General features: G+C 41.9%; 2 protein-coding genes and 1 long non-coding RNA gene across 4 annotated transcripts; 1 reads left to right on the top strand and 2 right to left on the bottom strand.

Moving 5' to 3' along the window:
• The first annotated feature begins 81,873 nt into the window (after positions 1-81,873).
• DDX18 (DEAD-box helicase 18) lies at positions 81,874-102,412 on the top strand. The gene is made up of 14 exons (XM_073305255.2): positions 81,874-82,068; positions 83,145-83,336; positions 87,853-88,020; positions 88,547-88,682; positions 89,843-89,943; positions 90,049-90,248; positions 90,353-90,467; positions 92,729-92,868; positions 93,618-93,779; positions 96,672-96,824; positions 97,723-97,836; positions 98,958-99,014; positions 100,895-101,072; positions 101,776-102,412. Exons 1-14 carry the CDS (start codon positions 81,957-81,959, stop codon positions 101,919-101,921), a joined length of 1,974 nt encoding a protein of 657 aa, XP_073161356.1. The 5' UTR covers positions 81,874-81,956; the 3' UTR covers positions 101,922-102,412.
• Positions 102,413-131,915: 29,503 nt separating this feature from the next.
• Positions 131,916-137,605, bottom strand: LOC140895487 (uncharacterized). Its single transcript, XR_012154210.2, has 2 exons — positions 137,348-137,605; positions 131,916-132,198 (listed from the first exon to the last, which is right to left on the bottom strand). It is a non-coding gene; the product is annotated as an uncharacterized LOC140895487 (long non-coding RNA).
• A 16,509-nt stretch (positions 137,606-154,114) lies between these two features.
• On the bottom strand, positions 154,115-257,657 carry CCDC93 (CCC complex scaffolding subunit CCDC93). 2 transcript variants are annotated; one of them, XM_073305251.2, is made up of 24 exons: positions 257,523-257,657; positions 255,770-255,883; positions 253,435-253,529; positions 250,387-250,498; positions 243,069-243,167; positions 241,375-241,431; positions 223,914-224,014; positions 223,035-223,052; positions 218,584-218,623; positions 215,855-215,947; positions 215,192-215,242; positions 213,207-213,293; positions 190,068-190,184; positions 185,210-185,272; positions 180,862-180,935; positions 178,395-178,476; positions 176,780-176,851; positions 174,869-174,940; positions 174,450-174,558; positions 172,794-172,876; positions 167,185-167,222; positions 165,493-165,577; positions 158,183-158,296; positions 154,115-155,304 (listed from the first exon to the last, which is right to left on the bottom strand). In XM_073305251.2, exons 1-24 carry the CDS (start codon positions 257,562-257,564, stop codon positions 155,251-155,253), a joined length of 1,872 nt encoding a protein of 623 aa, XP_073161352.1. In that variant the 5' UTR covers positions 257,565-257,657; the 3' UTR covers positions 154,115-155,250. The 2 variants fall into 2 exon arrangements, with proteins under 2 accessions (XP_073161352.1, XP_073161353.1); XM_073305252.2 differs by lacking the exon at positions 223,035-223,052 and having other exon boundaries at positions 257,523-257,656.
• Between the last annotated feature and the right edge of the window lie 30,701 nt (positions 257,658-288,358).

The following is a 288,358-nucleotide window of genomic DNA, read 5'->3' as shown; positions in this document are numbered from 1 at the left end:
TTGCTGCTATCCACCAGGGGTTTGAATGAACCCAGGTTTCCCATGTCAAATATCATTGCAAACCCACAGGAAGTGTTCAGGCTCATATAGATTCACACAGGGACTCCAAAATTAACTGAAAACTAGAAGTAGGATAACATCAAGTACACTGCAGTGATAGCATTCTGAACTCAGGAAAAACATTCCCTTCTAGAACTGGGTATAATTATTATGTGAAAAAATATAAAGTATTAATGAGAAAGTAGTCTTACTAATTCAGAAAATTCCACAAAGTAATAATAGCTGAGCTATTAAGCTACTGCCTGTCAGAAATCACCATGCTCAATCAGAAAAATAAAAATCAATTTCCTGACTTCTATATAGAGCTGAGAGGTCAACTAATATGCACCCACTCTATCTCTGGGTGCAGGAGGGAGTTCAGTTGGCTTCCACTGAGCAAGAATAACCCTTCTGATCACATGGGAGAAGTTCAGTAAATCAGGGACATAAGGGAAGAACCACGTGATTTCCAACATGTGATGTATCCCGTGAAGACACCTACCGTTATGATACCATAGCGTACATTAGTGTAGTTCTATTTACACCAACTGAGGATCTGGCCCTATACATCTCAAAAGCACGTGGCAAGGTCCAAATCTGACAAATAAGATGGCAATTGGCTTCCTACACATAGATAAGGAAAAGTGCATGTGGACACAAGCACCATATGGGTGCACATACAAATACACTTAAGGACCATGAATTTCATTGGTGCGTGAAGTGGAAGACAGCAAGACTGCCCAAATGCTAGGACAAGAAACAAAAAATGACTGACTGCAACTGAAACTTGAAGGCAGACTACGCAGAGACTGTTGTCAAACTGGAATTTATGGACCTTGGACAGAACCTTTGAATTACAGGACAACATCTCCAGAAGGCACAGAAAGGAGGATGTGTCTCAGGGGCATTTCTTATACAAGTCTGGAGATACTGTATGTCATGAAAATTAAAACACACTAGACTACATTAGCCCCCGTGTACAAAAAATATCATGCTTCGAACACAATTAATTGAAAGTGCGTACACCTTTTGATAGACTATACTGTCAAGTCAGTGTCAATATCTGAAGCTACTTTCTTTATCAAGTGCTGCACCACATATTTCCAGCTAGTGCCCATCCTTAGATGGCTATAAAGTAGAACCTCAGAGTTACAAACACCAAAGTTACTAACTGACCTATCAACCACACCCCTCATTTGGAACCAGAAGTATGCAATCATGCCACAGCAGAAACACATAAAAAGTAAATACAACACAGTACTGTGTTAAATGCAAACTACTAAAAAATTATATATATATATATAAAGGGAAAGTTAACAGATTTGACAAGTCAAGGAAACTTTTTCTATGTTTGTTTTGTTTAAATTAAGATGGTTAAAAGCTGCATTTTTCTTTGGCACAGTAAAGTTTCAAAGCTGTATTAAATCTATGTTCAGTTGTAAACTTTTGAAAGAACTACCATAACATTGTTCAGAGTTACAAACATGTCAGAGTTACAAACCTTTATTTCTGAGGTGTTCATAACTCAGACACTATTGTCATTGTATCTTCTTGATGCAAATCCTTTTCGGAAGAACAGATCTAAGGGAAGGCTTTCCACATTGGGTGGAGTATGCAGAAGTTCGCTATCGGGTAGTTATGTCTCTGTATATTGTGCACACAGATTATGTTGAAAGCACATTATTAATTTTACAAAGTCAAGCACTGGAAAGTTACGAACTGCCAGAATTGCCATCGTGTGGACATCTGGCATGAAAAATGTCAAGCTCAAATGATTAAGTTTGACAAATTTATTAGCAACTGAAGAGTTTAAAAATGTGTCAGGCGATCTTAAAAATAGGTAGAGCAAACAGCCCTGAAATATATATAAAAGCAAACCTGAAGATTTATTAAAAACATGTTTGCTTTCAAATTCCTCAGGTGGCATTAAATTAGTGAACATTAAAAAAATATATATCCACATGTTCTACACTTCTTTTCTCACTCACTCCTGAGTAACCAGAGTCATGTCAGCTGGAGATTTGGTATTCTCCACTAGTGTTATGATGTGGGAGACTATTTTTCATCCAAATTTTCCATCTTCCAGCAGCCAGTGGACTGGCACTGTGAATTTCGTTCTATTAAGGAGGTATCTTTGTGCTTAAAGAATAGAAGATTGGCTAGAGATAGAAGTTTAACAAAGGAGGCTTCTGCTGATATACCTTGGTTGTTTCCTTTGGTTCACACACTCATCGGGCAAAATACAGTACGTTCCTACTTACTGAACTGGAGTTCAGTGAAACTCTGGCAGTTCAGTACTGTGTCCCCACATTCAAACAGCCTGCACTCCAAGTTCCCTAACCCATTTTTTTTCCCAAAGATTTTTGATGTTCCCCACCATCTTTGGAAAATCCAGATTTTCATTATTACCCAATCACGCACCTACTGCAGTAATAAATAGTAAATTAATCTCCCCAGAAATAATATTTTACAGTCAGAAAATGCAGATGTCTCAACTCTGCCTCGGATTTTTTGCAAGCTAGGCAGCTGCCTCTTGCCCTATATCCTACCTCTCCAGTTCCCAACCCCCAGACATCCTAAGGTAACAAACCGATAAGTTTAGTCTCCTGAAGGCTGTAATACTTCAGTCTAATTCTGGTTGGTGGGTTTGGTGCAGAGGTGGTAGCTGGGTGATAGTTAGAGGCCTGTGATATATGAGAAGACTAGAAAAATCTGGTGGTCCCTTCTGGCTTTACGCTCTATGAAAAGGCTACCTTCTAGATTTCGGGCACACCTACACTGGAGCTGGACAGCATAAATCCCAGGTTGAGAAGACATATCCAAGCTAGCTCTGATCAAGATATTGCACTCAAAATAGAAGTGTAGCAACTGCAGCACAAGCGGTGGGAGGGGCTAGCCACCCTGAAGATGTACCTATCTGAGATTTTAGGCACGTATGCAATGTGGCTAGGACCTCCCACCATTTGCACCACTGCCTCTACATTTCTATTTTATAGCACACAAGCTCCATCAGAGCTAGCCTAGGTATGTCTCCTGGAGCTGAAATTTACACTTCCCACTCTAATGTACACAATCTAATTTGACCTACTCCCACCTGACCCCCTAGAGGATAATCTTTCCCTTTTCCCAACAATAACATCCTTTCCCTGACACTTCTGTAACTAATGGGTCCGTGTGTGTGTCTTTCTTGCTCTCTCTCTAGTGGAGGGCCCCCCACCCATCCCCACCTTCATAGAATAATTCCATTCTCTATTCCTACTTCATGTCACCTCTCATTGCTTCCTCTACCCTCTGCATCACTGTGCCTTTCCTCAGCCAAGGTACCATGGACAAGACTCTCTACAGAGCGCAGCACTCCCAGTGCTGGAGAATGATTCCAATCACTCCCTGACCCCAAGGACGAGAACACTGCACATCAAAGTATCCCTCGCCCCTGATGGCCCGAGGCAACCACAAACCATGTGGCAGTGCAGGACGCTAGCCACTGGACCACCAATATGACCCATTTTCCATGTATAAAATCATTACACTATAGTCCTGTGCTCTTAGATATGTACGTTATGAATTGCCTCTGGATGTGCCTAGAACCAGCCAGAAATAAATATAAATAATGCTTATGACTTCAAGGACTGCCTTCTCATGATAAACTTCTTAATCATGTGCTAATGGCTCTTTCAGTCCGCGCTCACAGTGCCAGAGTCTGCTGGCTCATGTTGCCCTGTATGCCCTTTTGTTAATTACTTTGACTAACTACAGGAGAGACTTATTAAATTTACTGATTCCACTGTCCATAAACCAATATCTTGTAATCCTTTTACATCAATAACCGGCATGAAGCTCTTTATTGCCGATAAGAAGTATGAAGCTGTCAGAAAGTTTATTCACAATGGGTGAAATTTGCCCCTTAGCAGAGGAAGAGCACAGGGCCTAGCAAGCCCTAGTTTGAGGACTGAAGTGGTGTATAAGCCTTGGGTGGCCCCTGCAGGGATGAATTTCAGTCAACATCAAGATTATGCACATTTGTCACTGCGAAAAACGAGTAAACTAAGTAAATATCCACTAGCCATTAGGAGCCAGATTCTGTACCTCAGTATCCATACATTTCAAATTACATCTACCTCTCACACTAGGGAATACTTCCTGCAGCTTTCACAGATGTTATGATGCCAACCATTCTTCATTGCCAATAGTGCCACCTTCATCTGCTTCCAAGATGAAGACAACAGGGGGATAGTGACATTGAATGTGGGGTAGCTACCAATACTTCCTTCCAACTGTGGGTGTAGGGGGAAAAAAACTGTCCAGAAGTTAGACATGTCTAATATTTTTAAATGTCTGTGCATATCTTGGTTGGATCTCTCCATAGTAAAATGGGTCTGAGTGCTTTCAAACCTGCCACTGACATACTTTCTTTTCAATTCTCTGCTGCAGCAGAGTCATTTCTAAAGCTCATTTTTCTGATCTTCCAAAGAGTTCTCCATAATAATTGTTCTTTGCTTGCTTTTTGGTATGTTCATAACGCTCAGCCTGGCTTTCTCATCAGTCAGGCGTGTGCCCTCAACAAGCACAACTAACATTAGTGCCCATTAAGCACTATGAATTAATGATGGATGGGATCTCAAAGTGTTCAGAAAACCCCCCAAATCTTTAGATGCTTAACCAAAACTTTGGAAGTCTTCTCAACACAGATCACAATTGTTGCCTGGCTTCCTGGTGGCTGTCTGCAAAAAGCCTTGTCCCCATCCCACCTAATCCTGAGCACAAGTTTCCCTCCTCCCAAGTACAGACAGCTCTCTCACTGATCCCCCTAGCTTGGGCCTAGCGAGTTCCTCTCTGCTCCTCTTTAATATTGCTGTTGTTCCTGCCCTTCTTCCCTTCCCACAAATGGCACTCACAACAGAGAGGCTGCCCTTCTGAAAAGTCTCAGTGATTCAGGGCAGAGCCAGAAATAGAACAAAGAAGCCCTAACCTCTCCTATCTTCCAGTAGGTTGTGTTCGCTCCATGTCATCACCCGCATAATTACCACTCCAGTATTTGGATCTCTAACTATAACGTAATATTAAAACCCTCCCATACCTTATGCAAACCAAACTACTGATTCTAAAGATAAAAAGCTATTTTCACAACAATAAGTAACTCACAAGAATAGAGTTGGTTATTTACACAGTCTGCATATGTTTACTATATTCAGTGTGCCTCTGACATGAGAAAATATTTTTAGGGTCACATTTCCCAGCCCTGAGAGCCACCTGGGTCTAATACAACCTGCATTTGTTGACCATTACGTCACACTGCAAGGCTTATCTATTTTATGAGCTGAGATGTGTACAGTTCGAGAGCTTAGGGCAGTGCTGGGGAGGCAGCAATTGCATTTTGTTGACATCTGTTTTGTGCAGAGATAGGCCAGTCCTCTCCTATTGCTGCGCTTTTTGTTGTTACAGACTGTAGCCAAAATTTATAAAACTGGATGCCTAAAGTTAGACACTCAAATCTATACTAAGGCATCTAACTTAACATGGCCTGATTTTCAGAGTTGCTGAGTACGCACAGGTTTCACTGTGGTTTTTCACATGTGGTTTTTCCATTATTACCAGGGCAGGCAACTGGCATAGATTCCTTCAGTGAGATTCTGTGTTAAGGCACAGCACAGAATTCTCAGTCCAGGAGGGAAGAGCAAGGGGGTTAGGTGGCTTTAAACCACCCTTGCACCTTTTCACCCCTGGGCTGCTCCCAGGTTGGAGAAGCCATCATCATAACTTTGACAGGCCCAGAGGACTAACTAAAGTTATTGCAGCCTTAATGAGAGTACTGCCAAGAATTTGGCATCAGCACCCTGGACAAGCCCTCTCATTCCAGCCCCCATCTCTAGCATATCCCCTGCTCCAGGGCTTTTAAGGGGGTCCTCAAAAGAGAACCTTATTGCTGTCTTCCACAGTGTCTGAGCAGGGCTCTCACCCCTAATATCCATTTGCAAGAGGGGGAATAGTCCCGCTATTGTGAGGAACTTTCCTGGCTTCTGCACTACCCCGGTGAAGTGGGCTAGCGAAAGGATCTGAGTCCTCGCTCCCACTTCCTTTACCCAGTGGCCTCCCTGCCCTTGAGGGCTCCCCTTCCACTCTCCTGTCTGGCAGAGTCCTCATAACCCCAACAAGGCTGGGCCCAGGATTCCTGGGGGGCTCGACCCCCAACCCTGCCATGGTCACCTAGGACAGGGGCTAGGGTGTCCCCACTCTGGGGTACTCTCTCTGCACTGGGCACTTCTCTGACCCACTGACCATTACATACAAGTTAAAGCAAATGCAAGTTATTTAATCAAAAATTTCAAAAAGAATAAGGAAAAATGGGAAAGGTTAAAGGAAACATCAACCCGCTCTGTGGCAGGGAACATCAGTGTCTCTGGAATGTCAGGGCAGTTCACAGTCTGTTCCTTGCAAGTCCCAGGCCTTCTTCTCAGGCCCTGGCTGTGCTGCAGGGATGCTGTGGGTTGGACACTTGCTCTGGTGGTGGCCACACGCTCTCAGGCTCTAAGTGGTAGGACCCTTCTGCCCAGTGTTGCCCCCGCCCTGTTGGCCTGCAGAGCCTCTTGGCTGAGGCGTCTCCCTGTGCTGGGCCTGCTGCCCAGGATCCCCCCTCGGCCATCCCAGCTGCTCACAGCACCCAGCTCCAGACTGCTCCAGCCCCAGCTGCACCACTCTGTCTCTGCCCTGCTACTCTGCCTCCAGCTCCCTGGGCTGCTTCTCTGCTACTCTGGCTCTGGTTGCTGCAACTCTGCTCCCAGGACAGGTCTGCTCTGCAGGCTGCTTCTGTGACTCTGCTCCCAGCACTGAGCTGCTTTGTGGGCTGCTTTTCTGGCCCCTCTGGCTCTGGTTGCTGCAGCTCTCCTCCCAGGGAGAGTCTGCTCTCTCTGGGCTGTGCCTCTGGCTTGGGGCTGCAGCTCTGCTCCCAGGACAGGGTCTGCTTTCTCTGGGCTGCTTTTCTGGTCCCTCTGGATCTGGCACAGCTCTGCTCCCCAGGTCAGCTTGGGCCCCGGCTTTCTCCTTAGCTCGGCCCCACTCTGTCTGACCCAGGAAGGACCTCCCTGGCCTCCTGACTCCCTGATTAGCCTGCTAGCCCTGTCATTCAGGCTGACCTGGAGTATTGGCCTCTCCCCATTGTTCCTGGGGGCTGTCAGTCTCAGGGTCCTGTTCCCCATCGACCCTTCCCCCTGTTTAGTACTGGGAGCTGGCAACTAAAACACCCGTGTTGGGAACACTGGGGCATGGCCACTAGGTAACTCGAGGGGATGGAAGACCACAAGTGTCGATAAAGCCCCCTCGCACTAGACCCCGGTGTCCTTGGCCCCCCCTCCTGCCTGGAGGCACTTGCAGCAGCTCTGCATACTAGGCCCAAGTGTCCTTGGTCCCCCCGCCTGGAGGCACACACAGCAGTTATGCTGAGAATCTGCAACAGTATGTTGCAGAGTCAAACTGCCTGAAACTAAGCAAGGCCAAACAGGGAAAATATAAAAAAACAACGCTGAATAAAGCAGCTTTATGTATAGTTTAACAAATAATACAGAAAATCAGGGAACTAGCTGGGAACTGAATTAGCTGGCTATATGAATTACTTGGGGCAGCTTGCTATTGAATAAGTATGCTAAAAAAAAATGTATAAAAGCCTGTGTAACTTCCTGCTCGGTTGTGCAAAATTTAAAATTTTATTCTCCCTGTACCTTTTTGCAGCTGCAAATAAACTTTTCTGCTTCTCCACCCCGTTGTAATTATTGCGTGTAGCACACCGGGTAACAAACCAACTCAAGCTGTTGTTCAGCCTCTCGGCACTGGGTGCCGGCAACACCCGCACTGAATGTTAGTAAGGGGGCAACAGTCCCCTTACACATTACTTAAGTATAGTGGCTATATAAACTGAATATATCTATAATTTAGTCCAAATGCAGGAGAAACTGTGGAAGAATAAAGCTAAGGACCAATAACTCTGTTACATCACCACTGGGTTGTTCAATTTGTGCATGTATGAGACAGTGAGACACACGTACACATGCAGAGGATTGCTATTTTAACCAGGCACAGGGAATATGACCACAGACATCCCGATAACCACCTAGCAGCATTGTGCTGAAGACCGTTTTATAATTCCAAGAAGCTTGGCGCAATCTAGAACTAATCCATGCAATATAATGAGAGATTGCAACTTCAGCCACAAATAATTGCCCCCGAATGCTAAAAAATTTCCTCTTGACCATGCAAGGATAAAGCCAGAACATCTTTGAAACCAAAACCATTTTCTTAGAAACCATAACCATTTTCTAACGTAGCCACTAAACAAATATTTAGGTACCATCATGCAGTCTGCTCACCATTCGCGCACCTCCTCTTGGTAGCATTGGGGATTAACCAATTCAGGGTCTGACACCTCCTTTCCACCTCTCGCTGCATGCCTGGCCTTCTCTTCCTAGTTCTCAGCATGGTTGGATGCTCTGGTTTCATTGCTTAGCCCTCCAGCTACATCACATATGTCCTCCCCTTCTTACACATGGGCTTAGGCTGGCTTCCTATTCATTGCCCAGTCAGTGCTACTTCCTCAGTGACTGGTAGGGGAATCTGGGCCTGCCCTCTGCTCCAGGTTCCAGCTTCAGGGCCCTCTAATCAGCAGCTAAGGTCTGTCCCATTCTGGATCTTACTGCCTTTCCCTGATCACTTTCTCTGGGTTTGCCAGCCCCCAAACTCCCTCCTCCTAGGAAGTAACCATAGACAGCTATAGCTCTATAGCCCCCAAACACACCTCCCTTCTCCTAGGGAGTGATTGCAGACTGCTTCCCTGCAACTCCTCCTGTGCTACCAACATCCTGTCTTTATCAACTCAGTTCCTCCTCCTCAGCTGGGCTCCCTCATTAGTCGATCAGGGCATTATTTAAGCCAATTGATTCGCCTCACCTGTTCGGTTAACTGGCCCTTTCTTAGCCTACATTAACCCCTTCAGGGCAAGTCTCCGGTGAATGCCCCATCACAGGTACCTAAATCAAAGTGGCCTGGTTTTCAAAGGTGCTGAGCACCCACTGACTTCAGCTGGAGAATTACTGCTCAAATTATCTGATAATTCTTTGGCTAAAAAGTAATTAACTCCCCACACCACTGTCCATGGTCACTGCTTGCGTTTAGACCGTACAATCTTCAGGGAGCATTGTGTGCTTGTATTTCTGCAAAGCCCCATAGGCACCTGTAAACTGTATGAATAATTAACGTCAAAGCAGAATTAGGTGTGAGTGATCCCAATATTGTGTAAGCCCCACAAAGAAGTGCACGATGAGTGTGTAACCCACACGCCTTCTGGGTGTGGTGTTCTGTCCCAGCTAGTGGCACCAAGACCACTTAGAGAGAGTTAAATGAGTCTACTCTACAGCCTAAGCTAACAGGCAGTTGGCTTTTAGCTCATGCTGTAGAGGCTCAAGCACTAAATTCCAGAGGTCCCTGGTTCATTCCCACATGCTGACAACCGGGGGTCTGTTGGCATTACAAATGTTTATGTCTGTATCCCAGAGGAACAACAGAGAGGAACCAGTTTTAACATGGAACATTTCAAGTGATACAATAGGTGAACTGTTATAGTAATTAGTGTTTAATATTTCATTCATGTTCCGAAATTAAGCACTGAGGGCCTGATCCTGATTCCACTGAAGACAACAGAAAAACTCCCCTGAACTTGGGTGACCTTGGGCAAATCACTTCATGCTCTGTGCCTTCATTTCTCCAAACTGTAAAATACTTACCTCCCTTTGTAAAGCACTTAGACTCCAATGCACACAGACACTTAGGGACCTAAGTCTCAGGCTGAGACACCTAACATCCAGTCTTTCCACAAAACTCTCACCTAATCCTGTAGGTGCCTACATTTAGTTGGGAAGTAAGTTTTCAGGGTAAAAGCTCCCTAGGCACCTCTGTTTCTGGCTCTGAGCATGTGCCTGACTCCAATAGCAGGGAGCCTGTTCGTGGATTGCTAAGCAAAGATAAGGAGTTCTTGTGGCACCTTAGAGACTAACAAATTTATTTGAGCATAAACTTTTGTGAGCTACAGCTCACTTCATTGGATGAAATGAGCTGTAGCTCACGAAAGCTTATGCTCAGATAAATTTGTTAGTCTCTAAGGTGCCACAAGTCCTCCTTTTCTTTTTGCGAATACAGACTAACACAGCTTGCTACTCTGAAAACTAAGCAAAGATAGGCACCTCCCTGCAGCCTGGACTTTTAGACACATATCTCTGTGAGAGGAGCAGGGCTTAGCACACACTCCAGTCATCAGTATCGCCCATTGGCTATCTTAAGCAGGGAGGCCCCTGGCTTTTGTGGATCACATTCTGAGGCACTTCTCTCTCCACATTCATGGTACAGGGAGCCTAGCCACCCGAGACTCAGGTTTGTGGATCCCATTGTTGTTCCTGTGATTTTCTAGGCACCTAAAAGTTAGGCACTGTGACAGTTAGCATTACAGTCCTGCACAGATACAAATTTATATCCATGGATGTGGATATCCGAGGATATAAATCGGTATCCGTGGAACCGCAGCAGCAACAGGAGCAGAACGTGCGGCCACCACTCACAGGAGCCAGCGTCCCACGCGGCCAGCTCCTCTGGCGTGGCTGTACCGCCCCTATCCCCACCCCCAGCCCTGCCCCCAACCCTTCCACGCAGCTGTCTGCATCTCCTGTCTGGGGGCGTGTGCACCGCTTGAACACAAAAGCGTGACCAGGGACAGCTGCCAGTAAGCCTGGTGCCCACCCCAGTGGGCAGAGCTGGGGGCAGTATGGACACACCCTGGAGGAGCTGCCAGCGCAGGGCGCTAGCTCCTGGGACCGGCAGTTCCACATTCTGCTTCTTTCGCCGCTGCGGTTCCTGGGAGAGCCCTGCAGTTCCACAGATACCAATTTATATCCGCGAACATCCTCATCCGTGGATATAAATTTTATCTGCTCAGGGCTCTAGTTAGCGTTGAAACACCTCAGTCTTTCTGGAGATCTGGGCCCTTGAGATTTCTGATAAAAAGTGCTATATAAGAGCTAGCTAGTGTTCAGTGATGCAGGATTGAGCCGTATGTCACTAAATCCAACTCAAAAAGAAATGGAGCACCTTAATATTACCCATTTCAATCAGCTTATTCTTTTCATGTCTACCGCTTTTGTTACCTTGTTTGGAACGAAGCAGAAGTTTTCACTAGTTTCACTTGGCCTTCAGTGTGCATACAGACTTAGGGTGAGATATTAAAGAGTCCTTAGCATTAGTCTGTTTCCATTAAAAAGTCAGTGGTAAAATTCCCATTGATTTAAATAGGCACAGAGTTACGTCAATGCTGAGAGCTTTTGTAAATGCCACTCGTAGTCTTTGCTGCCACTTTATTAGCCTTATGTGTGGTATTTGCATTCCAGCTGCAGCACTTCAGTTCAATTCAAGAGTGAATCCGTTTGTCTACCTGTCTGCCTCTCTTTTTATTTTAAATTGACATTTATAACTCGGTCTTCAGCCTGCAGAGCAGAGTAAGACAACACAGTAGTTGTCTATGCTGCAGCTTCCAGCACTGCTACCACCAGTGGAACCACATGCATGGAGAATTAAGCAGCTCACTTTTCAGCGTACACAGCACAGAGGGTCAGATTCTGTTCTCACTTACACTGGTACAACTCCACCCAGACTCCAGGGCCAAGCAGTTTGACATGCTTTAGCCAAGACCATGGTTTAAGCAAATGGACTCTACTGCATCTGGGCGGGGTGCAAATTAAGGCACACTGGGTTTGGACAGTAGGCTGGGACAGGCTTGTTGGTAAGTACACTCAGGCTAGAATTTGCAGCCAGAACCAATTCTTACTGTAGCTCTAAAATGGCTACAGTATACTTCTTCAGTGTAAGTTTCTGTTGCTGTTTTGTCTATCCTTAGTGGAAGCACCAGTAGGACCACAGTGTACACTGTAAATAAGAATGCACTATTAAAGATTATGCTGAGCCTGTGGCTGCATCTCTTACAAATGAGGAATTAATCAGCTCCAGAAATCCAAACTTCTTGAGAGCTAAGAACCCAGGTATGAATAAGGCCCAATATCTTTTCTTGTAGTTCTGTTACATTTCTTTCTCAAGAACAGAAAATCTTTAAGTAATTTCAAGTACTGAAGTTCAACGAAAAGGATGGATGGCTTCTCCCAGGCTCCATGTTTAGTTATTGTTCGTTTGTACAGCAATAGCACAATCTTGCTGGAGTTTTCCTTTCTCTGTAAAGCTTTTCCCCTTGCAGCACAGTCATTTACTTTACTTTATCCAGCTAGACTTGAATCATCTAACCTTATTGACTCTATCAGATGGCACCAAGTATGAGATCTGCTAACTGTGCTGTCAGTGTTATTTGTTTTGCATTTGACTCCATGTTGTCTGAAACTGCTGCTAATGTCCCCTTTCCTCTGGCACATAACCCAAACCTTCTGATAATAAAGAACGGCATCTTGAATGTCTCTGATTACAGAAGATAAATACAATAATTACTTTCTTCTTTACCCCGGTCCTTTTTATATAGCCTATTTCCCTTTCCTGTATTTACTAAATTAATGTAAATAAACCATTGATAAAAGAAATGACGTGTGTAACTGAAATCCCTTACTTTGATATGGGAAAGACTAGGTGGATGAGGTTATACTTTTATTGGACCAACTTCTGTTGATAAGAGAGATAAGCTTTTGAGCTACGCAGATCTCTTCTTCGGGTCTTGGAAAAGTCACAGCTAAACACAAGATCAAACATAGTTTAGCATGAATAGCTAGTGCATATTCTAATAGCCCAATCAAGGAGAAGTGGGACAAAAGCAGGGATCGGCAACCTTTGGCACGCAGCCCATCAGGGAAAGCTGCTGGCAGGCCGGTTTGTTTACCTGCAGCGTCCGCAGGTAAAGCGGTGCGAGCAGAGGACGAGCAGAGGAACGTGCTGGCCGCCACTTCCTCCAGCCCCCGTTGGCCTGGAATGGCGAACCGCGGCCAGTGGGAGCTGCGATTGGCCGAACCTGCGGATGCTGCAGGTAAACAAACTGCCCCGGCCTGCCAGGGGCTTTCCCTGGCGGGCCACGTGCCAAAGGTTGCCGATCCCTGGGCTAGAGGGTTACAGATTCTGCAATAAGCCATGAATCCAGTCTTTACTAAAGGCGTGTCTTCGTATACATTGCTATAGTGGCGCAGCGGCACCAGCGAAGAGGCCACTAGGCTGATGGAAGAGCTCTCCTGTCGGCACACTTAATCCACCTGCCCTAGAGAAGCTCTCTCATCAGCATAGCGCCGCCCCACGGGCGTGTAGGTCAGTATAACTATGTCACTGAGGGATTCTTCACATCCCTGGGTGACATAGCTGTCATCCATATGGGGGGGCAGTCAGGGAGTGGGAAGTGGGAGGGGGTGGAGCTGGACTGTGATATAGGTCTGCAGCGTGGACCTGGCCTCAGACCAGAGGTGGGCAAACTAAGGCCTGCGGGACCGTCCTGCCCGGCCGTTGAGCTCCCGGCCGGGGAGGCTCGCGCCGTGCCCCTCCCCCGCTGTCCCCCCTTCCCAGCAGCCTCAGCGCGCCCCGCCCCCAGCGCTCTGGGCAGCGTGGCTGGCTCCGCCGGGCGGCGCAGCTCAGGGCCGCTCAACCAGTGAACACAGGGTGCCCTGGCACGTGACCACCCCCCCCCGACAAGAGAGGGCCCCAAAGCAGGGCACTCGGGCCGCTCAGCACGGGCGCACCCCCTGTGGGGGCGGGGGGGGCGCTGCACTGCGGGGCGCGGGAGCGAGGCTCAGCTGCAGCCTCCCGGGAGCGGGCGGGCGGCGGACTCGGGAGCAGGATAGAGGGGGGTCCCGGGGGGGGGCGGTCAGGAAGGGGACAAGGAGCAGAGGGGGTTGGATAGATGTGGGAGTCCCGGATGTGGATAGGGGGCGGGGCAGTCAGGGGACATGGAGCAGGGGGAGTTGGATGGGAGTGGGGGCGGTTAGGGGACAAGGAGCCGGGGGGCGGGTTGGATGGGGGGGTCCCAGGGGGGCGGTCAAGGGCAGTGGGGCCCCGGAGGGGGTGGTCAGGGGACAAGGAGCAGGGGGGTTGGATAGGTGGGGGAGGTTTGAGGGGGGCAGTCAGGGAGTGGGAGGGGGTGGAGGTGGATAGGGGGCAGGGGCCAGGCTGTTTGGGGAGGCACAGCCTTCCCTACCCGGCCCTCCATACAGTTTTGGAACCCTGATGTGGCCCTCAGGCCGAAAGGTTTGCCCACCCCTGCTTTAGACCATGATTTTTAGTATCTAGCAAAGTTAGGAATTTAAACTTCCAGGCTAGTCTTTTGAAAGGTATTTTGATATGTTATTTACACAGTAGTATAATATTATTCAAATATACCACCCTTATGTATAGAGAGTGTAATGCTGTCCTCCAGAAGCTTTTCTTCATTATATATGGATAACAATTTTGCAACATTTCAGGTATTATTTTCAAGCTAAAACAGATTTGGATATAAACAGTATGGAGCAAAGTGGGATATGCACTTATCCTCCAAAAGAGGAATTTATTATATTTTTGTGAAAGAAATTCTTCTCTTAGAAGGGTCTGTTGATACTAGCCAAAGGGCTGATGGAGTATCAGAAGCATGTAAATCAATATGTATAGAGGTAAAAGGTTATTATGATGCATGTTCCAGAGATAATTTGCAATGGAAAATCTATTAACATGGTGAATGAATCTGACAAATGCAGAAACACTGGGCTCCAGGTTTTCCAGAGTCAGGATGGGAAATGCATTCTACAAAAAGTGACATTTGGATGGGTTTTTAATACCTTGTTTTAAAAAAATCTTCATTCTACTATCAATCTGTCTTATCTGGATTGCACTTGAGCTAGCTACTCTCGCTTAATCAGACATCTGTGAGATGGCAGTGATCACCTTTGTTGAGAATCAGGGGGTAGCCGTGTTAGTCTGTATCCACAAAAACAACAAAGAGTCTGGTGGCACCATAAAGACTAACATTTATTTGAGCATAAGCTCTCATGGGTAAAAACCCCACTTCTTCGAAGAAGTTCTTCTTTTGTTTTTTTGTTGAGAATGGGATACTAAACGGGATGTCTTTAGCATATCGTTGGCATTGATTTTGAAGCGTCTAGCATCTCATAAACTTACTTAGTAGTCGAACTTATATACTGAACAAGGTGTAGAAGAATGTGTCTATGTGCTCCTGTCTAACACCAGACTATCTCCCTTCTCCCGTCCCAATTCACCTTGTAGATATTTACATCACTCTAAAGCCAGTATAACAACACTATCAGGGTGAGCTTTGCTGAATGCCAGGCAATAAGGATTCAGAATCTCTGTCTCCCCAAGCATTCCTTCCTCATAGCACCTGTGTAAGGGAAACTGAGCTGAGGTTAAGCCCTTGTTCACCAGAGTCCGGATAGTATCTTTACACTCTCTTACAGTCTTAGATATACCTTTTTCAGTTCTATATATTTTGTTTAGAGAGAGAATGAAAATCACAGTTGTGACATTTTTGTATAAACCACCAAAATCTGATTTGTCTTAAAGATGACAAAGTTTTCAGTATTTGCTTTCCCCCGCCCACATTCACGCTACATTGTCTAAAATGGCACAGGGACTCCATTGGGTGTGATTTATTGCAGTGATTTATTGAACTGAACAATGATAGAGCTGCCACCTGACAAGTTTTTGCTTCCTCATGGCAAGTAATTAGACTTCACATTGCCAAAGGGTTCTTCAGCGGCCCCATCAATACTAAGCCAACCTAATGAAAACACCACCATCTTATCATAGGGCAACATTTACATTATTCACATCCTGCTTTCCAGTGGTCTCTGGAACTCCAGCTTGCATTTGCTTTGGCGCCGTGTGTTGCTGTAATAGAGAACAGAAAAGCACAACGCTCCAGACAGTCTGGGTGCTGCTCAGATGTAACCTTTACGTACTGCTAGATTAGAACAATGCTAAGTGACATTTCTGAGCCAATGATTTTAAAGATAATGTAAAATGACAGATCATATCACAAAGAAATTTGAATATTTTCACCTATGCAGCTATTTCCTGGCCTTCACGGGGTTAGATCTTGGCTTTAAGCACAGATCTGAGCAAAGGGTGGTGAATAACCTTAGTAGTGGCCCTGGGAAGTGTTGTATCTCTGAGGGCTTGTCTACACCTATAGCACTGCAGTCGCTCAGCTGCACCACTGTAGTACTTAATGAAGATGCTGTCTATGCCAACAGGAGAGCGTCTCCTGGCAGTGTCAGCACTCCACCTCCCCAAGAGGCAGTAGCTATGTCGATGGGAGAAGCCGCTTACAGTTGGGGGCGTGGGGTGGCAGCAGAGCCCCAGGCGTAGGGCCGGCAGCTGGACCCCTGGAGCACTGTAGCACCCCCTGCACTCCTAGTTTCCACACCTACGTGTCACCGCTACTCTGGCCAGCAAGCGAAGGATATAGCCATTGCTCTGCCCATTCCCCAGTGGCTCCATTTGGAGAGGGAGGAAGTGATTAGAAATTAAAGACGGACAGTCCTAGTTGGTTCATTCCTTCAGGCAGGGCTGATTTGATCCCTATAAGAGGTTTTCTTGTGCTTTGCCACTGTGATTTAAGCATCTCAAGGGAGGTATCTGAGCTGCAGTACATCTGCTCATGACACAAGCGCCAACATTCCAAAGTGCAGGGAGGGTACTCGACCCCTTGCTCTGCCCCCACTCCACCCTTTCCCCCAAGGCCCCACCCCTGCCCCTCCTCTTCCTGTCCAGTTCTTCCCCCATCCCTGAGCGCACCGCATCCTCGCTCCTCCCCCCAGCCTCCTGCATGGTGCAAAACAGCTGATTGCGGCAGGCTGGAGGCATGGGAAGGGAATGAGCGGTGCGGATCTGCGGGGCCCACCTGTGGGTGGGAGGTGCTGGGCAGGTCAGCGGGTGCTCAGCACCCACTCTTTTTTTCCCTCATGGGTGCTCCAGCCCCAGAGCCCCTATGGAGTCGGTGCCTATACAGGGGTGAAAGTAACATTTAACACTTACTGGTACGGGGGCAGGACCTCAGGCAGAAGGGGCAGAGTTGGGGGGTCAGCATCACCCATGCACGCTGCCTGGCCTGCACTGCTTGGGGCTCCAGTAGCTATTTAAAGGGCCTAGGGCTCTGGCCACCCCCCGAAAAGAGGCAGCAACGTTAAAGCACTGCAGAGTCCTTAAAGCGCTGCCACGGCCGTGCTTTAACATCGGCTGAGTACGGGCCAGTACCAACAGCCACTTTTTACCGGTACACCATACCAGCCCATACTGGCTTACTTTCACCCCTGCGCCTATGGCTTATAATAGCCAAATTTTTGTCTGGGAGGTAAAATATATGGTCAAAAGGCACAGACCTAGTGACTCATTTCCATAAAGTGTTAATTCATGTTGAGCTTCTTTGTAAATATCCAAGAATTATGCTGATTCTTCTGGGATTTAACTTACCCCCCTCTAATCTAGATAGTGGATATTATTAAATTACAGTACATCAAAGCATGGTCAACATTTGCCTTGGTTTCTTCCTCTCTCGTTGCCCCAGCTCCACCTGTTGTGATAGGTGAGTATGAGTTCTTTTCACACTACTCAGGGTGCTTTTCAGATGAGAAGCTTAGTACCTTTTTCAGATGAATTCATTTTTCCATTCACGCTGAGCTGGTGCTGCTTAAAAGCTGTGTTAGGCACAGTGTTATAAGTACCTTCACAGGAGGAAGTGGAGCCCCACTACACAACTGTTCCCCAAGAAAGTCTTACTACTTAGCATATTCAGAAGTTGAACAAAGTATGAATTTTATACAGTGGGATGGCTGAGCTGCTGGCGAACAGCCTGGAGATTTCCATGTACCACTGATAAACAGAGAAAAGGGGAAGTTAATCTAGCTGAGAAAACAGTATGGGCAGAAATCAGTTTAGAAAAAGGTAATTGTTTTCTCTGATAAAATCCTGTTTACTACCCAGCAAAATGGGGGCATTTAGCATGTTTTGAAGTTCAACAAGAACAGGTCACTAACCAGACTTGTACCTGTCATAGCCCTTTTGTCTTTTGGGCAGATCATATCCTGGCCCTGTGCCTAGGCACTTAGACCTCACCTCGCAGGTGGCTTCCCAGATTGTTCCAATTCATGTATGTGAAGGGGAAAGTAGGGCTCAGTGCCCAGTGTTTAATCCTCACAAAGGTGGTGGAAATTGGGCAGAGTGCAGTGAGTAGGTGGAACCTGGGCTCCCTCCCTTTCCTCTTCCCACTCCACCCCACTTCCAATGGGCTTGTTAGCACAGCTGAGCTGGTGCAGATGGGTAGTAATTGGCTACTGGCCAGATTACTCTAACCCCCTACCCCAGGATCAATGGGATAGCAGAAAAAGAATCATTGTTCTCTGAGTATAGTTACTTGCCAGAGATCCTCATGGGACAACCCCAAACGCTGGGCTATAGAAGGGTTTTCTAGTGCTGCCCATCACCATAATATCCAACAGAAATATTCTCTGCCCCTCCAGTCTTCAGCCCAAATTTATCCCTGGCACAAATCCATTGGTGAAAAGGATTTAGGCCAGAGAGGAATCTGACCCTTTGTTTTGGGATGTTTTTTAGATTAACTTTTAGCCTGTCTTCCTCTCTCTTTGCAAGGTTGGAACATTGCTTAGTGCACCAGGGGTGAATAAACCACAATTCCCCTCCAGTTATGAGTCCTAACTAAAGATGTGAGGATTAAATTAATAAAATATAGTTTAATAGTTATTGAAACTGTAAGCAACTAGATATTTCATCCTGTGGTTAGTTTTCAAGGCAACAAGTTACAAAGCTAATACCCAGGAGATTCTTTTGTCATAGCCCCTTTCTTATTTCAAAAGTGTCCCCATGTCATTACTACTATGCATATAGGAACTTGAGAGTTGTGGCATAAAACAGGTATCACTTTTAATGCTCAGCTCAAAGGCTGAAGATAAATAAGGCTATGGGGATCTGGGAGAACATGCTGCATTTCCTCCAATCGCTTTTCTCCCTAGTCCTCTTTTTCCATCTGAATATTTAATGGCAAGGACCTTCTGATATTTCCAGGCAAAGGAGAGCCAGAATCGAGAGAGGTAGATACTTTCTGTTGAGTGGTTCAAGCTGGCTTAAGCCTTAAAGGAAGTTCAGCATCAAAGTCTTGGCAAGGAGCATTAGGCAGGTCCTGACACCTACAGTTTACTCTGTCTGAAATAGCAGTGTCCTCTCTTACTTGCCCCAAAATATTGATTGTGCCTTAAGTGCTAAATATAAAAGTGAGATAAGGGAAGGCTGAGAGGTTAGGGAGCATTTTAGTGACAAAGGAAAGTCCTATGGACTCCCTCTCTTTCCCCCTGCCCCCCATGTCCTATTTATTTTCATCTCATTCTTGAATTGGATCTGTCAGTTTGGCCCTTCCTGGACACTTCCCAAAGCCCAGATAGCCATCGGGAAGCACTGGGTATTCCTCTATTTAGCTAGGTACAGCAATTGACATTTCAATAAATCCTATCTGTACAGCCATTGGGTGCTCACCACCCATAACCAAAATTCATTATTTATCACGTCATTCAGACTTATATTGCATAGCAATCAAGCCCACACCCCTTCCCACCAAAAATAAATGAGCCAGTTTTCCCCCACAAGCACATTTGTAGAGGTTCTATTCCCCCTCTTCCATTGGGCCATGCAAGTCCATAATGTGAGAACACAAAGCATCCCTGGCTTCTGCTGCATGGGTGCAACCAGTTCCCGCAGTGGTAGCTGCACTATCCGGCTGAGGGTGCCAATCCAGCTTCCCCTTGCTGTCTTTGACCCAGTGAGTGGGAAATGGTTCACTGCTGGCTTCACAAAGGGTGTGACGAGCCCAGCAAGCCACAGTAATGAGGACAATGTTGACGACACTGGACTCCAAACAGATTTGTACACACCTCCAATGGGACTTTAAGCTGCCAAAAGCATATTCAACAACCACTCTACACCTGCTGGGAGTGTAATTAAATCTTTTCTTGACAGGGTTTTTGAAATCAGGGTATGGTTTCATAAACCAAGGCAAAAAGAGGGCATGTGGGGTCTCCCAGAACAACAGTGGGGCCAGTCACACCATTAATGTAAATGTCATTTGGTGGGAATAGTGTCCCAGCCTGTCCATGAATGTAGCCTCCCCGAGCAGCAAAAAACTCTGGCATCATGAACTTTTCCTACACATTGACAGTACACACTGACATTCATAAATCTGCCTCTGTGGCCAATTAGTGTCGCATAACAATGGAGTAATGCCCTCTGTGTTTATGTACTCATGTGCTTCTTCAGGAGGGCAAACGATGGGCATATGAGTCCCATCAATAGTCCCAGAAACCCCATTCTCTCAAAGCCAGCAATTACCTCGAGCATATCTTTAATGCCCACCACCTTCGGGTAACCACACACCTGACTGCATCAGAAATCTCTGCTGACATTTTACCCACAGCTGACTTACCAACCCCAAACTGCTTGTAGAAGTCTGGGATAGCCAGCTCCCAGATGGTTATGGCAACCCTGCTTCTGGACTGGCAAGGGTGACCTCAGATGTCTCTCTTCAGGCTGGACAGTGGGGGGGTGGGGGGGTGGTCAAGCTGCTCAGAAAGCTCCGGAAATATAGCTGTCTTCATGCTAAAGTTCTGGACCCACTCCTGGTCATCCCAGATCTGCATGATGAGGTGGTCCCACCAGACAGCACTTGTGGCCCTGCAACAGAAGTGGCAATCTACGTGGCCACTTATACTAGCAACATCTCCCAGTGACAGTCTGTGATGCAGGAGTACTCCTTGTCTACCACTTCCTCCTCTTGCAGATCAGGAAATCTGTCAGGTACCTTTGGTGGGCCAGCAAATGCTGCCAAAATGTCCACTAGTGCCTCACAGATGCTCTACCAGTTTCCTGTCACAGGAGTGAAAGCCAAAGCAAAAGAATTTCAACAAAAGGTGTCTCTTCTATGTTTCTGGCTCACGTAGCTGGGACTGGACAGACCAAAATGACTGGGAGCAGGACATGTTCTTATTGGGATCCAGGAAGTGGGTGCGCAAAGCCCACCCACTGCTAAAGGATCCCCCCCCAGCCTAAGGGGGGCAGTCCACAAGATCTGGAAAACCAAATAATTACGGGGGACAACTAATGAACAACAGGGACAGGAGTGCAGTCAAGGGGTCAAACAAAGGGAACCTGACGGGGACACCGAGCAGAGGACCCCGGACAGCGCCCACTGCTCTTCAAAGGCATCAAAGGAGTCAGTGGACGCCACCCAGAGGAACTCTGCCCGGAGGCGTGAACGGACAGAGGATCAGAAATAGGCCTCACAGTCACAGGAGGCTCCATCGGCCAACCTCCTCACCCTGGTTTTATAGATGGCCACTTTAGACCTCCTGGTCAACCTCCTCCTGGCCCTGGCTAAACAGGCCATGTTGGCAGGCAGTTCAAACTCCCTGTAACATGCAGGGACAGGCAGTAAAGTTTTCCCACAGTGCCTAGAGCAGCCACATTTCAGGGAGGCACTAGAGATTCTGGGATATGGTTACTATGACTCAGGTCTGCACACTGCAGTGTGGACACCACAGTCCTAAGTTAGAAAAGTCTTAACTTAGGGTTAAAATATAATGTACATGCTCAAGCCTGGGTTCCCTGACTTGAGTCAGCTGACTCAAGTCCCACTAACACCAGGCTAACATTGCAGCATAGGCATACCATCTGGGTCCAATTTGCAAAGAGGAGCTCCTAAGCGTTACCCAAAGAAACTAGATTTTCATATACAAATGCCAGGTTGAAGGCACAGACAGGGCAGGGAGGTGCACTTTAGCCTCCAGGCTTTTGAAAATTCGGATCCCAATTCTGCAAGGCATGGAGCATCTCCTGCAAGTTGGTGAATGAGGTACAATATAGTGGGAACCAAGGGTACCTAATACTAGCAGGCTCAAGGCATAGTCCTTCAGTGACTATTCCAGAACTAGGCAGGGCCTGATTTGGAGAAATAAACGAGAACTGTGGGTACTCAGCACCACTGAAATATCTGGCCATGTATCCAGTAATGGCCTTTGTGGCTGTGATAAATGAGAGAAGAGGTAGCTCCCTTTTGTGGGCACCCAGCCAGCCAGCTAGCTATAGAATCCCTCTTGGTAGCTGTTCTCAGCTTGCTTTACTTGTAAAGGGTTAAAAAGTCAAACTGCATGCATAGGTAAAGGGAAGTGAGTGGGCACCTGACCAAAAGAGCCAATGAGAGGGCTAGAACGTTTTAAAATTGGGAAAAAACTTTCCCTTTGTCTGTTGTTGTTCTCCAGAGAGATGCTATAAAAAGCTTTAAGCCAGGTATGGAAAAAAACAGATCATACCTAGAACTATTTATTTGAACTCCAGATATGTAAGTAAATCAGGGAAGGTCTAGGAAGATGCGATTAGGGTTATTTTTTATGGGCTTGTGGACTTCTTTGTGCTAACCCCCAAATGCTTTTGTTTTGCTTGTTAAGCTGGACCTCAAGAAAACCACTCTTGATGCTTAATTATTATATTTGCTCTTTTTAATTCTAGAAATAGCCTAAGTTCCAGATGTATTTCTTTCTTTGTTTTTAATAAAACCCAATTTTGTTCTTTAAAAAGGTAAGGTTTGTGCGTCCTAAGAGGTTTGTACGTCTGTTTAATTAGCTGGTGGCAACAGTTGATTTCCTTTGTTTCTCCCCCTGCCCCAGCTCTTCCCTGGAGGGGGGGTGAAAGGTTTTAAGGGTACCCCACAGGAAGGAATTATCAAGTGCTCCTTCCTGGGTTCTCAAAAGAAGGGGATTTTGCACTTGGGTGGTGGCCATCCAGGATCAGAGAAAAGCTGTCACCTTGGGAGTTTAATACCAGCCTGGAGTGACCAGTATTAATTTTTAGAATCCTTGCGGGCCCCCATATTCTGCACTCAAAGTGCCAGAGTGGGGAATCAGCCTTGACAGTGGCACTTCAACAGCATACACTGTAACAATTAAAAATTACACCCCCCTCAAACACACATTCAAGCAAAATATGAAGAGCTAAAAATAATGCCACCGCTGGGTGCTCCATGCATAATAATCTTTCTTGTAATATATGTGGGTCTAAACAACAGGGATTTTGCTTGAAGCAGTGCAGTGAATACCAGATGTGTCTTAATCCACGTAAGGATCTAATTGAGCCAGCTGCTATTACTGTATTGCCAAATGACCAGATATTCTGATTTTCCTAGTTTATTTGCTCCAGTAGGTTCTCTCCCCCTTATATCAATGGATTGGATTGTGCAAGCAAACTGGTAATTCATCAGATAGGGAATACTTTAATCTGTTAAATTTTAATGTTTTCCTATTTCCTTCCTATTTTCCCATTTTAAAGTCTGCCAAAAGTATTACTTAATGCAAACATCAAAAAACAAATTACAAGCATGATCTGCATAATCAGTGGATTAGATATCTTTGAGAAGCATGCTCCTCTATTGTATGCAGTCTGGTGAAGAAGTCTCAAAAATGCAACAGGAAGAGTCTTTGCATTAATAAGAAGGTATGTACAGTTACAGTCTCACAAGCAGACATGTGACCCATTCCTGGAAGGATTTAAAAGCAATCTAAGCATAATACATAAAAAGAGTAGGGGGTGGTACATAAATCTAAGCTGGCTGCTGTTTTTTCTGATACAGCCCTTCTCAGCCAGTCACATTCTAGTTTGGTGGCATAAGGGGCTCAGTGTAACAGGTCCAAATGCTACAGACAGTTAATAAATACTCTTACTAGTTAAATCACATGCAGGAAGCCAGAACTAGGACCCTGGGCTTCCAGTTCCAGAAACACAGGCCCTGCAACTGGATGAGCTGACATTGGACTCAATTAGATGACAATGACAGAAGCAGCTCTTATCCTCTCTATGGGCATTCTCTCTCCCCCATACATGCACCGTCACTGCATTACATGAACTAAGGAGGACCCGTTTGCTGGTATCAGATCCAATCCCACCTTTAGTATTCAGGCCATCACAACAAGTCTTTTACACAAGGTGATGGATAGGGCTGATTTTTTAAATTAATCTGCTCCTCCTTCTCCCCGCATTCGTACTAACATTGGGAGAGGAACCACTACTGGAAACCTCCCCATTTCTTCCCTTGAGGGAAAAAGAGGAGGGGGGGCTGGAGGCTCCATGGAGTGGAGGAAGCACCAATTCCTCTTTATCTCCACAGATGTCCCAACAATAGCTCTGCACACTCTCTCTCTGGGGGACAAAAGCAGGGAAGAGGAGAAAGGTGCCTTGGGATCACATCTATTCACTCCTGCCTGAGAGAATCACTGGTGGTACCAGCATGATTATGAGACTCATGAGAATTGTGGCTCTGCTTCCCTGCCACTCATTTGTTGAATGCTTGCAGCACCCCCAGAGAGGTGGAACACTCCTGATGGGGAGCGTCATCCTGAGCAGTGTTTGCGTCAAATACCAGGGGAAACAAAGTGGAGAAAACTTCCAGGCAAGCTTTTAAAAATATGCAACAATGCTGTAATCAGCTGGAAAGTGTGTTACAGGTGCCCTCTATGCTGAAACATGGACATTTGTGGCCCAATTAGGGTGACAAGACAGCAAATGTGAAAAATTGGGACAAGAGGTGCAGGGGGGGAGGGTAATAGGAGCCTATATAAGAAAAAAGCCCAAAAATCAGGACTGGCCCTATAAAAAAAAAAAAAATCAGGACAGCTGGTCACTCTAGGCCCAATACATATTGACAGTGTCCCTTTAAATGAAGGCAAAGCTACAGGCAAATAGTTTTGTCACAAGATGGCTGATGTGCAATCCTGATAGAAGATGACACACCAGCAGCTTATGTACATGACTGAGCACTTCAGTGCAGGGTGAAAGATAAAGGGAAAGAGATTACAGGGTCAGACCCTCAAGTGGTGTAAATCAACATAGCCGCATTGATATAGTTGGTTTACACCAACTGAAGATCTGGCCTATATCCAAACAGGAACTGTGTCATCACAGAGCCAAGGTCAAAACTACCCCCCCCCTTTTTTTTTTTTAATAAAAAAGTCACTTGACAGATCTTCACTTTTTAAAGACTGGTCATGCAATTACAAAAATATCATTGAATCTCTATCACGTCTCCTTACGGCACTGTAGTTCCCAGTGCATTTCAAGGACATTGCTACCTCAGTACAGATCATAACTTAGGGAGGGTATTAAAGTTCAGGTTCATTTGTTGAATCACGTATCTAAGTAGCTGTTCCAATGAAGTGCTGAAACAAAAACAAGGCATTTTTATTAGACGTTCCCAATCACAATATTCTAACCAGTATGCATTTAATAATATGGGGGGGGGGGAAATAGAATCCTGGGAAGTAGACTTGAGACAGGAATACCTATTGAGAAAGTAAAAATCAATACCTGCCTACTTGTGATTATCCTTTGTTGCCTCTAACTGAAAGGTGAGAAAGCAAACAGAGAAGTGTATGAATGACCACTACACTTCTGCCAGTGCTAAAAGCCCCAGGCACCTCCCAGGCGAGCTTTCTACTGACAACTTCTGCACTGCAGTTGTGTTGCCAGTATCAAAATCTGACACTTGGGAAGCTGACAACTTGGGAAGTGTACGCTATACAGAATTTAATATAAAAACAAACAGTGGAGTTTACTGAGAGAGGACGGATTGGCCAGTAGTTAGGCCACTAACCTGGGACTTAGAAGACCCCACCTTTAATTCCCTACTGTGACACAGACTCTGTGCCAGTGAGCAAGTCACTTAAGGTATGTCTACACTGAGTCAGAGGTGGGACTGGAGCACAGGTAGGCATAGGCAGGGGTAGATTAACGGCAGCATAGACAACAGCTAAAAAGAGCACTGATGATATGGTGACATGGGGACCCTGGGTACATATTCGTGTTGCTAACCTGCTCCAAAGTGCTTATCACTACATCTTCACTGCTATTTTTAGCCACACTGGTGAAGACTAGCATTGCTATGCCAACCTGTGCTGTAATCACACCTGTGAGCGCAGGGTAGCCATCCCCTTCGTCTCTCTGTGCAATGGGGGTAATAGCACTTCCCTACCTCACAGGGGTGTGGTGAGAACACACACACTGAAGCTGGTAAGGCACATTCAATGGTTATGGGGGCCATGTATGTACTCAAAATAGGTACTCTACAAGTTGTGTTATCCGTGTTTCATTCATTAAGCCTCTACTGTAGAGGAGTAAATGAAGCTGCTGATGCACCACCCCTAGTACTATAGTCTATCTGAAGAGCTATTTTTTCCCACCGAGCAAAACATACCCCCACTTAGACAAATACCATTAGAGACAAAACTGTTGAGTATGCATATGCTAAACAGGACTCATGGCAAGTCATAAAAATATGTTGAGGACATTAAAACAGTAACTATTCATGTCATCACAAACCATGAGCCGGACAGACCACCAGAACTAATGTATGCACATGTGAAATTTCCCAAGGAGTGGGGTAAAGGCAATGGGACTACTTACGGAATAAGGGACAGTAAGTTCAATCACAAACCCAGCAGTTAAGTCATGCAGGGGGAATAATGGGGTGTGAGGAGCCCACTTACTTCCTTTCACAGGGTACCTGCGTCTCTAGACCCTGCATAGAGGAAGCTGCTATTGCTGAGGGGCTACTCCCTGTCCTATACAGGTGGTCAGGCAGGGGAGGGAAGTGGGCCAAAGCTTGGCTTTAACCCCCTAAAGCACCTGTCCCCATAGCTGAGCCAGCACAGAGCAGAAAGTTGTGCTTGGGGAAGGAATTGCACAGCCTAATTACCCTTTGGAGCGGGTGGGGGGGAGGGGAGGGCACAGAGACCAGATAGCAATTGTCAGATTCACAATTCAGGTCTGGCTGTGTTCCTGGGGGCAGTGCAGCTACACACAGGCTGGAGTCTAAGGCGACAATGTGAGTAAGAGTGGGCAAATAGGTGAAAAGTTGTGACATTGGGGAGCAAGACAGAAAGAAAAGGGACAGTTAACTTGTCCTGCCAGTAACCCACAATGAGATGCATTCTGAAAAGTTTAACTATAGCACTAAACCTTTAAAAAAAATTAAAATGTAAATGACGACAATTTCACCTTTGCATAAAAGCTTTCCAAAGGGAAAAGGAAGTACAAATGTAAAAGGATATTTTCTTTTAAAAAATTGCTTTACATATTTCAATTCGTGTATTTCTCTAGGGTCTGCATATTTCGGTCACATAGTTATCCAATTAAAATGAAAACTCCGTGCATTATCCTTTAGGCAAGGATAGCTGCCAGCTGCTAAGTTTTATAAAGTCTTTAATCTTGTCCATAAATATTTAACAAGAACTGGTTGGTACACAAGCTGAAGTAAAGTAGGAAAATCAAAGGCAGGAGCTCAGCAATAACCTCTTATCTGAACGAAGACGAAATACCAGAACAAGATTACTACTTTTTATATTAACATTATTATTAAAATATATGCAGGGGACTTGTCTGATCACTTCCCCATTTTCCACTCCTCATAAGGTATAAAAAAGTATTCAGAGAACTAAAAGGATTTCAGAACCAAGAGAATAGTCCATCTTCTCCAAATTCAGCCAATAGTTTTTATTACAGCAAAGAATTATTTGCTTTTATCTTTCCTATCTACCTTCCATCTGAGAATCTCAGAGTGCTTTACAAAGGTTAATTAAATGCCTTATAGGCACAGCCCTTAGAAAAGGGCAATATGCTTCCAGGCACACACAGATTGCATACCCAATAGAACACTCCTTTGGAAGTGGAGTTTACTCACCCACTATTGGTGGCTAGTGCGTAAGGAATGTGGGGGGGGACGACCCACAACAACTCCTGCCTCCTGTTTGCCCTTCACCCGCTGGAACATGGTGCACCCCCCAAAAGAGGACAGACAGCCTGTGTGCACCTGAAAATACAGGTCTGCTTCGTGACAGAATCTGGCCCTACACCTTCTAGTATTCCTTTGATACTTCATCACTGTAGTATGAAAGATGTGTGAACAGAAGCATTGGAAGACAAAGCCAACATTTTCAAATTTAGGTGGCTGTTAGGCAGACAACTGCCTAAATAAGTGGATTGATTTCCATCAGGGCTGAGAACAAGCGGCTATCACTGAATTAAGTTAAATCAAAACAAATAAAAAGGCCTCATAAAACATGTGTGAAATATAGCTGACAAACCCAGTGCTGAAACAGTTGAGAACCCCCATCAGTCTAGTTCAGATCCTCCAGGACATGTCTCAATGGTCCATAAGGCACATTTTCAGCATAGCCGTCACGCAGGACTAATGAACCATTCTTTGCAAAGAGTGTGTGGAGATTTAAGCTATGAACATCTATATGAGGTTGTAGTTTCCTTCTGACCAGTACATTGTTATTATACAACCATCCTATACTTATTTTCTACAAAAGCCCATTTGGATCAATGGTGGATTAAGGCACTCTGGAATACAGCAGTCTTGGCCAGTAAGCATACCATGACATGAGGATGCCCCCAAAGAAGCAAGAGGGGCAGGGGGGCAGCAGCAGCACAGGGACCCTGCAGTACTTCTCAGCAGCTGGGATATGGACCTACATGGGTAGGGCAGTGGACGTGGCCTATTGTATTCTTCTCCTCCTGCCACACAGAGTCTTCTGCTGGGATGTTGAGACAGTGGTGGTGGGTCTCTGTGTTAATCTCTCATGGAGATACATGGGACAGTTCACATTTTTAAGACGCACCATTTCAGATGTCTGCAGTTTCACGTGGACACCAATGCATCAGTATACTTGGTTCATATTTTTAAGGTTTTCTTTCCAAACAGGAGGGTGAGGAACTTCATCATATGGTATCAAGAGCTGGGACTTCAACCCTGATTTGGATTGAAGTGCCTAAAATATACCCCAAGATGAGAAAGTCTTCCTGCATGGGCTTAAAAGAATCAGTATCCACAAGTCCAAAGTTCATCCTGCTTTAAAAATATGCTACTTTTAGTCCATCTATGCATGGCTATAACGTAGGTTAGACTGGGTGACCCTGCAGGAGGAAAAATGAAGACCCTGAGGATTCTTCCTGTGACAGACCACATTGATAATACCACACTCAGGGAAGACTGCAAGAAACAGGACAGACAATCCCCAAAAAACTGGTGGTCTATTCTATAATTAGATTCACCAGACCAGTTACAGAAAAGCTTCTGAGGTACCACACTCGTTGGTTAACCAGAAGCCATACACAGTCCTGTTAGTCATTCCAGCCCTTGGCTCCCATCCAGGCAACCCAATCTAACGTAGTGAGAGGTTACGGAAAACCCATTTCACCATATGTGAGGTTCTCTCTAATCCCAAAGGATCCAACACATCCCCAGGTCAATATGATCTCAGATTTTACCTGAATATCATGCTGTCAGCCAGTCATAGAATCATACAATATTGGGGTTGGAAGGGACCTCAGGAGGTCATCTAGCCCAACCCCCTGCTCAAAGCAGGGCCAATCCCCAATTTTTGCCCCAGATCCCTAAATGGCCCCCTCAAGGATTGAACTCACAACCCTGGGTTTAGCAGGCCAATGCTCCAAACCACTGAGCTATCCCTCCCCCAAACTAAAAATTTACTAATAAAAGAAAAGGAGAGTTATAAATGATTAGATCATATACATACAAATGATTACAAAGTCCTACTATCAGGTTTATAGCAGTGATAGAATAGACTGTTGGCTTGTAAACTCTCTCTGGTACCTGCTAGATTAGAAGGTCCTTAGTCTATAGTTCAAGAGGCTCCTTTTAGATGTAAATCAACAGTCCAGAGCATTAAAGCAGGAAAGAAGCAACCTGGAGATGTCTCAGGAGTCTCTCTCCTCTGCCATGTGCATGGAAATTTACTGTCCCAAACAAAGCCCACAGCCCCTGTGTATGGAAGTTTACTGGCCCAGGGTCACATGAACTTATCACATTCTCCTACATTTTTGCTGAATCACAGGGGGTGGCCATTGGCTCCTTGCTATCAGAGGCATCTGGAAGGATGAGTTTTTTTCAATGCCCCCCCCAACACATACTTATCTAGCCCTAATGTAAATTCTCTCTGGGGTTGTCACTCAGGAAACCACCACAAGTTTAAGTACATAGCCAATATTCATAACTTCAGGTGCAGAGATAATACAGGCATATAAACAAGATCATATGCAGCAAATCCTAACTTTTCCATCGACACCTTGCATGACACTTTGTACAAGATTTGTTGCAATTGTCTAACAGTGGTATCAGCAATGATACAAGTGATCATTTTCATTCATTCAGCATCACACTCCCCATTTACACATCAGACTTTCTCCACTTTCTGGTCAGTCCTGTCATATGAAAGAAACTTTTGATACATTTCATTATAATGCCTGCAGAATAGCAAAGTTGAGAGAGCGCACAATGAGCAGTCACACACCAACAGATGTACATTAGAAAGGGTCCCTTTTAATCCTGTCAGCCTTGACAGTACCTCTTTAGACATCATATCGCTTGATAGGACAGAATATTGAACAATGTATTTGTGTGTGGGCAGAGGGAACAAACAGGGCAATTAGTAGATGACCTAATAGCTCTTTTCCACCTCTGAAACCTATATTTGAGGAGCCACAGAGTAACAGCCGTGTTAGTCTGTATTCGCAAAAAGAAATGGAGTACTTGTGGCACCTTAGAGACTAACCAATTTGTTTGAGCATAAGCTTTCGTGAGCTACAGCTCACTTCATCCGATGAAGTGAGAAGTGAGCTGTAGCTCACGAAAGCTTATGCTCAAACAAATTGGTTAGTCTCTAAGGTGCCACAAGTACTCCATTTCTTTTTCCTCAAATATAGGAGCCTAAGTCAACTGAACCCAACTCCCTTAGGCTAGAGCAGGATTCTAAAGTGTTTTCCACCAAGGAAGCCAATAAATTCAGTGTAAACAAAAACAATTTTAATTTCCAGAATGAGCATATTACTTAGAAAATGACATTCTGACAGTTGTTCATCCTGCAATTACCTTGATGTAAACAGACAGCTAGATAATGGAACTGCTCAGTAACCTAAAACTGTGTATCCCACATGCTGGGTATACAGCACACACTGCCTACAGGAAGTCTACTGTACATCAAGGGCTTGATTCTGCTCCCATTCAAGTCAATAGAAAGAGTGCAATTAACTTTAATGGACAGGAAGAAGCCCCTAGAGTTGGGATCAGACAGGAAGAGCACTGGAGTTGCAATCAGAAGTTATGAGCTGTGACCAAAATTTTCCTAAGTGACTAGCAATGGGGGTGGGAGGGAAGGGAGAGAAAGAGGCTCAAGCTTTAGTGCTCAACCTGAGATACCTGGAAGGGAAGGGACCTGATTTTCAAAAGGACGGATGCTCAGTGTTTTCTGAAAATCAAGCCCCTTTAACGAGGTCTCGAGTATCCAAGACCTGAGGCACCCAAAAATCCCTAGTCACTTTAAAAAGTTATGACCAGTATTCCCAGTTTTGCCATTGATTTGTTAGATGATCTTTGGTAAACCACTTAGAACCTGAAGTACAGGGAAAAATCAGCTCATTAATCTCTCTGTACCACAGTTTCCCCGTATTTAAAATGATGATGAGACTTGTGCATTTTTGTGAAGCACTCTGGATTTATTCATGAAAAGTACTCACCATTTAAAAACTACTAAGAAGTGAGACTCAAGAAATAGAGCTAATGATGTATTGCATCCAGTCTGTGGCTAAGGTGTTATTATTTGAAGTGAGAATCCAGACTGAAAAACTGTTAGTCCTTTAAAGGATTATGAATATTGAACAAGGCATTCACTGTTTTGTTCTGTGAAAGAAGAACATGCTAAATATCTTCATGGAGGAACCCTTCCTCATAAGAAAATATTAAACCAGGAATTAATTTCTGGTGTGTATTAATTATAGATGAGGGAAATGTACTGCAAAGGCAAGTCAGTCACGAGAGGTATAGGAGAGCTTGAGTTAGCCTAGCAAACAAATTCACGTTTGTTAACAAAAAATTGTCCAGGCTCACAAGCTCTTAGGACCAAGCTAATTAAAGTCAAGCAAGGGCAGCAAAAAGTGATGATCATGAAAATTCTGGTGATGTAAGAACCAGTCCAGGACAAACTAGTGGGATCCTGATCAGATAGATCAAAAATAGGGAATGCCACGTGGAAGTTAACTGTCATGAGATGAGCAGGAGGCAGTCCCACATTTTACAGTATGTAGGTGATTTTTTACTTTACAGGGACTTTGCTTGTCCCTACAAGGATGATTCCAGACCAACTGACGGACTAAACATCCACACTCAAGTGATTGGTCCTTGCACCAGAACTGAGTTGTGGGGAAAGCTAAGCTGGAGCTTGTCAATTTAAACCAGCTGAAGATGTGGCCCATAATTGGGGGAACATTAGACCATATCCATGTAATAAATGCACTAACATTGCAAGGTAAAAGTGGCAGACGAGATGGTAAATGGAGTCCATGTAGAACACATTGTGCATCTCAACTCGTTCAAACAAAATCATGCTTCCTTTCCAGATCTGCGCTACTCTTAGCCAACTACGCAGTGCACACAAGGCATCACACAAGACACCCTATTGTGATCAACAGTTAGAGGCAAGACCTCCTGCTAAAGTATGCTGCAGTTTTTCCCTTATTCAATTCTTCATGAGCAAAGAGTGTTATTAAGCTAGGAGGACAAACACCACCACCTGACTGCTGTTATGCTATTACTTTAACTGATTACTTCAGCAAATGGCTAGAAGTAGCCTTTATTTCCCAAGTTACTGCCACAACAGTAATCAAGTTCTTGTTAACAATTTTCAGTCATGAAGGAAATCTGAGAAAACTAATTTCTGACAAAGGACATCCATTTCACAGCCACAGAATCTAAAGAATTTCTGAAGGAGACACGTATTAAGCTCTGAAATTCTTCCATTAATTATCCTCCTGCCAATGGGGAAATGGAGCATTTTAATCGAGTTTTGAAAAACTGTTTGCAAACTGCTGACTGAGAAGGAAAGCCCTGCAAATCATTTGTTATGGATTTCCTACAGGACTATGGAGAAACCTGACATGCAGCAAAAGCAGGGACCTGCCATAGAACAGCTCAGTGGCAAGGGCATCCCGATCAAGTTAAATGGTGATGTTCTCCATATCCCTAATTCTGGAGCCACATACATTCCTTGATTCTTCAGCCACAGAATTCACAACAGAATCCACCCTGTGCAACAGAATTCCTCCATGATTTAAGCTTTCTTTTACAAAAAGCATACCGATCAGATCCAGATCCTCCAGTCAGTCCGTTGTACACTTCTTGGTAAAGCAAACAGGTAGAAAGTCTCTTTAAGCAGCCAGCTGGGGATTCCTCTGACATGGGATGAAATTCAATGTTGATAAATGCAAAGTAATGCACATTGGAAAACAATCCCAACTATACGTATAAAATGATGGGATCTAAATTAGCTGTTACCACTCAAGAATGAGACCTTGGCATCATTGTGGATAGTTACATAAGAATGGCCCTATTGGGTCAGACCAAAGGTCCACCTAGCCCGGTATCCTGTCTTCCGAGAGTGGCCAGTGCCTGGTGCCCCAGAGGGAATGAACAGAACAGGTCATCAGCAAGTGGTCCATCCCCTGTTGCTCAGTCCAAGCTTCTCTGAAAACATCCACTCAATGTGCAGCAGTCAAAAAAAAGCTAACACAATGTTGGGAATTAAGAAAGGGATAGATAGAAAGGCAGAAAATATCATATTGCCTCTATATCAATGCATGGTACTGCCACATGTTTAATATTGTGTGCAGATGTGGTCACCCCATCTCAAAAAAGATATTGGAATTGGGAGAAGTTCAGAAAAAGGTAACAAAAATGATGAGGGGCATGGAACAGCTTCCGTGTGAGGAGAGATTAATAAAACTGGGACTTTTCAGCTTGGAAAAGAGATGACTAAGGGGGGATATGATTGAGGTCTATAAAATCATGACTGGTGTGGAGAAAGTAAATAAGGAAGTATTTACTCCTTCTCATAGCACAAGAACTAGGGGTCACCAAATGAAATTAATAGGTTTAAAAAACAAAAAAAGGAAGTATTTCTTCATACAACACAGAATTAACCTGTGGAACTATTTGCCAGAGGATGTTGAAGGCCAAGACTATAACAGGATTCAAAAAACGAACTAGAGAAGTTCATGAAGGATAGGTCCATCAATGGCTATTAGCCTGGATGGGCAGGGATGGTGTCCCTAGCCTCTGTTGCTAGAAGCTGAAAGAGCGCAATAGGGCATGGATCACTTGATGATTACCTGTTCTGTTAATTCCCTCTGGGGCACCTGGCATTGGCTACTGTTGGAAGACAGGATACTGGGCTAGATGGACCGCTGGTCTGAACCCAGTATGGCTGTTCTTATGGGGGAAAATGTCTAGTTATCACAGAACTCATGTAGAGTGCACATGCTCTTGCCTAAGTCTGATCAAAATGATACAGCATGATTCAGCTCAATACAGCATACATGACAAAACTCAAGCAAGAGAACCTGCCTTAATACAGAAATAAAACCCTCTACAATCGCACACCCCTAGTTGTTGCCTACCACCCCACACTGGAACCTATGAGGTATCCTCAAACAATTACAACCCATACTCAGTTTTGAGCCCCATTCTGAAAGAAATCTTTCCTGAACCCTCACTTCTGGCCTTCAAACAACCCCCTAACCTCTCCAAGCTCGTCATCAGAAGCAAGTTCCCCACAGCCCAGGATACACCAGATCAAAGTGGCACCAGACCCTGCCACAACAGATGCAAACCTGCAGACATCTCTGCTGCTACAATGATCAACATCCCCCACAACATACCTGTCAAGATTCATGGACCCTACAATGCCTATCACAACATGAAGTATACCTCATCCAGTGCACTAAATACCCCAGCAACAATTATGTGGGTGAAACCAGACAATCACTATGCTTGCAAATGAACTCACAGGAAAATGATAAGATTAAAACACCCTATCACCTGTGGGTGAACACTTTTCACTCCATATCTGATCTATCAATCCTTATCCTCCATGGAAGCTTGCACAACGCTTTCAAAAGCCAAGCCTGGGAACTTAAACTCATTACTATGCTAGACACCCAAAATCCTGGGCTGAACAGAGACACGGGGCGTAGGTACACACTACAGCTTAGGTTGGTATAAGTCATGTTTATAAGCCACCCCCGAGCAATGTAAATTACACCAACCGAAGCGCCAGTGTGGACAGCGCTCTGTCGGCAGGGAAAGCTTCTCCCACCAACATAGCAACCGCCACTCATAGGGGCTGAAGCAATTAGGTTGATGGGAGAGCTCTCTCCTGTCTACTTGGAGCGTCTGCACAGTAAGCTACAGTAGGGTGCCACTGTACGCTCTGGAGCGTAGCCTTAGCCAAAATGTATGGCTTATTACAACAATCAGTAGCCCACTAATCCCCTCTTTTTGTCCTATGACTGCAGCGGAGCTAACAGGCGACTCTACCTTCAATGGCCCCTTACAGTATGTGCTAACTACTTATGCTAAACAATCTGTTCCACCTTATGTTTTGCTGCGAGTTCCTTCCCTAGACCTGAAGAAGAGAACTGTGGGGGCTCAAAAGCTTGTCTCTCTCACCAACAGAAGTTGGTCCAATAAAAGATTACCTCCCCCACCTTGTCTTTCTAATATCCTGGACCAACACGGCTACAACTACACTGCATAAAAAGCAACCCATGGATACTAGTAAACAATACATGGATACCTGCTGGAATGCAAAGTATCCAGAATTCCAAAAACAGGGATGGCTGTGTGTGTTTAGAGAGCCGAATTTCTAAAAATGGAAAGCACTGAACGTAGTGGGACTCTTTATATTGTGGAACAAGATGCTCTCTACACATACCAGTTATTAGATGGCTAATAACATTCCATATTTTCCCTTTGTTCCAGCCCATAAGATTTATGCTCCTAATTCTCTTGACCAACAGGCTTCTGTTGCAAAATGCCTTTGGGCCCACTCATTGTTCCTTTAAAATATGAAAGGCATCTGCATGGACAAGAGAACGTTGCCTGCAGTGGTGCTGGAAGAATTAGTATAGTGGAGGTGCTGAGAGCCATTAAATCAAACTGCAAACCCTGTATAAAATGGAAACCACTTCAAGCCAGAGGGGTGCGGTAGCACCCCCAGAACTCCTAGTTTCAGCACCTATGGTTACATGAGCAGAAACCAGATGTATAGAACACTGAGGTTGCTTTCCTGCATTTTGTAGTTACAGATTTTAAAATTAGGAGCTGTTAATTTGTGGATATGCTTTTGTGCTGGACACTTCAGAGTTATCAACATTTTCTATTTCTGCTAAGAGAAATATGTATTTCATTAAGAGTATGTACAATCAAGTGCGGCATCTTGGAGGTTAGCTAAACAGCTCTAGACAATATATATTAATGTGACTAAAGGACAGTCCTTGTTAGTGCTTGGAATACCAAGTGATTGTCTGCACTGTATAACGGCATTGCTCTGTCCAAATTAAAATGCTCTTAATTAAGAGCCTTATTACTGCACAAATAATTTTTGTTTAAACCTTTCAGTGCTGACTGCAGCTTCCTACAGTCCAGAGGCTGAACCTTGCCCTCCAAGATACAGGAGGGTCTTTGGTTTCTGTAGCCACACTCCACATTTACACTCAAACACTGTTGCTCCACACAGCACATGCTTGTGTTTGGTCAACTGCTGCTTGACAGAAATATTTCCCCTCTCCCCTTCTGTCAAGGTTCCTTCCCCACTCTGAACTCTAGGATACAGATGTGGGGACCTGCATGAAAGACCCCCTAAGCTTATTCTTACCAGCTTAGGTTAAAAAATTCCTCAAGGTACAAACTTTGCCTTGTCCTTGAACCCTATGCTGCCACCACCAAGCGTGTTAAACAAAGAACAGGGAAAGATCCCACTTGAAGACATCTTCCCCCAAAACGCCCTTTCCTGGGGAAGGCCTTGATAAAAATCCTCACCAATTTGCATAGGTGAACATAGACCCAAACCCTTGGATCTTAAGAACAATGAAAAAGCAATCAGGATCTTAAAAGAAAAGGTAAAAGAATCACCTCTGTAAAATCAGGAGGTAAATACCTTACAGGATAATCAGATTCAAAACAGAGAATCCCTCTAGGCAAAACCTTAAGTTACAAAAAGACAGAAAAATAGGAATATACATTCCATTCAGCACAACCTATTTTACCAGCCATTTAACAAAAGGAAATCTAACGCATTTCTAGCTAGATTACTAATTAAACAGAAGTTCTGAAGAGCATTCCTGACCTGGTCCCAGCAAAAGCATCACACAGAGAGTGACCCTTTGTCCCCGCCCCAGCTTTGAAAGTATGTCGTCTCCTCATTGGTCATTTTGGTCAGGTGCCAGAAAGGTTATCTTAGCTTCTTAACCCTTTACAGGTGAAGGGGTTTTGCCAGGAGTGATTTTATAGTTCTGGATACAGAAAGGTGGTTACCCTTCCCTTTATATTTATGACACCTTCAGTACCTCACTGTATTCTTTTAGCTATAGCCCCTCCACAACTAATATCCCTTTAACCAAATCAGCTGTCTGGAGTGTCTTGAGCAGCTTGCATTTCCCTGGGTGCATGCAGGAAGTCAAATAATCACCTCCATTTTGGCAGCTGTGTGCACTTCTGTTTCCACTCACACACTCTGGCTTTTCTGTGTAGAGTAAGCTCTGTGAAGCAGGGAATTTCTCTATGCTGTACTATGTTTGTACAGTACCTAGCACCAGGGCCCCCAAACTGGTGCAACTACAAAACAAAAAGATACATTAAAAAAACCAGACAAACCCCACATTCTCCTCTAAGTCATGAAACTGCAGGAGGTTCTGGTGTCTGTCTTTGTTTTCAATAGGTGCATCTTACAGATAAGAGAATGCAGTTGAACACAAGGACTACTGTTGAGGTTAACCAAATAGTGAGGAGGGAACACAATCTAGTAAGATTCAGGGTGGGGGAGGGGGGAGAAGAGAGGCATTTTCCCCAATACATTAAAGGTCATGCCCAGCCTTCTCTGTAGAAGCTCTCCCAGTCGGAGCTATTAACTTGCACCATAGCAGCATTTAATTGGCCAATAATAGAGCCAGCCCAGGCTCTCAGTGTGGCCTCCTCAGCCTTCAAAATGAAGGTCAGAGAAACACCAAAACAAGAAAAGGGGAGGGGGCAGGAAGCAGAGGAGGACTAAGACAAATATCATTGTGTTACTTGCACAGTAGGCTTTCATGGTAATGGATACTCCCTTCCAGCCCTCACCAAAGTGAAGAAATCAGGTATGTTCTGAAAACATCTGATTGTGTGTGTGTGGAATTTACACAGTTATTGCACAGACACACACGAACAAAAACTCCCTCCCAAACAGGCTTCATGTTAGAGCCAGAGTAGCAATTTCCATCCTCTTCTGCTCCCTACTAAGTCCTGAAGCCAATAGCATTACCCAGACGATTAAGGGGTAAAGTATCAGGTCCTCTGAAGTCATTACTGCACTCTGGAGCTTGAGTCTAAGATGGAGCAAGCTAGTAGAGTTCACTGAAATCAATGGACCTATGCCGACTTTCGCCAGCTGATCATCTCAGCAGGCCATGTCTTCAAAGATATTTAAGATCCTAATTTCCACTGAAATCCATGGAAGATGGGAGCCTAAATACCTATGAGGATCTGGGCTACCCTGATTTACAGTTAGCAAGAGGCTCCAATAGGAAAAAAAGTGCTTAAGAGATTACAGTCTCAGGGGAAAAACCACCCACATAGTGACTCACAAACACACACAGAAATGTAACCTAGATGGTGGGTACAAAACTGGTTGGAAAACTATTCCCAGAAAGTAGTTATCAGTGGTTTACAGCCATGCTGGAAGGGCATAATGAGTGCGGTCCCACAAGGATCAGTTCTGTTCAATATCTTAATTGATGATTTAGATAATGGCACAGAGAGTACACTTATAAAGTTTGCAGACTATACCAAGCTGGGAGGGGTTGCAAGTGCTTTGGAGGATAGGATTAAAATTCAAAATGATCTGGACAAACTGGAGAAATTATCTGAAGTAAATAGGATGAAATTCAATCAGGTCAAATGCAAAGTACCCCACTTAGGAAGTAACAAATCGGTTTCACACATACAAAATGGGAAATGACTAGCTAGGAAGGAGTACTGCGGAAAGGGATCTGGGGGTCATAGTGCACCACAAGCTAAATATGAGTCAGTAACGTTGTTGCAAAAAAAAAAAAAAAGCAAAAATTATTCTGGGATGTATTAGCAGGAGTGTTGCAAGCAAGACACGAGAAGTAATTCTTCTGCTCTACTCCACATGGATTAGGCCTCAACTGGAGCATTGTGTCCAGTTCTGGGTGCCACATTTCAGGAAAGATGTGGACAAACTGGAGAAAGTCCAGAGAAGAGCAACAAAAATGATTAAAGGTCTAGAAAACATGACCTATGAGGGAAGATTGAAAAAATTGGGTTTGTGTAGTCTGGAAAAGAGAAGACAGAGGGGACATAACAGTTTTCAAGTACATAAAAGGTTGTTCCAAGGAGGAGGGAGGAAAAAAAATTCTCTTCTTAACCTCTGAGGATAGGACTAGAAGCAATGGACTTAAATTGCAGCAAGGGAGGTTTAAGTTGGACATTAGGAAAAACTTCCCAACTGTCAGGGTGGTTAAGCACTGAAATAAATTCTGCACAGACATAATGGGTCTGAGAAGAGCATGGCCTTGTGTAAGTAAATGATGAAGTTACAAGTTTGGAATGTGATTTCACTAGTATTATTTCACACCACACAGTTAAGGAAAATTTCTCTGCCACGTAAGACTTCTTCTGACAACACTGCTGTATGTCTTAATAGACAGCACTTCAAGCTCAATGTTTATCGAAATGCAGATACACACAGTTGTCTCTATCGATGAGATATTCCTGAATACTAATTGCAGTCTCATGCCCTGTTCACAGTAGAGAAGCAGCTTGAGATTTTAGAATCCGTCTAAAACATGCTCTGCTTCTATTAATTGCTATTAAAAATGATTCTATATTGGTGATTGTGACATTGCTCCGGGTATGATCTGTTACACTCAATTCTCCAACCTGTGGTGCCTCTTACATGGCTGCACTGTTAGAGCTAGTACTCCTAGTCAGCTCACACACAGCCTCCAGGATGTAAATCACTCCCAGCTATATTATATGAGTGCTATAGCCAGCCACACTGCAGGGAAACACCAGCAAACTCCCAGTCCCAGACTTTCCCCCAGAAATATGGGTCTTGTACTGCCCACCACCCTCCTGGACAATTCAAGCTCCTATAAAGTCTGTCATTTGATTAATAGAAAATGATATGCACAAATCTTGTTATCCCAGATGAAGTTTCCTAAGCACCTCAATCCAAGCACACTGATTTAGAACAATAAAACAAATTTACTAACAGAAAGATAGATTTTAAATGATTGCAAGTAATGGGGCATAAAAGCCATCATTGGTTACAAGTAAATAAAAGGTAAAATGCAATCACAAGCTAAATGAATCCAAAGCTAAAAGGTCTCTCACCACATGATCTAGTAGTCTAACTGGCTGAATCTTTCAGCCAGGATTTATGCTTCCTTTGTGCTTTAAGTGTTGTTTGTTCTGTGAGGAGAGGTGAAGGCAGAGATGATTTGGGGCCTCTGTTTCCCATTCTTCATACTTTTCTTTGAAAATCATCTCCAGCTGAGGCTCAGGAGACAGCAAGTCTATAGGGACTTCCAGCTTTTCCTTTGCCAAAATGTAGATTTCTCACTCACACCCCTTTTTCTGCCAAAGAATGGCCACTTAACCAGGTGATAATCTGTTTGATTTTGTTGACACCTGGCTGAGGTGTCAGTTTGCCTTTTGTCTCTGATGAACTGGTTTGTGCCATCTTTTCAAACTTAGAACGTCTCGGCAAAGTCATACAGTAGAATTTTATAACTTTACATACAATGTTGCCACACATTTTACTAAGATAATAATGATCAGCAAGTTATGAATTTTCAAATGATACCTCATAAGGCATACTTTGTACAAAAATCATCGTAGTCTTGTAAAAAGGGTGAATTTAGGAATATAGACTCACAGTGGTTCATGCATTCAAGTATTTATATTTATAGTTGAAAATGAATCAATGCTAGACATAAAGAGAAGAAAGATAGCCACAATGCTAAGGTGGAAGACTGGAAGCTAGGAGATGTAGATTCTATTCCTGGCTCCCAGTCCTACCATCCTCATCCTCAAAAGGAAACCTGCATAACACTTTCAAAAGATGGCCCTGGGAGCTTAAATTCATTACTCTGCTAGATACCAAAAATCGTGGACTGACACTGGATTGGTGGTTTATTACAACAATCTGTAACCCACTAACCTCCACCCTTTTTTGTCCTAAAACTGCATAGGTGTTAATGGGCCACTCCACCTTGAATGGTCCCTTAGAATATGGGCTAACTAGCAATGCTAACCAGTGTGTTCCATCTTGTATTTAACTGACATTCAGAGTACCTTTCCCAGACCTGAAGAAGAGCTCTGTGTAGCTCAGAAGCAGGTCTCTCTCACCAACAGATGTGGGATATTACCTCACCCACCTTGTCTCTCTAATATCCAGAGCCAACATGGCTACAACACTGCATACAGACCATGAACAAGAGACCTGTGAGATAAGTAGATTGAGCTTCTTAAGCATCTCATGGGATGAGCCACGTGCTGGGTCGAGGGAGAGGACAAAGAGAGCTAAGCCTAGCCTAGCTTTTTCTTTCATGCCCTCAGGATGTGGGGAGATCCTGCCCCAGAGAGAGGGAAGGATGAGCTACTGAGAACATGTGCCAGGTCAAGGGAGGGGCTGTTTAAAATAGGAGCCTGGCCCAAGTTTCTCTTTTGTTTCACTCCCCCACTGGGAATTGGCAGAGCTTCTGTCTTATGTGGTGCCCACAGAGATGGGATGGAATGCTGGGATCATGCATTGGTCCAGGGTAGCTGGAGGATCCCAGCCTTGCTTTCTCACTGCACTAAAGCAGCTTTGGCAGTCCCCAGGCTGGCTCAGTGATTCATGTGCTGCCGCTCTGGCAGCCCAGCTCTTCAGAAAGTTTAGGTTCAGATATTTAGGCAGGCTGCCAACGTTGTCCTGAGCAATACAAACAAGAGTAGGGAAACTGAGGTTTCTAACTGTTTATAGCTCAGCTATACCAGATTGGAATTTCATGGGACAAAGAAAAGGCACTTCTTCCCTCCCCCCAAGGTCTTTCTCCATGACAAATCTCAAAAGCCCACTACAAACAATGGAGGTTTGAGAGCTTCTTAAAGAAAAACTTCAAAAAATCTTCCATAAAGCGGAAGTTTAGGCCTAAATATCAGGTTCACTACTACCTCCCCTATAATTATGGCGATTTTCCAGTTTCAGACAGACTCAAACAAACTAAATGCCATACTCACTCATATGAGGATGTAAGCATTCTCTGTGGGACAATAATCATCCACTGGTGGCAGTTAAATAGCTTTACTCTAATTGCTATAGTTACAAAGCCTTCCAGGAGATCCATGCCCCCAAACAAATAACCAACAAAATAATCATAAATCAACACAATGCCTTACACCCTCCTTGGAGCCTCTTTGGTCTCCTTCTTCCAGAGCAGCAGCTCCCAGGTTTTTGCCTAGGAATCCCTCAGCAGAACCCAGATACCAGACAAAAATACAAGCCCAGCTTAGGTTCTCCATTCTTCTATAGAATGCTGACCCCCGCCCCCCCGGGCTGCCTCCCTACTGTCTTGCTCCTTTGCCAGGGTCATCCACAGGAATTAACACTACTCCTGTAGCTTTCTTGCAGTCTGTGGGGGATGGGAGGGGTGGCAACCCACCAGTGCCGTGCCTCCTGCTGGTTGTCCAGGGAACTAGCTCTTTCCAGCCCGGGAGCACCCACTGCCAGCTGATGTCTCACCTGTTGCTGGCCCCTGTGTCCCTCCCAGACCCCGGTGCCCTTTACCCAGGGGTTCTGCCCACCACAGCAACCCACCATCTGGGTCTTCCCATTCAGGGAAACCCCCAACCCCCTATCCCCACCACACCTCAGTGGCCAGTCACCATCTAGCCCCCGCTCACTAGGCTGGCTGCAGTCTGTAAAGGCCACTCATCATCGGCAAGGGGGGTGGGGGAGGGTTGGACCTACTGCCTCTGCCTATCTTGGGGCTGCCCCTCTGAAGCCCCAGTACCCCTTTGTGGGCCCTTAACTTGGGCTACAGCCTTGGATTTTGCTAGGCTGGAGCTCCCAGATCCCTCTGCCCTTCCCCAGCACTGCTCTACACTAAGTACCCTTCTCAGCTTCCCAGGCAGCCAGATCCTTCCCTCTCTAGAACCAAAAAGAGAGTCTGAGTCCTTCTAGCCCACCACCCTCTTATAACAGTCAGCTGGGCCCTGATTGCACTGGCTACAGCTGTGGCTGCTTTCCCAATTAGGCCAGCTCTCCTCACTGCAGCCCTCTCCAGGGCTGCTTTATCCTTTTCTAGCAGGAGCGGGGTTATCACCCCGCTACACAGTTGTTCCCATACCTGGCTCCTGCCAGCCCTTTCTCATAGAGTGGGCACTCCAGACTCCCTCCCTCCTGAGATCCATTCCTCCAACTCCTCTCTAAACTAAACTCCTCTCACTTAACTCCTCCCGGAGCCAGACACACTCCAGACACAATGAGGTGGGGCTAACAGAGCACTCAAGCTCCAGTTAACCCCTTCTCAGATGGTGTGGGGATCATATACCCCATCACACGGGCCCTCATGATAACATGTGTCAAGAAGTCTTTTTTTGTGGGATCTACCATTCAAAAGCTGTGCATCCTGAAGACCCAGAAGGTTCTGTAGAAAGCTGAGAAGTGGGAGAAAGTCATTCTTCACATGTATCTATTCCCATCCTGATCACATTCTTACCTGAAATGGGTGATTTACTATCGGGATTGCTTATCCAGTAATCACTTGAGAAAATGAATGGAATGAGAACTATCCCAGGGTTGCCAAATCTTGTAATTTTATTGTAAGTCTCACAATAGTTGGAGCTGTTCCTAAAGCCCTACAACCTAGAATCGAAAGATTGCATGAAACTTTCTCGGCTTTATAAAGTAAGTTTCTTGCCCTCCTGGTTGTGGAGAAAAGTTTGAACATGTGAAGCAAGAAAAAGGACTCTAAAGGCTTAAAAAACAGAAGTCAAATAAAAAGAACCCAAAATTAATTTTTAAAAAAATGTCATGATTTTAAGACAATCTTATGATTTTTGAACACTTGAGGCTGGCGATATTGCTATTTACAAAGGCAATGAAATTACTGTATTTCAGGACGCTATAAGCCAGCAAGTCCGGCTATGTAGCTGGAGGCAAGAGACCTATCGCCTATCAAGAGAAGAAGGAAGCCTGACGGTAGGTCATAGCATGGTTCTACTCTGCAGAGTGACTGCAACAATGGCTTTGTGAGGTCCCATGTGTATTGACTCTTAGGCCCTGATTTAGAAAAGTACTTAAGCATGTGTTCAAATTTAAATACATGAGAAGTCCCATTTAAGTACCACCATGAATTAGGGTGTCAGTGATCTCCAGATTAAATGTATGTGGTTCAGAGATTCCAAGACCAGAAGGGAATCACTGTGATCACCTAGTCTGACCTCCTGCACGCCACAGAACTTCTCTGAATTAATTCCTGTTTGAATTAGCATATTTTTTTAAAGTTTTAATAAGATTTTGCTCTCTGCCAGGTCTGCAAACTCAACCTGGAATCCAAGACTTAAACAGGGTTCTCTCTTGTATATCCTCGTCAACATAAAGACTCTGCAGGCCAAATTAGGTCTGCAGTGACACCTGTGCAACTCCATTGCCTTCAGTGTGTTTGCACAGATGTCACAATTGGGAACTTAACTTAGTAAATGGTTCTATTGGTGATGAGCAACAAGGGCAAGCACTCAACTCGCCCTCTCTCAGCTGTGTGGGCTCAGTAAGCCTAGCAGGCATTAGGCAAACAGGAGTTAAAAAAAAAATCCATAGAAACGTATCTTTTTCATAAGAGACAGGAGGTATTACTCTCAGGGAACAAAAGCATTGAGTAAGATGGTGCTATTTTTACATAAATGCTTTGCAGACTTGACCTGCGCTTTAAAATAAGATACATGTATATATATTTTAAAAACAAACCAACAAACACAACCATAAAGACCAGTGGAAAAAATGAAAAGAAATAAAGCTGTAACTGGACTGAAGCTGGTAACAGCAAGAAGAACAGGACTATGAGTAAGTAATTTTTTTATTTATTTTCAATGGCATGAATAAGCATCTTCATGCCAGTCCTTGGCAAAGATTTAAGGCCTAAACCAGTCCATTGAAGTCAATGAGAGTCTTTCCAAGGGATGAGATTATCTCTGAACAGCTCCCTGTTTTGAATCAGGGTAGTTTTACATCACCCAAGATAGAACCTTCATTTGGGTGCTGCTGACAACGAGTCATTGTCATTAGTAAGCTCTTTGGATCAGGGATTTTCTTTTCATTATAGGTGTCCAGTTTTGCTCACCAATGTATAGAGAAGATGTAGAGAAACTGGAAAGGATCCCGAGGCAAGCGACAAAAATGATCAAAGGGATAGAATGCAAGGCTGAAGGAATTGGGTATGTTTAGTTTGGAAAAGAGATTAAGGGGGGACATGATAGTGGTCTTTAGATACTTGAAAGGCTGCCACAAAAAAGATGGAGAAAAGTTGTTCTTTTTTTGCCATAGAGGGCAGGATAAGAAGCAATGGGTTCTAACTACAGCAGTGGTTCTCAACCTATTTAATGTTGTGGGCCGCATATTCGGCTCTCTATGTGTTATGTGGGCCACACCCACACAATATATACTACCTGTATGGTCCTGAGGATGTCATATGGGCTGCAGCCATGTGCTGATTGGGCCACAAGTGGCCAATGGACCACAGGTTGAGAATCACTGAGGTACAGCAGAGCAGATTTGGATTAAATCTCAGGAAAAATTTCCTAACTGTAAGAACAGTAGAACAAGGCAACAGGCTGCCTCGGGACATTGTGGAAGCTTATTCACTGCAGGTTTTCAAAACAAGGCTGTCAGCCATCTGTCTTGTATGGTATAGAATCATAGAATATCAGGGTTGGAAGGGACCTCAGGAGGTCATCTAGTCCAACCCCCTGCTCAAAACAGGACCAGTTCCCAACTAAATCATCCCAGCCAGGGCTTTGTCAAGTCTGACCTTAAAAACTTCTAAGGAAGGAGATTCCACCACCTCCCTAGGTAACGCATTCCAGTGCTTCACCACCCTCCTAGTGAAAAAGTTTTTCCTAATATCCAACCTAAACCTCCCCCACTGCAACTTGAGACCATTACTCCTTGTTCTGTCATCAGCTACCACTGAGAACAGTCTAGATCCATCCTCTTTGGAACCCCCTTTCAGATAGTAGAAAGCAGCTATCAAATCCCCCCTCATTCTTCTCTTCCGCAGACTAAACAATCCCAGTTCCCTCAGCCTCTCCTCATAAGTCATGTGTTCCAGTCCCCTAATCATTTTTGCTGCCCTCCGCTGGACTCTTTCCAATTTTTCCACATCCTTCTTGTAGTGTGGGGCCCAAAACTGGAAACAGTACTCCAGATGAGGCCTCACCAATGTCGAATAGAGGGGAATGATCACATCCCTCGATCTGCTGGCAATGCCCCTACATATACATCCCAAAATGCCATTGGCCTTCTTGGCAACAAGGGCACACTGTTGACTCATATCCAGCTTCTCGTCCACTGTCACCCCTAGGTCCTTTTCTGCAGAACTGCTGCCGAGCCATTCAGTCCCTAGTCTGTAACGGTGCATTGGATTCTTCCGTCCTAAGTGCACGACTCTGCACTTGTCCTTGTTGAACCTCATCAGATTTCTTTGGCCCAATCCTCTAATTTGTCTAGGGCCCTCTGTATCCTATCCCTACCCTCCAGAGTATCTACCTCTCCTCCTAGTTTAGTGTCAACTGCAAACTTGATGACTGTGCAATCCACGCCATCTTCCAGATCATTAATGAAGATATTGAACAGAACCAGCCCCAGGACCGACCCTTGGGGCACTCCACTTGATACCAGCTGCCAACTAGACATGGAGCCATTGATCACTACCCAATCAGCCTGACAATCTAGCCAGCTTTCTATCCACCTTATAGTCCATTCAACCAGCCCATACTTCTTTAACTTGCTGGCAAGAATACTGTGGGAGACCTCATCAAAAGCTTTGCTAAAGTCAAGGAACAACATGTCCACTGCTTTCCCTTCATCCACAGAGTCCGTTATCTCGTCATAGAAGGCAATTAGATTAGTCAGGTATGACTTGCCTTTGGTGAATCCATTCTGACTGTTCCTGATCACTTTCCTCCCCTCTAAGTGCTTCAGAATTGATACCTTGAGGACCTGCTCCATGATTTTTCCAGGGACTGAGGTGAGGCTGACTGGCCTGTAGTTCCCCGGATCCTCCTCCTTCCCTTTTTTAAAGATGGGCACTACATTAGGCTTTTTCCAGTCGCCCGGGACCTCCCCCGATTGCCATGAGTTTTCAAAGCTAATGGCCAATGGCTCTGCAATCACATCTGCCAACTCCTTTAGCACTCTCAGATGCAACGCATCCGGCCCCCTGGACTTGTGCTTGTCCAGCTTTTCTAAATAGTCCTGAACCACTTCTTTCTCCACAGAGGGCTGGTCACCTCCTCCCCATGCTGTGCTGCCCAGTGCAGTAGTCTTGGTAGCTGACCTTGTTCATGAAGACAGAGGCAAAAAAAGCATTGAGTACATTAGCTTTTTCCACATCCTCTGTCACTAGGTTGCCTCCCTTATTCAGTAAGGGGCCCACACTTTCCTTGACTTTCTTCTTGTTGCTAACATACCTGAAGAAACCCTTCTTGTTACTCTTAACATCTCTTGCTAGCTGCAACTTCAGATGTGATTTGGCCTTCCTGATTTCACTCCTGCAAGCCCGAGCAATTTTTATACTCATCCCTGGTCATTTGTCCAATCTTCCACTTCTTGTAAGCTTCTTTTTTGTGTTCAAGATCAGCAAGGATTTCACTGTTAAGCCAAGCTGGTCTCCTGCCATATTTACTATTCTTTCTACACATTGGGATGGTTTGTTCCTGTAACCTCAATAAGGATTCTTTAAAATACAGCCAGCTCTCCTGGACTCCTTTCCCCCTCATGTTATTCTCCCAGGGGATCCTGCCCATCAGTTCCCTGAGGGAGTCAAAGTCTGCTTTTCTGAAGTCCAGGGTCCATATTCTGCTGCTCTCCTTTCTTCCTTGTGTCAGGATCCTGAACTTGACCATCTCATGGTCAAGGTTTAGGCACAACAAATCCTGCATCTTGGCAGGGAGGTAGACTAGATCCGTGGTTCTCAACCTTTCCAGATTACTGTACCCCTGAATCCCGAGTCCTGCCACCCAGGGCTAAAACATGTAACTTAGCTTTGCGTGGGGCCCCCCCATGGCATGGGCCCCCCCATGGCATGGGCCCCCCCATGGCATGGGCCCCAGGTAATTGCCCTGCTTGCCAGCCCCTAATGCCAGCCCTATACTTGTGACTCCACTAAACCCATCCCATGATCTCCCTGGCTGAGAAACATTGATCTAGATGAGGTGACATGCCCCCTGGAAGATCTCTGCGTACCCCAGGGGTATGTGTACACCTGGTTGAGAACCAGTGGACTAAATGACCCTTGGGCCATCTAACCCTTTGATTCTAGGATTCTAGGTGTAGAGTGCATGATTAGGGCCTCTAGTTACTATCACTATACCAGTAATAACAACAACCACCAACAATGGATACGTATTCCAGCACTGGGACAAATTCCACTCTGAGTTACAGCCCCTGTTAAAGCAATGGGGTGCAAGTCAGGGCTAAATTAGGCCTACTGTGGGTCTGATCCAGAACTTATTAAAATAAATGAAAATGTTTCCAGTTATTTCAATGAGCATTGTTATGGTTTCCACGAAAGTTAAAATGACTGATTCATCTTTCCATTCACAAATATGTTACTGGTTACATCTGGTTTTCCCTACTAAGACAGTATGAGTGGCAAAAGGCTTATTTTTCTATACGGGCAGTACAGATATTCCTCTTAGAAGTTAAATAATGGGAAGAAAACAATGCAATGGCTAGAAAAGTATAGGTAGAATGAGCAAAACATTGCCCTTCATCTTATAGAGCTATGTTACAATTCCAATCTAGTCTAGTCTTATCTGTCTAGAAAATCATTATTTCAAGAATAAAAAAGGTCAGAGGAGTTTCGGGCTGCAATGTGCAATCTCCTATTACATAAAAAAACAGATACATGAACTGATGATGAACACAAGGTGAGAAAATATCACTTGCCCTAATTTTAGTTCCTACAAATATTACTCATTAGCAAAAAGGCTTCTCATGTTTGACTACCACACCTTAAAGTTACATGTAAAGTTAGAACAGGTTCACACTGGGAAATAATGTAGGTATGGTCATTTTTACTAAATAGAGCACTGAAATTACCAGAAATGTCTTTTCTGCACTTCTAAGTTGATATTTGCAACACTACTTGAATGTGTAAGGGACTAGGTGGCCAGGAATCCAAGGTTCTATTCCCAGCTTTGCCACTTGATCACTGTATGATTTTGGCAAGCCACTTAAAATCCCTGTATCATCAACAAACTAAGGATGATAATATTTACAATCTCACAGGAGCGTATTATGACTAAAGTAACTAATGTTTGCAGAATGTTTAGCTGTCCCCAGATGAAAACTGCTAAGTGTTATTTATTTATATTTTTGTTGTGATTAAGTCCTTTTCCAAAAAAGAAAAAAGGAAAAAAAAAAAAAGCAAGCCATGCTCTACAAACCCAAACAGCATGGCATTATTTTTTCCTCTTACTTTAAGATGAGCTCTCTCAGGGCTATGATATATTGGGAGATATGAGACAAGATTATGGATGGCCTCTCTGTTTTTGGGTGCCAAACTGGAGATTCCTTAAAGGGGCCTGTTTTGGTTTTTGGTTTTTTTTTTTGGAGGAAGGGTCTTCAGCAAAGCCAGGTGCTTTCCAGATGTTATAAATTGGGCACCCAAAAACACTAGTCACTTTTGAAAATTCTGGCCAGTGCTTCACAAAAGTGGGCCAAATCCTCTCCTGACACCATTCTGTCTACTGAGAATGAGGTTAGGCCAGCAGAGAATTTGGCTCAAAGCTTCATCATTTGTTTCACTAATGAATTCTCTTTTATGAAATCTCACACTGAACAGCGAAAATATCACTGACGTAGTATTTGTAGGACTATGGCATAGTGAGCGCATAGGCACATGTGCACTGCCTTTCAGCCCTGCCGAGAAGCAACAGAGACATTCCTGTGCCTTCCACACATTTGCTTGGACCTATAGTCTATGGCTGGGCTCAGGCTGTCCCTGCCATATCTGTAGGTTCCAAACATTTTTCAGCTCTTAATCTAACATTACTTCTTAAGCTTCTTCCTATAAATACAATCACATCCAACATGGGATCAACAGACCATGTATCTGAAAAACAGTGTATCATTATTCATATTTAAAGGGGAATACACACACACACAATATAAATATGAAGCCAGGGAGCACTGTTTTTGTTTACAATCTGCTAGCTAAAGATGGTTTCTATGAGAGCAGGAAATCTAAAGTTTCTGTTTTCGAGAAGGGCTCGTGCATTTAAGGAGATTTACATACCCTATTAAAAATATTTGTTCTTTGATGATATGCTAAAAGTGATAAAGCATCAGCCATTTGTATGGTGTTATGTGGAGCAATCCTTACCTGCAGATACATTGAAGGAAATTTTTACTTTCTTATTGCTGTTTCATGTGTGAAACAAAGGCATTGGAGAAGTAACAAGGGCATCTGGTTATTGTTTTGTGAACAGCTGGAAGGAGGGAATCCTAAGTTAATTAACAATATTATGCTAGGAGAGCATGAGAGAGCAGCAAAATTTGTCATAATTTGCTGTCAGCTCTTTAGAAGTACACAGCATTAGGTTCACAGGAATGACATTACTTTTACGATAAACAGCTGTTCAACTGATCAAACGTAGAAGCATTTAGAAAGAACCATCAAATGTAGAAGCATTTATTACATCTGACAATGGGGTTTCTCCTACACATTATGACTTTCTACATTTCTGCACATTCATAATGACATTTGAGCTGGATGAAAGGTTTTCGGGGGAAAAAAACTGGTTTGAGTTCATCACATGAAATCCAAACATTGCAGGTTCAAGTTCAAAGACGCAAAGATTGGGATGTCTAAGTTGCACGGAGAGTTGAGCAGGACTTGCATTTTCCATTTTGCAGGCTATTCCACAATTTAAAAAAAAAATTGTTCCAAAACAGAATGAAAACAAAAAAAATTCAAAATTCCCCATAAAAACTAAATTCTGAAAAAAAAAATCTCCTTTCAGGTCAATCTAAATGTTTTTTGTTTTGATAAATGATAAATATTTCATTCCAATGTTGACCTTTAACTTCTTAAAATGTTTATATGTAAACAAATTAAATTTCAACAAATCTTTGAGACAAACCATTTAAACAAGTAATTCCAAATCTGTCAAAACAGGACATTTTGGGGTTCTCTAAACAAATTTGTCAAAACCGATACGTTTTCAAAACCTTTATATTGCAACAAAAATAGCGTTTTTCATCAAAACTATTTAGATGAAAAATTTCCAACCAGTTCTAGCTACATGAGGCTGATGCAGTGTCAAATGATGATGATGGCCTCTCAGTTTCATTACACCACTGAGCCGTCACAGAAGATACAGTATTTCAGGGTCAGAGTTATAGAAGCATGTTGCCCTGTGCACACTACCATGTTTCAACATAGATGAACCTGTGCACGCTACCATGTTTCAACATAGATGAACCTAACAGTGGCAAACCACTGTGCATTGATGCCACTATATTGTTGGCCCAACATTGTTTATATGTCTGATCCTAAAGTCAACCATAAAACTTCTATTGACTTCCATGGTGCAGGTTCAAGCCTCCCTCTCTTTGTGAGCTGCTTTAAAATAAAATACCTCCCAAGTTCTACACAGCTTCCTAGTCCATCTGTTCTGGGCCCCAGCTCACATGCCCAGATGTAACTCTAGAGGACCTACTAAGGTGCTAAGGAGGGAGCCCTACTCTGATATGCCACAGGAGCTCTGCAGCTGGGGAAGGTGTCTGGATGGCAGAATTCCTACGATCCACCAGAGCAGTTTTGATCCACTGAACATCAGCACACCACAGCACTCCCCATAGGCTCTTTCCAGTTTTCTCTGAAACTGCAGTCTGCCTCCAAATACACATTAGGAAATAAAAATTACATTGTATAACTTCCTCACTGTTTTCAGGAGGATTCAGTCAAACAAGAAGGGCTAGGTTCTGGAGGCCTCAAACAAGGATGTCAATATGGGAGTGAGTCTAGTTCATGGACTATACCAGGGGTCGCCAACCTTTCAGAAGTGGTGTGCCGAGTCTTCATTTATTCACTCTAATTTAAGGTTTTGCATGCCAGTAATACATTTTAAAGTTTTTAGAAGGTCTCTTTCTATAAGTCTATAATATAACTAAACTATTGTTGTATGTAAAGTAAATAAGGTTTTTAAAATGTTTAAGAAGCTTCATTTAAAATTAAATTAAAACGCAGAGCCCAATGGACCAATGGCCAGGACCCGGGCAGCATGAGTGCCACTGACAATCAGCTCACATGCCACCTTTGGCGCGCGTGCCATAGGTTGCCTACCCCTGGAATATACGCTCTCTATTTGCAGTTCTCTGGAAGCCAGTAGATCTTGCAACCGTAGGGCCTGAGCCTACAAACACTTATGCACGTGAGTAACTTTATGCAAATGTATAGTCACATTTTATCCAATGTCACGTAAGTTGAACTCAGTGCAACTAATCATATCTATGAAGTTATTCACCTATAACAGTGTTTGCCAGAGTGGGGCCTTAATCTGCCCACTTACATTTTAGAGTAGACCGTACTAGTTAGTCTATTTCTGAGCACTGCCAATGCTAGACAGAGCACTTAAAGCTTAGCTCATGCTTTTTCTTCTTGGGCTGCCATTCTGCTGAAGTGTGACTTTCATTTTGTCAAACACAACATAACTGATGATAAAGGATCTTGCATCATTCCAGTCTATGGGAATTTCTCTGTTGACTTGGCAGGGAGAAGGGTTAAGCTCTTAGACATCTCCACAGAATAGTCAGAGTGAAAAGGTGGTTTTGTTGTGCAGCAAGATCTCACTTTGTTCTGTTTTTACTTAACAAAACAGCTAAGAGGAGATTTCTAAGACATAAGTGGCAACTAGGCCCCTAATTCCTATTGATTTGCAATAAGAATTAGGCACCTAGCTGCCATTTGTGCTTTTGACAGGTCTCCCCCTAAATGGAAAAATGATTGATTTCTGGAAGAGGGTTGAGGAAGAAAAAGAAATTGCATGAAAAGGTAGCAAGTGCTAGTGATTTCCTTTCTCCTCTTGATATCTGACCTCTCTCTCCTCTTCCCAAAGAAGTTCTCCACAAATCAGAAGAAACTGAAACTGACATATTTTAATATCACTGCAGGTTAAGTTTGACCTTTAAATATTAGTTTCTAAATATTAATGAAATTCCAGGAGGAAAGCAGACTGACAGGTGTATTACAAGTCAGGCAAAATAGACCAGTAAAATTCTTTGCTGCTTTGAAATTCCCATTCGTGATAATGAGATATGCACATATAACTCCACATACTGATCTGAAAATGTACTCTGAAAAATCCAAACAGAATAAATGAACAGGAAATTGTGTTACAAGTGATTATTCTTATTTCATAACTTTGGGGGGGCATTTTTAAAGGAAGCAAAAATCAGACACCTACCTTTATGTATATAAGTAGATTTGGAATTATTATTTTTTTGAATTGACTCCTTTATCACATTCATTTCCTGAAATATTTTTACCCAGAAAGCCCCCTTCCATTCCACTAATTTAGGCAAATCCTATTCTTCACATAATTCTTCTAAGCAGCTCACTACGCTATTCCCTATTCATCAAAGATAACCGTCCAAGTTTGCCCTGGGTACTAGCATGGTTTGACTTTGGTGCCACTGAAGTTGTCTGGGAATGGCAACACACACACACACACACACACACACCCCCACCAAAAAGCACCACCACATACTAAGAGTATAAACACTATATCATAAAGCACAGTAAATAAGGATCAAATTGTCCAACTGGTCTCAACCAGCCCTTCTCCTTTTCACTCAAGATCTTGCAGACACAATTTTGGACATCTGTGTATTCCAAAAAAAGGCAGAATTAGACAAATTAGGTAGGGAGACACCTAACTGGTCAACTTGTATCCACAAATCTAAATGTTGGCGATTACAAAACATAGGCAAAGAAAAATATGAGCATGCAAATATACAGGCTGTTTTGAAAACATGACCCAGAGAGTCTGGCTTAAACCCAGAGAAGACAAGAAATTCAAAATTAAGAAGAGCTTAACTCTGTTCCCTCAGAGAGATGCATTATTATAGAACATATGTTGTTTAATTAAAAGATGACACAATGACTTGCAAATATTTTATTTACAAATCCAGCATAGTTAATTATCTGGGAGGATGTAAATATTCATATTAGGAGCCATGAAGGTGAAATGCCTTCAACCACCTGAAAAAAGAAATATCCTGCTTTAACATAGACTTCTTGTGGCTTTCCATTTTTTACCTAGAAATGCTTTTCAACTACAGGGCCAGATTCATTTTGAGCAATACTTTACTCTGTCAGCAGTAAAATCAGTGGCATTAGGAGGAACTCAACAATGTTATTAACCGTATCAGAATCTGACACATAAGGCCAGATGGTGAACCCCCTTACTCCCATTGATGAGTGGTTACTTGAACTAGCAGTCCCACTGAATTCAACAGGACTACTTTTGCAAGTAAATGCTCACCAGGGTGAGTAAGGGTTCCATGATCTGTCCTATAGTGACCAACAAGGGTCCATCCAAGAGTAGCCAATATAAGAGCACTGCATAGGTTATGAACTCTCAGGATTGCTGAAAATGTTACTCTCCTAATACTCCCATCTCCGTGTATTGTGGGAAGTAAGTGATCTTGTGCCGGGTTGAAAGAAAACATTACTGTCCACCTCATCCCCAGCCCCACCCCAGAGCCCGCACCCCCAGCTGGAGCCTTCACCCCCTCCCTCAGCCCCCAACTCCCTGCCGCAGCCCAGATCCCTCTCCTGTACCCTGAATCCTTCATTTCTGGCCCCACCCAGAGCCCACACCCCCAGCCCAGAGCCCATACCCCCTGCACCCCAACCCAGACCCCTCTCTCGCACCCCAAACCCCTCATCCCTGGCCCCACTCCAGAGCTCACACCCCCAGCTGGAGCCCTCACCCCCTTCCCACAACCCACCCCATACCCCAGCCCAGTGAAAGTGAGTGAAGGTGGGGGAGAGCGAGCAATGGAGAGAGGGGGGATGGAGCGAGCAGGGCTGGGGCCTCAGACAAGGGGCAGGACAGGGGTGTTCGGTTTTGTGCGATTAGAAAGTTGGTAACCCTGTGACCAACAGAACATTGAGCTTTTGCTTCACAGAAGAGAAGAACCAGATGTCTTCTGCTTTTTCTTCTAGGACCAACAACTAAAAGGTAAAATGATCTTTTGGAGCACAAAGTCTCTGCATACTCTCAGACCCATGTAAGTCCTCAAAATAGGAGTGAAACAAGACTCATTTAGTTCATAGGCCTTTAGCTACTCTTCTGCAGAGTACTGAATTTGACCCTCTTCACTATTACCCTTCCTGCACCCACAAATATGAGAAGTTGGTGTAATACAGTTGCAAACTTATCTATATTATCTTATATATATTGATTACATATAGTGTCTAAATCCTAAAAGTTGGGGTGAAAAAGACACCTTAAGCAGAGGACCTAGTACAGGGCCTATGGCCAATTACTCCCACTTAAGCCCTAAAAACAGGGACGTACATGGGACATACTGCAGCATAGAGCTTCTGTTGGCCCCTCTGCACAGAGATGAATTTCACCTTTGAGCATTGACTTTCTATGGCCTTTGTTATGCAGAAGTTCAGACTATCATAATAGCCATTTCTGGCTGTAAAATCTATGAATCCATAATTCCTCATGAAATTGGTATCTTAGCATCTCTCAGGATTTGCTCATACTGGTTATAGGGAGCAATATGCCGTATACATACAAATTTTGTTAGTACTTAACATAGCCTCAAAGCCTTTCTCTAGCTTTGCACCTGCGTCACTGTTTTATTTACCTTGAATCACATTAACCCTGGCTCAGGATTTTATTTTTAATTTTCACCATCTGAAAGGGCTAGGGCTCTTTTATACTTCTTGCCTCCTGCTGTGAAATGACATTTATTGGTGTGTGAGTTCTGTCATACCGGGGATGTATGTACTCTAGACTTCACAGAAAGTTCTAAATCATTCTTAAAAAAATATTTTTGTCAGTGCATTTGTTCTCTGCCTGGGGCTACTCTACTGCCTCCTCTTCTTCCTTCTCCCTCCATTTTATTCTTCATTCATTATGGACACAAAGAAGGAAGAAATCCATTATGAAAGAACAACACATCGTATTCTCAAAGCATGGACATTTCTAAACAGTGCAATCTTCAGATGAAAAAAAAATTCCATTCTGTTTGGTCTTGACTTCTCATTACCAAAACTTTGTTTCACCCCATATATTCCAGAAAAGGAATCCAGGCTTCATTGCAAAGAATGCTGGGAAGGAAGGCAGTGTTGAAGAGCTCCCTTTTGTCTAGTATGGGGAGAGAACTAGAGGGAGTAGGACTTGCTATGAGTTAGACTTGGAGAGTGCAGAGCTGCTGCAGCCTCTTTGCAGAAGTGTTATACCAATAAAATAAAAACCAGCAGGAGCTTATTAAAGGGAATAAGGCAAAATGCCACATTTATTGTGAATACAGAAAGAATCATAGTAAGCAGTTAGTTATAGGTATAACATTCCATTCAATTTCATATTTATTCACACATTCATTCATACACACACACACACAGAGAGGTTCTGCAAGGTTGTTATCATAGTTACCAGCCTTAGAGTTGCTCGTGCCAAGCCACTAGCCAGGTGGCCTGGACACGAGGAGGGAGCAGGGCCTTGTCAGTTGCTCATCTGATGCTTCTGGATGTTGGTTTGCAGAATCAGACCCCAAAATTCTCAGTTTCTAAAGTCCATTTTTATAGGAATTGTCAAGGTTCCTCCCCCACTCTGAACTCTAGGGTACAGATGTGGGGACCTGCATGAAAAACCTCCTAAGCTTATCTTTACCAGCTTAGGTCAAAACTTCCCCAAGGTACAAAATATTACACCCGTTATCCTTGGACTGGCCGCTACCACCACCAAACTAATACTGGTTACTGGGGAAGAGCTGTTTGGACGCATCCTTCCCCCCCAAAATACTTCCCAAAACCTTGCACCCCACTTCCTGGACAAGGTTTGGTAAAAAGCCTCACCAATTTGCCAAGGTGACTACAGACCCAGACCCTTGGATCTTAAGAACAATGAACAATCCTCCCAACACTTGCACCCCCCTTTCCTGGGAAATGTTGGATAAAAAACCTCACCAATTTGCATAGGTGACCACAGACCCAAACCCTTGGATCTGAGAACAATGAAAAAGCATTCAGTGTTTTACAAGAAGACTTTTAATAAAAAATAGAAGTAAATAGAAATAAAGAAATCCCCCCTATAAAATCAGGATGGTAGATATCTTACAGGGTAATTAGATTCAAAAACATAGAGAACCCCTCTAGGCAAAACCTTAAGTTACAAAAAAGATACACAGACAGAAATAGTTATTCTATTCAGCACAATTCTTTTCTCAGCCATTTAAAGAAATCATAATCTAACACATACCTAGCTAGATTACTTACTAAAAGTTCTAAGACTCCATTCCTGTTCTGTCCCTGGCCAAGACGACTACAGACAGACACAGACCCTTTGTTTCTCTCCCTCCTCCCAGCTTTTGAAAGTATCTTGTCTCCTCATTGGTCATTTTGGTCAGGTGCCAGCGAGGTTACCTTTAGCTTCTTAACCCTTTACAGGTGAGAGGAGCTTTCCCCTGGCCAGGATGGATTTCAAAGGGGTTTACCCTTCCCTTTATATTTATGACACGCCCCCCAAATCTCAGCTAGGGTGAAACACTGGCTGGGATTTCTTCCTGGAGCTCTAGGAAAACAGAGTTAATAAGAGGTTTCAGAGTAACAGCCGTGTTAGTCTGTATTCGCAAAAAGAAAAGGAGGACTTGTGGCACCTTAGAGACTAACCAATTTATTAGAGCATAAGCTTTCGTGAGCTAGATCTGAGGAAGTGAGCTGTAGCTCACGAAAGCTTATGCTCTAATAAATTGGTTAGTCTCTAAGGTGCCACAAGTCCTCCTTTTCTTTTTAGAGTTAATAAGACACATGCATCTCTAAATATACTACCAAGTACATAAAGACTAACAATATTTTCCACATCTCAAGGACGATTTTAACCAGTTGATTCTGGGAAACTTTCACGGGAGAGTGCATCAGCCACTTTGTTAGAAGCTCCTGAGATGTGTTGGATGTCGAAATCAAAATCTTGGAGAGCTAAACTCCACCGAAGAAGTTTTTTGTTAGTTTCCTTGACGGTGTGAAGCCACTTCAGTGCAGCATGGTCGGTTTGCAGGTGGAAACGCCGTCCCCAAACATATGGGCGTAGCTTTTCCAGAGCATAGACAATGGCGTAACATTCTTTTTCAGTGACTGACCAGTTGCTTTCCCTCTCAGACAGTTTTTTGCTGAGAAACACTACAGGGTGCAATTCTTGATCAGGTCCTTTCTGCATTAAAACTGCTCCCACACCACGCTCGGACGCATCTGTGTTTCCTAGGAACGGTTTGTCAAAGTCTGGGGCCCTTAGTACAGGGTCAGACATGAGTGTCGCTTTAAGCTTGTTAAAGGCCTTCTGACACTTTCCGGTCCACTGAACAGCATTTGGCTGTTTCTTTTTGGTTAGGTCTGTCAGTGGGGCAGCGATTTGGCTGTAGTGCGGTACAAATCGTCTGTAATAACCGGCCAAGCCTAAGAAGGATTGAACCTGTTTCTTTGACTTTGGGACAGGCCACTTTTGGATAGCATCCACTTTGGCCTGTAGGGGGCTGATAGTTCCTTGACCCACCTGGTGTCCAAGGTAAGTCACTCTGTTTAGGCCTATTTGACACTTCTTAGCCTTAACAGTTAGTCCTGCCTCCCTTATGCGCTCAAGGACTTTTTGTAGATGTTCCAGGTGGTCTGCCCAGGAATCCGAAAATATGGCCACGTCGTCAAGGTAGGCGACTGCATATTCTCCTAATCCCGTTAGGAGACCATCTACAAGTCTTTGGAAAGTGGCGGGTACATTTCGCAGCCCGAAAGGGAGTACATTAAATTCATACAGCCCGAGATGTGTGATGAAGGCTGACCTTTCCTTGGCAGATTCCTCTAGCGGTACCTGCCAGTACCCCTTGGTTAAGTCCAAGGTAGAGATGAACTGGGCCCGTCCCAGTTTCTCTAATAGTTCATCTGTGCGTGGCATTGGATAGTTGTCTGGGCGAGTTACAGCATTTAGCTTAGGGTAGTCCACGCAAAAACGTATTTCCCCATCTGGTTTGGGAACTAGAACCACTGGAGATGCCCATGCACTTTCAGAGGGGCGGATTACACCCATCTGTAACATATCCTGGATCTCCCGTTCTACAGCAGTTTTAGCTTGAGGAGACACCCGGTAAGGGTGGACCCTAATTGGGTGAGCATTACCTGTGTCAATGGAGTGGTATGCCCGTTCAGTCAGTCCTGGGGTGGCTGAGAACGTTGGCGCGTAGCTAGTGCACAGCTCCTGGATCTGCTGTCGCTGCATATGCCCAAGGGTCATGGAGAGGTTCACCTCTTCTACACCACCAGCACATTTCCCTTCGTAGTAAACACCTTCAGACCACTCAGCGTCGTCTCCTCCCTGGGCTGTAAACTGACAAACCTTTAATTCTCTGGAATAAAAGGGCTTTAGAGAATTAATATGGTACACCTTAGGCTTTCGGTTGGAGGTGGGGAATGCTATGAGGTAATTAACAGCTCCCAGGCGCTCCTGGACCATGAATGGCCCTTCCCACGATGCTTCCATTTTATGGGCCTGGAGCGCCTTTAAGACCATGACCTGGTCCCCTACTTTGAAGGAACGCTCTCTGGCATGTTTATCATACCAGGCTTTTTGCTCTTTTTGAGCATCCTGTAAGTTTTCTCTAGCAAGGGCTAAAGAGGTTCGGAGGGTGTTTTGTAGGTTGGTTACAAAGTCCAGAATGTTAGTTCCTGGAGAAGGTGTAAATCCCTCCCATTGCTGCTTCACCAACTGCAATGGCCCCTTAACCTCACGGCCATATACAAGTTCAAATGGGGAAAACCCTAAACTGGGATGTGGTACAGCTCTGTAGGCAAAGAGCAACTGCTGCAATACTAGGTCCCAATCATTGGAGTGCTCATTTACGAATTTACGTATCATGGCCCCCAAAGTTCCATTAAACTTCTCCACCATGCCATTTGTTTGATGATGGTAAGGAGTGGCAACCAAGTGATTTACCCCATGAGCTTCCCAAAGGTTTTCCATAGTTCCTGCCAGGAAATTAGTCCCTGCATCTGTGAGGATGTTGGAGGGCCAACCTACCCTGGCAAAAATGTCTGCTAGTGCCTGGCACACACTTTTAGCCCTGGTGTTGCTTAGAGCTACTGCTTCCGGCCATCGGGTGGCAAAATCCATGAAAGTCAGTATGTACTGCTTTCCTCTGGGTGTCTTTTTCGGAAAAGGACCCAGAATATCCACAGCTACTCGCTGAAATGGAACTTCAATGATGGGGAGTGGCTGGAGAGGAGCTTTGACCTGGTCTTGGGGTTTTCCCACTCTTTGGCACACCTCACAAGACTGGACATAGGTAGAAACATCCTTGCCCATTCCCTCCCAGTGGAATGACCCGCCCAAACGGTCTTTGGTCCTGTTCACCCCAGCATGGCCACTAGGGGGATCATGGGCTAAGCTCAAGAGCTTGGCCCGGTATTTAGTTGGAACTACCAACTGTCTCTGAGGATGCCAGTCTTCCTGGTGTCCCCCAGAAAGAGTTTCCTTGTACAAAAGTCCTCTTTCTACAACAAACCTGGATCGATTAGAAGAGCTGAGAGGCGGTGGGTTGCTCCGTGCCGCCGTCCACGCTCTCTGGAGGCTTTCATCTGCTTCCTGTTCGGTCTGGAACTGTTCCCTTGATGCTGGGGACATCAGTTCCTCATTGGATTGGGGACATAGGCTTGGTCCCTCTGGAAGCGATATAGGGGATGGAGCGGTTTCTGTTGACTGTGAACCGCTCTCCGCTGGTGCACTATGTTGGGATTCAGGCTCCGGCTGAGCCTCTTGTGTAGGGTTATCGGCTGCTGCCAGTTCAGGTTCGGTGGGGCCCTCTGGTGTTGAGGTTGCAAGTACTGGATTCAGTGCTGGCACGGGGTCTGGTGTTGGTTGTTTGGCTGGTTCCGGTTCTGCGACTGGTTCCGTCTGGGTCTCTGGGACTGGATCCACTACTGCTGTTGCAGACATTGGCCTGGGGTCCGGGTCCATCACCTCTGACTGGGCCCTGATAGAAGTTTCCGGAACAGAGCTAGGCCCCACGGCTTGTTTAGCCTGGCTGCGGGTGACCGTTCCCACCCTCTTGGCCTGCTTCACGTGATTGGCCAAGTCTTCCCCCAACAGCATGGGGATGGGATAATCATCATAGACTGCAAAAGTCCACATTCCTGACCAGCCCTTGTACTGGACAGGCAACTTGTCTGTAGGCAAATTGAAAGAGTTGGACTTGAAGGGTTGAATCGTCACTTGGATCTCCTGGTTGATTAAATTGGGGTCCACTAAGGAAGCATGGATAGCTGACACTTGTGCTCCGGTGTCCCTCCACGCGGTGACCTTCTTCCCACCCACACTCACAGTTTCCCTCCGCTCCAAGGGTATCTGGGAGGTATCCGGGCCTGTGGACCTCTGGTGTGATTCCGGTGCAATGAACTGTAATCTGTTGGGGTTCTTGGGGCAGTTGGCCTTTACATGCCCCAGCTCGTTACATTTAAAACATCGTCCAGCTGACGGGTCACCGGGGCGAGGTGGGTTGCTGGAGAACGGGGTGGTGGGACGATAAGGGGTCTGGAGGGTTCTTTGGGAGGTAGGTGGGGCTTTGGGCGGCCCCCGGTAATAGGGTGTGGTCTGGGGTGGTCCCTTCTGGTCTCCGCTCCAACTGCGACCAGTTTTCTTCTTCTCTGCCACCTCCACCCATCTGGCTCCAATCTCTCCTGCCTCGATTACAGTTTTGGGTTTCCCATCTAGGATGTATCTTTCTATTTCCTCAGGAACACCCTCTAAGAATTGTTCCATTTTCATTAGGAAGGGCAAATTTACTGGAGATTCAACACTTGCTCCTGATATCCAGGCATCCCAATGTTTCACAATGTGGTAGGCATGTCGGGTAAATGACATGTCTGGTTTCCACCTTAGGGCTCGGAACCTCCGACGAGACTGCTCGGGTGTTATCCCCATTCTGACTCTCGCCTTGGATTTAAACAGTTCATACTTGTTCATATGTTCTTTAGGCATTTCAGCTGCCACCTCAGCTAAGGGTCCACTGAGCTGCGGCCTCAGCTCTACCATGTATTGGTCAGTAGAGATGTTGTACCCAAGGCAGGCCCTTTCGAAGTTTTCTAAGAAGGCCTCAGTATCATCACCTGCCTTGTAGGTGGGGAACTTTCTGGGATGGGAAGTGGTACCTGGAGAAGGATTGCTAGGGTTTGTTGGTATATTCTGCTGGGCCTTTATCCTCTCCATCTCCTCCACATGCTTCCTTGCCTCCATTTCCCTCTTGTGGGCAGCCTCCTGTACCTCCTTCTCCAGCCGCATGAGTTCTATTTGTCTTTCATGTTCCCTTTGTTTTTCCTCAGCCTGAAATTTGGCTAATTCCAGCTGTAGTCGAGCCGAGGATTTGGCCATTCTAACCTCTCTGTTTTTAACTAACTTTACACCCGAGGTTTAGAAATAAACAAACAAAACTTGGCTGTAAAATTTTGCTGTGCTGGAATAGAATACCTATTCTCTGATAGTGATTGTCAGCCTACAGAAAAAGACAATTCCCTTGTCTCTGCTCTGGGCCCAAATTAAAGCAAAAAAACCTCCAACTACTTGGAAACCTGCTTACCCAGCCCAAAGAAAAAAAAATTTCTTTTCAAACCTGTGCTCCTTGTAAAACAAAAAAAAATCAAAATCCTAAAAAAAAACCCTGCCACTTTTGTCTCCAGGCAAATGGGTAGAGCACACACCCCCTATTTACTTTTAGGAAGAAAAGAAAAAAAAAACCTCTGGGTTGGAAGACTGTGAATTTCCCTGCAGGAGTTAAGTACCCTGCCTCCAGGCAAAGAAAACCTGCAATTCACAAGATAATCCCCTTTTGTCTCTGCTTGGCCACAAAGCAGAGAGAAACCAAGCTGCTTTCAGTTTCAAAGCTGCTTTCTGGACTTCCTAAAAATTCCTTTTTAAAATCTGTATTTCTAGTTCAAAAAATCTCAACTGGATCTCAAAATGATTTCAGGTTAATCCCACCACTGTGCCACCATGTCACGGTTCCTCCCCCACTCTGAACTCTAGGGTACAGATGTGGGGACCTGCATGAAAAACCTCCTAAGCTTATCTTTACCAGCTTAGGTCAAAACTTCCCCAAGGTACAAAATATTACACCCGTTATCCTTGGACTGGCCGCTACCACCACCAAACTAATACTGGTTACTGGGGAAGAGCTGTTTGGACGCGTCCTTCCCCCCCAAAATACTTCCCAAAACCTTGCACCCCACTTCCTGGACAAGGTTTGGTAAAAAGCCTCACCAATTTGCCTAGGTGACTACAGACCCAGACCCTTGGATCTGAGAACAATGAAAAAGCATTCAGTGTTTTACAAGAAGACTTTTAATAAAAAATAGAAGTAAATAGAAATAAAGAAATCCCCCCTGTAAAATCAGGATGGTAGATATCTTACAGGGTAATTAGATTCAAAAACATAGAGAACCCCTCTAGGCAAAACCTTAAGTTACAAAAAAGATACACAGACAGAAATAGTTATTCTATTCAGCACAATTCTTTTCTCAGCCATTTAAAGAAATCATAATCTAACACATACCTAGCTAGATTACTTACTAAAAGTTCTAAGACTCCATTCCTGTTCTGTCCCTGGCCAAGACGACTACAGACAGACACAGACCCTTTGTTTCTCTCCCTCCTCCCAGCTTTTGAAAGTATCTTGTCTCCTCATTGGTCATTTTGGTCAGGTGCCAGCGAGGTTACCTTTAGCTTCTTAACCCTTTACAGGTGAGAGGAGCTTTCCCCTGGCCAGGATGGATTTCAAAGGGGTTTACCCTTCCCTTTATATTTATGACAGGAATTTATTCCTATGCCAGTCTATGGGAATTGCTTCATCATGCTGTTGCTGAATCAATCAGCAGATGGCACATTCCTGACGGCTCCATGCTGCCAGATGTTATCTTGTTGTTTGGTTCTCCCATCCTTGAGGCTGTTGGGTGGATTCCAGTCTGCCCTCTGGGGGTCCTCTGGTTGTTTCCACTGGACGCCTTCTTCAGCCAATCGACACTGGATTCTTAGGCTGGCACCTCCCTGATCATTCATTTATTATCCACACCAAGCACCCATCCACATACATCCTCTACCTCCATTTTAATCACAATTGTTAACAAAACAAGATAAATACAACAAAAGGGCGGGGAGTCTCTGTGTGCTGTTTCTATTGTTACAAAGTATCGCTTGGAGTCTCTCTTTGTGTGAGTAGTTGTTGTTACAAAGTATTGCTTTGAGAACAGACTCTGTCTTAAGATGTACTAACACAATTAGCAGCTTGCAAGTTTCACAGAGAGAGGGAGAGAAACAGTAAAAACAAGAGCCCAAAAACCAAGAGACCTCTTAATTAGTAATCCCTGGAATTTAAACTATGGGGAATCAAACTCATTTGTGATTTTAATACAGAACTTCTTTAATATGATCCACCATAACAGAAGGAGCTGGATGGCAGCCTGAGAAGGAGTTGAAGCGACATGAGCAGAGTGGTATGAGGACTTTGAAGAGGAATAAATGAAGGGAGCTTGTGCAGAGTAGCAGAATGGGCCTGAAGCCCGACTACCTAATTCCTTCCAAAGGACCAAGGCTGACGCTTTTTGGTAGAGGAAGGGAGAGGAGATTGAACTTCCCCTTCACCTCCCCACTGTTCCAAAAAAAGGACTTGGACATACACCCCAGAGACTCCTGTGAACCAGGGACACTAGCGGGAAGATTTTGTGTGGACTTGAATTGGATATTTTTGGTTTAGCAGAAGGCTAAACTACTGAGCCAGCAAGAAAAATGAAGTAAGTGGCTCCCGCAGTATCCTAAAACTTGACAGAAAGATGGCTGGCCACCATGGATGGCACAGGGCTCCCAAAAGCAACGTAGAAGAACATCAGACCAGCTTGGGGCTGAATTTCAGCATCCTATTTCCACCAGAAAAGACAGCAGAGCTGCTCCACAGGTTAATTTCCTGAATCCCATTACCAAACATGGGGCTTCTGTTCCTTGTTACCTAACTACACCTGGCCATGACCCACTAATAGGGTATGAGGTTAGAATTTCTCAAGGTTTAACTCTTAAATTTTGGAAAGCAGAGCAGGACTGCTGAGGCTATAGCTGCTGTCTCATGCTTTGCTCTCGCCTTAGTTGCTCGGAATTCCCATGACTGTCAGTGAGAATTCTGTATGAGAAATGAATGCTAACTATGCCATAGACTCCAGTGTTTATCTCAATGAAGTAAAGTAGCTCTTATTCATTTCCAGGTCCATTGTCTTTTATTCTGGGACAAACTCACCATCCCTGAAGTTTCTCCATGTTCCTTCCAGTATGTCTGTTTAGATGCATTTGTTATAAATGTAGAGGTGTGAGATGCTACTGGGAAAAATAAATCAGAAAGGTTTACTTGAGTGGCTATACATATCTTGCCCAACTCAGTTTCCCTTACTCTGTTTTTTCTTACCACCTTTTCATGTACCTTTGAATTTCTTCACTCCCTATACAGATCCTGTAGCAGGACGTCATAACATTTACTCTGGGCTATTAATGATTCTACCCAAGTTGGGGCCATTCAGTAAGTGTCCGTCCATTATAGCTGGAGGGAATAATGTCTGAGTGGAAGATATCTGACCATCTAAATAGACAAGGCAAAGGGTGGGAGAAAGACGGTATTATCATCTCCATCTTATAGAGCACTGGAGAGCAGACTTTAAGAGACTTACTTAGATCACACAGGACATCTGTGGCAGAGCTGGGAATTTAATTCATATTCCCTGAATCCAGTCCAGTGTCTAAACCCCAAGTCCATCTTATCCCCTTGGGAAAAAATAGTGGTAGATAATTTCCAGGTTCTATCTTAGGGCTTTGCACTGCCCTACATCACTAGTGTTATTATTGCTAACACTTGTAGCGCCTTCAGTCTCATAAGGCTGGGCCCCATTGCACTGCACTGTACAGATAAATAGGAAAGGAGAGTCCCTAAAAGTCTTAGTGCTTTCCACGGAAGATAGATTGGCAATAGTGAGGTCCGGTCACACTTCTCAGGTTACTGACAGGTACCTCCTGCTGTGGGCCCTGCAAAACACATAGAGCACCTCCAGCTGCATACACAGGAGTCTCACGGATACTCGATTGAGCAGAATAATCTGACTGCATTTGACAGGAACAGGGCTCTGGGCTCCCACTCCATAGTCCTTTCAGTAACCCAGGAGGGGTTGTTGAGCAAAGCAGTTCTGACCACTTAGCAGCTCACCTTGAGGCTTGCTTGCTGAACCTATCCTCCCCAGCTGGTATACCAGAGTCTGCTGTCTCCTTGTAGGATCAGCATGTGACCTCCTTGAGGGCAGAATCCCTGAAGTTTACCTCAAGTCTTTCTTGGGAACTGCTATCTACTCACTCCTCTTTCAGCTCCTGTCTGAGGCTTGCTGCTTTTAAACCCTTACTCCACCCCTGACATGGGCAAGAGGGGCAGGGCCAGCCCTGCTTACAGCAGCTCTTTAACCCCTTTGTCACCAGTGCAGGATTTATACACCCCATCACAGGTGCCCAGTGGGCTTCATGGAATCTCTGGATCTTCTCCCTTTCTGGGGTTACAGAAAGCTCTGTTTGGATGTGGGCTTTTGGGGGGAGGGGAGCAAGTGGGGAAATGGGGGAATGGTTGATACTATGAACTTCATTCTGGTTATATTTATATTGCTTCTTTACATCTACCAATTACCTGGCTATGTTTTAACCTCAAAAAAGTGTGTGGGGGGGGGAGACTATATTGTTTGCATTAGCTTAGTCCTGCATCTTTCAACCTGTAATTGCTTTCCTTACATGACCTATCTTTTGATAAAGCTTTATTAATTTCTTTACACAGAGCTTTAGTATCTGATGTCCTACTGCATATGTTGCAAATGACCTGTGTTTTAATGGGGATTTGCCCTTATGTAAGTAAAGAAGGGAACATATCTCTTTGCATGACTCAATGATGCAATAATTATTAATGAGATATTATGCCTTTGCACATTTCTGGCAGATGATTTAGTGCACTATAGATGTTTGAGGTTTGCATTCTGGTACCATGCATCTATTACAACTTCACACATGCAGCTAATATCAATTAGATTATAGCTGTATGGAACTAGTGTTGAGTTCCTGAGGAGAGTAACACACGTTTTTGTTTCTTTCAGTCAGTATATTCACATGTTCGGTGTATCAAGAAACTTGGCTACACACTGGAGCTGAACACACTCGCTGTGCATGTATGACGAATGCATATCCGATCACTTGTCACTGTTTATATGATTCCCTCCCACAAAATTCTGGCTTGCCTTTCATCTTTCTGATGGATGAGTACAGCCTCCTCCCTGCCTACACTATTGGGGAAGGAACTCAACATACTGCTCTGACTGGAGTTACTAGAAGGTGCTGTTATACGTAGTTGTATAAGTTCTTTTTCTTAACATGCAAGCACTGTTCAGTCTGAAGAAGTGTTGTGTTGTTACTAGGTTTGTAATACAGTTGTGCAAGCTTTAGCTCTCTGCTCCTTAATTTCTCTAACAAGAATCAGTTCTTGGGGCAGTGTTATTCCCTAGAAACAGGCGTTGATCTTTTGCTCAAGATTGATTCCTGAGAGAGGGAATTGCTCTGTACTATTTGACCACTTCTGTTCAAGGACTGGCTATGGTAGTGTAATGAAACAAGTTACAATAAGAAAATACCCCAAACTCCATGTCGCTGATTTCCCTTCAGTGGGAAACTAATCTCCAAGGCCCCGATATCTACTACCCCTTAGCAGAGGAGCCACAAGATAAGTTGGCATTTTCACCACAGCTGAAATCAAGGTTCCTGGACAGCTGGAGGCAAAGACAGACAGTCAATCAGTTGGGAATCTCCAGACCTAAATGCGAAGTGAAGGTCACTATTGCCATTAACTCAAAGAATAGTGCGATGGTAACCTTAGCGCCTTGTAACTTCCCAGTCCTGTTGCACGCAATGGTTCCAGATTCTCCCAATCTGGGTATTTGGGAAACCAGCATACTGACAGGCACCAGGACTGAGAACCCAGTTGGATATTTTGGACAGTTTATTCCTGTTGTTTTCTGTTTAGTTTGGTTTACTATGGGTCCCATGCATGCTGAATTTCATCTGTCTTCTGTGAAGAAACCGTATCTCCTTCTGTCTTCAGTATTGTGATGCATTAATGAGATTATTCATCATTATAGTTTGTTATTCCTATTAACCACAGAGGGTTTGTTTAATGCAGCATATACATAAGGAATATAGAGACTGAGATCTGCAAAGCAAGAATTTGCTCCATAGTAAGGCAACATGCTCATTCAAATATTGAATGACCCCAATGGGATTGTGAGTAATAACCTATACTTCCTCCATGCATGCGTGCATACATTTGCCATGTGCTAAGCTTAGTGTGGTATAAGAAGGGACTCAGTCGGAGGGTGTGGTAACAGAATAAGGGGAGATTTGGGTGTGGGAGGCTGAGCATACATATGGAAAAATGGAAGGGTTTGCTGATGTCACTTTAAAATTCTTCATTGACATTAATGAAATTCACCACAACTGTAATGAACACCTGAAGACAGATTTTCTAACTCTGTTGAGCTCTGCTTGGGTAGGAGGGCAAAAAATGGTTTTTAGCCACCTTTGTGTTCCCCTGATCCTGGGGAAACAAGTTGTTTACCCAGTCTCCAGTGTAAGATAGAGCAGACTGAGCTATTTTATGCTAGCTGCCAACAGCCCAAAGTGCCCATTCTACCAGTCGGGAAGCAGCTGGATGCAGTGGAATCCCATGCACATCCCCTACACCTGGAACCTTGAGGAAGATGATGTAGGAACTACTAATGCAGCCCTATCCCATAGAGGATTCCTCTACACAAGAGGAATCCCTTACTGCCTGAATCCACTACATTTTGGCAGCTTTGCACCAGTGGCCTGGCACTAAGGAACTCTATAGTATAACCAGAAATCTGGCCCTTCATTCATTTTATTTTTAATTCTAGCTTACTTTCGTGCCCAATCCTGAAAATCCTTACTCATGTGATTTGTCCCATCAAATTCAGTAGGGCTACTCACATGAGCAAAGTTGCCTGATAGGCATGAAGGGTGTAGAATCAAGCTTTTAGTTTGTATTCCCACACTTGCCCATTTACAGTATTAGACTTTAACTCTTATCTGTTAAGAAACACTGCCATCTCCTGGCTTTCACTAACAGTAGTCTTCCACCAAAAATCAATGTGACTCTAGTTAAAGAATATGGCCGATTGAAAAGTTAAGCTTGCTTTGAACTTTAAGGGAAAATGTCACTAATAACAGAGGACAGACAACTGAAAGTTGCAAAGTTTGACTTATTACAACTGCACTATAGAGGCTGTCAAAGTGTGCGGTAATTATAGTAATCATAGCTTGGTACACTTTATAAAGGCTCGAACAGTAAAAGCTCAGAGCCTGATCACGCAAGCTGCTGAGCCCCACTTGTGAAGGCTGAGCTCCTTCAACATCCACTGAGTTTCAATAAAAAGTACAAATATCAACTGTACAATTCACAAATTAATTTCTAACAGCATGGTCCTGAGTCTGAGGTATGAAGAAGCTTTAAAGTGAGTATAAATGTAATTTATGCACACTTTAAGGCCCTCTTATGCTGCCAAAATGATGTAAAGGGGTCATAGTGTAAATCTGGCCCTATAAGTCCTATCATTCTCTGGTACCAACATAATATATTACTATTTGTGTATTAGCATTTAATATTCCTGGGGGGTTAATTGCTGTGAGGGCACTCACAGCTTCTGTCCTGACTCTTTTCGGAGTAGTAGCCGTGTTAGTCTGTATCAGCAAAAACAATGAGGAGTCCTTGTGGCACCTTAGAGACTAACAAATTTATCTGGGCATAAGCTTTGGTGGGTTAAACCCCATTTCATCAGATGCATGGAGTGAAAAATACAGTAAGCAATATATATATTACAGCACGTGAAAAGATGGGAGTTGGTTTACCAAGTGGGGGGTCAGTGCTAACGAGGCCAATTCAGTTAAGGTGGAAACGGCCTATTCTCGACAGTTGACAAGAAGGGGTGAATAACGAGAGGGGAAATTACTTTTGTAGTGCTAACAAGGCCTCTCTTGATATTCACCCCTTCTTATCAACTGTTGAGAATAGGCCATTTCCACCTTAAATGAATTGGCCTCATTAGCACTGACCCTCCACTTGGTAAGCCAACTCCCATCTTTTCACGCGCTGTAATATATATACTGCTTACTGTATTTTTTACTCCATGCATCTGATGAAGTGAGTTTTAGCCCACGAAAGCTTATGCCCAAATAAATTTGTTAGTCTCTAAGGTGCCCCAAGGACTCCTCGCTGTTTTTGTACTGATTTTTTTTTTACGTGTCATTCAATCCAAATAAACTGATATTTTTAATATTATTATTAGTGCCCAGTGGTCCCAATTAAAAGTGGGATTCCACGGTGCTAGGTCTTATATCAACACACAGTAAGTGTCAGTCTCTGCCCCAAAAAGCTTCCAGTCTAAATAAAGACAGACAATGGGAGAAAGGAAATGTTGTGATTCCCACTTTACAGAGGTGAAACCAAGACTCCGTGAGATTGAGTGATCACCCAAGCCCACACAGGAAGTCTGTGGCAGAGCAAGGAACTGAACTTTGATCTTGTGAATCCCAGTTTGATGCCTTTAAGCGCAAGACGCAAGCCAGTCGGAAAAATTTGCCATTAAACAAAAATTTCCAGTAAGGAGCAAGTTTAGTGATTCAGTAAAATCTACGTTAATTATAAATGGAGGAACAAATGTGAGGAGTACCTTGTTTACAAAAAAACAAGCAACCTCCATCTTCTTTTATGTGAATCTCCCTTCCCCTCTCTTTTGACTAAACGTCTCTTATCCCTGTGTCACATCATGTTGTGCCTAACCTACAATCCCGAGGCAGAACCTTGGGTTCATTCTCCCTGCAAAATGCCATGGACTTGACTATACCCAACTGTATATACATTAACCTGATTTTCATGTCCAACTGCTATGCACTCAAATCTTTTTTGGCAGACCCAACCCTACTGTTCAAGTTTAGAAAATCTGGCTTCAGAATAGAAGTTGAAAATTTTAGCCAACCCTATACACTTCACTTACTTCTGTGTCAGGTGTCTGAGCTTTTGTGAGTTTAAATCTGACTTTTCATGTTAATTAAATGCAGCTGTTGTAGATGAAGAAATAAAAATGATAAACCAGCGTAAGTGGCACATCTCTGCAGGAAAGGAGAAAGAAATACTTTTATTAGGATTCTTTAAATTAATAAGGGCAATGTATTATAGGAAAGCCTTTGCCCCAGAGAAAATTATGATTTTAAGGCTTATGAACCTGTCAGTCTGTAAGTTATGAGCTAACTGCTGCATCTGCAGTTTTGATTAATCTATTCCTCACTCACTTGACCCTACTGAAAGCCCACACAGCATTTTGAAAAATCTACACTGAGTTTCTTTTAAAAAAGGAAAATACTGAAACTCAGATGCTCTGAAGTAATGAAAGAATGTCATGCTTTAAGAGACTATTCCAGTGCAAGGTACAGAGTATACAAGTAAAATGTGATATTGTGCGGTGTTGTGGGCAGAAGCAAAAAAAGCATAGAGAGGCCATTATTCAGCATTCAGATCTGTGGAAAGGTTAAAATTAGGGTTGTTGATCAATTGCAGTTAACTCATGCAATTAACTCAAAAAAATTAATCCTGATAAAAAAATCACAATGAATTGCAGTTTTAATTGCACTGTTAAACAATTGAAATTTCTGAAATATTTTTGGATGTTTTTCTATATTTCCAAATATATTGATTTTAGTTACAACACAGAATATAAATTGTTTTATTACAAATATTTGCACTTTAAAAATGATAAACAAAAGAAATAGTATTTTTCAATTCATCTCATACAAGTGCTGTAGTGCCGTCTATCATGAAAGTGCAACTTACAAATGTTGATTTTTTTTTGTTAGATAACTGCTCTCAAAAACAAAACAATGTAAAACTTTAGAGCCTACAAGTCCACTCAGTCCTACTTCATATCCTCTGGAATGGTGGTTGAAGCATGAAGGGACATATGAATCTTTAGTCCATCTGACATGTAAATACCTTGCAGTGCTGGCTACAACAGTGCCATGCGAATGTCTGTTCTCACTTTCAGGTGACATTGTAAACCAGAAACGGGCAGCATTATCTCCTGCAAATGAAAACAAACTTGTTTGTCTGAGCGATCGGCTGAATGAGTAGGACTGAATGGACTTGTAGGCTCTAAAGTTTTACATTGTTTTGTTTCTGAGAGCAGTTTTTTTGTACATAATTCTACATTTGTAAGTTCAGCTTTCATGATAAAGAGATTGCACTATGGTACTTGTGTTAGGTGAATTGAAAAATACTATTTATTTTGTTTTTACAGTGCAAATATTTGTAATAAAAATAAATATAAAGTGAGCACTGTGCACTTTGTATTCTGTGTTGTAATTGAAATCAATATATTTGAAAATGTAGAAAACATAAGCAATAACAGAATGCCATGTATTTAAATATTTTTAACAGTCCAATTAATTGCGATTAATATTTTTAATCACACAATTTTTTTAATAGCTTGACAGTCCTAGTTAAAATGTGATTAAAAAAAAAGTGTGATCAAAATCTTGACATCTTGCATCTTGACAGGGGGCTAGACTAGATGACCCTTGCAGTCACTTCTGACCCTATGTTTCTATGATTCTATGAAAACAAGACAACCGCAAACAATTCTCCATGATAAACCTGTTTTCTATTTTCAGTTATTCATCCATCTAATGCAGAAATGCACTAAATTAGTACTTCAAAATTATGCCATAATGGAAGCAAATCTGTTATGCAATGTTGCAAAAAACAGGATCGAAGTGATTCTATTCTATATGGGTTTTTATACCATGCTCATCACCCATAGTAGTTAAGCACCTCCCAGTACTGCATTAAGTAAGGTGACTAAACATCTGTCATGTGTTGTTTAGTCTCTCACCCTCTCCCCAGGGGGAGAAATATGTGCAGTGGAGTGTCTTGTTGCGGTAAAGTTTTAGGTATTTTTGTTTGATTTTTAACATACAAGTTGCTACCTATGTATCTGTATTATAGAAGGCAAGGTCATAGAAATGTGTCTTGCAGTTGGTTGGAACACAATGTAGTGAGGTTTGTGACAGTCCTTAGTTCCTGAGGGAGTTCATTCCACAGTCTCAGACCAGCCCCTGAGAAAGTTTTGTCTCCCACACAGACAACCTTTATGCTTACTGTAGAGAGTGCCATTGTGCCAGAGAAGCAGAGTTGTCAACCACAGTTTTCATCCCAGAGCTTTTGGAGGGCTTTTATATCTCCTGGGCCCAGGCCAGGGAGTGCCTTTAAGATAAGGACCAAAACCTTGATTAGGGCTTCTGATTTTCGGTTTTAACCGATAACACTTATAAAACAGCATTGATTAAAATAAATCAATTAATTGGTGTTTATCCAATAAACACCAGAAATAGTTCCTAAGTGCTTGTCTACACAGAGCAGTAAAGCAGAGTTGGGGGTGTGATTTCTAAGTCGCGCTAATATGTTGTGCATTGTGTAAACCCTGCTGGTGCCACTAAAGGTTCTCTAGTGCACTTTAATGTAATGCTGTTTGAAACAGTACTGAGTTAAAGTGCACTAAGAAACAATATAAAGCATTGTAATGAGTAATGTATATAATATTACTTATTACAGTATATACAAAGAAGAAGCCTTAAAAAACCCCAATTTTTGACATCTACATAAAACTCAAAAATTGCTAAAAATAACCCCCCAAAATTGAAATTAAATTAGCACTGAAAATCAGAAGCCCTAAATTTGATCTGAAATTCTATGGAAAGCCAGTATAGAGAGTGGAGAACAAGTATAAAGTGCTCACCGCAGCCTGTGTTGTTGAGGAGACATGCTGCAGCGTTCTGTACTACCTGGAATTTCCTAAGAGCTCGAGGCTTCATGCCCAGGTATATCACATTGCTGTAATCCAGCCAAGGGGTAACAAAGGTGTGAATAACTGAGGCCAGGTCATTATTACTGCCAGGATGGGATGGAGACTCCTAGTCAACCAACCATGACAGAATCCATTACTTGCAGATGCTGCTAGGTGAGAGCTTAGCTGCAGTAAGGAATCCAAGACTACCCCTAAACTATGGACCAAAATGACCAATTGTGGATGTATAACTTCAACCAAAGGAAACAGCACATGGCTGTTATTATCGTCAATATTATCCTCTGCTCACCAGCATCACCTCTGTCTTGCTCAGGTTAAGCTTCAACCAGCCGTTCTTCCTCCATAAAGTGATCTCATTCAAATTCTGGGACATCTTGGTGGTAGTGGTGTGGCTGTATGTGGTGAAGGATAGACAGAGCTGTGTGTTGTCTGCCGATTGCTAGCACTTGAGTCCATGTCATCTGATAAATTTGCCTACTGGTTGCACATAGCTGTTGAAAAGGACCAGAGACAGAATTAGTGTTTGTGGGGCTCCATAAATAAAGGATGTGGTGGTTGAGGAGCACTTTCCCCATCGCTACTCATTGGCTGCGTCCTGCCAGGAAGGACTCAAACCAATGTAATGCATTAGCCATGACTCCTGCCTCCTCTCCCGGATGAGATACAGTATCTCATGGTCAACGCTGAGTGCTTCAGAGAGATCCAGGGGAGAGGTCCAGGGCAGGATGTCTGCCCTCTAACCACTGATGGTGGAGATCACCCACCAACCATTAAAGAGTTTTTAGTTCCATGTTCTGGCCTTTATTCAGATTGTGCCAGGTCTAGAATGTTGGCTTCAATTAGTTGTAGTAGTGATGGATGTGATAATTAAAAGTTATAAAAGGAAGAAATTTCCCACAGCCAAGAAACCTGATCCTGCAAGATGTTGAGCTCCTCCTCGGCAGAGCTGAGCACTCTCAGCTCCCTGGGCACTGGACACTTGCAGATCCCTGATGTATGGAAAATAGAAATGGGTTGAGTTGCACAGTACAGATGTGGAATTGAATTTGATTTGGAACCACCCTGAAGTTCAGATGGGTGTGGATCTGGGTTTCCAGTCTGACCACACAGATAGACCTGAGTTGTGAAGTTTGGAAACCGATGTAAAATTTCCCCAAGTTCTACAGGAATTCAATTTGAATCCATCTATATTTTAAAAACTTCCTAAGGGCGCAGAAGTTAGCATTCTCCCCAGAAGTCAGCACTGAGCCAATACCCAGCCTGATGTAAGGGGTACTGTTCCATTTAAGGCGCCATCATTTGCAGGCAACGTAAAACCAAACTCTGAAATACATGTGATTGTTAAAGATCCTGTGGCACTTTTTGCAAGTGTAGATGAGTTAACCCTCATGCCCTAATCAAACTCCAATACATACCTAAAATTCCTTTTGTAGATTCAATAGGATAAGTTATTCTGCACTTCCTAAACTGTTGCTGCACAGTAGTAAATAGATGTTGTATTTTACTCCAGTGATAGCTACACGTCAGTGGTATTCCAAAGAAAAAAAATCCAGGGCAAAATCTTGGCTCCATTGAAATCAATGGCAATTCTCCCAATTACTTCTAAGTAGCCAGGATTCCATCTGTTTATACAACAATAAAGTTGGAAAGCTAAGCATTTGGAAGTCAGGATATGCAGGTGTATAAGCATCCAGCTAGAGCCCTGTGTGGGACCAGTGTAGAGCCCTGCAGCAGGACCAGGATCTTGTGGTTCCCACAGGACACACTGCCATAATAGTGGGGGCAAGTGGGAGTGGGTATTGCAGGGTGGACAGGACTCTACATCCAGTCAATCTTACCTCTGCCTGATATGAATAAGACTTTAAATACAATCTCCATTTGTATTGTTTTATATTCCTTGTCAGATAATGTACCGTGCCATGTCCTGAGCTAGTGTAAATAGCTCCACTGACATAAATCACCGTGCTGTGCTGATTTGCACCAGCTGAGTGCTACAGAATATGCCACTAGATCCATTGAGCTACACTAATTTATACTAGCGGAGGATATGGCAACTCTATCTACAGTCCATCTTTTAAAGCAGGCCAGTTTAAGAGGAAAAATTACACCTTTCTGAGGAAAAAAAACATTGTTCTTGAGGGTTTAGAGTTTTTAGAGTGGCAGCAGACAACAAAAGCTCTAATTTTCCATTTCAGTATTTTTAGATTTATGACCAAGATTTTCATAAGTGACTAGTGATTTTGAGTGCCTCGGGTTTTAGATGTCAAACTTGAGACTATAAGGCTTGATTTTCATAGGGTGGGTCCTGTGCTGAGCACTTTCTGAAAATCAGACTCCAAGCAATTTTTTTTATGTTCATAACTGATGTGGCAAACCCAGAGGCTATTAACTGCCAAACCCAGAGGTGCCAGGGCTAGGAACTGCCAAGTCTACAGTGCTAGGGCTCAGCCCTGGCAAGCCCTGGCACAAATTAAGCAGTGCCTTGCTCACCTTGAACAGTACCTTACACCAGGAGTGGACCAGTTCAAATCAGTGGGATTACTCCTGCAATACAGTACAATGTAAGGAAGATACTAGTGAACAAGACTAAGCATATCAGAATCTGGCCTGAATATTGATATTACTCTGAGAGACAAAATGATGGGCTCAGATGCAGATGGTATCAAAAACATTGAGTTGTCCTCAGAGGATAAAAAATTTCTTAACATGGAAACTTCCTAAGATGTATATGAAACTTTTCCAGTCCAAAACATAAATTCCCTGCAAACCTTCCTGTAAGATTTTAGTGCAGAGGATTTGAGACATTTTGATAAGAACTCAATAGCTGTTTGTTAAAATCCTCTGGTTAGTAATGATTGCTTGATATGAGATACGTAATTGGGAATGACTCTGTGGGACAGAAATGAGATATATATACCTGAAGGAATGTCTATGCCATCTAACAAATGCCCAATGTCAGAGATAAAATATTAACATATGAACTAGGGGTTAAACCACAGTCTGGATCTGTCACCAAGCAATATCAATACTGTTTGCTGAGTATTCTGATTTTTAAAACTGCTGTTTGAAGGACAATTGAAAACAACTGAAAAAATGAAAAAAAGGCAGAAAGCAAATATCTAACAATGGACTGGACAGCTGCAACTTTACATCCTCTAATCAATGTCTTTAAAGCAAGCTATTGTAAAGAGCCCAACAAATTTCATGTCTGCACAACATCATGTTTGGAATGTATGCAAACAACACCCACATGTGAGCAACTACCTAGAGCATAGTAGAGGTGGTCTTTGACTGAAAGTCAAATAAGGATTCCATCCTGGAAATTTAATCAAATTAACAATCCTTACTCACGCAAGTCATTGTACTGAATATAGTCTCTAAAGTGTAATCTGGTTAGGTGAAAGTCCATATGTAGGATTAAATTTAGCTGTAACCCTTCCACATTCACTTAAAATGCAGAATCCCTCAGCAGACTGTCCAGAGTAAAACCAAATTATATGTAGAGGCTTGCAACAAATGCTTATCTGTCTAACCTCGATATGAAGGATCTGCATTTCAAATAAGCAGCTCCTTAAGTGACCACTTTAATGTATCCCCAAGGTTTCCAGCCTCAGATTTGCATTTTGCAAACTCTTACACATATGAGTAACCTTATTTATGCAAGTAGTTCCAAACCTTCCAAAGTTCAGAAGTTTTCATTTCTGGGAGTTTTGTTCAGCAAGTTTGGATCCTTTCCTCCAAACTTTTTATTTTTTGTTCTGTCTCTTCTCAGATTTATTACCACACAAATAAAGGATGACACCACCTTTTCAATAAAAGAGATTACAGTTTAGGTGAAATGTCCTTCCGCAGTCATTTTTCCCATCTCTTCAGATAGTTCCCATAAGCAAAATTGTTTTGTATTATTGCTGTTGTCTTACCACTCTTTCCCTGTGTACGTCTCCCTTTTCTTTCCTATTCTTTTTTATATCCCTTTTCCTCTGAAAATTCTTGGCATAATTTATCCAAAGTATTTCTGGAGCAAGATGTTTGCAGTCAAGCAAAAGAATTGGCCAGCCCATTTGTTTACCCTTAGTTAGGGATGGAAACTTGTCAAGAATTAATGACTGGATCTAACAATGGGAAATTTTAAGATGGCAACCCTGAATCTTTGTGAAACCTTGTGAATATGTCAAATCAAATCCTCGTGTAGCTCCCATCATTTGGAAGATTAGACTAGCCTTTTTAATTCTCATCTCACTGAGCCACAGGAGCTCTTCAAAACAAAAACTGAAAGGGGGAAAAATTTAATTTTATTCTGCCTCCCACATCAGTAATTTTTATGAGAAGTTATATGTAATAGTTGTTCTGAAATTAACATAGCAATAGCTCTGTATAGTGTGATTAATCCACATTATAGCAAGGTATTATAGGCTGAAAATTATGTTGTGTGTAGCTATTAAGGCTTTTAAGACCACGTAGCAGTTATTGGTTTATGATGGCGAAGCCACCTGCTGTATAATTCTTGTACTATTTGTGCCACCTACTGGTCAAGAGTGCCTGGAGTAATCTTTATTCCAAATTGATAGAATCAATTGTTTGGAAGAGGATGGGGAGCTGAGAAGAAAGAGAACATTATAAGGAAAGGTCACATTGCCCATCACTTGGACTAAGGAGCAGCTGGGAAATCCAGCTGTCCAGTTGGAAGGTGCTGCCAGATAAAGATCCAGGCGCTCATGCACTGGAACTGATAGGCTCGAAAACTTGGCTGGTTGAGCAAGAACTAGCTGGCTCGTGAAGATTCAGGAGATTTGTGAGTTCTGGGAGCCCATCACTAGGGACAGACAGCATACCAGATGGTCAGTAAAGATCCAGGGCTCTAGCAGAAGATAGTACTGAAGGCACATCTGTGCCCATTCTCACAATGGTCAGCGTCTAGGAGACCGTATTTCTGAAAGGGTCATGAATTTTAGCACCGTTAATGGAAAATGCCTGAGTCCTTTCTACACTACCACTTTCACAGATACTATCATCGGCGGAGCTACACCTATTGGGAATCTTGGGTCTAAAAAATCCTAGAGCAGCCACAGTTGATGTTTATTTGTTGGCAAGAAGCTGAGCCAGTGTAGCAGCAGCAGTTTTCCCGATCTCACTTCTGCCATTGTTGCTGGTCTGACTGGCCTCTCCTGTTGATAGGATGAAGCAGTGATATGCTGCCAATAAGGTTTTCCCAAAAATGTTTCCCTTGGAAACCTGTGTCAAACCCCATGTAATAAGGGTGCATGTGATCACAGAGGTGAATGATGAGGGACTGGGGAATATATTCATTTATTTCCCCTACTTGAATTAAACACTTGTAACCAAGGAGGCAATGCCACTTTGCAAACAAGCTTACAGTAAATGCACTTTGTGAGAGAGGTTTATACTTAATTCCTGAAAATATAATACAGCTTGTTGTTCATTCTCTGTAATCTGAAATATAGAAGGTGGGGAGGAGTGCAGTTTGGAGTGTCTGTGGTGTGGATCACTGTGCATGGATGATGAGGGCGTGTAGATGTGTTTGTGCTGTAGCTCACTGTGTGTGGATGATGCAGTGTGTAGTTGTGTCTGTGGTGTGGGTCGCTGTGCGTGGATGATGGGTTGTGTGCGGGTGTGTCTGTGGTGGGGCGGTTGCTGTGTGTGGATGTAGGGGTGTGTGTAGATGTGTGTCACTATGCGAGGATGATGGGTTGTGTGTAGGTATGTCTGTGGTGTTGGTCGCTGTGTACAAATGATGGGGGGGTGTATGTGTGTGTCACTGTGCAAGGATGATGGGGTGTGTAGGTGTGTCTGTAGTGTGGTCACTGTGCATGGAGGAGGGTTTGTGTACGTATGGCTGTAGTGTGGGTCAGTGTGTGTGGATGATAGGGTGTGTGTAATGTGGGTCACTGTGCGTGGACGATAGGGTGTGTGTAGGTGTGTCAGTAGTGTGGGTCACTGTGCGTGGATGATAGGGTGTGTGCGGGCATGTCTGTGGTGTGGGTCACTGTGCGTGGAGGAGGGTGTGTGTACATACGGCTGTGGTGTGGGTCACTGTGTGTGGAGGAGGGTGTGTGCGGGTGTGGCTGTGGTGTGGGTCACTGTGTGTGGACGATAGGGTGTGTGCGGGCATGTCTGTGGTGTGGGTCACTGTGCGTGGAGGAGGGTGTGTGTACATACGGCTGTGGTGTGGGTCACTGTGCGTGGAGGAGGGTGTGTGCGGGTGTGGCTGTGGTGTGGGTCACTGTGCGTGGAGGAGGGTGTGTGCGGGTGTGGCTGTGGTGTGGGTCACTGTGCGTGGAGGAGGGTGTGTGTACATATGGCTGTGGTGTGGGTCACTGTGCATGGATGATAGGCTGTGTGTGGGTGTGGCTGTGGTGTGGGTCACTGTGAATGGAGGAGGGTGTGTGCGGGTGTGGCTGTGGTGTGGGTCACTGTGAATGGAGGAGTGTGTGTGTACATATGGCTGTGGTGTGGGTCACTGTGCATGGATGATAGGCTGTGTGTGGGTGTGGCTGTGGTGTGGGTCACTGTGAATGGAGGAGTGTGTGTGTACATATGGCTGTGGTGTGGGTCACTGTGCGTGGAGGAGTCCGTGTGTACATATGGCTGTGGTGTGGGTCACTGTGCGTGGAGGAGGGTGTGTGCGGGTGTGGCTGTGGTGTGGGTCACTGTGTGTGGACGATAGGGTGTGTACAGATGGCTGTGGTGTGGGTCACTGTGCGTGGAGGAGGGTGTGTGCGGGTGTGGCTGTGGTGTGGGTCACTGTGTGTGGACGATAGGGTGTCTGCAGTGTGGGTCACCACCATAAAGGGGTGGGCGCGTGTCCCACAGGCGGGATCTACAGGGACGACTCGAGGCTCGCTCAGGGGAGGTACAGCACCAGCCCTGGGGAGCAACGGCCCAGCTGCCCCTCAGCTTGGCAGCGCCTGTCCGGGGAGGCGGAGGCCCCGCAGTCTCCCCCGTCACCCCGCTGTGAGCTGAGCCCGCGCAGCCCCACCCGGGCTCAGGGGGCGGGGCCGGGGCCGGGGCCGGGGCCGGGGCCGGGCCCGGCAGGCCCCAGCCCGCTCCCCGAGCGCTGTGTCTCCTCCTGGCCCCTAGAGGCCGCTGCGGGCCGCGCGAGCGGGGGAAGCGCTTCCGGGGCGCCCCGGCTGCTCTGTGCCCGGCCGAGCCCCACGTGCGGCGGCGGCAGCTCTGCCGGACTCCGCGATCGGGGCGGGATGGCGGCGGCGGCCGGGAACCTGCCTATGCGGCTGCTCCGCAGGAAGATCCACAAGCGCAACCTCAAGCTGCGGCAGCGCAACCTGGCGCTACAGGGGGCCGGGCCACCAGGTACCGAGCCGGGGGGGGCGAGCCGGGCCGGGCCGGGCCGAGCCGAGCCGGGGGGGGCAGGAGCTGCCTCTGCCCGTCACGCTCCGGGCGCGGGTCTCTGGAGGCCCGGCTCAGCCTCCCCCGCCAAGCGCCCGGGGCAGCGAGACGAACCCGCCGCGGCTGAGCCAGGAGCGACGGGCCTAGGGCAGAGCTCGGCCGCGGGCGGATGGCCCGGGGGGGGGGGGGGGGGTGGCGGTCCCTGGGCCCTGCCCCGCTTCTCCGCCTGGAGCTCGCCGGGGGCCGGAGCGCTCGGGTGCCCACGGCAACGCGTGGAGGGGCCGGGGCGATGTTCCGGCTCTCGAAACGGCCCGAGCTCGTTATTTGGTGGTCGGGGTAAATGGTAGCGCGGATCCAGGAACCGTGGTGGCCCTGGCCTCCCCTTTTCAAACGTGGGCCCTGCTGGTTAGCACGAGTGGTTATGAACGCCCTGCGGTGCGGAAACACCCTGAGCCCGCTTTCCAGAGGTGCGGAGCAGGCCCCCTTGAACTCATTTGGCGTTGTGGGTGCTCAGCTGCTCTGGGAATGAGGCCCTGAGGAGCTCAAGTTGGACAGTCAAGACCTGAAGTTCACTCCGTCAGGGGCCACTCTTGAAAATGGAGGCGGTGTTGCAGATCTACTTGTTACTGGACCACATTATATTTATAATATATTTATAATAATATTATTATAATAATAAAATATATTAGCTGAAACAGCTACACCACCTTCTAAACCAGAGATAAACCTATAGAAGACCAAGTTCAAAGTTAATAAAGTACATGCCCAACTAGTAATCGCACCATCCTGGAATTGTGAATGGTCAGGGCTTCTGGAATTGTGCAGCTCCTAGTGTATTGGCAGGCATCAAACTACTGGCTGTTATTAATACTGTGCGTATTACCACCACAGTAGAGTTCCAGATGCGGTGATATTCGCTAGTGACTAATACCATTTCTGTGACCAATTCCAGTATTTTGATTCAACTGTAAATGTTTGGGATTTTTTTAATTGCCTTCCTCTTTTCTATTCTTTGGATTTGCCATTCCTGCTTTTTTTAGTGGAGACAAGATCTGTGGATACCTCTGAGGAAGCTACGAACAATGTCATTTCTGAGGAATCAGTGGAGGAACTTAAAGTGAAGAATGTAAAGCAACCTCAACTAATTGCTAATGGTGAAGTAGCTGCAGAAGCAAAAAATTCTGAATCGAAGAAGAAGAAGAAGAAAAGGCAAATTATTAACACAGAAGAGGGTATGTCATTTTCAGTCTTACTTAAAATGTAATTCTGAATTCCACCCTATGCTGGCAGTAGTATTTTTGAATGGACCTACAAAACTCCTCTAGTATAACCAATTTCTGCGAGCATTGATCTTGCAACTATTCGTAGGGTAGTCCTCAGAATTTTTGGAAAGTTTAGTGTGATGATTCCTAGGGGTTATATCCGGATGTGGCCAATTTTATGTAAACCATATGCTAGAAGACTTCTAGGTGCCCCTATCTCTCTGCTGCAAGAGGAGTGTTACCCAAAGGTTTGTGATGAATCTCTGAATACTTTACTGTTTAAGAGTTTTGAAGGGGCAGGTACCTAAATAAACTGTATATGGTCATATGCCTTAGAATTAATCACAGTACAAATAAAATCCTAACACATGTAGTTGTAAATGTTAATTAGTCATCACAGTCCCCTCTGTGAAGTAAGATGATATTAAGCATTTAAAATTGAAATGTACAGAAAAGTAAGGAAGAGGTCAAGTAGTGTGACAAAGTGGTTAACAACTTTGTCTGATCTGGGATCAGAATAGAGGGGTCTTTTAGTGTCCTATGCTTAGTCTACCCTGCCTCTCCCACCACTGAACTATTCCTTACTGTGAAGGGAAGTCATACTGGTGAGGTAGTAGGCTGTAGCTCCCATACCACAGTTGGCTGGAAGAAAGCTTGCCTAGGGGCAATAAGGATAGCACTGAACCTCTGTCCTGAAAACTGGTCTGATGTCTTCTCAGGCTACTCTGTGAGTTAAAGGTGTGATTCCCCTACTCATGTATACATATATGTAGTAGTTCCATGAGATCTAGTGCAAGTGTAAATAGCAGTGTAGCCAAGGTAGCTCAGGCAGTGGAAATGTGGCTGGGCTGTGCCAGGTACATACCCGCTGGTTTCAGGCAGGTTTGTACTTTGCACAGCTAAGTTACAGTGGATACACAACCGTTTATACTTTTGCTAGCTCTTATTGAGCTACCATGAGCATGTGTACGTGAGCAGGGGAATCGCGCCGCTAGCCTATAGTGTTAGACCTAATCTAAAAAAGTCATGATTTTTACAGACCCCACGTGTCAGCTTGAATAACTCATGATCTTCGCTGCCGATTTTTCCCTAAATTTACAACCTAAGTGATCTGTTTCCTATTTTCAAGGCTGCGCTTGTAAATAGTTAACACTTGTAAAGTGCTAGGAGGTTCTCAAATTAATATACCTGCAAAGTAATAAGAACCTGAATATCAGAAATATATTCCTGACAGCAAATGCTACGATAACAGAGAGAATATTTTCTCCAGGTTAGTTGGTGAAGCCCCACCATGTGACACTTTTTTTTTCCAATATCAATCTGGACAAAGCATTAGAAAATACACTTAGGAATTGCACTGAAAGGCCTTAATTCTCTCTCTCTCTCACCCTATAAAACTCATGCAATAGAACTTGATGAATGATACCTATGGATACAGTGGACAGCTTAGAGCAGTGCAGCTGCGTCACTATAAACTGTCATAGACTGTCATAGGGACCTCAGGAGGTCATCTAGTTCAACCCCCTGCTAAAGCAGGGCCGATACCCAACTAAATCAACCCAGCCAGGGCTTTGTCAAGCCTGACCTTAAAAATATCTAAGGAAGGCGATTCCACCTCCTCCCTAGGTAAGGCATTTCAGTGTTTCACCACCCTCCTAGTGAAAAAGTTTTTCCTAATATCCAACCTAAACCTCCCCCCACTGCAACTTGAGACCATTACTCCTTGTTCTGTCATCAGCTACCACTGAGAACAGTCTAGATCCATCCTCTTTGGAACCCCCTTTCAGGTAGTTGAAAGCAGCTATCAAAAACCCCGCTCATTCTTCTCTTCCGCAGACTAAACAATCCCAGTTCCCTCAGCCTCTCCTCATAACTCATGTGTTCCAGTCCCCTAATCATTTTTGTTGCCCTCTGCTGGACTCTTTCCAATTTTTCCACATCCTTCTTGCAGTGTGGGGCCCCAAACTGGACACAGTACTCCAGATGAGGCCTCACCAATATGGAATAGAGGGGAACGATCACTTCCCTCGATCTGCTGGCAATGCCCCTACATATGCATCCCAAAATGCCATTGGCCTTCTTGGCAACAAGGGCACAGTGTTGACTCATATCCAGCTTCTTGTCCACTCTAACCCCTAGGTCCTTTTCTGCAGAACTGCTGCCGAGCCATTCGGTCCCTAGTTTGTAGCGGTGCATTGGATTCTTCCGTCCTAAGTGCAGGACTCTGCACTTGTCTGTGTTGAACCTCATCAGATTTCTTTTGGCACAATCCTCTGATTTGTTTAGGTCCCTCTGTATCCTATCCCTACCCTCCAGCGTGTCTACCTTTCCTCCCAGTTTAGTGTCATCTGCAAACTTACTGAGGGTGCAATCCACCCCATCCTCCAGATCATTTATGAAGATATTGAACAAAACCGGCCCCAGGACCGACCCTGGGGCACTCCACTTGATACCAGCTGCCAACTAGACATGGAGCCATTGATCACTACCCGTTGAGCCCGACAATCTAGCCAGGTTTCTATCAACCTTATAGTCCATTCATCCAGCCCATACTTCTTTAACTTGCTGGCAAGAATACTGTGGGAGACCATGTCAAAAGCTTTGCTAAAGTCAAGGAACAACACGTCCACCGCTTTCCCCTCATCCACAGAGCCAGTTATCGTCATAGAAGGCAATTGGATTAGTCAAGCATGACTTGCCTTTGGTGAATCCATGCTGACTGTTCCTGATCACTTTCCTCTCCTCTAAGTGCTTCAGAATTGATTCCTTGAGGACCTGTTCCATGATTTTTCCAGGGACTGAGGTGAGGCTGACTGGCCTGTAGTTCCCAGGATCCTCCTCCTTCCCTTTTTTAAAGATGGGCACTACATTAGCCTTTTTCCAGTCATCTGGGACCTCCCCCGATCTCCATGAGTTTTCAAAGATAATGGCCAATGGCTCTGCAATCACATCCGCCAACTCCTTTAGCACTCTCAGATGCAGCGCATCTGGCCCCATGGACTTGTGCTTGTCCAGCTTTTCTAAATAGTCCCGAACCACTTCTTTCTCCACAGAGGGCTGGTCACCTCCTTCTCATGCTGTGCTGCCTAGTGCAGTAGTCTGTGAGCTGACCTTGTTCGTGAAGACAGAGGCAAAAAAAGCATTGAGTACATTAGCTTTTTCCACATCCTCTGTCACTAGGTTGCCTCCCTCATTCAGTAAGGGGCCCACACTTTCCTTGACTTTCTTCTTGTTGCTAACATACCTGAAGAAACCCTTCTTGTTACTCTTAACATCTCTTGCTAGCTGCAACTCCAGGTGTGATTTGGCCTTCCTGATTTCCCTCCTGCATGCCTGAGCAATATTTTTATACTCATTCCTGGTCATTTGTCCAATCTTCCACTTCTTGTAAGCTTCTTTTTTGTGTTTGTGTGCGTAGCCGTTCTAAGCTGACAGGACAGAGCTCTCCTGTCAACTTTTAATGAATCCACCCCCAACGAGTGGCTGTAGCTATGTCAGCAGCAGAAGCCCATCTGCCAACATAGTGCTGTCCACAAGGGCGCTTAGGTCAGCCTAATTTACCTCACTCAGTGAGTGGCTTTTTCGCACCCCTGAGTGACACGAGCTATACTGACACAAGTGGTAGTGTAGACGTAGCCTCAATGTTTTTGCGTCTCATGTATGCAGTATTTGTAAGTAAAGACTTATATGTTATTTTTAAATGAAAAACAAGTTGACTGTCATTCTATCTGCACAGTCATTTAAGGGAAATAAAGTAATCACTGAGCTTAAAATGTAAATATATATTAATAGCTAGTGATTTACATATTATAACAGACCTCTTTTTCTCTCAGAACTGTACTCTAATGCATATTAAACAGTTATCAGTCTACTTGTTGAACAGGGATTCTGCTTTTTCATCTATTCTTAAAAAAAAGAAAACCATTTTACATTAAATACTCCATCCTACATATGATAAAACATTTCAGTATTTCTTGTTAGGAACTTTGCCTTGTAGTTGATTTCCACAGTTAGCTGTGTACCCACTGTCTTCCTGTTCAGGAGCACCTCTTCCCAACCTTTTACAGCACTGTACTGTATGTAACAACAATGAGTGTACAGTGAATGTAAACTAATATTTATATCCTATAGGTCTTGCTACCCTAATGCACTTGCCTGCTTTGCAAAGGAAAGGAAGAAACTTTAAACTGTGTGTTAAATTTTTTTATCCCTCCTTGGTTGGGAACACATCAACTGATGCAGTGATGCCTGCCCTAGCCTGTGGAATGACTTCCTGAAACTATTTTTTTTCCTCCTCCCTATGAGTAGATAAAAAGCATGAACTGAAATGAAATCCCTGCTATATTGAAACTTGCATGAATGATTTATACTGGGGGAATAAATATCCCATTATCTCCTTTTTTGTGATAGATATATTCTTTGCAACCATTATTAAGTGTGACTTGTTTGGTATGTTCATTCTCTCTAAAAATAAATTTAATGGCAGGTACAGAAACTAAAAAAGCAAAGACTGAAGAACAAGAGGAAGATGCAGAGGCGGATGATGCAAAAGATAGTAAGGATCCTGAAGTAGAAGAAAATAACGAGGATCCTGAAGAGAGAGAAGTAATGGATGAGGATACCGAAGGGCCCAGTTTACCTCTTGGTGTAACAGGTAACTTGTGTCAGTTTCCATATCTGTTTTTCTTTTTGCCTAGAGCAAAAAGTTCTGAAACTCTTAAGGGTAAGTCTTTTTTTCTTCAAACTTATATACTTGAAGTTAGGTGTCTGACTCTAAACAGCCAAATTTGAAAGTTTTTGCTATAGGTTTTTCTTGTTAACGTTTGGCAGATATCTGATTCTTCTAAGTTGAAGCCACAAAAACAACAAGTCGTCCAGTGGCACCTTAAATCTGTTAGTCTCTAAATTGGATGATTTTCATTTGTGAGGGCCTGCTCTTTAAGAGGTTTTATGTCACTTACATGTTCGATTTGTCTTAGTTTCCCTGATTTTCCTTTTCATATTGGCTGAATGATGAAGTGGTACTAAGCTGCATAAGACAACACCGCTTGTAGTAATCGGATACAGTAACTTGAAACTTAACTTGTTAATTGCTAGATACATTTAGCCAAATAGCCAGTGAAGGTGGGCAGGTTTTGAAGAAACAAGGTTGAGATGGTTGATGAACTATTTCTCTTCAGGTGCTTTTGAAGACACCTCATTTGCTTCACTGTCTGATCTAATCAGCGAGAACACGCTGAAAGGAATAACTGATATGGGCTTTACACACATGACAGAAATTCAACATAAAAGTATTAAACCCCTTCTGGAAGGCAGGTAAGAAATAGATTTAAAAAAAAAATGTGGAATTAAAATTCCACCTCAGTTTTATCTCCATGTGAAATGCAAACACCTTAAAAGTATATTGGGATTGCAATTCCTCTGTCGTACACAGACTGGCTTTAGAGCTCTCTGCTACTGCATTAATGAAAAATTCTAATAGAAATGCTTGGAAAGAATGAGGCTTTCTGGTCACACATGAAACTATTGCATACTTTTGCAATTTAGTTTATGTATTAGTCCCTAATACTTATAGGTTATGTTCTCGCTTATTTGTCTATTTAGTCACTTTAATAATTGATGCCCTGCATGACCCCTGCAGGTTCAGGGTCCCATCCCCCCACTCAGGGTTTTACAAATAATGAACATTGAATTTGTTGTTTATTTGGTATTTCCATCTTGTGCATGTGTTATGTTTTGTTTCATTGTGTTCATATTTTATTTAAAAATAAAGGTTTTTAAAAGTATTGGGATACAACCTATTTGGATTGTATGAGTTATAATATTTTTTAGACAGTCATGGGTTTTTTTAGTGATCATGTGTTTTAAGTACTTGTATATGGCCCCTGTTACCCAAGTAGGAGTGTCTTCCACATATTTCCCCAATACTTCCATGTAATTCCCAAGTAGAATTAATTTTTCATTTGCTTGCTTTCTTCCCAGCGTTCAGGAGAAAGTTTGGTTGATAGGCTTGTTTGTTTGTTTGTTTCTTGTGTGAGTGTCCATGTTGTGGCTGTATGGTTTGTGTGAAGAAATTGAGGGAAAGCTCAGTAGAAATTAGTATTACATTTAGTTTTGAAAGTGGGGATCTCTGATCTTTGCTGTCTCTTGTGAGGTGAGTTCCATAGTGGAAGTCCAACCCCTGTTAAAGTTCTATTTCTTGTTCCCATGGAACATAACTAGTGGAATGGCAGTCATGCAGGGGAGAGAGTCTCTGAGCCAATCCCATAACAAGTTGACTGCTCTGGAGACCAAAGTTCTCTGCCTTGATTGGATGGTTCCAGTCACTGTTGACCAGGGCTGTTTTTGAATGGTTAAATACTTAACCATTACCAAATCTGAGCTGTTAATTTTTTCCTCTATAAAAGTGACTGAAATATTAAATGCTGGTGATAATGTGAAAAACTAAATGTTTTCTTCCAAATTGACACCTACAGAGATATTCTAGCAGCTGCAAAAACGGGCAGTGGCAAAACACTTGCATTCCTCATTCCTGCCATAGAGCTCATCTACAAGTTAAGATTCATGCCCAGGAATGGTAAGACTCTCTCTGTGCTTCCCAGTTAAGTTGACGTCATTCTTAGGGAGAGAGGGAAGGATTACTTGGCTTAATTTTTGCTGAAATGAGCAACTTTTTTTCTAGGAACGGGTGTTCTGATTCTTTCACCTACTCGAGAGCTTGCCATGCAGACTTATGGAGTTCTGAAAGAACTGATGACTCATCACGTTCACACCTATGGCCTGATAATGGGAGGCAGTAACAGATCAGCTGAGGCACAGAAACTTGCAAATGGGATCAACATTATAGTGGCAACACCAGGTAGACTTCTGGACCACATGCAGGTAGGTAAAATATCAGGTAGCCTTATGTATTTACAAAACAAAACAAAAAATCCCACCCATACGCAGTTTCTCTGGCTGACTTTGTGTTCATTAAAATCTTGTAGAACACCCCAGGGTTTATGTTCAAGAACCTGCAGTGTCTGGTAATTGATGAAGCAGATCGTATCCTGGAGGTTGGGTTTGAGGAAGAAATGAAACAGATCATAAAACTTCTACCAAGTAAGTAAAATCTGTGTCATTTCTAGAAGTCACGTTGCCTTCTGATCATGTTGTTCAAGGAAGGAGAGAACTAGGAGAAAAGGCTTTGGGTATGGTAGTTTTAGTCTTGGAACGATTGTCCTACACTTTCTAATGCTTGTTCTGACTGACTGACACACACACACACACTCACACATTCTTAATTCAGTATATAGTAGCCAGCAGAAACTTGTTTGTTCTATTTTACCATTTATAGATGAGTCAACTTACCATTGGAGCACCCCCTCATGGCTGGACGTGGGCTAGCAGGCTCTCCTCCTAAAGCACCTCCTGCTGACCGTCTTTTTTGCCTGCAGTGGTCTGCTTCTTCTTGCAACTCAACCTTTTTCCAGATCATGTTTAGTCCCACCCCATCAGGGATAATAAAGTCTAGCAAAAACAAATGTCTGATCCCTCCATCCAGTCTGCCACCTTCAATTCTGGGTCCAGTGATCTATACTTTTTGTTGGTGCTTTTTTTTCTCAGGGCTTTTATTAGTCCATATCACATTTTCAGGGGCTTTATGCCACCTTACCAGAGGCTGATAGGGAAACATAGCCTCTCTCACTACACTGGGTTCCAATTTAGGGACCCTAGGACAGGCAGTCAAGGTTCACTCCACCATACTCCTTGCTGTCTCCTCCCTGGACTTCTTCCTACCAAGCCCTACTGTGGACTTTCTCCTCACCTTACAAAATGCTTCCTATTGCCTACAAGTCTTATCATTCCCTACTACCAGGACAGAGACAGTAGCATTTCTCCCTGCAGCCCCCTTCTGCTCCAGACTTCCTCTCTTTATAGAACCCAGCTGGTTTCATCATTAATTAGGGTTGGCCCATCCCCCATGTGTCACCAGGTGGGTTAATTGGTCTCTCAGAACCACATTAACCCTTTTGTCACCTGTCTGGGGTAGGCACTCTATCAGACCATCATTTATCTGAAGGGGACAGGCTTTTCATGGGCACCTTAAAGAAATAATTTAGCCCACAGAAGTTAATGTAAGAGGTGTCTTTCATTTTTATCTAGGGCATCTTTTGCCAGTGCAGGCTTGTTCCCTACAGTACAGTATTTTCTGACACAATTTAAATGTCGCACACTAAAAGGTTTTCATCCCTTCACTTGGGAGTCTCCTACACATATTCAGAAACTGTACTTCAGGAAGTTTATCCTGATCCTTACCTAATTTTTTTTTTCCTTTTCTAAATTTCATCCTATTACTCCTTGTATTTCTCTTTTATAGCAGGCAGTCTTTCTCAAAACCACTGAAGAACTCTTTCATCTTAGAAACAGAGGAAAACATGAAACAAGTGCCTTTTAGTAAATATGCAATCTGATGTATTTAAGAGTAGTAGCAACTGAATATGTAGTATGTAAAACCAAACATCAGAAGACGAGTAGAATAGTAGTTCATACTGGTAACTAGAGAGGCTAAAGCTATAGGGAATCAATTCTGTTATTGTTCTTTGCGTCATAAATAAAAGGGATTGTGCTTGATTTCCTCCTCCTCCCCTCTTCCCCCCCCCCCCCCCCAATACATTTAGACAAGAGTGAAACATTGCAGGATCAGCGCCTATGTTTGTATCCGGCAATGGGATCCATGCAGGCAGCCCCTTATGCACCTGTGCACAGTCCCAGTGAAGTCAGCAAGGCTCGGCATAGGCACAGGGGCTGTCCCATATAGCAAGAGTAATGTGTGTACACATGTAATGTATGGTGGTATGGTATAACCTCTGTACCATGAAATTAAATTTAAAAGGCAAAACTGTGTAAAACTGGTAAAAGAAATACTTTTTTGTGTAACATATTAGTTACCTTGTTGCAATGAATTTCAGAAGTTTTTCTGAGGAGACAAAAGTATTTGATATTTATGTGAATGAACAAATATACAGTTATACTAGCTAGAATTAAAATATGATCTGGTATGATTGCTATTTTTCGTGTAAACAGCAGTGCAAATTAATAGTAACATACCTCTGAAGGGAAAGGACTGCTTAGGGTTTATAGGTATTAAATATTTTTTAAAACAAGCATTTCTTTGTAGGTCATGTGTACTATTACATAGTGTAAATCACATTGATAGTGGTTGTAGTAGAGACAGACAAGATATAGTAAAAACTATATTCGCCCACCCATTGAGGAGAACAGGTAAAACACACACCAGGAACTTCCCAACTGCATCTTGTGTCTCTACTATTTGCATAATCCTCTGCAAAAGTGAGATCATTTTTTATGAATTATTTCAGAGCGCAGACAGACCATGCTTTTTTCTGCTACACAAACCCGAAAGGTTGAAGACTTGGCTAAGATATCTCTGAAAAAGGAGCCACTGTATGTTGGGGTTGATGATAACAAGGAAACAGCCACAGTAGATGGTCTTGAACAGGTAAAGTTAAGCAGAAATATTAGTAAAAATAGATGCAGTATGTGCACAAACTACTTCTAGACATCGATTTTTATGTGGATTCTATAAATGTAAAGTACAGTTTTAAAGTGCAGCTGGCCTTTGATCATCCTGGCTGGACAACTGCTAGGAGATTGATTAAATCTCTCTGGTATTAGCCACCTATAAGGAATTGTTTACATTTAGTAGATGTTGCAAGATACGCAATACCAACCGCTTTTGGATTAGAACGCCAGTTCACAATACTGTGAGGTGAGGAAGGCTGCTGCAGAATTCCAGGTTGTTACTTATCGCCTTTCCATAGATGCCAAAGACTTGATCAGTAGCAGAATTTGTTTTTAAATCATGAGCTTTGAAAAAAGTTCTGAATGTTAAGGACTTAGGAAATAGATAGATAATGTAAGGTGTGTTATTTACAGTGATTAAAAAAGTCTTTGAACATCTTTGTTGTTGTTATAAACAATGTAGCTTCTTCTTATCAATAATTCCCTAATATACTTCTTCATTAGATAATTTATTAAGTATACTATATGGATGTCAGTTCCCAAGAAGGTAAGACTGGGAAAGAAGGGAACATAGATGTCTGAAAGTTTTGTTTAATATTGCTGTGGAACCAAAGAATTAAAATATAAGTTTTAAAGCTCCATTTGCTGCACTGACTTAATTGAGTTATTTGAAACAAAAGCATATTTCATACATGTTTTAAATAACTGGCTTTGAATGATTTCCAGGGATACGTAGTGTGTCCATCCGAAAAAAGGTTCCTTCTGCTGTTCACGTTCCTCAAGAAAAATCGGAAGAAAAAGCTGATGGTATTTTTCTCATCATGTATGTCTGTGAAATACCACTATGAACTACTCAACTATATCGACTTGCCAGTCATGGCCATTCATGTAAGTATTTTCTTCAGTGAATTTTTGAAAAACAATTTTATTCTCTAGGTTGCCGTTTCAAAATCTGTTAAGTCTGAAAGTAATTGAAATTTGTTACTCTCTGGCTTTTCCTTGGTTATCCCAGTCTAACAGAGACTATTATTATTGCAAAATCACTGGCATCCTTGCCACTCTCAGGAGAGAGGGCTACAGTTTGAAAGGGCCCAGAGGCTGAATTTCATTACTGCCATTGATGCAACCCCTCTTCTGTGAGCGAAGAGAGGATTTTCAACTTCTAGGGGTTGTTCTTTTATAAAGACTGGATTCACTTTGTGGAGAAAAAATACTATTATGGGAATCTGTTGCCAAAACCCAAGTGCTCTGAAACAGATCATAGAATCATAGAATATCAGGGTTGGAAGGGACCTCAGGAGGTCATCTAGTCCAACCCCCTGCTCAAAGCAGGACCCATCCCCAATTAAATCATCCCAGCCAAGGCTTTGTCAAGCCTGACCTTAAAAACTTCTAAGGAAGGAGATTCCACCACCTCCCTAGGCAACGCATTCCAGTGTTTCACCACCCTCCCAGTGAAAAAGTTTTTCCTAATATCCAACCTAAACCTCCCCCACTGCAACTTGAGACCATTACTCCTTGTCCTGTCCTCTTCCACCACTGAGAATAGTCTAGAACCATCCTCTCTGGAACTACCTCTCAGGTAGTTGAAAGCAGCTATCAAATCCCCCCTCATTCTTCTCTTCTGCAGACTAAACAATCCCAGTGCCCTCAGCCTCTCCTCATAAGTCATGTGTTCCAGACCCGTAATCATTTTTGTTGCCCTTCGCTGGACTCTCTCCAATTTATCCATATCCTTCTTGTAGTGTGGGGCCCAAAACTGGACACAGTACTCCAGATGAGGCCTCACCAATGTCGAATAGAGGGGGACGATCACGTCCCTCGATCTGCTTGCTATGCCCCTACTTATACATCCCAAAATGCCATTGGCCTTCTTGGCAACAAGGGCACACTGCTGACTCATATCCAGCTTCTCGTCCACTGTCACCCCTAGGTCCTTTTCCGCAGAACTGCTGCCTAGCCATTCGGTCCCTAGTCTGTAGCTGTGCATTGGGTTCTTCCGTCCTAAGTGCAGGACCCTGCACTTATCCTTATTGAACCTCATCAGATTTCTTTTGGCCCAGTCCTCCAATTTGTCTGGGTCCCTCTGTATCCTATCCCTGCCCTCCAGCGTATCTACCACTCCTCCCAGTTTAGAATCATCCGCAAATTTGCTGAGAGTGCAATCCACCCCATCCTCCAGATCATTTATGAAGATATTGAACAAAACCGGCCCCAGGACCGACCCCTGGGGCACTCCACTTGACACCGGCTGCCAACTAGACATGGAGCCATTGATCACTACCCGTTGAGCCCGACAATCTAGCCAACTTTCTACCCACCTTATAGTGCATTCATCCAGCCCATACTTCTTTAACTTGCTGACAAGAATACTGTGGATCTTTAATAAAGGTCAGCTAATCTGTTCAACAGCTGGGTCAGCCCTGAGTTCAGAATTCTGACATACCCGTGCCAGAGTTGATCTCTCAAACACCTAAAAAATAATTTTCCTAGGCTCATAACTTCGTGACTGTCTCAAGAAAATGCTCTGCTTCAGGTGCTTATGATATTGAAATCCAAAGCCAGATATTCTGAACTGAGTTAAGAATAAGTGTATATAATATCTGAACAACTTTTTATCTTGTGAAGTTACTCTGAACTGTAGATGGCCTTTATCAAAACTAGGGTGTATGGAGAGAGAATGTCAGTGCCGGAGTAATAAGTTAACCCTTTCAAACTAGCTTCCCCTTCAACCTGATCTTTTAAACATGCATCTGAAGAACAAGATTTCTGTCAGTGAGATGGAGTTGTTTGTTAAAAGGGCATTTTCCATCAAACATCCAAGTTAGAGATTCCAAGTTTGCTCAGTGAAAATGATTTCATCATGCTTCCATATTGTGGAGATAGTGGAGCTTTCCATTCTCTGTGGAAATTAACGTTACTATTGTTTTTAATTTAGCATTAGTCCTTGCTTAATAGTCTCCGCTTTACTAAGCAAACCACAAGGGTAGGTATTTATATTTGATAGAATTTGCAAAAAGGAAACAATAATTCTTTTTTGTCACATACTTCAGGCACCTCTTCAGTTGGTAATTTTTTTTTTAAATTTTGACTTCCATTGCATCCCCATTTGGATAAGTGTTTTTATTTTGTTCTGTTATCACAACTGCAGCCTTAAATAGTTGGGAATATGGACTAATTGTATATTTGATTTAAGGTGATAAATACTTTATGAAACAAACATAATTGAGGAGTTAACTCACCTCAGTGTGTGGTGTTTGTTTTGGGGGGTTTTTTTTGGTCCTGCTAAGGTCTTTGTGCTGCATTCTGAATGGAAGTGCTAAATCAGAGGAATCTTATCTATCATCTTCTATTTTTGTCTAATCTTGCAATTGTTACTGTTTTACTCTCTGATCCTTCAAACATTTAGGCATATCCTTAACTTTAAGCCCTTGAATAGTCCCATTGCATTGTGTGTTCCAAGGATGGAGCACTTCTTGCTTTAGAATGTACAATGTAACCTCCTCCAAAGTAGCATTTATGTGGCTCTGTGCTGTACATCAGCCTGCTTTGTTTATGCACTATGAAAATGGTTCTGCTTTTAAAAGCCATGGATGTGTGGGTAGGTATGAGTCGGTTAGATGGAAAGATGCTTCAACGCATTGTTTTAAATCTTCTTAGTGTAACCACAGTGTATGAGAATATATTTCTTTGTATACATGTAAAGCTACAATTCTGAAGGCTGATTTGCAGAATTTTTTTGTGGTTAACTAATTCAATCCTGAATACATTTTCTCCTAGGGCAAGCAGAAACAAACTAAACGGACCACCACATTTTTCCAGTTCTGTAATGCAGATTCTGGAATATTGTTGTGCACTGATGTAGCTGCCAGAGGACTGGATATTCCTGAAGTTGATTGGATTGTCCAGTATGACCCTCCAGATGACCCTAAGGTAACTTGTCTCCTGCAAATGCTTCTGATATCTCTCTCACCTTCCACGCTTTTGGAGAAGTATGGACTTAATTACCCTTCTATAGGAAACGGTTAGGCTCAGGCATGGTTTGCATCCAAAAACTGACTTTCTATTGTTCCTGGAAAAAAGCTTGATTTTACAATTCATGTGCTGAATGCACCACTTATTTGAAGCATTCAGCATGCTTCTAAAATGATTGCCGGTTGGAAAAAGCGCTGTGTCCTTAGACTTAATACTTAGTTAATTCTAAAAATGAGTCAAAAGAAGTATAGGGTTGTATACTTGCCCTTAAGTCCCCCTGACAGTTTTTTGTGAGGTTTTTTTTTTTAAAGTCACTATTTTCCAGTTTCGTTTTTCTTCCTGTTACTGTGTGAAAGACCCATACAAACAACTGCACTAAGTAATCAAACTGGGGGGCAAAAAGGCAGAAAAATTACTAACAGTAATCATAGGTATTGGTTATAACAACAATAAGTAAAATATTTTCAAATGTATTTTTTTAATTGAGTGTCTCTTCATCAAACCTAGTGCTTCAGGTTTGCAGCGCTTGGTTTCTTTATCAGTAGATTTCAATGTGATGAGCGGAATTTACAGCATTATGGATGAGAGACTCCATAGCTGTATTACTATTAAGTTTGTTTTTCTGTTAGGCTATTCACATTTGCAAGAGTCAAAAGCAGATCCCATTGACCCAGGACCTTGAATCAGAGCATGGAAATATTTATTTTGCATGGTGTTAAATGTTGAGTTTGACCATCATCTATACTGATATTAGCATATTCTGGAGATAGTAATAGTGTTTGTTTTAAAGAAATTACTTGGCGTAAGAATTTTGATTTCAAATTATTACATTTTTAACTATCCTTTTTCCAAAAAGGAGTACATTCATCGTGTTGGTAGAACTGCCAGAGGTATAAATGGCAGAGGACATGCTCTACTCATTTTACGACCAGAAGAATTGGGTTTTCTTCGTTACCTAAAGCAAGCCAGGGTAAAGTCATATGTAGTATTTTACTATGCTGCTGGAATATTTTGATGTAGAAACTGTAATGATTAATCAAGTGTTTCAGTATTTTAACCGAAACCCATTTTATTGCTTAGAAAATGTTTAACTGAATAATTTAATAGAAATGCAAGGTGGCCAGCGCAATAGAAACTACATAATCATTTAAATTCCAGGGTAGCTGGAATCATGTGACAGTGCAGCTTAATGATGTGCTGTAAAAGGGAAAAAATGTTTGAGAGGGTCCTCTACCAAAGCCACTGTGTACGTGGTGCTCCGACAAAAACAAGAAAGACGCAACCCTGGTAATATATTCTTAAAAGTCTCTCTTTTAAGAAATGGCAGGAAAAAAATCACAAGTTTCAGTCCGTAGTATATCAAAAGGCAGGACAGCTGCTAAATTTACCAATTCGTCATTTGTTTTCTCAGTCCTGAGTCACTGCCATATTTCATTTCCATAAAGGAGAAATGTCCCTTCAATGATGTGCTCTGATTAAAAACCCGATAGTTCTAGAGGAGCAGGAAAGAGACTGAAATGCCTTCAAAATCCTTATCTCAAGCCCTTATTCATATAGAAAAAGTGGTTCACACTTTCCATCGTTTTCAAGTTCAGAACCTTTCTGTGGAAAACCCGATATTCTCACCCTGGTGATAGAGTGCTTTGCACCAAAAAGCCCTGCAAAAATACTTACTGGAACTTTTAAAGGACATTATTTGAATAATGAGAAGAAGTCAACTCTCTGCATATGTTTAACTTGCCTTCCTTTCTGACTTGTTTACATTTGAACATTTTGCTATTTTAATCATAGTTAAAGTGGCAAAATGACATACTGTGAACCACAGTTATATGGATATAAGATATTATACTAGTGTAACTGTGTCCACACAAGGGCATATTACCAGTATTACAGTTATAATTGCTTAGCTAGCAGTCATAGTTATACCAGTATAACTTTTTCTAGTGTAGATGGGGCCCTTAGTTACCGTTTTCTTTAGGTGAATGCTGTAACTCTTACTTACTTTCTTATATAGGCTATATAATACTGTGTAAGAGTTATCTAAACACCCTTTTTTTTCCTTTTCTTTTCTTTTTTTTTTTTTTTTGCTAGGTACCATTAAGTGAATTTGAATTTTCCTGGTCAAAAATTTCAGACATCCAGTCTCAGGTATAAAGTTATTTCATATTAGTTCTCTGGATTTTTACATGAAAATGATTATAGGTATAGACTAGCCTGCTCTTACAAAGCAATGGAAGGTTTAAAGAAATTGTGGAAATGTGCTTACATGATTTGAAAGATTCCTCTAGATATTTGCTCTTAAGTGCTAAGCCCTCATGCCTAACACCATGTTATAATTTCAGATACACTGTTTCATTTGAAGTATCAAATTCTGCCCTCATAACATACAAGTCACCTGTCATTGACTTCAGTGAGAATGAATATATGCCTGTTTAGAAACAGGTGTGTTTCTTTTTTATGACAGTTTAATCTGCCATAGTAATTTTAAGTATGCCTTTGACTTTATAAACAGAGGTTTATATTTGTGGATAACGCATGTGTACCTAGCACAATAAATGTAGGGTTTTTTGCCCTTACGGAATAAATGTACTGTGTTCCATTTACTTGTAATGTAATACTTCATAAAAAGATTACTCTGTACCTCTACAGGAACAGGAAAATCTAGAAATGACATTTGTAAATTCTACTGTTTAACTGGCCTGATTTACATGCTATCATAATGCAGTGGAAGATAGATTTCTTTAATGTTCAGATATAAGGTCATGATCATGGAGTAGGAATCTAAGTAGACTAGGCTTTTTTGTAAATGTGGAAAAAATTCCATGTTGTATGTACATACATTCAGTAATAAAAATGACTAATTTGAATTAAAATTTAGAAAAAAAGATTTTAAAATTAGGAGTGAGCTATTTTTAGTTAATATATAAATTCTGTTTTTATGCACTATATAAATTCTAGTTTTATGCAATAATTTTTCTATAAATATGATTTTTCAATTGGCTTGAAATCCTGAGTCAGCAAGGTCATGGTTTAACCCAGAGTGTCAGAACTGATGAGCTCACCATTCAGTTTGTGTTCTGCTTAAGTTGAATTGAATTTCAGAGAAGTGCTCTGTTTATTTTTCAGAAGGTTGTCACTTTTGATTCTAAATGCAGAAACTAGTGAAGCAGTGTATTTGGGCATTGGTGGGTTTTTCGTCTATTATTTTCGTGGAATTTTGCCGTCTCTTCTGAATATGTGTGGTTAGTTGGTCTTAATCATTCCATTGTATAAAGATTTATAAAGCCATTTTGCAGTAACTGAAATTTCAAATAACTAACACTGAAAGGACTTTTAAAAATCCTATTTAAATAAAGGCATTGAGTCAGCCCTTCCAAAAAGATATTCATAGTTACATGTAATTTGTATGTTGTGACATAAATGGATGTCATTATTTCTAATATAAATTAATGCATACGTAAGGTCAAAATGGACACATTCAAATCTAGAGGAACAGCACCATGGAGAACAATAAGTCTTGTCAATGCTAAATAGTAAAAACCTTTGATTTAAGGAGAAAATTCAGATATGCATCAAGGGAGAAGCTAACATTGCCTCTTTTATTGGTAGAATCTAGCAAAATATGCATCTCTTCGTAGACTGATACAGTTTTGATATTATAATATCTGCCAACCACCTTTGTCCATGAATTCCAAGCTCCCTAGTTTTAAGATATGTACCACTTAAATATAGCTATAAAGTTAAGCTAAAGAGAGTGCATTCAGACAATATAACTCATTACTTTTGCAATACTTTTTAAGGTTACTTTTTGAGGGTATGTAATGTAATTCAATTTGTTTTTTCCTCTGTGATTTATAAAAACACATTGATAAATTTGTATTTTGCTCTAATAGTTCAATTTTACTGAAGTGAATATTCTGGTTAATGTACTCATTGTAAATTCCAAGCAAAATGACATATTTGCTGTATAATTTATAAACGGGTTACAGCCATAATTGGATACAACGGTCTTGCCTTTCTTTTTCCAGCTTGAAAAATTGATTGAGAAGAACTATTTCCTTCACAAGTCAGCCCAGGAAGCATACAAAGCATACATTAGAGCTTACGACTCCCATTCTCTGAAACAGATCTATAACGTCAATAACTTGGATCTACCCAAAGTTTCCCTTTCATTTGGTTTCAAAGTCCCTCCATTTGTTGATCTCAGTATCCTTTTATTGCAATGTGTCAAAACTAATTTATCTATCTGCTTAACATTTCTAATGTGCACATCACTGAAGTATCTAAGTGCAAATGATAGTTTTACTATTAATTATCTAAGGATGCTCTAACCCTAAGAGAATAGTTTTAAGGAAGAAGTTAACCAGTTATTTTGCCAGTTTTAATATTTGTTCATGACTATGTATGTATGGCAGGGAAAGAATACTAGCATTTTAATTTTTGCATATATAGTGGATCTGGGAATATTACATGTATATTCTTGAGAGTAATTTTCTCTTTTACTAATGTGGGATTTGCACAATGAGATACATACTTCAGTGTAATGGTTGTGGCCTATCGTCTAGGGGAAATAAAAGTATAGGGACTGCTTCTCAAATTGTTTCAGAATTACTGGTGGTAAGGGCTCACCCATTTATAGCTTTAGTGTGATCCATAGTGTGAGAAGGAACAGAATTAAACAATTTGGAAGAAGGAAAAATAGAAAACAATCAATGGTATGACAAGCACTAGGTGAGTTTTTAGTTTGACAAGTTTTCTCCACCCTTGCATCCATTAAGTTTTTGCTCTGTAAAATGCCATGAACACTGTGTTGTTCTTTTCCCCTGAAAACATCCCACCATGCTGAAAAGTGTGACAATTAAGTTGGTTTAATGTTTGTTGTCTGTATTCCTTAACCAAAAATTTCCAGATGTGAACAGCAGCCAAGGTAGAAGATTTCAAAAAAGAGGCGGAGGTGGAGGATTTGGTTACCAGAAATCCAAGAATGTCCACAAATCCAAAATCTTCAAACACATTAACAAGAAAAAGTCAGACAGACGGCAGTTTTCTCGTTGAAGCTGTCCATTGAAATGGCTTTTGTCATTAAAATAGACTCTCTCTTGGTGAAAATAATCTTACAGATATTTCCTTTGCAAACTGCTCGGGTTTAAGCTGTGCTCTGTTTAAACTTTAAAATTTTACATTTTGTTTCTGGGTATATCTTAACTCATTTCTAAAGCATTTACATAGGAGAAAACAGACTAGGAAAACTAAGTGGTTTTGGAAACTTTAGCTGCAAAGGAGAGGATAGCTGGATGTAACCTTTTTTACTATAAATAAGTTAAACAAATTGTTCCTGAAAATAGAACGCATTTTTCAGTATTTTTTTCCTATAAATATTCTCCCTTTCTTCCTCACTCCACCCTCTAAGCACCCATCAGAAAAGGCAATTCTGAATACAATATGGTTGTGCATAGCAAGAGTCCTTCAGAGTATTCAAAAATAAAAGGGGACGGCAGGTCACTGAGACTATATTTTTACAGCACAAAATAAAAGATCCTTGTTAACTTGGGTCACTGGTCTGCTTTATAAAGCTACAAAACTCATTGCTTTTTCTAGTAAATACAATGAAGAATATGAAAATTCTTGATGAACAGAGAATTTCTATGAGCATAATGTGTTTTTAAACCATCAAGGAAAACACTTTGATCTGTGTATCAGAGTACAAAGGCAAGACTACAAAAGCACACTTAATAGTATATATTATGTGACCTGCTTGAACTGCTTTTTGATATTATGTTAATATGCTAATTTATATTCCAGAGGAGCAATCTGTTTGCTTCAGCATCTTCTCTCAAATTTACATTTAAATTTAACCATCTCATATAATTTCTAAAATATATTCTGTTAAAACAAGAATATGCAAATAAAACGATACACCTTAATTTAATTTGTAGTATCCTTTATGCAGAGGGTACAACAAGAACTGTTGCAGCTATATTTTGTAACAGTGAATTATTTTTTAGTAGCCATTCCTTGGATCAGGAATGAGTAAAGCAAAAGATACAGTTACAGAACTGAGAGAATGCAACACCGTGTGTGTAATATTTAGAAAAGTGAAGTAAAGTGTAAATATAGGGAGATCTTGGAATGAGAAGTGGAAAAGACCGAAAATACAGGGGAAGATATAGAATACACATTATTGGGAAGGATGTGAAGGGGAGATAATGAGGGGGGGACGAGTAACCGGTTACGGTTGTAAGAGCGAGGGCAGTAAATTGATTGACAGTATTACTCTGAAAACTGTAACAGCCGTGTTAGTCTGTATTCGCAAAAAGAAAAGGCGTACTTGTGGCACCTTAGAGACTAACCAATTTATTTGAGCATAAGCTTTTGTGAGCTACAGCTCACTTCATCGGATGCATACTGTGGAAACTGCAGAAGACATTATATACACAGAGACCATGAAACAATACCTCCTCCCACCCCACTCTCCTGCTGGTAATAGCTTATCTAAAGTGATCACTCTCCTTACAATGTGAACGATAATCAAGTTGGGCCATTTCCAGCACAAATCCAGGTTTTCTCACCCTCCGCCCCACCACACACAAACTCACTCTCCTGCTGGTAATAGCCCATCCAAAGTGACCACTCTCTTTACAATGTGTATGAAAATCAAGGTGGGCCATTTCCAGCACAAATCCAGGTTTTCTCACACCCCCCCCCCCCCCCCCAAAACACACACACACAAACTCACTCTCCTGCTGGTAACAGCCCATCCAAAGCGACCACTCTCCCCACAATGTGCACGATAATCAAGGTGGGTCATTTCCAGCACCAATCCAGGTCTTCTAACCCCGCCCCCCCCCCCCCCCCCAACACACACACACACAAACTGACTCTCCTGCTGGTAATAGCTCATCCAAACTGACCACTCTCCTTACAATGTGTATGATAATCAAGGTGGGCCATTTCCAGCATAAATCCAAGTTTAACCAGAACGTCGGGGGGAGGAGGGGGAAACAAGGGGAAATAGGCTACCTTGCATAATGACTTAGCCACTCCCAGTCTCTATTTAAGCCTAAATTAATAGTATCCAATTTGCAAATGAATTCCAGTTCAGCAGTTTCTCGCTGGAGTCTGGATTTGAAGTTTTTTTGTTGTAAGATAGCGACCTTCATGTGTAATTGCGTGACCAGAGAGATTTGAAGTGTTCTCCGACTGGTTTATGAATGTTACAATTCTTAACATCTGATTTGTGTCCATTTATTCTTTTACGTAGAGACTGTCCAGTTTGACCAATGTACATGGCAGAGGGGCATTGCTGGCACATGATGGCATATATCACATTGGTGGATGTGCAGGTGAACGAGCCTCTGATAGTGTGGCTGATGTTATTAGGCCCTGTGATGGTGTCCCCTGAATAGATATGTGGGCACAGTTGACAACGGGCTTTGTTGCAAGGATAGGTTCCTGGGTTAGTGGTTCTGTTGTGTGGTATGTGGTTGTTGGTGAGTATTTGCTTCAGGTTGGGGGGCTGTCTGTAGGCAAGGACTGGCCTGTCTCCCAAGATTTGTGAGAGTGTTGGGTCATCCTTCAGGATAGGTTGTAGATCCTTAATAATGCGTTGGAGGGGTTTTAGTTGGGGGCTGAAGGTGACGGCTAGTGGTGTTCTGTTATTTTCTTTGTTAGGCCTGTCCTGTAGTAGTTTGCACAGTGGACAATACACAACTGACTTAGTCCTTTAAATTGCAGAGTAGGGCAGGGCACGTATTTTCACTCTGGTGGATAGATTTAATCACTGGGCTAATCATCAGCTATTTTTCATGTTTCTCCACAATACCACTGCACTAATAGATAAGTAGTATTCTCATAAGGCCATTGTGAGGTAGGGAAATAGCATTATCCCTCTTTCAAAGATGTTAACTGACTTGCCTACGCTTCTACAGTAAGTCAGTAAAAAAAAATCAGAACCACAGTATCCTGATTCCATACCCCAGCAGCATATCTCTGTTTGTAGCAGCTCAAATTTCATTTTACCCTCCCCACCACTCCCAAAATTAGGTAGGAATTTCCCTGACAGACATTCAATTTTTCAATCTTAATACTGATGTATAAAAGTGAACTGATTGTGAATGTGTTAATTTGCATATAGCTAATTCACTAAAACAGGCTATACGTTTTTAAATTAGCAAGTCAAACGTAAAAGTGAGACACTTTGTGTAAGAAGGCTTGACTCCTTTGTTTTATGGAGTGAACAGATTAGTGTTGAGGGAAGGAGCATGACCATTCGATTATCACTACTATCCTATAAATAATTAAACACATACCTATAAACATTTAAGTTTGGATTTCTCCTGATGCATCAAGTTGTTTGGATTTAAAGGCTTAAAGCTTCAGCTTCACTGGTTGCAATGAGGAGCAGAAGCTGTTCTTTAAATTAAAACTGCATTGATCAGATCTCTCTCTCTCTCTAATACCTAGCACAGTGGGGCACTGATCCTTGACTCCAGGTGATATCTTTATACTTAATTGTTGAAAAATTCTCTAACATGTTTTAGAAATACCTATGAAGTATATAACACCCGGCTTTGTCTACATGTGAAAATTATACCAGTTTAACTTAAGGTCTCTTTGAAACGTTCAAATGGCTGTGTGGACACTTATTTCAGTTTAGCTTAAATTGGCTGGGAATAGGTTTAAGCAAAACTGCAAAAAGCCAAAGTAAATATCCACCCAGGGGTCTACAGTGGTTTAACTAAGGCCATCTCTACACTACAAAATTGTCAACCTAACTTACATCGGCATACAGCTGCCTCAGTAATTATACCACTTGTGTGTGTCTACACGAGGGGTCGGCAACCTTTCAAAAGTGGTGTGTCAAGTCTTCATTTATTCATTCTAATTTAAGGTTTCACATGCCAGTAATACTTTTTAATGTTTTTTTAGAAGGTCTCTTTCTATAAGTCTTTAATATATAACTAAACTATTGTTGTATGTAAAGTAAATAAGGTTTTTAAAATATTTAAGAAGCTTCATTTAAAATTAAATTAAAATGCAGAGCCCCCGGACCAGTGGCCAGGACCTGGGCAGTGTGAGTGCCACTGAAAATCGCTTGCCATAGGTTGCCTACCCCTGGTCTACACTTTGCTCCTTGGGATGATGGTGTGCATCCTTACCAGGAGCACTTGTATCGATTTTACTGTCAGTGTGGGGCATTGTGGGATGGTTCATGAAATCCAGTAACAGTCAACATAAGCAACGCAGTGTCTACAGTGATGCTGTCGACCTCATTACATCAACCTTGACTCTACGCTGCTGACGGAGGTGGAGATAAGTCGGCATAGCAGGGCAGTTACATCGGCGGAAGAGAAATGTAAGTGTAGACACCTCCATAGTTAGGTGGAAGTAAGTTGCCTTGTATCGACCTAACTCTGTAGGGTAGACCAAATTTAAAACAGATCTAAGTTAAACTGGTGCAACTTGTGTGTGTAGACAAGGTCTCTGTATTTCACAGGTAAGCAGCTTTACCTAATTAGCATGGCCTCTATCACCATAGTACCTGATGATTTCCCATGTGTTTATGCTCACAACAGTTCTGTGGTGACATAATATCCCCAGTTTTAAAAATGGGAGCTGAACCCAGAACTCCTGTATTAGCCACAAGACCCTTTTTCCCTCTAATATTTTCAGAACTGAATGTTGTCAGTGAGCAATGTTTCACTCTTCCTTCATACAAAGAAAGTTGTCTTATTCAAATCTAGTTTTTAATACTGGAAGGCAGTCTCACAGAGTGTGTGTTATCCTAAATTTTTCTTTTCATTAGCTTAAAACTATTATTCCTAGTTTTATCTCCTTTTGCTTTCCTAAACAATTCCTCTCTCTCTGTACTGAAGTCAACGGAAGTTTTGCCATCGACTTCAGTGGGACCAGGATTTCACCCTTAGTTCATAATCTTTTCTCAGCTGTCACATCCTCCAGCCCCATAATCAGAAAACAATAGCAAGTGGTCTCTCTCCATTTTGTCTACATATTTCTATTGGTTAGATGCCCAGAGTTGAATTCATTGCCTTTAACAGTGATCTTGTGAAAGCCCTGGAGAGATATCTCCTGCTCTTGAGTCTTCTGTGAATTTAGCTTAAAAATAAGAGTGCTGGCCACCTGCAGGTTCACCTTTCTGGAAGCTGAAAGCAAACTGTCCCATACCCACCTGCACTGCCCCCAGTTCAACCCTGCCTCTTCTGCAGTGTAGCCAGGCAACCAATACTGAAACTAAGTACATGGGTTCAGTGTAAAATAGTATTAAAAGAAATAAAGGGGCCACTCTACTGGTTGTACTTTAATATTTAATGAAATGAAATTTTCCTTTAAAAGATGGCCACTGAATTTTCATTCTGCCATACCTGAGAGCTTCAGGAACCAGAATACATTGCCACAGAATTTGGGATCAGCTTGCCCTGGAAGACAACAGGCCCTTTTAGGGGACATCTTTACCAACTGATTGGAATGCACGTTTTCCATATTGAGGGAACCTAGTTAGTTTTACTTAAAAATCCTAGATTTATTGCACCCATTATGTGTCTATATGCTGAACTTACATATTCCACTATTTCATGTTGCAGTTTCATGACTAATCAGAAGAGTAATTCCAGGGGCGAGTGTACATATATATTAAAAGACAAGGACTGCAGCTCATTGGATTGTGTAGATGCATAGATCTCCTCCCTGGTTAATGAATCATTAATGAAAAATACATCTTATAGTGGAACAGCTGCTCATTCAGATCAGGCATCTGTTTCTACAAGGATGTTACTCTAAGTTTCAAAGATTAAACTGATTGGAAATCTACAGTTTCCTTTACAGCTTCCCCTGTTATCAATCTTGTGAGCAGTTAATAGACCTCAGCCATCAGACTCTCAAGGCTTGTCTCATAAGAATGACTGATAGGTTGTGAACTAATATTGTATTCCTTGAGAAATTGCTACCTCTCTTCAAGAACCTTGACAAAAAAATTGGACTTTTTAAGAGTTAAAGGGGTGATCAAAACTGGAAGAAATTCTTTTGACATTTTCCAGAACAAGTCCATAGAGGAATTTTCCAGTGCCTAGATAGTACTCATAATTGTGAAAGAATTTGTCATGATATAATCACCTCTCTTATGAATGCTGTAATATGGTGCAGTCCTAGACAGGCAAAAAAAAATCCCTCACTTTCAAATCTTTCAGGGTGAAATGTCAAAGGTAGACTGAAGATTTACTGACACAAAATAGCAAGGGTTTTTTGGGAGCTGGATGCAGGCTAGGACAGGTTTTTATCTATACTTGCTTCACCATGAATAGAAAAGCACTTCGTAAAACCCTGTTTCTTGCATAAATTGATGGCTTAATTTCATAATGAACAGTGAAATTCTAATGGCTGAATTCACACTAGAGTACATTAAGGCCCTGATGCTGCAGTGCTTCATGCAGTGTGCAAAAGGGAGATGTTCATCCGGCTATAAGCTAAGTATTAAGCATAGCTCTACACATCAGAGTAAGCATCAGGCCGCTTTGTTCTTCATGAAGGATGTTCTGGAGTCGATATGAACCATGTTGAAGGTTGATCTAGTTCCCAGAGGCAGATTTTCAAAATAAAAAATCACATAATTGTCATAGCCTTGTTAGTACTCCCTTCAGAAATCACAAATTGATTGAATGGCTTGGAGGTGATTTTCAGTCACTGCTGTACCTGGTCCTCCCACATCAGGATTTGAGGCACTTTGACTAGGTAAACCAAGAGTACTCTCTATCATTTCTTGTGTTTTTACCTGTTCCAGTCCTATCAATCCAAACTCTCAAACCAGCATTACAGTCACTCTAAAATATTTCTTCTTTCCAAAGCTACAAGTGTTTCAAATTTTGTTAGTGGTTTCAGTCACATCCATATCACAGGTCTCGGTGATGTTAAGAGAAATGTCTACATTTCTTTCCTATGTGAAACAGGTCCTTTAGAATCTCCCCAACCTTAATGTGGAATTGTGAAAAGATGAGGTAGGTTGGCCTTCTAATTTAGACACTGAGCAGAGATGTAAATTATCTAGGTTCAGTTCCCTGGTTTTGCCAGGGTTCTGTTTTTTGTTTTTGAGGGGGAGGGAGGGGCAAGCAATTTAGTCTGTCTGCCTCACTTTACCATCGCTAAAATTGGGGATGAGATTATCTTTATATATTTTTGTCTATTTATACTAAGTTATTTATAGTAGGGACTATCTTACTGTGTGTGTTCAGTGACTAGAGCATATCTTAATTAAGAACATAAGAATGGCCACACTGGGTCAGACCGATGGTCTATCTACCCCACTATCCTGTCTTCTGACAGTGACCAATGCCACATACTTCAGAGGGAATAAACAGAACAGGACATTTATCGACTGATCCATCCCCTGTCATCCAGGGTCAGCTTCTGGCAGAGGTTTAGGGACACACAGCATAGGGTTGCATCCCTGATCATCTTGGCTAGTAGACATGGATGGAGCTATCCTCCCTGAACTTATCTAGTTCTTTTTTAAACCTGCCCTCTTCTCCCATGACTACTTAGCGTGCTTAAGGACCTTTGGTGAGGGACCTTGTCAAAGGCTTTCTGAAAGTCGAAGTAGGCTATTTGATTGGATCTCCCTTGTCCACCTGCTTGTTCCTACCCTCAAAGAATTCTAACAGATTGGTGAGGCATGATTTCTCTTTACAAAAGCCCCAATATATTGTGTTTGATAATTCCATTCTTTTCTGTAATTTCAGACAATTTGCCTGATTCTGAAGTTATATTTACTGACCTGAAGTTGCCAGGATCATCGCGGAAGCATTTTTAAAAAAATCTGTGTCACATTAGCTAGCCTCAAGTCATCTGGTACAGAGGCTGATTTAAGCAACAGGTTACATACTAGTTAGTAGTTCATCAATGTCATATTTGAGTTCCTTCAGAACTCTTGGGGGAATACCAGCTGGCCCTGGTGACTTTCTACTGTTCAATTTATCAATTTGTTCCCAAGACACCTCAATCGGGGACAGTTCCTCAGATTTGTCACCTAAAAAGAATGGCTCAAGTGTGGGAATCTCCTTCACACTCTCTGCAGCGAAGACCAATGCAAAGAATTCATTTAGCTTTAGTTAGTTAGGCTCCCTCAGTGCTACCATGACACTAATCATCATCAAAGGTAATAATTCAATCAGTACAAAATGGTGAAATCACAAATGTATCCTACTCATGCTGTAGAAAACACCATCCCACTCCAGGATTACAGAGGCTCTATTAAACAAAACGTCAAGTATTCCATAGTACTAGCCCATAGCCCCAAACATTGCAGTATCGCTACTAAGCTACAGTAGTATATCATTAAAATAAAATTCTATTGTCTCTTTTGTCTGGAATCACCTTAAGAGTGTAGAGAAACTTGCAAAATCTTGTACTGTGGGCCCCTAATGTCCTCCACAAACTCTCTTCCTTCTTGTAGCTGCCATTTTAAATATGCTTTGCAAAGGTGCTCTCCACACTCCCCTACAAACGAGTGCTGTTTCCTCTAGGAATGCTGAGCAGTGGTACAAAAGGGTCATCATTACAGTATTTACATGCATGATACACTGGCATTTAAACTGCATGTTCATTCTCAGGGTATTGACAACATCAGGGGCCTGGTAACGGCTACTGAGCCTTTGTCCTTTAAGTTGTTCTTTCAAGATTATTAATGACTAAACCACGTGATTCATTGTTGCTTTTTGTTACCAAGCTTGCAGTGAACATAAGCCCTTATGCCACAGAGGTGGTTTAGCAGCCTCCAGCAGTTGGGTTTGTGGTGGTATTTGATGATAGAATACAGAGTGGTGAAATATTTTGGAGCTTTTGCAATGCTCCCCAACTCCACTCTCCCCTTATGGATCCTAGGACCCATGGAGCACCTGCCAAAAGGAGAAAGGGGAAAAATACTGCCATGGAGGAAGCACAGCCTTACTGCACAGCTAGAATTCTGACCATGGACTGTCTCCTCTGCGTGTGGAGCTATGATTGGGTCCTGCATTATTATTAGTATAACAGCACTTACAGAGTAATGACAAGGCAGCACAGGCTGATCAGTGCTTGGCCTAAAACCCCTGCACGAAGGGCACGGCTGGTTCTAAAAACTATAGTTAGCCGATTACAGAGATAGGAACGAATTGAAGTTTAGATCTTAGAGAGCTAAGTCATTGATTCAGATATAAAGAGATTTGGGCACTGCTTTTACACGTTATCTGTAAAGCAAATAATGCAGAACATATACTTCCCTCAGGCTGCAAACTAATATTGACGGAATGCATATACCTTAACTGATTTCAATAGGGGCCTGAAAGGATCTGATTTTTTTCTTACAATGTGGGCTTGCAACCACTGTGTAGACAAAAAATATTTCCACACACAGATGAGCAGCTGTGCCTCTAACTATACAACGTTCACATGCGGATTCCAGGTCTGTGCACGGGCTCAGTTCACACAAAGCAAGCACCTATGTGCCCATCCTTTCACCGACCCTCACCCTACCTCAAAATCAAAGCTCTCCGTGACAATGGAATTCATACATGTAGCTCAAGGGCAATATATGAGCCCTATTGTGGAACAGTCTTAGTGAGCTTTTCACGAACAAAGATGCGACTTCCAGCAAGGCTGGAACTCAGCAATGACCATTAAGGAGAGTCTCCTCACAGACAGAGAGTGATTGAGTGGCAAAGCCTTCTAGAGCTTGAAGACAGAAGATAATTATTTTTTAAGGACGTGACCATGCTCCAGTCAAGTCAATGGAAAAACTCCCATTGATTTGAATGGTGCACGATGAAGCTGTTAGTGGAGGGCACAGGCCTTGTGATGAGTTTTCTATACCACAGCTGCTTTATGGGATAGCTGTAGGTGGTATTTGGTGATAGGTTACAGACTGGAAAAATGTTTAGAAGCCTTGGCAATATTCCCCCCACTCCACCCCAAGTCCACCCTCCACAGAGACTGGAGAAAGGGGGGAAATGGTGCCAGGGAAGCAGCAAAGCCCCTTTCTGCACAGCTAGATTATTAAGCATGGACGGTCTCCTCTTCCTGTAGATCTAGGCGCTCTAATTGGGTCTTTTAGCAGTAGTAGTATAATAGCACTGATAGAGTAATGACAAGCGAACACAGTCTAACCAGTGCTTGGCCTAAGACCCCTACATCATACAACGTCTGATTCTAGGATTTTTCATTGGCCCACTACTGAGATGGGAGCTAGTCACAAAGTTACAAGCTTCCTCCAAAAGTTCAAGCTGGTTGGATGCTGGTCCATAAATTATCCTTTTAACAGCATGGCACTGACCTCTCACGAGCGCCCACGGGCCGACTGGTGTGCCTGCACTCTCTTAGTCTGCAGCGACCCCTGGTGGTGGTTTCTCAGGCAGTTTTGAATGACAGCCCTCCAGCCAAGTCACACACATCGTCTGTATGTGAAACAAAACAGACCCCTTCCAGGGCATACAGGCCAATTGGGGCCTATCCCAGTACCCATCTATTGTTATCTCTGTAGCCCTCCCCGGGTTCAGTCTTTAAATAGTCCTGGCCCTGGTATGGGGCTGTGCCCTGGGGGCTTCCTCCCTACAGATTCTTCACCCTTTCTGGCCCCAGCTGTTCTTCTATCTTCAGTCCCAGCAGCTAGCCAGGAGCTCCCTTTTGCTCCCTGCCAGCAACTGATTTGCCCATGGTCCTACTGCTCTTTCAGCCAGCCATTAACACAGTCCTCTCTCCTCCAGCTCCAGGCAGCCACTGAGTGACTCTGCCCCTGCAGCTCCTTTTATGTGAGACTGCTGGGCCCTGATTGGCTGCTCCCTGTGCAGTCTCTCTAGGCCACTTGGAGGACTTAGCTCCATTGCTCTTTTTGGAATGGGGTGTAGTAGGACCCTGAGGCCTCCTGAAGGACACCTCTGGGCCTGGTACACCCTGTCAAAATCCTATTTCTGATTTGTTTGTGATTTCTATATTTATAAAAGTTTTACAAAACCAGATTGCCATTTCCTATTTCTTATCCCTTCTTCCCTGAGCTCATGAATCACTGCGTCCATAGAAGGAAAGATAATACCACTTTGCATTCACGGATCATTCCCTTCACCTACTTCCAGGCCCTTTCCAATAAAATAAATTATAAAAAAGTAATTAAACAGTTGTTGATATCAGTTATCAAGTAAGGATGCCCAATATGCCTGTTGGAGGAGACAGGAAATTGAATTAGAAGTTGCAGCCTTGACATAGACTGCGGCTTCAGTAGTCATTAAAATAGCAATGAATTAATCAAAACATTTATACCCTGCTTCAAAAAGGCAGCATTTTGCAATACTGTAACTGCAAAGTGAACTAAAATATGGTCTATTGTTTACTTCCATTGTTCTACAGAAGAAGCAAGACACATTAATTTGTATATTTTACCCCTTTCACTTAGTATTTCAGTTGCTTTGCCATTATTTATAATATGTGAATATCTGGAAGTCTCTTCACTTTAAAAAAAAAAAAATCATTTCCTCCTTCTCAAATTACAGCCCAGTTCTTGAGGCGCTATAATGGGTTGCCATAGCAATCTTATAGAGCACCAGGACTTTGCCTTCACAGAATGAGAGAACAGCCAAATGATTTTCAAGGAGAAATAAATTCTGCTCAGACGTTATGCAGTTCCTGAAAAGGAAATATTAACACAAAGCTAGGCCACCTCCTCCCAATAAGAAAGGCACAAAAGGGGTGCATGGGGGCTAGGAATCTCAAGGAGGTTGATCTCACAGAGTTAGCAGCTTGTCTCCACTGAAGACGAGGCCTACCTGTCCCTTCAGGTGCAAGGAGTTTGGGGGACTGTGAAAGAATCTGGTGCGTGTGTCATCCCACCCCTGTAGGAGAAGGTGGATTGTGAAAGATTGACTTCTCCACACTGTTAATAAGCCATGCTGGTGTGTTGATAAAAGGCGGTTTGGAGTCCAAAAGGGGAGATGAGGTTAATAATCTCATTTACAGTTATAACATTAAACAGCGGTCTGGGGTTCCATGTCAACTTATTGGTGGATTATTCCAACTGTCAATTAGAATATCAGGGTTGGAAGGGACCTCAGGAGGTCATCTAGTCCAACCCCCTGCTCAAAGCAGGACCGATCCGCGACTAAATCATCCCAGCCAGGGCTTTGTCAAGCCTGACCTTAAAAACTTCTAGGGAAGGAGATTCCACCACCTCCCTAGGTAACGCGTTCCAGTGTTTCACCACCCTCATAGTGAAAAAGTTTTTCCTAATATCCAACCTAAATTTCCCCCACCGCAACTTGAGACCATTACTCCTTGTTCTGTCATCTGCTACCACTGAGAACAATCTAGATCCATCCTCTTTGGAACCCCCTTTCAGGTAGTTGAAAGCAGCTATCAAATCCCCCCTCATTCTTCTCTTCTGAAGACTAAACATCCCCAGCTCCCTCAGCCTCTCCTCATAAGTCATGTGTTCCAGTCCCCTAATCATTTTTGTTGCCCTCCGCTGGACTCTTTCCAATTTTTCCACATCCTTCTTGTAGTGTGGGGCCCAAACTGGACACAGTACTCCAGATGAGGCCTCACCAATGTCGAATAGAGGGGAAAGATCACGTCCCTCGATCTGCTGGCAATGCCCCTACATATACATCCCAAAATGCCATTGGCCTTCTTGGCAACAAGGGCACACTGTTGACTCATACCCAGCTTCTCGTTCACTGTAACCCCTAGGTCCTTTTCTGCAGAACTGCTGCCGAGCCATTCGGTCTCTACTCTGTAGCGGTGCATTGGATTCTTCCGTCCTAAGTGCACGACTCTGCACTTGTCCTTATTGAACCTCATCAGATTTCTTTTGGCCCAATCCTCCAATTTGTCTAGGTCCCTCTGTATCCTATGCGTACCCTCCAGCATATCTACCTCTCCTCCCAGTTTAGTGTCATCTGCAAACTTACTGAGGGTGCAATCCACACCATCCTCCAGATCATTTATGAAGATATTGAACAAAACCGGCCCCAGGACCAACCCCTGGGGCACTCCACTTGATACCGGCTGCCAACTAGACATGGAGCCGTTGATCATTACCCGTTGAGCCCGACAATCTAGCCAGCTTTCTATCCACCTTATAGTCCATTCATCAAGCCCATACTTCTTTAACTTGCTGGCAAGAATACTGTGGGAGACCGTGTCAAAAGCTTTGCTAAAGTCAAGGAACAACATGTCCACTGCTTTCCCTTCATCCACAGAGTCAGTTATCTCATCATAGAAGGCAATTAGATTAGTCAGGCATGACTTGCCCTTGGTGAATCCATGCTGACTGTTCCTGATCACTTTCCTCTCCTCTAAGTGCTTCAGAATTGATTCCTTGAGGACCTGCTCCATGATTTTTCCAGGGACTGAGGTGAGGCTGACTGGCCTGTAGTTCCCCAGATCCTCCTTCTTCCCTTTTTTAAAGATGGGCACTACATTAGCCTTTTTCCATTCATCTGGGACCTCCCCCGATCTCCATGAGTTTTCAAAGACAATAGCTAATGGCCCTGCAATCACATCCGCCAACTCCTTTAGCACTCTCGGATGCAACGCATCCGGCCCCATGGACTTGTGCTCATCCAGCTTTTCTAAATAGTCCCGAACCACTTCTTTCTCCACAGAGGGCTGGTCACCTTCTCCCCATGCTGTGCTGCCCAGTGCAGTAGTCTGTGAGCTGACCTTGTTCGTGAAGACAGAGGCAAAAAAAGCATTGAATACATTAGCTTTTTCCACATCCTCTGTCACTAGGTTGCCTCCCTCATTCAGTAAGGGGCCCACACTTTCCTTGACTTTCTTCTTGTTGCTAACATACCTGAAGAAACCCTTCTTGTTACTCTTAACATCTCTTGCTAGCTGCAACTCCAGGTGTGATTTGTCCTTCCCGATTTCACTCCTGCAAGCCCGAGCAATATTTTTATACTCATCCCTGGTCATTTGTCCAATCTTCCACTTCTTGTAAGCTTCTTTTTTGTATTTAAGAGCAGCAAGGATTTCACTGTTAAGCCAAGCTGGTCGCCTGCCATATTTACTATTCTTTCTACACATTGGGATGGTTTGTCCCTGCAACCTCAATAAGGATTCTTTAAAATACAGCCAGCTCTCCTGGACTCCTTTCCCCCTCATGTTATTCTCCCAGGGGATCTTGCCGATCAGTTCCCTGAGGGAGTCAAAGTCTGCTTTTCTGAAGTCCAGGGTCTGTATTCTGCTGCTCTCCTTTCTTCCTTGTGTTAGGATCCTGAACTCGACCATTTCATGGTCACTGCCTCCCAGGTTCCCATCCACTTTTGCTTCCCCTACTAATTCTTCCCGGTTTGTGAGCAGCAGGTCAAGAAGAGCTCTGTCCCTAGTTGGTTCCTCCAGCACTTGCACCAGGAAATTGTCCCCTACATTTTCCAAAAACTTCCTGGATTGCCTGTGCACTGCTGTATTGCTTTCCCAGCAGATATCAGGGTGACTGAAGTCTCCCATGAGAACCAGGGCCTGCGATCTAGTAACTTCTGCGAGTTGCTGGAAGAAAGCCTCGTCCACTTCATCCCCCTGGTCCGGTGGTCCATAGTAGACTCCCACCACGACATCACCCTTGTTGCTCACACTTCTAAACTTAATCCAGAGACTCTCAGGTTTTTCTGCAGTTTCATACTTGAGCTCTGAGCAGTCATACTGCTCCCTTACATACAGTGCAACTCCCCCACCTTTTCTTCCCTTCCTGTCCTTCCTGAACAGCTTATATCCATCCATGACAGTACTCCAGTCATGTGAGTTATCCCACCAAGTCTCTGTTATTCCAATCACATCATAATTCCTTGACTGTGCCAGGACTTCCAGTTCTCCCTGCTTGTTTCCCAGGCTTCGTGTATTTGTATATAGGCACTTGAGGTAACCTGCTGATCGCACCTCTTTCTCAGTATGAGGCAGGAGCCCTCCCCTCTCAATCATCATTAATTGGTTTAAACCTTTTTATTAAAAATATAGAAAAAAAGAAGTTAAAAAATGGAACTTAAAAGAATCAAATATGGCTTTTATTTTCATAATTTCCCTTACTCTCTGTAGCTGTACAGAGTCTCTTATAAGGGGAAAATATGTGTTTGACAGTCACTTTAGATGGCATTTAAAGATGGCAATAACTGTTCTCTTTGCAGGGAGAGAGAAAGTTAGATTATATGGTCTTAAGCTGCTGCTGGTGGTGAACTCCGATCTTGTTTCCTTTAAGACATATACACAAAAAGGAGAAAGGAAGGACTGTGAAAGATAGAGTATATGGCTTCTGTCTCTGATGATCCCTCTTGCTTGCAACCAAGCTGCTAGCATATTAAGGTATGTGGTTTTATCAGCCACTCCAAGACCTGGCAAACTTTTACTGGCACTGGATTATTTCAGACATTGTTTTTGGTTTGCCTTTCTGATCACAGACTCACAGCAGCATGGCAAAAGATAGAATTGTCTTGACCAGTTAAGCCAGGCTCTCATTTGATAGAAGGCAAAAAGAGAAAGATAGGAAAAAGAACAAAGTTAGGCAGGAAAGGAAAATGACACAAGAGGGAGGATGACAGCAGAAACCTCAGGTTCACATTTTAAATGAAGTTCAGGATCTAGTCAACACCAGTGCGGGTGATGATGGCAGCTGGTTCCCTTTCTTTAGCTAGTTTTGTGTGGCACTTTGTACCTCAAAGTCACTTCATGGTGACTTGCCTGTGGGGTGCGAAGGTTGTGGATCTCTCGAAACATCTAGATAGACTTATGTGTAGTGCTGGGGAGGAGCCAGTGGTCATGGTACATGTAGGTACCAATGACACAGGGAAGGATAAGAGAGAGGTCCTGGAGGCCAAATTTAAGTTGCTAGGTAAGAGACTGAAGTCCAGAACCTCCATGGTAGCATTCTCTGAAATGTTTCCAGTTCCACGCGCAGGGCCAGTTAGACAGGCAGAACTGCAGAGTCTCAATGAGTGGATAGCACGATGGGGTAGGGAGGAGGCATTTAGATATATTAGGAACCGGGGAAACTTTTGGGAAAGGGGGAGCCTATACAGGAAGGATGGGTTCCAAAATGGAACCAGATGGCTGGCACTTAAAATTAAAAAGGTTGTAGAGCGGTTTTTAAACGAAGGGCTGGGGGAAAGCCGACAGGCATGGAAGAGCATGTGGTTTGGACAGAGACATCCCTTAGGGGAAGATCTATTAACGGAGATTCTCTATGTCCTAGTAAGGAGGAGAGGATGGAAGATGATAAAATACAGGTAGGATCTGATGAGAAACAATCAAATGAATTCAATTATATCATGTAATGGCAGATAGCTAAAAATGGATATGTTTTTAAAGTGCTAATATACCAAGGCTAGAAGTCTAAATAATAAGATGGGTGAACTAGAGTGCCTCGTATTCAATGAGGATATTGATATAACAGGCATCACAGAAACTTGGTAGAAGGAGGATAATCAATGGGACACAGTAATACCAGGGTACAAAATATATCGCAAGGACAGAACAGATTGTGCTGGTGGGGCAGTGGCACTATATGTGAAAAAGCATAGAATTAAATGAAGTCAAAATCTGAAATGAACCAAACTGTACCACAGAATCTCTATGGATAATAATTCCATGCTCTAATAATAAGAATATAGCGGTAGGGATATATTACTGACCACCTGACCCAGATGGTGATAGTGACTATGAAATGCTCAGGGAGATTAGAGATGCTATTAAAATAAAAAAACCTCAATAATAATGGGGGATTTCAACTATCCCCATATTGACTGGGTACATGTCACCTCAGGAAGGGATGTAGAGATAAAGTTTCTTGACACCATAAAAATATACTGCTTCTTGGAGCAGCTAGTCCTGGAACCCACAAGAGGAGAGACAATTCTTGATTTAGTCCTAAGTGGAGCACAGGATTCAGTCCAAGAGGTGAATATAGCTGGACCGCTTGGTAATAGTGACCATAATATAATTACATTTAACATCCCTGTGGCAGGGAAAACACCACAGCAGCCTAACATTGTAGCATTTAATTTCAGAAAGGGAGACTATACAAAAATGAGGAAGTTAGTTAAACAGAAATTAAAAGATACGGTGCCAAAAGTGAAATCCCTGCAAGCTGAACGGAAACTTTTTTAAGACACCATAGTAGAGGCTCAATTTAAACGTATACCCCAAGTTAAAAAACATAGTAAGAGAACAAAAAAAGTGCCACCATCGCTAAGCAACAAAACAAAAGAAGCAGTGAGAGACAAAAAAGCATCTTTTAAAAAGTGGAAGTTAAATCCTAGTGAGGAAAATAGAAAGGAGCATAAATTCTGGCAAATAAAGTATAAAAATATACTTTATATAAAATATAAATATGTATTAAAAAATATAATTAGGAAAGCCAAAAAAGAATTTGAAGAACAGCCAGCCAAAGACTCAAAAAGTAATAGCAAAAAAACCTGTAAGTACATCAGAAGCAGGAAGCCTGCTAAACAACCAGTGGGGCCACTAGACTATCAAGATGCTAGAGGAGCACTCAACGACTATAAGGCCATTGCAGAGAAACTGAATGAATTCTTTGCATCGGTCTTCACGGCTGAGGATGTGAGGGAGATTCCAAAACCTGAGACATTCTTTTTAGGTGACAGTTCTAAGGAATTGTCCCAGATTGAGGCATCATTAGAGGAGGTTTTGGAACAAATTGATAAACTAAACTGTAATAAGTCACCAGGACCAGATGGTATTCACCCAAGAGTTCTGAAGGAACCCAAATGTGAAACTGAAGAACTACTAACTGTAGTTTGTAACCTATCATTTAAATCAGCTGCTGTACCAAATGACTGGAAGATAGCTAATGTGACACCAATTTTTAAAAAGGGCTCCAGCAGTGATCCCAGCAATTACAGGCTGGTAAGCCTGACTTCAGTACCGAGCAAACTGGTTGAAACTATAGTAAAGAACAAAATTGTCAGACACATAGATGAACATAATTTGTTGGGGAAGAGTCAACATGGTTTTTTAAAGGGATATCATGCCTCGCCAATCTACTAAAATTCTTTGAGGGAGTCAAAAAGCAGGTGGACAATTGTGATCCAGTGGATATAGTGTACTTGGATTTTCAGAAAGCCTTTGACAGAGAGCCTCACCAAAGGCTCTTAAGCAAAGTAAGGTGCCATGGGATAAAAGGGAAGGTCCTCTCATGGACTGGTAACTGGTTAAAAGATAGGAAACTAAGGGTAGGAATTAACAGTCAGTTTTCAGAATGGAGAGAGACAAATAGTGGTGTCCCGCAGGGGTCTGTACTGGTCACAGTCCTATTCAACATATTCATAAATGATCTGGAAAAAGGGGTAAACAAAAAGGTGGCAAAATTTGCAGAGGAGACAAAACTACTCAAGATAGTTAAGTCCCAGACAGATTGCAAAAAGCTACAAAAGGATCTCACAAAACTGGGTGACTGGGCAACAAAATGGCAGATGAAATTCAATTTGATAAATGGCAAAGTAATGCATATTGGAAAACATAATCCCAACTATACATATAAAATGATGGTGTCTAAATTAGCTGTTACTTCTCAAGAAAGAGATCTTGGAGTCATTGTGGATAGTTCTCTGAAAACATCCACTCAATGTGCAGCGGCAGTCAAAAAAGCAAACAGAATGTTGGGAATCATTAAGAAAGGGATAGATAAGATGACAGAAAATATCATACTATATAAATCCATGGTTGCCCACATCTTGAATACTGCATGCAGATGTGGTTGTCCCATCTCAAAAAAGATATATTGGAATTGGAAAAGGTTTAGAAAAGGGCAACAAAATTATTAGGGGTATGTAACGGCTGCCATATTAGGAGAGAATAATAAGACTGGGCCTTTTCAGCTTGGAAAAGAGATGACTAAGGAAGGATATGAAAGAGGTCTATAAAATCATGACTGGTGTGGAGAAAGTAAATAAGGAAGTGTTATTTACTGCTTCTCATAACACAAGAACTAGAGGTCATCAAATGAAATTAATAGGCAGCAGGTTTAAAACAAAAGGAAGTATTTCTTCACACAACACACAGACAGTCTGTGGAACTCTGCCAGAGGATGTTGTGAAGGCCAAGACTATAACAGGATTCAAAAAAGAACTAGATAAGTTCATGGAGGATAGGTCCATCAATGGCTATTAGCCAGGAGATGCAGGGATGGTGTCCCTAGCCTCTGTTTGCCAGAAGCTAAGAATGGGCAAGAGGGGATGGATCACTTGATGATTACCTCTTCTGTTCATTCCCTCTGGGGCACCTGGCATTGGCCACTGTTGGAAGACAGGATACTAGGCTAGATGGACCTTTGGTCTGACCCAGTGTGGTCGTTGTTATGTTCTTAAAGTAGCACCCTGTAACCCCATATTCATCATTCATATATGGTTGTGATATTTCATACCAAGCATGCCATGTAAGAGATCATATGAAAGGTCATGTTCTGCTGAAACCCATTGTTCTGTCAAAATATGTATATCATTGGTGTGCATGAAGTTATGAGATTTTGCTGTATGGTTGTTATTGAAATATGTTGGAAGTTTGGGAGTTGGCCCTTGCTAGTTCTCCAGTGACAACAAAGGAGGTGACCCACACCCAGGTGGGTGTTAAATGACCAGTAATCAGTAGGAGAGTTGTAAACAACGGATTCACAATTCTGTAAGAGAAGCACCACATAACGGGGATTGCTCAACCCTGTGACCACCAGGAATGCCTGGGCTAGTTTCTTTCCAGGGACATGGACCGCGAGACTTTAACTTCCCAGATATAGTCTGGAGAACCAGTGCTAGTAATAATAATAGGGCTCAGATTTTCCTAGATGTGATAACTGATGAATTCCTTTATCAATTAGTTGCTGAACCGACTAGAGGGGATGCCATTTTAGATTTGGTTTTGGTGAGTAGAGACAACCTCACAGAAGAAATGGTTGTAGGAACAACCTTGGTTCAAGTGATCATGAGCTAATTCAGTTCAAACTGAATGGAAGGATAAACAAAAATAAATCTGCGACTAGGGTTTTTGATTTCAAAAAGGCTAACTTTCAAAAATTAAAGAAATTAGTTAAGAAAGTGGATCGGACTGAAGAACTTACGGATCTAAAGGCAGAGGAGGCCTGGGATTACTTTAAGTCAAAGCTGCAGAAGCTATCGGAAGCCTGCATCCCAAGAAAGGGGGAAAAATTCATAGGCAGGAGTTGTAGACCAAGCTGAATGAGCAAGCACCTCAGAGAGGTGATTAAGAAAAAGCAGAAAGCATACAGGGAGTGGAAGATGGGAGGGATCAGCAAGGAAAGCTACCTTATTGAGGTCAGAACACGTAGGGATAAAGTGAGAGAGGCTAAAAGTCAAGTAGAGTTGGACCCTGCAAAGGGAATTAAAACCAATAGTAAAAGGCTCTATAGCCACATAAATAAGAAAAAAAACAAAGAAAGAAGTGGGACCACTAAACACTGAAGATGGAGTGGAGGTTAAGGATAATCTAGGCATGGCCCAATATCTAAACAAATACTTTGCCTCAGTCTTTAATAAGGCTAATGAGGATCTTAGGGATAATGGTAGCATGACAAATGGGAATGAGGAACTGGAGGTAGATATTACCATATCTGAGGTAGAAGCGAAACTCGAACAGCTTAATGGGACTAAATCGGGGGGTCCAGATAATCTTCATCCAAGAATATTAAAGGAATTGGCACATGAAATTGCAAGTCCATTTGCAAGAATTTTTAATGAATCTATAAACTCAGGGCTTGTACTGTATGACTGGAGAATTGCTAACATAGTTCCTATTTTTAAGAAAGGAAAAAAAAGTAATCCAGGTAACTACAGGCCTGTTAGTTTGACATCTGTAGCATGCAAGGTCTTGGAAAAAATTTTGAAGAAGAAAGTAGTTAAGGACATTGAGGTCAATGGTAAATGGGACAAAATATAACATGGTTTTACAAAAGGTAGATTGTGCCAAACCAACCTGATCTCCTTCTTTGAGAAAGTAACAGATTTTTTAGACAAAGGAAACGCAGTGGATCTAATTTACCTAGATTTCAGTAAGACATTTGATACGGTGCCACATGGGGAATTATTAGTTAAACTGGAAAAGATGCGGATCAATATGAAAATTGAAAGTTGGATAAGGAACTGGTTAAAAGGGAGACTACAGCAGGTCCTACTGAAAGGTGAACTGTCAGGCTGGAGGGAGGTTACTAGTGGAGTTCCTCAGGGATCAGTTTTGGGACCAATCTTATTTAATCTTTTTATTACTGACCTCGGCACAAAAAGTGGGAGTGTGCTAATAAAGTTTGCAGATGATACAAAGCTGGGAGGTATTGCCAATTTAGAGAAGGACCGGGATATCATACAGGAGGATCTGGATGACCTTGTAAACTGGAGTAATAGTAATAGGATGAAATTTAATAGTGAGAAGTGTAAGGTCATGCAATTAGGGATTAATAACAAGAATTTTAGTTATAAGATGGGGATGCATCAATTAGAAGTAATGGAGGAGGAGAAGGACCTTGGAGTATTGGTTGACCACAGGATGACTAGGAGCCGCCAATGTGATATAGCCTTGAAAAAAGCTAATGCGGTCTTGGGATGCATCAGGCGAGGTATTTCCAGTAGGGATAAGGAGGTGTTAGTACCGTTATACAAGGCACTGGTGAGACCTCACCTGGAATACTGTGTGCAGTTCTGGTCTCCCATGTTTAAGAAGGATGAATTCAAACTGGAACAGGTACAGAGAAGGGCTACTAGGATGATCCGAGAAATGGAAAACCTGTCTTATGAAAGGAGACTCAAGGAGCTTGGCTTGTTTAGCCTAACCAAAAGAAGGTTGAGGGGAGATATGATTGCTCTCTATAAATCTATCAGAGGGATAAATATCAGAGAGGGAGAGGAATTATTTAAGCTCAGTACCAATGTGGACACAAGAACAAATGAATATAAACTGGCTATCGGGAAGTTTAGACTTGAAATTAGACTAAGGTTTCTAACCATCAGATGAGTGAAGTTCTGGAATAGCCTTCCAAGGGAAGCAGTGGGGTCAAAAGACCTATCTGGCTTTAAGATTAAACTCAGTAAGTTTATGGAGGAGATGGTATGATGGGATAACATGATTTTTGCAATTAATTGATCTTTAACAATTTATAGTAAATAGGCCCAATGGCCTGTGATGGGATGTTAGATGGGGTGGGATTTGAGTTACTACAGAGACTTCTTTCCTGGGTATCTGGCTGATGAATCTTGCCCACATGCTCAGGGTTCAGCTGATCACCATATTTGGGGTTGGGAAAGAATTTTCCTCCAGGGCAGACTGGAAGAGGCCCTGGGGATTTTTCACCTCCCTCTGTAGCATGGGGCACGGGTCACTTGCTGGAGGATTCTCTGCACTTGTAGTCTTTAAACCATGATTTGAGGACTTCAATAGCTCAGACATAGGTGAGAGGTCTATTGCAGGAGTGGGTGGGTGAGATTCTGTGGCCTGCATTGTGCAGGAGGTCAGACTAGATGATCATAATGGTCCCTTCTGACCTTAATATCTATGAGTCTAAGAGTATAAAATAAGGGACAGTGACATCATGCTTTTACCATTCTCCTCCCCCACTTATGCTGGAAGCAAAAGAACACTGGGAAGACAAAGACTTGGACTGAGGAGACTGGTCCCAGGCTTTAAGGGCAAGTCTGTGTTTTAAGGACAGTAACCTACCTGCAACATCCAGTGGGGTGAGAAAAACTTTGAAGAAGAAGCTTGATCCAAATCCTGCTTTGTCTAATAAGGTTCAGGATTTAGACTGCATGCTTACTTTTTATTTTTGTTGGTAGCTATCTCTGACCTTTTGTGCCTATCACTTTCTGTAGTTAATAAATCTATTTTATATTTTACCTAAAACACTGTGTTTTGGTTGAGGCAGGATCTCCTCTTCTCTGTGAGAGTCCAAGGAGGGGGACACATGTCTGGGGGACCAGGACAGTGCCAAAGCCTCCTGTCTACCCCAATCCCATTGGCTCTGGCCTTGAAGCTCTGCTGAGGATCTGTACGAGGGCGATGGCTCTCGGTGCCGCGATGTCAGCAACCAGCAGCGGCATTCAGCAGATCAGCAGTGATGGTACCCCGGTTATCGACACCTTCCACTTAGCGAGTGACGCCATTCTGTTGAGTGGGAGCAGGAACGTGAGAGTGTAGACTGATGTGTCAGGGACTGTTGACACTCTCACGGTGAACTATACCGGTGACCGGGCTCTAGGGACCGGCGTCTCAACCCTCTGGAGGGGTGCCATGCGCTTGGAGAGCGGCTTGGGTGCTCCCAGCAGCATGGCTCTGGAGACTGCTGTCGTGGCCCTGCAAATTTGCACCAGCGCACTGTTTATCGCTGCTTCAAATCCAAGGAATGCTGCCTGGAGTCCGGGGACTGATGCCAGGAACTCTGGCAGGCAAGCCAACCCGCATCCATGGGCTGGTGGTGCTGCTCAGGTGAGCACTGATGGGACACCCCCTCTGGTGAAGAGTGGTGCCGCACTGATGGAGACCATTGGAAGGGTCCCAAAGCAGGTTTACCCCTCGAATGGGGCACCTCTATAACTAGCATGGGTAGCACCGGCAGGAACAGACGGCCTCCAGCGTGGATGGCACTGCCAGGTGCCGAGTGCCTCTGCCACTGCCCAGCGTGGTGGGCAGGTCTTGGAGTGGGCTCAACCACTCAGCGAGAGTTGGAACCTGACCTCCGTCCGGAGGGGAAGAGCTGCCCCTCATAGGTCTTTGCTTTCCTCCGGCCCTCTCCTTCTCTTTATGGGACATACGTCCCCTCCCAGCCTTTCTTTGCTCTTTAGCCAGTTCCGGGGATGGGGATCAGCGCTGGTCTTAGGCTGGTGCCAGCAGCATACTCTGCACTGAGGCCGTGGTGCTAGGAACAGAGTCCGATCTGGTCGGCTCTGGGGCCGGTGTAAGTACAGACTCCATAAGAAGAGCTTGGAGATGAATGTCCCACTCCTTTTTGGTCCACGGTTTGAAGCTCTGACAAATGTGACACTTGTCGCTAACATGGGTTTCCCCTAAGCACTTCAAACAGCTTCTAAGGGGATCACTGACTGGCCTGGGTTTCTTGCAACAGTCACAAGGTTTGAAGCCCGGGGACCAGGGCATGCCCAGTCCCTAAGCTAAGTCCCATTCGGGACTAACAAACACTAACAAACAAGGGAACTACAAAACTAAGAATTTCTAACAACTATATACAGAAAGTTCACAACTAGGCACAGTTGAGAGGAGTAAGCTTCCCGAGGCAAGGAGATGTTTCAGGACCGTCACTGGCGGTAAGAAGGAACTGAGGGTGAGAGGGAGTCAATGGCGCCCCTTATGTCAGTGTATATGCACACCACTTTAGGAGGCGCCAGAGCTGGTCCCCGATGGATACCACTGAGGGAAAACTTCTGGCTGTGGAGCAGTGGAACACACCTACAGTGGAATCGACATGAGCAAGCACTCAATGATGATTTCGTTTTGGTTTTTTTTTTTTTGGTGGTGAAGTGGGATTCTCAATGCTGTTTGCATTGAATAACTTCTCATTGCAATCATGGTTTCCAATAAAATGGAGGTTTACTAAGTTTCCAAATGATTAGAAAAGAAAACAAAGAAGCGATCTTGCAGGATGAATTAAAAAAGAAATTCACATGTTAGAAAGTGTGCTGGCAAAATATACAAGTTGCTATTTGATACTGTCAGACAGATCTCACTTCATCCATTTTAAAAAGACAAGCTTGTCTCCAAAAATACTATCAATGTCACTCTTAATAGATATTAATGGCTTTTCAAAGGAGAGTTCTAATAGATCTAAATTTTCAGAAGTGCCTAGTGATTTTGCATGCTTCAATTTTTGGGTGCTTATCTTCAGAAACTTGAAAGAAGCTGGGTTTTTCAGAGGGTGACTACTCAGCACTTGTGAAACCTAGAGTGCTTCAAGTTGTACATAAAAAAAACCAGGCACCCAAACTCATTAATCACTTTTGGAAATTCAGGGCTTCAGAATTTTTGAACTGGAGAAGTTCAAATTAAAATGATGCAAGGCAAAGAAAGCTTGCATTCTGAAATAACATACAGGGTTGGTAAAGTTATAAAACAAAGAAATGGAAGAGCTAGAAAACCTCTTATGAAGACATCTCATTGAGGAAAGACTGCACAGACAAAACATAAGTAGCAGCTTCCTTTCTGAAACAGTCAGAGTGAGTCCTCTAAACACAGTTGTCAAGACAAGCAAAGGATAGAAATAAATTCTGAAGCAATAGTAAGATGTGTAAAGGGTTGGACCCCCCTTCTGGGATGCCATTGGGATTTCACTTAGCCCACCTGCTCCATTAGCCTGGTCCCTCTTTCCCTCTGTCTTGCTCAATCAGGCTCTCTGGCCTCTTGCAGCACACACACAGAGGCAGGGAGCTCCAGCTATAGAATCACACAGAGTCTGCAAACAGCTCTGTATGGGAAATTGCCCAGCACTCAAGTGCAGCTTCCCTCTGGAAAGTACACCCAAGATAATATTGTCTTGCACTGAATAGAAAGATCTGCACAGTGCAAGCTCATAAAAATTCGCCCTCTCCCTCAGTGTGAAGAGAGAGATGCACAGCTTCTTTCCCCTCCCCCCCCCCCGATATGGATTGCACAAACTGGGTTATGTAGGAAACAAGAAATAAGTTTATTAACTACAAAAGAAAGATTTTAAGTCATTATAAGGAACAGCAAACAGAACAAAGCAGATTACTAAGCAAATAAAACAAAACATGCAAACTAAGCTTGATTCACAAAAGAAACAGGTTACAAAATGAAAAGGAGGACTAGTGGTACCTTAGAGACTAACCAATTTATTTGAGCATAAGCATCCGATGAAGTGAGCTGTAGCTCACGAAAGCTCATGCTCAAATAAATTGGTTAGTCTCTAAGGTGCCACAAGTCCTCCTTTTCTTTTTCCGAATACAGACTAACACGGCTGCTACTCTGACACCTCAGGTTACAAAATGTAATTTCTCACCCTAAATGTTGAATTAGCAGGATGTAGTTTCAGTAGCTCAGAGTTCCTGTTATTTCTCTTTACAGACTAGACTCCTCTATCTCAGTCTGGACTCAGCCCTGGCCTTTCCCACTGCTCGGTTCCTTTTTCTCTTCAGGTACTTTCAGCAATCTTTCTTCTTGGGCAGGAAGGCAATGGAGAAGAGTCCTCTTTGCCTTACTCCCCAACCTTAAATAAGAATTACATAAGGCAATAATTGTTTGTTTCCCAGTCTTAACCTCCCCCTCCTTTTAGTGGGAAAATTACTAGAAGTCCAAGATAGTATTTAGTACCAGGTGACGTAGTGTCACAGCCATGTCCCAGAACCCTTCTCAGGAAGGACAGATTGGTATCCTAAGTCTTATTGTTTCCTCCTAATGGCCCATCAAAGCGGATGGCCTGTTGTCTGGTGGGTGTCTCCCAAATACACACCCAGCTGTATTTGTTACATAGTCAATATTCCTAACTTTGGATACAAAAATAATACATGCATACAAATTGGATAATCACATTCGGTAAATCATAACCTTTCCAATGATACCTTACAAGACCCATCTTGAATATATCTTAGTTAGGCCATATTCATATCATAATTATATTTCTATGAAGAATATGGGGTGTAATATCAAAAGATGACATACAGTACATTTCTTTCTGCCATTCTGTAAAGATTTATTGCAATGACAAAAGTTTGGAAAAGCCTTAATGGTATATTTTGACACATCGGGTATCCAAAGCACCCCATATGTCAGGAGTTCTCAAACTGGGGGTTGGGGTCGCGAGGTTATTACATGGGGGGTCACGAGCTGTCAGCCTCCACCCCAAACTCCGCTTTGCCTCTAACATTTATAATGGTGTTAAATATATTTAAAGTGTTTTTAATTTATAAGGGAGGGTCGCACTCAGGTGTTTGCTATGTGAAAGGGGTCACCATTACAAAAGTTTGAGAACCACTGCCATAGGTTAAGTTGTGACAAGTGAAAAAAAAGCTTAAGAGTTTAAAAAAGTAATTTCTTAGCTCTAGTCTATGCTACAAATATGGGTATAACTGTATCATTCAGGGGTGTGGATTTTCCCTCTCACAGTGTAAAGAGTGCTATGTCAGCCAAAAAATATGGGTCACTGGGTTAGTAGGCCTACAGTAAGGGATAGTTCAGTTTGGGGCGTGTGCTGCCGCTCTCAAAAGCGGTTGCCTCGGCCTGTTTGGAAGGATGGAGTCTTTCCATAATCCCACAGGAAATCTAACAGCTATTGGAAGAAAACAGCAGAAGTAAAGAAGGTAAGGATGGGGGCCTGCGGACTAACAGCTCATCTACATTGTAATTCAGACAGTGTTGGGTAAGCTAGTTACAACCTTGTTACCCTGCCCTAAGGCAGATAAAGCACAGTTGTGCCTTGCAGTGTATCTTACACCAAATTATACTTTAATCATGTCCCTGAACTATGCAACAGCCTTGGATTCTTACAGGTTACAGCAGAGTTCTTGAACACCATTAAAACATAGTGCAGCCTTGTCAGCACTGGAACTCTGACCTTTGTGGTAAGAAAACAAACTGTTACCATGTTGTAATTGTGTTCATTTCATAGAGTAACTGGATCACACAACACTGCAAGAATTACAGAGTAGATGGGACAAGAGTACATTTGAGCAACATGAAGATACAAAGTAGTTCTCCGATAGCATTGAAGTATGGGTTTTAATTGTCATGCCTGCTTAAGAGATACAGGATGAATTTTTAAATACCTTTTGTTTAATTATAAGATTCAGATTGTAGACGTAGAAAGGAGGGAAAACAAGTTACACGACAGTAACAGAAAAAGTTTTTGTTTCATGAAATAAAAGATAAGGATTATTAATTTTTGAATCAACATGGAAAGCAATGCCTCTCAGGGTGAAAACAACAATAAGCTCACCAGTGTTTAACTGAGGCACACACACACATTCACACAATAATATTAGTTCTTATATAGTCCTTTTCATTCATATCTATTCTTTTCAATCTAGGTATTTGTACAGCTCTGGTCACTGTAGTATATGAAGACCTCACCATTATTAATGGATTTCATCCTCACAACTCTGAGATAAGGAAGTATTGTCCCCATTTTAAAGATGGAAAACTGAGGCATAGGTCAGATTAAGGCCCTGATCTCTAAAGCCGTGGATGGCAACCTGAAGCCCATCAGTTTGTTTACATTGACAGTTTGTTTACATTGGCCGCCGCTTCCCGCAGCTCCCATTGGCTGGAAATGGCAAACCACAGCCACTGGGAGCTGTGGGCAGCCGTGCCTGCGGACCGTCAATGTAAACAAACTGTCTCACAGCCCGCCAGCAGATTACCCCGATGGGCCACATGCAACCCGCGGGTCGCAGGTTGCCCACCACTGTTCTAAGGTATTTAGTTGCTTAATTCCCACTGGAGGATCTAGGCCTAAGTGATTTGTCCAAGGTCATGCAGAAAGTCTGTGGCAAAGCTAAAGAATGAACCTAAGTCTCCTAAGTTTAGTTCTAGACACTAAACCAGTGCTTCTCAACTGGTGGGTTGTGACCTCCCCACCCCCCAGGGCAACAACAATTTTATGACACTCTAAAGCAAAGAAAATCTCTCTTCCCCCACTTCCTGTTATTTGAACCTTATCCCTCACGGTCATGTATTCTCCACCACTCTCTTGAAACATGACATACAAATAAATTACACAGGCTTATTGCGGATTATGATTCCTATGGATAGAATTATGATTCTCAAAGCACTTCACTAAGGAAGGCATATTCATTATCCTAATTTTGCAGCTGGGGAAACTCAGGTGTGGTTAACTGAAGTGAGTTACCCAAAATCACAGAGCATGTAGTGACACAAAGGGTAAGGATGCTGCTTGGCAACCCTATGGGCCTGGATTTGACACACATTGCACCTGATTTAGATAAGCTCATAGAGGATAGGTCCATCAGTGACTATTAGCCAAGATGGTCAGGAATGCAACCCCATCCTCTGGGTGTCCCTAAGCCTCTGACTGCCAGATGCTGAAACTGGATAACAGGGGATGGATTACTTGATGACTGTCCTATTCATTCTCCTTAAAGCATCTGGCACTGGCCACTGTTGGAAGACATGATACTGGGCTAGATGGACCTTTGGTCTGACCTAGTATGGCTGTTCTTATGCGAGTGAGTGGCACTACCAAAAACAGAACCTGGATCTCCTGACTCCCAGTCAAATGCCCTAACCACTAGGGCCACTCTATCTTCTTGACTAAAAGGACAGTAGTAGCCACAGATGTGATAAATTGGTGAGATGTTGGTCAGAGTCTCCGATATACAAAAGTAAAGTCTGAATTTGTGCTGTCTAACTAAGGGGTAGATCTGAAATTGTAGAGAAGGCTTTTGCAGACAAGGGGTACATAAATTCAGCCGCAACAGGATCAGCTAATCATAAAATATGGCCTCAGCTGCACTATACTCTGCCTCAAGAACAAAGACAGAGCAGATGACAGGAAAGTTTTGTTGCTAGATATATATAGATAGTAGTTGATATATATAGATAGATAGATATATATATATATATCTACTTGGCCAAAGTGACAGATTCTTTTAACATTAACTCCTGTTAAACATTAATTTCTGGCAGGAAATATTGAAGGCAGTAATCAATCCTGATTTATGTTGGCTGAAGGTCTGACCCACTGTCTTCACTTTTGGTTACTCCATCTCAAAAGGAAATAGAAGAAATACAAAAGATCCAGAGAAGGGTATTGAAAATGATTAGAGGCATAGAAAGATTTCACTGTGGGAAAGATTAAAAAGACTAGAACTATTTAGTTTAGTTGGGGGATGAATAAGAGGTAACAAGGTAAAGGAATATAAAATAACAAATGGTACAGAGAAGGTAAATTGGCTGTTCCTATATACCCTCCCATAGAATACAAGTACAAGAGGAAGCGCAGTGTGATTAGGAGGCAATATAGTATAATCTGATTAAAGTAATTAACCTCTAGAACTCACCATTACTATTAATGAGTCAAAGAGCTTAGCATGATTTTTAAAAATTGTTATTTATATGACTAACAAAAATATCACATGCTTACACTAGCTAGGTTAAACATTTAAAAGAGCTATTAACCCTCTTGCTTCAAGACCTCAGTCAATTATTCAATGTTCTGGCTTGGAAAGAAACTTCACCCACAGGCATGGTGTTACGTAATTGCTCACACTGATGGTTTTACACCTTTCTCTCAAGATTTTCATGCTGGCCACTGTGGTAAAGAGGATACTGATTTAGATGAACTGAAGTGCAAACGCCGTTCCCGGTTCAGGAGCTTTAAGAAACAAACCAAGGAGATTTAAGTTCTGTAATAAACTTAATTTAAGAAACAAAATATCACTTCCCTCCTTTTGTCTGTCACATTCAGTTGCTGTAGCTTTTTTTAAATTAGGATTGTAGATTCAGAGCAGGGATTGCTTCTTCCTATGTGTTTGCACAATGCCCTAGCACAATGGGACCCAACACTGACTGAGGCCTTTAGATACTACCGAAATACAAATGATAAATAAATGAAAATATTAGACTTCATTCTGAGTGGAAGTTAAGGAGGTGGGGCAGTGCAAGCTATTGGAGAAGGCTTCCCAGCATACTGGCGGTCTCCATCTCTTATAATGGACCCATTAGCAGCCATCATAATTTAGAACAGCCTTCAAGCTTCTATGATGCATGCAGGGGAAGTGGCTCAGTACACAGACAGCCCCGAATTGCAGAGTACGTAATCGCCTCATATCCAAGTTACATGAAGAGCTCACTCCCTGCAGCCAAGGAACAAGGGCAATGTTCTCTGACTGATACATTAACTTAAATAAACTCTTTGGATAAACTTCCAGTTAGAATTCATTGTGGGTGATTCTTATACCAAACGTGGTTCACAAACACATGCTCTCATTTCACATGAGCTGTCCCCTATCTAAGTGTAACCAATACTGTGATACAAGCTGGAAGGACTGACATATCCCACAAATGTTAAATTTATGCTTTGTTTAAAAAAAAAATGGGAGGGATATTGCTTTTGAAGGAGTTTGAGTAATGTAATAATGAATATCAACAGAGGGGAAATTACTTTTTGTAGTGCTAACGAGGCCAATTCAATCATGGTGGATGTGGCCCATTCACAACAGTTGACAAGAAGGTGAGAGTATCAACATTATCACTACAAAAAATAATTTTCCCTCTGTTGATACTCACTGCTGAAATGGATTTCACGGAAAATATCTAGGGAGAGGTTAATGCAAATCCACCTCTGATTATGCAACAACCCAGCCTTTTGAAGCTACGCTCTGAGAAGTGGGCCTTTGTCTGCTGATCACTCCAAAATCAAAGGCCCAAGCTGTATAAAGGTAAAATTGAACAATTTATGGTGGTTCTGGTTCTAAATCTCAGACAGTCATGAACTTGTAATCATGGGGAAAACTCAGTTGAGGATTTTGAAGGACTGACATCTACCAAAGACCAGGGTTGCAGTTTGGGTGACTTCTGATAAGCTTTTTAGCATGCGTGTAGGTTCTTTTATTTTTTTTAAATAGATTTTCTCTATAATACTTTCACATTAAGAATAAATGCACTTGCTTATAAAAAAAAGTTTGTGGCATAACTAAAAACTTCATGCCATCGTGCTGTCCATGGCCTTCGAAGAGAAAGCAAAGCACAGATGCTGGCCTGGTTAGGCAGTCTGGCTTGCCGGGAATATCATAGTGTTGGCAGGGAACTTGTGCAGCCTGGAGAAGCCGGTCAGGAGGGAAAGAGATGTGGGTTTCTATCTAAGAGAGAAGACGGCTGAGCAACCAGGATCCTAGAGTGGGTGTCCTCAATGGATAAAGAGGGCGGGGGGGAATACAGGTACAGTTGCCCTGGCACTAGCCACTGTCGGAAGACAGGATGCTGGGCTAGATGGATCCTTGGCTTGACCTAGTAGGACCATTCTTAAGTTCTTATGAACTGTGACACTTTTGATTTTGTCACACATCACATTATGATAACAAAATTAGCAGTATACAAAATCATTGTGGCCCATGCTAACTGGATGAAAGACTGTTTACCTGATAGACTGAAAAAAGTAATTGTAAATGGAGAATCATCATTCTACGGAGATGTTTCTAGAGGGTCTCACAGGGAGCTGCTCTTGGGCCAATGTTATTCAATAGCTTTGTCAATGATCTGGAGAAAAATCATTGATGGTAAAATTTGCAGATGACACAAAAATTGCAGAAGTGGTAAATAATGATGGTGACAGGTCAGTTAGACACTGACCTGGATCACTTGCTAAAGTAGGCTCATTTGAAAACATGCTTTTTAATTCAGCCATATGCAAGGTCATAGGTTTAGGAACAAAGAATTGGGTCACACTTACAAGATGGGAGACAGTATCCCGGAATGCAGTGACAATGAAAATGACTTGGGGATAATGGCAGACAATCAATTCTATAGTTGAGGGCTAATGTGACCCTTGGTTACATAAGCAGGAGAATATCAGGTAGGAATAGGCAGGTGTTGTTACCTCCGTATACCGCCTTAATGAGACAATTACTGGAATACTGTGTGCAGTTTGGTGTCCACATTTCAAAAAGAATGTTGAAATACTAGAAAGGATTCAGAAAAGAGTTACAAGAATGGTTCAAGGTCTGGAAAATGCATTACACTGAAAGACTAAAGAAGTTCAGTCTATTTAGGTTATCCAAACGAAAGCTAAGAGCTGATTTGATCACAATCTACACGTACCTCAGGGGGAAGAGATTTCTTTTTCTGTGATTCATTTTCATAAAGAAACAGACTATGAAAAGCACAAAAAGGAAAATGACTTACAGCTCATATGGTTCCAAATACACGTGCTGCACAGGAGTGCCAACAGAATTATGCAATTTTACAACCTATCAAAACTGCAAGACCACATGGTACTATTACATAGACAATGTTAGGATGGGGGTAACAGTAACAGAAGACATATCTGGGTAGGGAGAGGAGGAAAAAAAGAGGAGGGGTTAAGAGAAATGGAGGTCTAGCATCTTTTCAGCCATCTCAACTTTTTTAATCCAAAAATATCTCAAAATGGATCCACATTTCTTCAAATTCATTTAATTGTTCTCTACGGTTAAAAGCTATTATTTCCCTGGCTTCTCCCCCAGTCAAGTCCAAGTACCACTGCACTACTCAAGGCATAAGCCTACTCTTCCATTTTTTGCAAAATCATGTGTTGATAGTGGATGGCTATTTAATCTACAGGAGACGACTTAACAAGAGGTCATGTTTGGAAGCTGGAACTAGAGAAATTCAATCTAGAAATAAGGTGCAAATTTTTAACAGTGAGAGTAATTAACCATTGGAACAACTTACCTAGGGATGGGGTGGATTCTCTGTCACTTGACAGTCTCGATTTCTGTCTAAAACATGTGCAATAGCTCAAACAGGGCTTGCTGCAAAAATCAGTGGGTAAGGTTCTGTGGCTTGCAAATAAAGGGCTACAGCCCTGCAAACCTGCGAGCTATTCCTGAGGGTCACCCTGAGCCCTTCAGTCTTCTCTGCCTCAGGACATGTGCCCTATTGGAGAGGGGTCCTTTCCCTGAGCCCCCTCCTTAGGACATATCTGGTTGCACCCTGGTGGGGTAGGGTGTTATAACTATTTAGATGGGGGTGGGGTTCTCTGGTTGTTACAGAGATGGGAGGGTGAGTGGGGTAGGATTCTTTGGTTAATACAGGGGGTGTGTGGGTGTGATGGTTGCGGGGAGGGGTGAAGTGTTCTGGTTGTAACAGAGGAGGCGGTGGGTAGGCTGGTTCGGGGGAAGGTGCTGTGGTTGTAACAGGAGTTGTGGGGATACAGTGCTCTGGCTGTTATGGAGGAGTGGGGTGGGTTGGTGGGGAGCAGGGTGTTCTGGCTGTTACATGGGGTGGGGTGGTTGGCTGCTCTGGCTGTTACAGAGGGGATGAATTGGTTGGGGTACAGGGTGCTCTGGCTGTTATGGGGCAGTGAGTTGGTTGAGGGAGGGGTGTGTGGCTGTAACAGAGGAGGGGACAGTGGGAGAGTTGGAGGAGGGGGGAGTGCCCTGGCTGTTACAGAGGAGGGGGTCTGAGGGTAGGGTGCTCTAGCTGTTATAGGAGAGAGGTGGGTTGGTTGGTTGTGGTAGGGGGCTCTGGCTGTTAGAGGGATGGGGGTGCTCTGGCTGTTAGAGGAATGGGTTGATTGGTTGTTGGGGGGTGCTCTGGCTGTTACAGAAGAGGAGTGGCAGGATGCTCTGGCTGTTACAGGAGAGGGGTGGGTTGGTTGTGGTAGGGTGCTCAGGCTGTTAGAGGGATGGGTTGATTGGTTGTTGGGGGGTGCTCTGGCTGTTACAGAAGAGGAGTGGCAGGATGCTCTGGCTGTTACAGGAGAGGGGTGGGTTGGTTGTGGTAGGGTGCTCAGGCTGTTAGAGGGATGGGTTGATTGGTTGTTGGGGGGTGCTCTGGCTGTTACAGAAGAGGAGTGGCAGGATGCTCTGGCTGTTACAGGAGAGGGGTGGGTTGGTTGTGGTAGGGGGCTCTGGCTGTTAGAGGGGTGGGGGTGCTCTGGCTGTTAGAGGGATGGGTTGATTGGTTGTTGGGGGGTGCTCTGGCTGTTACAGAAGAGGAGTGGCAGGATGCTCTGGCTGTTACAGGAGAGCGGTGGGTTGGTTGTGGTAGGAGGCTCTGGCTGTTAGAGGAGAGGGGTGGGGTGGGCTGGTAGGGTGCTCTGGCTGTTACGGGGCGGGGGGATCATTGCTGAGAGCCCTGGGTTTGGCGCTCGTTGTGTCTGGCGGTCACCTGCCTGCGGGGAGAGGGCGCACGGCAGGACAAGGGGTGGCAAAGGCTTTTCTCCAGCCCCGCCGGCGGCCGCTTGCAAGCCGCAGACGCGCTGCCTGCTCCGCCCAGCGCCCCAAGCCCCCCAGCAGGCGGACCCGAGCGAGCCTCTCTTTCCCTTCGCCCTTTCCTGCAGCGGGAGCCCGTGCCACGGAAAGGGGGGCGAGCGGGGAGCCGGCACAGCGTCCCCCCCGCCCCAGCCAGGGAGGCAGACGGGAGCACATGGCAACGGCAGGGAGCAGCGGCTGAAGGGAGGCAGCCGTAGCGAGGCTCTTGCCTAGACTCACTTCGCTTCCCGGCGCCCGGGCGGGACTCGGCCGCGGGGCATTTGGCGGGGGGGGGGAGCGAGGGGCAGGCCGCGGAGAAGACCCCGGGAGCGCGTCTCGCCGGCGGTTCGCACCCCGCGCAGGCGGTCCCCTGGGCGCGCCAAGGGAGCGCGCAACCCGCCCAGCCCCGAGCTGCTCCTTGGCCACCGGAGCCTCCAGACTCCCGGGCCAGCCAGCCATGGACCTCAACGCGTCCTCCGCCCCGGCGGGGGACAACTCCACCTCGGAGCTGGGGGGCGGCGCCTGGAGGAGCCGGGAGCCCTTCTCCATCTTCGGCATCCTGGTCCTCACCCTGCTGGTCCTCCTGACCGTCGCCACCTTCCTCTGGAACGTGCTGGTGACCATCCTGCGGGGCAAGACCTTCCACCGGGTGCCCCACAACCTGGTGGCCTCCACCGCCCTGGCCGACGTGCTGGTGGCGGCACTGGCCATGCCGCTGAGCCTGGTGAGGGAGCTGGCGGCCGGGCGGCGCTGGCGGCTGGGCCGGGCGCTGTGCCACGCCTGGGTCGCCTTCGACGTGCCGCGCTGCACGGCCAGCATCTGGCACGTGACGGCCACCGCCCTGGACCGCGACTGGTCCGTCACCCGCCACCTGCGCTGCACCCTGCGCGCCCGCCGCCGCGCCTCCAGCGCCGTGATCGGCCTCGCCCGGGCGCTCTCCGCCCTCATCGCCCTGGCGCCCCGCGCCGGCTGGGGCGAGGCCTACAGCCCCGCGCTGCAGCGCTGCCAGGGCAGCCAGGAGCCCTCCTACGCCGTCTTCTCCACCTGCGGCGCCTTCTACCTGCCGCTCGGCGTCGTGCTCTTCGTCTCCTGGAAGGTCTACAAGGCGGCCCGGTTCCGGATCGGCGGGCGCCGGGGGAACGCGGTCCTGCCGCAGTCGGAGAGGGGCCCGGTAAAGAGCCGCGGCGGGCGCCGCTGGGCGGCACGGGGAGGGGTGGGAGGAAGGGGCCGGGCGGGCACAGCTGGGCGGCACGGGGAGGGGCGGGAGGAAGGGGCCCGGCGGGCACAGCTGGGCGGCACGGGGAGGGGTGGGAGGAAGGGGCCGGGCGGGCACAGCTGGGCGGCACGGGGAGGGGCGGGAGGAAGGGGCCGGGCGGGCACAGCTGGGCGGCACGGGGAGGGGTGGGAGGAAGGGGCCAGGTGGGCGGCACGGGGAGGGGCGGGAGGAAGGGGCCCGGCGGGCACAGCTGGGCGGCACGGGGAGGGGTGGGAGGAAGGGGCCAGGTAGGCACAGCTGGGCGGCACGGGGAGGGGTGGGAGGAAGGGGCCAGCTGGGCGGCACGGGGAGGGGTGGGAGGAAGGGGCCAGGTAGGCACAGCTGGGCGGCACGGGGAGGGGTGGGAGGAAGGAGCCAGGTAGGCACAGCTGGGCTGCACGGGGAGGGGCGGGAGGAAGGGGCCGGGCGGGCACAGCTGGGCGGCACGGGGAGGGGCGGGAGGAAGGGGCCGGGCGGGCACAGCTGGGCGGCACGGGGAGGGGTGGGAGGAAGGGGCCGGGCGGGCACAGCTGGGCGGCACGGGGAGGGGTGGGAGGAAGGGGCCAGGTGGGCGGCACGGGGAGGGGCGGGAGGAAGGGGCCCGGCGGGCACAGCTGGGCGGCACGGGGAGGGGTGGGAGGAAGGGGCCAGGTAGGCACAGCTGGGCGGCACGGGGAGGGGTGGGAGGAAGGGGCCAACTGGGCGGCACGGGGAGGGGTGGGAGGAAGGGGCCAGGTAGGCACAGCTGGGCGGCACGGGGAGGGGTGGGAGGAAGGGGCCAGGTAGGCACAGCTGGGCTGCACGGGGAGGGGTGGGAGGAAGGGGCCGGGCGGGCACAGCTGGGCGGGAGGAAGGGGCCGGGCGGGCACAGCTGGGCGGCACGGGGACAGGCGGGAGGACAGGGGGCCAGGTGGGCGGCACGGGGAGGGGTGGGAGGAAGGGGGCCCGGCGGGCACAGCTGGGCGGCACGGGGAGGGGCGGGAGGAAGGGGGCCCGGCGGGCACAGCTGGGCGGCACGGGGAGGGGCGGGAGGACGGGGCCCGGCGGGCACAGCGGGGCGGCACGGGGACGGGCGGGAGGACAGGGGGCCAGGCGGGCGCCGCTGGGCGGCACGGGGAGGGGCGGGAGGAAGGGGCCCGGCGGGCACAGCTGGGCTGCACGGGGAGGGCGGGAGGAAGGGGCCAGGTAGGCACATCTGGGCTGCACGGGGAGGGGTGCGAGGACAGGGGGCCGGGCGGGCACAGCTGGGCGGCACGGGGAGGGCGGGAGGAAGGGGGCCCGGCGGGCACAGCTGGGCGGCACGGGGAGAGGCGGGAGGAAGGGGCCCGGCGGGCACAGCTGGGTGGCACGGGGAGGGGCAGGAGGAAGGGGCCCGGCGGGCACAGCTGGGCTGCACGGGGAGGGTGGGAGGAAGGGGCCCGGCGGGCACAGCTGGGAAGTGAAGATGGTAACCTTTTAAACAGTTGCTAATAATTGACTATCAGTGGACCATTTACCACTATTATGGGATAAAAGTTATTCCCATTTTCTCATATTCTTTTGTTTCAATATTCTTAAATGTGTGTGTATATTTATATGTATAAATGGAAAGTGATATGGATGTAGATTAGATAATAATTGCAATATCATAGTCCATTTAAAAAAATCCTAAATTTGAATCCAGTGTGCCTGGGTTTCTCTTTTGGAAAATTGTTAGGATAAAGAAAGAAAGAGAGCTGTATAGTGTGTGCTGGTTAGGGTATGTGTTTAATCTGTATACACTAAGTTGTATGTCTCTCACCCTCTACATACATCATTTGTTCACTCCTTCCATTTTATTTTGTTTTAAAAAGTATATACTTAAAATTATGGAATCAAGCAGAACACAAAAGAGAAAAATGGGACAATAATACTTATTCCACAATACTAGTAAATGATCTATTTATCATGTAATTACTGCCAGCTGTTTAAAAAGTTCATATTCTCTCCTTTAAGTTATCTGAAACGTTGATCGTGGTCCTGAAAACACCTACTTGGGTGAATAGTCTCATTAATTTCAATACTACTCATGTAAGTAAGAACTATTCTCCTGGGGAAGAGTTTGCAGGATTAGGAGCCTTGAGGTCCATTAAAACATGGGCCTCTAAGAGCCCAGTTCTGTCCCCTTACTCACAGTAGTATCATACTTCACCAATAAGCCAAAATAATTTCAGTGGGGCTGCCTGTGCAGTGAGGTACTACTCACCATGAGAGAGAGAAAGGGTAGTGGACTGAGTTCTAAATTAATTCATCTACGTTGGTGTCTACTTTCCTGTCTTTCTACAATCACTGTTTCCTGATACATACCTGTCCTCCTCCCTACTCTGTTCTGAAACTACAGAATAATTCGTGATTGTTTGTTTTCCCCACTTCCTGACCAAGTATTTTCACACTGTATTTTTTTTTAAAGTTGATCTAACCAAACGTGGACTGACTGAATGTTACAAAATAAGTGTGGTGAGGTACTCAGCCCCATATCCTCCACTGGGCCTGGCTCTGCCAAACCTCACTCATATACAAGCAGTAGAGCCAGCTGAAAAACTTGCTCTCCCACAGACACTCATGCAGTAGAAAACTTTATGGGCTATTATTTTGGAAAACTAATTTAACTGAGACAATACTACTAAGATTCTGCAACTCTCATCTTTTTCAGTAATTTAAACAAAATTAATTCCTGGGGGGTTTTTTTGTTTGTTTTTAAATATAGGTTGAATCCATGATTGTGATAGTATATTAGATAGTGAGGACTTTACACTGTGGCTGAAAAAAATTAAGCTTCATTTGCAGGTTTAAAAAGCACCATCCTAATCCCCAGGGAAAATCTTTACCACCTGCTGGAAGAGCTAAATGCCTGAGGCAGTGCTCTGAGCACTTATTGCTCTAGAGACTTGGTAGGCAAAGAAGACTGCTCAGAAATTAACCTGTAGAGAAGGAAGAAAAATCATGGTGTGGTTTTTGTTTCTTTGTTTTTTTTTTTGTTTTGTTTTTTTTTGCGTAGTTTATTCCTGATGTAAGAGATCGAGATGCACGTGTAAAAAGCTTTGTCCTGGTCACACTGAAGTCAGTGGGAGTTTTGCCATTGGCTTCAATGGGAGCAGGATCAAGTCCAAAATACCACTGGAAAAATACCAGATTGTGGAAGGTTTAGGGAAAAACAAAGGGGATGTAGAGCTGAGCCTTATTCCCAAAACATCACTGTCATTCCACAGGAAGAGCTGAAATGCTTAGATTTTTTTTTTTAAGTTTGCATAAAATCGGGGTATAGCAGAGAATCTGTCAAAAAAAAAAATAGGGTCCAGCATTTCTGGAGTAAGGGGCATCTCTCTTCCCCCCCCCCTTAAGTCAGGTGAGCTATTCCTTCTTTCTCCTTCCATGTCCAGGTCCAATTGATGGTACTTTTGTGGTTGGAGCCTGTCTTGACTCTGTCTCTCTTTTCTTGTATCTACTAACTCTCCTGTTTTCTGTCTTTTCTCTATTTGTCTCTCTTCACTTCTATCCCTCATTTCACTTTTTTCTTCCCTTCCCCTTCCCGGTCTCCTCTTACCCCACCCTGTCACATTCTGCGTCACTGTTATTCTCCACCAGCCTCGCTCCTTAACTCCTTCTGTACACCCCGTCGACTCTGTCCCCCAGCACTTCTAGAATTCAGCGCTGTAACGCAGCAGGTCTAATGACTAACAATAGAAATGCTATCAGCAATAGACATCAAAGGCTGGTAGTGCTTCTCAAACTGAAGGTGAGTAGTGATAGTGATGCCTATGGGAAGAGGGTGCCATGCTGTACTAGGAGGATTGCATATTGTGACACTGCATTAGAACTGCATGCCACAGTTGCAAACCTGAAACCATGGTAGCCTATTTGGCATTTTTCTAGCAACTGAGATGAAGGAGGAACAGATTTGAAGCCACAGTAGTTAAATGCCATCAAAATTGCCTGAAGAAACTGATGCTCCAGATGGAAGAATTATTATAATTATATCTTCCTTCTGTATAATGCCTTTCAGCCACCAGACCCAGACTCCAAGGTGCTTTATAGACTGTCAGTGTGCATATAATTATTTATAGAGTAAGAATAATTGTCTCCAGGCTGAGACTTGGCATACCAAGGCCAATTCCTACGCTTAGTTACAAGGGTGTAAATCCGGAATAACTCAGCTGACCTGAGTGTAGTTAATCCAGTGTAATTGTGAGCAGAATTTTGACTAAAATCTGAACCAAGGAGTTTTAAAAAACACTATTAAATGGTTTTCTGGTTTTTTAAGAGGAAGGAAAACGAAATGTCTGAGATCCTTCTATTATGTAATGAAGAATATGCAAAAATTCAGGGTTTTCTTTTTTTCAAAACACACAGACACTTATTTCCCACTGAAACCAATGGGAGTTTTGCCTGTGCAAGGACTGCAGAATCAGACCCTGAAATTAGGCTGGTCCTTTTAGATATAATTTCTTTTATAACAACCAAAGACTTGATTCTCTAACCATTACTCATATGACTAGTCCTTTACTTACATGATTAGTTTCAAGGTTCTTGTCACACAGAGCCACAGTCTGTGACATGCTTTTTCACAGTGAGCAATACCTTATCTCTGGTAAGAGGCCTGTTGAAATAAATGAGTTTAGTTTCAGAGCCAGATACTATTAAGAGTGCCATTAAAATCAGTGGGACTCCTTGTGGAATAAGGTATTGCTCAGGGTGAGCAAGAATGGCAGAATCTGGCCGATAAGGATTAGTTACTTGCATGAGACAGTGCTGCAGGATCAGGCCCCAGGTTAAGCATGAAGAGCTAGACAAAAGGGCCCAGATCTTCAAAGGCATTTAGGAGTCTAACTTTGTTGATTTTAATGGGAGTTGGGTGACTGTCTTTCAGGATCTCGGCCAGCTTCTGTTAATACTATTTTTTATAACGTACATATAAAGCATACACCTTTGTACACTGAAGGCCTGATCCAAAGCTCAAAAGGTTAATGAGTGTCTTTCCATTGACATCAATAGGCTTTGGATCAGGCCTTCTATTCTTACATTCAGAGCTCTCAACTCTACTGAGTTATGCTGCATATTCCACTTTGTAGCTGGTTGAACCTCCCTGTACGACATAATCAGGCAGGGCGGTGTGGGTTTTCCTCTTGGAGCTGCTCTGGGTTCTCTGCCCCTCTCTTCTCCCCTTTCTAAGAGCTTGAGTAATCCTTTTGCAAGTAGTTCCATTGACTGCAATCATTTTGGGCTCCACTAATTTTACTTTGTACCAATGTCCCCAGCAATTTAAACCTGGCAGAGGATTCCTCTAGTGTAAAGTAGCTCTGAAGCTGCTCTGAATTACTCTGGGACCTGGGATGGCACAGAATCCACTACAGAATTGGAGGTTGGGTTGCAAACAGGATGTAGGGTTTGATCCACTTTCCATTGATATCACTTCAATGGGAGTTGGATCAGACCCTTAAGAAGAAATATAACAATTGTTAGGGCTGAAAGGAGCGAAAACATTATCTTGGCCTGCACCCCCACGCAGGCATTGCAGAAACTGTGGGAGATATAACATCTCCCTGATCGGTTTGCAGAAGCGATGCTCCATGTCTGGATCTTCTCCCTCCAGCCATCTGTGCCATCCAGGATCTCCTTACATTGCAATAATCACCTTTGGCTTTAAAGCCTCTGTGTTCATGAGGTAGCATAGAGGAGCCTCAACACAGCCAAGGCTCAGGGCCAACATTTTGTTGTATCAAGTGTAAGAATGCAGCTGCCCAGGAAAACACCCCTGGTCAGCTAGAAATCAGCTGTAAGGTATCAAGTATGTAGGGTGATAAGAGTTAGAATGATGGAAATCATTCTGGAAAGTTATCTTCCACTTTTCATACAACTCCGTTAGGCCCCAGTTAAGAAAAGCACGTGCTTAACTTCCATGTTCAAGCACTTTGCTGAATCAGGGCCTTAATTTTCTTTTTGAGATAATGTTAAATATTCACAGAAGGCCTGTAAGTCCAAATTGTATGTGAGAGATCTCTGATTCTTAAAGAACCTTTTGGTGATTTGATGACAGTATGGAGCAATCTGTTCCTCTCTCTGCTCACCTCAGGCTCATTTGAGGATGAATCTGTTCCAAAGCTATTGCGCTAAACTGGGGCAAATCACATTTAAATACCTCCAGTCTGCTGGAGTTCATGCAACAGTACAGAACATTCCTCAGAAATGTGGACCTTTCAGACACATCACAGCCATTGAATAAGACACAATGCCATTGTTTGCAGAAGCAATAGACTGCAATTTGTACTTTTATTATTTAATATTCATATTGGAAGAACAGTGCTCAGAGACCCCAAAGCAGCATTAGGGCCCAAAAAATTCATTGGTGAACCACAAACAGTATCCATGGGAAGTATAAATTATTGAAATCCAGAGAAATATTAGAATTCAGCCTAAATCAATAGGAGAATTTCTGTTGATTTCAGTGGGATCTGGATCAGACTCCACATGCATACTGCATTAGCAGCAAAGCATCTGAAGTATGTTGTGCTGTAGGCAAAATTTAAACAGTGGGTGACATCTTTCTCCCACCAAAGAATCCTGGGGAAGGGGGAAATAATCAATTTTGGATGTGTTTCACCAGCCGTGTGCTTCCCAGAGAAAGAGATGATGCATGCAAAGTGTGAAGAGTACATTTATTCCTATATAGACACACATTTTAAACCTCGACAAGTGGAATGAAATTGATTGCTGCAGACTGTTCTAAAAGGTGCCCCAGCCTGTGTCTGTGCATCTGCCTTGGCAGATGTTCGAGCAGATAATCAAAAATGATGAGAACAAATAACTCTGCTTAAAACCAAGCAAGGCAACCTGGAAAGAGACACTGATCTGCTAGCCTTAATGTGACTTGTGACACCAACCAAAACGGCCAGGGAATTCAGTGTGAACACTTGGTTCTAACTTAGTACTCAAGCCTCTTTTATTTGTGCTGACAAATATTTCTGATGCTCTCAATGCTTTATCTCAGCTGCATTATTGCAGCAGGTTATACCACCCTCCTCCCCAGTCATGTAACACTGAACTGGCTTCTGCCTCTGGCATACACACAAGGGTCTGATTCTTATTTGCCCTGCGTCTTGTATAATGAAGTACACTTGTGCAAAGTGGGTGTAAAAGGCCACCTGTCATGCAGTGGCTGGCCTTTTAAGAGGAGTTGGGCATAGCCCCACCTGTGACTAATCAGCTGTCTCCCAGCTGATGCCCTGAGGCCAGGGATCAGGTGATAGCTTGAAGATTGCCTGAGGCAAGATCCACAAAGGTGATATAGGCATTGCAGTGTCTTATTTTTAGGCATGCTGCTATCCAGCAAAATCCATAGCCCTGAGTTAGGTGCCTAAGAAAGGGATTCACAGAAACCAACAAACTGAGCAGGGGGAAGTGCCAAGGACTGCTCCTTAAAGGTAGTAAGGACCCCAACTCTACTCAGGATTCATTGCTGTGACCCCTCTTCTGGATTTAGGCACCTAAACTAGGTCGGTCATTTCTCAAGGGGTGTCAGGGTCCATCCCACCTAATTATATCGAACAGCAGTTAGGCCAGTCTCCTGAAACGTGGGAGACCTGTTTGCAAATCCCTATTCTGACTGATCTGGAGCAGGGCCATGCACCCAGATCTCCCATAGCCCAGGTGAGTGCCCTCACTGTCAGGGTACTGGGTATTCTGTGGTGGGGGGTCTCTCCATCTCTGCTGTTGCAGTGTGTATAAATAACTTTTTCATTGGGCTAGAGAGAGAGAACATGAGCAACTCGCTGTAGCCCAGTTGTTAGAGCACACCCCTGGCATGCGGGAGCATGAGGTTCAAATCCCTGCTCGAAGCAATGTAAATGACCACACAAGGCAGTGGAGTATCCGTGCCAGAATTTCTGCATGCCTCATCCTATACACAGTTTCTACACTCCACATACAAAGCTTCCAGGAACCTTAACTGTAGTATGGGAAAGAAAATGCCGTGAACTGATAGACAGCGGACCTCTGGCTGTACCTCATAAGGAAAGGTTTCAGAGTAGCAGCCATGTTAGTCTGTATCTGCAAAAAGAACAGGAGTACGTGTGGCACCTTAGAGACTAACAAATTTATTAGAGCATAAGCTTTCGTGGGCTGTAGCAGAGGGAAATGGGCTGTAGCCCATGAAAGCTTATGCTCTGATAAATTTGTTAGTCTCTCAGGTGCCACAGCAGTGTTATTAAATGTCTGTAGAGGAGGTTCTGACAATGAAAAAAATGATGCAGAATATGTGATCAGCCATAACTTGTTTTACTTTTCTTTAAACAAAGCTCATTGCAGTGTACCTGAAAAGGTTTCATAGTGCTGAGGGGAAGACAAAATGACCTCTCCCTTCTCATCGAAGGCTTAACTTTCATAGAATTAAAACTGGAATGGGGTGCTCCTGCTTTTCAGAGAATATACAGAACTAGAGATCTGTTCTTTCTTTTGTACACCACTCTTTGGGAAGGTCAGAGGAATCATTACCAAGCTCACAGCTCCACACTGGGTGAGTTCAACTGGAGTGGTTATATGGGTATTGTGGTCATCTCACCCCCATGCAGCCCATGGGCAGCTAGGATACCACTGTGCTGCACTAGGGTGCAGAACAGAACTTCAGAGGGACTTATATATGCCCCTCTTGAACTTGACAGAAGTACACACTCCTAATTGGAAGACTGGTGTTTCATGAAGTTCTGGGATAGTGGCTCTGGCTTGCAACACCAAACTCAGAGTGTACTAGGCAGGTCCAGGGAGACCCCTCAGGATACTAACCAGAATCCAGGTATAAAGAAACCTCCAGCAGAATGCTTTTCCTTGTTCTCTGTAGTACTTTTTAAATCTCTTTACTGCCATAAGCACTTAGGAATGAACTTCGAGTATTGGAAGAGAAAAGAAGAGAAGTCTCTTGTGGCCTTTCTACTCTAGTTGATATTTAGATCTAAAATAGATGGGAAGAGAAGCAGAAGAATTATACACAAGGACCATGGATGGGATTTGAAGAGCATAAATCCACCAACAAGCTTCCCTTTCCTCCTGTGATGCCTTGGGTAGTTATGGTCTGCTGACCCATTAATTTAAATGCGAGGGGCTGTTAATAGGACATTTTCAGGCCACACTGCTGCTCCAAGTCTGCTGACTTTCAAGGTACACAGGAAAGTTTCTCTTGTTACAGATTTTTCCCCCCAAAGAATTTGGGTTTTTTTGGTAAGAAATTAAGATTCTCCCCCACTCCTGGCAGAAAGTGGAAAGGAGAGCTGAGGCTAGATCCTCAGCTGGTGTAAATCAATGTTGCATCACTGAAATGAGTAGAGTTATGCCCATGTACACCAGCTGAGGCCCACAGTTCTTCAGTTGGTGGTGTGCCAATACACAGAGCCAGCTAACTGATGTATTTTTTTAATTGTACATGCACTGATAGTTTTCTGATCAACACATTTTATAAATAAAAAAAATGAAACTCTCTCTTTGTGATCATTTGCACTCTGACAGCTCCTACTAAAGGGAATTACTAGATTCGCTAATTAAAAGTCAAATATTTACACAAGGCATGTTGTTTAAAGAAAGACCCTAGCAAGTGAGAGTTCACATGAGTATTTCCTTCCTTCCTTCCTTCCTTCATTTAAAGGAATGACCATCTTTATCTACTAACAAGTAACTTTTCCTCATGAGCTGTAGTTGGTATCTACAAGGAAGAAAGGATTGGAGACAGAGTTCTTAAGTGTTAGCGCAAAGGGCCAGGAACCAGTCACTAGCTTCTATGCCTTGCTCTGAAAGCAACTTTCTTTTTGACCGGAGGTAGTCACCTAACTTTTCTGTGCCTCAGTTTACCAGCTTATTTTGAACTGATATAATTATATCAGGAGTATTGGGAGGCTTGAAAGGGCTGAACTGTACTATACAAATCCACAGTTGTTTTTATGTAATGGTAGTGGCCTAGGGACCTCATCTGAGAGTGAGACCCCATTTTGCTGGGTGCTGTACATATACATAAGACAGTCCCTGCCCAGAAGATCTTGCAATCTACATAGATAAGATTGATAAAGGGTGGGAGAAATGACCTATTAATCCCATTTTACAGATGGCAATTGAGGGACAGAGGGACTAAGGGCCAGATTTTAAAAAGCACCCAAGGATGCAGATAGGTGCCTAATAGGATTTTCAAAAGCACCTATCTCCATCTTTAGATGCTAAAATAACTTGAAAAAAATCTAGCCCTAAGCAACTTACCCAGACTCACACAGGAAGTCTGTGGTGGTGCTGGGACTTGATGCTTCTGCTCTCACTTGCACCATATTCACAATGGTGTATAACTCAGTGTAGTTCTTTTTGCTTTGTACTGGTGCAAGTGAGATCAGAATCATGTACTATAGATAGAGGAATCGTCTTAGTACCATGCTGCCATTTTAAAAAAAAGCTCTTACTATTATAAAAAAAAGTCCAGTACCAGCTTTACATACCTGTGTTTAGAAGGACAACTGCACAGATCCAGACTTGGAGAACAGACGTTTAAGACTTTTTAATTCATTTATTAAATCAGCCATCCAATAGAATCTAAGCTGAGAGCAAAGGGGATGTGTCATATGGAGCTTATGTTAACATGTATGTTGTTATATGACGTAGCCCTGCTTCTCATCGTTGTCGGTTTTATAGATTTTTGAAGTGCTCATCATCAGTTAACTTCCTGCATAATACGGGCCACAGAGTTTCACCCAGTAATTCAGGCACTGAGCCCATAACATGGTGGAACTAGAGTATCATTTAGAGAGCCATCTAGTCTTGATTTAAAGATTCCAGCTGGTGGATAATTTACCCCATCTCTTGGTGATCTGTTCCAGCTATTAGTTACCCACATTTCCATCTTTATTTCAATTGAAAGAAAAGGGAGAATAAGATGAAGCATAAAATTGTTTTCCCTCTCTTCCACTGCAAGCGTTGCATAGGATTCACCTCTTAAAAATTGCTACTGTGTTGTTACCTTTAGCTCCAGGACAGATTAAAGAACGTTTAGAAGCACAGCTCCCACATGACCGGTATAAGCATGTATAGCTAAATAGCTTAAAACAGCTACTCTAAAGAAACATCTTTGGCAGTATGTTTAGACATTTGGAGATGGGAAAATAAATGACCACATGGCTAACATGGAGAAGGCTGGTTGTTTCTGCTTGTACTCAGTGAAATATTAGTTTCAATTTTATTTGTAGGCACTGAATTTACTCTTGTTATATTTACTCTACTAAGTATCGCTGGAGCAAAGTAGAATGTCATTGCCAGATTCTGTGGCAAAGACTTGAGAAGTCTGCGGTTAGATGAAGGCTTTTATACTCTGTGCTAATGTAACCCACACACACCTTCTGGGTGTGGTATTCTGTCCCATCTAGTGGCATCAAGTCCACTTAGAGTTAAGTGAGTCTGCTCTACAGCCTTAGCTAACAGCCAGTTGGCTTTTAGCTCATGCAGCAAAGGCTCATGCACTAAGCTCCAGAAGCCCTACGTTCGATCCCGCCCGCCAATAACCAGGGTCTGTCAGTGTTACACAAACAGAATACATTGTGTGCTGCAGAGACCCAAAGAATCCAGGGCAGGGGGATGGAAATGCTACTATCAGCTTCTGTATATGTTCTCTCAAACCCACAGCCAACTACTGTAGAAGTAAGGTTTATTTTCTGTTTGTGCCATCCCATCCATGCTGCCTCTGGCCTCCACAAACAGGACCGCCCACAAGAAAGCTAACAGTAAGTTACACATGTTTCAGAGTAGCAGCTATGTTAGTCTGTATTCACAAAAAGAAAAGGAGGACTTTTGGCACCTTAGAGACTAACCAATATATTTGAGCCGATGAAGTGAGCTGTAGCTCACGAAAGCTTATGCTCAGATAAATTGGTTAGTCTCTAAGGTGCCACAAGTACTCTTTCTTTTTTAGTAAGTTACACAGCAATTCATGATCAAGCCTGGGGATGAAACCCAGAATTTCTTGGCTTCTTGCCTGATCTTTCAATCACACCTCACTCTCTCAGGATCGTAAATTTCGTATTGTATTATATTAGTACCACCAAACATTTTCTGTATCAAGATTGATCTAGAGACATAAAAGTCAAAACAACAACCGAGAGCCTGATCCTGCAAATACTTGGAAGAAACTTTACTCATGTGAACAGCCCTTTGATGAAGTGGGTTTGAACACATGTCCTAGAGATGAAAGGCTATCCCAATACCAGTCCCCGGAGTCATTCATTACCACCCCACAGGAAAAAGATTCTCCACTGCTTTGTACCTTGTGTCAGTACTTACACCTGTGCAAGTCAGAATTCTCCATTTACCCATTGTGTACAGGTGTAAGTGACTGCACATGGTGTGAGGCTGTAGAGAAACAGGCCCCATCTCTCTGGCAACTCTTTACAGGTTTGTAACCAAGAGTTTCTTTCATAGGAACATCTTGTTTCTTGCATGACTATGTATAACAGCACATCCTTACTGACTATATCTTTTGGACCAGGAGGACAAAGGCACAGTCATATTGCTACTTTGTCACCCAAGTAATCTCACATATTCCTGGATAGCAAGAAGTAGAGAAGAGCTTTTACACATTCAAAACCACCCATTCCCCCTTCTCCCCCCAACACATGTGGCTTAATCCATGGCTACGCGCATGATTAAAGTGACTAACATTTGCAGAAGTCAGCTAAATGGGAGGAGGCAAAATAATGTAATTACATTTTAACCCTTCCCCCATCATTTCCTCTTTTCAGATTAAATGAACATGTTTTAGCAGCGCACAGTTTGTGAGGTGCAAAAATAAATCTCCAGACTTTATCATGCTCTGAGTTGCTTTTCTCCAGACTGAATATTTCAAATATTTCCATTCACAAAAAGTAAATAAAATCAACTCATGTGACAGCATTTACTGTCATGGTCTAAAAGATACGTGTCTTACTTTAAGGTCAATCTGAGTGTGTCTCAGTTTCTGACACATCAGGCAAACTGTTATCCTACAGCAATGCATATATTAGTGGGCCACACTAATTAGGTTTACTGAATTGTGAATTAAACCCCTAGAGGAATTTACTAGTATACAATAGATTTGCTGGAAATCTTTTAAATCTTATTTCACAATCCAGAGGAAGGCTTTTATTTTTTAAACTGTTGAATTAATCTTCAGCATGAATCATGGGGCAAAATGTTAAGAAATTGGCTCCAAAATCCCCAGCAGCTAGTTTCAGTTAAGATTTCTCTCTCTCTCTCTCTCTCTCTCACCCCCCTCCGCAGACTTGTACTTCTGAGAGTGGAATTTTTAATTGACTTTCAGTGGACAAAATGCAATTTTTTTCCTGATGACAAAATGTGGATCCAAAGTTTAGATTGTAAAATATTTCCTAAATAGAAATGGATTCTCTCATTCAGTGTGTTCCTCACAATTCTCATTTGTATTTCTATATAAATTTACCTTACCATCTTCCTTAATCATTTTGGATGTACAAAAATCAAACACAGGGGAATTAGCATACTGGTCCAAGGTCCATTTAGTCCAGTATCCTGCCTCTGACAGTGGTCAGAGGAAGGTCTAGGTGCTCAGCAGAAGTGGGATAATCTACCCCCACTCAGGGGCAGATTTTACTCATCCTGGTTAACCACTTGGAAGAGCTAATTCAGACTTGCATTTTGCAGAACTGCTTCTTGTAGCTTGCAACAGTCTTATCTAATCTGATTTTGAGTTTTGAAGTAATGGTTTCATTTCCCTTGGGACTCTGCTTGACTGTTCAATTGATCTTTCTGTTCAGATCTTTTCTTTAATGTCTAATCAAACTTTGCCTTCCTTAGCTTCAAACCATTGCTCCTTTTCCTACGGTTTCCAGAGACACAAAATAAATGAATGAAATATTTTTAAACTTCTGATGTATTTATAGACTGATCACATCTCCCCAGATCTTCTCTTTGCCATGACACTCCAAAGAGGATCTCCCTTACATGAATAAAGGACACACACTATGGTATATGAATAATAAAACAGTAACTTCTGAGATTAGACTGGGACAAAAATGTCTTTAATCCACCTAGGCAAACAGGGGAATGTACATCTGATACCTTACCACTGCAATTCCACCACTGGACAGTAGGTGGAGTATGTAAACCTGCACCTGGCCTCCCCACTACACTGGTGAAATTTAGTCACAGGTGTATGCACTTACTGAACTGGTTAGTCCCACCTGATGTAATAATTATGGGCCTGATCCTGCAGCCACTGAAGTCAGAGTTTTTCAATTTCTGTTACATCAGTGGCAGCAAAGGGCATTGAGCCCTTTGCAGGATATCGCTCTATGGCCAAGCTCACCCTGGCATGCACTGAAGCAGTTCATTCTTCTCATTGCACGTTTGCATTTTCTACTCAATGTGAGCCTCTGCAATTACAGATTGCTGTCATGGGAATTTAGGCCGGGGGTAACAACATTTCAAGTACTCCCCAAATCATTGCGCACACACAAAACTGACGAGTTCTCTATGCCAGCACTTCATTAGCTTAAGCAGGTCCCAATACTCAGCCTACTGCCAGTGCTTTCTTGATTTACTTTTCCTTCTTCCATCAATGAAATAGTAATACATCATTGTGTAAAGTGATTTTAACATTTTAATTTCTAGCACAGGCAAGGTCTAAATTGAAATTCATTGTTTCAAAGGAAACTGTCACCCATTTATTTATGACCCTTCCTTGTTTGTAGAACCCACTTAGAAGACTATTTCTTTACTGACTTTGCCCTTCAGTTTGGCAAATGAGCTCATAATACCAAAGCATCTTCAGTCACAATCGTGCAAATCTTTACGCACCTGAGTAGTTCCACGGTGTAAGAGTTGGCAGGATCAAGGCCTTAGGTTACATCCTCATTATGGCAGCACAACATTTAGAAGTTTGTGTTCCTTCAGAACCAGCAGAGTGAGTACACAGTGGCCTTGACCCTTATTAGTTTGTCCTATGCTGAGTGCAAGAAGAAACCAACGCTGGCAACCAAAAATGCTTTCAAGTGCTCTTTGTGTTCTGGTCCCTTTATGGGTCCTCATGTCCCCCAGCATCAGAGAAGCCTCAGGATTTCTCTAACAAATGCTCTGCTTTGCCCATTGGCTATGGGAGGCAAAGAATAGTTGGAACCACACCTTCCTATTCTTCCCCACCCTCCAACATCAGGGGCTGAGAGCAGGGCTAGTGTATGGAGGCTCTGGCATCTCTACTTTAGAGAAAGCTGCTCAACATAGGGGTTATTCCCAAGGGTCTGTCTCGGGTCTGTCTCTGCTCTCTTGAAGGGCTCTATTTTTGCAAATGGACTGTTTGGTTCAACAAAAACACTTTACTCACACGGTGCTGAGCTTTCTGATTTATCAGATTTTTAATGGGTCAGTATAGAGCTTAATGTTCATCTGTTAAGATTCTTATGCCATTAAGAATAATGTAGAAGAAATTTACTGTGTATACATTTTCAAGATGGACCCCGATGGACCCATTCAGGAGCCTGCTGATGGACCAATATGTGGTACTGAACATAGTATCCTACGGTTTTGAAAAAGTTTAAAACAATTTACCAGACAGAATTTCCATGACCTTGCTACACATAAGCTTCCACTTCTCACCCACGTTTACAAAGATTTCTCACTTTAAATGCAGTTCAGTTTCCATAAGTTTTAAGGTCAAATCCTGCTACTGACTTCAATGGGAGTTGGATCAGGCCTTCTATGGTAATTGTTTTACAAGTATTCCTTTCAGTGACACAGATACACAATTCTGCATTCCCACTGATGATTATGAAAGGCAATCTATCCTGATATGGGCCTCTTTTACATATACTGTGGAGTTTTATTGTTTTTATAAATTTCACAGAGGGAAAAAACTCAATACACAAAGGTGGCAACTCAGGTGATTAATGTGCAGAAGTGGCACACTGCAATAATAGATACCCATCAGTGTGTGAGATATTAAGAATAAACATTTATACAAGTCAGTGAATGCTGTTATGCATTCTTTGTCAAAAATCTATTAAGGCTTCTAAAGAAGAGACATTTAAATACAACAGCTGCAGATCAATGTTCCAAACATTTTTATTTCACATTCACCTGCCATAGACAGTAATTTAATAGCACTGTTGTCCATGTTACTGAACACAATGAAGAACTTGGGTTTTGGTTTTTGTTTTTTTTTTTAGCAAAAGAGGATGTGTTATACATTAGCAAGTCTAGTCCAAACAACTTGCTGTTTTGTACAAGTTGTCTGAACTATAAAATACTGTATACAGATGTTCTATAAAAATTCACAAGGGGGTTCAACAAGTTTTTTTAAATTTTCAGGGTCAAATCCTTCTGATGTAAATTGGCAGAGCTTCCTTATCTGTAAAGGAGCTACACCAGTTTTCAGCAGCAGAATATCGGGGCTTAATCTTTCCAAATTGCAGTTGACAGAGAATTTGTGTTGACAGACGTATTTTTCAATCCAACCAGTGATACTTTAAGATCTTAGTGATTAAAATCTAATTTGTCTGGAACTAGTTAATAGCAATCCCCCTCTACATAATGCTGAAGTTTCAAAGAAAGTGGTATACAACAGCTACACTTGCTGTAATAAAAATATAGAAGTCTATAATTTTACATTAGAGAATTATGCAAGTTAAGATTCCATTTGGTTAAGTCTTAACCACCAGCTTCACATTTCTTATTGTCTGAAATCTTATCTATGGCTAAAATGTAAAACTGAAGTAAAATCTGGCTTCTTAGCAGTTGAAAAAAAGTGAAAACCAATTTTCTGTTTCACCTTTGGCTGAATTTATCAAATCACTGCTTTTTTTTTTTCACTATACTCTCTCTTCATGGTGTCTGGATTTATTTTTTTCAAGTATGTTACAAACTTACAATACATATATATTTTTTCCTGAAGTTAGAACTAGTGCAGTATTAAATCCAAAGTACAAAATAATCCTATCTTCCTCATTGTGGAAAACAAATAAATAAAATTACACAACATTCCTAATTTACTGTACTGCATAATGGAGGTGATCAGGAATAAACAGCCACTGGAACAAGTAATGTAGAACAGAATACATATTGAAAAATAAAGACTTATATAGCAATATACATGTATCTAGGCATTGCAGGTATCACTGTTATCACAGAAAGTATTCAATTTATGGACCGATCAATTATAAAATTCACTGGCTAGAGGAATTCTTCAGGAAGAACTGGCTTTCAGCTTGGATAGCAGCATTTCATTCTTACGGCACTCCTGTTGATAAAAGTAAATAGATTTTTAAATGTTAACTATAATAGTTATGGTACCCATATTCACATCAAGACTAAGCTACCTACATTGTGAGAGCTGACAAGGAGAAATGCAAAAGGAATCTCCATTTGTCTCTTTAGGGCAACTTTATGGCTCTTTTGTGCTCCTTTGGTGACACAAAAAGGTGATAACATGGGTCAGAGTGGAGCCCAAAGTATGGTTATGAAGTGACTAAGTGACTAAGTGACAGTGATATCATCTAACTAGTGATTTAAGCCTTCTGACTTTAATGACAAAAATGATTTTACTAGTTTTTGTGCCTTCCTGCTCTGCAATCCAAGGCAACCCAGAGTGAGTTTGAGTTTTTTTGATCCATGAAATCAATAGAATTGTTAACTTGGTTCCAATGGCAGGATCATTATTACAGGCGATGATGCACAAGGCAGAAGGAATCTAGCTTTATGGTCAGTCCCAAATTGAGTTTATGGTGCTGGTAGTTATGAAATCCATCGTTTTCCTTATAAACCAAACTAATTTGAAATGAAGGTCATTGATACCTGATCTGGAATCCTGCAATGCCTTTTTGCACAGAGTCTATTCTCAGAGAACTACTACAGCAAGGTCAAGAATTATGAACATGTTTTCTGTTCCCAGTAACATTACCATTATCCTCCAAGAGACAAAACAGGACATGCCAGGGTGTGGAAATTCCTTCAGAAGATAACTGATAAGGAGGGATTTTTTCCACTCTCCACAGAAACTTAATTGCTAGAGAGGATGGAAACTCCTACCATAGTCATAAAAATTGCTACGCAGCTTGTCAGTCTCCCAGAGATATGTGATGCAAGGCAAGGAAAATAACCCAGCACACCAGGACAGATTAGAGGAAGCAGCCTTTTCTAACATGCAAACCCCAAAGCTCTTTTGCACAGCAGTGCTATTTTGGCATTTGCTCTTAAAGAGACAATAATTAACAGAAGCTCTGGGAAGGCTAAATCAATGAAATATTGATAGTACGTCTGCAATGTTTAGATGACAAGACGGTGCATTTCCTCTTTTTACTAGAGAAAAAATACACACAGTGCAGACAGTGTCACACAATTTAAGAACTTCTACATAAATTGCAGTATCAGAATCTCTACAAAAACCTACTACACTCTTCCCCTCTTTTCTTCAAAAGACAGATTTTCATGCCACAAAAGGCTATATGTTAACAATATTCCTATTTATTACTGTAACAACTGCCACCAGGAAACACGGACAAGACTAGTGCCCTTCATACAGAGACAGCTCCTTGCACACATCTTTATCACCTCCATACTGCACTAATTAGAGTCCCTTTTATGGGTTTCCAAAAAAGATTCCATTAGACAACTGCAGTCTATTCAAAAGCTTTGATATCAGTCCATAATTAAAATTTCTTGTACTGTTACCTGAATGATTAAAGAATCGCTGAGTATTTGAAATACACTCCATCCTATCCTCTGTATTATATATAATCCTTATCAACTATGAAAGAAATACCCAAGTCCAAGAACATTTAGGAAGTCAGGATGCCCTATCTTTGTCAATATGAAACACAGAACATAATCTGGTACAGATCATCATGGCATGTCCCACTGCCAAAATGTTATGTAAACTGAGAACTCATAAATTATGACATGCAAGAGAATGCAAATTTAAATTTTGAATTGCCTCATCTTCCGTTTTCATAAATTACAATTTCCATGTTAATTCCATTATAGAGAAATCACATTCACTGGTCTACAGTAGCTTCCATACAAGGATCTCAAAGCACAACAGCTCAGTGGACTAGCTAAATAGTATACCCATTTTACAGAAGGGTTACGTGCTGGAGCAAACCTATACCTTAGTCCACTGTCAGTGCTACATGGAAGACTCACTAATCCACTTCCTAAAACGTGCCATGCCTCCCAGCATCCATTCCTGTGTATCTGACAAGTCTTTCAAGCATATCATCCAGGATCAGTACCCAAAGAATTTACAATCAATACATAGGATGAGACAACAATCTACACATAGAATGATACAATAATAGATGGATAAAAGAAATCTCTTTTTCTATGGATTAAGACACGATAATGGTGAAGCAATCCTCATTACCTAAAGGAACAGATGTTGTTACTGTTCGTTAAAAACAAATCCTTAACTGAGCCACTATGACATGCACGTCTAAAAAAAAAAGTAGACCGTTAAAACTTAACTCTTCATGATGGGATTTTCAAAAAGTGTTGTCCTAATTCTACATCTATTGAAGGCAATGGTAAAAACACCCCTGACTTCAGTGGGAGCAGAGCAGGTCAACAATTGCTTCTGAAAATCTCACTACCTCCAAGCAGCGAGGAAGACTGCCTTCAACTTACAAGCAAATCAGGCCTGTTCTAATAATTAATTAAAATATTTGTAATTGGAAACCAATTTGCATACCTGTACCAGGGTTTTCTCAATGAGATTTTAATGAGCTGAATGATGAACTTTTCAAAAATTACAGTTTATAGGCCAAAGAAAGATCTTTTGCTCCACCCCTACTACAAGAGTTCCAGTAATAAAGACCAGTTCTCTCCAATAATAGGAAGTGAATTGGAAAGATGACTGGGGGTTTCCTGAAAGATTAACCCTCTCCTTTGGTTTGACTCAGAGGTAGATAACCCAAAGGACGCTTGTGAAAGTTATCTGACGTGAAAGTGTTTCTTGGCAAGCCAACACATCTAGACATTTGCCTGTTAACGATTGGAAGATTTGTGATCCATCTCAAAGTGACCACTTTTGAGCAGGATGGCTTTTAAGATTATTCTTAAACACACCAGTTGTTTTACTGGCTCAAATTCTCTCTACCCAATACAAACAAAAATGCTCTTACCTCTTTAAATTCTTTCACCGTTTTAAAGTAAAGCCTCTGTTTCTCTAGCAGTTCCAGGTATTCATCATTTAACTGGTCTCTTCGCATTTTGTTTTCTTGTTTCTTCTTTTCTATCTGTTTTTAATGTGCACAAAGAATGAAAGACCATGTACTATATAAGTACCAGAAACACCAAATACATTTCCAAGTAGACATTAGAGAAAGATACTTCACAAAAGACACATAATGGACTTGGCTGATTCCTTCAATGCAATAAATATTTAGACCTACATCTTGCAAAGACTTATTTTGAGTCAATGGAATTACAGTGCACATGTTGAGCATGCATAAGTCTTCGTGAGATCAGGACCTTATTTACAGAATAGCATTCAAATATGGCAGACAATTTATTGAAATTAAAATTACAGGTGAGAAGAGCACCCAAAATATTTGTACAACAAAAAGTTATTGATGCAGTAGTGAAGGTTTGATTTGGCATCTAAGATGGTTGCCTCCATCATCTATTAACTTTGGAAAATCATACACTAATCTGGCAAATTTAATAGAAAAATTCAACTACTCTCAATCTAAGGGTCAGGAACAAAAAGTTTTAGATAAGTACTCTGACATTTTTAATGCAAGTATTCTATTACTTGATGCTTTCTGTCTCCAGCCAATGACTCCAGATGGTGTGTTGTAAGTAAAAAATGAACCCACATTTAAAAATATAACATTCTTCATGTTCCAAATATAGCCTGTATATAGTATTTCCATCTTGTCTGTTCCTGTGGGAGACACTGGGGCTGATTCTCCACTGCCTTATGTGGTCATATACTCCTGTTCAAAGGGGGTGGGCAATGCTGTCATTCTGATTTGATAGCAGTTTGCACAGAGGAAAGGGATCACACAAGGTTCCAGGCAGTGGAGAACTGGGCCTATAAATGGAGAATATCCATTTGGAGAAATTCATCAGAGGTATTTTCTACTGCTATAAAGCATTAACGTGAGCTGTTTGGGAAGCACCTGCAATTTGTTATTCCAAAACAAAGAACCAGGATGCTCCCTGAAGAGAGACCCTATCAAAACACACTGTAAAGCAAACACACTGGTAGTTCATATTGAAAAGCTGCATTCTGAGTTCCCAGCACCTAAGGCAGAGTGAAGAAGATCAGTGCTTGTGGCTTCGCACTTGGTGTACATAAACAAAAGCAGATAGGCTCTGCTGGGAGTACTACTGGAGGGAGACAAAAAGCTCCTCCTGCCTTTAGCACAATGGAGCAGTCTGCTGCTTGTCTTCTGAAGTACATCTCTTAGCAAAGAGAAGGGCAAAGAATATTCAGTCAAGTGAAAAACCCTGCTGCACTGACTATGTCTATCCCTCTCCTGCTCAAATCCCTCATAACCGGTTTCCTTCCTCAATCTCGCCAGCAAGGACTTGCACTCCCCTCATCAAACCTTGAACATTTAATGTAAAATAATTTTAAAAATATTTCATTTATTAATGAAAACAAGGAGAAACTAATATGATATGAACAAACTTAAACTTCCATCATCCCTCCTTTGCCCAATACCTCTCCTTGTGGCTGGTCATGTCAAATCTAAACTTGACTCTTCAGGGCAGGGACTGTACCTGTAGGGTCTCATGACGATAACGCTAAGGCATTACATACAAATGCTCATTAACAAATATGTACTAATACACGGTCAGTATAACAAGCACATTTTTGGTGATCAACAAAGAAATAACCGGTGAGATTTTTATTTACATTAAGGCCCCTTTAAAACTGCTCTGGCAGTGTAGAGACTCCTTAAAATAAGAATAAGATTATATTTATACCCATTTTAAGGCACCTGTATCTGACACTAGAGTGACTTTAGCATCAGCAAGAATCAGGCCCAACACATTTAAAGTTAAGAACTTTTCATTTCAAAGCTGGAGAAAATCTAAATTCAGACTCTTGGGAAAGGCTGACTATGGATCAAGTGGTGAAAAAGTTCAGGGAGCAGGAAAATCTGCTGAAAGTGGTTTGAGAGAGAGAGAGCGCGCACACACCCTTCCCTGCGAAGAGAGAGAGGGTGAACACCCTTCCATGTGCAGCTAATTTACCTGTCCAAAGAAGTGAGGCAAGAAGCTTCTGCTAAGTGAGGGATCAATATAAAAGCCAAGAGGTGAAGAATGAGTATTTTATACAGGTGTTTTGCCATCTCAGAACCTATTTAGTCTGAAAGAATTCTTGTTCAAAGAGATGTTTGTTATCGACCTACTCATGGAGTCATGAGCCTAAGACCCACTGCTGCTCTTGAGAGCACACACTAACATCCTAAAGCAAAACACCGTTCTAAAGATATAATCCCCTTTGCAGAGGATGGATGAGAAGCACCTGTTGCTGCTAATTCTTTCACGTTTTTTAAAATAGGCAGAATAAGAAGTACCTGGTGAAAATGGTTTCTAGATTGCTAGCCCTACATGAATCCTTCTGATGAATGGGAGAAAGTGTGCACAGGCATTTCTGATGGCTCTTAATTCCAGAAGGTTGATATGCCATACAGCTTCCATGGGGGATCATTTACCCTGAACTCTATGACTGTTTAGATGGGCTTCTCAGCTTATCAGAGAGGCATCTGTTATCATCAGTGCTGGGGGGTGGTGGAGGGGGTGGATTCCTGCACAGACACTGGATGGATCTTTCCACCATTCCAGGGAATGTTTGACCTGGAGGGTATCCACAATGGCGTGCTTAGCCTGTCCTTGTTTGGCATGTAAACAGATCTGAGCCATATCTGTAGACACCTCCTGTGTCATCAGGCGTGAGATGTCACAAATGTGCATGCTGCCATGTGCCCGAGAAGCTAAAGGCAATTTCTGGCTGATGTTTGTGGGCTGTCCTGAACTGTCTCTATGATACTGGTCAGGATGTTGAATCTGTACATCAGGAGGAACGCTCTTACTTGCACTGCATCGCGTTCAACTCGAAACATTGTACGGGAGTTAAGGTCGATTTCTGGATATTGAGTTGTAGACCCAGTTGCACAAATATGCGAATAGTCCTTTGGGTGGCGTGTCAGGCGTCTTTGAAGGAACGAACCTTGAGAAGGTGTTCTACAGATATGGGTAAATAACGATACTTAATGTTCATAGATGTGCTGCTACTCCGGAGAGAACTTTAGAAAATACTGTGGGTGCAGATGAGAAGCGGAATGGAAGTACTCTATACTGGTAGTGGTCCTGCCCAAAGGTATATTGGAGAAATCTTCTGTGGAACGGTAGGACTGAGATGCGGATGAATCCAGCAGGTGGTTGGACTAGATGACCTCCTGAGGTCCCTTCCAACCCTGATATTCTATGATGATTCTATGAAGGCATCCTGTAGGTCAAGGGCCAAGAACCATTCTCCCTGATCTAGGAATGGAATAATTGCTGCTAGTGTTATCCTGAATCTTTGCGCCTGTTTAGTGCTCTTTGATCTCTATAGGGGATGATAGGGGTCTCCAACCTCCTTGTCTTTTGCGGATCAGGAAATATTTGGAAAAAAAGCCTCTGCCTCTGAGGTGAGCAAGGACTGGTTCTATCGCCCCTAGGCATAGCAGGTGATTTATTTCCTGACGTAACAGTCTCTTGTGAGAAAGGTCCCTGAAAAGTAACGGGGAGGGAGGGAGCTGAAGTGCATAAAGTAACCCTTGGAAATTATCTCCAAGACTCATTTGTCAGAAGTGATGTTTTCCCAATTCCAGAGAAAGAGAGCGAGGCGACACCCGAAGGAATGTGGAAGGTCTGTGTTTTGCAGCCGTTGTCGTAAGGAGTGGCTGACTGGGGCCTTGACCAAGGCAACACAACTGGTGTTTTGAGGTCAAGGGCTGAAATGTTGAAAACTGGGAGGCTGACGGTTTCTGCTTTTGCATCTTAAGTCTCTTTCATTGTGGCTCGTAGTATCACTGTGGTGGGAGGAACTGGCGTGGTTGGGATCTGTGAGATGGTTGGGAACTAAATTTTTTTTTCTGCCCCAGTGTGTAGATTCCTAGAGAGCACAGCGTGGCTCTGGAAACTTTTAAAGTGTGAAGTGATGCATCCGTCTTCGGAGCCCCGGTACTGAATAGCGGGGACATTGCTGTCTCCACAATCATAAGGTCCCTAGAAAAGCGAAATTCCTGTGGTACCATCAGAGACTGTCAATACTGACAATCTTTTATGGGATGCATGGTCTGAAGAGAGTTGTTTTGAGGTGGCTGGTGCTGAGGACTTCTCCGTCAGTACTACTAAGGTCTCTGCTCTCGTCTTTGGCAGCAGTGCTGCTGCTTCAGAGCCTGTGCCCTTCAGGTCTTCAGGCACTGCAGTGGAACTTGTTTACCGAGGATCCCTGTGTCTTCTTAATACAGCATTTTGCAGCTGCTGGTGCCAAGGTGACCAATCATGCCAGGGATCTCCTCTGGCTGGTCAGGAGGTCAGTTTGAGGGCTTGCAGCCCTCTTTTTGGAGGCTTGTGAGGGGAGTCAGAAGGTTTTCTCTCAGCTCTCCCTCCCTAGAAGTTGAAGGCTCTGGGGATGATCTCTGCCATGGAAAGGATTCAGGACCAGAGTCGGACGCTGGTTTAAAAGCACCCTCTATGAGGAGGAGTTTCAACTTTAACTCCTGGTTCCTTCGGGATCTAGCCTTCAATTGCTGGCAGAAGGTGCACTTTGGTGGGATGTGAGCCTCTCCGAGGCACCAGACGCAGTGGGAGTGTCTGTCCATAACTGGTATTGCCCCCGCCCCCCACAGGAGAGGCATAGTTTAAACCAGAAGAGCTGGGCAAAAAAAAAAGTGGGGGGAGAACAGGGAGAAAGAACCATTTTGGGGGCGGGGGGAAACTTAAAAGAGAAGCTCTAGAAATTCTACAAAAATAAATGGAAACTCTATAACAAGCTACAAAACAAAACACTATCAATTATAATGAAAATGAGGTAAGCAAACTGGACTGCTACTCACTGCAACTCAGGCCAAGGGCGGTTGAGAAGGAACTAAGTGTGGTTCGCCCATGCAACGCTAGTTAGCCGCGAGGCAGAGAGAGTGCACGTGCATGACAAATGGACATTGCTACCTAAAATCTTCAATCAGAGGTGCAGGGGCACAGATATACCTACAGTGGAGCACCCATAGGGACACTACTTGAAGGACCTGCAAATTCCCACACTGGCTCGGCAGGAGGGCATGGAGGAGTTGAAGGTGGGGAGACAGGCCTGCCAAGCCATCTCCAGGGGCAACGACCCTTTACCATGCCCAATATTTATCCCAATATGCCTACAGTGGCAGTGAGAAGATTGGCCATTGTTCTGTACCCACTAAACTACTCTTTGAACAATAAGCCATTTTTGTCTCTTTCCTCAGATAATTTCAGTTCTCACAGACTCAAAGGCCAGAAGGGACTATTGTGATCCTCTAGTCTTCCCTTCTGCACATCATTCCTTAATAGGCCCATAACCTCTGGCTGAGTTACTAAAGTCCTCAAATCATGATTTAAAGACTTCAAGTTACAGAGAATCCATCATTTACTCCAGTTTAAATCACACTCTCACAGAACCCTTCAAGTTTGCTTTTTTCCATTAGACATCTGACAGGTAGAAGGCAGCTATCATGGGGACCTAAAGAGAAAGAATGAGCTCTCTCAGGGCCTTATCCTACTCACAATGGCTTCAATGGCAACACTACTTCTGCCTTCAATGCAGCAGGACTGAGATCTCAGAGTCTTCTCTCACATAGTGGTTGCAGATGCTGTACTGTCACCAACCAATGATAGTCATCGGACTCTATATCTTTTTTTCTAGAAAACTAAATGGCTGAACTTTTGTTTTTTTAAGTGGAATCAAACAGGAGAGCAGTGGGGGTTTGCCTGGTCTTAAGAGGCTGGGGTCAATTCATAATAGAGGAAGGAAGGAAGGAGTACGTACAAGAGATATCAATAAGGCTCCTCTTCCCTCACTCTCCCATAAAAATCTTTTATTTTCTCAGCTGTCACCAATTAAACAATTTATGGAGTAGCAGAGGTGGAGGAAGAACAACTTTGAACAATTGTTGTCATTTTTGGAGTTGTTGCTGCAGCAATTAAGTGTCATTAAAGAGTTTGTCAGCCTTCCAGAACAAACAGGCATAATTACTGCCAACTTCATGAGTAAAAAATATGCTGCTCTGAAATATTTCCATAATGTCCATAAACGCCTCAAAATCAAATGATCTCAATGGGCTTGCTAATGGAAAATCAAACAAAGCAAATAACCAACTTCACTACTGTCTGTGCCACGCAGAATTTGTCCATTCTATTAAAAAACAACTGCTCAAACAATTCGAGGCAATTCACTGCAAATTTTGAAGTACTGAAACACCTATCTCCTCCAGGACAGTGGCTAATAATAAATTCTCCATTTTTACAGAAGAGCTTCATGCTAAACTGAACTCCACTGTATCCATGTTCTCTATACATAGGTTTCATCATATTAATATCTGGAAGTCCTTGTGTGGACATTTATCCCAATAACAAAGAAACAGTATGGAGAATCTGTAACTCTCAATATGTGACATCTGGTCTAGCCTCCTCCCTGATACTCGGTCATGCTTGAGATTTCAAATTAAATAAAGAACAATTATAAAAATCCTAACATCACACATGATTCTTAGTTCTTAAGAATAGAGAATCTCAGTGGGTTCACCCACTAGGACCGGTTGACATGGTGTCATTAACTAGGCTAAAACTCACAAGTGTTATAACATTATTTGGGGGGGAAATCAAGGATACTTTTTTAGGTGAAAGGAATAAAGCAAAGATAGAAGTAAAATAAAAAAACCTAAGATATCCAAACGGCAATAATTACATTATATTTACAAAGGAACAAGCAACTTCAAAATGTATTCGGGACCAGTGCATAGGTTCTTCAGTTTCAGCTTTGCTGCTGCTGCCACTGAAGAACAGCCTTAAAGGGACTGGAGAAATGTGCATGAGAGCAGACCATTGAGGGCCAGACCCCACTGCCATGGACACCTAAGGCCTAACTCCCAACTTCAGTGGCGTTGAATCAGGCTATGAGTCCCTATGACTGATCCATATTGTAACACCAAAATCTAATTTAAGTACTGCAACTTGTCTGGAGTGAGATAAGTGCTGGCATAAAGATGCAGTTCTGATCTACTCACTAAAATTTTAGTTACAGGCTCTTATTTAAGGAAGAGTACAAAATAGAAATGATGAGACTTGTCAGGTGTTTAATTAGTTTGCCTCTCATCACACCAATTTTTTTTTAACCATTCAGCCTTGTCTGAAATAATTCCAAGCTTCTGCCAAAGAAAACAAGAAGGAACAGTTTAACCTTCATTCGATTCTGTTTAATTCCTTCTACAATCTGCTCCATCTGCCGCAGAAACTGCTCACGAGCACCAGAAGAGGCCATTGCTCTGGAAGAAAAATGGATACTGACTAAGAGGGGAGGGAGTTTGACAAAACAAGAATTTCCTCTACAATTTTTATCTATCCTGCATGTAGAACTTTCAAAATAGACTTAAGCAATATGAATATGTGGGCTTAAAACTACAGCTTTCTGCAAAGTGTAAAGGGATAAAAAGTAGATTCAGACAATCCAAGATAAAAGATAACGGGCCAGATCATCAGCCAATGTAAACTGTCATCGGTCCACTGGCATATATCACCAACTCTATTAGATCACCCAGTTCATCTCCCTGTCTTGTGCATGACTGTTCCCTTTGCTAGTGTTTTGTGCAGTGATAATAGCTATTGATGGACCAAAAGCATGGTTTCAAAGTAAGTGTTTAGAAAGGAGTAGCTCATGTGAAAAGCAGGAATGGATTAGAGGACTGGCATGTCAGTAAGATCTGTAAGCACAGTTTTGTTTTAGTGGTTATAATTTACATTTCTGATTTCATAATTATTTTGGTGTAAAGTACAACAATTGTTATTCTATTCCATGCTTAATTTAAAACTGTGGTAATTTTAGATAACCACTTTACCTTTAAAAATAAACTGCCCAAGTGAACAGTCAAGAGTATAACTTCCCATTGACTAGAGAGTAGTACAATGGAGATCTCACCACTGAACAAAGCAGATCTCTGTACTCTATTTTAGTGGAATGTATCCAATATATTTAGTTAGTTTGTTACAATTAACAAGTTCAAAATGTTTCTGTTATAGTTAGAGGTGGTTGCTTGTCGTGGCAAGAAAATGGTCAGAGTCAAAACAAGGCTTTATCAGGATAACAAAAGCAAAGGGTTCAAATTCATAGGAAAATTTAAAAAGTTATGATTGCATTATGATGAGCAAAATATGTCATGCACTAAAATATCAAGCTATTATCAATCTATTGAATAACAGAATAATAGTTCAGAACTATTTAACACCTTAGTTTCTCTCCCATTCTTCACTTTACTGGACAAAGATAGAAGTACATTTGTAAAAATTCACATTGGAGTATTGCTCAACAGGCTGAAGGGTGAAACCCTGGCCACACTGAAGTCAATGGCCAAGATTTCACTACGAGACTTCTGTTATCCAACCATCACTTTTTAAACAGAGGTTTGTCATAGAAACTCTGGGCTATGACAAACATATGCTTAAGTTATAGTTAAGAAACGTGTGGAGTCTGTAGTTATTTTCATATGACAAGCCCAACTTGACAAATATGTCAAACAAGGTTTTTAAAAGTGCCAGTAAGTTAGAAGTATGAAAAAAGTGTTACAATTTAAGTGAGCAATTTAAGCATAATTTAACACAATACAATCCCAAGAGCAAAGTATTAAGATATACATTCCACATGTGTTCTTAAGTAATTATATTACTTCATTTGTGCCAAGGTATAGCATGTGGCTATCAAAAATTACAAAACGTACTGGATCTTACTCAGAACTGGCCATTAAAATTTCAAATGTATAAAGTTTAAAGAAGAATCAGAAAGTTTTGCAAGCATTTTTGAACAATTTCCACCCAGATTTTGCCAACCAACTATAGATGTATGAGTAGATACCAAGAGCTAATGACTCAAGTTACTTACTGCTGGAAATTATCATGAATTGAGTTCAGCAAGTTAACCTGGTGAAGACAAAAACACATAGTTGAAAATGTACATCTTCCTCTCCAACAGCAACATAGATTTTCAGTTACTTTAAAATGTGATTTAGCTCAGAAAAAAGTCAGCTGTATAAAAATGCCATCTTCTTGTTTTGCAGAGCATTACATGAGGCTATCTGCATGTACTGAGAGAGTTACAATCAGCTTACATTAGTGACAAAAACAGTTTTACTGCTTTTCACTCCTGTTAACTAGTGCAGGGTTAAAGGCCTGTTTATTTAGAGAAATCTGCACTGGTGGAAAAGCTGCACCAATGTAAAGCAGGGCTTACATCATAAATGCAGCACATCTGTTATAGCTTAACTATATCAATACAACTACACCAGCGAAAAGTCTGCTATATAGGCAGACTTCCTAAACCAAACCACTTGAGGGTTGTACAAAATGTCAAGGAGGGCTGAATGTATAACACAATTAAGGTGAACAGGTGTAGTAAGGGGCACCATGTGGCCTGCAGAACTGATATCACTGAAAATAATAGGATACATGAAAGGACCCTGTTTAACTCATGGAGGCCAAACTGTGTTTGCAAGCCTTGAAGTGGAACAAACATCTTTAGTAGTAAAGTAGGCACATTAGACAGGTAAACCATTATATATATATGGGATTCCACAATGCAGTTTTCAGAGCAGATCCACACTTTTTCAAAGAGCCTGAATGAAAAAACTGCATTCAAAAGATCTGTTAAAGAATGTGTTTCCTTGGGAAAAAAAACTTCACTTAGACATGCAAACCAGGCAACTGGTTGGCACAAATGACACTTTAGACACATGAACTTTCAATCAGAGTTAGGCACCCGTGAACTGTGCTTTTGAAAACTTCCTCCATAGTTACTTGTTTTATTAACACACATTTAAAGGCCCTTTGCAAGCTTGTACCTAACAGCATATGGAACGACTCTTCCATACAAAATGCTAATTGAGACTTGCTTGGGAATCTTATTATTCTCTCCAACACATTTAGAGAAAAAGAAAATCAGAGGAATGGTTGATGGGATTCTTTATCATAGCTTTGAATAGTTCCTATTAGTCTCCAGTGGACAAGTAGTGAGGTTTTCCAAAGTACGATTTTGCCTTTTGATGACGAATGTTTGAAAATGTGCCATCTGTACTGTAAGAAACCAATTCTGCAAATACTGTACTTAGTGCTTACTAATGCGCATATTCCCAATGGCACAGCAATAAGCACACTGCATGTTAGAGTTTGCTGAATCAGGCCCCAACCCTAATGGATTTAAATCAGTGATTTCAAAGAGTATTATTAGCGTGTAGAAATCCTGTTCTTACTACTTAGAGGTTAAGAATACTACTTAGAGGTCAATTTTTTTTTTTTTTTTTTACAAAACTTTTGTTTTGACGAATGAATGTTTTCTGACCAAAAAACCCAACAAAAACCCACAACAACTTTCTGCAAGAATATGTCAGTTTCAACAAAACTTTTGGGAAAAGGTTTCTCAGGTCCAGGATAGAATTTCTGGTCAAAACCCAGACCAAGAGACCACCCTAAAATAGCAAATAGCCTGGTGGTCAGGGCACTCACCTGGGATGCGGGAGATGCCGGTTCAAATCACTGGTCTAAATCAAGCAGAGCAAGGACTTGAACCTGAATCTCCCACATGAATGCCTTAATAACCAGGCGAGAGAGAGAGAGAGAGAGAGATACTGTGTGTCATTTTTTTTGGTTAAAAACTTCAAAATGTCTCATTTTTGTCCCAATGTAGAACAGGAGGAAAAAAAGCCATTTCCCACCCCATTCTACTTCATTTTCATGGTGTAAATTTCCTCTCTCTTTGATACAATAACTAAAATAGTATATTCTATCCAACTCTGGAAAAAAGGTAAAAAGTCCATCTCTGCTTACTTCTGTCAATACTAACAAACCAAGCCATCCTTAAGGATGGGCCATGTTGTTACATAACATACATTAATGTATCCTGCAAAATATCTAGCAAATGAAAAGCAGTATTTCATGACCATGACAGAGAACTATAGGGTTACATTTCATATCTACGAAGTCAGTGGGAAAAATAAGACAATTTGAAAGTGGGTTCCCAACAGTCATAGCATTTTAAAAATTAATACTATGCCAATTTTGTAAAAATCAACTGTATGAGCATAGATACCTTTGATGTCACAATTCCACCCCTAGGAGTGAGTGATTCCATTACTATTTTGAAATCACTCCATACACAGAATACTTCAAGGTTTTTTGTTTTATTTTTTGTAAGAAGAAATACGTTCCAAAGAATCTTAAGAAAACCAAGACCCAAAAGGGTAAAGGGACATTTGGTTTATAGGATATTAATACAAAATATTTGTTCACTGAAGCCTTTTTTATAGAACAAAAAAACTGAAACCATATTGTACATTTTTGACATCAAAAACCACTCAGACATCTCTTGAGATTAGCATAATCCATTGGAAACCCTTGATGTATGTTATGGCTGCCTTTTAAAATTGCATTCATAAGTATACAGTTAGGGTAGAAGTAAAACTCTTCTCACAGTTTGTACTTAAATAAGTATTGAGTTACTTTGGGCAAAACTACTCCAGGTTTCATTTCAATATTTTTACAAAAGAAAAGAGACTATTAGCCTTGATATACATTATTTAACAATCAAGCACTTCTGGTCTAAAATCTGTCATCTCTGTCTTTAGTAGGTTCATTTCTATTTCAGAAGCAATCAGTGAAAAGAGATTAGTTTGTACGCCTGTACCCTCAGTAAATGTTACAAAAATCTGCAGTAAAGTCTAATCCACAGACGACATTAAAGCAATATCATGAGTTTCATAGCTGCTACTTAATGTGCCATGCTAAATAAAGAATATGTGATCCGCAAATTGTCTGTTCATTTAGAATAGTGTACAACACAATCATTCAGGCAAATAAAATGGATATAATGCAAACAGATAAAGCAAGGCATTTGGTAATAACTTTTTAGAATGTATTAGATAAATATTTATAGCCCAGCATTAATGGTGTAATATTATTCCCCCCCCCCCAACACAGATTAAATCTTTAACAGTTGGCACTAGTCTCATAATTCTCATATCATGGGATCTATGTTCAGATGTTTTGCCGATATAGTCCACATGTAACATATAAACAGAGATTTAAATTATAAACATGAATATATACAGCTGACTCAATTCTTTGTCTAGTAAAATTCAGCATCAGATCTCACCAGGAGATAATTTTTAAAAGCTTTTGAGGAAGACAAAACCATAATGACAATTTTATCAGACCAAGAGATAAACTACATCTACAGTGCTGTGATAATTTTGTCTTACTGATCTTATATAAATGACATGTTGACTACATTTAGAAAAACAGAAATATTCAATGATAAATACACTGTAGATATCCTAGGAATGTCATTTTATGGAGATCATGTCAATCATCAATACAGGTAAGTTAGAAAACAGTAGGATGTCCTACTTTGATGATCATTGGCCTAATTTAAAAAAAAATACATTCTCAGCTGTATTGCTTGATTCAGCACAGTATTTAGGCATACTTCCTTATGTGCTTTGCTGAACTGGAACTTCACAGAAGTTATCCGAATGTCAGAATCTAAGCTACAATATTTGCATTACAATAGAACACTCTCCATAGTGCCATGGGCAAAGGCTGCAGCCACCTCTTAAACAAAGGTACACGTGTAGAGTCTTAATTCATCTAATTCATTACAGCAAAATCAGAAGGTTGTTTTGGTGGCTTTTCCCACACTGACAGAAACAAAGAACTTCAGTAAATCTGTATAAAGCCCAGTCTTGCAGGGTTGTCAGTTCAAGGAAGTGTTGATAATGCTGAATAAACTTTGCATATAGCAAAATCCTGGCCCTACTGAAGTCAATGAGTTTTGCTATTGACTTTAACAGATGATTTCACTTCTGAACTTTGGATGCCTATCAGAAACCAAAATTTCCAAACCTTTAGACCCTTGTCCATCACTAACTGATAACTCATTCTTTCCTACTGAGTAACTTTCCAGGGCTGTTATGGGCAGATCTTAGGTCACCATAGACTAACTAAGGGAACTGTGAAAGGACAAAACAGGTCTTGCATTTTGGAACATGTTACCGGCACAGTATACACATACACATATATCGGAGTTCTTGACTTTTTAATCTGTTTTTTCAGATGATTTTCATGGCAAGGACTGTCAGAATCAACTGTTTCCTCAAAGGGAAATTGAATTCCTGATTCTCTCAGCTGATTCAAATACTCATATCTAGTTTATATTTGTCAGAATCTACTATTCAGGAAAAAGATGATGGATTTTTAGATTGCAGCTCTCTATGCTACCCCTCCTCTTAGAGAACAGAGATGCTTACTTAATGGTACCGTAAAGGTACCATCTGTTACACAAAGCAAGTAGTGGCTGCCTTCGTAAAGGTATTTAAACAATGTTCTGTTCTTGTTTCATTAAAATGCAATGAGAAGCATGCAATGTCAGACTTTTACCAGCTAATGCGAATCTTGTTGTGCTATCATTTATTTTACTGAAGAAAGCAATGTATATTTTCATCTCACCATAACATCATTAGAACTGTTTACAAAAACCCATGTGAACAACTGTTAAAACAATCTTTACGGATTAAGATGTTGTTTTATTTACTGATGTAGGATTCATGACATTTAAGTAACCGAAGATGCTTCAAAGTAACCAGTAAAGCATTGCTGATGTTTTACAAACTTTGAAATGCCAGTAAATCCTTTATTATGGAAAAACAGTCATGTGGAGCTAGGATCTTTATCAGAAATGTATTTGCTGCTCCTACTTATTCCTCCAGTCCTCACTGAAGTCTAGTTTACCTGTAACATCACAGAAGGGTTAAATTCATTGTTGGCGTAAGTCCACTGTGTGTTACCCCAGAGAGGAATTTGGCTCTAATTTCTGGATGGGGGAAGGAGGAGGAATAGGGAGTAGAAGCAGAAGAACTCTTTAATGAAGAGTGTGTTTTCATGATAAATAAGGGCTTGGTCGTGCCCCCTTGAAGTCAAGAAAGGTTCTGTCGCTGAATTCAAGGGGAACAGAATCAGACCCTAAGATCTTGCTGTCATTGATGTCAATTTACTTTGATAACTGAAATCACTGGCTGTAGCATTGGTCCCTAAACTAATGCAGACACTGGATCACTAACCCCCAGGTTAATCTGATTTTGTGAAGCCAAAATTTAAATGATGTGTGTCAGTATCCTAATTTTATTTACCTTTTGAGCCTAAATTGAGTAATTCTGGTATCTATTTCTGGTATTGGCCCTTCTGTTAAAAAAAACAAAACACATATATACACACAAAATACACAAGCAGAAATTTTCCTAAACAGAATTAAACCAAACAAACCAAAGATTTCCACAAACATTCTGTAAACAGTTTTAGACCCAAGTCAATTTCTTCTCAGTGCTGACCTTTTGAGATAATTATCTGTACCCTGCATAGACAAGGCTTAATCCAGTGCCTTGTACACAAACTCAGCAGCATCCTATTCTCCTATCATGGGCTAAACATTTAAAAACATGTTCTTACCTCTTTTTCTAAATATACCTTCTTATCATCCAATGTATTATAGAGGGTAAAGAACTGCTTGGTTTCTTTGTGAGTTGCTGACACTGAAAACAAAAGAAAAACAGAGCAATGAAAGACCATATGGGGCCTCTGTACCCATTTGTAAAATGGGGATAATACCTTCTCATTTCACAGAGGTATTGTGAAAATAAATTCATGAATATTTGTCAAGCTTTCAGATACCACAAGGATGAGCACTATAGAAAATCCCATAAGGAAATTAACAGCCTCTGTCTATACAGCAGGATTTAAATAGTGTGCAGCAAATAGGTCCTGGGGCCATACATTGAACAATGACGAGAAAACAAAATATTGAATAGTTGTTAACTAAATAAGTATCGTCCATTCTGTGCACTGAAGGAGGCTGGGTTGCTGTGCAAAAAAAAAAAGTATGCACTCATGTAATTAAAGACTATTACAATGCATATGCAAAAGGGAAACCATTAAAATTGCACTAGCAACCTTAATTCTGGCATTTCCTAACTTTTGAGTTCTTGACAAAGCAACCTTAATGTTCTTTTAAAAAACAGTTTGTGTGTATATGTAACATTATATACTCTAAATGAAAATAAGTACTTGTGGCACCTTAGAGACTAACCAATTTGAGCATAAGCTTTTGTGAGCTACAGCTCACTTCATCGGATGGTATTTTCCACTGAATGCATCCGATGAAGTGAGCTGTAGCTCACGAAAGCTTATGCTCAAATAAATTGGTTAGTCTCTAAGGTGCCATAAGTACTTCTTTTCTTTTTGCGAATACAGACTAACACGGCTGCTACTCTGAAACCTGTCATTATATACTGTTTGTGTATATGTCTGATTATGCACTGTTCACATCTGTACACACACACACACACACACACACAACATATAGTATATACATACCAACAGATGCATAGTATGCATTCCTCCTTTCCTGACACCATGATTACAGGACCAAATTTAGAAGCATATATGCAGAATGGTTAATTTGCATGCACAATTTCATTATCTGGGTGCATACACACTTCTAAAATTTGGGCCATGATACCTGAATTAAAGATTAAACATTTAGAGACAAGGCTCACATTCTTCTTCTGCCTAGATATCACAGCACATTTGTAAAACCTGACAATTTTCTGTTTTAACTCCTCTAACCCGTAGCAATAAAAGGGGACATGAGGTGTTTAAGAGAGCCAGCCTTATCTTGATATCTTGACATTGTTTGGGTCAGAACCACATACTTATAAAGAAAACACACACGCACGTACGTCATACAAAAAATGGTAAACCAACGTTAACTGTGATTAATAAAACATGAGTCAGATGTAGAGACTTTCCCTGTAAACAGTGGATTAAGGGCTTTCTAAACACTAATCATTGATCCAAGAGACTGAACCTACTGCAAACAAAAGAAAATTACTCCAGAGATCTTGTGCATCAAGTTTCAGCCTCCAGGGAATTTTTATAGCCAGTTTATAAAATCTTGAAAAGAGGGGTATACAATGTGAATGTCCAATGACCGTTAAATAGAGCAGAATTAGCAGGTGCTGTTGTCATGCACCATAAGCCTATAATGTGATTACGCTCCTTCCACTGGTTAGACTCCAGGAGTACATTTCTGTTTGATATACGTACCCTGACCATAAAGTTCGATAAATCTCTTCTGATACTGAGTTAACTCCGCTCTGCTGGGTACCTCATCAATCTTGCGTTGTAAAATAGCTATCTCTCTATTTCTTCGGGCCTGAGAGAAAGGAAGGGAGAAAAAAGGGCCCAGCTCTCATTTTAAATGGATAAAAGGTAGCAAGATTTAGAAATAACCTGCTAAATAAGCTAATTAAAAAATACCTGCACAAACGAGAGTTAATATATCTGGTAAGTTTGATTAAGCCTCAAGATATATTTCACTATTAATTATAAAGGTACTTGCTTACACTTACAAATGTTGAAGAAAGTTACAGAAATACATTTAAGTGCTTAGCTAAGAAAACTTCAAAAATTCTGCCCTAGTAAGTTTGCCAAAAAACACAAACAAAAAATCACTTTGTACTCACCAGTAATAGTCTGATCTTTTGTAGCTTATCTTTCTCAGTTTTGTATTGCTGGTCTATTATCTTATTAGGTTCCTAAAATTTGAGATACCAAAGATAATTTCTGATTAACAGCAAATCAACAGAATTTAACCACAGTCTTAAAAAAGAGAGAGGCTTTTGGTCAGCAATTATTAAAAAAACAGATTGGAATCTTTATTTTGTTCACCTTTAAGGACATCCAAAATATTGTCAACATTTTTATATTATTTTAAGGAGAATGGGTTAACGAAACTGTATGAAAAACAAAATTTAAGTTCTGAATGTCATTTACACTACATAAATAATTGCATATTTTACTAGCTTTTAGGCCATATATATTTTTTAGATTGCTTTTAAGTAGCCTTTTCACTGGAGAACACCACCTCCAAAGGGACAATCGTAAAGTCCGGTAACATGCAGTTAAAACATAAAAATTATGAGTCAGATTATGGTCTCAGTTACCACAAGTGCGAAACTGGAGTAAATCCATTGACATCAATACATTTGTGATCAACGACTTCTATGAGACTACTCATCTGTGTTAAGTTAAGCATATGCATAATTCTATACAGGATGGGGTCCCCAAGTTATCACCATCTTCTTTTGATTCTCCCACTGTGTTGTCCTTAGGTTTCTGTTAGCCTTTCAGCTTTGTTGGCCAGGGACCATCTAGGTGCCTGGACAGTGCCAAGTGCACAAGTAGGCACTTAACCAGTGATCACCACCAACACCACAATAATAGTGATCATGACACCAATAATCGCAACAATAATAATAGCTACATCAATCATATCTAGGTGCAATTCACCCTCTGGGACAGGGCCTGTACAAGATTTCCCCATGTCATGTTAGCCCTATATTATCCATGCACAAGATCCCCTTTATTCTCCCTCCCTCTTGTCTCACTCCGCCCTAGTGCTCACACAGCACCAGTAGCTGAAAACCACACACTGGGGTTTGTTCAGGCTTTGGGTGGGGGCAGACAGGTAGAAGTTTTGTTCTTAAACTGTTTCAAATCCTAAAGAGGCTAGTTAAAAAGCATTTCTGTTGTGTTCATTTTTAATATCTTCTGCAATATTGAGGTATAGCACAGGCACCAGGCATTTAAGATCGTTCTGTTCTCATCTCCTTAAACCATTTACTTTAACTTCCTTGAATAAGTTACAGAGATAAATTTGGTGCAGGGCTGGTATTTGCTCTGCATTTCCCAGCTTTTGTGGCTTTCCAAATCATATCTTTCATGTGAAGCTTTAACCAAGAAGTCTGAAGTTTCAATTCCTCTCCATGCATGTTGTGTTCAGGAGGTGGGGGATCAAGTTACACGAGCTGCCACCCACTCGATTCTGGAAGAAGTGTATCAAGGCTGTTCTAGTCATCTCAAGGTATACAAAATAACTAAACTTGAGCCTCCACTTTTCTCTACTATAACTCTCCTGCCCTCCTATTAGCATAGATGCATGGTAGCAAAGTTTCACAGTGACTGCTACTTGTTACGCTAATAAGCGTTTCACTGTAACCTCGTGCTCCACTGTCTGTTGCATACACCTGTTCCTTATATTTTTTACTTAGATTTGCTCCTTGTGGTGGGACTACCTTTTTTCATTATGTGTGTACAGCATCTAGTTTGATTGGGGACACTAGGTACCTCAATATCTATCTATCTATAGGTTTGCTTTTAATGTTTACTAGTTAGTAGATCAAGAGTGCTGAGGCTATTCTTGAACCCTAGTAACCTGCATGATAGTCAATCTGTTATGCAAGGTTGGTGGCTGTATGTCTCAAATTCCAACAGGACTTTAGTTAATATAACACAGGTGTAAACAGGAAGAAAATTATCCAATGAATATTTTTAAATACTAATTAAAAATAAACCTTCTGACATTTGCTGTTTACCTTTTCTTCCCCATTTTCGTCTGCTTCGGTTTTCAAACTTGCAATATTTTGCTGTAGGCGTGCCATCTCTTCCTTTAAAAGCAATAGAAACATTATAGTTACCTTCTCAAGGAAAAAAAAAAGGAAAGAAAGCCCATATCTGTATTTTAATAACTTCTGCATTAGATAGTACTCCATGATGTACATAGAAAAGGAGTACCTGTGGCACCTTAGAGACTAACCAATTTATTTGAGCATAAGCTTTCGTGAGCTACAGCTCACTTCGCTCACTGACCTTAGTCTCTAAGGTGCCACAAGTCCTCCTTTTCTTTTTGCGAATACAGACTAACACGGCTGCTACTCTGAAACATGAAGTACATGTATTGGGAACTTCCCCTGCGCTACGGGAAGAAGGAGCCCAATGTTCTTCATTATGTTAAACTGCATGCCTTGTTTTTCAAGTAGAAATAGCCACATTTCTTACTTGTGGAATATATACTTTAGATGCATCTTAAGCAACACATAATATGGAAAGCAGGACTGGAGAAATGTAGGAATGTTAAAATACCAGCACTCTGACACTGGTCTGCAGTATGTAGACACCTTCACAACAACTGCACCCAAATCAAGTTAAAGGCTGCAAAATTATTTCCATCATAACACTGTTTTCAGAACATTTCAAATTATTCATCTTTGGGGCTAAAATATTCCATGCTTAGTCTCTGCCGAGGGGTGACATTTCTTCTTCTTCCATTATGTTTAAACAAAGTCTCTTCAGCTCTTGTTGAACTGAGAACTAAAGAAGGAAAACAATTCTCTCTGATCTTTTTTATCATATTTCCAGGGTGTGCATTACCATAGCAGCAAACCGAGCAGAAAACACATTAATTATGCACTGAAATTGAAACATACTCTGAAAGTGAAAAGAAAAGGAGTACTTGTGGCACCTTAGATACTAACTAATTTATCAGAGCATAAGCTTGATCTTGGGCTTCTCTCTTCTGGTGGGTTTTCCAAACCCAGTGGCCCTTGACCAAGAAGTAGGTCCTGGGCACTGTTAGCTGCACTGTCCAAGAGGAGACTAAGCTGTCTCAGTGAATAAGATAGATGGGTATCTAATGTAGCTAAGCCCAACATTGAATAAGTGTTCTTCGTAGCATGGTTCATGGAGTAAGACGACACGTAACTGTGCATCAACATATTGATGACACTATTACCTACATTTAGAAATGATCCTTCCAATATACCTCTTCTGTACTACGCAAGCTGAATGATATGTAACACAAGACAGAACTTTGACAGATGCCACAGTTTAGATACCCTTTGCAAGGACACAAAAATCAATCACCTATTCATTTGTATCTAAAGACCAGTGGCGAGCACTTCTGGATAATCCAGAGCTAGACCTGCAGGGTTGTCCAGCCTAGTTTCAGAGATACATTAGATGACAGATCTATGTGATTCTCCACAATCCTGTCATGGACCGGGTAGGCATTATTCAAAACAGATCTGATATTACCAGTAAATGGCAACAAACAAACCTACTACAGGGCAGGTGGCGGTGGACAACAACATTTACCAATTTTTGATCAATCTTCATGTAACAAGATAGAGAGACAGAGAGAGACACACTTACCCTACAATGTGCTCTGAAATCTTGCTCTTGACTTTTGAGATTTTCATTCATAGCCACCAGTGCTCGTAGGTTCTGCAATATGCTAAATTAGAAGACACAGCGAACTACATTAATTTTTTCAGTTTCTAAATTTAAAACAAGAAAAACGAAACTATTAGAACAAGGTTAATTTTAAATAAGTTTCCCTGCCACTGAGCTAAACTAACAAAACACAAATATCTTTATGGTGCCATGCAAAATAATACTGCACAGATTTTAATGCTTTCATGATGCTTCCCTCCAGTCCTCTATTATTTATAAAAAGTTCTGGAAGTGCCGCCTGCCATCTGATATATAGTGTAGTTTTTTTTTCTTCAAGACTTGAGCTTTGAGAAGGGACGCGGGGAGAATGGATAGGGAGGCTTTATCCTCTTGTCAAATCAGTCTTGGGCCCCTCTGGTTGTAGTACATACCTAAACTTCTCCAAAAAAGGAAGAGTTTCATTTTTAATAGCTGATTATGGTCATGTTGGGTGAAATTTTAAAGGCTCAAATAGGAGTTCCTAACTTCTACTAACTTTCAATTGGAGCTGGGGTCTTAACTTCTATTTATGCCTTTGAAAAAATCTTCTCCCCTTTGTGGAACTCTAAATGGTAACTCATCCTACATCTTCTTGACTTCTGAAATTCCAGGTTGTCCCAGAGAAAGGGAGAAACATGAGACATTTATTTATTAAAAGGTAAAGAGTATTAAAGATAAAATAAACAAGCCAGCCACATTTATCACAAATCAAGCAATTGGAAATTTAATAGTTTGTGATACCCAACTCATTCTGCTGTTCACTCTTCATTTAAGATTATGAGATTTGTTTCACATTCTAAAACTGGCTATTGTCAATTAACTATGCTAACATTTTGCAGAACAAAAAAAATACAGAATTTAAGTCCACTGTAGTAATAAGCTGGGTGCTTTTCTTTTTGTCTAACTGTAAAACTGCTTGAGACATTCTATACCTTGGAGGAGCGTCTTGTAACCCCCATATTCCCCATCTGTATATAATTGTGATATTGCATATAAAGCAGGCCATGTGAGGTATCAGGGGAAAGGTTATGATCTGCTGAAAGGCATTCCTCTATCCATATATTTATATCATTAATGCACATGAAACTAGCAGGAACCACGCTACCTGAAATCACTTGGACATCAAGCACCCACTGTGACATTCTATACCTTGGGGGAGTAGACTGTAACCCCCATGGTCCTCATTTTCATATAATCGTGATCTTGCATACAAAGCATGCCTTGTAAGTTATCAGGGGAAAGGTTATGATCTGCTGAAAGTGATTTCTCTGTCCATATATGTGTATCATTAATGCATATAAGTTATGAGAATTGTGTTGTATGGTGGTCACTAAAACATTCTGTAAACTGGGGAAATCACCCAGATATTAGCTCCCCAGAGGCAACAGCAAGGAAAGTAACCAACATACAACCCATCAACAGCCATTGTCCAGCAAGGGAGCTACAATTCAATGACTCACCTGCATGAGGCAAGGCCACACCAGGGGAATTGCTCAACCTTGCCTGAAGATTCAGCAATGCCCACCAGACAGGCCTGGACTTGTGTTCCCCAAGCACATGGGACTGAGTATAAAACAGAACACAGGGCCCCATGCATGGCCTTTCTCCTACCCCCACCAAGACACTCAGAAGATGACTGAAGACTCCAACAGAGGAGGCTGGCTTAGGTTTAAGGGACAAACCTGTATATAAAGGACTGCAATATCCAGTGGGGTGAGAAAAACTGCTTAATCTAGATGTTGCCAAGTCTAATAGGGTTGACAGTTTAGACTGCATGCTTATATTTTCTTTTCTTTTGGTAACTAACTGACTTTTTGCCTATCACTTAAATCTATCTTTCCTAGTCAATAAATTTGTTTAACTGTTTATCTTTACCAGTGAGTTTGCCTGAAGCATGTGGCAAAACTGCTCAAGTTCGCAAAGGCTGGTGTAGATCCCTTCCCATTGATGAAGTGGTGAACCAATTAATAAATTTGCACTGCTCGTCTTGAGCAGTGCAAGACGGTATATTCCTGAGGTACAGTGCTGGGAGGATTTGGCTCTGATGCCTTTCTCTGTGTGATTCATGAGTGGCTCTGGGAGCATTCATGCAATCCAGCTGGGTGTGGGGCTCCACATGCGGTTGTGCTGAGTGATAACAGCACCTGGAGCATTTGCTGCTGGTCACTAGCATGGCACTGTCAGAGAGAGCCGAGGCTGGAGGGGATAAGGGGGCACAGCAGTCCCACAGTCCCAGGCTGCACCCCAGAGATCCCACCACACTGCTGTTCACTAAGCTGAAAACAGACTCCTCACAGCCATACGTTAATTATACATTTAGGCTGAATAAGAAATAAGCACTGAATACTACATTGCCAATGCCAGCAGTTTGCAATGATCATAAGTCACATAAAGGAAGAAAACATACCTAGAATCTGCTTGGGATTCCACCGTTTCTAAGGCTGCCAGCTCCTTGTCCAATTGATCACTGCAACTCTTAACCTAAGGGATGCAATTAATAAAACATGTAAATACATTTGCACACACAGAATGATTCATGTTTCTCTGCCTTCCCACACAATGAAGCCAAGGAAATAAGCTTTCTACAAATAAAAGCTTTAGAGAATTCCCTAAAATCTTTGGCTCTATTTCTTAGCCATCATTAACAAGTAAGATTTCTTTCCAAGGTTAGCAGAATTTCCTTACCAGGTATGAATACTGCAAATATGACGAATTTACTGACCATTGCACTTGCCCTCTACCTTGCCCTCCCAAATCAACATGTACAATCCCTCTTCCACAGCAAGATGGATAAATGAATTCTAAATTGCACAAGACTGTACCAAATGCTCCTGTCTCTCTTAATTTTGGAACCTATCTACATACAAGCAAAATTGTCATATTTCATTTTTTTCAGGGATGTATGGGTCAGTCACAAAAACCTTGTCTTGGAACAAAATGTGAAAGTTCAACAGATCATGTTGTTTAAAAAAAACTTATCTAAAATTAAAATCAGATTGGGGTTGTAGAAAAGAAATATTCTAACTGACTGATTCAAGACTTCCCTCTTTCTTCTTCCAATGAACTTTTGTAGCCCGCCATCTAAGCATAAAACTGTGATTCAGACTGTATACCTACACAGGGGAATCAGAATCTGCCTTAAACACCTATATGGGCTGCCTGGACCCTAAGTGCAGGGACATAGGACTAAGCAGAGCTAGTAAAGTGCTTACTCCTTCCCTGCAGTGTGTGGAGAGGGAGGAGCAGAGGAATGTAGGGAGTCTTTGCTACACTTTCCCTTCTTACTAGTCCAAGAAGTTGAACAAGTGTGGGGGAGTTGTACTTTGCTGTTAGTGGAGGCCAGCAGTAAATTACTAGCCCCAGGTAGCAAAGAGGAAGGACGGGGATGTATGACCACTGGTACAAACTATACTGATCAGCTTAAATCTCAGAAGGGAGCCAAGGTTTTAGCTCAGCCAAGCTGCGCACATGCTGAAGTACAACAGCTTGGTCTGGACTAGAGTACTGGAAGGTATTAATTAGCATGGACTAAACAACAACGATGTAAACATCCCAGCTTTTATATCTAACCTAGAGAAGGCCTCAGAAAGGTCTCTCCAACTCACACCACCTCCTAGGGCTACTCCTAATATTTTAAATGTAAACATACTTTAAAGTCAGAATGAACGACATGTAGAAAGGTTCAGGAAAGACATTAAAAAAACTTTACAATTAACATCTAATCACATTTTTATTGTGTTTGCATGGCATCACAGACTCTTTCTTTGTTCCCTACATTTAATATGGTGTTGCAATTACATTTCTGTTCATTTCCTTGGTAACCTTATGTTGATATGTATGGATTTATGTACAAAATGAACTAAGGCTCTCTATATTACAGCAAATTTATACCAGATTATGAAACCAACGCTACAGATCCAAATGCCAACTGCTAAATACTGATCATTTCTAAAACTGCACTGCATGTCAATCTTAAAAATCGGATAGATCATTCTGTACTTTGCTGCTTTTGTTCTTCTGATTTAATGGCCTTCTACAGAGTTTTTTACAACAGTTCTCTTTCCTCCTCCTATTAGTGAATACTCAGGACCCAGGCTTTAGGACCCTGCTACTGAGGTGGGTCAGAGACTGAGTCCTACTGAGATTCAGGATCAAGCACTGTTATTTTGCAGGGTGGAAATCAGACAAGCTGCAGACCCAAATCAGAAGGTCTGTGTAGTGCAGCATGGACATGTCAGCATGGCTGAGACATCTTGGTCCACCACTTGTAAACCAAGTTCACAATGTAGTATGCTCAGGCATGGGCTTGTATTCACAGAGTCCCACAGACCTGGGCTTAGTGTGCAGTGCAGACATACTCACTGACAGTCGTGGAGGGAAGAGTCCCTATGGATGAGATTATGAGTACTTATATATGCATAGCATCTTCTGTCCTGAAAGGACACTATTTCCTATACTATCTCTCTCTCTCTCTATTTATATGAAAAAAGCATTGAAAAGCAGTAATCCCAAGGGTGAAGGGTGGAATCCAATTGACCCATACGTGAAGGGGAGTATGGTCAGTTACATGGGGCCAGCCATTTATCATACAAAACACACTATGGGATCTTTAATGGCCACACAGAACAGACAAGACCTTTGTTTTAGGGATCCCATCCAAAACACCTATGCCCAGTAAACTGCATGGTATTTACAGAGCTGTCCAGAGGACAATGACAATACCATTTTGTGGCAGCTTTCAAAATTTGTTTTTGTTCCACATGGGAATGAAACCGAAACTTTTTGAATATTTTCATGACATGGAATTGTGTCAAAATGTAGGTTTTCTAGAGATGAAAGCCTCAGGTTACCAGAGAGCCCCTGAATCAAGAAATCTGTCCCAACAAAAACTTCATCAAAAAGTTCTGGATTCAACAAAACAGCAAAATGAAATGTAATTGAAAATGTTCTGACGAGCTCTAGTATTTAGATTAAACAGCATTGGATTAAGTGCCTAGCTGAGCCAGCATGGTACTGTACTAGCAGTTCTATCAAATCTAAGTATTCAAATCCAATGCACTGGTTGCAGAACCACCCAGCAAAAACGCTGGTTTTCCTCTCCACATGTGTCAATGCTGGTGGGGAAGGATCATCTCTATAGGTAACAGTTAATTTCTCTACCCATTTAATTCTTAGTCTTACTGCTGAGTTAGTCATTGGGGTTGGGGACTTGGCTACCCATTTATTTGGAATGGATTTCAAATTAGATATCCAACAGCTATCAGATGGAAACAATCTTTAGCCTTGACCAAATTGGGCTAAAAGTCAAAACGATGACCAAGAGATGAAAGATTCTATATATTCTATTACTAATCCAGAGAGGCAGCCAGACCAGCAAAATAATTTAAAAAAAAAAGTGTTTATTTTTGATGGAATTGAGAGGCGCCTGAACTTGTAACCATCCACTGTTTTACTGCTTTATCTCCTCAAAACCATGCAGGGAACCAACAAACTGGCATCAGCAAACTAACTACACCCACAGTTTCAACAGAATGAGATGAGTTAGTTTCATGAGCCACAACTCCAGTAGTTTCTGTACACCAATATATGTCTATAGTCTGCCTATATCCTGATCCCACTTCACTCTCAACCAGAAGTATTCTCCTCAGTGTCCCAAAAATGATCAGAAAAAAAATCCCCTTTATGCTATTAGGACTCTGATTTGATTTTCAAAACATTACTCAGTGGGAGCTTTTCAAAATCCCACCCTTCATGTATAATTTGCCTGTGCAGCAATAAAAGAAAGTAGGGTCAATACCAGTTTCAAAGAAATACAACTTGTCTGTCTAATATTGCATGTTAACTATATAAAACAGAGGTGGGCAAACTATGGCCCGCAGGCCACATCCAGCCCGCAGGAACATCCTGCCCGGCCCCTGAACCCCTGCCCCACCCCCCACAGCCTCAGCACACCACGCTGCCAGCGCTCTGGCCCACCACTCCTGCCAGCCAGAGAAACAGGGGTGGGGTAGAATAGGGCATGGGAGTTCTGGGGGCCCTGTCAGGGGTGTGGATACGGGTCGGTGCAGTCAGGGAATGGGGAACAGGGGAGGCTGGATAGGGCATGGGAGTCCCAGGGGGCCTGTCAGGGGGCAGGGGTATGGATAGGGGTTGGGGCAGTCAGTGAGCAGGGGGGGTTGGATGGGTCGGGAGTTGGGGGGGCAGTCCGGGGACAGGGAGCAGTTGGATGGGGCGGAGGTTTTGGGGGAGTGGATAGACATGGGAGTCCCAGGGGGCCAATCAGGGGTCGGGGCAGTCAGGGGACACGGAGAAGGGGGCGTTGGATAGGGGGTGAGGTCCCAGGAGGGGGGCATTGGATAGGAGGTGGGGTCCCAGGAGGGGGCGTCAGAGGCAAGGAGCAGTGAGCATTGGATGGGTCAGGGATTCTGACGGGGGCAATCAGGGGGTGGGAAGTGGGAGGGGGCAGATAGGAGGCGGGGGGCAGGCTGTTTGGTGAGGCACAGTCTTCCCTACTTAGCCCTCCATATAGTTTTGCAACCCCCATGTGGCCCTCGGGCCAAAAAGTTTGTCTACCCCTGATATAAAAGAAAGGATGAGAAAAGTAGTGTTATAGATTTAATATTATTACCACTACTATCACACATTCACAAATTCTAAATTCGTTCTTTTCATCCTCCTATATGCATGATATGTTCCCTGAAGACGAAAGCAGAAGAAATGTTACATTTTACAAAAGAGGAAAAAAGCAAGATTACCTCAGTCAATGTCTTCTTTGCTTCACTACAGCCTGCTTGCAGGTCAGCACATTTAGCTTGCAACTATTAACAAAGAAAAAGAAGAGTTTGATTCTACAGTCACACTAATTACACCTGTAATGGAGAACGGCAATATTTGAGCTATTGAGTTATTTATTACATAGAGGTTCACAATGGCTGTCTTCTACATAATAGGAAAGCTGTCAGAGTCACAGTCTTTCCCTGTCAGATTCTTAGTCTACATTCTGTTACATGAATTTTGGCTGAAAAAATCCAATAAACATGTCAGACACTTACAGATGAACTCTCCAGACGCATTAGCCTTAAAACAAATAGCTGTCAATGGACTGGTGACTTGTGGGATGGATTCTTTGTGCTGTGGAACTCCAAAGAGGTTTTAACAATAATCTAGACCAGTTACCTTAAATTTCACAGCTACACTGGAACGAGGGTCACATTAACAAGCTATGTCTACTCTTCCAGACAATTTGGTACACTTGGGAGACATTGTGCTGTACATTATTGTTCTGATCATTGTCACTGATTTCTTCAAGTAACAGTCAGGAGGAAAAAAGATTTTAGCACCAGCAGGGCATTTTCTTAATATGCATCAACCTATTATGTCATTATTAACAGTAAACCTATGACAAAAATCTAATTTGGCAGCAGTGAGGAAAACTCCACTGACTATTTCACCTTGTCACACAGAATTTACAAGCTCCTCTGATAACATATGAAACAGAGATATATAGCGTGAGGTGGAAAATTAACCACGTGTTGTGTTTGGATCAGAACAGCCTGAGACTCCTTTATTGTAATAGAAGCATGCAGGGAGAGACAGCTAGCCAGGAGCTGCTCTGTTTTCCATACACTTCAACAAACTTATATAGGGTTTTCAGTGGCATTTTGAACAATACACTTCTGTATACATACTTTTCCAACACACCCTACCAATTATGCCTTATAAGGATAATATCATACATATTACATCAATAAACAACTTTTCTAGTTTAAGCAAGCTTTGAGGTTAAATAATAGGCCAAGTGTGGTTGACTGTAGGCCATGGGTTATATATTGCAATATTGTGGTCAGTTTTCAAGTGGAACTGGCTGGATAGTCAGAGGCTTTTAGAAACCCCCCCTGCTGTCATGGCATCCCTCATACTTATATGACCTTTTCTCATCCTTCCTTAGCACATACAGTTATTCTGCAATAGGGAGATTTAGGTTAAAGGACCTTAGTAGTTTTTTTCTTCCACAAGTGCTTTACAGGTAAATAATAATAAGTCCTTGTCTTTAGGCCCAGTTTTTTTAAAAGAAATTCAGGTGCCTAATTCCCACTGATTTCAATGGCAGTTAGGTGGTCATATACCTTTGAAAAAAATCTATCCCCTTCAATCTGTGTTTACGCATAACACTACAAACAGTGACAGCAGAAATAGAATTGAGGTCAGAAAACGGGAACACAAATGATGCAATAAAAAGATCACATAGTTGCCTTGGTCAGTTATTGATGAATCTAAAGAATTCTGCTCTCCCCTGCCCCCCCTTTTTTTCTAGTTTTTGGTTTGTTGTTGATAAACTAAAAGTTGTGGATCTAAACACTCCATTCACTCAACTGCTAGTTTTTGCAAGACTTCATATAGGATTTATAATATTAGCAAAGTCTTTCATGGTGTTCCTGAGGATTCAGAATTAAGAGTTCCAAAAACTCCAAAATTAGAATTTAACCTTTATGCCTGTTTGCCAGTTCTCACTAAGGATTAACATATAAAACAAAATTTAAATGTTTTAAACTAAGCAGTTTTTGAACTATGAACCAAGCTTATTGCAGTATTGGGACCAAAACTTCAAAACGTGAAACCTAAAATTCGGCTCTCGAAAACACTGCAATCAATTAACTTTAAAGCCTCTTCCCACTCAAACTTCCCAAGGAAAAACAAAGTTCTCCACTGGCCAGAGGTAACAAGAAATTAAAGAAAATAGCTTTACTGTAAAGTTAAAAGAGGGGCTACATTTGGGCTTATAAGGAAACTATCTTACAAACTAGAGAGTCAACAGTATTACTCCAGAATATGCAGAAGCATAACATTAGGGATACAAAGTTCTGCAAAGTGGCATTACTCGTTTCACAAGCACATTTTCATATGTTTTAAATTTGTTTTTCCTCTTCCCTGTTGTTGTTTGTGTGGGGCTTTCACACAACAAGGAGAACAAGGGGAATGGCTCAGAAACGAAAGTAAAGGGAGAAAAGTCAACACATATAATATACACCAGATGAAAGAACTATTTCTGTACTACTGGTCCTATGCTCACACAATTGTTTAGTACTGTGGAAGAAATGGACCATGTGTTCCAATAGGATTCTTCTGAATATCGTGCTCACGCTTATTGGCACAGGAGCAAGTGACAGGTACACGTTTAACACTTAAACATGTAATTAACAAAAAAAAAAATTTTTTTTTTAAAAAGGGCAGGAGGGAGGAGAAAAATACAGAGCCAGACTCTCCTGCTTTCCGGTCCATGTGCCACTGGAGCAGCACAGCGGCTGAAAAGCTACCAAATCTGTCCATCTGAGAATTCCCTTAGCATAGACTGTGCTCAGCTGGCACAGATCCAGCACCTATGGGAGCTCCCCCCCTTCTCATCTGTGCCCAGTAGAGCAGGGGAGGGCAAACTACAGCTGGTCAGAGCTTTCAATCTGGCCTGCGGGGCTGAGGCAGGCTCCCTACCTGCCCTGGCCCCGCGCTGCTCCCAGAAGCAGCCACACCATGTCCCTGCGGCCCCTGGGGAAGGGGGGGGCAGAGGGCTCCATGCGCTGCTCTCACCTGCAGACCCCACCCCCTGCAGCTCCCATTGGCCAGGAATGAGGAACCGCGGCCAAGGAGAGTTTCAGGGGTGGTACCCGCAGGCAAAGGCAGCGTGCAGTGGAGCCGCCTGCCCCACCCCACCCTCAGGAACCACTGCTGGATATGTTGGCTGCTTCCGGGAGCGGTGCGGGACCAGGGCAGGAAGGGAGCCTGCTTTAGCCCCGCTGTGCACCACCGCCACCCAAGCCGCTCGAGGTAACCAGCACCGGGCCAGAGGCTGCACCCCGAATCCCTCCTGCACTCCACACCCCCTGCCCTTAGCATCCTAACCTCATGTCTTGAGCCCCCTGCTGCACCCCAGACCCTTCCAGCATCCCAACTTCCTGCCCATAGCCCCCTCCTGGCACCCTTGCCCTGAGCCCCTTCCCGCAGCCCAAACTCCCTCCCGCACCCCAACCCCCTGCCCCAGCCCTACATTCATGGCCCTGCATACAATTTCCCCACCTAGATGGGGCTCTTGGGCCAAAAAGTTTGCCCACCCCTGCAGTAGACAGAGGACAGAGAAGCAGCAGGGCTAGAGCACGGTGTGCTCCAGCTGTCATATACTGTCTCCAGCCAGTGTCAGCAGAAGTAGGTTAGAGAAGTCCCAAGACCACTTCAACTTATGCTGGAGCATGTGACTCCTCCTCCCCTCTCGCTCCCCCCAAAAATCACCTTGAGATGATCCCCCAGAACACCTCTCCTAATCCACAGGCAAAGGCAAAGGGGTCTGGTGTTCTGATCTCTCTCTGCCTTTGAAACTGATATAGCACCCACATTTTGCTACTTTAAAAGCATTTCATCTGTTTGGTTTTTCTTACTTTGAGAGTGAAGTGCGGAAAAAGTTAATGGCTTTTTCAGGCTACAATATGATTACACACACAGACACAGACAAAACCCACATACACCACACACACACTTGATCCAGTAAATGTTAGAATAGCATAAGAATATCCAGGAAGTATGATGAAAATAAATTATAGGACTTTTAAAGTGTAGATACAGTGCTAGTTTTAAATAAACTGGGATACCTATTAAAGTGCAAACAGTTTATGACAGACAGGGTAGGCCAGAAGGCAATGAGGATGTGGAACTGCATTAGCTTTGACAGAAAAATAAATTAATCCAGTTGTGTGTTCCATTATGAGATCCAATCTAACATTTACTAACATTTTTAATTAGCTATCTTGTTAAAGTTTTCTAAGTAAAATAACCCAATTTTCTTTACAAAAATTTGTAAGCTAGTCAAAAAGCTTCAATCTAACTTCTTTTTTGGTTGGGAAGGGGGAAGTAAATTAACGTTTTTCCTGCTTCCTAATTTAAGATTAACTTTAATTAGTACTTCCAATTGTCAATGCATACATATATGTATGTATGAGTTTTATTCCATAACTCAGTCCTAACCTTGTGTTCATTTAATGTTAGATTCAGATAACTGAGCTATATTCAAAAAACTATGCTCCATTGAGAACTTTACCATAGATTTACCCATAAAAGGTGCTGAACCCCCTACACATAAGTCTTCAAGATGTACAGCAAACAACTGAGATTTTACCGAGCCAGACTCTGAATGACCCTTACGCTGGTGTACAGATGTGGGCTGAGAAGAGTAGACACATGAGAAGCTGAGCGTTCATCAAGCATCTCTGAATGACCACTACAACTGTTACTTGAACATACTGGTTGTCACCATTTCAATGCCACACCCCAACAGCGAAGGTGGAGAAAAAAGAACTAGGAAGTATTTCTGTTAGAGGTTTTCAGTTTACATATGAAAGGAACTTTTGCACGCAGCAGCACATTCACAAGGGTATCCTATTCTTTACTATAATAGTTGCATAACTGTCTTAGTAATAAATATGCAAACGAGACATTAAAACATACTTAACTAATGTTCAGCATGACAAGTTACTGGTAGAGTGTAATTTTCAAATATTTTCTGAATGGCAAAAGCATTGTGGTCAAATACATTTACCAATGCTTTTTCTTTGTTACCAACACAAATCCTACCTCTTCCAAAAGTTTGGTTTTCTGCAAGATTTGCTTCTTTAGAGATGCCACTTTCCTTCGGTGCTGCTGGGCAGCTCCGAGTCTTTCTGGACGCTCCTCAGAAGAAAGCTCTGATTGCTGAAAATAAATAAAAAAACAACAAAAAACAACAGAGGGTTGAATTGCACATAGCCAGCATTTGCTTTACAGGGACATAGGAACACAGGAACAGACACAGTGGATACGAATTATGGTCTACCTAGTCCAATATCTGTCTCCAAGAGTAACCAACACCAGCTACTCTTAGGAAAGTGTAAGAACCCCACAGCAAGCAGATGTGGGGTAATTTACTCCCACTATGCTGGCTTCATCATTGCACGTGGCTTCCACTGAGGTCAGTAGGCAACTGTACAGGTGAATTGTATAATGGATGCAGGGATGTGCATATATTTTAAGAGTTGGAATGAAGGTGGATTAAGTCTTCTTGAAAAGCCTTTCTAAAACACTACAGTATTCTATAGTAATGAGCTAAAATAATACAGCTTAACACAAGAGATGTTAACATTTGAACTTACACTGTAAAGGGATGAGCCTGCTACAGCAGTACAACTGTTCTTAACAGCAGTTCAAGGGTGGTGTGGCCGAAACAAAAAGTTGGTAAAAGATGCATGGGAAAAAAAATGGGAAAAATTTTCAAACTCCTCTTGCTGAAAAGCCACTGTTAGGAATGGGATAGTTTCCCAGTGTAGCCTGGCTTTATGCACCCTAAAGCTTGAAGATGAACACAGTCAAGCTTTAGGGGTTTGGATCTGAAATATTGGTTCAGGCCTATCCCTATACTGAAACCACATCCTCGATCAGTTAATTTTCTTCTCAAGCCTCTCCATTCCTGTGAACCTAGAGCCTTGGTTATTTATTCAATCGAGATTGCATTTCCAATAGTCTTCTAGAGAGATAATGACTACAGCAACTTGGATCCAGATTCCTACTGCCTATAGACTAAGGGATAGATTGACTGAAAAATTCTTTACCAGCAGTAATATTTATAATGGGAGAGTATATCTACAATAGATTAAGAGGAGTTTTTCCAAAGGCAAAAAATGGCAATTAGGCACCTCACTGAGTGTTATGCATCTAATGACCATTGGTGCCTTTGAAAATCTCCCCTTATCTATTTCATCATGACAAAGATTTTTAACTGCTTCATCTACTTCAGGCTCCCTTCTCATTCCAATCAACTTTTGACATATCAGCAAAACAACCCACTTTCCACTCATTTAGGGGCTAATTTATGAAGTCTGTCAAAGGCATGAGGACGCTATCACAGACCATTCCCAATAATAACCTTATTTGGTAGCTACTGAAATATATATAGGTAAAATATTATTGGGAGAACTTCATACTCTTTTGACATGTACTTGCTTCCGAGATCTGCCCTTGACAGATTACATAGACAAGTCTTCATTAACAGCTTAATTTTAGACAAAGGAGAGATAGAAGTTTTCTTTTCCCCTCCCCTCCCTTTTTTTCTTTTCTACATAATTCACACAGAAAAGCAGTTTTGTGACTAGATATATTTATGTCTCTTTTGAAAGAGGAGATGCCTGAGTTAATCTCAGGCATCTCATTCCAACAACTCATACTTAAAGCCATATATCGTACATTTCTTCTACATGGGAAAATGCTGTGAAACAACAAAAGAAGAGTGCATCATGACACTGTTTTTTCAGTTAGTTGGGCCAATAACATTCCCTTGCCAATTGTAAATGTAATGCATTCCAAAATACTGGTTTAATTTCTACACACAATGAAAGACAAATGGACAAGTAATGCATGAGGAAAAGTTACATCAACAAATAAATAGTCAGATTAAACTTTGGAAGAGTATTATGATCAATGGAATGCAATGAATAGTTCAATCACTGCGATTAAGACCTCAACTCAGCAAAGCATTTAAGCACATTCATAAGCCCCAATGACTTCTTCTATATCAATATATTGAATTTAAACGGGTCACATGACTGAGCTGGAGCCTAAGATCTGAGGACTGCAATAAGAAGTGCAGACGTCACACAGTTAATGACTAACAGAACAATTTTTTAAAATATCACTATTAAATTGAAATGCAAACCAGAACCTGCAGAGGAACAACTGAAAAATACTAGGCATTTTCCCTAGATTCTAAAAATATCAACTATATTTAAAAACCACATGATTTTCCTGAGGTAAAGAATAGATCTATACTGCTAGGGAAAGAATTATTGTCCTAATTTATTTAATCAGATGGAATTTTGTTCAGATTTCTTTAATGTGACAAAATTCCTACAAGACTAAATATGGAAGGCAAATGTTGTTCTCTCACCCTACTTTCTGTGGGTTCTGTGAACTTAAGTTGCAAACTCTCATGGATAATAAGGATGGTAATACCTAATTTTCTGGGCACAAGCCAAAAATCTGCTATCATTTGTAAACTCATAGCCCCCAGAAGCCCCAACAGGGATTAGGGTCTCAGGGTACTAGTTACAGTGATAGCACAGAGCCCATAGAGAGCAGGATGAGAGAAAATTTGCCTCCCATATTTACTCTTCTGGGAGTTTTGTCTCATGAAAGAAATCTGAACTAAGTTCCTTCTGCTTAAGGAAATTAGGGCAATAATTCTTAACTATAAATGGGGGAGGGTCTGAATCTCACATGATAAGCAGCTGAATCAGCTGACTGAATACAATATTATTGTATTATAATAGTGTATAGAGTAAGGTCTTACGAAAGCCTGTGAGACACTGGTGATTAGGAATTCTCACTGATTATGCTTTAATGGTCTCTGACTAACCATAGGCAGAAACAGAAGCTACCCACCTGTCTCCAATGTAAATTAAGCATTATGAATCAAAATAATGGAAGCCCCATTTGCACTCAAGTCAGCAAGGGGATGGGAAGTCCACTAGAAGGGAAAAACAGCAGGAAGCCTTCCTGCCTCTTCTAAAAGAGACAATGAAATATAGGGTGACATAAGGGGGGGTGCATAAAGACTAAAGGGGATTAAAGGGGCCAGAGCTCTTTAAAAAAAATCACAGAAAGTTGGATCCTTCAACCACAGGGATTGAAGTCTCTGGGAACTAAGTTTAGAGAACCTGCTTAGGCAAAAGACTAACTTGCTGAAAATAAGTTCTAGTCTTGGAAGGATATTTTTACCTTTGTTTGCTTATAACCCTTTCTATCTTTTGCCCTTATACTTGGTATCACTTAATCCTATCTCCTTTTGTTAAATAAACTTGTTTTACTTTTACTATAAACCATTTCAGGGCTGTGACTAAAATCAGAGTAATTGTTAACCCCACTTAAATTAATAAGCTGCAGTATACTGTCTATCTAAAGGAAATTTGGGATTGGGAGGTTGTTGGGGTCACTCTGCAAAAAGTAACTGGGCAGTGGAAGTCAGGGTATGACCTACATGCTTGTATGCTGGTTGTTGGTGTCAGAGCTGCATGCCAGAGCAACATAGCATCAAAGGCACCCAGAACTGCAGGGCAGGTGGTAACACAACCCCCTACCGGTCTGGGTTGAACCCAAAGAGTCATAGTGCACCACTACCATCTTCCCAGTCTTGGTCTTGCCAGTCTGGCTACCTTTTCCCCCTGCATAGGATTTCACCAAGTGACATTGCTGCTTCTCCCACAACTTATTAGAAATCCAACTTTTCTGTCCTGACAGCACTTGCTTGAAGCCCTGGTCATCTGTAATCTTTGTGTTTTAGCTGGACATGCCCTTCTGACAAATGAGGAGTAAAATTTATTTTTTTTTTATTCAGACAGATTCATTCTACTCAATGTGTCTCACATACTGAACAGGACTGCATTTTTTTGTGTGAAAAATAAAAACAAATTTAGGTAACCATGTCTATAACAACTATTTTTAAGTGTTTTGCTGTGGTTTCATCTAACTAGACATTCAAATTAGGAAACGATGAACAGACAGACATTATTTGACTTGGTAAACAGCTTTATAACTGGTATGTTTATCACAGTTTTACATAAAACTTGTAACATACATCTGAGTTATGCACATCTTGTGATGGTGAAAGCCTAATATAAAAAACCACACCTATAATTTGTTGCTTGTCTCTATTACCAAAAGTGAACAACAGTTCTAAATAAGATATTTACAATCAAACTATATAAGCTTTGTTCTACAGAGATTGACTTAATAAAACACTTTTCATTTAGAACTAAGGAAAAAATATGCTGTTAGCATCAGCCACATCGATTCCCAGTTTTAAGATGAAAAAAAAAGAAACTGATGTATTAAGTTCCTGAACTCGGCTGTTTCAATTTATGGCTTATTCCTGTTCAATATACATTTATAACAGGTTTTTTAGCTTTCAATTTTAGCATCTTTTTCATGTTTATCTATTCAGGCTTTTGATATCTTGCCAGCATGTGATTTGTGCAAGACTAGACTTATCAATTCTACACAACCATAATTCATTACCACTTTAGACAGAGCTCTTAATTTATTCCTCAATAGAATCTGCAATGTTCATAAAGCCAGTAACTATCAATGTTACTTTTTCATTCAGCCTTCAGTTAGGATGCATATATGAATAATTCTCAGTGAAAATCTAGACTGTAGCTTTTGTGCACCTGAATACAAATAGCTGAAGCTGAACTTCATTTTAACCAATGACTTTGCGGCAGCAACACCAGTGTTGACTATAATCCCCTTTAGTGGCTCAGCTACAGAACACAAATGACTATTTATGACAGTTACCAGAGAGAACAATCTACATTGTTCTGCTGAATATCCTCTCTCCATTAATCATCAGAATCTCTTCAGTCTTTTAAAGTAAGATAGTGTGTGCTATGGCATTTACTGATCATATACCAGCTGAAGTCTAAAGCTAAATCAAGCTATAAAAATGTATTTGATATAAGTATAAAAAACCGAGCAGTATTGTGAGTTCAATCCACAATGTATTCATTCTGTCCAGATTCTCTTTCCTTGGTGAATTTAGTGACTTTGAAGGGTTATGGGGGTTGTTAACCCCAGGTGCAAAAGACCCCTTCCCCAAAGACAACGTGCAGCACAAGAAACAGTGCAAAGTTCCCAAAACTGCATTACCAAATGGAGTCAAACCTTACCCATAAGGACCACTCCTAAGGGTTGATGAGGAGTTCAGTCATATAATCAGATAATGGAGAGATGAAAGAAACCAATTTGAGGCATCAAGTCCATCTCACCCCACCCCAATCCCTCAAATACAGACTTATTCCCTGTGTTCAACACTCAAAACTGAACAAGAGGACCAGGTGGTACAGACATAAGTTATATTACAGAACAGAATCTATTAGTGTCTTGGCTATTGCTTAAACCAAGTCCAATGGGAAAAGTACCTTATAAAGCAACTTATTGAAAACACTAGCTTTCTAATGGGTTCAAACAACATCCAAGGCACTCTAACCTACTCTATATCAGTATTAAATGTTACAGACATTTATCAAACACTAGAAAATTGTCCGCTCTCCGGAGAGGAGTGGCACATAACAGATGAAGACTTTTTGTAACTTTAACTTTCCTTTTAGATTGCCAGAGAAAAGAAACTTTGTTCTTAAAACATACAATTAAAGTGTGCTAGACTTGCTAGAACACCCATATGACATGTAACCTTCACATAATGCCGTTTAGTTTAATTATGTAGAAAGCACTGGATCAATGAATTGCTAGAAAATGGAAGCTACATTTACCACTCTACCCCTTTCTTTTTTAGCTCTCCAGCATAGTATAGCAAGAACTCTCAATAAAATATTTTTGGTGGATCATTTAAAATTCTGTTCCAAGCTGACTTTAATTTGTTTACTTTCTTTAATGAGAGCTCATACTTAGAAACAATAACTTACCAACTTAAAACACAATGAAAAACTGCAATTAAAAGAAGGGAACTAAATCCATTTGCCTAATAGGTTGTTTTACAATTATTGCCCAAAGATGTATCAATCAGTAAGGAGGTTTATATCACAGAAAAAGCAGCTAGCATGGTCTCTTGTCTCATGAAGAAACTCAAGATGGAGGGCAATATAGCAGCAACTAATTGTACTGAATTCTATCTGTATTGCACCAGTAGCAATATTGTGTTTCCCCAGGAAGCAAGGGATGTATTTGCCCTCATTAATCTAGTTTCTGCTGTTTGCAACATACCATGTTGATGACATTGTGATTAACTAAATATACAGAAGATATTTACAAATTTGATACCCCTCCACTCCCCAAAAAAGTTGATCAAGAAGGCAGTAAACCAAAAAGCCTTTATGAGATTAAGAACTTGGTATGAATGTTACGTGGGTTTTTGATTCAAGAATGTTTTGTAACAGTAGATGCAAAAGGACTAAACTGAACAAAGCTGGCAAACACCAGTGTGAAGTATGAGTCCAACGTACAACGTCAAGAAAGCAATGCCTGAGGAGTGCAGGCAGTACTATAGTTTCTGCCCTGCCCAGAGTTTCAACAAGGATGGTAGACTGACTGTGTCACAGGACTCCAAAGGAGATCTGTTTGATGACAGAAACTTTTGTAGGGAGCCCTGAATCCTTGTTAGCTCTGGCTGACTAAGCCGTGCTCCTGGGGCATCAGTACTGCCCATTTAGATGTTGTGTCAACTCTTTATGTTTGGCCCTTGGGGAGTGGAGATATATCCAGTTTACACCACAGGAATGCAACTGCCAAAGATTTTCATGACCCTGTATCTATTAAAACAGAGCTAGCATCAAAATGCGTGAAACATGCTCTAGATAGTCCCTGTATACTGACGGGCTATTGGATTATTTCAGAGTGAATTCAGAGTTACGTATCCCACATATTGTCAATCATGATTTTTTTTCCCATTTTGTTCTAGTTCTAGGATAAACTGGCAACAGTCTTTAGCCCTCAAAACACTCTTTCTTCCTCTTCATCTGAAAGCCATTAGGTACCAAATACGTGCTGGGGATATATGTAGCTAGTCTGCAAGAAAAAGGTTTCAGTTTGGGAGTTACGATGAATTCAGAAGGCCACCAACAACTGGTGCCTTCCTCCCTTCCCCCCCACCCCTGGTAGGGAAGAGTAAAAAAAAAAAAAAAAAAAAATCATCAAGATGACTATTGCTCCCCAGTTTACTTATATCCTGAGTACACTCCTAACTGAATTTTTTTACTTAAAACATTTTCAAATTCTCTGGCTCTCTTCCTTTGGAAGTTGTCACTGGGCCTCAGTGGGTCACGGCTGGGAATACCAAATTCAGAACAAACTGCAGAGAATAGGGTAGACTCACCGCAAACTGGAGGCTATTCTATCATAAGATCACACCAACCGAAAAACAAAAGTAAACTTCTCTCTCAGACAGGTTAACAGAAAGTTAACGATGCAGTCTGCTTAAGCATGCAGCCCTTGTCTCACTGCCCAGACACTGGACTCTATGATGAGTAGTTACTGAAAACCAGTTTAATCAAATATTGGGTCCATTTAATTTCAAGAGATATATTGTCCTGGTTATGTGGCTGATAACTCAGATCTTATTCAATAATCATGATCAGACCAATCTTTTAGTAATTAGAAACTAACAGTTTAATATTAAGAGAAAGAATAAAAGAATATATAATGGTTAACAGATAATTGCAAAGTTCTTATATGAGGTTTGTAGCAGTGATGGTATAAACTGCTCGCTTATAAAGTCTCTCTGGTAACTTCCAAAGGATTGGAAGGTCCTCGGTCCATAGTTCAGCATGCTCCTTTTAGTAATAAATCCATAGTCCAGAGAACTAGGGCATGAAAAAGGCAAAATGGAAATTGCAGCGGGATCTTTTATATCCTTTGCCATGTGTCTGGAAATTTACTGTCTCAAACAAATCTCACAGCCTACTTTGTGGAAAGTTACTGGCATAAGATGGAGTCCAGGGTCACATGAGCCTATCACATGTCCTTATATGGCTTGATGACCCACAGGGGGTACCCAGAGGCCGCTTGGAAGCTGAGGCATCTGCAGGAAGACTTATCTGGTGTGAATGAGTTTCTTCTATGGCTCACTGTGTGTAAGAGGTAAGTGTCTTTGGCCATTAACGCAAAGCTATCTAGCCTTGACGTAAATCTTATCTGCTGGGCATTACCAAGGAATACCACATGTATAAGATACAAGTCCATGGCCAATATTCATAACTTTAGATTCAGAGATGATACATGAATTTAACCAGGATAATCATATTTGGTAGACTAACTTTTCCATTGACACCTTACATGTACGTTGTACAAAACTGTAATAATTGTTTATGCTGGGTAGATTATTACTTTTTATATCATCGTGATGAGGATGGGAAATTAGGTTCTCTTTCAGAGTTACTAATAAAGTTTCATGGCAGTGTTTCAAGGCTGGCCAGACATAATTAATACCTAATACTCTTAATATTTCGAAAGGAACACATTTCCCAAAATGTAGCTGTTCTATGGAACATGACTACTAGACATATGGATGACCAGGTGGTAAAGACCAAGGAAATGAGTACTAAAAGACAGAACATTTACATAAGGACATAAGAACAGCCATACTAGGTCAGACCAAAAGGTCCATCTTGCCCAGTATCCTGTCTTCCGACCATGGCCAATGCCAGGTGCCCCAGAAGGAATGAACAGAACAGGTAATCATCAAGTGATCCATGTCCTGTCACCCATTCCCAGCTTCTGGCAAACAGAGACTAGGGACACCATCCCTGCCCATTCTGGCTAATAGCCATTGATGGACCTATCCTCCATTAATTTATGTAGTCCTTTTTTGAACCCTGTTATAGTCTTGGCCTTCACAACATCCTCTGGCAATGAGTTCCACAGGTTGACCGTGCATTGTCTGAAGCAATACTTCCGTTTGTTTTAAACCTGCTGCCTATTAATTTCATTTGGTGACCACTAGTTCTTGTGTTATGAGAAGAAGTAAATACTTCCTTATTTGCTTTCTCCATATCAGTCATGATTTTATAGACCTTAATGATATCTCCCCTTAGTCGTCTCTTTTCCAAGCTTGAAAGTCCCAGACTTATTAATCTCTCCTCATACGGAAGCCATTCCGTACCACTAATAATTTTTGTTGCCCTTTTCTGAACCTTTTCCAATTCCAATACATCTTTTTTTAGATGGGACAACCACATCTGCAAGCAGAATTCAAGATCATTTCCTACAAATGTTTAAGATTTTGGAGTTAATCCTAGCTGGAAATCTAGTGTCTCAGGCTATATCTATTCAGTTGTCAAGAGTTTTTCCATAAAGGCACCACACTCTTTTCTGCCTACATCTGTCAAGACAAGCTGGTGAAGTTCTCATTCACACCTAACTTCAAGAACAGATTCTTAAAATTCTGTTTTATTGCCAGCTAAGGCAGTGTCCAAAATTTAGATATTACGTTTTAACATTAAACAGAAGACAGCATCCTAGAAGCTTATTTTTTAATATTCAGTGGGGCTGAGTACCTGCAGATGCCCACCAACTTCACCTCGGAGCTGTGGATGCTCAGCACTTATGGAAGATCAGGCCACTACAAAACTGACCCACTTACATTGTCTATTTCTACACATCTATTTAAGTTGATTCACACCCCTTGTCTGGCAGAGCGTTATACAAACTATACGCTACCTTGACAACTTTGGTCTTCAATACTTTCTCCTGAGTTATGGTTCTCTCAAAATGGACAGCATAATGGCTCACATGCATTGTCTTTTCACCCCTTATCTTTGAAAGACACTTGACTTCTCTAAGAAATTCACGGTAATCGGATCTTCCATGAAAATTTAGAAGAACCACTGTTTTTAAAACAATAAATTGTTAATTATGGTTTTGCTTGGACTACAGTGTTGGGAGTCCTAGTACAGTTCAAACACTAAGGATAGGTGCCAACAGAACAAGATATAGTAAACAATGCTTATCACCACAAGCATCAATTTACCTTTTACTTTCTTTTAGCCCAAATCTTGCTAATACTGCACAGACAGGTGCGATTTATGAAGTAATACAATCAATACAGCCTTCGTAAAACACAAAATTCTTAATCCAGACTAGCACTGTCAAAAGTTTCCTGCTGTCATTTATTCTAAGCTACATTGCATAATAAACCTTTGCCTTTTAAGACAGAATGCTTAATTTCTTCCTTATTGTCTCTCCTGTCTGATTATCTTTTGCCCTTGATTACATGATGCATCAGGAGAGAATGTTCTGTTTCTCCTGAAGTCCTATTTTTGTTCTCTGTCTAAAATATAAGTTGTTAAATAATTGGCAACTCATCACCTTGCAAGAGCTCTAGAAATCAAAGGGGCATAAGCCATACTGTTGTAATTTAAAAGTCATTGTAGAAATAATTTTCAAAATACAAATGAAGGGAGAAAAATCACTTGTAAACAAAATCATGTAACAATTTCAGCTGAGACTCTTTACTACAAGGAAGTTAGACTTTGGTAGTTTTATTATTGGATATTATTTTTTCTCTGTAACTAACATACATTTTTTAAGGATATTATTAAACAGGCATGTTTTAAGTAAATTGTTAAAATGCTTTTTAGCAAGCAGAATCAGTTCCCTTACTAAAATATTTACTCAGCACACACTAATGGGCTGTGTTTCACAAGTCACAACCTGTTGTTTTTTTGAATAGGGAAAATATTCACAAGGTTTTTTTTAAAAAAAGAATCCTTCTGAAGAATCACGTGTGTTATGCACACACAATAAAGAGCATATCAACTTCAAAAAGCTTAGAGACCATGTTTTTGTTTTGATTTGCTCCTGAGTGTCTAGTGGGAAAAAAACCAACTACATAGCCAGCTCTCAAAGAAGAATGAAGAAAAACAATTGCTGCAACCCATTTGGCCTTCAATGCTATCTTATCTGCATTGATTTCTCCTAGTAATTAAGGGAAATTCTACTTTGTTTTATTTGCAGCTGTAACTGCCTTTATTGCGCCATGCAACAGTCTGATTCCTGAGAAAGAAACTCAGTTTTAATGCTTTCCACACTAAGGCCCTGACCCAGAACAGCACTTAAGTACGTGCTAAATCCCATTGACTTCCATGAGGAATAGGCACATGCTTGTGCTTAAGCAACCTTTCAGAACAGGGATGCTTTCCTGAATGAGGGCAGATCTTAAGCTGTACTGCTCACCATACACTTTCAGCAGGCTGTATATACAAGGACTTCAGTTGCAAATTGTCATGAAAAATACGGATGGTAATGCCTACTTTTCCAGGCACCAAAATAAAAATTTGGTATCATTTGTAATATCATAACCCCCCGAAATCCCAACTCAGATTAAGGTCTCAGTGTGTTAGGTGCAGTATAAGCACGTGGTAATAGCCTCCAGAGAGCTTGTCCTTCTACCCAACAGCTATCCAACTGAAGTAATACCCATGGCAACGTGAAAGCTATTCTGTATTTCAAATGTTCTGCACACAATTTCCTCACCCTAAGTAAATTTAATGAGTGCACAATTTTATACTTTTAGAAAATGGGATTAGATTTACTCTCTCAATCCTATTTCTTTCAAAAACAATTTAAGAAAAAGGAAGCATGTATAACCTATGCATTAACAAAAGCTGACTTGGAAAAAAATCACTTTATATATGAATGAAAAAACAACAAAACAGTAAAATATGTTTACAATATCTCATTCATTATTGAGTTTCGGTGAGTTACTAAAGTATTTACGTGAATGTAAAGTAAGCTAGGATCAAAAGGAAAGGAGTGGAGGAAGGGAGAAAAAAGGAGAGAGAGAGAGAGAGAGAGAGAGAGAAAGTGGATAAGTATGGATGTCTAAGAAGAGAGGTGAGGTAAAAATGATGTTCTAAAGGCAAAGTAACTTGATAACTGATTACCTCTTTGAAATGTAAATGGATATCTGTTTTTAACAGAGTGATATTTTACACACACGTTCTAGAAGATAATGCAACTCCTTACTCTACTATAGCGATACTCAGACTGTGGCTTGCAAGCCTTAAGTGGCTCTTTAATGTCTCTCCTGTGGCTCTTTGTAGCACATAATATTAAAACACTGTCATTTAATTGACAGGTTTCAGAGTAGCAGCCGTGTTAGTATGTATCCGCAAAAAGAAAAGGAGGACTTGTGGCACCTTAGAGACTAACCAATTTGAGCATAAGCTTTCGTGAGCTACAACTCACTTCATCGGATGAATCTGATTAACAAAATAAATTATGAACAAAATAAATGTGTTAGTCTCTAAGGTTCCACAAGTACTCCTTTTCTTTTTGTGATTTAATTAAATTAACAACCAACCAGGATGCTTTTACTATGTTATTAACCACTTAGGTTATCAACTTGCACTAAGTTATTAACATATTTGCTGTGAGAATAATTATATATAACATATATATAGTTAAAAAAATAAAAATTATTTCCTGTCATACTGTTAAAATATGACTAGTACTATAATAAATGAAACAATGAATTCACGCTACTGTGTCTCTTTTAGGTAATGTTGATCACTAAATTTGGCTCCTGAACCAATGAGGTCAGAGTATCACTGCTCTACTGTTTAAAAAGGAAGTTTGTGTTTGATATAACTGAATTGTGATGCCAGTTTTGAGGGTGATCAGCACCATAGAAATATTTATAAATAAACTGATATGCAAAAGTTGAGAAAGTCTACTGACAGGTGATTAATGAATTGTAAAATTTATTGTTGTGAATTGTATAAATCTTAAAGGAATTAAAAGAGCTTGCACATTCTTCCCTGATTTTATTCCCTTTTGTTTATTACACATAGGTTTCATTACCCCCCCCCCCGACCTGTGCCGTCCAATCACAAAAGGTTCTCTTTATTCACAAGTATTCAGGCTCTTGCCTGACCCCTACACCTGGGTTGTCATCAGCCACTACTACTTTCCAATCCACAAACACCCCTTGTTAACTCTTGGCTCCTTCCCCATCAGACTTCACACTTCATTTGGATCATTTTTTCTAAAAAGCCATCTCTCTGTAGTTTCCCAGTGATTTCTCAATATTTGTCCCACTATCTCAAACAATACATGTAGCAACTGAGTGGCATGAAGGGGTCACATCAACTTTTTACTATCCTGTGTATATCCCACTCCATGCAGATATAGGACCAATGCATTCTCACTCCTGTATCCTCTCTCTACATCTTTTGTGACTGCACCATTGCCCCAAATGGATTCGTTATGAAAATACTGGGACTGGCCTGATTTTGCAGTACAGTACTTGAAGCTTGAACAAAAAAAGTCCATACTTAAAAAACACATTATGTCGGTAAAATACAGTAAGTAAATAATGATCAAGAATCCATTGTAACTTGAAACCTAACAATCCCAGAAAAAAATTTGTTTACAGATTTTATGAACCTGTCTCCCCTTTTTCAGAGGGAAAAGGATTTTGTATGGGAAAGAGGATAGAAATGGAGGCAATGAGTTCTCTCCTTCGTAATGAGGTACTTTCTCTTTCACACAGCTATATTACTACTGTAAACCCTCCAAGGGTAGAAGAAATAGAATTAAACCGTTAGATCGAGCAGTTTCTTAGGGAGAGAAGAAGCAAATAATTCACACACTGCTTCTCTGTAGAAAATTCAGGCTTAGCAGCAGTTAGGTATCTTTGTTCCTAAACCCAACAGTTGGAGAACACTCCTGATATGCCCCATGTGGGTGGAAAATAATGGTTTGCTAAAATATGTATAATTATGAAAACAAGCTGAATGGTTTCTATCAGAAGAAAATAAAAAATTCCTGAGTGGTACAAAATATATGCACATTGGATCTTGCTCTTAAAGCGCTGGAAAATGAATGGGCTGCAGATATCAGACTTTCTGGAACATATTTCTAATAAAAGAGAGGAAACTGAGGTAGTGAATGGCATCTATCTTCCCTGTGACTGGTGCATACCTAACACCTCAATATTAGTGGCCACTATGCACACACTTTTGGAGGATGAACCTAAAGAGAATCAATGCAGCATACAGTTCTATAAACGGTGCCTTTATTTGACTTCTAGCAGGGGTCTCAAATACACAGTCCGCAGAGTTATTTCCTGTGGCCCGCCATAGGCATCGATTCCACCAGCAACCAAGCTCCCCTCACTCCCCCGTACTCCCAAGCGCACCGTGTCCCCGCTCCTCCGCCTACCTCCCAATGCTTCCCGCCACCAAACAGCTGTTTGGCGGTGCTTAAGGCTTTCCAGGAGGGGGGACGCGGCACGCTCAAGGGAGGAGGTGGAGAAGAGGCGGGGTCGGGGCAGGGATTTGGAGAAGGGGTTGGAATAGGGGCAGGGAGAGGGCGGAGTTGGGGTGGGAATTTTGGGGAAGGGGTGGGAAGAGGTGGGGCAGGGCCTCATGGAAGGGGCAGAGTGGGGACAGGGCCGGAGGCGAGGGGTGGGGGGACTTTAACCAAAGTAATTCTAAAAGTAAATGCACGTTTTGCCTTTTGAGTGAGGTGCATTACTGAGTGTTTATATTTTATTAAAACCCCTCTTCGCATTACAGTTTTTAAAAAGTTAATACATTGACTTTTAATACCACACTATATTGCTCTTCATTTTTTACTACACTTTTGTATCATTGTATGAAAAGATTTCAGTGCTCGGGCCAATGTATTAGTCCTCATGTGGCCCTCGTGCTGATTAGAGTTTGAGATCCCTGACTTACAGTTTGCCAACCTTTGTTGTGATAACCACACCTGCTGTTTTGGTACTTTGAAGCTGTTAGTAAACAGGGTAGGAAAGAGCAGCCTTCATGCTGCTCTAAATTTCAGCCAAGTATTGACTCTGCAAACAGCGGCATCAGTATCAGGAGACAGAGATCTCAACACAATGAACCTGACTGACCACTGTGCAACTCTAGTTTTACACCAATATAACTACACTGAAAAAAAAAAATCAATGAGGATACACTGGTGAATCAGCCGTCAATGAGTCAATTTGCAAACTGTGCCCCGGGTACTAAGAATTCTGCAGTTCTCCTTATATTTCAGTCTAGTACTCATACGTATCTATTCTTAGAAAAGATTTTGATCTATCTTTCTGTAAAGTTCCTGATGTCCAAGCTTCAGTATCTTTTTTTGAGGCAACTGTGGAAATACTGGGTGTGCATGATAAAACAATCAGTTTCAACTGGTGCTACCTGTACCCAGAATACTATAGGCCGGATGGCTTATTTTGGTTTCACATAGACTGTTGTAACGGATTTAAAGGAAGCTGTTCCCAATGTGCAATGTTGATGTATAAAACAAAGATATAGAAAGAACATGAAAGAAGAGTGTACTGAGGTCAAAGCCCTAAGGTCCTGAAAGAAAATAATTGGGGAAATTGTGACCTGTGACTGCCTATGATACATTCAGCTTAATTGGATCACACCTAATACTATGAGTTGAAGTCCTTAAAGATTAAAACAACCAAGAGAAAAAATTATTTTGTATAAAAGTCCTATCAACTTAAAGGAAAAGCATATTGGGTATGATTGTGTAACTCAGGCTACCATAGTGTCACTGTCTTCCCTAGTGGAGAGGCCACACAGAGATATGAGTCAGCTACTGACTCCCAACTATGGCAGCTAGGGTGAAATCCTGCACCCTCTGAAGTCAATGGTACGACTCTCAGACTTTCGTGATGGTACTTCATCTTAAGTAGTAGAGGCTGTTGTTTTCATATCCAGAGCTTCCCACATTCAGTCCTTGCAGATGACATCTTTAAATCAGATATAGCAACTCTAAGCTATATAAGGGGGGGGGGGGGAAATTATATTAAACACAAAACAACAGCATGATTACCCACCACAAAAGCATATCCCACTACCAGCATTAATGATCATTTTGTCTTTGTTGACAACTACTTGTAAGCCTCAGAGCTGCTCTAATTTAAGCTGGCTGCAACAGCCCTCAAGAGTTTGTTATCCCAGATAAGGCTTACCAAGAGCATGAGCACTCTAGCCATGCTGCCTCCCCTATGCTAAAAAGCACATACTCAGGTACCATTACATGACCTTCAGGGTAACAAGTCCCTTGCAGGAGAAACCCAGCTCTTAGCTTCTCTCTCAATTTTACAGTTGCTAATATGAATTGATGCAATCTCAGTTTGCCAGAGAACACGCAGCTTAGGTTACTGTTTCTCTTAGTATGAGAAGAAAGTCTTCAGAAAAGCACGAGTTTTGCATCATGCGCTAAAGATGGCTGTAACTCAGTCTGATCTCCAGTAGCAGCATGTCCTATAACTGAAGGAGCAGGGATCTGAAAAGCGAGGATTAAATCCCCTTAGGAGGACTCTTCTCTCCTGCAAAATCCTTTAAGTGGGTCAGTCAGCACCATTTCATAAATAAGTGTGTCCAAAGGACATTTGAAACAAACTACCAAGAAAAGTGGTAGATTCTCCACTTATTGAAATCTTCATATCACGACTGGTTGCCTTTCTGGAAAATATGCTTTAATCAAGCACAGGTTACGGGGTTCAATACAGGAAAAATAACTAGATGAAAGATGATGTAATGATCCCTTCCATCCTTAATCAATGAATATATGAATCTTTGTCCCTAGCCCATAGGAAATCAGGCATAAGGAGGAGGAACACCATCCCCGTGTCTTATCCAGGTTGGAGCCCCACACTGTAAGGAGAACACCACATATTACGGTAGTAAGTACACTACCATTGGCTGACGACTACACTATCACTTTTATAGCAACTGTAGTTTAGGAAGGAGCAACTGACCATTCCATGCTCAGGAAGCTATGTGCGCTTTAGGGTAGATGGTAGACAGGCTTGGAAGGATTAAATTTTTATTGGTAAATGTCATTAAACACTGATTTGATACACACCATCCCCAGCTCACAAATATTTCCATCAATGATAACTGAAATTTACAGACAGAGTAAGAAAAATGCTGCTTGAAAACTTATTTGATTTATGGATATTTACTTTTTTGGCATGTGTTGACAATTGGTGTTTTAAAGGTGATGACGCTAAGTTATTGAATCTCAATATCTACTGTCAACTATTGTCTGTCACACCCCGCAATTTCTCCCAACTGAGAAAATTCAAATAAATAAAAATCTATTAAAATGCTTAAAAATAAACACTGATATTAAATCTAATTCTGCCAAGCCTATAGACAGACCTTCTTACAGGCAGTATAGACTCTCTCTTAAAGGAGTGGCCTAATTATTCCCAACTGTTTTTCACTAATCAGAGGTGCAACGGTTTCAGTTGTAAATGGTTAGAGATTGCCACCACAGCTTTCAGAGCCTGCATGTGACAGACTGACCCATCCAGCTCAGCTCTGGCTGATGGCAGTACTATTATCTCCTCCTCTCTGGTATTGTGTCCATTGAGCTGGAAAAAATAGTTTAACTCATGCTTTCATGAGGCGGGGAATTTGAGTCTGAAATCATGCTAGTAAGTGCTGCTCTGTGAGCTGCCACTGCAGTTTGTCAAGTAGGGTGATCAAGCAAGGTCCAAAGCTCTTTAAATTTCCTCCCCCGCATGGGTCCCTGAGAGCTTGAATTCAGTGACTTTTAGAGCCAGGTTTATCTCATTTCTACGCTTTCACAAGTGACTGTGCTGTTTTTAGTTTGTCTCAGAGCTTATCCAGACAAAGGCAGTTGGGTTTGATTAGCTGGCCCATTACCGTGAAAGTTCTGCAAGACTGTGGAAGCTCTGGTGAACGAGGGCTACAATGACTTCTTAGAATCTCGAACTACCTCAGCACAAGGACATGCAAATTCCTTCTGCTGATGACTGGATTCAGATATGGACTTTTGCCATGATTGCCACAATCTTCTGTCCCATTTTAATTCATTGAACATTATTTATCATGCAGAGTGACCTAAGATGGTGAAACGCAATGAGAGCGCAGCTAATGGCTTTGGATAGCAGACAGTGGTCATGTCCAACTAGCTGCTATCTGGTATTTAATCACTGACCTGAGGGGAAGGAGTTCTAGAAGCCTGTCATACATTTGCACTCGTACTGGACAGCATCAGAGCCAAGACAGTTTTATTTTAAATCTTATAATTGGCTCCAACTTGACAAGGACCATAGTTTATTTTCTCCCAAGACAAGGAACAACCAAAGGTACAATCTGATGGAGTACCCATAGTAAGTGGATCCTCATTAGAGCATCTCATGAAGGTTAAGAGCTGAAAAGTTCCCTTACCCCTTAAGAGCTTTTTTGTTGTACACAAGTAGCAGCTGTGGTTAAGAAGTTAGCATAATTCCATTTTTTGTCCCTACAACTGGTACTGAGTCTGAGAGCTGCTGAGCACTTACAAATCCTATCTAATGTTCTTGAAAACAAGGTACTGGGAATTAGAGAATAATTTTGACAAATGTAAACCTGGTCTGCACAGAAAATTTTAAAGATGGAGATGTTACTAGGTTAATGGGCTGCAGGGGCAGAACTTTGGCATAAATAAAACCCATCCTTTGGAACTAAATGTCCATATATATATGCATTTTCAGTCGAGAGGCCTCTTAGATTCCATTTTCTCATAACATCATCATCTCTTCAGGAATATAAAGGGCACAGGGTTTGACACAAGACTTTTTTTGTACTTGCTATTTGAACACGAGTGCAAGAAGCTGGGAGGGTTTAAAAATGTGATTTTGTGGGTTCTGCTGGGGCTCTGCATGAATTTAATGTTAATAAAATGTGCCAGATTGACAGTTCTGTAGATAGAAATAGTCTATTTGTCCACAATTAGTTGCAGCATAGCTAGCGGCAATGAAAGATTCTTCCCAACATGACTGCCTCACTCCTCCTCACACATTTCATGTTTCCACCCTGACTCAAAGGGACAAAATCACACGCTGAGATGTATGTTTGTGCCCAATTTCCGTTTGGAGTTAGCTTGAGACCAACAACTCATTACATGCAGACTGTTGAATGACCAGTGATGGTGATGTTTAAATTTTAACCTCTTCACAACAGGAAGGTCATCTTCAAATCAGCAATTAACACACTCTTCGGGCCATACAAATAATCAACAACAAATCAATTTTTGTTCACAATCAAAGCCAATGCACTACAGGTGGAAAACTTTGTATTCTGTTTAGGGCTGTAGATTAATCATAGTTAACTCACATGATTAACTTAAAAAATTAACTGATTAATCACAGTTTTAATTGCACTGTTAAACAGAATAATTGAAATATTTTGGACATTTTTCTACATTTTCAAATATATTGATTCCAGTTACAACACAGAATACAACATGTACACTGCTCACTTTATATTTTATTACAAATATTTGCACTGTAAAAATGATAAAGAAATATTTTTCAATTCACCTCCTACAAGTACTGCAGTGCAATCTCTTTATCATGAAAGTGCAACTTACAAAATGTAGATTTTTTTTGTTACATAACTGCACTCAAAAACAAAACAATGCAAAACTTTAGAGCCTACAAGTCCACTCAGTCCTACTTCTTGTTCAGCCAATCACTAAGACAAACACGTTTGTTTACATTTACAGGAGATAAAATGTTACCCCACTTCTTATTTACAATGTCACTAGAAAGTGAAAACAGGAGTTTGCATGGGACTTTTGTAGCCTGCATTGCAAGGTTTTTTTACATGCCAGATATGCTAAACATTCATATGCCCCTTCATGCTTTGGCCACCATTCCAGAGGACATGCTTCCATGGTGATGACACTCGTTAAAAAAAAATGTGTTAATTAAATTTGTGACTGAACTCCTTGGGGCAGAATTGTGTATCTCCAGCTCTGTTTTACTCACATTCTGCCATATATTTCATGTTATAGCAGTCTCAGATTATGACTCAGCACATGTTGTTCATTTTAAGAACACTTCCGCTGCAGATCTCGCAAAACGCAAAGAAGGTACCAATGTAAGATTTCTAAAGATAACTACAGCTCTCGACACAAGGTTTAAGAATCCGAAGTGCCTTCCAATATCTGAGAGCGATGAGGTGCAGAGCATGCTTTCAGAAGTCTTAAAACTCTGATGCAGAAACTACAGAACTCAAACCATCAAAAAAGAAAATCAACCTTCTGCGCGTGGCATCTGAACCATGATGGTGAAAATGAACATGCGTCAGTCCGCACTGCCTTGGATTGTTATTGAGCAGAACCCATCATCAGCATGGACACGTCCTCTGGAACGGTGGTTGAAGCATGAAGGAACAAATGAATCTTTAGTGCATCTGGCACGTAAATATCCTGTGACACCACCTACAACAGTGCCATGCAAACGCCTGTTCTCACCTTCAGTGAGAACTTCACTGTAATCAAGAAGTGGACAGCATTATCTCCTGCAAATGTAAACAGTCATTTGTCTGAGCTATTGGCTGAACAAGAAATGGGACTGTGTGGACTTATGAGCTCTAAAGTTTTACATTGTTTTAGGTTTTGAGTGCAGTTATTTTTTGTACATAATTCTACATTTGTAAGTTCAACTTTCAAGATAAAGAGATTGCACTACGGTACTTGTATTAGGTGAACTGAAAAAACACAATTTCTTTTGTTTCTTTATGGTGCAAATATTTGAAATAAAAAATAAATATAAAGTGAACTACTGTATAGTTTGTATTCTGTGTTGTAATGAAATCAATATATTTGAAAATGTAGAGAACATCCAAAATATTTAAATAAATGATATTCTATTATTGTTTAACAGTGTGATTAATTTTTTTTAATCACTCGAGTAATTGCGATTAATTTTTTTAATTGATTGACAGCCCCCAGCACTCCCTCGGGTCGCCCCCGTCCCCAAGATTTAGTCAGGGGTATACAGTACAAGTCATGGACAGGTCATAGGCCGTGAATTTTTGTTTACTGCCCATGAACAGTCCATGACTTTTACTAAAAATAGCTGTGACTAAAACGTAGCCTTACAAATAACACATTCGTAATAAACTAAACCAAGTGAAGCATTCAAGCAGGTTCAATCAGAAGAACTCTAACATTAGTGCTGGCGTGTTGTGCACTTTCACCACAGTTCAATATAATCTGTGATAATTTTATCCTTAAGCTTTTCATTTCTCCTTGCCTTCATACATTTCAGGTTCCAGTATAAAAAAACCCAAACCAAAAACAAAACACACCTATACAGTCTTTCAGTGACACAGTCATTAATCAAACTGAGCTATTAGTATGATTATTTTTATGTTATTCCAACTGAATTTATATGGTGCACATTGGCATCTAATTTAAAGATTGTAGACATGGACACATTTTTACCCACGCAAAACTGACCAATATTCAGATTTAACAGCTCTCTCACTGTGTAATCACTTATCAGTACCAGCACTGACTGCTCTCTGCAAAGAGCAATCCTTTATGTATTTTTTTTAAAGAGGTGTTTTTGACACTACACTTATCCAATTCTTTTAGTTCTGTCACTTGTATAATTATCCTTCCTTGTTAAGAAACAGCAAAGAAGCTTTCCTAATGCAAACAATACTTCTGTGTTTGAAGTGGGCACCATCTGGTATACTCACATTAGAGGAATCTCTCACACCTTAGTAAGAACAAACCTAATTTGGTACAAACAGCCTTTAAAAAAGGTGGTGGAAAAACATATGCTTCACAGCAACATTCTGTCAAGATTTTAAAAAGGCGGCTCCCCCAACCTTGTGATAAACCCACTCTTTCACATGCTCACAGAAAGGAGAGGTGCAGGACTGTAGAATCCAGTTATTTATCATCTTAAACAAAAACACCATCTTATAGCAAAGGAAGGAGGAAACCCTGCGTGGCAAATAAACTTCATATAAGTCTAAATTTACTGGGAATGTGCAGTAAGTATATTGAGAGTACATGACCTGTACACTTTGAAACAGGGGAGGAATTCAAAGTTAAGAAGGGTGGAGGGAGGCCTTGTAGATGCAACCACCTTTAAAAAATTATTATTAAACTCCTATCTCTTGGCACAATATGGTACATGCCAAAGGCAAAAACTGTTCTCAAAATCTCTTCCTGGGCTTATGGACACGTCACACCTGGCAAGAATGATGAAGATTAACAAAGCTGGGGGAGAACAGCAACTCCATCAGGGGAAGGTCATTGCAAATCACCCTTTAATTTGGGATTTAAATAGAGGTTTCCGGAAATTGGGAAGTTGTTAATGCTTCAATGAGCTGTGTTTGATAATACCCTCAACTTCCTCTTCTAGTACACGCACATGAGGAAAGATCCTGTTCTGTAATATCTAGTACATTCGATTTTACATGTGATACATTTTGGTCTGACTTGAATCAGTTCTTATTTTCTAGATTATTAATCATCGTTCTACTGTAATAGTCAAGGTCCTGCTGCCTTCTTTCAGAACAGAAGAAATGTAACATTGAAATATGACCCTATGGCTTCTGTTCTTCCATTCCTTTATAATAGAGAAAGGCAGGGAATTTGCCATTGCCTCTGTTGAGTTATAGGGTTTATCTCATAAATGGGAAAGCTCCATACCTCACAAGTGTCAACGAAAAGGAAGAAATATGAGAAGACTATTGGACATAAGAACGACCTATAACTCATATCTGGCAGTGATGTATTATATGTATTAATTGCTCGAAGAGCCAGATTTTCTTTTCACAGTACTGTAAAACACAATCCCAGTAGGACACAATAAATTGAGCTAACAGAACTAATTGCCTTGATTAGTGAAGCAGCAAGGATTTGGTTTTGACAATGCTAGTTACTGAATCTGCACCCAGTCATATGACTGGTAATGGGGGCCCATTGAGAGCGATGTCCCACTCCCACAAACACTTACGCTTGTGCTGATCTTTACTCATATAAGCAGTCCCACTGAAGCCCAGGGGACTACTTGTGTGCTTAAAGCCAATCAGGTAAGCAGGTATCAGCAGGATCAGGGCCTTTGTTCCATGGCTGTTCTCAGTCACAGAACAGGGTGCTGATTCAGGCCCCAATTCAGTAAAACACGTAAGGACATGCTCAAGCTCATCCCTATTCAGGAAAGCTATTAAGCACATAAATCCCATTGACTTTCAAGTTCCAGTAAGACCTAAGCACGTGGTTAAATGCTTTCCTGCATAGGGATATTTTCCTGAATCGCATCTTCATTACTTAGCACTGTCATAAATGCTGCTTTATAGAAGCCACTGCAAACTAATTGCCTTATCAGGGCCTAAGATCAAATATGATTTGATAAAATGTAACCAGAAAAGAACATACCTTTTCAGCATACTCCGACACTATCTGCTTGATCTCATCAGACTGGAGTCCAACAATCTGACCTACTGTGCTAGCTGTTAACCTGCCCTGCAATTAAACCAAGAAGCATTTATTGAAGCTTTGGGACAATCAGTAGTAATAAATTGTAGGGTTGTTTGTAAAGCACCTCCCCCAAAACCATATAAATACAATACTATTTTAATGTAATCAAATCTGTTTATAAAAGAATGAAGCATGTAATGAAGTTCATTTTCCCCAGAACTCAGTAAACAAATGAAGCTTCTTACATGCCCTCCATGAAGAAATGTAACTACTGAGGCTTCCTTCATAGTGCCAATAATTCAACTAAATTTAAAATCACCGTTGCAGACCGTCAAAGTGCTTTAACAACCACCTTTTGAGCCAAATTATTGCCATGTAGGTGTGTGGAAAAGTGTTCATCCTAAATCACATGTGCAAGGAAGCCAAATCTCTCTACTAAGATGAAGAATTTTAGGAGGCATCTGACCACAAGATAAGTCTGTCATGTCCATCATTTGTCAAATGAATCTGTCCATTTGGTACATCAGAAAATGTGAAAGGTATCAGGATTTTCAAAATAGTACACAGATTGTTTACTATGTTTATTGCTATATCAGGAATCGCTATGGAATTACAGCGAAAGGTCAGTAACGCAAACAAGCAATATTTAGATGTTATATCAAAGTTACCAAATCCTAGCTATGATGAATGCAATGAAATGCTCACAATATTTTTTCCAGCAAGAGGAACACCCCGTAAGATCCCTACCTTATCTCTGTAAAGTAAAAGTGTGAAAAAGTCTAGGTTACACAAAGGCTTCATATGTTTAAATGACAGGTTTCAGAGCAGCAGCTGTGTTAGTCTGTATCCACAAAAAGAAAAGGAGTACTTGTGGCACCTTAGAGACTAACAAATTTATTAGAGCATAAGCTTTCATGGGCTACAGTCCACTTCATCGGATGCATAGAATGGAACATATAGTAAGAAGACATATATACACACATATATAAACACATACAGAGGTGGAAGTTGCCATACAAACTGTAAGAGGCTAATTAAGATGAGCTATTATCAGCAGGAGAAAAAAAACCGCTTGTAGTGATAATCAAGATGGCCCATTTAGATAGTTGACAAGAAGGTGTGAGGATACTTAACATAGGGAAATAGATTCAATATGTGTAATGACCCAGCCACTCCCAGTCTCTATTCAAACCCAAGTTAATGGTATCCAGTTTGCATATTAATTCAAGCTCAGCAGTTTCTCCCTGGAGTCTGTTTTTGAAGCTTTTCTGTTGCAAAATTGCCAACCTTAAATCTTTTACTGAGTGGCCACAGAGATGGAAGTGTTCTCCTACTGGTTTTATGTTTAAATGCCATTTCAAGGACAGTTGCATTGTAGTATGTTTGTTTATGCAATTATTTATGCAGAAATCACTTAATAAGCAGCACTAGGATTATGCAAAGGCCACAATCATTATTTTAGGGTGAAGGATTTTAAGTCAGAAGTCTTATGAAAAGTACTGTCTCATGCTCAATCATCTTTCCCTGAATCCATTTTTAATTTGGATAAAAATGGATCCATTTTTAATTCAGTACCTCATGAAGATTTGCAACAGTTAACCATATTTCAGGAACAATGACAGCTTTCAAAGTAAATGGCAGATATAGAGGGGAAATTCAGGGGCACAAATAATTTAAGTGTTGTTAAGCGTGTTGAACTGATTCATTATACAGAAAAAAAACCAGACACCTGGGATTGGAGCACTCTATTATTTTAATCTCTGTAACTACACAACAGTCCTTTTATCTGACTGGCAAAGTCTCAATGCACTTTAAGCCCAACCCAAATCCCAATAAAGTCAATGGGATTCTCTCTGCTGATAAATCTGGTTTGAATTCTGATGGCTAAGATATATCAATGTACATAAATGTTAAAGCAAGCTACAATTTCAAGTATTGCTTACCTCTTCTGTTGCCATTGCAGCCATTCCAGTCATCAGTGTTTTAATACGAAGCTAATGAAAAAAGATATTATTGCAAGATAAGAAACAACATGTGAGCAAAACAATCAGCATTAGAGGCCTTTAAATACTTAGTATACTTCTATTCTATGAGAGTTCCCATCAGCCAATCAATCCAATTTGCATTCTATTTTAATGCTCCTTACAGAAGAATAAACTATTATGAAAGTTAGTGAGGCAGTTGCTAAAATTATTCCAACCAGGAAGTTCTTTGATTACAGTAAGGACTCAGCTCATGTGGCACCTACAACACTCAGCTCCCATCATTGTCAATGAGAGATGAGGCCACTGAGCTACTCCTTTCCCAAAAAAGCACTAACAGGATCAGGTCTTAAGTATGAATGGTTCTGTGGTTGTAAAACAAAATGTTGGCCAGGTTTTTACATGGAAAATCCTAAGTGAACATTTATTTTTTGTGCATCTGTTTATTATCCCATATTTCCCTATCTGAAAGGAACTCACTGCTCAGCTAAGCTATTGAAATTTTCCTCTTTGTAGAGAGGGAACAGAACATGCTGTGCTTTTTACACTGTCCCCGAGCTATTAATATCTAAGCCCTCTCTCTGTGTCCATGTGTGTGTGTGTATACATAAACGTATAGCACACCTCTTCAGCAGCTTGAAGGTCATCTTCATCATAGGCATCAGCCTTTCCTGCTGCTGCAAGTCCTGTAGGTAGTATCATTTTCTTGTCTTCAGCCTATTTAAGGAAAATAAATATACCACATAGCTACATAAGATAATACCAGCAGTCAAAGGGTTATGAAAGTAAAACAAGGAGGAAACTGTAATTCAGGTGTTATATTTAAATAACTGAAGTATAATGTTATATACTATCTAGTGTCCAAGTTCAGGCCCTGCCCAAGCAGGTGCAACCCACTGAGATAAATGGGAGCCCAGCCTGCGTAAGACTGATGGCTATTTAGTCTCTCCATCTCTGTGTATGGTATAGCACATCCAATATAAGAAAGCAGCATTTTTACAAGTGTATTTTAATATAAATAAAGTTTAAATCTAGATCAAAGTAGTGGTTTAAAATCTGTGCACCTGAAAACTGATTTTAAATACAAAGATATAAAACTATGTGGGGGACTGTCCACTTTCAGAAGAATTAATTCTGTTATAGTAAGTAGCATTCCCCAGAGATTTATACTGTATTTCTTGACACCACATCATCACTCTGCTCAAACAGTTAAGTCCCCTCTCTTGTAGTGGCTTAACTCAGGTGACAAATGGCGACAGTCTGACATATTGGCTAACAAAGCCAATAGGACTTTGTGAAGGGACATGGTCATATTTTATGGCTGTACCTCAGTCATAGCTGCAGACTGGTTTATTTTGTACCCGCAGCCAAACAGTTAGAAATATCTTCTTTTATATTACCTGAATATTGAATTTATAAGTTAAATGTTGGTGTACTGCTGGTTCTTCATATACCCTACCGCTAACCGTATTGTGCTTTCCTACCAACCTGCAACAGGATATGCTCACAATTTGATGCATTATCTATCTCAATAATACCTTGTTATTGAAACAAAGTAATATTGTGCTACGGCATGTTCTATTTTGATGGGTGTCGTGAAATAATACAATTTTTAGGGCTGTCAAACTATTTTAAAAAGTAACTGAGATTAATTGCACTGTTAAACAATAAAATACCATATATTTTAACATTTTTGGATGTTTTCTGTATTTTCAAATATATTGATTTCAATTACAACACAGAATACAAAGTGTACAGCACTCACTTTATATTTTATTACAAATATTTTCACTGTAAAAACCAAAAGAAAGTGTTTTTTCAATTCACCTAATACAAGTACTGTAGTGCAATCTCTTTGTCGTGAAAATTGAACTTACAAATGGAGAATTATGTACAAAAAATAACTGAATTGAAAAATAAATCAACGTAAAACTTCAGAGCCTACAAGTCCACTCAGTCCTATTTCTTGTCCAGACAATCTCTCAAACAAGTTTGTTTACATTTGCAGGAGATAATGCTGACCGCTTCTTGTTTACCTCTCCTGAAAGTGAGACCAGGGGCTCGCGTGGCACTGTTGTAACCGGTGTAACAGGATATTTACGTGCCAGATGCACTAAAGATTCATTTGTTCCTTCATGCTTCAACCACCATTCCAGAGGACATGCATCCATGCTGATGATGGGTTCTGCTTGATAATGATCCGAACAGTACAGACAGACGCATGTTCATTTTCATCATCTGAGTCAGATACCACCAGCAGAAGATTGATTTTCTTTTTGGTGGTTCAGGTTTTGTAGTTTCCTCATTGGAGTGTTGCTCTTTTAAAGACTTCTGAAAGCATGCACCACGCCTTGTCCCTCTCAGATTTTGGAAGGCACTTCAGATTCTTAAACCTTGGGTGGAGTGCTGTAGCTATCTTTAGAAATCTCACATTGGTACCTTCTTTGCATTTTGCCAAATCTGCAGTGAAAGTGTTCTTAAAATGAACAACACGTGGTGGGTCATCATCCGAGACTCCTATAACATGAAATATATGGCAGAATGCAGGTAACACACAGAGCTGGAGACATACAATTCTCCCCCAAGGAGTTCAATCACAAATTTAATTAACACATTCTTTAAAAAAATTGTGTCATCAGTATGGAAGCATGTCCTTGGAATGGTGACCAAAACGTAAAGGGGCATACGAATGTTTAGCATATCTGGCATGTAAATACCTTGCAAGGCAGGCTACAAAAGTCCCATGCATGTGCCTTTTCTCACTTTCAGGTGACACTGTAAATAAGAAGCGGGCAGCATTATCTTCCATAAATGTAAACAAACTTGTTTGTCTTAGCGATTGGCTGAACAATAAGTAAGACTGAGTAGACTTGTAGGCTCTAAAGTTTTGCATTTTTTTTGTTTTTGAGTGCAGTTATGTTACAAAATATCTACATTTTGTAAATTGCACTTTCACAATAAAGATATCACACTACAGTACTTGTATGAGGTGAACTGAAAAATACTATTTCATTTATCATTTTTATAGTGCAAATATTTGTAATAAAAATACTAATAAAGTGAGCACTACACTTTGTATTCTGTGTTGTAACTGAAATCAATATATTTGAAAATGTAGAAAAAGTCCAAAAATATTAAATAAATTTCAATTGGTATTTCATTGTTTAACAATGCAATTAAATCTGTGATTAATCGCAATTAATTTTTTTAATCACGATTACTTTTTTTTTTAATTAGTCATGTCAGTGAACTGCGATTAAATCGACAGCCCTAAAAATTTATTTAATAGGATTCCTTCCCCCTTGACCACACTGTTTCTTAATTTTATATCAGTAATCAATATTACCCCTTACCTTCTCCATTTTGCCTGATTGTCTGCTCAATCCATACCTCCTAAAATACACATGAAAGAAGTCAAAGATGTGTGTTGCTAGAACAACCAACATTCTCAATTTCATAAATACATAAGAAATGCACTAAGAGGTGAATTCTGTAACACAACAAAAAAAGCCAGCTTTGGATTAGTTAATGAATGCCCCAATAACATAGACTTTACAGCATATTTTCAATTCCCCACCAATCTTTCTATACTGTAATTCCATAGAGCTGCAATCAACATTCTATAGTGCTAATGTCTGGAGAGCAACATGCTCTTACCTAAGGAAGGCTTAAGCGTTGGTGGAGGAAAGTAAAACTTAGCAGTTAATTATATATGCCTGATTCAGGAAAGCACTTACACATGTGCTTAAGTTCCGCTTAAGTTCCACTAAAGTCAATGGGACTCTTAAAGCTTAAAGGCTTCTCTGAACTGCAATTTTTTTTTACCGTATCAAGGCCTTAAATCCTCACAGCGCTAATATATACACACAAATGGGCTTTTGGTTTATTTTTTTCCTCAGAGAAAAGCTTATACCCTGCTAACCCACATTTTTAAACAGAGTATATTTTGTTATTATGCACAACTTTTCACAAGCAACCAAGCGTTATTAGGTCAGAAATGAGTAACCAAACTCAACCTCATCATTAGAAATGCCCACAAACAAAACAAAAAAATACACACACAAGCATGAAAAGACAAGCTTGACATTCCTGGAAAACTTATTTGGAGATAAAAGACTCTTTAAAGTGGTATTTGCTGTAGAAGGAGTTTCCGACATCTTATGAATAAACGTAGTAAAAGTTTAAATAAAGGCAATCAGTGACATCAGGATTGTTTCCCACTAACTGCCCACTTTCAGGGTCAAATTCAGCCTTTGATTATGTCAAGGCAACTCCCAGCCTTAAGCAGCTTATTTACACTAGAAAGTTATACCACTTTAACTATGCTGGTAGAGTTAAAGCAGTACAATCCTCCTCGTCTGGACAGAGTTATATCAGTTTAAAGGTGCTTTATACTGGCATGGCTATTCCCATATGGAAAGTGGAATTAGCTATAAAAGGCACCTACATAACTGCATCCATATCAGGGGTTATGTCAGTATAACTATTTCAGCAAAAATAAATAAATAAATAAATCGCACTTGTAACAGGTACAGTTACACTGGTATAATACTTGTGCTTATACCATGCCTTATAGTATGTACTGTACTACAAACTGATATATTAGAACCTTTGCCCCAAAATTAATTTGTGATATGTAAATAAGAGGTAGTGATATAAGCCCTGAGCCAAAGCCCACAGAACTCAAAGGAAAGATTTCATTAGACTTCGGATTAGGGTTTTGGACAACCTATGAGCTTTAAACACGAAAGACTAGCAGAAGAAAAGACAAGTGAGAATATGGCAGCAGATATTCAGTGTCTATAGCCATATTATGTCACACGCCATAACTATATATAGTAATGCCCATGTGTTTCTCCAGGCATGTGGAAGGAACAGAGTTGAAGGCTAAATGGGCTTTATAATTACTATGTCTGCAGTGATGGAGTCTTATACCTGGTCTACGGGGGGGGGAGGGGGAAAGGATAGCGATCTAAATTACGTAACTTCAGCTAAGTGAATAGCGTAGCTGAAGTCGACATACTTTGATCAACTTACCATGGTGTCTTCACCATGGTGAGTTGACTGCTGCCGCTCCCCCATCGACTCTGCCTGCACCTCTCGAGGAGCTGACGGGAAAGCGCTTGGGGGTCGATTTATCATGTCTAGACTCGACGTGATAAATCGATCCCCGCTAGATCGATCGCTGCCCGCCGATCCGGCATGTAGTGTAGACATTAGGGCTAGTCTACGATAGATGTAATCCTGTTTCAAACAGGATTATATTCACATGTACTAAGGAACTTTTAGTGTACAGCAGCAGGGTCCACACGGGCAACTTCGTGTACAACATGCTGATGTGAATTAGAATTTACACCCAAATTAAGGTATTGTGTAGAGATGCCATGATTCAATTACTATCTCTGATATGTATTTGTTGGAATGGGATCAATGGTCCGTTCCAATACTATTATGGTAGTTAAAACATTTAAGGTTGCCACTTATACGTTTGTGGAATATGCCTCATTCCTTAAGTACAGCTACTTATTTTATTTTAATTTACATCATCCTACATTATACCTACTAATGCCAGTCTAAACTTTAATGTTTGCCCCTTTGCTAGCATGTAAGCTTTTGTAGTCATCCTTATTCTATTAAACTGTGATTTCTGCTTCCCATTTTCCCCAACAACTTTTGCTATATATTTAATTTTTCTCCTCTCTCTGAGTATCACCACTTTTGGCTGCCAGGTTCAATGCAGACCTATGATCACACAAACTTTTTCTTCTCCGATCAAATCCAACACAGTTTACGCTAGAGCTTCAGATCTTCTCTGTAATCATAATTCTGTACATATCACATATGTTCACATTTTTGCTTATTGTACCATATCAGATATGGTTCTCTACATTCATGAGTCCCATAACATATTCCTGTTATAATATGCTAGGCAAAATATCCATACTTAATCCATTACAATTCTGCCATATTCCTAGTTTTCTCCAAGTTCCTTTCGCTTTTTTATAAAATCAGCCTAAATTTCGTCAGTTCCTAACAGCATACTACACATACCATAACAACGAAGGGGGTTAATATCAGCTCAAACGATCAATCTAACAAATTTCCAGTCATACCCACTACCCTGCAAACTACATGCCTCCAGTCTCCTTTAATTTCCTACTGAAGCTCCTTGAATTTGTACATGAGCTCTTTAACAAACCTTGTATTTTAAGCGCATGTTGTTTCATGAGTGGTCATGAATTCATGACTGAATCCAACAAAAACCTCATTTCCACTACAAGACCTTTTTATCCTTCAATGTCTGTCCATCCCTATTTTTATTTGCTCTCTCTGTACTTGCCCTTTCCTCTAAAGTCCTAGTTTAAACCTCCCTGTGCTGCAGCTTTATCTGTTCTTTCCACCAGTTAGGTTCCTCTTTCCTCGGGTGTATCCTGATTGTGCCTCCAAATGTTCTGCAACATTTAGGCCAAAATCATTCCTGATGATCCACAAGATGAAAACTTCCTTGGTTTACTCCACCTTTCAAGCTGCCCATTCAGATTCTTAAATGTAGTGGGCCTGGAAGAGCACCAAAACCTTCCTTTAAAAAGAATCTACCAAGAATTTTATGTTCCTGAGATTTTATTCTAGCCTGCTGGGATCCAATCTTCTGATCTAAACCAGAAACTGACTCAGGATTTAAATGGGCAGTCCTAAAAACGGGGGTGGGTGCGGGGGGAGGGGGAAGGAGAGGAATCCACTAGCACACAAGTCAAAATCATTCCCAGCAGAGTGCCACCAACTGCAGCAGAATCTAGTATTTCATTAAAAAAAATTTCTAGCTTAGATCATTGCAAAGAATATTTTCCAACAATAAATTGAGTACAGCAGAGATAGATGTTTAATGGAATGCAATGGAGCCATTCCCAACTGTAAAATTAAATTTTTCTTTATAAAAATAAAAACAGAATTCATTATGAAGAGGCTACAAGTCACAAGTAATTAAAAACTAATTCTAATTAATTCCACCAAAAACTAAACAAAAAATTGCCCTTTTAAAAGACATTTGAGGACAAAGTTTTCCAAATGAACAAAAACTTCAGGGAGAAGCCAGCAATTTTATTCATTCAAGAAGGTATTTTTAAAAATGGTAGATTCATGGGAATATTTCAATTAGTAATGTGCAAAATGCTGCAGCCTTTGGACAAACTCCCATTGACTCGTTGTTTCAAAGCATATTGCAAGATTTCTCAACATGGTAGCTAAGGAACATTTACTTATTTTAGGTCAGCTAAACGTGCAGCTGTGTCACTTGAAGATTATGGCATACAGTTTTTGTAAATGTTAGATTCATTACAGAATTATTAGCTACTATATACACAACAGGCATCTTATTTCTTGAGTCGCTAGAGATTGTGATGCTAGAGTAGTGTTCTGAACAGATCCAGAGATCATTAGAACTACTTACACTTATTTTTCTGCGCCAACCTGCTAATATTTAAAGTATCTGTACTGAAATCCATTGAAAAAATAATGTTCTTTGGTTAGCTTATGTATAGAATTCAAAAGTGCAGGCACGTGTGCTGAGTGAAAGGAGAGTCTTTTCTCATTCATAGTTGCATTCCAAATATTCCTCAATAGTTCTGTTCAGAACATACTGCAGATTTTATTCCACTCTTATTGTCAACGATCAGGAAAGAAAATGTTCGTTAGTCCATGCTGCTATAGCCAAATACACAGAGAATGAGAGGAAATGTTATAAAGCATGCTCCAACTCAGGGCACCGTTGCTGCCTTAAAATAAAAGTCAAAAGGAAAATACTCACAGTAAAGGGTCAGTAAACCTAAGGTAGGGAAGGAGGGATGAAAAAGAGATACAAAAAAAGGAAGGAAAAAAGATATAGAACTCAATACTAGCTGAAGAACTTCAAAACAGATCAAATAGTGGAAAAGTCATCTATTAAGGGAGGCTTAAGTATTACTAAGCTAAGAAAAAGAAAATATTAGAAATAGAAATTGGAAACAGATAAAGTTTCTTAGTAACTCCAATTCCTTCTTCCCAAATACTGAACAGGTTTCCCCCCATTTCTCTCATAAGAAACTGTAAAGATTTCAAAAGGCAACAGATGTTAGCAAATATTTATTTTCATTTATATTTGTCTCTCTTCATCTGGAAGATCGCTTGCATAGCGCACGCGGCATCAGTGCTATAGCCACAATTCAGTATCCTGAGGTATTAACCACATCACCATTTCAAAATAAAACACTTCAATCCCCTTTCTTTCAGACTTCCAGAAATCACTTCTTGAAAGCCAACTTTGGTTAAAGTTCACGGCTGAAAGTCTCAACCCAGTTAGAAGCACCAGGAATCTACACCATTCTTTTTACGTGCAGAGATCAACCACATACAATAAACAATCATTATTTATATGGTGATGATGCTGCTAATAGTCCTCACTCAGGGACTGAATCTCCACTGTGCTAGGCACTGTGCACTGTACATGTCAACAAGATAATCCTTGCCCCAAAGTGTTTATAGTTTAAGTAAACTTAAAACGTGAAACCAAACATCTCTTTAAACCTTAGCAGTCTGCATGAAAATAAAAGGGTTTCAAACAAAACCTAGGTGGCTAGGTTTATACAATATAAAGCATTTGAACCGCATCAGGATAAGTGAACAGTTAACACTAATGGGACCCACTTACCTGCCATATTCCAAAAGTGTGGCATGAACCTTAGACTCCTCATCTAGCAGCTCTTCTGCTCCATCCTGACGTTTATATTTTCTCTGAGGTTTATAAACCTCCTGCAGGACAGTAAACAAATTCAGAGATTGTCAAGAACTTCTCCAAAATAAATGGTTTTATTTTCTAAATGGATGAGCAATCCCACATTCAACAGCCCACCTCCTCTATCCACGCCACGTGGCTTTGAATTCTGTTTCTGCAATTAGGTTTGTACACCCTGACCTAAAAGGCTTCCGAGAGCAACTCTTTTCTTTCTCCTTTTTTCTAATGTCACACATGAGTATTTCACAAAAGGCATAATTTATTCAATTTGCCATTTTAAGCACATTTGAAAAGATGGCCAAAACCAACAAAACAGATGCCGGTTTAAATGAAAAAACCTCTAATTAAACAGACAGCTTCAGAATGGGAATTATGTCTTAATTGGATAATTAAATGTAATTACTATCTACTTAATTACTGCTCCTTTAACCAGTCACACAGGAGAGGAAAACAGATTCTATTATATTTTAAGGAAAAAAGCACACAGGAAAAAAAATTCCCAGCATTCTATCAACCAAAATTAATCAATGCCATATTGTAGCTCAGTTAAAGAAAGTTCGATACAATTAAATGCTAGTTGGAGAGAACTGCTGTAAATACAGTAGAATCTCAGAGTTATAAACACCAGAGTAATGAACTGACCAGTCAACCACACACCTCATTTGGAACCTGAAGTACGCAAATCAGCAGCAGCAGCGACAAATAAAAGCAAATACAGTACTGTGCTACACAAACTACTAAACGAATAAAGGGAAAACTTAAAAAAAGATTTAATGAGGTAACCATTTCTTTGCTTGTTTCATATAAATTAATATGGTTAAAAGCAGCATTTTTCTTCTGCATGCTAGAGTTTCAAAGCTGTATTAAGTCAATGTTCAGTTGTAATATTTTGAAAGAACCATAACATTTTGTTCAGAGTTACGAACAACCTCCATTCCCAAGGTGTTCGTAACTGAGGTTCTACTGTACCATGCAGTACACTAAGGCCACATCTATAAAGTTTTGTAGCAGTGTAACTATTGGGTGGGGTGATTTTTTTAAACAATATAGTTATACCTGTACAACTCCCAGCGTGAATGTAGTTGTGCCAATACGAAGGTGCCTTATACAGGAACAGCTTATTCTCCTTCCCGTGTGGGAACAGCTATACCGGTATAAGCACAAATATACTACACTATGGGCAGGGGTGAAAGTAACTTAAAGAACTTACCAGTACTCCAGAATCCTGAGCAGAGGGCGTGGCCACAACCGGAAGGGACAGGGCCTTTAAATCTCGACTTAAAGGACCCCAGGCTTGGCTGCAGTAGTGGCAGCTGGGAGCCCCAGGCCCTTTAAATCACTGCCGGAGCTACTAGCTGCAGAGGCAGCTGGGAGCCCCAGGGCTTGGGGGCTATTTAAAGGGCCTGGGCTCTGGCCGCCGCTACCACCCTGGGTCCTTTAAATCGCTGCCTGAGCCCTGCTGCCGGAACCCTGGGGTAGCGGTGGCGGGGCTCCGGCAGTGATTTAAAAGGCCAGGGGCTCCTGGCTGCCACCACTGCAGCGGTGCCCCGAGCCCTTTAAATCGCCGTTGGAGTCCTGGGGGCCCCAGCCACCTCCGCTACCCGGGGTTCCAGCAGTGGGGCTCTGGTGGCAATTTAAATGGCCTAGGGCTCCAGCCGCTGCTGGGAGCCCCATGCCCTTTAAACTGCATCCTGGGGAAGCCGGTACAGTACGGCGCACCGGCTCTTGCCAATATGCCGTACCAGCTTACTTTCACCTCTGACTATGGGGCAGAGGGCTATACCGCTTAAACTATATTCGTATAATGAAGCAGTACAACTTTTTTGTATAACCAAGACCTAAAAGTACTTCAGGGAAGTAACAAAAGAACAAATGTTTTTTAAAAATAGTTTTTTAAAAGTGATTTATAATGGCTAAATCTCTATAAAACATTAAAAATTAAGATCCACAAGTACTACTGGCACTGAAAATACTTGAAAAAAAGATCAAGAGCTGTGTTGTCAACTCTTCTGATTTTACTGCCAGGTTTGTAATGTTTGGTGTTTTTCTTGAAGCCCCAGTACCAGAGTCAGTTGACTAAGTGAGAGTCAGCTCACTCTCTCTCTCTCTGAAAAATGCACATTTCTAGCCCTCATGGTTACAGAGAAGCTTGAAAACATGAACCTTAATTAAAGGCTCCAAGACCAGAAAGGTAATACCCTGCCCCATTTTTTAAAAAATTCACAAATTTTAAGCCTCTCATGGGGTTGGTTTTTTTTTGGGGGGGGGGGGGGGGGAAGGGGGCTTGATTCATGTTTGTGTGTATGCTTGGGGCTGGTAATGCAACAAAATGTTAAAAACACAGGGAAAAGCAAGACTAGTATTTTTCACACTTAACTAATATCAGGAAACCTAACGGACATGGTATTTTATCATGTGGGATGATAGCTTCAAAGATTTTAAAAAGCCAGAAGAGACAATAGTGATCTTCTAGTCTGACCTCCTGTGTAACACAGACCAAGATTTTCACCCAGCAACTCTTGAATCAAGCCCATAACTTCTTGATAAAGTAAAACGTATCTTTAGAAATTCTGAAATCAAGTGAACAAGAATCAACCAAGTCTCTTAGTAAGTTGCCAATTACTCTTTTATCCACACCTTATTTCTAGTCTGAATTGGTCTAGCTTCTCCTTCCAGCTGATGGATCTGATTATGCCTTTGCCTGCTAACTTTGAAAGCTGTCTACGATCAAATGTCTCTCTGTCTAGACCTATGCTAAGGAATGGAATTCATAATAGCAATTACAGCATGCACAAATACACCATAAATGTTAGTCTTAACATCAGATAATTGTGTAGATGAACATAAAACTACTTACTGAGAATCTCAATTCACAGGACATTCATCTTTCATCAGTAGCTGCTCTAGTTGCAGTCACTATTACGAATTCTTAATATTCCCTTTGCCAGCCTTCAGTCCTGGCCATAACCATAAATTTCATTTCATATTCCCCTTGAGTACAGCAGGTAGGTCTTTAGTCCACAGTTTTAATAATTAATCCAGATGACAGAATAATTTTTTCACATTTATTTGAGCCTCTTTTAGAGAGGATGATCTCTTCCTACAAATTCCAGTGCAAAGCAATGTAAGGATGACCTGCAAAGGTGACTTTTCCCCACTACTTAATTATGTAGAATGAAGTTTTGGGAGGGTTTCTTCCCTGCAAGAAAAGTTATTCTGCTCATTTTCTGCATTAGAAATTCAAGTCGTCTGGCCAGCAAGATTCCATGGCTTTGTCTCTATAAAGCAACACTGATGGCAGCAACAGTGGAGGCTGTAGTGAAGACAGAGCAGTTTTTTTTGTTTGTTTTTTTTTTTACTGCTGTGCTGTTTAATGCTACTTTGAGCAGGGGGAAAAAACAAAAAAGAGTGATAAACCTGCAACCTCTGTGAAGTTGCACAAATGAAAAATTACAGGTCCCAGTTTTCTTTAGTCTTGTCTACACTGGGAATGTACCTCCATTCCAACTACCTAAATAGATTAGCATAGACCAGGAAAGCTACAATTCGCTCTGGTGGAAATTACTACTGTAAGCTTCGCTTTTGTGGCTCTCCTTGTCTATGCCAAGAGGAGCTACATACTTGGCCACTAATGGCTGGAAGCAGGACGATTTCCAGTATAAACAAGGCAATACTGTAGACTCAGTCTATGATAACTGGAGAACCAATTAAGTATCTTAAGCAGCAGGATGATGAAAACCAACAACTGACAGAGGGAAAAGGTTTTTAAACCAGTCTGCTTAAGATGTGTGTAAGCTGCCAACAATCCTCACCAGCCTTGAAAATGATCAATCATGTCAAAATCAGTCTTTGGCACTTGCCTCCAGGCTTTGCTTACTGTCCAAAACGACCAATAAACTCACAAAAGGAAAACAAACGTCCAACATGGGGCTTTCTATCCAGCCACAACTTACAGCCTTCTCACCTGAAGTCTCCTTTCTCCAGGGACCACTGCAGGAAACTGTCCCTTCCTCTGCAACCTCCCTTCCACCGCCCCCTTGCCACCCTTTCTGCAACTCTTTACAGGGAACACTTCTCCTATTCTAGGCTGGACCCAGGCTACCCAGTAGCAATGCTGTTTGTTAACACCTATTTAATCACTAACTGACAGTTTGCAGAAAGGAAGTTTCTGTTAAAGATTTAACACACTCCTTAAAAAACGGAGGACAAGAGCGGATATTTCCAAGGTTAAAAAACTGATTTTTTTTAATTTGTTTTTTTTAAAGAGGGGAGTGGGTAAAAACCACCTTTCAAGCATCTATATATCGAAATGGAGCAAAAAAGGCAAGTCCAATTTTAAAAGAAATCATTTCATAGGCCACCTTTATAAGACATTCTACAGAAGGAGCATTGTGAAGAAGACACAGGTTGGTAATTTATGCAGTAAGGAACATGCTGATGTGTGAGGCAAGCAACTCAGGAGCTATAAAGTACATTTTTAAAGGGTTATAATTCCATAGTAGCAATACTAGTTTTAGTTGAGGAAGCAGCTTCTACTATAAAGCTCCTACTTTCAGGCACTGATAACTTGTTGAAAAACTTACCGTTGGGATTAGTTTTTCAATGACTGCTCTTAGCTGAAGAGAGTTTTTTGACCAATTTGGTAAAATTCCACTTCGACCTCTGAGTTCAGTATAATAAAATGGCATTTTTCAGATATTGAGAAGCGTACCAGGCATTGTTTCTGTGCATGGAATATTCCCAAATGGCTTATGTTAAAAGACTTCCATACTTGACATGTACTTAATACTTAAATTGTCTTCTCAGTTTCACTAGTGCAAACTCTCTAACATCCATGGAATGCCAACAGTACAACTAAAAAGAATTTGGCCCAGACGTCTGAATCAAATGCCTTTGATGTTACAAAAAAGAAGTGTAGAAAAACCAAAAAGTTGTGTGTTTGAAAAGAGATGTAGGTGATTTTTCACTACATTTTTAATCAAGTATAAAGGTGCAGAGCTCATTACATTATAAAAGATTAAAAAATGGGTCTTGCAACAATGAATTTCATATACATTGAGGTATAAAATTTAACAGTGCACACAGCACTACAAAATATTGCAAGTAACGGATCCAGTTAACACAGGAACCATAACCTCAAATTTCTACTTGTGTGTCAAATTAGCACAGGCATTTTTACTACATTTTTAAAGCTGTAACTTCATTTCTGTTTTTTCCATTATTCGTTCTACTTTTAGTCCCAGTCCTGCAAACGGCACTCATGTTCTTAAAGTTTGCAGGACTGGGGCCATAGAATCTTGAAAACCAGCCTAATTCAAGTGTTGTGTAAGTAGGTGCCACTTCACTGACTTCCACTGACAGAGCAACACTCATTTGCGTCAATCTGAATTTGACGCAACATCTCTATGCCTGCTGCTTTTCTGCCCTTCTCCCTATGCCCAATGCTAAATGTCCCTCACCTTTTTGCCTTAAGCAAAACCAACTGTTTACATCGTCTGTCATCAATGGAGGCAGCAGAGTAACGGGATTAGAGTTTGTTAACTAATTCGATCCAAGTGTCCATCTTGCCGAGGGCTTTGCCCCAGCAAAGAACAACAGTATCATATATAAACACAGCTGTTATCAGCACTTAAAGTTTCTTGGCAGAAAAATGGGTAGGTTAGAAACTAGATGCTATTACCCTCTGGAGAGAGTTTTCAACCAAGTCTAGTTTTGGGATCAAACTATTTGATAGTGTCCCTTGAAGACTGCTAGTGCTTAAAACAACTCTTTCAGGTCAGCTGAAGCATGGTAAAATGATTAATCCTGGAATGACCATACTGCCTAGGAGAGAAAGTATGTGGGAGGGAGAAACGAGGGAACCACTGTTTAGTTGTTACAGCAATACGCAAGGAATGAAGAGGATCTGGGATTCAACTACATAGGCAGACTTGGGTTGAGCCAGTAGTTCATTGTGCAGCCTCAGACAAGTCACTTGACCTCATACCACAACTACTGGGATAAGAGCAGATGCACTATGAAAACCAGACTGTGTTCTGTATGCTGAGTTCTAAAGAAACACATTGGAAAAAAAGCCCAAAGAACAAACAAGAAGAAAACAGGGAGTTCCCATTCCTCACCCAGAGTGTAAAGTGGCTTGTGGTATAAGAGAACACCGGGGGGGGGAGACGACAACAGATTCTGACTCAGTTACACCAGTGTAAATCCAGCATAACTCAAAGCCAATTGACCTACTCCAAATTTACTCCTGTACAACAGAGAAAAGTTTGTCCCAGTAAGTGAAAGACAATGACAGAAGCTGTATTTTACTGCTATCAACCCCTTTAAAGTTCTTTGATATACAGAATCATAGGGCCACATTTTGGTGGATTACTGTATAGAAGTCCCATATCCCTTGCACCAAACGGTTTACAATTTATGAACTGGAAGGACATAAGCAGTAATGTATGCATGGTATTTTAAGATGTGTTATGTAAATTAAGTAATATACATTCAGGATAATTTTGCAATTGCAAAACTGCATACTTGTGCTGTTACAACAGTTTGAAGGCACTATGACCAAAACTGGTTTAGTTTGCTAATGCCCTAACTAAGCAACATTCCCTCCTTTCTTAAATCTTCTAGAGATGCAGGAGCAGACCGTGACATTTTGAACATAAGGGAGGAAAAAAAAAATCAGCCTGCCACAAAGAGCTCAGTTTAACTGTTCTGGTTGTCTGGAAAAGTGTGTCTTTTCAGAGTTGCCTCTATGCAAGGAAATGCAGTGCACGCTGATCTCACCTAACCTTGGTTTCTGAAATGTGGAGATTTTTCACAGGAACCAACAGGAACAGCAGAGGTGCAAATGGAAGCTTGCAGAGTCTTGAGAATTTCCATTATAAAATGTTACCTCCTCCAGGAGTAGGCTGTACGCACTTCAGCTGCTACAAACTAACCTTGGTTTCAAATGCACCCAAATCTAACCTGATGTTATGAATTGCATTTAGTTTCCAAAATGGAGAAGCCTGGAGAAGCACTTTGCAAGACAAACTGGCTTAATTCCAGTCCTTTACTACAATGGTACTGTTTATAAGAAACTGACACACACACACACACACACAAATCAAACCCTCTGAAAAATATCTTTCAGAATTAGGTGAGGTAACAAAAATCCTTTTTTTAAACACAATCTAGTGCTATGATCGAGTCCTTTATCCTAATACACTAGTCACAGTCTTGCCAGCATATTTACAAGCTCTAGAAGTAATATCCATACTTTCCAAATCTGTCAGATCAAACATAAAACCAACGCCCTAGAACATTTGCAATCACTAAAGAATCCATGTTTCTTTATTAATACAGGAAAGGTATCCCAGGGCCATGGCCAAATTTCATTTCTGGCAGCTCTGCTTTGCCTTCCCTATGCAGTATCAATTGGATACAGCACTCTTCATGACATGCTTTCCTAAATGGTTGTTTTTTATCACTTGTGCTCTGTTCAAGAACTACTGCTTTTCACACCAGAGGTGGCTGCATTTCAGTAAGGAGCCCTGTGCAGAGCACATATATCCATTCTTTCAACTTGTAAAGCATTTCTGAATCTGCTAAGATCAAAAGTATGTTTTTAAATTTGGTGTGGTTTCTTCCTTTAACACCTAACAGCTTCTGCATTACATCAAATTAAGAGAACAAAACTCCAGACCTATTAAACAAAAAAACAAACAAAAATCATCTGTCAGTATAGAATGGGGGCATCTGAGCTGCTCGTTATGACATTCTACACCAGGGATGGCCAACCTGAGCCTAAGAAGGAGCCAGAATTTACCAATGTACATTGCCATAGAGCCACAGTAATATATCAGCAGCCCCCCACCAACTCCCCCTCCCCCCCGCTCCCAGCACCTCCCACCCACTGGCAACCCCGCTGATCAGCACCTCCCCACACTTCCCGATCAGCTGTTTTATGGCATGCAGGAGGCGGGGGTGGGTGGGGAGAAGAGGAGCGAGAGCACAGCAGGCTGAGGGGAGTGGGCAGGAAGGGGTGGAATGGCGGCAGGGCCTGTGACAGAGCCAGGGTTAGAGCAGCGAGCACCCCTCTGCACACTGGAAAATTGGCACCTGTTTGGCCAGCCCCAGAGTCAGTTCCTATACAAGGAGCCGCATATTAACTTCTGAAGAGCTGCATGCGGCTCCGGAGCCACAGGTTGGCCACCCCTGGTCTACACTTTTCTCCAGACACGCTGTCAAAACAGTTACGCTTTTACAGATACACTGACAAAGAACACCGGTGTTCCCAGAATCTGCTCTCTAGCTTTGCTCACTAAGTATGATGAAAATACATCAGACCCTCCTCTTTTCCCCTCTCGTTTTTAAGTGTTCTGATGAGTTTTAGCAGCTTTCCAGCAGGAAACACCTTTTTTTTATGAAAGCTACTGGGTATCAGAGCAAGTGCCATAGAAGCCCTTTAAATTCATGACAGTTGTCCAAATGCAGCAGAAGTAGAATATTGTCCTTTTAAAAGATTTTTAACTGGCTTACATATGTATACATACAAATAAATAAATGAAAGCTGAAGTAAAAATGTAAATTAGCCATCTCCCAATGCAACTGTATTCTAATTCCCCTGCCACCACCATACCACTATGTCTCCTGCTTTAACGTTAAGAGACTGCAAAAATTATTTGGGTATTAGTTAATGCAGCCAGATGTTCTTGTTTTAGTGCCAAAAGTGCTGAAACACTATCAGTATTTAGATCTCAAGATGAGAGGTTATAGCTCAGAAATCACTTTACAGCTATACCTCACAGGAAAAATATACACAATAAAAACACAGTCAGGGTCTAATCTCAAAACAACAGTATATTACATAAGGGAGAGACGTAATGGACAAATGGGTAGACAGAACCATAATAGTACTATGTGTTTTAAACTTTATCCTCTGGTTTAAACAAAGCAGATACTGAGGTTCAAAGAGCAGCCATTGTGCTTAGTCTAGAGCTACCTTCCATACTGGTAAGAATGCTAAAAATCAACGTTCTCCTATTTGATTCTCAAGAATTTACCACAGCAACCTCAGCACATTACACAAGATCAGTACAAAAAGCATCCATGGCCCATGAAACTTTTCTTTCACTACACCCACACGAAACCCTTTTTCACCTGAGTTCTCTTCACATAGTATGAGTTAGAAATACACACTATAGTCATAGCATCTACACATACAAAATAAGTACAAGTTCTACTGCAAAGGGCCCCATAGCTCTTCAAAGCCTCCCCTTCTTCCAACATCACCCACCCGCAACCACATCTCTGCTGACACTTTCCAAGCTCACAAAGACCATACGAAGACTTGTGGGTCTTCCTGATCTCTTGTGGCAAGGTGTTCTGCACTCTAGGACTTTCCACTGAGAGCGCTCTGCCCATGATACCCAAAAATTTCACACTGGAAAAAAGGGGGAAAGGGCAGATGCAGTGGCCTTGTTAAGCACAGCTGCCATGGACGGCCGTAGAAGGAAAGGCGGTCACTGAGATGGGTCCAAGCAAAGGGATTTGGGAATCAAGAGCAGTATCTCAGGCTGGGTCTGGAACTGTAGAGGTAGTCAGTGCGGACTGTGAAGTACCAGTATGATGTACTCTCTCCATCTAAGTTCATTCCATTTAAGGGGCAGAGTGACCCACTGTAGCGCCACATGGTCCATACAGTCAGCCCCAGTTAAGCATATTGCAGGGGTCTAGTCTGAGAGTGACTAAAGCATTGATCAGCCTCACTAAGTCTCAGAAATTATGGGGCTTCGAATTTTGGAAGAAGACATTTCTATACATTTTGGCTCTTTCGGTGTCCAAAAGCAGCAACTACTTCAATAGGAATATAACTGCCTTGACTGCCAGACAGATGATGCTCACAACAGAGGGTGAAGTAATAACCTCCATCAGTTACTCAAAGTGTTTTCTGCTAGCACCATCTCTGTCTAGTCTGGATTTAGCCTGAACCGGCTGCATCAAGGCTCCAATTTCACTCAGTACTGAGACAGCATGAAGACAAGAGAATCTGTGCTTGAAGTGAAGGGGACTGGTACCATGAGCATGAGAGCATGACAATGGTGGTGTTATCCATTAAATCTCTCAGGCTATGGCTACGCTACAGCTTAAGTCGACATAAGTTATGTTACTCAGTGGTGTAAATAAGCCACCACCACCCCGAGCGATATTATTTATGCTGACATACCAGTGCTTAAGTCAGGATATACATAATGTCACTCAGGGGAGTGGCTAATTTATGCCGAACAACATAACTTATGTCGACTTAAGATGTAGTGACTGTAGAAGCTCTCCCATCAACATACCTGCCGCCGCTCATTGGGAGTGAATTAATTAAGTTGATGGGAGAGCTCTCCAATTGGCTTAGCGCAGGTACACAGAGTGTGTGCAGCTCAGCTGCTGTAAGCTCTCAAGTGTAGCCATTGGTTTCACACATATGATCAATGACCATTAGGATGGGAGAGGAGGAATGGGGGACTGAGCGACAGGGTGCTATTAGTGAAGCCAGCCTAATGTGACTCCATCCATCCCAGCAAAGTCTGACAGATGGCAGAAAAGTGAATTTGTGACCAGCAATGTTGAAAGGCTGATGACAGATCAAGTGGTGTAGGGGTTAGTGAGGCTCCCATTAACTGAACATGCTGACTGGTGTGCCCAAGGAAAGGGATAGCAAACTGGATGCATATAATTATAAATTAGGATGAGATTCTAGAGGAGCTGAAGCTGATGTCAGCACTATATCAGCTGTCCTGCATCCCTCAATACATTCAGCTATTTACAAACAGATTTAAATCCAGAAAACAGAAAGGTAGGCTGGACAAGGTGACGTACCTCCCACCAACTAGTTTGAGTGCGTTACACAAAATCTAAATTCCAATGACCAAAAGAACCAAGTAATTAAAAGATTAATTCAGGACTTCACCAGACATCTTAGAGGCTGAATGGGGCTAACTGGGAGACACAATACCTTGAAAATGCACCAAGGGAACAGTTTTGGTTGTGCTTCAGAGTCAGGGCACCGCTGAAACCCCTTGCCTCACTGCAAGGAAGCTGTCTTACGACAGTCAAGAGAATCATGAGATCCTGCCCTGACTGTGGTATCAATAGCAAGGACAATCATGAGACTCAACAGGACTCAGTACAGGAGATAAACCCAAGGTTGTGAGGGGGCCATTTAGGGATCTGGGGCAAAAACTGGGGATTGGTCCTGCTTTGAGCAGGGGGTTGGACTAGATGACCTCCTGAGATTCCTTCCAACCCTGATATTCTATGATGCTCAGCTTGCAACCATCAGAAAGTAGGGCCTTGGAGTTGAAAGACTATCTTAAGAAGGTTGGTTTCTTTGCAAAATGGGGGCAGTCAATCCTTGGGAGATGGGAATTTATTTTATCACAGTATTTTGCATGGCTCCCATCACCACTGTTTCTGGGTGCATGTTCTTAAAGATAAATCACTGATTAAACGGTCTGTAGCAGCAAATTTAGATATCATTGCTGGAACTGAACCAAAAACAAGCTGGCTGATGCACAAATACACCTAAGCTAAATCATCTGGATAGCCCCAATCTGGCAGGAGCATTCCAGATGGTTCCTAATTGCAAGAAAGGCGATCTCACACAGGGAAAGACATCAAAATGGGGGACTATAATCAAATGTGATAGACAGCACAATGGGAGACAGTTTATAAATAGAGCAGATAGTTGAGGAGTTTTGGATGACCTACCTCTCTCCTAATACATATGCACCAACTACTGAGAGCAGCAAAATGTTCTCTCCTCATGTCAGTTCACAGCTAGTTCACAAAGTTGTATTCGAATCATGTATGTATTGCAACTGGCTAGCACTGATAGGGTGGCAAAACCATATTGCACGAGTCTAGTCCGAGAGTGACTAAAGCATTGATCAGCCTCACTACGTCTCAGAGATTATGGGGCTTCAAATTTTGGAAGAAGGCATTTCTATATACTGTGGCTCTTTAGGTGTCCAAAAAGCAGCAATTACTTCAATAGGACCATAACTGCCTTGACTCTCAGACAAGGACTTTCAAAAACTTTTGAGTCTAACAATGTGTTGGGAGAGTCCAAAACAGAGCAGGTGAAAAAAAGGAGAGCTCTTTGAATTATCTATGTCAGACATGGTCAGTTCTTGACAACAGAAAAACGAACAAAAAAAGACCTGTAAAGGTAAAGGGGCCTTTCAGAATCATTGTCATAGGTGGCAACAAGGAGAGGAAAAGGTATGCGTGGAAATCCTAGGAGAAAATAGCACTATATACCTAGTCCTTATAAAATATCTACATTGCACATTTTTCTGCAATGCACTTGAATACAAGACAATGATGAGAGCACCAGAAAACTAAAGATATCTAATTAGCCCCAGGGCTTCAGATCAGCGACTACTTAAATTAGTGCCTCAGGAGTGGGTAGATTTTCTAGCTCATGTTATACATGGAATTGAAATATTTCAAATAATTATGAGATGACTGATATATGCTGCATTATTTTAATATTAAACAAAAAAGTACTTACTTTAGAACAATCTGAAGTCTATTTTTTATTCTCGTTGCAGCTCAGCTTGGTCTACTCTGATTAAAAACTATGCAATTTTAAAGGTAAGAAATATGGAGCTGAGGGTCAAGTGCACAGAATAAATTCTTAATGGCTCTTACCCGATGATTTGAGGTTTTGTTAAATCAAACAAAAAACCCTTGGTGATTAAGTTCTCCCTACGCAGATATACAGCATTATAAATTCTAATGCTAAAGTAAACTGGTGGTTTCTTTCCTCAGGATTTCTGCTAGATATTCTGCATTGTGGACCCACTACTACTATAAATCAGCATGGTCTTATGTTCTACTAGTAAGAATCCATACTGCATGTTGAACATGCATGTTGTACTATGCAATCCATGGGGACAATACCAGCACCAAATTGATTTCTAGATCACAATTTCCTGCTCACTTTGAAAAGGAAAGGGCCTGTGTATTTCAGATTTGTGTTAGCTTTGAGAAGGAGGGGTGTTTGCGCAAATGCACAAACTGCATCCTACCATGGCTAACTGGAAAAGACAGTATGCTAGAAAATGTTAAGGTGGAATCAACATTAAAGGTGATACACAGGGAGCAGCCTGTGTGTGTGTGTGTATGTCCTGTGTGGGGCTGGAGCTGGTACAAAATTCATCCACCTCCAATCCAGAGGTAGGCAATCCCTAATATTCTCTTTTAATGGCTTATTCTGAGCTAGCATGGAACCTATACCACCAGGATTCAGCGGATGTGGTGGTGGTTCTCCCTACAAGGGAATACCATGGGCCTGTCCTAACTCATGTCAATAAAGTGAAGATGCACTATCATTTAACTCCAAAAATTAAAACACGGCAGTTATCTATAATCTAGTGGAGAAGAGCTCGCAGATTCTACATTATAAAAGAGTTTTTACTCCTTTGTCACCAAGAACAAACAAGTATATTTACTCACTGTATATTTAGCCCTGGGTGACCTAACATCCAGAGTGTCCAGCACTTTCCCAGAGTTAGTGCTGCATATCCTGCCTGGGGTCCAAGCAGATCAAGACTGGGGACTTCATCGATCAGTGTCCTAGAACAGGAAACCTACCAAACCTCTGGGATTTCAAAGGAACAGCCAAGGTAAAGCTCACAATGCTCTTTACCTGTGGAAACATACGGGTTTTTTCCTTAGAGAATAGTTTGAAATCCAAAGTCCACCCATGTTTGAGCCAAGACTGTAATTTCAATGTTCCCAGTAAGAGAATTAAACTTTCCATGTGCAATCTGACCACCAGTTGGGTAGCATAAACCTTGGGAAAGCTAAGAAAGTCAGCAAACGCTGATGTGCAGTCAACACAAGTGCAAGACAGGTGCCATAGGTGGTCTGATGTATTTATACTGGGTAAACAGTATTGGTGGGGGTGGGGGCTGGGAAGAGGAGAGGAAAGAACAACAAGACAAGACAAGACAAGTTTTCCTTTTGAGAAGATGCTCAAGTTGAGCTGCTTCAGCACTTCATTTGGGTCTTTTCTAAAGCAATTAACAAGATCATAAGCTTCCTTAAAATGTTTAACAGGTGTCCATGATATCTGTAGGAAAATTCATCCAGGAACAAAGATGGGGGGAAAAGGTAATACAGGCCATTCATACTAAAAAAAAACCTTTGTCCAACTATATTTTTTATAATTGTTTCAGCAATTATAAAACATGGTTGACTAAGACCCCTTCCTCCTCTATTTCTTGAATATTTTTAGATAAGAAGTTAAAAGTCTTCCAACTTATTCAAGTTAGTGTTAGAAAGTGGAGAACCAATACAAGGTCTAACAACTGAATCTTATCTACAAAAAAACGCTTGGCAGAATTTGATTTTTGTTTATTTTTTTAGAATTTTGGGGTGATCAATGTTCATTTTTATGCTTTAATATTTTTATTTAAATTTTCAGAGTTGCAGGATACAATGGGAGGTCAAACAATAATTATATAATGTTAGTACATGTTGAAAGTCAAAAAGTTAAAGCTCCACAACTGTTAGAACACAATGGTCAACATCACATGTCAAAAACCACAAAATAAATATCCTTAAATCAAACTATTAAATTCTAAAGCAGCATTTTTCTTACTCTATTTGTAAGTTTCTGTCATCATTGATGGAAATATTTTTTTAATCTGTGTGTATTAGGTGACGTCAACATTTACTGACGTTGGCCAATAAAAATCTATTCCTTCCAAACCTATATATTAGGAATACCCAGCCTCCGGATAAACGGGGGGAGGGGGGGGGGAACGGACGGACGACTTGGATTTGCCTCTTTCCACAAACCAGCATTCCCTGCAATCTACAAAAAACAGAGATGCGTGCTCCAGTACTATCCTGCTTGTGAAGTCTGCAGACCAAGAAGCAGAAGTGAGACAAAGTGTGCATCGCCACCACTAGGTTGCTGCCATCACATCAAGGTCTATGACCACTGAGGACATTCCAAGTTTCTGGAAGCAACATTCTGGAATCCCAGTTGCTGGGATTTCAGTTCAGGCAGGAATCTAGTCTTCAGTCTGAATGGGAAGGGGAAAAGGAATGGAATCTGTTGGGATGGAGGATCCTGAACTGGATGTACTATGCAGATGTATGGCAATGAAATTAAGATAGCATAAGTAGGAACCCTGTTCTGTGGATCAGCCTCATTAGGGGTGTTCTGTTGATCTTCTGTGGATAAATTAGGATGACCAGAAGGGAGAGAAGTATAAAGGGATGATGTATGGCTGCTATTTCATAGAAGGGACTATGCCAATGCAGCTGTGCTTCAATTGCTGAGGGGCATATACAAAAGTAGGAAGCTCCTCAGAGAAGGAGACTGAACAGCAGGCAATGTAGCCACTAAAACCCAACTGCTTCGTCAGCATCAATCCAGGTTGGTTTTTTTTGTTTGTTTTTTTAAAATCACCACCACTTTGTACTGGTGACCAAAATCATACATCCAGCATTATGATTTTACTGAAGAAACAAGAGCAAACTATGGCTGAGATTGGACAAACTCTTCTAATGATAAATATCTTTGTAACTTAGGACAACTTTGAAAAACAGGTGAAAGTTCAATGGATTTAGAGGGGGAAGTGATGTGTGACACATTACGAGTTTCAGAGTAGCAGCCGTGTTAATCTGTATCAGCAAAAAGAAAAGGAGGACTTGTGGCACCTTAGAGACTAACCAATTTATTTGAGCATAAGCTTTCGTGAGCTACAGCTCACTTCATCGGATGCATTCAGTGGAGTCTGCCTCCCAGCAAGGCAGCACCTCTTTAATTTAGGTGATGCGGATGATAAACGAAGAAGATTGCATCCCTTATGCAACAGAAGCAATGTTATCAGAGTATGCAAATGCAAAAGAGCAAACCTAAAATAGAAAGGTAAGTTAATTTCCAGCTTCATATGAAGTATGGACTATTGGAGTGGAGTTACTCAAAGGGTCACCATAATAACAGCTAGTAGTTCAAAGAAAGATGAGGGGTCAATTTAGACAGAATGTAATTAACATTTTTAACAGGGAGGGTAATTAACCATGGAACAGACTGTCAAGGGAAGTGATACATTGACCACCATTTCGAGATTTTTAATCTAGATTGGATCCCTTCCTAAAATATATGCTCTAGTTTAACCACTTCTTATTTGCCTCAGAAATGTTGATTTATGTAGCAGGGAAGAATAATTCCCATCAATGCAGCAGGAATTACTGTGTGAAGTGCTTTGGTCTGTTTTATTCAGGCAACCAACTAGATCATCATAGTGGCCTTAAAATTTACAGACAAGAATTTCAAAGCTGACTGTCATTTTGGGGGTCATCCATTTCTGGGTACCCAGCTCCACCTACCTTAATGGGGAATTTTTTTTATTTTTTTTTCCTCCCCAGAGGGCAGGTACTTACCATTTTCTGAAGATCAGGCCTCTCTGCAGGGTTTATTTGAATACCCCAAAAATGAGGTCACCAAAATCACTAGTCATTTTTCAAAAATTTGGCCTATGAATTTAGAGAGAGCATCAAGGACAAGTGAAGCAAATTGCTGATTTTGAAAGTAAATGGATCGTCAGATTAGAGCACAAATTGTTCAGCAAACAAGAGCACAGAGATGCCTACCTGCTATCTAGACATTTTAATTCAGGTAAGACAGAATGACAAATTAAAGTACACATGATATACTAATCCCTGGTGGCATTATCTGATTCGTAACATAATTTGCACTAACATGGTTTCTGATAACAGCAGCTTCCTTTTCAGTTTTGACATCTGAAGGGTTAGAAGCTATATGTTTAAAGAGGGAGAAAAAGAAAAGACTATTGGCTCTCAAGAGCTTGAATGCACCAAGGAAAAAATATTGCCTAGTAGGCATAACTTGCAGGTAGTGCTCATATTTTGGTTGTTAGTTATAGCAAGTAGTTACATTGTAAACAAGTTTTGAGATTTAAATTCGTTTTAATACATTTAATTTCGGGTTTGTTTCCATTTTAGTTCATGTTAAGGGTAAATTATTCCTGTTTCTGACAGTTTCAAATGAATGTTTTCGTTTCCTAGAGTTTTAATGGTGTATGTGCCATTTTGTGATTTTTGTCTGATGGCATGGAAAGAGAGACTTCCTGCAGCAGCAACTGATATGCCGGTGGTGGATTATACACCTAAAGATTTCTAATGTGAAATGTTGGCATCTATGACCCTTTCTGAGAACGAGATCTGACATGCAGCACCTAATTGGGACCTCCTCATGAGAAAACCCAATAGCAGTTGCATTAATTAGAATTAAATATCACATTTCATTATTCACAAAAAGGTCTTGAAGCTTGATCATAAAAGCTCAATATATTATACTTACAAAGATATTGGTAACTGTTTTCATAGCCTTCTCTTTCCGTTGCATAAACTCGTCATCCTGCAAGACAATTAATTGACAATTAAAAACCAAAAAAATTGAGCTTAAGCTTCAACAACACTAATGCATTTAGCAAGCAGACTTGTAAACTGGTTCCTAAATGAGCTGCTCAATTATTCAGTTAAGTACACTTAACTCTACAATTGCATCAACAGTCTGTTTGCTCTGCGTGTGTATAGCACTTGGTACAATGGGGTCCTACCCAAGACTGGGGACCCTTGGTGAAATTGCAGTGCAAATTAACATGGACTTATTGCAGAGGAAAATAAGTGTTTCAATAAATATTTAGATTTCAGTTTGGGAAGGAGGGTTGTCAGCTTTATTATTTCCATTTTAATGAGGATACTGAGGCAGAGAGAGGCTCAGTGACTTGCCTAATGTCACATCGGAAGTCTGTATCTGTAACAGAGCAGGGAATTGAAACCAGGTATCCCCAGTTGCAGCCTATCATCCTAGCCATTGGACCATCCTTCCTCTCACAATTCTGTATTCAAAACACAGCTATTTAAGGAAGTGAATCTATCATTGTAGTTTAGACATTTGAGATTTTTAATCTCTCTTTTGTTACCACTCATCCAGCATTATCAAAGAAGCTATGGGGTTCAGGAGTCCAACTCTGAATGAACATCAATGGGATTTGTGCACCTAACTCCCTTAGTGGCCTCTGAAAATTTCAGACATATGCAAGTCTGCATCAGCAGTCTCACTGGTTAACCAAACCAAACCTGATATAGCAACTGCATCTCCCCAGAATGGAAAAGGAGGTCTAACTCTAGATGTCCATAATATTCCTAGCACAAATGGTCTATGGAAAGACAACAAAACACTAACCTCAGACAACCAATTAAAATGAGCAGGTGAAAGATGTATCTTGATGTTTGTAAACTCATACTTCTTCAAAGACAATGCAATGGAATACTATAATTGCATAACAAGTTCCGCTGAAAAGTAGGGGAACATGGGCAAGAGGGTATAAAGTTTTCAGTTACATATTCAGAGATGTAGTTTCACAACCTCAGAGAAATAAAAAGGGATTGCACAGCAAATCAGCCCATCACACTAGAATTCTGCTCCACAGTTTAAGCAAAAATAGTCTGCTACACAACGGTAAACGCCTTAGTATTTCATTTCTATGAGCCTTTGTGAAGATAGCTTATGTACCTACAGAGAACTAGTCTCAATGGATTTGTTCAGAAAAGGACATATTACATATCTCAACCTCCAGGCTAATATGACCAGAATTATCAGAGATATTTTGCCCAGAGCTGTTGCAACCATAACAATTTGATATTGTCACTTTCCGGGTTGAAACAGAGATAGAGGTGGCTCTAGGCGAAGGCTGATAAAATCATACTTATGAACCATTTGGGGCCAACAAGGATTCATCTCCTCCTGATATACGCAGATGGACCTTCAATTTAGATTCTGGTGTTTACTTGCTTTTCTAACAGTAATCCTCATAGTTAGACCCATCCAGTTATAGACTAAAAATCATGGCCAGATCCTTAGCTAAGGTAAATCAGCACAGTTTTATCAACTTCAATGCAGGTACAAAGATTTACAGCAGCTGAGGAGAAAGCTCCATGTATGTACAGACATATTTTAAGAGAAAACAAAAAGCTTTAGCTAGGTCTTACCTCTGGTAAACTACGAGTTTTCTGAAACTGGGATATGGAATAGGAGCGAATATAGTCTCCCATTTCTTCTCTAGTTTCTATTGCACGTTTCACCAGCCACTAAAGAAAAAATTGATACTATTATTCAACAACTTATTTCTAAGTATTTTTGTTTGTGAAACAAATATTTCAAAACTCAGTTTTTGTGGACATGTGACAACTCAATGATTTACTCCATAAATAGCTCAATAACATTAGCCATTTTATTATCTTCATCTTCCCTATTTTTTACATATTAAAAATTCAACAGAACCAACAAGAGAGGTGATAAACTAAGCAACATACATACTGTGTCTGTAACCCAGGCCTTCCCACACCCCACAGACTTTAAGGCTAGAAGGGACCATCATGATCATCTAGTCTGACCTCCTGCATATCGCAGACCACAGAACCTGAGTCACCCACTCCTGTAATAGGCCCATAACCTCTGAGTCACTGAAGTCCTCAAATCTTGATTTAAAAGACTTAAAGCTACAGAAAATTGACCATTTACTCTAGCTCAAACCAGCAAGTGACCTGAGCCCCACACTACAGAGGAAGGCGGAACGCTCCCACCCTCCCGTCTCTGCAAACCTGATCTGGGAGAAAATTCCTTCCCAACCCCAAATATGGTGATCAGATAAACCCTGAGCATGTGGACAAGACTCACCTGGGAAAGAATTCTCTGTAGTAACACAGAGTCTTCGCCATCCAGTGTCCCATTTCTGGCTATTGGAGACATTTGCTAACAGCAGTCAAGTGGACTTCACACAGACAAGCATGACTGAACGAGTGGGGACAGAGTGACTGCCCTGATCCTACACTATGAACCACATGCGTCATTGACTTTAACAGGTCTCTGTGTAGGTGCAGCAGTCCCCCAGAGTAAATCACAATGCAGAACCAGAGCCTTAGTTTGTAAATTCCTTTAGGCAATGACCGTCTTTCTAGGTTTTCTGAGACACCTAGCACATTTTTGAGCAACACTGTTTGTATAATAATGCATTGCAGAACTAGATATAGTCACATATGGTTTGTCCCATATATTCATGTCTGCGATTTCACTAAGAACTTTTTAAATTCTCACTGTACATTTATTCTCATGGATTTTCCAAATCAGTGATAATTACTGAAAAAATGCTGAGTTCAAAATCCCATTGCCTCTCCCACCCGAGATGAAAAGCCAATTGTCAAAGTTGATTTAGAACGAGCCAAGGAAGTCAACACAATTACTAGAAATATTCATTGGAATTTTGGCTGGATTGATTTATTTTTTAATTCAAATATTTAGATTTCACTCAATCTCAGTCCAAAAAGCAAAATATAAAATAAAACCTAAGAAACCTATGTGGGACAGTTTAACCACAAAACATCAAGCTAGTGACTAGAATGTTTTAGCTTTTTATACAAAACAGTTCCTGAAACACATTCTCTATATTCTTCCCCCCAAATGCCTAGAATGCAGGGATTATAACTAGACTTTTGGGAAACTGGCAGATTACTATGTCTTTGGAATTACAGACTGACTTACCTGTACATATATTTTACCTGCTTTAACCTCTCAATAACTCATTTTTTTTTCCTACCTAATACACTTAGTTAGTTTACTATAGAATTGGCTACCAGCATTGTCTTTGGTGTGAGATCTTGGGACTGGGTGTAACCTGGAATATTTGTGATTTTTGGTTTAAGTGACCATTTATCACATAATACAGCTTGCCTGGGTGGCAAGATAGACTGCAGTGTCTAAAGGGACTGTCTGCGACTCCATTATAAGAGGATTATACTTCAGGAGTTCACATTTGTTACTGGATTGGTGAAATATAATTATAGAACACACTACCAATTTGGGGCATCTATCCTGCTTTTGACAGTCTATCCTGAGGCAGCCATGGTCGTGAGCCAGTCCAGATAGCATGACATCTACACAGTGTCTTAGATTTAGAAATGATGCCAATACTTGATGGAACATCATAAGGACATCTTTGTACACTAACCCACCTTTCATATAATATTCAATGAGATTTAAGAATCTAATACTATGAAAATAATAATGAATTACCCTGCTCGGCCTCTTTCTTGGTCATCTAAGCCATGTGTCCAAAAAAATAACATTCTCTATAGGTTCTTATACCAACCTCTTCACCTTGGTGTCCAAGTACCTTCCAGTAGCGCATTCAGTGACATGAGTAACATTGGTTATTCCTTAGTATATAAGGCTCTGATCCTACAGGAAGTTCTATGCTGTGTTGACCAAAGTCTCATAGTGCTTTATGATTAGACCAAAGATGGAATGAAACACTACTCTCTTGCTTGTGTTGATGGTGCAACAGTAATTCCATCATTAAGGAATGAAATTGTACTAAAAGACTGAACTGGCTCTCACAAACAGATGTATTACCCAAACATATGTAAATTAACTGTGGTATTAAAAAAAGGAGTACTTGTGGCACCTTAGAGACTACCCAATTTATTTGAGCATAAGCTTTCGTGAGCTACAGCTCACTTCATCGGATGCATACTGTGGAAAGTGTAGAAGAAAACCTGGATTTGTGCTGGAAATGGCCCAACTTGATTATCATACACATTGTAAGGAGAGTGATCACTTTAGATAAGCTATTGCCAGCAGGAGAGTGGGGTGGGGGGAGGTATTTTTTCATGCTGTGTGTGTATAAAAGATCCTCTACACTTTCCACAGCATGCATCCGATGAAGTGAGCTGTAGCTCACGAAAGCTTATGCTCAAATAAATTGGTTAGTCTCTAAGGTGTCACAAGTACTCCTTTTCTTTTTGTGAATACAGACTAACACGGCTGTTAACTCTGATAACTGTGGTATGTAATCTATTGCTTAAATTAGCCTCTGTACCAGATGTCTGGAGGGTAGCTAATGTAATGCTGATTTTTAAGAAGGCCCTAGAGGCATACCTGGCAATTAGAGGCTAGTAAGTGTGATTTCACTACCAGGCAAATTAATTGGAACTATAGAAAGAACAGACGTATCAGACAAGATATGTTGGGGGAAAAGTCAGAACAGCAGTAAGAAGTCACTGGATAAGAAGGAACATCCTCTCATGGATCAGAAACTGGCTAAAAGATAGGAAACAAAGGGCAGGAATAAATGGTCACTTCTCTCAATGGAGAGAGGTAAATAGCGGAGTCCTCCAAGGATCTGTACTGGGACCTGTGCTGTTCAACATATTCATAAATGATCTGGAAAAGGGGATAAACAGTGAGGTGGGAAAGTTTGCAGATGATACAAAATTCTCTAGCTAGTTAAGTCCAAAGCTGACTGCAAAGAGTTGCAAAGGAATCTGACAAAACTTGATGACTGGGCAACAAAATGGCAGATGGGTGCAAATAATGCACATTGGAAAAAATAATCCCAACTATACATACAAAACGATGAGGTCTATTTTAGCTATTACCATTCGAGAAAGAGATCTTAGGAACCATTAGAAAAGTGATAGATAAGACAGAAAATATCAGAATGCCACTGTATAAATCCACGGTACATTCATACCTTGAATACTGCGTGCAATTCTGGTCAGCCACCTTAAAAAAATATATATTAGAATTGGAAAAAGTACAGGGCAACAAAAATGATTAGGGGTATGGAACAGCTTCCATATTAGGAGAGATTAAAAAGACAGGGTCTGTTCAGTTTATAAAAGAGATAACTAAGGGAGTATACGATAGAGGCCTACAAAATCATGAACGGTGAGGAGAAAGTGAATAGGGAAGTGTTATTTACCCCTTTATATAACACACGAACACCCAATGAAATTAACAGATAGCAGGTTTATAACAGAAGGAAGTACTTCTTCATACAACGCACATTCAACCCGTGGAACTTGTTGCCAGGGGATGTTGTGAAGGCCAAAAGTATAACTGGGGTCAAAAAGAATTAGATAAATTAATTGAGGATAGATTCATTAATGGCTATTAGCCAAGACGGTCAGGGACGTAACCCCAAATCTCCAATTGCCAGAACTGATAACTACAGGCTCATCAACCACCTCTGCACCATGTGGATGCTGCCACAGTTTGGGCTTAGGTTTTCCACCATAAATCTTCCATTTTCCAGGGCTCAGCTGAAAATATGTACCCTCACCCCAACAGCTGCTCACTAAGGACAACATGCCAGTGAAACACAGAACCAACAAAATCTATTTTTGACATTTAAATACGCACACAAATCAGTGAAATAGATTTTAACATTGGGCTCAGCTGACAGCCTGAACAACAGATCAAGTTTAAGGTGACGCAATCGTGTTGTCAAACAACTGAAAGTAGAGGGTTAACAAAGGAATGCAAAACTGTATGGACAACAGTATTGGGTGTGATACTACAACCATGGGTCTATGAGTGGGGTGTTGGTACAAATTTGGCCAAGTACTGGTGGGGGAGTTGAAATATTTCAATCCTAATCACTCCTTCCAGAACAAGATCTATTTTTCCTTATCTATGCATTTCTAATGCACTCATCACAGCAACATCTAAGCACACATAGATGCGCTTATTCCAAAGAACGCATCATTTCTGCTTGTCAGGCTCTTGCTTCAATCCCTTTCAACGGGAGACTTCAAGAAAAACACTGAACCCTAAACAACGGAGAGACTCAGACTCATTCTGATCTCCATTGGTAGGACTTTAGCTACAGAATTCCCTGCCAATGAGCCCTTGAGACTGTAACATGTTATATCCCCATCTATCATAGTTGTCACAACACAGTAAGGTGGTGAAGACTCAGACTTTAAGGTCAGAAGGGACCCTTATGATCATCTAGTCCAGGGGCAGGAAAACTTTTTGGCCTGAGCCGCATCAGGTTTCTGAAACTGTATGGAGGGCCTGTTAGGGGAGGCTGTGCCTCCCCAAACAGCCAGGCATGGCCCAGCCCCCACCCCCATCCGACTCCCCCCCCCACTTCTCGCCCTCTGACAGCCCTCCCAGGACCCCTGCCCCATCCAACCCCCCTGTTCCCTGATGGCCCCCCAGGGACTCCTGCCCCATCCACCCCCCACTCTGTCCCCTGACTGCCTCCAGGCCCCCCCACCCCTAACTGCCCCCCGCCACCCCATCCAACCCCCCCTTCCTTCCTGACTGCCCCCCAGAACTCCTGCCCCCATTCAACCACCCTGTTCCCTGCCCCCTGACTTCCCCACCCCCTAACCACACCCCCGCCCCCTGACCACCACCCCGAACTCCCCTGCCCTCTATCCAACCCTCCTGCTCCCTGCCTCCTTACCGCGCTGCCTGGAGCACCGGTGGCTGGCGCCGCGGCTGCACCAGGACAAGCAACCGAGCCACGCAGCACAGAGCACCTCATCAGGCCGGGCTCTGCAGCTGCACTGCCCCAGAAGCTCACAGCCCCACCGCCCAGAGCATTGGGCCAGCAGAGCAGTGAGCGGAGGCTGTGGAGGAGGGGGAACAGCAGGGGAGGGGCCGGGGGCTAGCCTCCTGGGCCAAGAGCTCAGGGGCCGGGCAGGATGGTCCTGCGGGCCGTAGTTTTCCCATCTCTGATCTAGTCTGACCTCTTGCACAACACCGGCCACAGAATCTCACCCACCCACTCCTGTAACAAACCCCTAACCTACGTCTGAGCTATTGAAGTCCTCAAATCATGCCTCTGAAATAGCTAGGGACTGGCCCTTTCAGGGGTTCACAGATAAGAATCAGGATCTTGAATTTGATTGGGAGAATTGGGTAGGGAGTCACCATCACATGTACAGTGCCTATGTCATGTGCTCTTCACAGTTTGTCTAACCAAAGTGGAAGGCCACGCCAAAACTGTAGTTGTCATGTGACCTCATCAGTAGCCCGCTGATGATAAAGTCACAAACCAGCACAGCTAGATCCCCATGTGAGATAAAAGGGTACAGCATCCTGGCCGTGTGTGATTGACAGACATAGATGTTCAGAGCAGCAAGAAGTCCATAAAGGACCCTTCGGACAATGCACCAGCTTGAAAATCAGCAAGTGATGTTAAAAAACACAAAACAAAAATAAACCATTTTCTTATAAGAAAGCTTTCTTAAACTTGGCCAAACACTGATCAGGAACACAACCTGGTAGTCACATAATTCTGAAATATACTGTCTTCTCAAGGAAATATAAGTGGTGACTTTCCCACTGCTTAGGAATGGTTAGTTTTTCCATTGTGAACTCATTCCTTCCAGTGGTTACATCCCAGCTCAGCATTTTGGAAATGCAGGTATCAAAGTTAAAATACAGAGCTATTGTACATACATTTATAGCACTTAAAAAAAAAAGTTTGTTGCTCTGTTCACTTTAGGAGGACAGTTTTTGTTTTCTCATGGAGACAAGCTTAGCCAATTGTCTGTGCAAATATTGTTTTAAAGTGGTTGGTGGTGGAAATAAAATCTTGTGCGGTGAGACTGGAGTCTGGGAAAACCAGAGGCAAAAATCACAACAGGTCCTGAATTCCCATACTCCCCAACATCAATAACAGTTAGGACCTGACCCAATGCCCATCAAAGTCCACAGTAGCCTTTCCACGTAGTACAGTGGGCGTTGGACTAAACCCTTTGCGCTAAATTATTCCACTAAAAGCCTGTTGCATTATCTGAATTCCTCTGCTGATGAAGGGAGGCATCACTGTTGCTGATGCGAGTTTCTTATTTTCCCTTTGCTGTTCATCTTTAAAGAATTTCTGAGCAGAAGCAGGCTGACCCTTCCCGCCCCCCATTTTTAATTCTTTCCTTTCTTTTTTCTCTTTACACCCCTCTGATCCCCACCACTTTAAAAAAAACAAAAACAAAAAAAACAAAACAAAAAAACCCCGAGTGTCTTTTAATCTCATTTATACCCTCTGTTTTAAGCCACTTTCCTCATAATTTATTCCATATATTTATTACACTTTGCAAGGAATATTTGACTTCACCAGGACCCTACATGGGCTCAAAAAAAAAAAAAAAAAAAAAAAACACACTAGCAGATCCTAAAGCAATATTTCTTCCAACTGGCAGACTCTATTGCATGCAGAATCCAGCTCAATGATGTAGGTAATCCAGACAATTTTATTCTTCATGTTGGTCAGAGAGTGCTTTACAATTCCATTTTATATAAAGACATCCAGGTCTTTTAAAATATTTACCCTTAAAAAAAAAGTTTTTAACCTTATATTTCATTCCAAAGCAGAACAAACTTGCAGAAGGTATAAAGTTCAGCAGTCACACAGGTATTAATATTCCTATGTAAGTTTTAAGGCTTTTGCTTTGTTAAATAAATAAATACATACACACATACATACATAAATGTGATGCACAGCAAAGCTATTACCTGTACAACAGGGAATATGTGAATGAAATCCAGTCCCTGGATCTGATGTGGCTCCAAACGATGGGGGCACTTCATTTTTGGCAAGACAGACACAATTTTCTCTGTTAAGGCACTATTTTAAAAGAAAAATATCAAAGTGTATACAATTAAATTGTTTAAATTTTAAAGAATGACATTTCCAAAATATGCAATGTTGTTGTAGCCATGTTGGTCCTAGGATACTAATTTCCAAATTACGTAGTAGTTTGAATGTGCCCTCTATTGGCTGAAACTGGATAACAACACTTTTTTTTTTTTTTTATGAGCACAGCTGTGAAGTTGTATTTTTTTAAATTAATAAGACAATTGCTTGTTTCTTAATTTCCATTACTCAACATCAATTTTATAATATCTTAGGCTGATCAGATTCAGTGCACGCATGATCGTGAGGGATATCTATTTTATACATATGTTTCCATTATGATGCACATACATTTAACTGCTCAAAGCTAGAGAGTAACTTTAAAACATAATTATATATTTTATCAAACAAAGTTCAACTTCAGGATGAAAAATCTGGAACTTAAAACTGTCTGAGTGGATCTCTGCTGTTGTTACTAATTAAGAGCCCTCTCCTACAAAAAAGTGAACTAGCTAGAATATTGTGAAAGTGAAAAGGAGTACTTGTGGCACCTTAGAGACTAACCAATTTATTAGAGCATAAGCTTTCGTGTAGCTCACGAAAGCTTATGCTCTAATAAATTGGTTAGTCTCTAAGGTGCCACAAGTACTCCTTTTCTTTTTGTGAATACAGACTAACACGGCTGTTACTCTGAAACCTGTGAAAGTGAAATATCTACCAAGAATGCTGCTTACATGTACAAAGTCTAATCAGCTGGAGTATATATAATCCAGTTTGCTGAGAAACTATGTCCTTCTGAAGCGCATAAAAGTGCTGTTAAAGTGAAAGGTAGTTTAACAGGGGGATAACTCTATTGGGGTTCAAACTTGCACCCACTGAATTAACAGGAGTTTTGTCACGGATTTCAGAATAAAGCGTACTTTCCTGACCTAAAAGAATTAAGGTGACATACAATGAATTGGTGCTCATGCTCAGGAAGTCAATCTTTACAGACAACAACTTAAGAGTCACTGATGTGATATATTGTCCCCCAAAGGAAAAAAAAAAATGAGTGTCCAGACACTGACATCAGTGGCAGAGACTGTCATCCTAAAGAGCTGCTGATGTTTTGAAGGAAAATTGCCCAGAGGGATAGGAGAGAGTGGGATGGAGAAGAGAAAAGATCCAGAAATTGGGGATAGTGCCTGAAGAGCCAATGTTGATTAGAAGAGAAATAGTTGAATGAGAATTTTGTAATTCCTCTTATAGATGGCTCACCATGTGATGTAATTTCCACTGTCAATGTATTAATGAGATGCAATAGTGTTCTATGTATAAGCCAAGAGTACATGCAATCCATTTAAAGTATTTTTGTCCAACAGAGTGATAAGAAATCATGTAACAAATATAACTGATATTAATTTATGCTTCCGTACTTATTTCGATAACATTTATAATAGCTGACCCAAGATTTTTATTATTAGAACATTGCCTAATAAGAGCTGGCAAAATATGCACTGGACATCATCAACAGAATACTTGCTAATTAACCCCTATTATCATCACTCTGAGAGCTGCATGGAAATGTTGAGACACACTAACAGTTTAAAAAAATGAACAATATATTTTAAAAAACAAATATCCTTATTTATACTACTAACACCTTAGATTATTAAACATCCAAATAGTACTCTGTTATAACAATTTCTGCTATTTTCTCACTGTTTACTTTTTGCATTTTCTTCAGCTAGAACAAAAACAGACTATAAAGTTTCACTTTGATTCCTGTAGACTAGCACAGTGCTTTATTTTTTGAGTTCCTAATACTCCAGGGGAATGTTTAAATTCAAACTTCTCTGAATTAATTTTTTTTTTTTTTAAAAAATCAACTAAAATGTTTTCATTACAACAGTATCAAGGATGACTTTTTCTTTTAAAGACAAATGAATTTTTTTGTCCTGCTAGAGTTAAAACGAATACCTAAGATTTTTATAAGAGACAAGAAGAAAAATATATTCATCTCTATTTTCTGTTTCTTTTGTGTATTTAAGAGTACTTTATGTATAGCTCATTTCCCCTGGTGACGTGGATGTCTCTCAAAGCAACAGGGGAGAAAAATAACATGTTTTTTAAAAGTAACATGATTGTAAACATCACTTAAAATCAACAGGGGAACACAAAGGCAGACATAGTAGCTGAAACTATATTCCACTTATCTGAAGTGGAAAAATGGGCTTTTAATGCAACTTGCCTGGCACTGTCCTTCCTTAGTTACTTCCTGCAAATTTTAATTGTGACCTACAATGTCCCAGGTTTATCAAGAAACATACTGAACTTTAAAAATGTCACATTACCCTTCTAAGGAGAGCTGCCATTGACTAATTTTACAACCTTCTACAATGCAAGGACTGGCTGGCTGGCAATCAGATGCTGTCTGATACAAGGTGGCAACAGCAGAACGAAGCCACTTTGGGCTCCATCCTCCCTTCCTCCACAGTTTGGGGTACTTGTGAGTGACTTCCCTTTCACAAGGGCTTAGACCACAATGTCATGCTGTAGATTTTATTGGTTGATGCTTGCAATTCTGAGTTTGAGACCACAAAAGAGGACCAAAGGCGATTTACAATGAAACTTGTTTTCAGCAAACACAACTAATTAGCATGCATCGTCCTCCAAGAGACAGAGAACTGAATTATACTAAATATATGGGAGTCTTTGAATAAATTGGTTAGTCTCTAAGGTGCCACAAGTCCTCCTTTTCTTTTTGCGAATACAGACTAACACGGCTGTTCCTCTGAAACCTTTGAGAAGTGGTCTCCTAAAACAGGAAATTTCTCAGTAAAACTGATCCCCTGTACAGGTTTCAAATGTATAAACAGGATGGTGATTTGTATCAATTTTTTTACAATATGAGATGCCAAACCATGGTTCACACTGTATCAACTTACATTTTCTGACCAATTGTAGAGTTTTCCTGAAACAACAGATCAACATCAATGTCAAAGCTGCAAGTAGTGATGCACCAGGTCATGCCACCAACTACCTAAACATGAACAAAAATATGGTTATTTTCACTTTATGTTCAAAAAGGGAAATTTTCAAACAAATATTATTTAAATCCAACCAATATGGCTTCACATTTTTAGTCTCCTTCCCCACCTCCAATACAGCACGATTCAAATGCCATCTAATATCTCATCAAAATATAGTGAAGAGAAATTCAGAATCACCGTTTGCGATGTTTCAGATTATTTTTTAAACTTTATTTCCTAGTTTTCTTGAGACACTGAGTTCTCTGACATGCAAGTAGATGAAAATCCAAGTACACTGTCAACCATGAAGAATGGAATAAAGATTTTTAAAAAATGATGAAGTGGCTGTTTTAGAGATCATGAGCTGTAAAAACTCAAAACAAGAATTGGAACATATGTCCTCATTTACTTAATCCAAGTTTTTCCACTGTTATTCTTTTATTATTTGCATGAGAAGTAGCACACAACCCCCCCCCATATGGTAGGCATTATATAAACAGTGACAGAAAGCACCTCACCTGAAGAAGTTTCTATCTTAGGCCCCAACTCTTCAAACATTTATGAACATGCTCAATTCAAAACACCAGAGCAGTCTCATTGATTTCAAATGACAGGTTTCAGAACAGCAGCCGTGTTAGTCTGTATCCGCAAAAAGAAAAGGAGTATTTCTGGCACCACTGAATGCATCCGATGAAGTGAATTGTAGCTCACGAAAGTTTATGCTCAAATAAATTTGTTAGTCTCTAAGGTGCCACAAATACTCCTTTTCTTTTATTGATTTCAAAGGGTCTACTCACTCGCTTAAAGTTAACCACGTATACAAATTTGCAAAACCTAAATACACAACAGACAAAGAATAGAAGAGGTAACAGGCACAGAGGTGAAGTGACTTACCCAAGCTCTCAGAGCAGGTCAGTGGCAGAATCTAACTAGAACCCAGGTTTCCTGACTTTCAGTCCAGTACCCTTTCCACTACACCACACTGCCTCTCTAATATAGTACACACTCAGCATGGTTACGAAATAATCCTTGTATATTAGTGTCTAGTTTGTTTCTCATAGTTGACTGTCTAGTGTGACAGTCGGTAGAAGGGGGAGGTATTTTATTATAACAATATTTGTTTGTTAAACAATTAACAAAAAGTCCTATAAAATATTCTATACCATAACAGCCTACAGAGTTTCACTACGAACACTTATGTATGTAAGTAATCCCACTGCAGGATCAGGATACAAGATGCCAGTCCCACAACTGGATGTGTGTGAGTACCACTGAAGTGTTCATTTCCACAGATCCAGTTACAGAATCAGGGCCTTAAATAGTCTTCCTTAGGCATACTTATATTTGTGGTTGTAAAGTGCTATGACTGCCTATGGCTCTATAAATATAATAGTTTGTAGTTTTAACAAGCAAAGGTTTATAGGACAACACCATTATCCTATGTACAAGCAAACTATTGAAAGAAATGAAAGAGCCCATTTTCAAAGGCTCTGCCATAACTACAAGGGATGCACTCTCAAAGCAAGGTTCAGGGATTTATCAAGTCAAATGTTAAACCAACAAAGGTACCTCTTTAAGCATATACTCTGTACAGCCTGACTTACTTCCTGTCTTTGAGGATGAAGGTCCCTATAACTGGCTTTCCACAGAATTACCTAACCCTTCCCAAAATATTTCCAGTGACAGTCCAAAAACAGCTTCACTAGGTAAGTTGTTCTATTTGTTCATGAAACTCCACAGCTAATAACTTCCTTTACCTTCTTTAAACTTCCCCATTACTCCTCATTTTCAGTATGACTAGAGCCTTTTACAATGATCATGCCACAATGCAAACAAGTTTTCATATTAAACAAATTTAGGTCCTTGTTTGTTTAGCCATGGAACTCTAGTTCCAGTTAGGAGTCATACATGGAGCTAAATTCCCCACACACCCACTTCAGAACTGTAGGCCCTGATTCTGCAAATAGTTATGTACGTGCTTAGCTTTAGGTATGCAAATAGTTCCATTGAAATCAGTAGGACCACTCATGAGTAACTGCAGAATTGGGTGCCTTAGTTCCCTGAGATAAGGATTAAGTTTTACTCATATCTTCACTACATTACTGGAACTATATAAATAATAAAAATAACTTTATCTGCTGCTGATCTCCCCTTCTCCTTACTACCTGGAACTATTAAGCTGAATTTGAAAACCATGTTTAGTAAATACAGTAAACTATGTCTAATCAGTAATCCTGGATTACAGTCTCACCTTGTCAAAGGGTGATAACCCTTTGATTCTTGCCCTGAAATACCCAGCTGCCACCAGCAACTCCAAAATTTCAGTCAATTTGATGTTTTGTTCTTCATCTTCTCTGGTTTCAACCTAACAAACAAACAAAAAATTAACCCTAATTTTAAAATATTGTATCCACTCACCTCCTCCAACCACCTAACTTTAGGACTCAAAACAAATTTTCCCAATTTTTTCCTTAATATAGACCATATGTATGTTAATACAGAGTTTTCTCTCACACACTTCCCTTCCATTTGCAATCTGATAACATCTTTATAATAATTACAACAATTGCACACATGGAAAAAACATTAGGCAAGTACTTAATGTGTTTCTAGGTGGCTTTAACATGAAATGTTTTGTCCTGTTCGAGAAAACCTATTTATTATTGCCCAGTCGCTCTTGCCCTTTTATTTCAATCAATCTGCATCTCTTCTCTAAATGTGGTGTTTTCTCCATTTTTTAAATAAACAATTCAGCTATTGCATTCTAATTGAATCCATGTCAGTTCCTGCTCTTCATCTGATCTCCCTGTCCCATCTGTTTTTAAAGTAAACCCAAACAATCTGGGCACCAAAGGCCACAGCACAGGTAACATACCCTTGATTCTGCAGATTTCTGTCAACTCTGTAGGGCTCATACAATACTACACCTGAAATGTAATGTTTTCACAAACTTTGTATGAAGATGGTAAGAGATAAATTGTTGTGGGATTCCACAGTTTCCTTTAACCATTTTCAACAGCCCAGAATAGGACAATGGCAGCATTAATATTGAGCGCTTATGTGAAGCTTTTTTATTATTATTTCCAAAGCACTATGCAAGCATTAACTAATTAATTCACGAAACGCTCCTGAGTAATAAGTGTTGTTACCCCCATTTTCCAGGTAAGAAATCTGGGGAAAGGAGAATCCCCACGACATTCCGAACCCTTAGAGAAGGGTCAGTTGCGGAGCCAGGAACAGAATTCACAAGTTCCTGGCTCCAGGCCTTATGCTCAGGCAGGCAGAAACATCCTGTCTCTGTCACCCCCAGAGTCAGTGCAGAGGGGAAAGGAAGCAAGCTAGGGAAGTTGCTGCCTGTGCAGTATTCATAAAGCAAGACAATCTGCCAGACCAAAGCTCTCTAGCTGTTTAAGTTTGGGAGAAACCTAAGGGTCCAACCGCTTTACAGTCTGGAAGTCTCCCCGTCTTTTACGTCGATGTGGGAGCTTTCACCCCCGGAAGGGACTCAACACTCACGCCTACAACACGGCTGAGATGAGCACAGGGCTGCAGCCAGGGCGACAACCGCGACCCTCGGGCCTTCGCTCCTCTGACCTGGACAAGCCCCGTCCCCCAGGGAGCCCGCACCGCAGACACGGCCCAGGTGCCCAGCCCCGAACGCCCCAGGGGCTGGGCCTGATGCCGGGCAGGCCACGCCGGGGTCAGACCCCAGCCGGGGAAGCCGCTAGGCCTGGCAGCCGCCGCGGTAGGGGAGAGGCAGAAGCCGCCCCAGGAGGCGGTGAGCGGCCCATAGCGGCGGGAGGGGGCCCCCAGGCCGGGAGGCCGCCGGATGGGAGCCCTGCGCCCGTCGACCCGTAAGGAGCCGGGCGCACGGCGGGGGGCTGGGCCGGGGGTCTCGTTGCACCCCGGCTGCAGGGAGGCCACGGGAGCGGCCCGGGGAGCTGGGGCCAGGAGTCCGCGCAAGGGGCAGCTCGGGGTCCCCGGACGGGCAGGCGGGGCCGTACCTCCTGCGGAGCCTGGTACCCGAGTCCCTTGGGGGCGCCCATCGCCCCCGCTGTCCAGCCCGCCTGCGCCGCGCGGCTGCCGCTGTCACCCGCGCTCCCTCCGCCCACCAACGGCCACTGGGGGGGGGGGGGCGTGGCGTGTGCGTGGGTGTGGCTCCGCGCGCGCCCGTCTCCGCTACCTCCCCGCGCGTTCGTCCCCGCCCGCGCAAGCGCGTCCGGGCCGCGCCATTCGCTGCGACAGGGGGCGGGCGCTGCAGGGTGACAGGCGGGTCATGTGACCGCTTGGAACGCGGGGTGCCGTGGACCGGGGTGGCGGGTAGCCGCCTCCAGGTCTGCCCTTGGCCGGGGGCGCTGAGGGGCGCCGCCGGCAGCAGGCCGGGGGTCCATTGTAGGGAGAGCCAGGGCAACCTCCCTGCCAGAGCATTTGTTCTCAGCCCCCTTTCGTGCATTAGCCCGCAGGCAATCCGGGATTTCCGTCCGCTCTGCGTTTCACTGGGGGGGTTGCGAGGCTGTTTAAAAGCATTTGTGGGCACGTGCGTAAGCCATGCAAATGCATCTTTTGTAAACCCCACTTTTTCTCTCTATTGCAAAAGTTTCCCGAACCCCTAAGAGTGCTGTGCAATGGTATTCTTTGCCAGTGATGTAGGCTTGTTAGTTAATAAACTATCAGTAGGAGTTTAAAAGCATGCCCCCAATTTTCTCCCCACCCAAATATAAGCGCCATGCCATGCTAGCAAACCCACTGTGCCTATTAAATCAGGGGTTCTCAGGACAAATTATTTGGTGGCCTCAGAGTGCGGCCACCAACTCTTGCTAGGTTTCAGAGTAGCAGCCCTGTTAGTCTGTATCCGCAAAAAGAAAAGGAGGAGTGGATATGTAGGCAGAGTTGACATCGAGGTTTGTTGCATGGATTGGTTCCTGAGTTAGAGTTACTATGGTGCGGTGTGTAGTTGCTGATGAGACTATGCTTCAGGTTGGCGGGTTGTCTGTGGGCGAGGACTGGCCTGCCTCCCAAGGCCTGTCAAAGTGAGGGATCGTTGTCCAGGATGGGTTGTAGATCACTGATGATGTGTTAGAGAGGTTTTAGCTGAGGACTGTATGTAATGGCCAGTGGAGTTCTGTTGGTTTTTTTCTTGGGCTTGTCTCACAGCAGAAGGCTTCTGGATACATATCTGGCTCTGTTGATCTGTTTCCTTATTTCCTCAGGCGGGTATTGTAGTTTTGAGAATGCTTGGTGAAGATTTTGTAGGTGTTGGTCTCTGTCTGAGGGGTTGGAGCAAATGCAGTTGTACCTCAGTGCTTGGCTGTAGACAATGGATCGTGTGGTGTGTCCGGGATGGAAGCTGGAGGCATGAAGTTAGGCACAGCGGTCGGTGGGTTTTCAGTATAGGGTGATGTTTATGTGACCTTCACTTATTTGCACCATGGTGTCTAGGAAGCAGACCTCCCGTGTAGATTGGTCCAGGCTGAGGTTGATGGTAGGGTGGAAGCTGTTGAAATCGTGGTGGAGTTCTTCCAGGGTTTCCTTCCCATGGGTCCAGATGATGAAGATGTCATCAATGTAGCATAGGTAGAGAAGGGGCATGACAATTAACTTGTGTCTGACCCCTGAGCTTCACTCCACCTTCTATATGTATCCACATCCGCATCAGCACCCTATCTCACTGTTAGAGCCCTGTGCAGATACAAAAATTTGGATCGGTTCGCAAAGATAGTAAAGAATACAGACGGGGATCAGATGTGGATCCAAATTTTTGTATCGGCACAGATGTATATTTTCACCTTTTAAAATAACAGACCTGGATTTAGACTATACCTATACCTAGGTTCATCCTTTCATTCACTCACTCATGTTTTAATTTCTTTGCAGATAATATTAACAATTATATATTGTTTGTCTTTCCTTTGACTCCAGTCCCCTATTCTGACCCCAGTGTCACTCCTCCAGAACACCTAAAGCCTTGAAGGTCGGCTTCTCAATAAAGGAGTAGTCAGTGATGCAGAATCTGAGTGTACTCCAAGTGTAACTTGCTTTATTTACCTATATACACCAGTCACGAAATCATGCAAAATGAGACCACCGCAAATACGCAGAGCAATCCCTCCTTATGGGATTCTCAGCCCCACATCAATGCCTTGTTGCCAATGAAGTAACTCTTTCTCAACAATTGCATCTAATCAGAGCCTAAGGGAGAGAGCAAACTCCCCTGCTGCTCACACAACATCTTCTCTGGCTACCTCTACACAGAACCTTGTAGAACTCAAAACTTACAGCAGAACTCAAAACTTACAACAACACAGCATGTCTTCCCAGGAGTCAAAACTTATTTGTCCACTAAGAAAAATAACCACTGATCAGTGCTATCTGGTGACCCCAGCCATGACAATATGCTGTTGCTTTCAGGAATTACATGGATTCTGTTGTGGGTGGGACTTTCCAGGAGTCAGTTTTTATGTTAAGATATGTTTGTGATACAAGTGTGCGGCTTTACATTATGCAATGCACTGAGAGGACTGAAAGGTGTGCTTCTTAAATATACATATTAGGGCTGTCAAGCAATTAAAAAAATTAATCGTGATTAATCATGCGATTAAAAGAATTAATCGCACAATTAATCGCGTTGTTAAACAAAAATAAAATACCATTTATTTAAATATTTTTGGATGTTTTCTACATTTTCAAATATATTGATCTCAATTACAAAACAGAATACAAAGTGTACAGTGCTGACTTTATATTTATTTTTGATTACAAGTATTTGCACTCTAAAGAAACAAAAGAAATAGTATTTTTCAGTTCACCTAATACAAGCACTATAATGCAATCTCTTTATCATGAAAGTTGAACTTACAAACGTAGAATTATGTAAAAAAAACCTAGCATTCAAAAATAAAACAAGGTAAAATTTTAGAGCCTACAAGTCCACTCAGTACTACTTCAGCCAATCACTCCGACAAACAAGTTTGGGTACAATTTGCAGGAGATAATGCTGCCTGCTTCTTGTTTACAATGTCACCTAAAAGTTAGAACAGGCGTTCACATGGCACAGTTGTAGCCAACGCCACAAGATATTTATGTTCCAGATGCGCTAAAGATTCATATGTCCCTTCATGCTTCAACCACCATTCCAGAGGACATGTGTCCATGCTGATGACGGGTTCTGCTCAATAATGATCCAAAGCAGAGCAGACTGACGCATGTTCATTTTCATTATCTGAGTCAGATGCCCCTAGCAGAAGGTTGATTTTCTTTTTTGGTGGTTCCGGTTCTGTAGTTTCCATATCTGAGTGTTGCTCTTTTAAGGCTTCTGAAAGCATGCTCCACACCTCGTCCCTCTCAGATTTTGGATGGCACTTCAGATTCTTAAACCTTGGGTCAAGTGCTGTAGCTATTTTTAGAAATCTCACATTGGTATCTTCTTTGCGTTTTGCCAAATCTGCTGTGAAAGTGTTCTTAAAACAAACGTGCTGGGTCATCATCCGAGACTGCTAAAACATGAAATATATGCAGAATGCAGGTAAAACAGAACAGGAGACATACAATTCTCCTCCAAGGAGCTCAGTCACATCGTCAGCATGGAAGCATGTCCTCTGGCATGTTGGCTGAAGAATGAAGAGGCATACAAATGTTTAGCATATCTGACACATAAATACCTTGCAACGCTGGCTACAAAAGTGCCATGCGAATGCCTGTTCTCTCTTTCAGGTGACATTGTAAACAAGAAGCGGGCAGCTTTATCTCCTGCAAATTTTAACCAAACTTGTTTGTCTGAGCGATTGGCTGAAGTAGGATTGAGTGGATTTGTAGGCTCTAAAGTTTTACATTGTTTTATTTTTGAACGTAGTTTTTTTTTGTACATAATTCTACATTTGTAAGTTCAACTTTTATGACAGAGATTGCAGTACAGTACTTGTATGAGGTGAATTGAAAAATACTATTTCTTTTGTTTTTTACAGTGCAAATATTTGGAATAAAAAATAAATATAAAGTGAGCACTGTACACTTTGTATTCTGTGCTGTAATTGAAATCAGTATATTTGAAATTGTAGAAAACATCCAAAAATATTTAATAAATTTCAATTGCTATTCTATTGTTTAACAGTGCGATTAATTTTTTGGAGTTAATCGCATGAGTTAACTGCGATTAATTGACAGCCCTAACATATCTAAATTGGGGTTGGCTTTACATCATCCCTTCCCTCTAATCACTGGGGAAATCCTGGACAATGCTTCTCATCATTTTAATTCAAATATTCTCTGAACTGTTGTAGGCCATTTTTTTGGAGACAATGGAACAGATTTTATGGTCTCCATGAAATAAAGTCCAAGTTTTATTATACTGGACATATCAAGGATTTTCTGTCTGTGATCCAAGCCTTTCCTTTGCTGGTGATTTTTGAAAAGCTTCGCATAATGTTCTTTTCAAAGACTCTCATATTCTACAGAAGCAATTACTGAGAAAAACAAATTAACTTTCATCACTCTGTCTATTCAGACTTTGGAAATAAGGACAGATGCTGAACTCACAATTATTTGCAAATCATAGTCAGTTAATTTCAGCATGAATTGAACTTGTGTATTGATGACAAATAAAATACATTGCTTGCCTGCAAAGGTTCTTGTTTCACTACGACACTCCAGCCCATTCCATTAATGTTGAATACCAAACTAACTTGAGTTTAGTTGAGAATCAATGGAAGAGTTATCTAACTATTCTTATTAGTTAAGAAAATACTTTGTGGAATTTTGGTTCATGCAAAGGACTGGTTTTCACAAGGATCATGGGTCCTGATTTGTGGGGAGTAATTGACTCACTTTGAAAGCTTTGTCAAGTCATTTAACCTCAGTAAATCCAGCCAAAAATTGGGTACAGATTAGGAATAAGTGAACAGAGAAAGTTCCTTATCTGGGTGTTAACTAAAGCTCTATGTATAACGTGACAAAACATGCATAAAAATTGCCCCATAATTACTAGGGTTTTTTTTTAATGTTACCACATGATGTTGGTCCAGAATCTAAGTTTTCATTTAACAAAATAAGTCAATACCGTGCATGATTGTCACCTAGTCTAAGACTGTGCCATGATGTCTGTGAGTCTACAGACAATATAAAACCATTGTGCTAAAAGAGGTATGAACTGCTCCTCTTCTTCTCAGTGGGCGATAACTGAGAGGCTGAATGATGTCAATTAAAATATCATCAACTATTTCATTGCTGATTATTTTAGCACAAATATTCAGCCGATATGTTTGCCCATTGTTGTTTGACATAGTGATAGATAGTGGGGAAGGCTGCAGGCGGAAAGATGGAACAGAAAAGAATTCAACCACCCACTCCGACCTCCAAATTTGAAGTCACCTCTATCTTTGCCCAAAATGGGGGGAGAGAGGAGATGCATCTTTCCATCCACAGCCTGTCTCCCACACCTCCTTTGGTGGCAAAAAGCCACAACTGGCTTATCAAATGTCTGAGCTAGAGTAAGAAAGGCTCATAGTTTTCAATCCAGAGGTCCTGGTTCAATCTCTGTTGGTGACAACTCACCCAGGCGTATTGCATTACAGGTGCTGGCCCATCCAGGGATTTGAGCTGGGTGGCTCTCTGAAGCTTGGAACAACCTTCCCTCAGCTGGAAGGAGAAATACCCTGATGTGGTTCTGTCCCCGTCTGACGGTAAAAGAGAAGGCAGCTATGAGTGATTGTTTGCTACCTAACTGGCTGAAAGGGAAGGCACCAGTGACTAATTGGCTACTGCTGTCTGGTTGAAAGAGAATGTACCTGGACGTTATAAGTCAGGGAAGAGGAACTAGGAAAGAGAGAGAAGTGGAGAGCTTTCTTTCAGAACCTGCACTGGAGTGCTGCTGGAGGCAAGAGAGGTGCAAGCTCCTGATAGGATTCCCAAGGGAAGCAGTTGGGGAAGGCTTCTGGAGGCCTGCCTTGGGGATTCAGAGAGCACAGGCCTGAGGGGCCTGAGTACCTGGAGGACTCTGAAAGGAAAGAGATTAAGGTGTCATAGACTGTGAAGTAGGTGGTCTAACCTAATGGTCAGAGCAGTGGTGATCAGGCCTACTGGTCAGAGTCAGAGCTAGGAATCAAGCCAAGTGTCAGAGCCAGAGTGGGGTGTAGAAACAAGGATCTGGAACAAGGCTGAAGGGCAGGAATCAGGATCAAGGCAGGCTCAGGAGTCAGGCAAGAAGCAGGGTCTGATGTAGCAACCAGCCAAGGATTCACATAGTTGCTCATACAACTTCCTGTGCCTGGTTCTGGTTTAAATAGTGAGCCAATCAGAGATGCTGGATGTTTCCTTTAATCAGGAGTTTTGTGGGTGGAGTATAGGTTGAGCTAGGTTCCACCAGCCCCCACTCCATGCTGGTACCTGTGAGCTGCCAGGTGGTGGCTGTGATCTGGGGACCCACAGACTTGGGTTTAAGCCCCTGATCCTTCACACCAGGGAGGGCTGAGCTAGTGTGTTAGGTGGGAAACTGAAGCCAGATCTCAGAAGAGGGACTGTGAAAGGAAATTAGGCCTCAGAAAGGAGGGATAGTGTTCAGTGGAAGACCTAAGAAAGAATCTTTATTTGAAGCTGCAAAATGGTCAGACCTTCAGAAAAGGAAGGGTTGCACTTAGTGGGAGACTGGAATGAAAAACACTGTATTTTGAGCACACTCTAAGTTAATGATCTCTTCCCCAAGAAGGGGCATTGGCATGTGACACAGGACTTGGTGGACTTGTTGAGGAGCTCTGGGATGAAAGGAAACTGAAGCTGGGTGTGTCAGAACCATGCAAGGGCCAGAAGGGGGCGCTGCAGAACAGGCATGCTCATTTACATTCCCCTTTTGGTGGCTGGACAACATAGAGATTTGTGAGGCAGCTACAGCTGTAAGCTAACAGATCCTCTACTGCCTTTTAACTCAGGCAGTAGAGGTCTGGAATTCAATGCGCTCTGCCACTGACCCAGCCAGGGGCCTCCTGTTTTTCTTGTGTGCTGAGTACCTCGTTCAGTCATGGAGAATTTTGCTGTGTGTCCAATAACAACAGCCAGTGTTGCCTGTTATTTTTCCTCATCCAGCTGATTTAGAACTGAATTGACTGTTTGAATGTGACTAAGTTTCAGGCTGTATTCAAGTATCAGGGGGTAGCCGTGTTAGTCTGTATCCACAAAAACAACAAGGACTCCGGTAGCACTTTAAAGGCTTCATGTGTCAGTATATTTATGTCTGCATCTGTAATTTTCACTCCATGCATCTGAAGAAGTGGGGTTTTTACCCACGAAAGCTTATGCTCAAATAAATCTGTTAGGCTGTATTCAGTTCATTAAAGAAGAAAACCTCAGATCTCTTAGACTTGGATTCTCAAGTGTTACCATTCCCAATAATACAAAAATCACAAATCACTCAATGAGACAGTAATAATGTGATTGGCTTTAACATGAGTTTAAAAAAAAACACCTTTTTTTTTCCTTGCTTCTGACTTTTGAGCCTGTGGAGCACACTCAGATCACTGTTTCAAGCTTTGCTCCACAATCATGAGGGCCATGTTTCTTTTAATGGAAGCTTAGAGTCTCACCTGATCTCTTGACTTCAAGAGTTGTAAGAACTACCCAAATATTGCAAGACTCTTGACTAAAATCACAAGAATTAGCAACACTGTATCACTAAGGCCTTGTCTACACTACAGAGTTTTTTTGACAACGTTATGTCGACAGTCAAAAAGCGCTGTAATAAAAATCAGTATTGCATGTTCACATTCACTCTCTCTGTTGGCAGAGCACGTCTACAGTTGGGGCACTATCATCGACAGTGTGAGCAATGCACTGTGGGTTCCTACTCCACAGTCCAGCTCAATACCTCCTGCTGCTAGGTCTTGTGGGAAGGTGGAGCGGGTTGCGGTGCATCTTGGGACCGGGCTCAATGTCCCATGGTGCATTGTTTTTGTCCCAGCATTCCTTGGACTTCTGGCTTTCTTTTGCGGTATTTTTCAATGACACTTGTTTGCTGTTCACCCCGCCATCTTTGTGTGAAGGGATGGATCCCGCACTGCTCTCCTAACTCTGCTCTGATAACTGTGGATGGCAGTGCAGTTAATCATGAAGTTCCTAACTGAAGAAGACTCCTAGTTGCGACATTCTGTGTGATATGGATAGGGGCAACTTTAGATTACTTTGGGCATTCACAGAACAGCTGCAGATGGTGGACTGTTGCTTTTGGGCTTGGGAAACAAGCACTGAATGGTGGGATCATATCGTCATGCAGGTCTGGGATAATGAGCAGTGACTACAGAACGTTGAGATTCAGAAAGCCACCTTCCTGGAACTGTGTGCGGAGCTCGCTCAGCACTGCGGCACAAGGACACCAGAATGAGAGCTGCCCTACCAGTGGAGAAGTGTGTGGTGATCGCTGTGTGGAAGTTGGTGACTCCAGACTGCTACCGGTCAGTTGCAAATCAATTTGGAGTCGGGAAGTCAACCTTTGGGGCTGTGTGCAAGTGTGCAGGGCAATTAATCGCATCCTGCTACAAAGGATGGTAACTCTGCAAAATGTGCATGAAATAGTGGACGGCTTTGCAGAAATGGGTTTCCCTAACTGTGGAGGGGCAATAGATGTCACACATGTTCGAATTTTGGCACCAGACCACCTTGCAACAGAGTACATCAGTCGGAAGGGGTACTTCTCCATGGTGTTGCAGGTGCTTGTGGATCATCGTGGGCATTTCACTGACATCAATGCGGGGTGGTCCAGGAAGGTGCATGATGCATGCATCTTCAGGAACACCAACCTGTGTAGAAAGCTACAAGTGGGGACTTTCTTTCCAGACCAGAAGATTACAGTGCGGGATGTTGAAATGCCCATAGTGATCCTGGGAGACCTGGCATATACCTTGTAGCCATGGCTCATGAAACCTTACACGGGACACCTGTACAGCAGTAAGAAACAGTTCAGCAACAGGCTGAGCAGGTGCCGGATGACAGTGGAATGTGCCTTTGGCAGATTAAAGGTGCGCTGGTGATGCCTTTATGGCAGGTTAGATCTCAGTGAGGATAATATTCCCATGGTCATAGCCATGTATTGTACATTGCATAATCTTTGTGAAGCTAAGAGTGAAAGGTTTGCTCAGGGGTGGAGGTTGAGGCAGACTGCTTGGCTGCTGATTTTGAGTAGCCAGATACCAGGGCTATCAGAGGGACCCAGAGGGGGCAACTCAAATCAGGGAGGCTTTGATGAAACACTTTGAGAACCACTAATGTATATCTCTGTGGTTGGTGCTGCAATGTTACATTACATGTAGGTTTCCTAGGAAGCAATGGTGAAATTTGTGACCTTACATTCCGGTAAGCAAATGATTAAACTGCCTGTGTATGTATTGGTAGTGCCTGCTATCTCAATTTGTAGGAAACAAATAAAGATGAGTTACCGTTCACAAACTTTGCTTTTATTGCACAAGAAACAACATACACACACACATGAAGATGCTTGGTGGGAAAGGAGGTACCAGGGAAGGGCAGACTTTCAGAGCTGTATGTAGGTCCAGCTATCATTTTGAAAGTTGTCCAAGGGGGTGAAGTGAAGGAGAAACTGAGAAGTCCCGGAAAGCGGAAAGGACTATGTGAGTTTGGGGGAGCATGGAAAAGAGTTCTGAAAATGCTGCAGAGGAGGGCGGGCACACATCTGCTCAGTCTGCAGCATTATCAAGGACTTCAGCATCTGCGTTTGCTCCTCCATGACTTCAATCATCCGCTCAGTATCATTTAACAGACTCCTGATTTTCTTTTCTATCCTGCCTTTTGGCTTCCCTCTATGCCTTGCATTCCCTTTTCTCTGCATTGGAGAAGTGAAGTACCTCCTGGAACGTGTCTTCTCTGTTCCGTCTTGGGCGCTTTCTTATCTGGCAAAGATGCTCAGACGGTGTGTGGGGGTGTTCCTTAAGGCCACATCTACCAAAGAACAAGGAACAGCATACCGAAACGTGATGGTTAAGTTCATGCACAGCACTGAAACATTTCAGTAAAATACACCCCTGGTAACATAACAATCACTTTCTCACTGACTGTTGGTAAGCACTCATCTCTGTGAACACCCAAAGCATGGGTTGGCTGAGTGTTGGGTGGAGGAGGGGGCACTCTACATGGGGAAAAGAGCACTCTGCAAGGGCTGTGTTGCAGTCGACTAGGAAAACAGTTCTAAAATTCTTCCACACTTTTCCACAGGCAAGGGTCATTGTAGCAGATATCTTACTCCTGATGGTAAGCAGGGAAGCAAGAGCACATCTACTACACCAGGGGAGGGAAAACTACTGCCTGCGGGCTGGATGCGGCCCATCAGGGCTTTCAATCGGCCCACGGGATTGCCATCCCTGTGGCGCAGTGGAGCTAAGGCAGGCTTCCTGCCTGCCCTGGCCCCGCGCCGCTTCCGGAAGCAGCTGGCACCATGTACCTGCGGCCCAAGGGGGTGGGGGGACAGAGGGCTGCATGTGCTGCCCTCGCCTATAGGCACTACCCCCTGCAGCTCCCATTGGCTGGGAATGGGGAACTGCGGCCAATGGGAGCTTCAGGGGTGGTACCCACAGGCAAGGGCAGCCTGCCCCACCCCATCCCCAGGAGTCACTCTCAGACATTCTGGCCACTTCTGGGAGCAGCGTAGGGACAGGGCAGGCAGGTAGCCTGCCTTAGCCCCACTGCACGCCACTGCCACCCCAGAGCCGCTCAAGGTAAGCGGCACCAGGCAGAGCTGGCACCCCAAACCCCTCCTGCACTCCTCCTGCACCCCAACACCCTGCCCTGAGCCCCCTCCTGCACCCTGCATCCCTCTTGCACCCCAACCCCTGGCCTGAGCCCCATAATCCCCTGCATTGAGCCCCCTGCCACACCCCTCCTGCACCCCAACCCCTTGCCCTGGCTTGGGGTGCAGGAGGGATGTGGCAGGGCCCTGAGCCCCCTCCTACACTCCGCATCCCCTCCTGCAACGCAATCCCGTGCTCTGAGCCCTCTCCTGCACTCTGCACCCCAAACCCTGGCCTGAGCCACCTAGCTCCCTGTCTTGAGACCCCACAGCGCCTCTCCTGCACCCCAACTCCCTGCCCTGAGCCCCCTCCTGCACCCCACTCTCCTCCTGTACCCCAACCCCTTGCCCTGAGCCCCTTCTTGCACACTGCACCCACTCTCACACCCTGCACCCCTCCCGCACCGCAAACCCCTGCCCCAGCCCTACATTCATGGCCCTGCATATAATTTTCCCACCCAGATGTAGCCCTCAGGCCAAAAAGTTTGCCCACCCCTGTACTACATACTTGTGGCTTCTGCCCTGGTCCCTATGCTGCTCACCTATGTGCAGCTTTGGTCCCTGCACAAGTGATTGCCGAATGGCATGGGAAAGTTTCCGACAACGGGGGAAGGAACAAAGCGGCTCTGCCAAGGAACTTTTGGCAAAGGATTGCTGAGTACCTCCAGAAATTTTCCTGGAGATCTCTCTGGAGGATTCCCGGGAGATCTCGGCGTGCATCAACATCCTGTTCCACCGTACTGATTAGCTGCCATGGGGTGTGTCAGGAGGGCTGAGAATCCAGCCCAGGAACCACTTTAGGAACATGAGCGAGAAGAGCAAACCTAAAAGCCAGAAGGCAGCCTGAGAAGGCATGGAGATATGTGTAGTGGGGGAAAACTGATGCAGCTGTGCTGAGAGCAAGAAGTCAAAGATCTCAGTTGTTGAAAGAGAAGAGGCCTGTGCTGTGTGCAAGAGAGAAAGATAGCATCTGCCTGCAGCAGTGGGGCAAATGAAGAGGACTAGAAGGCTCCAAAATGAAGAGGCCAGTACAGGCATAAGTAGGAAGGAATAAAAACAACAAGGAGTCCTTGTGGCACCTTAGAGACTAACACATTGATTTGCGTATAAGCTTTTGTGGGCTAAAACCCACTTTATCAGATGCATGGAGTGAAAATACAGTAAGCAGTATATATATATATAGCACATGAAAAGATGGGAGTTGCCTTACCAAGTGGGGGGTCAGTGCTAACAAGACCAATTCAATTAAGATGGAAATGGCCTATTCTCAACAGTTGACAAGAAGGGGTGAATATCAAGAGGGGGAGGGATACTGAAATACGAGAGGGAGGGATAGCTTAGTGGGTTGAGCATTGGCTTGCTAAATCCAGGGGTTTGAGTTCAAACCTTGAGGGGGCCATTCTGTGTGACAGTTGTTGTCTATGGCCATACCACCCTGAACACGCCTGATCTCGGAAGCTAAGCAGGGCCTGGTTAGTACTTGGATAGGAGACCTCCTGAGAATACTGGGTGCTGTAGGCTCTGGGGGAGGAATAGCTCAGTGGTTTGAGCATTGGCCTGCTAAATCTAGGGTTGGGAGTTCAATTCTTGAGGGGGCCATTTAGGGATCTGGGGTAAAAATTGGGGATTGGTCCTGCTTTGAGCAGGGGGTTGGACTAGATGACCTCCTGAGGTCCCTTCCAACCCTGATATTCTATGAGAGGGAAAATTACTTTTGTAGTGCTAACGAGGCCAATGCAATCAAGGTGGACGTTGGCTATTTCCAACAGTTGATAAGGTGTGAGTATCAGCAGAGGGAAAACTACGTTTTGTAGCGACCCATCACTGTTATGCCAGGAAGGGAAGCAGAAGCTGCCTATGAATTTTTCGGCAGAGGCAGAACTTCTGGGGTCAGGTACCAGACTGGAACGAAGCAGGTCACTGCTGCGTAGACTGCCTGCATAAATGCTGGGCAGATACCCCAGAAGAGGTGGATTTCCAGACATGCACACACAAGAGACTCTGGGGCAAAGCAGAAATTAACTGACGTGCCTAGTGTCCTGGAGGAATTGGGACTGGAGCTACAATTCTAAATTGTAAACCAAATTAAAAAATAAATAAATTTAGAAGGTGGGGATGGGATGGGGAGAGAGACGGAAAAGACTTATGCTTGCACCTCTAGGCCTAACAGTTCTCATTTCATATATCTAAGATATGTATTTGGTTCTGTAAATTACCTGTATCATGGTGTAGAAGTGTTTTTAGGGGATCCAAACAAGAGTATGATCTCGAATAAACCTCTTGAAGCTAGCCAATCAGAACATAACTTAGGGCAAAGGAGGAACCAAAATCATGTTGTAATTTCCCATAAATGGCTGCTTGCTCTTAAAAGGTCACTCTGCTAGGAAAAATGACATTATGGTGCTCCATATTTAGGTGTCTTCACTAACTTCCATATAAAATTTTAACCATTTACAAGGCAAAACAATTTTTTCTGCTAGCACTCTGGCTCAACACAGTATCTGAAAATCAAGCTATGTTCTTTCCACCTCATAGCTCATCACTTACCATCAATGGTGATTAAGATTCTGAGATCAGGAATGGGCTGATAATTTTGCTGCTGGTGCATGAGGCAGGATAGAGTATATCTTGCTTTTTTGCAACTTTATTGACTATTAATCTTTTCAGAGTCTAAAATTTCTCAGTAAACTAAGCAGATAGTAGGAGTTATCACATGAGCTTAGTTTGGTTCATTTAGTCTAGTAATTTGCTTCTGGTAGCATCCCACACCTGGTGCTTCAGAGGAAGATGAAAATATTCATAATGACTGTAAATAATTGTGTAATGCTATCATTTAAGGGAGAGGGGGTGGGAAACCTTCAGTAGCTTGCAGGCCATCAGATTAATCCCCCAAGCTTGGAATTTGATTAGTCTTACAGCATTATCTTAGCTAGCACATCAACAATAGTTCTTTGGGCATGATCCAAAGCCTACTGAACTCAACGGAAATAGTTCTATTGACTTCAATGGGCTTTGGATCAGGCCCTTAATGTTGTCAAAGAATATATAAACCATCAGATGAGACTGGTGAACGTACACATGAAGCAGAAGGGTCACTTTTATAGCCTCTTTCCTGTCTCTAACTGCACTTGAAGGTGACATTTTTAACCATTAGAACCTCTTCATATTCTTGGTTGCAAACTAGATTGTTTGAATTTCTGTTTAGATGCAGCAAGGTTTCTCATTTAACCTAAGCTGTTGTCCTTACTGCATATCCTTCTACTCGTTTGAGGCAAAGGAAATAATAATATACTTTTTTATTTTTCAAGACAACAAAATTTGCTTGGGTGCCTCAAAAAACAGTAGACACATAGTCTCATTGAGGCTGTCAGCTCTTTGGGGCAGTGTTTTTTGTTTGTTTGTTTGTTCTGTGTTTGCACAATGCTTAGCACACTAGAGTCCATGGCTGGAGAGTCTAGGTGCTGCTACTGCAACACAAAAAGCAAATGGTTTTCTCTGCAGCAGACCATGGCCCACAGAACATACAACCAAAGTCAGCAAGCAAGGACCATGAACAAATGAACTCAGGGAATGAATTCAGAACAGTACTTTAGTACGTGCGTAACTTGAAGCACCTGCGTAAATCTCCTTGCTTTCACTGGAATATAAAAACATGCTTAAAGTTAAGCATGGATCCTAAATAGAAGATGGACTTACACAGATGTTTAAATGCTTTCCTGAATCAGGGCCATGTCAGGCAAGAGGAGAAAAAGCACAAGGATTAGATATAAGATCACATGGCTACTCCACAAGGTGTGTGCACATCTTCATGGTTCGTGCTAATTTCCTTAAACCCCAGTTACTTTCCTTCTCCTCCCACTCCCACCTCTTCCTCTTCCCTTTCAGTGCTCCTAGGTGAGATGGAAGAAGAGGGGTTTTAGGAGGGATTTGAAAGAAGCAAGGGAAGTGGTTCAGCTAACAGGCCTAGGGAGGGCATTCCATCTATAGGGGAACCAGGGGAGAAAGCACAGAGAAAGGGGTGGGTGAAGGGAACAGTGGGGTTATTAAGGTTGGCATCACTGGTGGATTGGTGAGGATGTGATTGGGTTAGGAGTTAACATGTACAGGACTGCATGTCATACACCAGTAATCTTTATTAAGGACCCAGTCTTGCTGCCATTGAAATCAGTGGGCCTTTTACTACTGATTTCAATGGGAGCTGGACCAATTTCTTAGTGTCTCTGGAGCTATTTTAAAAATATCTAATAATGGTAGCAGTTGCACAGTGCGCCTTGGGACAAATGCATATGGAGAGAGAGATTCCATCCCATCTCTTACAATGACTTTAAATACGGGAAGCTTAAAAATAATTCTGTAATATCCTGTGTACGCTTTTTCTAAGATTCTGTGGAATCATTTCTCTGTGTCAGCAACAGATGGCGCCGAAGTTAAGCAAATGGATGAAAATAAAAAGCAAATTTATTTCCCCTTCTAAGTTGTACTGCTGCCTGCCCTGAATAGATCTTGATGCATATTCATAAAGTAAAAAGTATGTGTCCGGTGTATGGATTGTCACTGGGATGAACTAGGCATGTTTTAGTATCAGCAAGTATTACTTAATGGAAAGTCAAAATCATATTATGCTGCTAATGCAATGTCAGAACATTTCTGACTGGGATGCTGTTAATGGTCTGTCAATATTTCCATTTTAAACCCATATCTGACCATGTGAGGATGAAGCTCAATTTCAAGTCAGTGCATTTTCAATTCATTTTTTCAAATAATTTGTACTATCAGAGCATTTAAAAATATAAGTTTATTGGCCTGGGGTGCTTTAAAACTTTTTTAAAATGCCAAATAAGAATAGAGGTAAAACACAAAAGCTGCATGAAAGTGGTATTAACAACTTGATTTAAAACAACGAGAGCAATGAGATTACTCTTAATCTTTTAAAATCCAAACTGACACTTTAACTTCATCTCACATCTGATGGGAATTTTTTTCAAACTTCCAGAGGCGAAAAGGATCGAGATGTCAACACAGAAATCTAGCTTCACCTTTGATATTCCTTGCCTGAGATGAAGAACAGGGTGAAGGGAAAACTGAAAGTCAGATTGTCTTCACTTTAATGTAGTTTGTTTGATTGATCACTATGCTGAATGCCTGCTTGATTTCCTTAGCATGTTACTTACAAATTGGTACAATTTATATATTTATAAATTATATAAGTTAACTTATATATATATAAGTTATCTCCATCTAAGGAAATCTATCTATCTATCTAAATTGTACCAATTTGTAACTAACACACTAATGCAATCAAGCAGGCTTTCTGCATAGTGATATGTATAAAACACCATTTCAGATCAGAACACTGGCCCATCAAGTTCAGCATCCCGTGTATGTTCATGGCCAGTACTTAATAATTAAGAGGAAAGTGAACGCTATTCTACCCCCCTAATGCACCTAGCTAATTATGCAGTATTGCAGCTGAGAGACTCAGATACTATGAAAAAAGAAAAGGAGGACTTGTGGCACCTTAGAGACTGACCAATTTATTTGAGCATAAGCTTTCGTGAGCTACAGCTCACTTCATCTGATGCAACTCACGAAAGCTTATGCTCAAATAAATTGGTTAGTCTCTAAGGTGCCACAAGTACTCCTTTTCTTTTTGCGAATACAGAGTAACATGGCTGCTACTCTGAAACCTGTCAGATACTATGGAGATCAGGCACTGAGGACCTCTTTCAAAAGCCCATTGAAGTCAATGAAAAGACTCCCATTGACTTCAATGGGCTATGATCAGGCTCTCAGATATTATGGTGATGAAAATAGTGTAAATGCCTAGAGTGGACAGAAAAAATCCTTCTTGACCCTTCTGTAGATCAGTTTATGCCCTGAAGTCTGAGGGGGCTGATTCTGCAGCATTACTCCTGAGTGAAGTCCCAGGCCAATGGGACTGCTTGCAAGAGCTTCAGCATCACTCTCAAGATTTGATTGCCCTTATCGTAGCATGCATATTTTCTTTTCAAGTTCGTATCTATACATATCATGTTTTGAATATGCTTTTAATCTTGCTGTAATATTAGAATCTTTGCTTTAAAAATGTGCATGACATGCTGCTAGACATATTTATAACAAGCAGCGCATCCAGTTTCAATCACTTGTGAAGGAGCGGCTCTTCTTAATCTGTCAATCAGCCCATGCACAAAATATACAGAGCATCAATTGCATTTTAGGTTATTTACTGTGACTTTTGTATCTGCCAATAAATCTAAAATCCAGGTCAAAGAATATGTAGCTCAAGTAAATCCATAAATGTAGCAGAAAAGCTTCACTAACTACCTGAGATTGCCAAAAGCTGAGTTCATTCCTTATTGCGAAAAATATTGAGGTCCATAAATTATTTTTATCATCCCCAGAGCAATAAAAACAGTTTCCTACAGATGCTGACAGTGTGATAGAATTTTTATTGAACATAAAAATATCACATTTGTACACCCCCAAATATAAGGTAAAAGTTTATACTTAGACGTTAAGGCCTCAGTTCAGCAAAGCACTTAAGTACTTGCCGAAGGTTAAGCCCCTTAAGTGCTTTGCTGAACAGGGATGGACTGTTGAACTGCAGCGTAAAGGCTGGATCCTGATCCCATTAAAGTCAGTGGTAACACTTTCATTTCATTCAGATGGGATTGGGCCTTAAAACATTTCTGTTTATTGAATCCTTAAATAAATACAGTAAAAACCAGACACATGTTTTGGGGCCTATGGAGTGAAAGTAATATTAACGCAGGAATTAAACCTTGTGTTTGACTAGATTTGACATTCCTTGCTTTGGTTTAGTCGTTCTTTAGTTAGGATTTAGTTGACACTTTCCTGAAAGAAATTAAAAACTATGTCGGGCATGTAAAGAATGTAAAAATAATGAATGGTGAACATTCTGCAGAGAACTTTGTAGAAAACACTACTGAATTAACTTGCAGTACATTTGTTAAACATGAGCAGCTCTAATAATGACATTTCATTTAACAATGCCCTTTGTCTTTTCAGTTCATCAGTTACCTATTTCAGTAATGAACTGCAGTCATACCATTCTGATTTTCTCCTAATGTAAAGGCTGAGATCACTTCACTTGCACTGAAGCATGATGCTATTATTCAGTTTGTGGCTTAGGAAAAAAGCTATAGAATATATCACAATTCTAATTGGCTAACAAATATTAAAGTCTATGATTGTTAAGGGCAGCCAATAATTCGGTTTAGTTTTTGATGGGAACAAGTAAAATTTTAAAAAATGGTTTGAAAATGCTCAGTATATATACTTTATGAGCAGTGTATTAAGTATTCATTGGGAAAAATGAGCCATGCATTAAATATTATTTTACTTCTTTATCAACAATCCATGCACATAACTTAATAGCAGCATCTTTAGTTAGGGGTAATAATCTCAACTGCACAAGCAAAATTGAGTTACCTGAAATTTTGATGAAAGATTTTCCAAAGAACTACAGGAGGCCAGATTTTGTGGGTGATATCCCACATTGCACTATGTAAACGCAAGACAGATAAAAGAAATCATATGTCTGCTTGATATGATCCATAAGTCTTACAAAAGGCAATGAAGCTTGTGTTCAAACTCATTTGTTGGCCCCTTTAAGGTTTCTTAAATTTCAAAAAGCTCTCTGCATTGCCTTCTCAGCTATGAAAGATACATTTTCACTTTCTATCCACCAGGATCCATTCAAAATATTTTCAGAGCTCACCGAAACATTTAATTAGCAAAGACTGATGTTCAGCACTTCATAATCTTTCCCTAAATCTACACACTTTACTATAGATCTTTGGAAAACTGCTTTATACCGAGTGCTGCATCTATAGATCTCTCTCAATTACCCACAGTAAATTTAGGCATTGTACAAGAGCAAATTTTACAGTCCATGAAGAGATGAAGTGAAATCTAGATGAAATTCATTGTGACAGATTTTCAGTTAGTGCCCTGATGTGTCTGTATTACAGAAGATAGACATTCTATTAGCATGGAAGCTCCCATAATGGACTGTGAATCATTTCAGGTAATAGAGATGCCAAGTAGAATGACTGAAAAGCACTATTGAATTCCATTAGTGCTCTTTGTTTTTAAATCAGTCATTTCTTTGTGAATATCCAACTATATACTTCTTGACCCTATCTGAGAGTAGTAATTGTGAACTAATATTACAAAACATTAATCTGAGTTACTGTTCAATTAATGTTTCTGTTCAAGGGTTATTTTTATACTGAAAATGTGAAGGAGACTGTGGCTTGTATTACAAATATGTATTTTGTACTTGTGCTGGTGCAGAATGCTATTTTCAGTTACATTTGAGCATCTCCTGTATTCAGTCTCATCTCATTAGGTATAAAAAACCTTGGTACTGGGTTTTCTTTTTTGCAAAGTCATATAGCCAGGATAAAATAACTATAATCTACAAATCTATAAAGATAAACATTTTTATAAGGGACGCCACGACTAGGCTTTTTTCATTTATATTCTTCGTTAATTATTAGCAAAATAAATAATTAACACCATATCCTCCTACCCAAACAGCCCCACCTTATCTATTAATCATGTATGATTTATCAGACTTAATAGTTGCTTGGATAATTAGTACAGGATTTAGGTTTATTCGGTGTGCTGAAACCTCAGGAATGCCTGCATAATCGCCATTTACCAGTAGATCAAGTTATGAATTATTCTTTTCCAGGTAAACATGAAGGTTAGAATCTAAGCAGTACATATTTCTTCATCCATTGCCTTTAATACAATTATCAGTTTACTTATGTCATACAAATGGTATTTCACTATGGCAGATAGCCTCATTTATTTATTTATAGGTAATTTAAAAACAACCCCCCCCCCCTTGTGTGAAAGTGCTTTGTGCCTAGTTTAGAAGGAATAATAGAAATAATATTGAATACACTGGCAACATGATTTGAATCTCCTCTGTATTCTCACATAAATCCTTTGGGATGACTTTAAAAAGAGTAGCCTCTACATCTTCTGTCTACAGTGATCTACTTTTGAATCAGATTGAGCAATATTATCCTTATATACTTAGAGTATCTGTGTCTACAGCTTGAAAATGAGATTCTCCTTAATGTTGTAATGACAGGTGTAAGATTAACTTTGTTAGGTGTCTAGCCACTCATGCAAACTAAATTAAATTAATGGAACAAATTTCTCTCATAATTAAGATAAAAATTCATGTCAGCTGTAACCTTGCTGTACACTAATTATATACAAATGATTTATCATCTGTTTCGCCCAGAATATTAATCCTCACCTCATTGATAACTGCAGCCAGTGTTAAGAGATGAGAGTTGATTAACTATGACAGATTGGGCAACCACAGTACTAAATGCCTGAACAACCAGTGAAACCAATAATATTCAAATAACACTTCTTATTTAAAAATGTATTCCCATGAAAACAGATGCATGTTTAATGAAGGATATGGTGATTATTTCAATAATGTCTGATATTGGAACAGTGGGCAGAGCTAATCAATAACAATTAACCACTTAGTCTGCTAAAGATATGGTTCTATAAAGCAGTTTACATACATATTAGTGGGACCCCAGTTCAAGACATTTTATGCATAATGTCTTCATGCTATGTTGTTACTTATTTACTTTTCTGATTGCAGAAGGCTTTCGATTGCTTATGCACGCTAATAAGCCAAATCGTCTATTGTTGGCGCCTCCTGACTAAAATCAAAATAAAAACAAGGGATTGGTACTGTCCACAGTCCTTTGAATGGTCCATATTTAGAGTCCAAAGGTAATTATGACCAGGAAACCAATAACTCTTTGTGAGAATGTTGCTTTACAGAAAAATTAGCTCAAGAGGCATCATTCTGAGGGACAGAAAACATTCTTTGATCTTCTATCATATGTCAAGGTTGCTTTTAATGACATGAAAATGATCAAAATTAATTTGTATAAGCCTTTAAGGAAAAGTGATTCGGTCTTCTTTTTTTGTTTTTTGAAAGTGCCACCATGTACTTTCGGGAAGATGATTATAATGTGTTGTTTAATGAATAATTAAAACCATGTAACCTTCCAAGCATTTTGAAGATTTGTACTTTTTGTTTTGTGTTTCTGCCAGTCCCTGGACTCTTTTCAGGCTCTTTTCATGCTTATTGCTCATAGAGACTCCCAGAATCCCTTCACTAGCAATCAGAATGGAGAAAACCCAATTTCCTGTACCTAGGCATTAAAAAAGATGATTAGCAAGTGGGCGGGGGATATAAAGTGAATTATTTTCCTTGAAAGTTTGTGTTTCTGAAGCAGAATTATAGCTACAGGAAAAGTAACATTTAAAGTTTGATTTCGAGCAATTCGAACCTGAACCAGATTGTGAACCTCTTGCTCACACTGGTGAGCAATGGGACTACTTTTGTGAGAATGAGCTCACCAATGTGGGTTCATAGCCCAGTATTTAGTGAATTTAGTGCTGGTGAAAGCAGATGGAGACAAGTCACCGCAGCTATCTACATTACAGGTAAAGAGCAGGCATTGGCAATGCAAGCTTCCATATTCACCAACATACCCCATCTGGGACACAAAGGAACACTCTAGTTAAGAAGGTCGTTCGTGTTCCCTACCTATTCAGGGAATGGCTTCTGTTGAGATCACCAATTCTTCAAAAGATGGTGTTTCTTGTAAAGTGGATATCCATTCCCTCTGATCTGCACTAAAACTCATTTCAGCTAGGCCATCAAAACAATGCAACCACTTACCCATTTGATGTTTGAACCACGAGTCTAGGAGGTAAATATTCTATTTCCCGTAATAGTACCCTGAGCCATCTGATCCCACTGTTCTATTTACCTTGGTCTTCAAATCACAGAGTTAAATTCAAACTCAGAAGGAAATAGGATTTTCTAACTTTGTCCACATTTCTAGCAATTTCAGGGCTAACTGCCTCTGAATTTGTAAATGCAGATAATTAGAAGAATCATATGTATAAAGTATTAGAGTATATGCAGAACAAGTCAAGTACTTGATAACCAATTTAATTTTGAGTCTAATATCAACTTTAAATAAGGAAAGAGGCCATAAGAGTTATTAAAATCTTATTCCTCGGGGACACATCTGCTATGAACCTAATCGGCCACAGTGTATCACCACTGCTCTACACAAATGCTAATCAAAGAAAGTTTATATGGTAGAACAAAAATGGATCATAAACACTGCAAGTCTGATGTTACACCTAGAAATTGCCCTACATGTTTCTCTCAAGATTCAGTAAAAAGAAAAGGAGTACTTGTGGCACCTTAGAGACTAACCAATTTATTTGACACAAATATTTATTTATTTAACACAAATAAATTGGTTAGTCTCTAAGGTGCCACAAGTACTCCTTTTCTTTTTGCGAATACAGACTAACACGGCTGTTACTCTGAAACCTGTCAAGATTCAGTGTGTCAAGCCTGCATGTGTCATTGTGCAATCTTGATTACAGTTCTTTGTCCCCATGAATAAAAAATGAGAACATGTGAGAAATCATAAATAGACCATCAAAAGGAAATCACAAAAACAGCCTCCCTGGTAAACAAGTTTTCTAATGGCAATTTAGCACTCTTTATGTGCAAAACACTTTACAAAACCTTCACTTATTAATCCTAACAACAGCCAGGAACGTGGTAAGACAGGCCTTGTTTGTACTGGTGTTTTTAGCCACTGGTGTAGTTGCACCAGTGCAAACAACCGGCATAGAGGTAGTGCACCAGTCCAACATGTGCATCTTAAGTGGTACAAGTCATAGTTTACACCACTGCAGCATGTCCGTCCTAGGGGTCTGCATGGGTAGAGATAAGTTGGTGCAGCTACTCTGAGGGCTAAAATGCCCCAGTGTAGACAAGGCCTTATCATTGCTCCTTTTAAATAAGGAAATTCAGACACAGCAATAGTTAAATGCCTTTCTAAAGCACATAGGAGTCATTGGGCCCATTTCAGCTCATGTTTGATGTGGAAAGTGCAAGCTTATCTTCACTTTGAAGAAGGACTAGAGAGCCAAAGTATGTAAGGAACATTAGTCAGAGAGAAGGCATGTGCTAACTTGTCACACCACCTCTCCCAGCATAATCCCAGTGGGATGTCTAGCAGCAGTACCATCTCGATCTAGCCTCTCTTGGGGAGAATTCCCTCTGGGGCACAACTGATGCAGAGAGTTGTACATTATACGTGGCTGCACCATTTTGGCTGAATCTGTTCCAAAGTGAAACAGGGGCTTAGAACTCAGCAGTTCCTGGCTCCACTAGACCTATACTCATTAGGCCTGATTCTCATCTGACTCATATCAGTCTAACGCAGGTGAAAGTCCATTGAGTCCAGTGGAGTTACTCCAGGTTTATTCTGGTGTAAACAAGAAGGAGAAGCAGATACCAATATGGGTACTGCTCCAGTCCTGTTTCTACAACCCCATTGCATAGAAAATAATTATTATCTCAAGCATCTTCCTCTTCTTCCTCCCAGAATAAGAAATGAAATACACATCCTCTGGCAAACTTCTAACGGTGACAATTCCATTAGTCAGACAGTGCAAACGTTCCAATTATTTCAGAGGGGAGTAAGTTGAGCACTGTTTTTGCTATTTACAATTATTACTGAGGAGCATCAACTAAACAACCATTTTCCCACAGCCCTCTTTAAAAGAAGAAATGAGCCCAATTTGCTGCTAACCTAATGAGGACTGTGTGACAGAGTCATAGATACATTTTCTCACTAGCCTAATGAGGAAAGTGACAGACAGTGAAACAGTTCACACTTGAGTAATTTTCTAGTCATGAGCAACTGCAGTGCTCATAGTAGCAGAAGCTGGAGAAGGAGCGAAGAGATATACAATAAATATACACTGGCTCCACTGGCCAGAATAAGTTATCACTAGAATAGAGGTCTTGGGGCAAACTCCCCTAGGAAATTTAAACAAAAAGAGTCAATTTAAGGCATCTCTAGCAGTGCATTCAATTAAAATTAAATTTTTAAAAAAGAGGATCAGCTGCCATGCTGCTAGGCCACCTGCCCAAAGGAAAAAAAATTAGAGATGCAATGACCCTGCACTACCAGTGTCTGCAAGCTGCTCACAAATAGCTGAATAATATCTGCTTTTCACAAACGTCCATGGGCCGTTTAGTCCCGGGAAAGAAAGGAACTAGCAGCAAGTAACTCATTATCCATATTGACAGCAAGTGTTCACCATGAAAAATGCTTTACCTCTTCCTTTTTTAATACACTGGCACCCTCTTACAGTGAAGTCATTATTTTCACAGAAAACTATCACTATGAGCCAAGGCTGGGTGCATCCATTGGCACGGATTCCACAGGACCTGCAAGATCCATTTGGGGAATGGTACCTGAGGAGTTGCCCTTGGTGGTAGCCTGGTAGTGCCAATCACAGTGGGCAGACTCCACCCCACACTTTCAGCTGCCAAGGCACTCAGGGTGCTGGGGATGTGGTTAAGAGACAAAGTCCAAGTCTAGGGTATGGGGGCTTTTCCCAGCTGAATGACAGCCAGGGAAACCAATTGGGCTGAGTGTCCCAAAAAGAGATGTTCCAAAAAGTGTCCCAAAAAGAGATGTTCCATCCAACAGCTTGGAAATGGAGCCATCAGCCATGGGGAGGAGAAGTTTACTGGAAAGTTTACTGCAAAGAAGCGGGAGAGAGAGACTGAGCACAACCCCCCTGCCTCCTACGCCAAGAGCTTGTTGTTTTTACCAATGCCATGCCTGTTCACCTCTCTCTCACACCAGCACAGGAGATTCATGGGCTACTGTGAACCCCTGCCCCCACCCCAAAGCTGCAGCAGTGGGGAAAGAGAGTCTGACTTGCAGACAGATGCTTGGGGAAATCAGGAGCTCATTTGCATTCAACGGCAGAGGCACCCTCTCTTGTGAACTGGTCTAGTTCTCTCCAGGATTGCATCACAGTAAAGGGCTGCCAGGTAAAGGAATCATAGAATACCAGGGTTGGAAGGAGAAGGATTACACAGAAGCAACGTTCCCCTTCTAGTAACTTTGCACTTTCCTGGTTCCAGGCTGCTCTGGGAGCTGAAATGACCCTCAGTGTAACTTAAGCAGGACAGCCCAGTTATGACTGCTTCGCTTGGCTGCCCTGTGGGTGCTGGTGGCAAAGAGAATGTCTGTAGTTATGCACTTGCCCCCTTCCTGGCCCCAGCCTCACTTCCAGCATACCCCTTGCATCAGAGTTTTTGGGGTGTGGGTGCTCCAAGTACAGTGGCTTTAGTATGCGTTAAAGCACCACCCAAAGACCATACTAGAGAGAGAAAAGCGCTGGTGTATTACTAATGGCACCCCCTGCAAGGGCAGGCTATAGCTTCCTGGTAGACAGTGCGTCACATTCTACTTCTAGCAGCCTTCCTTGTCAACGCTCTTGTCAAACATTAAACAATTAAACCTCTCAGCCCTATTAGTATCATCCCTATTTTACAGATAAGGAAGCTGAGATAGAAAATTAAATGATTTGTCAAAGGCCATAAATGAAGTTAGGAAAACAGCCAGAAACAGAACTCAGGAAGTCCTGGCTTCTGGTTCTACATTCAGGCTACTAGAGCACAGTGTATTTATCCAAGCTTGCTGTGAACAGGCTCCTTTGTATCCACCATTTTTCCCCCTGAACTACTGTGGGTGAAAATATCTCTTTGGCTTAGTTTATGAGATATTTGGTATACGAGGGAAGCAGTTTGATCTGGCTATGAGTCAGAAGACTTCTGTTCTAGTCTCATCTTCGACACTGACTCACTGTATGATATTGAGCAAATCATTGGAATGCTCTGTCCCATACTGTCCCCATCAATAGAATGGAGACGATCATTCTTACTCGCCTCCGCGTAACCTTTCTGACAGGTGCTGATGGCAGCAAAAAGCACTGGGTTCAATTTTCTAGGGGGTTCTTTAAAGATGTAACTAATGCCGACTCAAGCCCCCACCCAGAAACCTGGGGAACTGTATACACCACCTTGATGAGCAATACGTACCCACTTGCAAGCAATGAATCAAAAAAAAAAGAGAACTTTATTTGGGGGAAGATGGGAGGGGGATACAACAGAATGAAATTGAGAAAACTAGCAATTAATAAATCTACAAATTCTATGAGGTAAAACTCCTCCCCTCCCCCCCACCAGGTGCCTTAACCCTAGTCCCAACCTCAGTTCTCCTGGCAAATGTGAGTGGCTGGTGCATTCTCCCCAGTGGTTCAGGGGACCTGGAGCAGTGGGCAGACCCAGGTCCCCCGCACCACTGGGGAAGTGGCAGGATTATTGGACAGAGATGCTAACCCCCAGAAGGGGGGAACATAGATGATGAAACAACCTGAGGGCTGAATCATGAAGAGGGTGCGGCAGTTCCTGAGGTGGCAGGCAGATGCAGAGACGGAGTGATGGTGTGCAAACTACGAACAGGGGGCATTGGCTTGAGCTAATCCTCAGAGTGACCAGGAGGAGGCACCAGTCCAGTGGTGAGTGATGTGCCCCAGGACACAAGCACATATTTAATATATGACAGAGCTACCTCTTTTAGAGTTTTCTTTTGCTTTATTCAAATTACTAATCATTTAGATCATCTTTGAAAGACTTTCCTCCCTTGCTCCCCATGCATGCTTAACCTAATTAACTATAAATGAGAAAAAATGCTATTCACATAAAAAGAAAATGTTAACCTATAAATTAGCCAGCTCTCCCTATTGAGGCTGGCAACACCTCCCCCAGAAAAGCTACAATGTTGGTGCAGTGTTCTTGGTTTGCCTTCCCATTGGTGCTCCCAAAATAATTTTAGACAGCATATTTCTCTGCCACTTTGGACATCTGAAAACATTTGCTGACAGTGGGTTGTCTCTTGCATTTTCAAGATTACACAAAGGAGGATTTCCAAGATGATTTGGGAAGGTGAAAATCACTCTTTACATTTCAAAAAACATTTGCAGAAAACTAATGGTCATGTATGGAAATATGAACTCTTTATTCTCATTCATGTACTCAGCTGCTCACTGTGGACCTCATTACTAACCACCCATTTGTGTCTCTCCGCTGCTCTCCTCTCCAAGCCTTCTTTCTCAGTCACCCCCTATCTCTGGGATGTGTTCGGTCCCCCAGAGCCTGATCAAAAGCCCATTAAAGTCTTTCCATTGACCTCAAAGGGATCGGCCCCTCCCCTCCCCCTGAGCCATGCATCCACCACCTTTTAAATTCCTCCTTAAAATATGCTTAGTCCAAAAGGCCTTTCTGCGCCGCTCCAGGTACATCTACACTGCAGCTGGGAGTTGAAATTCTCAGCTCTGGTATACGTACATAGGCTAACTCTGTGGGAACTAGCCCACTAAAAATAGTGTGGCCATGGAGGCTTGGGCACTGACTCAGGTTAGCCACCTAAGTACTTGCCTAGGATCTCAGATGGGGATGTACAAATTAGATAATTGAAACCTTTGATGTATACAGCCAGATAGGGTTCCCCCCGGCCCCCAGCTTTTCTCTTCCTGTTATTTTTTTTCCTGAACTCCACACAATCCTTCATTTTCATTCACTTCACATTTGTGATAGGTTACCCACTGTGAACAAGACAATATTCAATTTACATGTAAACAGATAGAGGAATAAACATCTCTTGTCTGATAGAAAACCTGTTTTTTCACCTTTGCAGGTGATGAACCCCCCAGACACAGACTTGAAGAACATATTTTCAGTATATGTACATAAACTCCTTATATTGTATCTATACATACATTTCACAATGATACTGATGACCAATGTGACACCAGCTTTCATCGGGGACTTCACATGACTATTCTTTGGTGAACTAGAGTGTATGTGCCAGATTCCCTGTTTTGTTGTGCTGGTGTTGCTCAAAGGAAGATTCACAGCCTTATATCCTCAGCAGAAAATACAAAAGACATTCTAAGAATATTCATTCCGATTTTTAAATGAATTTGCTTTGGCCAGTCGTGTGCCCTGTTTTTGTTCCATCGACATTCAAAAGGTTATAGCAGGAGCAGAATGACTTGTGGATGGGCCCTCAAGCAAAACTCCCTTTCCCCACATATGACTTCTCTCTCACTTTCCCCGTATTCCATGTCTTCTTTTCCCATTGATTCTGCTCCAATAGCCAGTCCCTCTCTTCCACATCCCAACAGAGAAACTGCAGTTAAAAACGGTTCACCCAATACCACTCTCAGTTACTGTTAGCCAGTGCCAAAGTCACCCACTCACTTCTACCCCTGCAGGAGGCAAGCTGGTGGGGGTACTTTGTTCAGTGGTTCACAGAGATGTAACTGCTAGGGACGTAGACCTATATCCTCAAAGTTATTTAGTCACATAACCCTAACTTAATTGATTTCGATGAGACACTTCAATGTCTTTTGAGGGTTTGGGCCTAAGGGCATGTCTACACTTAAACCGTGTCACTGAAGCGCTTCAGTGTAGACACTATCTACGCTGACAGGAGGGGTTCTCCCATTAGCATAGGTAACCCACCTCTCCAAGAGGCAGTAGCTAGGTCAACAGAAGATTTCTTCCGTCAATCTAGTGCTATCTACACTAGGGGTTATGTCCAGATAGCTACATCTCTCAGGGATGTGAATTTTGTGATGTAAGTTCCCAGTGTAGACCCACCCTTAATAAACAATTCTGTTGATTCACAAGAAGAAATAGAATTCAGCTCACTCTTATCTGGATCAGTTCTATGGGGTTAGTAGGAATAAAAAGTAGTTAAAGCTTATTTTTGTCAGCATGTATCTGAATACACAGAGGGAGGAGATCTGCTGAGTATGTAGATTCCATGTTTATGTAGTCACTCTATAGAGCAGAATTTCACTGTAACTAGTTTTTACAACACCCCATGTTACTGATGGGGTAACTGAGACACAGAAAAAGCAAACAACTTCTTCAGGGCTTTGCAGCAAAAAAAAAAAAAAAAAAAAAAAGGCAGAGTCAGGATGAGTACTCAGGAATTGAGCTACAAGTCCATGCTGAGTTTAGTAGATCAAAACTTTTCTCCTTTAAAATCACTGAACTGTGCAAAAGGCATCTTCTCCAAAGCCAGAACTTTTAGGCTGAGCTGTGTCACAGCTGCACAATTTAGTTTTAATTAATCAGTTCCGAGTCTCATTAGCGGAACACAGCAAGACAAAAATATTTGAAAGAAAATGAACTTTTGTCAGAAAAGAGCATATTATTTGTGAGACTAAAACCTTGCTTCAATTTACAATTAATAGGATTAATAGGATTCAGTAACCACCAGTAGAAAATGTCAGAAAAGCTATTCGTGGACACTTAGGTCATGTTGTAACTGAACATATTTTGTTTCCAGGCTTTAGAGCCAAGAAAAACACCCACTGTTCTCTGCGGTCCCAACTATATCTTAGCTTCAGAACAAAAATGTGAAAGGCCCAAATATTAAGCAAGGATAAATGTAGATACATAAGCAAACGTCATGTTACAGATTTACCTGCCAACAAGATGCCAGCAGGGTTCAGGTCAGAGGTTAATGAAAGACATCCAAAGGTCATTCAGCGATTATGTGAGAGCACGAGTTTAATAGGGCATCAGGACGACAGACACTGACAGAAGATTTATACCAGAGGTGATGACATTGCTACGCATACTGCTGATAAAAAGAGCCCCAATATACGACTGAACAGAATGATGAATGGGGCACATGTCGACTCACACTTCTCATTATAATCTCTTTCACTCTTGGTGGCACTTAGCATCATTTATTTACTGTGGTTTGAAGGTGCAAGGCAGTAGCACGGTATATCTAGTGCGTTTAAATGTAGGCTTGCCATATAAAAATGAAAGAAGAGATGAGATTAGACCTTTGAATAATTGCCCAGCTTTCCAGCAGAGATTATATTCACTAGCGCTAACATTGTTTTTTCCCTAATGTTCTATGTGTGAACAGCTCAACTGAATGAATTTTCTAAGGCAGAAGGTCAAAGGAAAATAACTGATAAGCATTGCGCTTGGTCTAGAATATCGCTTTACAATATTTTCTCCTTCGCATTTGTCAGATAGGGAATAAGAGATAATATAATAAAAGTATATAAACATATTTTTTGTCATGCCACATTTAGTTTTACTTGTTCCAAGCACTATTTTTCTTTGTGGATATTGGTGGGGGAAGGATCAAAGAAGTCAGCCAAAAATGTCAAATAATAATAATAATAATAATAATAATAAAAAACCCCCTCAGAACCAAATGCAAGGAAAACTGAGACCTGATGAATAACAGGCACTGCACCAAAAAACACCTTTTCAGCCTATTATATATTTATCAAACTACTGGAGTGTGAATTCTATGAATAAGTCTTATCATCTTTCAAGCAGCAGGCACAATAAAAATTAGAACTACAGAAAATTGTGGGTAGTACAAAAGGTTAGTTCTACCCATTCATACATATCTGTAGATGGGAATGTCACAAAGGAAAGTCTCATCTGTCTTTCTGCCTGGGTTCTCAACCAGTGATGGAGCACTGTTGGATGACGTCATCTTTAATATTTAGCTGCACACACAACAAATTAAACCACTTGACCAAGAGAGATTGTAAAAGGCATATGCAATTTTAAAGGATGGAGAGATGGATCATTTGAAGCATGAATTCCCCAAATAGTTAAACTATAGTTACCTATTTGATACTATTATTATCTAATTTCTGTATTTCATATCACACATGTCACCATAGTGTCTGAGCACAAGTATTAGAAAAACTAAATACAGCAAGAATTTATTACTATAATAATAATAATTATTTATTAGAGGCCAGATGGTCTTCACAACATCCACTGGCAAGGAGTTCCACAGGTTAACTGTAAATTTTAGGAAGAAGTACTTCCTTTTGTTTGTTTTTAAACCTGCTGCCTATTAATTTCATTGTGTGATCCCTGGTTCTTGTGTTATGAGGAGAAAATAACACTTCCTTATCCACTTTCTCCATGCCATTCATGATTGTATAGACCAGTGGTTCTCAAACTAGGGCCGCCTCTTGTTCAGGGAAAGCCCCAGGCGGGATGGGCCGGTTTGTCAAACTGCCGCA

The sequence above is a fragment of the Lepidochelys kempii genome, chromosome 11, assembly GCF_965140285.1.
Source record: "Lepidochelys kempii isolate rLepKem1 chromosome 11, rLepKem1.hap1, whole genome shotgun sequence".
Lineage (NCBI taxonomy): Eukaryota > Metazoa > Chordata > Testudines > Cheloniidae > Lepidochelys > Lepidochelys kempii.
Note: the sequence above shows the minus strand (reverse complement) of the source record. Positions and strands in the feature narration are given on the sequence as shown.

Bases quoted from the DNA above. Each gene is read 5' to 3' on its own strand.
- DDX18 (XM_073305255.2), top strand. From the start codon at position 81,957: ATGGCGGCGGCGGCCGGGAACCTGCCTATGCGGCTGCTCCGCAGGAAG. The intron at 82,069-83,144 runs GTACCGAGCCGG...TGCTTTTTTTAG, and splicing joins ACAGGGGGCCGGGCCACCAG to TGGAGACAAGATCTGTGGAT. The intron at 88,021-88,546 runs GTAACTTGTGTC...ATTTCTCTTCAG, and splicing joins TTTACCTCTTGGTGTAACAG to GTGCTTTTGAAGACACCTCA.
- CCDC93 (XM_073305251.2), bottom strand. From the start codon at position 257,564: ATGGGCGCCCCCAAGGGACTCGGGTACCAGGCTCCGCAGGAG. The intron at 174,941-176,779 runs GTAAACAGCAAA...CTCAAATTTTAG, and splicing joins ACGAAAATGGGGAAGAAAAG to GAACCTAATAAGATAATAGA. The intron at 174,559-174,868 runs GTGAGTACAAAG...CCTTTCTCTCAG, and splicing joins AAAAGATCAGACTATTACTG to GCCCGAAGAAATAGAGAGAT.